Genomic DNA, 288358 nt, shown 5'->3' with positions numbered 1-288358 from the left:
GGCTTTCCTCTATTATCCATTACCTTCTCCAGGATATTAAGATTGTTTCTGGTTGCTACCTTTCTGCATTCTGAGTAACACCACACTGCCCCATCTTTTCAGATAGTACTGACTCACACATAGCCATTAAAAGTTGGAGGTCTGAGATGTTTGTTTTTAAGCTACAGGACTTATGAGATATGAAAAGAACTCAGGTGTATTAAGCTTCCAGTTTTCTTTAGGCTGAAAGGATGAAGGGGAATGCTACATTCCTTCCTATTGCAGCTCTGGGGAATGCATGTTTTATATTCAAATTCTTTAAAAAAAAAAAAAAAGTTATTGAAGAGAGGAAGAACTCAAAAACACACCAGCTCTGAGTGATGACTTCAGAATAGCCCTGGGGTATGGGATAGTGTTGAGCAGTTCAAGTTTACTTTCTGCTAAAAGATCCCTCTGGCTTCACTGGCTCCCACAATTAAGGAGGAAAACTAGTTTGCTCTTGCCCTTCTTGGCTTGTTCCAGGCAGAAATGGCATTTTATTTTTGCTCTCACCTTTCTCTGTCCATCTGTGCTCTTTGGGAAGTGGCTGCACTTTTCCTACAGTTGAATCACAGTCTGACCACAGTGAGATCAGTTTGCACCTAGAGCAGAGCAATAAAGTCACAGTTCTTTGTTGTCACTGGTCAGGCCACCAATGTCATATTTCTGTGAGGGCTGCTATGGGTTTGTCCATGCCAGCTGCAGAATTTCAGTAACTCACACGCAGGTAGAAGCAAAAATGGACGGAGGAAAGAAGGGGCAGCAAGACATCATTGCTCTTCTCTGTTCTTACCTCTTCCATCATTGCAAGGGTCTGTTTGATCTGGGCTGTCTGGAAGTAGAGAAGACACAGCCAGGAGGGCTTGGAGATGAGATTGAACCACTTGTTCAAATCCTGGAGACAAGGACAGAAACACACCTTTTCCTGTTCTGGATGGGACATTATTTGACATCTGTGTGTGGTTTGTTTTACAGAATGACCAGGAAGCCTGGGGGATATGGGTCATGTTTGCCAGCAAGAGGGATTTTGGGGATTCCAGGTCTGATATGCAATGTTTGTTCCAAAGAGCTGGGAGCTGGTTATTTTTCAAGTGGTACTTTTAAACACCGTTTTTAGGAAGAAGAAATGAGAAGCGCATTAGATATTCACAAAACACCAACAGAAATATTGTACTTGCAAAGAGGCTGGAGGTGATCCAGTCTCAGAGGATTCTCTGGTAGTGCCACATTTTCAGCTGGCAACCTGGGTCTGATGCTCACCTCTAACACAGCCACGAGAGGCTTGAGGGCCCGGGTGTCTTAAGAAAGGATCACTGTAAAACTGATTGTTAGAGACTTGACAAGCTGGAACAGGGCTGTGTTCTCGCAGATGGCTTTGGGTTATACCTGCTGAAAAATGAGGTTTTCAGGGGCACCAAACTCACTCAGTCTCTTCTTCCTGTTCTCTGTGTTGCACAGAGCAGTGAGATCCATCTGAGTTCTGAGTTTCTGTGTCGGTGCAGGTACCCCTGCCCTCTCTTTGAGGCTCCTGGTAATCACACACTGCTCCTGCCAAACTTTATTTTGACAGTGGAAGAATGGCTATTTTGTTCTGCAGCGACTGCTCCGGGATACATCACTGTCACGTCACCTAAATGGCGCCAATCACCCCGGCCTGCAGTAGCTGCTGGGACTTGCTGACCACAGCAGAGCCTGTCATTCTGAGATTAAGGAGGGATTAGCTCCGCCATTTCAGTCAGCCTTAAGAGAAAGGTTAAAGACTTTGAGAGGAGGAAGTACGTGTGTGTGTGTGTGTGTGTGCGCACATGTGTCTTCCAAAACAACAGATGGTTTCAATAAAGTTGCTCCTGCTGCTCGGAAGTGGCACTTCTTGACATTAGCAGAGCCACATCTCCTCAGGGTTCTTGTTTCTACCAGCCTGGCTCAGCACGGCCGAAGCCACAGTCCAGCATGGGGTAATCAGGGAAGCACTCCCATATCTGCCCCATTAATTGCCCCCTGCAGTCTGCCCCCTCTCCTGATGTCACGCCCACTGTGCTCAGTGTGGAGGGATCGATGGGCTTTGAAGGGCAACTTTCCCTCATGATCCGTAATTCCCCCTACTTAAACTGCAGCCAGAACTGGCTTTTCACGGATTCTGCAAGAAATGTGCGATTTCTTGGAACCGCTAAACAAAAACCTCTCTGCTCCAATCAATGGATCGATGAATTAAATTATTGTGCAACTAAATTAATGTGCCCCTTGGTGACAGAATTGCAGAAAATGAGCAGTGTTTTATGCATTAAAGACAACCTAGTAAAAGATTGTTTTTCAAGGTTAGATTGTTCCACAGTGAATATCAAGATTTTTTCCAATTAAAATATGAGGGGTTTTCAGAGCTGCATCAGCTCTACTGCTTCTCACAGTGTCACAGTGCAAATTAACAGGTACAAATAACTGGAGAACTGTAAATAGTAATTGAGACATATTTGGGAGTTAGCAAGTAATACTCGGTTTTTTTACTAGTTTGTATTTTAAATTTTATAGGTAAACAATTTTGCTGGAAATCACTGTGGGGTTATTTTGGTGAGATTTTTGCTTGCTTGTTTAAACTCAAGAGTCATGAAAATTCCACCATTCATAATGTTGTCACGAGAAATTAAAGAGCTTCTGCAGCCCTTGGTTTTCTCTTTCAGGCTATATGGCACATGTAGGGATAGGCTCTGCCTTCCTTTCATGATGCTCTCTTTTCAGTGAAAAGAACAGAGAAAAGGGCAAAGATAAAAAGGAAAACAGGATGCAGTGACCTCTTCCTACAGCTTTAAAGTAAACATGATATCCAAGATGAAAATGAGAATATTCATGTGGATTAAAATTCATTCTCTTTTAAAGCTGCAACCCTGGTTCATATTTTCTTTGAATTTTGGTCCAGTTGCATTTCTTATCTTCATTTTGCTGACAGGAGAAAACATGGGAAGTTTCCTACACACTAATAATATGTGGCAAGAGTTGCACGCTCCAAAAGTCTCTGTGCACCCTCTCTTGTGCAGCAGGAGCACTGGGGCAGGTTCCTTCCCACCATTTCATGAATATGATGTTCCCTCTGTCCCTATGTTGAAGGCAACCAGATGAACCAGTTTTCTAATTAACTTGTTCTGCAGGTGCAGTGACAAAGGAAAACCTTTTCAATAACTTCATTGTTTGCTCAAACTCTTTTTATGGATATCTTTTAAGTTCTCAAATATCTGAAAAAGTTTTGTCCAGTTTCTCCTGAAACCTTTTCCTTTTCCTCTTTTCTCTCTTGAGCTCACGACAAAGATATTTTTATTCTGAAGGCAAGAATCCCAGACTACACAGTGACAATTGTGAGTTTATAAGGAGTCCAATCTCTCTAATCACTTATAAAAGACAGACATAGACTGAGTGTTCCTTATCAGTTGACATAAATTCATTTTTATTTTGAACTTTTGGAATATCAAATCAGAAAATTTTGCCACTAAGTGTATGTTTTCAAGCCGTATCTCCAGGAATGATAAATTAGGTGTCAAATAAAAGCACAAGTGAAAGCATCCCTCAATAACAAGGATTTTGAATTCTTGCAAAATCCTAAAATAGGTTTCAGTGCATTGCTGCCAGAAGAATTAAAAAAAAGTACCAAAAATTATTAAAATACATATCAAAAACTATTGTAAGGTAAAAGGATTTACATGAATATATCTATCCACAGCTCCCCATTGTCTCCTGGGAAGCCAGAATTCATGAAATCAAATTATTTGATCAATAGCATGAAGAAATTTGTGGCAGCATCAATGCTAAGAACCCAATTTTTCAGTTCTACACTCAACTATGGGCCTACATCACTTCACAGACAAAACAATGACAGAAGAAAGAAAATGATGCAGCAGAAGGGAGATGGAATTCTTTAAGCATCTTGTAATTTCTGAAAGAACAGGCTCAAATATTTGCATGTAATGCAAATGCCATTTATGTGCAGCTTTAGCATGATGTGTGACTGTCATGGATTTCAGAGCGGCTTGCACAGGCAACACATCTCACTCTGCCCTTCAGAGTTCCAGGGAACAGGATGCAGAACTGGGTGAAAAATCCACACCCCCAGACTCCCATGGCAGTGCTACATGGTGCCACATCCTAGTGGAGGTTTCCAGGGTGGGGAGAGGGTGATTGTGTTATTCCACTTGAGAAAGCCTTCAGCCTCGGCAACAGTGCTGCTATTGATGCCTCTCAGAGCACATCTAAACCTGTTTGTATGGCAATTTACTTGCTTCACCAAAAGCCATACAAAGGTAAGCTATCTCCAGAAAGGCTCACGCTCCACAGTGCCGGCACAATGCGGGATCTGTATTAAAAAACATTCTACATTTGGCTTCTGCATTTTAACACTAATCCAGCCCGGCCAACGCGCCCACTGCGAAGGAAATGAACTGTATCAGGCAATGTCATTTGCTAAAGGCTAAGACTAGAGGAATTCTCCATCCATTCGTTTTAGATTTCTAGGGACAATTTCACAGGCTGAATGGGGAAATTGGAAAACTGCAGAATCGATTTGCAGACGTGAAGTTCTATTTTCTTTTACAACTCCTCCATCAGAGCCTCCATCGCTCCTGCGTTGTGCAGCATTATCATCCGAGCTGCCTGGACACCACTGATAATTGCTGAGTGAGGAGAAGGCTGTGCCTTGCAAGCAAAAGTAAAACCAGTGGGGTGGCACTGCTGTTAAATTCACTTGCTTTAGAGAAGTGGTCATGTACTCAGGCTACTAATTTCTGAGTTAATGGGAAATCAATTTAAAAATATTATTCAAATTGGTTTTACTTTTTTTTCTGAACAAAGCTTCCCAGATAAAAGTTGTGAAGCTGTATTAAATCTATTTTGCATAAAACCAGGCGGAATATACATGATTTTGCAACGCTTCCATTTTTTAAATTCTTTGTTAATTGCGTTTCACAAAGAAAAAACCTCAAAACCTCTTCCACAGCAAATGCTTTATAGTGACACAGTTCCCAAGAATGAGACCAGTGGCTAATTGCTGCAGAAAACTGCAAAACCCGGTGACTATCATCCACTTGACCTCTGGGATGGAGAGAGAAATGTGCTTTGTGATATTAAGGGTCAGAGGCAACAAAATGGTCACTTGTGTACTGCAGTCTTCAGCAGCTCTGTGGGACAGGTAGGGCTGATCTGGCTGCCCAAACCGTGATGGGGTTACCAAGCATGGGAAAATTCAGAATATTCTTGATGCAACAAGATTTCTGACCAAGTAGCCGGTTATTGGTTTCTATTAAAGGTCAAATCAACCTTGCACAGCTACGGGTCCCACATCCTGATACTTCCCTGCTCCTCGCCACACCCTTGCAGCGTTCGGACGCTGGCAGGGATTTCCGTGCCCTTTGTGCGGCTTTCAGCAGTGACGGGGGTGGCAGCTCTGCCGGGCAGCCATCTCCGGGTGACACCTCCGCTCCAGGAGCCACAGCTCAGCGTGGACAGGAGAACTGCCGGGATTGGGGGTGGAGGGGGTCATGTATTCCTCTGGCAAGGCCATTTCTGCCGGGAGTCCCTGGTGAAGAGGGAACAGGTTCAAAAACGCCGGCACAAGGCGCTAACGCTGCCCACGAGGCCCTGCCCAAGGGCCCAAAATGGCGGCTCGCCCGGAGGCGCCGCCGCCTCGTTGCTACGCGACCCGCAGGGCCCGCCTCCCCCCGAGAACTACAACTCCCATGCATCCCGCCCCGGGGGGACTACAGCTCCCGGCAGGCCTCGCGCGGCGGCGCCCGCCGGCCGGCACTACATATCCCGGCAGGCAGCGGGGGCGGTGGCCAATCGGTGCTGTTGATGCTGCGGGGTGCGCGGCCGGCGGTGAGCGGGGGAAGCGGTGCGGTGACATTTCCTGCCGGGCCGCCCCCGGAGCCGCTGCCCGAGCGGGGCCCAGGATGGCAGCGCTGGGAGGTCGGTGCGGGGCGGCTGGGGAGCGCCCGGTGCGAGAGGGGAGGTCCTGGTGAAGGGTATCGGGGTCTGTGTGTTGAGAGGTGTCTGGGGAGCAGTGGCGATGAAGGAGTTCGGGCCTGTGCTGGGGGGGAGCACCGCGTGAGGGGGCTCGGGGTGCCCAGGCTGGGAGGGGTCCCTGGGAGGGGCAGCGGTGCTCGGCTGTGGGAGGTGGTGGCGTGAGGGAAGAGGGCGCCGGAGCGGGGGCTGTGTAAGAGAGGGGTGTGCAAGGCGGTGTGCCGTGTTAGGGTGGAACGAGGCTGTCCCATGAGGGACCCCCCTGCTGTGTGAGGGGGGCGCAGCCGGGAGAGGGGAGTGGGGTCGATGAAAGACTTCTATGAAAATGGGTGTGCTCTCTCTCCTCTGCCCCTTTGTGTTGTCCAAATTTCGTTGGGAGCACTCTGTTGTAGTCAGCAGCTTTACCTGATTTGCAGCTCTTGCCGCCTAATGTTTTTCTTTTGAGCTCTCCTTTGTTGTTGTTATTGCGTAAAAATTTTCGTGCTATTACGAAACAGATTTTTGTGCTTGAGCTATTGCTCAATTTTCACTTCGGGATTTACTTCATTAGGCTTATCACATGTTATTTAGGAGCATATGCTCTACTAAATATGTTTCCACGATGATATACGAGCTCCTTCACACCTGAGAAATTCCAAATTATAATTCAGTTTTATTTGTCGAGAAAACATGTAGCTGTATCTATAAATTATGTGAGTTTAAGGTTGTTTCCCTGCAGACTTATTGTGGGGCTGTTTCTTCATGAGCCTGTGCTCCAACCATTACTTGTGTAAGGCAGGAGCCAGTTCCTGTTTCAATGTGAAATTAAATATTTACATACGGACTTGCGTAGTGGCAGGGTAGGTTAGGGACTTATTTTATTCTTCTGCGTCCCTTTTCATTTTAAAGATCAATAAGTGTTGTATTTCTCGACTTGATTTCCCCTTCCCCAGTTGTATGAAGTATTTGTATTGTTCTCCTTAATGGATATACACTTTATAGTTTATAGTGGTATAAACTTTATAGTTTAATGGTAACTGACATGTACATTGTGAAAAGAAAAAAAAAAGTATTGTGGTATCTTTATAAATTTACTCACCCTTGACAATGTTTGGCTTGCTGTTGATGGATGATGATGCCGAGGACGGATGGAATATCAATCTGTGCTAATTCTTGGTCATGCATGAGTATGAATTTTTTGGAGGCTTTTGTTGTTGTTGTTGTTGATGATTGTTTTCTGTTAAAGTTCCACTTTTGCTTTGTAGAACCAAGTCAGTTTTCACAAACGCTGAACGGAGTTCCTCCCTCAAACCCAGTCATCAGTGGAATGGACCCCTTCCATGCCTGCAGTATTCTCCAGCAGCTGAAGACCATGTATGATGAGGGACAGCTGACAGATATTGTGGTGGAAGTGGATCACGGGAAAACATTCTCCTGTCATAGGAATGTTCTTGCTGCAATCAGTCCTTATTTCAGGTACAACCCTCCATTGTTCTAGTGGTGATCAAAGCAGGTACAATATTAGTGTGGGTATGGTCTTTAAAATTTCTGTTTAATGAAAATAAATTCTGTGTATTTATAAATAATACAGTGCACCTAGCAAGTAAAGATTATTGTTCTCTTAAGGTTGATGAATTATCAGTGTCTGTTTCTCAGAGGAAAGTTTCATTGGAGAAAATGTCACACAATTTTAAGCCAAGCAAAACTGCATACGATACCAGGGGTATTAGGGATACAGTAAGAGCAAAGTGAAAGTATTTGTTTTCTTTTCAAGTTCCATATTTTAGCATGCTAGAAGTATGCATATGAAATAACTTGTTGAAAGTTGAATGCAAAGACTTGGGTATGTCAAGAGCTTTGCTTGTAAACTCAGTGAATTTTAATGTGGGGTTTGTGACATAATTAAGCAAGAAGTACCACTTTTGTTTCTGTAAGTGTAGAAATCTTAAATATAGGTACCCCAACAGGGAAGTTGAACGCCTGTGATGAATGTGTTTGTGCTGCTGGAGGGGCAAAGGCATTGCACAGCTGCACAGTGTATTTAATTTGGTGCCTGCAATTACAAGGTAATGACAGACAAACTGCTGGGTGTTTCTTTGTGCAGATCGATGTTCACGAGCGGCCTTACCGAGAGCACCCAGAAGGAAGTTCGCATCGTTGGTGTGGAAGCAGAGTCGATGCATTTAGTGTTGAACTATGCATATACCTCCAGAGTAGTGCTGACAGAGGCCAACGTGCAGGCTTTGTTCACTGCAGCCAGTATCTTCCAGATCCCTTCCATACAAGACCAGTGTGCTAAATACATGATCAGTCATTTGGACCCGCAGAACTCCATCGGGGTGTTCATCTTTGCTGATCACTACGGTCATCAGGAACTCAAGGACAGGTCACAAGACTACATTCGCAAGAAGTTTCTGAGTGTCACCAAAGAGCAAGAGTTTCTTCAGTTGAGAAAAGACCAACTGATAAGCATCCTCAACAGTGATGATTTAAATGTAGATAAAGAAGAACACGTTTATGAGAGCATTATAAGGTGGTTTGAGCACGAGCAAAATAAGAGAGAAGTGCACCTTCCAGAAATATTTGCCAAATGCATCCGTATGCCTCTGTTGGATGAGACATTTTTAGAGAAAATCCCTCCCGTGTTTGCACAGGCGATGGCCAAAAGCTGTGTACAAAAGGGACAACCCAGTGCCAATGGCTACACCCAACGGCTCGGAATGACCGCTTCCGAAATGATCATATGCTTTGATGCTGCCCACAAACACTCAGGAAAGAAGCAAACAGTGCCTTGTTTAGATTCGGTCACAGGGAGAGTGTTTAAACTATGCAAGCCACCCAATGACTTGAGGGAGGTCGGCATTCTGGTGTCTCCTGATAACGATATTTACATTGCGGGTGGTTACCGGCCGAGCAGCAGCGAGGTCTCCATCGACCACCGCGCCGAGAGCGACTTCTGGATGTACGATCACTCTGGCAACAGGTGGATCCCCAAGGCGCCCCTGCTGCGCGCCAGGATAGGCTGCAAGTTGGTTCACTGCTGTGGGAAGCTGTACGCCATCGGGGGCAGAGTTTACGAAGGAGACGGGCGCAACTCCCTCAAGTCTGTGGAGTGCTATGACAGCCGGGAGAACTGCTGGACAGCTGTGTGTCCCATGCCGGTAGCAATGGAGTTCCACAGTGCTGTGGAGTATAAGGATAACATCTATGTTTTACAGGGTAAGGTTTAAGGTGGTTTGGCTGCCTCTGTGGCGTTCTATTGGAAGTAGGAATTGTTCATGCTGAGTGTGTTTTCTTAAGCAATTTGGAAAAATCCCTTGGGGCATCTGGGGTAGAGGGGTGGGGGAACTAGGAAGAGGAAGGTTGCTGCTTGAGATCTTATGACCTGAGAATCTGTCACTAAGTTATACTGAATTATTGCACAAATGGCATTTTTGGTGGTATTCTGAGTCAACAATAGTGTTAAGCTTTACTCTGAAAATTCTTTATTAAATCTTTACCTGGGTGAAATGCACCAACGTTGAAGAAAAGCTACTGTCCTATGAAAAAGCACTTTGCATTTTGCTTGGCTAAAGCTGAGAAAATTCCTGGTGTCTTTATTCTTGGTGACTTGTAAAAGTCGATTAAGGACTTCTTAGTCTTCATTTCCTGCCCTACCCTGCTTTCTGAAGTCATCTTAGAAACTAGGAAGAGAGAAAGCATCTCTCTTAGTTAACTCTGTTTCTTTGTCAGTAATAGAGAGAGCATCTCTCTTAGTTAACTCTGTTTCTTTGTCAGTAATTGCAGTACTGCCTTTACATTCAGTGCACACTGAAAAGTGCTGAGGCTGCTCTGAGGCTGTGGTAAGAGGCCACAGAGTGGAAAGAAGGAAGGAGGGGGAGGTGTTCCAGTTTTGTTTTGCCGAGGGCCACCTCTGTAAACACCTGCACAAGTTGGGGTCTTGGATGTGCACCAGCTCCTTCTAGGGTCACTTCCATACGAAGCTGGACCACGGGGAAGAAACAGGATAGGGAATTCTGTAAGATCCTTATTATTTCCGAGAAGAAGTTAACCTTATTTCTTGACTTTGCATTCACGATCTTCCATGTGACATGCAGTTTGCTTCTTCCCTTCTTTCTCTATTGTGTTTGACTCTTGTTGGTTGTGGCTTCAAAGGTCTCTCTTGAGTCAGATGTCTGCTTTAGGTGGTTAGAAAGGAATGCTGAAGAATACTGAATTTAGTATTTGTTCTTTTAATGTTTCTTAGACCTGATAAAAGGTGGATGATATTATTATAACCTATAGAATAAGAGTCCACCTTGTCCACAAATTTTAGCTGCACTGATGCTGTGCTTCAGTGCTTTAAGTGACAACTGACTGCTCATATAAATAAGGTACTTCCTGTGCTAACCAGCCAATTCTAAAGAGCAGTGTCATGGGTGGCTAGAAAAACCCTTGATTGAGTTGTGCTGTAGTACAAAGAGGTTAGCTTTTAGTAGTTTTTCTATCAAAAACTCAAGAAGTAGTCAATAAGAATTGATGAGAATGTGAAAATGCCTATGGAATGTAAGTGTCAGGAGATTGCACTGTGGAACAAAACTGAAAAATCAAAATTAGTATTCTCTGTAAGACTTTATCTCTTAAACTCTGTTCCACCAATTTTACTGTCTCACTTCTGTATTCTTTGTTGTTCTTAAGGTGCTTGGTCACACAACAGCTTGGTTAAAATTCTTAAGATAGCCATGTGAAGACATACATGATTTGAATTGTGCTAGTAGTTGGCAGATGTTAGACCTTTCTCCCACTGGACTTTACAAAGGTCCAGGTGGTCTTTATCTGTGTTCTTTTCATGAACTGTACAGAGCATGAGTTTTTGGGCATCTCATCTTCCTTTATTTGTAGTCTGTAGCTGCTGCTGTGTGCACTGAGCACCAGAGGTGTTTTATAACCTAACCACAAACCTAACTGAATCAGGAGCTTCATGCAGGTTTTCACCCAGTCTCTTTTTAAGAAAATCAACTTAAATGCGTAACCCAGTCACCTGATACCAGTAGCTTTAAAATCTGTGTGTAGTGTAAGGCAGTATTCAGGGTTTGAAAGCTGCTAAACCTGAGCAAATAATTGTGAGTCTCCCCATCTGCAGATGACACATTGTGAAGATGGTAAAGAGTGAAACAAATGTATTTCAGACTTTTTCAGGACCAGAATCCTGAAAGGTTTTGTCCCAAATTCATAAGTAGGGTTTAGAAATGATAAAGGATACCTAGAAACTGTGTGAAATGTGTTTCTAATATGCTTCAAATTCCCTCTGCATCAGCTGAAACAGAAACTCAGAGTAGGTTTTAGTCATGCTATGAATATTTTTGTAAAGCAGTGGAAGGAAAGCAGTTGATGGTGCTGGGCTGTTTGTTCTGGGATCCAGGCTCCAGAAGCTCAGAGTGTTTCTGTCTGTGGAGGGACGCACCTGAGAGCGCAATTGCCGCAGAACTGCAAACAAAGCACGAGTTACGTTTTAATTTTTCCTCTCTGTTTTCAGGGGAGTTTTTCCTTTGCTACGATCCTCAGAAGGATTACTGGGGGTTCCTCACCCCAATGACTGTGCCTAGAATCCAAGGCTTGGCTACAGTGTACAACGACTCCATCTACTACATCGCCGGCACGTGTGGGAACCACCAGCGCATGTTCACCGTCGAGGCCTACGACATCGAACAGAACAAGTGGACTCGAAAGAAAGACTTCCCCTGCGACCAGTCCATCAATCCCTACATAAAACTTGTCCTCCTCAAAAACAAACTCCATCTCTTTGTCAGAGCTACTCAAGTCACTGTTGAGGAACACGTTTTCAGAACCAGCAGGAAGAATTCACTCTACCAGTACGATGAGGTCAGCGACCAATGGCAGAAAGTCTACGAGACTCCAGACAGGCTCTGGGATTTAGGCCGGCATTTTGAATGTGTTGTTGCTAAATTGTATCCGCAGTGTCTTCAGAAAGTTATTTAAATTCTTTTTTGTTTTGTTTTTTTTTTAATTTCTCAGTAACAGGCCTTAGTGATTTCAGTGGTAATTTGATGCTAGAGAAAACATGTCTTAAAAGAAAACAAAGAAATTCTGTCAGTATTTATTGTAAGATGAAACAGACAGGTTTTTTTTTGTATATGGGGATGGGTGCTCTTTAAAGGTTGCAGTCCGGGGAGGGAATTGTTTGTTCAGTTTCATATTTACTGATATTTTCCTGGGAAATGAGAAGGAGGTTACAAAGTGCAATTATCAGCATTTTTTTTCTGGTAAACACTTAATTATGTCATACTAAAGGTTTTTTTTGTGGTAAAAGCAAATTAAGTGGAAGAGCCAGGATAACTATGCACTACAGTGAAAGAAAATCTAGCATTAATAGTTAAGGATGTCCAAGATGTGTTGAAGTGACTTTTCTTCTTTTTCTCTTTTTTTTTTAATACGGGTAAAATTTGAGGCAATATCACTAAGTTTTGGTTGTTTTTTTGGTTTTTTTTTTTTTTGAATTTAGATTGAAAATACTTAGAGAGGAATGGTAGATCTTGATTCATAATGATCTCTTCTTTTGTACTGTTTTTGAAGTCTGCTAAGATGTTTGTGATGTTGTTTGTGCACTGCAATTTGGGAGAAAAACTCAAGTCAGAATTGGATTGTGGAGTACCTTTGCCCCGGATGGAGGCCTGTTCATATTGTTGTTCCAGTTCCTGTCTGTGGATTTTTGTTGAGATTGAGCTTAATGATAGTGGGGAAAAACCCCAACACCTGTTTTTTGCCACATAGGTGTAGTGCTGTAAAAACTATTTTTTTTTTTTTTAACACTGATTAAAACCTTTTTTTTCACCCCGTAAAGGGCTTTAACCCAAAAGTTGATGGTGCTAGTACATTTTTAATACTTGTTTGTCTGAACTGGGCCAGCCTCCTGCTACTGTTGTAGACAGCCTGTTATTTTCCATGGAGTGTGTGTCTGTCTTCAGGCCCTGTCCTGTCATCAGATTGTCTTTTCTAACATAACATTTTTACTGCAGTGGTGTTCTTGCACAGAATGGTGACAGGATATGGCCTTAATAATAGTGATTCTCTTATTTTTTTTCTCTTTGTGTGGAGTGTTCATTCTGTCTCCACTACAGTACAGTGCTATGTGCAGAGTTGGCATGTGCTCTGGTGATTTGGAAAGTGTGGTTTAACTTTGCAAGTTGTTTTTCTTTTCTCTTTGCAGTCAAGCCCCCAACTATTTTCTGTTTCCTTCTGATTTATAATGTGAAAAATTGCACTACTGAGCTGTCAGCATTATCCAGTGTGTTAAAGCAAAATTGACAGTAAGCATCCATAGCTTAAATGATCTTAGGGGAAATACAGAATAAGGAATATATTGCAACACTTTTCTTTATGTATTTAACATTTAACTTATTTTTAAAAAGTAAGTAAGTTCAAGGTTCAGCCTCTACTTCAGTAGTGAAAATTGGATTTGAAAGGGAAAAGAGGACTCCTAAAACTTGCATCAGCTGTGATTTACCAGGTTTCTTACAGCTCTGCTTTTTGCAGAGCTTTCAGTTATCTCACTCTTTCCTGTTTTTTCCTGTTGACCTAAGTAAACCAGTTAACTTGACATGGCACTGGCCATCACTGGCTGAAAGTGCTTACCATTATCTGGCTTAACAGCTGATATTTCAGCCAGCCAAATATTTAGCTCATTGTTTATCCCCCTGGCATGGCTGAGGATTTGGATAATGTTTGTTTACTATGTGGTCTTCCTGTTCCCAAATGGAATCTTCCTAATACATGAAAATACTCGCCTGGTTCTATTTATTAATTCTTGCACAAAATGTTTGAGAGGCAAAAACAAAAAAAACTGTGAAATGGAAAGCAAAATAAAAATGCCTCTTTGCATTACATACCTCATCTTCCAGAGATTCACCAAACTCTTCTTCCAATGCGAGCACCTGCATTTTGGTTTTTTTTTTTCCTGAATTTGGCAATTCTCGCTAAGACTGCATTTTCCAACAGTGTTGAGGTGTGTTGTTTCTTTGTTTAGTTTTCTTCTGGATAGTTTTATCTATGTGCATAGCCAAGAATAAGGGGTTTTCTGAAAAGTACAACTAATTTAATTTTTAACTAACGATCCTTAGTCCTTGGCTAGCTCTCTTTGCGCTGTTGTAGGCCTCTAGCTGCAAGCTTTCTGAAGCACCCTCCCTAACAGTGTTGCATTTGTGTGTAAGACTTTTTTTTTTTTTTGCAAAGTGTTATGTAACTTTTCCCTTGTTTCTTTGTTTGTTTTTCTTTTTTTTTTTTTTGAGCTTGGTTGAATATTTACAAGATTTCTTGCTGCTTTTTGACAATCTATATTTATTTAGTAGAACAAATTTCAATATATTACTTGAAACTATGAAATAGAATTGAGTTAGCAGTTGACTGGTCATGTGATGTATAGAAGTACAATATGCTGTGGTTAATTCTGCAGTAGGTTTGTTAATTTTGTTTATCTGCACTAAAGTACAAAGATCTCCATTCTGTTTAACCATTCAAACTGAGGGTGTGATCCAAGTCTGTCATGTGTTTGAAAGCTAAATCCTGGAACTTGCTGTGGGAGTAGAATATACTAAATCTTTTGCATGAGGAGTTTGTTGAGACAGTAATGTAGCTGTGACATTTTGCCAATTCTTAAATGCTTCTACGTTATGCTGAAAGTCAGATTCCTGGTGAAGTTTTGCATTAGAGTCAGACTTAAGTAAACTTGCACAGCACAAAAAAAAATAATTGCACCAAAGGTACTGATAATATTTGAACAGTAATCTGTACATTTTGCTCATTTGGAAGATTTTTTTTGCATTTGTTTATTTCCCTTCATGAAACGAATTTCTAGTGTTGTAAGAACTTAGGTGAGTGTAAGTCTCTTCCAAAACAATTAGTTACTTTAGAAGGAAACATTTAGTAATTTCCACTTCCTTCCATCAGTGGAATTTAGAATAACTCCAAGCAGTTTTTGGTGCACCAGACATGCAGTGTATGTTCTACAAGAGATCCAAGAGCTCCCTGTTTGCGAGGCTGTTGAGAAGTGGCAACCAACATTCAGTGCTCAGGTATGTTAGTAAGAAGTACTGTAGTCCTATGAGGGCAAATGTGTGGATTTTTAAACATTTTGCCATAATTGCACAATTTTGCATTTTTACTTAATGTCATGTTATGTTTCTTAAAATAAACCTATTGTTGAAATACAGTGGAGTTAACTGTTTTTGTGACAAATCTGTGTGCATTTTAGTAAATTTCTGAAAATTAATCTGATGTATTTTTGATGTTTGTTCAGTTCTTCTATTTCTGCACTTGTGTTTCACCTGTGTGTGATGTCACTTTTTTTGTTTTTCAAGGTGGAAGGTGCTTTGTTCTTTTGTCTCATTCCTTGTGGCTGTTGAGGTGTAACTTCTCATTTGTTTACACACAGGTGACATGGTCTTTCCCTTCCCTTTCTCCTTGCCTTTGTCTGCAGCTGGCATCCCAGCAGGAAGTGTCATGTGGTGCTTTCCAGCCTGAGAACACTGGATATTACAAAACCCCAATCCTTGTACACTGAATTTCCCAGCACCCTTGCTGCAGAGCTGAGAACTAGAGGCCCTGGCTTTTAAAGCAAAGTTCCAGCATTATTTGTGCTTTCTGCTGCACTGATGGTGCTCAGCAGAACTGCTTGTACATGATACTGGTTATTTGAGAACCCTTGTTCCCTTCCAGAGACTTGTGACCAGTGGAGATGCCAGGTCATGGCAGCCTAGGAAAACAGCATGGAATTCTCTGGGATGGGACAGTCAGGTCCTGCAGGCAGTGACTGAGCTCTGTGACTGCAGAGCTGTGGTGGGGAAGGCTGCAGTGTCTGGGACAGACAGAGCAGGAGGGCACCGTGGGTCTGGGGATGTATCAAAGTCTGTGCTGGGGTGGGTGATTGAAGGAGTATCAAAGTATCTCTATAAGCAAAGTAGCAGGGGTAGCACCTGGTTTATTGTGAGGGCCTTGCTTGTAGCTGCTGGGCACAGCTAAAGCAGGCCAGGAGAGCAGGAACAGAGGAACCCCGCGAGGTCCCGAATACCGTACATTAAATATTTTCCAAGTTGAATAGTCTGTGTTGGACCAACAATCTAATACAAGATAACAACATTGACATACAGCCAATAGAACTGTCCCATTACCTAAGGCAAGCAGAAGGGGATTGTTTAATCAAGGGAGCTGGCCCTCAGCTTAGCACATCGTTGTTCACAAGCTGATGGCTCTGTACTCTACACCCTAAATCTCAAAGCATGCTTTCATTTCTATCTTGCTTGCTGAACTCAGACTCCCAGAATCTAAACCAGCACATTTGCAAGGTCTTTCTACTTCATCCTTCCCAGCAGATGATGAGTGAGTGGGGACATACAGGCTGTGCTCATAGGGCAGCCTGGTGAGGGTGCCCTGTCTGGGTGTTTGCTGCAGCCTGCCTGAGCACGGGAGGGTGAGGTGCTCTCCAGGCAGCCTCTACTGAGGTCCTGGAACAATCCCATAGGAACAGGCCCTGCAGGGTCCAAGAGAGCTGGCTGATATTAAAGGATCACTTCCTTCAGAGTATAAATGATGATGAACAAGAAATTGGGTAAAAGGGGCAAGACACCTGTGTAAGTAAAAAAGGAATTCAGTTCCTGCATAAGCAGGAAATGCACAGGAGATGGAAGCAGGGTCAGAACAAGAGAGGGACAGGAGGGTTTCAACCATGCTCTGATTCCCTAATTTCTCTGCTGCTGTGCTGGCAAAGAACAGATACATGGATTGTCCCCCAGTGCCCCAGGTTCCTGTGGAGCTCTTGTGAAATCCTTTCAATGCTGGATTGTGTTACAGTGCAAGTGCTCTAGCAGAAGAGGATGAGATCACTTTGCAAGGTCAGGTTAACCTGCTCAGGTGCAAGCAGGGTGAGTAGCTAACTGAGGGAGCTGGGGAGCCACAGGTTTGCAAATGATTATACTCTGCAGTGCCAATAAGGATCTTCCTTCTTTAGATACTAAAGTAAATTACAATGTATTTTTTTGAAGAGAGAAGTAGCTGAGCCCTTGAGAGATTGTTTCTGTCTGCAGGTTGGGGGTGGAATTACTTGCTGGGCATGTTTTTCCTTTTGGAAATGAGTCACGTTATTTGGAAGCATTGGCTGAAGAACAGGAACACACAAACCCCTGCATGCCCCCTAAAATAAAGTAGCATTACTGAAATGAACTTTTGCACTGTGTTTGTGCCCCAGAGCTATGCAGGGAGTGTCTCACAGCTTGGCACTCGTGTGCAGCCAATAGGTGGGGAAATAACCATCCAGCTGTTGCTTTCTCCTTATCTCTTTGCACATGTTCTCCCTTCTGGGCCTCTCAAAGATGGAAGAGCAAGACCAAAGCTGGAACCTCCCCCATTTCTTAATATCTCACTGAAGTCCCCATGCCTCACTGCTGATTGTGTTTTACACAAATAGTGATGCAAATATCCACTGTAAGAGGCAGGTATTTATTAACTTTTACAAAGATTGTGTGATCAAGTTACTTAACAAGTAGGAGCAGCAAAACCAGCTGATTTCTAACATCTCTCCAAGAGGAATTTCTGAAGTACAACAAAGGCCTTTGTCAGCTTTCCCTTTCAGAAGGTGTTGGTGGAGTCTCTGTTTTTAACCAACCAGTAGGACACGAGTCCTGTACAGACTCTACATCTTTGAAAGCTTTGGCCCCCTACAAAATGCAATTTAAAGCAGCCTCCACTTGAGAAGTTGGAGGGTGGTGAGCAGAGAGTGAGAGTGATCGAGCACATGGACAAAACCCTGAATATTTTGTTTCCTCATGAAAAAAAGTGCTAAAATCCCACTTGGAGAACATTTGGTTGGGTTTGATTGTTATTGAAGGATTAGGTGAATTCCTGCATGTCGCAAGCTTCGAGTGAAGAAGGCCCAGATCTGCCTGAAGAGGAAGAAAAGGGAAATTGGTAAAGCATGATTTCCTACTCTTTGTAGTACCTGCGTGGTGGGGAGACCTTCCCAGCATGGAAGGACCTCTGTGTAATTCGTACAAGTGGGTCACAGCTTTTTCCTCTGCCTCCCCCTTTCTGTGGCTGTGAGCCAGGGCATAGCCTGCTCCCAGAACCACGCCAGGGTAACAGAGGCTGTGCCCAAATAACCTCAAGCTGCTGTTTTTTAACAGCTCAGCTCCATAATTTATGCATTTTGTGTGCGTATTTAGACCTTTAAGTGTCACTGAGTGCTAGCAATGGTAACATACCTGTAAAACATCAACCAAAATGGTATCAAATATATCTGTTTTAAGGAATGCCCTCTGTGTTCCCATGTCTCAGATCTGCATGTGACCTCTGCTTTGCAGCCCTCACTGTCACACAAAAGTAGCAATGTCCAATCCAAGTGTAAGAACTGTGAACTGTATGCTCACTTTATGACAGCTTTTGATCCTTTTATTTAATGATACATATCTAATTTTTGATTATCTATAAACTCAGTTCTAAATTTCATTAGATTATTTTGAAGTCAAGATGGTATGTGGCATATCAGTTGCAGAAAAAGATTTGCAGATAAATTCTGAATCACCTTAAACCCTTCCAGTTTGATTCAGTTCATACTCCTTCAGTAACAGATTTCTTTATAGATTCTGAAAAGTTCAGGGGCAGGAATATTTGGTGAATATCAAATTAACCTTCTCCAACAGCCACTAAATTAAGTGCTGAAATTGTCTTTACTCTGCAAATTTACATTTTATTTTTCTAAAGTAAAAGTTATACCACATTTTATATCAAAACTAGTATACGAAGAGGAAGTGTTAAGAAGAAAGAGCCATTGGATTACTCATTCAAATTTCAATTTTTTATAGCCCAGTGAAGTAGTGAAGGAGAGTTTCTGTGCTTTTGTCCATCTCAGCCACAAGGGAGGTGTGCAAGATTGTCCGAAGTGCTTTTAAAGGGCAGTCTCAATAGTATGAATTGTTATTGTGTCTGAAGAGCACTAGAAATGGTCACAGCCCAGTAACTATCAGCAAAAACCTTTATAAATTAGGCAATTGCTCAAAGCTGGAAGGAGGGACAATGTCTAACAAATCCATGCTTTGATTTGGTAAAGCACCAGTCTAAAATGGTTCAGTGCTAAGGGAACTGTTAAGTATCCACAAGCAAAATAGAAAGCACATCTTTGGAAGCGTACAAGTTATTTTATTCTGAAAGTCTAAAGGAATTCTACCTCTTGCAATGCCATTCTTTTTTATGTAGCATTCTTCCAGCACTACACCTTTAGGAATAAATGACTCCCATGAACTCTAGGTCTGGTTGCAATTTCCTCCACAAGCAGCTCCTGGTGCCCTCCTTGGGGTGGAGCACAGAGGGCCACAGGCAGCTCCAACAATCTGTAATGAATCCCCAGAGCACCTATAACTGCCTTGAAGGATTTATTCCTTTTAGAAGACAGAAAAAGCACCAGATATACTTGTTATGTTTCTGGCTGTAAAGCATTTTTAGAGAGAACAACTGGTAGGAGCCATAACTGGTGAGGCAGAAGGAGCTGGAGCACAAGATGGATCAGTCCAAGGAATGTGCAATGGGAATTCTCTCCCTGACTCTGAACTGGTGGTGGGTGCCTGGGGAGAGCTGCCTGTCAATACTCCCCAAGCTCCAGCAATTTGCCACCTGCAATGCCAGAGGTGACATCTCTGTGTTTAATAGCCATCAATGGATTTCTCCCCAGAATTTATCTTGCAGTTATATCTGACCACTGGAGACTTTTTTTTTTTTAATCAAGCTATTACAACTGCCTGGTAGAAAATCTTTTTAAATGGGAGGCGTGTATTGTGTGTCCTGTGTCGTGAGAAGAGCACCTGAGCTGGCTGGGAGAGCACCATTTGCAGCCTTTTGTGCTAATGCAAACTGGGGACCTGTGTGTGGGTTTGGGCATTTATTGTGTCCTTGCAAGGAGGATATTTCTGCTGAGGCCATATGGAAGAGTGTGGATGACTGTATGTGGCTACAAGGCAGGAAATATGGGCTACAGGAGATGCTGACTGGCAAAGTTAACTCAGATGTATCATTTTTCTGTCTTCATTTATCTTTATGATGAGTTTTCTACTCAGATTGGATGAAAATATTTCCCTGGCCCACCTAGAATCAGTAGTTTTTCTCTTATTTTTATTTTCTTTTCTCTAATTTTTCATGTGCTTCAGTTGTGCATTGCAGCGTCGGGATTATAAACACGGCAGGAGAATGTTTTAAATCTCCCAAATGGGGATTTGCAACCTAAGCCTGGAGGAAACATTCCTACTGAAATTGGGTTACATTAACCTTTACAAAGCTTGGACTTGCATTGTGGATGTTGCTTGTGTAATAGTCCAAGTCAACTGTCTGGTTACTGGTAAAAAATCAGGAATTTTCTGTATCTTTTCCCCTCCCTTCAGGGTGACATTTACCCCTTGATAAGTGTTGCTGTGGTTTGTCAACTCCTTCACCTCGTGGGTGATCAAAATCAGTCTGATGCAGGGTTTTGGGTGACCCAGAACTCAAGCAGGAGAACTTCAGGCAGAAGGGGAAAATGCCTGTAGAAGGATGGGCAAAGGCCTCTGTATGCAAATTTCCCTGGACAAGAGTGGGGAGCAGAGCCTGCAAAAATACATTGCAAAGAAACAATAAGTTAATATGTACAAGAAAAAGCAACACCTGACAAATAATTCATCAACATCCACAGGGAGCTGAGACATTCCAAGCACGGTGGATGAGGAGTTTGCCCTGGATCTGCTCCAGGACACGTGAAGGGCCATCCCCGTTCAACAGGAGTTAATGTGAGACACACCAGCCTTTGGGTCTAACAGGTGGCAGAGCGGGTGTTCCAAGTGAGAGTAGAGCCTCAGACCTCAACCTTTGATCTCAGCAGCATCTGGGTGGGGGCTGAGGTCAGCAGATGGCTTTAAAAGCGAGGGGGTGGCATTCCCAAGGGATGGGAGTGCCTGCAGGGCCGGACAGGGAGCAGCCCGTCGGATGGTGGTCAGTTGTTGTGCTTTATCTTCTTTTAAATGTTAGAATGGGGATTAAATGCTCCAGACAATAGTTCTTGTTTGTACTCAGGTGTTTATTAATCCTTATCTATGTTGCAGCCTCACAAGCTGTGAGTTCTGCAGCACTTCTAGCTAACAAATTAAAAATGGAGCTGTATCTCTCTCTCTCTCTCTCTCTACAAGGCCTTTTAAGCACAAACTCTCCGATTAAGAAATGACACCTAAATTATTTTTACTTTTAACCCAATAACCAACCACCCATGGCCTGAAATGCAGACTTTTCTACCCAATTACCAAATACCCAGACCCATGAAGAAGAAGGCAAAAAAGGACTGGGCTCCACCCTAAAACCTTCATCTTGCTTTATATATATATATATATATAATTTTATTCTAAAACCTTAAACACTAAGTTTACCACCCTGTGATATTACACACTTCTATTCAAACTACATCCCCATAATCCCAGTGTTATCATTCAATTTTGGAAGCCTTTTCCAAGGCCTCAGGTCAATGCAGTGTTTGCTTGGGGGTCAGTGCCTGTCAGCACAGAAAGTCCAAAATTCTCAGTGCCCAGGGTTCCAACAGTCAGTGAGTGCTTCAGCAGATGAAGCTTCATTAGACTCAGGTTTGATTTTTTTGTAATGTTCTCATTTAGCAAAAAAAAAAAACAAAACAAACAACAAAACAACAAACAACCAAAAAACCACCACCACCACAACAAAAAACCCAAACGACCCAGCCCCAACCAAATAAAGGAAGTGGTGTAGAAATATAATTATACAATCTGAGAATAGTCCCCAGTGGATCTGATACCGAGTGAAGATTGTGAGTGTATGTGTTGGTTCCAAAAGGCAGCAGTTCAATAAATCAAGGAAAGGAGGTGGTAAATGTCAACTGGATTGAGATGTAAGGGCCTTGATTGTGCAAGAGACCTGGAATTCCTTTGTTTGCAAGCTGTTGTTAGTAGCCTCAGAGAAGAATAGTGGAAAAAAGATCCAGAATACCTGTCTAAAGAATAAATCTAAATAAACTAACAAGAATTAAGCAGGAAGCCTACAGGGAATGGTAAGTGGAGAAATGGGACATCCAGACTTTCTAACTTCACTAAAAGGAAATAGAGGTAAAATGAGAGGGCTGACAAGTAAATTTGTGCCAAACAAAGACAACCCTTGCTTTAAAATTACAAAGTGGTGGTTAAGAGGGTGGTAACAGGAGGGATAATGCCCGTGAGAGAATGGTCCTGGGCCCTCCTTGCTGCTGGTGTCTCACAAACCACAGAGGATGCCACAGGAGACATGAGGGGAGACTGGGACTGTATCACATCACTGGCTGCTGATTGCTCAGGCTATTAAACCCTCTGAAAATAATCCCAAATTTTATAATCCCAAAGATGGCTTCCCCTAAATCTTCCTTTGGAAGCCTTGTTTTACAATTGGGGAAGTAAGAGTCAGCTGGTGTGATTTTTATTATTTTTATTTTTGACTGTACTCTACAATTTCATTTAACTTTGGTTCCTCTTTTTTGTTTTCTGTTTTAAGTTGCCTTGATATAGAAAAGCTGGGCCATGATCTGATACCATAATCTGATTTTATGTTAATGTCTTCTCAATATATCTCTCATTAAACAAAAAATTTAATTAAATGCACAAATATATTCATCATGTAAGACTTCTAAAGATATAATTAGTCTTAGTTTTAGAACTGGTGGTAATAAAAAATAGCCTTTCTTTTTAATCCCATATATAAAGTACAGGATCAATCTTTTCAAAAGATTACCAAAAAATTTTGAATTTGAGGGGCCTGAGAATTTTGCATATCCTAAATTTTGGTAGATTGTGAATACAAAACATTATGTTAAATAAGGAAATGTGTCCTCACTCTAACCACCCCTTAATCAGTTTTATTTTGCCTAATTTCAGAACCACTAGTATATGTCAATATTTTTGGGAGCGTGGTATTCTCCATAATATTTGAATGGCTTAAAGTGGGTAGAATAACCATAAATGAAAGAAGCAGTGCAATGAAATGCAATTTGATGAGTAATAAGATCTCTTAAACATCAACAGACAGGCATTCCAACATCACCACTATTACTTTTTAACTTGGGTTTTCCTTTTAAAATCTCACCCTAAAGTAATGAGGTTGAGTTAATGTAATTCTAAAAGAAAATGATTTCTGTTTCATGGAAAGGCTTAGATGATGGGGTATAACAGAGTCTGCATCAGAATTTCCATATACTGTGGATACCTGTAAGGGAAAAATGTTTCAGGAATATCTATCAGACCACTTTATTACCTAATATCAGAGCAAGAGAAACTTTGCAAGTACAATCTTGCTTGATCCTGAAATTAAAGCATAGCATCCCTCACAGTGTAATGGGGCATTTTCCTTATTATTTATCATTTCGTTGTAAAAGACTTTAGTTGGTCATTTCTTGACATAGCAAGGAAATCTCAGGAAACCAAACAACTTACCATCCTGAATATTATCCAGATAGAAATTAGAGTTCTTAAAGACTGGCTTTATTAAATATTAGCATTTTGGACTCATAATTTTTCCAGTTACATTCAAGTTCCTCTCATGTTCCTGTGAAATCCTTGTAAAGGGGTTGGAGCTGGCTGATCCTTAAGGCCCTTTTCAACCCAAACCATTCTGAGATTCTGTGTAAATGGCAGTGAATCCTCTGGTGGGTCTCAGTGGATCAAAGCTTGGGGTAAACTCTGCCCTGTCAGACTGGATCTGACCATGACTCCTCACCCACAGAGGCTGGGAGAGGATGCCCAGGGAGGAGGGTGAGGATGGAGCAGGTGTGGGGTGATCCTCTTCCAGTGCAACCTCTCACCCTTTGAGGGCCTCCAGAACCAGCAGTGATGCCTTTAGAGCACTGAACATGGGCTTACATAAATTTCCTTCAGTTAAAAACAAATGGAGATGAATGGTCTTGGTCTCTAGCAAAAAAAAAATGACAGTGAAGAAAGGCTATGACAAAAACAAAAATCAGCAATTATCTTTCAGGACAGGCCTGAAGGTTTTCAGTGGAGGTCTGACTATTCTAAAACTCATCCCTGATATTTCCAAAAGGTTCACAGAAAGGATGTGGATGTTTTATTTATTTTTCTTTTTATCTTCATTTTATTTTAATGACCAGGGAAAATGGGAAGAATGCAAATGAGTGAATGGCCTCTTTGATCTGTGTTGTTCCTGAGCATAATCTGGTAACCTGGCAGGCATCAGGCAGGAGTGGAATTGCTGCCCATAAGCAGGAAGGAGCCTCAGCCCCTTTGCAAGCAGTTTCTCAGTTTGGTTGTTGGTTTGAGGGAAGCAAAAGCTAAAAGAGCCCTGAGCCCATTGTGGGGCTGTTCACCTGCTGCTGACATCATGGGGATTATTCTTTTAAGCAGGAAGAACCTGAAATCATGAGGACTTCCACCCACATCTGAAAAGCACACAATGAAGGATTCACCCTAAAAAAGCTACAGAGCATTGGGTTCTCTCCAGAGGGACTGTGACAGGAGTGACCTCCAGAAGCCCAAGGTGGGACACACAGGCTGGATGTGGCAGAGAACAGAAAGGGGAGGCACTGACTTCATCTGGAACTGAGGAGGCCAGAGGAGTATTTTGAGGGTATGTATTCAAAATACAGGTGGAAGAGCTGGACAGGGTTATTGGAGAGGGAAGGGTGATCTTGGTTGTGTTAGAATTGAACAACAGAACTGTTAAAAGGCAGCAAAGGCTTCAAGAGTGAGTGATTCTCTGTACCTCAGAATTATTTTAATTTGCTTTAAAATGATGCCTGGCCACATGTTATGTACAACACCCCTCTCCTCTGCTCTGCAGGACACCGGGCAGCAGGGTTTGCCCTGGGATCTGCTCTGGCCATGTCTCCTCCAGTCCCTTCAGAGCTGGGCTATGTCCCCCCCGATGGCGGATGGGGCTGGGCAGTGGTGTTCGGAGCCTCCATCTCCATTGGCTTTGCATTTACCTTTCCCAAAGCTTTCACAATCTACTTCAAAGAGATCCAGGCTGTTTTCAGCGTCTCCTACAGCCAGCTTGCCTGGACAACATCCATCATGTGTGCTACCACCTACGGAGGAGGTAAGTGCAGCAAGGCTGTATCTTCCTTTGGGAAGAGAAGATCTGATCTCCACACCAAAAGGGGAGAATGGATTTCTCTGAGAAACTTCCTGTAAAGTGCTAACTCTGAGTCTGGCTTTCTGTTTTCTGATGACATACCCTGGCAAAACTGAGAAAAACAGTAGTGCTGAGGTTTTTATTGCCAACATATATGAAGTCATCAATTATTGTTTCATCAGAAATCTTGCTATGCGTGGGTGAGTGGAGGCCTGGAATTATTTGAGTCTGGGCAGTTATTTCAGTATACTTAGTCTTTTGTTCTGCTCCTATTCTTGTCTTCCCTTTTGAAACAAAAATGTGTGACTTGTACTCATGATTGCAGAGAAGCCACTGAAACTCAAACATCAAGTTTTACTGATGTACAGGCATGGAATATGTGCACGTATATCTTGAGACACCATTGAAATATGTTTTTCCCTAAATTTGTTGCTAAAATCTTGCTTCAAATAAGTAAGGGATTATGTTATAGACTTTTCTCTGCAGAATCTTTCTAACAGAGCAAATACATTCACCGTTTTTTTCAAATTAAAATGTTCACTGGGTACTTATACCTTGGCTGCAAGAGTTACTGGTGTGGGAAGGTATCTACTGTCCTCATAATGAAATCATCAAATGGATGCTCCCTGAGGGATGTTTCCTGGTTATCAGTCTGCAGCTTGGTCTGAGGAGCTGGTTAATCTTGCTGTTAATGGTTAGTAGAGCTCATCTGGTTCAGGCTGCTGATGCCTGTGAGGTGCAGCTGCTGACAATTCCTGGGCTCCTGGCAGATCCTGGCGGTTCTTGGCTGGTTTTGCAAGGGTGAAAGGTAAAAGGATTAACACTTGAGAACACAAGAATGGCCACCCAAGTGGGAGTAGACTCACACCTAGCCAAACCTGTGTTCTTCCTAAAACTGACACTCTTTGGGGAAGACTATTACAAAAAGTGTTGTAGATGGAGGGGTCTTCTTGGTACCCTTCTGCCTCCAGGACAGGGTGGTTTGGAGGCTTCCTCATGGAAGGGTCACTCATGGCAAAGATCAGGGGTACACCCTGTGCACAGAAGGCTCACACTCTCTTGCACTTTAGGAACTGGTTTTATGTGGCAATAAAAAAGGAGCTGGTGTGGGCTGGATTAAGGTGAAAGGAGATGTACGTGACCAGAGGTGTGAGGGATGAGCTGCTTGCAGAAAGAGCCTGTTCAGGTCTGGCTGGAGTGGATCAGACTGTCAGTGAGGCAGATCCCCTGGCTCTTTGGGCTCTGCTCTCTGCTGTGGATGGACAGAAGGGCTCACATCCAGGGGGAATAAATCAGCAGCTCTACTGAACACTGATTTCCCTTGAAACAATGGCTGTGTATCCTCTGGCTGCTGTTTGGCTCTGGTGCTTTTGTGTCAGGAGTGAGAAGGGCTGACAGAGTCAGAGCCAGAGACTGAGGAGAGATCCATTTAGAGGGTTCATTTCCTTGGGGTGGCTGTTCAGGGCCCTCTGGGGTCTGGGTGTGTGAAACTGAGCACCAGACATTGCACATGCAGATCTCTGGCTTTTTATTCTCCACATTCCCTGAGCGAGGGCCCTTGACATCTGGATGGAGACAGGGGAGAGGACAGCAAGGGAACTGCTGGCTGTGGCATTGATTGAAGAAGAAGCCACTGCAGTATCAGACTTGTGGCTTTCATCACTGATCTTCCCATCTTTAAATACAGACTTCCATGAAACCCTCTTGCTGCAGAGCTGTTATTATAAACTGCAGCAGTGTGTGCAAGTGCCACCTGTAACAGCAGGAGGGTGCAGCACAAACAGGAAAACACGAGGTGCTGTGAAGCAAGTTGACTTTTCCTTTTCAGCACTGCATTTCTATTCACTCAGACTTTGGGCCAAGAGCTCAGTGCTGGCAGGGAGATCCTGCCCCTTTCACAAATACCTGTGTTCATTGCTCCAGGAACACCTTTCCTCTCTGGGGGTCTGTCCTCCAGACAGTACCTGTTGCTCTTCACCTCACTCGCCTTTTCAATCACTGCAGCATCTGAAATAGGTTTTGGAAAAACATAAATCTGAGGGAAAATCCCTGTGTATTCTTCTAGAATTAAGGAAGATCAAGTGTCTCATCTGTTTTTGTGCATGATTCATAATTCTAAACATTTGCCTGTCATGTTCTCATCTTTCAGTTTTGCTGCCAGTAACTGGTGTTGACATCTCCATAGATCTGAAGCAGCAGCATGCTAATAGTAATAGAAGAGGGAATGGCAATAATAACAGATTCAGGAGTTTCATCTCGGAGAATAAATACCTTTGAGTGCATAAGTAATTGAATACTCAGTTTGATCTTCCTTTCAGCTATAGCAGCCTAAGTCTACAGCAATTCTGTAGCATCCAGTGAAGCTGCATGCTGTGTTTGAGGAAGGAGGAAAGCACCAACAAACCCTGCCCAGAGTGGCTGAAGGGATGCAGGGGATCCCTTCAAAGCCCAGCTTTTATTTTACAGTATTCAGAAAAGCTGCAGCTATCTGTATATAAAACAGTTGCTTAGGACAGCCTGTACTAGAGTAAATAGAAAAAAAAAAAGAAAAAAGAAAAAAAAGCTTTGACAAACATTAAATAGAATTTTTGGGTAAAGCCTGGGGTACATTGAAGTCATCAGGGATTACCTTTAGAGGAGCCATCATTTCATCTTTCAGCTGCTGAGTTTGACCTGCTGAACTGTAGCACTCGAAGCCTGGCAAATTCCAGCCTCAAGCATTTTGGGAAAGGGGGCTTCCTCAGAGGTCTTCAGGAATGGGGAGTAATGGAGTAAAAAAACCTTACCCAGGTAATATGTGCCTCTTTGAAGCATGTCTTACAAGGAGTCATGTCTGTGGAACTTAAGGGGCTCTTGGGAAGGTCAGTCTGTAAGCCTGGGATTACAGCAGGCTTGAGTAAACACCACACTTGGACCAAAAAGTCTCCTCTCTTTGTTCTTGTGGGGTAACAGGGGTGTACAATGTCAGAAGTTCAGCAAGTTCCTTAAGAACTCTCTGTGTAAGACCTTGAAAGTTAATGCTAAAGCATCATGCTTGATCTGCTGGGCAATGGTCAGCCAGGAGGGCAAAGCAACACAGAGGATTCAGGCCCAGGAGCCTGGCTGAGCTTTCCCCCAGCACTCCTGGGGGTTGCATCACTGTGTTAAGGGCACAGGGATCTTACACACAGCTCTCTGCACCCCCTGATGTGTGCACCCAGCTCCTCCCAGGTTTGTTTCTCTCTCTCATTCCCATATCCCAGCGTTTTACTGAATGTGAAGGGTATTGAGGGACTTCCTGGCTTTCCTCCACCCCACCAGGAGGAGCTGGTTGTGTTCCAAGGAGCTGCAGCCTTGATCCTGGTGTCCTGCTCCTCACCTGCTCTCTTGCAGAGCCCAGAGCCTCGCTGGGGACAAGCCCTGTGTGGTGCCAGCTGAGACTGGCTCCTGCTCAGACCATCCTTGTCCCTGAAGGAGATCAAAGGTGTCCCACATGTGCAGCAAACAGCAGCACCTGCTCCCAGAACCTAGAGAGAGGAGAAATTTCTTGGGGCAACTCATGTAGAGAGGAGATACCCTCGTGGAGTTACAACCACTTGTCACAATCTTATTTGATGGGAACCAAGACCCATACTAAAGCCCCTGCTGCCTCTTTATGATATTTTTCTGTACTTAAAATTGACTATTATCACCTTAAAACTTGGGTGAGGTGGGGTTAATTTTGTTTGAAAAACACCTGCATTATGTAATGACCATAGGAGTACTATGATCTGCAAACAATGGTGTTCCAGAGACTACTTGGAAACTGCTGTGACATCCCCCTGTCCCCAGGTCACTGACCCTCAATTCAGGCTCAGTCAACATTGTGTAGCTCCAGGTTTTTGCTGCTCTGGAGTGGGAATCACTCTTCATGGTGATCCTGCAACATCTCTCCTCTCTCAAACATCTTGGGGGTTTAACGAGATCTAAAGCTTGGTGATTTAAAATTTGGTGAAGCGTTATTCAGGCAGCCTTGAGGCAGCTGATACTTTTTCTGCCCTGTTGGCAGATAGTTGAGAGTTTACTTGGAAGTGGGCTGGAGACAGCAGTGGTTTTCTGGACCCAGATGTGCCACAGCTGCTGAGGGCCATGCCTTGGAGGTGGTGCTTGTGGGGGGGCCAGATGTGTCACAGTTCACCAGATTAGCTTTGGCAGTCCAAGCTGCACATCTTTGCTCACCTTTTTACTGAAGGGAATAAGGAAACCCTCACAAGAATATTTCCAGCAAAAATCACAGGCAGGCTAAGTGGGTAAGACAGGCTGGGATAAGGTGGGATACCACACTGATTTTACCTTGGCAGCAGTAAGGAATCTTTATTCATTATGAGTTCTCTCGAGCAAAAATGTATGGACATGTTATCCTGTGGTAAAACCTCACAGCAAGGACAACAAGCCTTGAGTCTGGAACTGGAGAGCCACAGGGTGGGGAAGGCAGAGGTTTCTCTCTGCACAGTGTCACCAATGGAGTCCCCTTTACTTTCAGTACAAATGAAAGAGTGACCTGCTCATGCTCTGGCTAATGTGTAATTACACCTTCAACACAACCTCCTGCCTCAGCTGTTTGTTTGCCTGCCTTTGTGTGCACAATCTAAAATGCCTTCAGGCTCTGCTTTCAGCAGTGTTTGGAAAAAACACAGCTTTTCTCCTCATTTTCACCCATTTAGGACTTGGCATAACCAGACTTCTGCCATAGAAGTTAGTAACTGAATTCTTGATGCATCTCTGAATAATTCAACCATGTTGTTTTTTCTCCCCTTTCTATGCAGTCATTTTCCAAATATAAGAGAGGAAGATCCTTCTGGGATTAAAATGTAAATGAGACAAAGATGCAATAGCAAAGGAATAATTTGTTTTAATTCCCCAGCGAGAACATTCCAGTTATTAGATCTAGATTAATTGTCACCATCTTTTTACCAACAAGAGTGTTTTGGTTTGAGCTGCTGATTAAACTCCTGCAACAAGGGAAAAACAAAGGAAGTGATGCTACTGCTTGGTTTATTCTGTTTTCTCCAGGAAACCAGCACATCCCACAGTGATGCTTCATGCATCTAGCTGGTTTGATGGCACAGACACAGGGCTGGGGCTGTCTGAGAGGTTTCCTGGCTCTGGAGAAACTTATTTCATGTCATTAATCCATCTCCCTGTCTGCCCTTCACTCTAGTAATACCAGGGTTTAGCAAAAAGCAAGTTTGACATTTCATAACTTTCTATTTTGACCTCTCCTTGACCCCCTTGTAAAACATATTACTCAGTGAAAAACAAAGCCAGGAGGCTCTGCCAGTGTCCCAGGTGGTTTTGGTGCCAGCACTGATGTCACTTGGCTCTGTGCAGGGGGGTGAGGGGCTGGTGGCTCTGCCTGCAACAGAGCATCTCCCACAGGAGCAAAGAGGCTGCCTGGAAATTAAAGGTTCCCCCACTTCCAAATAGCCACAGAGATGTCAGGGGACGTGGTTTGACCATGTTTGCCCCACACATGGTTGGGTGCTGCCTGCACCCCTCCTGCTGCTCAGTGCCCCAGCAGCCACCAGCCAGAGTCAGGTTCCCTTTAATTAAAAACCTGGGCATGAAAATATTAGTGGTAAATCCCTGAATGCTGGAGCCTTGTGGCTAAACACTGAGGAATGTGGTCATGCTCAGTGGTGGGGAGAACACGAGGTATAAAGGTAATTCTGTGCTCACTGGGAAGTGATGCTTTGTCCCCCAGCTGTCATTCTGTGGTGGCATCTCGTTGGAGTCCAGAGTCAAGAATTTTGGTGACCTGACGTTTACTCTCAAGTATTACTCTGTGCCTGTATGGACCGATCCCTTGGAAAAAATGAAGATTTTCATTAGGAACATAAATAAGTGAGCCTGTTCTTTAAGGACTGGGATGTCTCTCTCCTAAGACAGGTCACAGAAGGCAACTGCAGGGGATGTTCTTTAGAATGGCACCCAATTTAGTATTTCTGGAGAAGGGAATTCTCATCCTGCACTGATGGTATCCTTTGGTTTTGCATAAAATTGCTGCCTACATTCTCATTCATTAATTCAGGAGCTCCATTTTAACCATGGTCATGGATTGGATTTCACTGCTGCTGCATTTTATGGGCAAATGGAACATGACAAAAACAGTTTTAAGAAATGGGGTGTGCCATTAAAGGCCCTTTAAAGAAGTGCATAGGTGCTGAAAACCAGATGCTGTTTTCAAGCAGCGGAGCTAGGTATGGATTTTTTAATTTAATGTGGAAGCAATTTCTAAATACTAATTGACTTGCAAAGACTCAATGAAGGAAAAACTCTGTTGGAATTACAGAGCTGTAGCTCTTACCTTTGGCTGCTATAAACTGCTTTGCATAAAAGGCATTGAATGAAATTATTTCCAAATACTAAAGTGGTTCACTGAAAATAAATAGAAATGGTTTTCATTCTTGAGGGATCCCTGGGGTTTTCCCCTGGCCCTGTTTTTTACCTTTTTCCAAGACAAGAAAAAACACTCAAGTTGTCCACACTAGTCACTTTTTTGGGGGGAGCTTGTGTGCTCCCTATATGGGTGAAGTGAGTCCCTGGCACAGGTTGCCCAGGGAAACTGTCTCTGCCATCTCTGGGAATGTTCAAGGCCAGGTTGGATGGGGCTTGGATCAACCTGGTCTGGTGGAAGGTGTCCCTGTCCTCCCAAACCATTCTGCGGTTCTATGATTTTAAATATTGTTCATCAAACCTTGGGCTTCAATACGTAAAGGATGTTAGCTCATTTGATCAAAAAATCATGACCTGGGAACTATCACAGAAAGCTTTGTGAAGGCTGGAAAGGGCAGGGAGAGGAAGAGTTTCAGATTCTGCTTTGCTCCTGGCCCCTCTTCCTGGCGTGCCCCTCTCCTTTGAACAGCTCTGGAGCAGACACTGGGAATTACCATAGCAGTCACTTATTTACATGGAACACTGTGATAGGGAAATGAGTCATTTGAAAAGGTATTTTGCAATTTTAATCAATTTTGTTGCTGCTCGCCAGCAAATTAAAAAACCTGCCCTCCAGGAAGAGTCTGCTGTCAGTGGATGAGAAAGCAGAGCCTGTCCCAGGGGAGAGTCTGTGCTTCTGACATGGAGGGGGAGCACTGGCACAGGCAGCTGCTGTGAGATGAGCCCAAGACTCCCAAATTGCCTGGAAGTCCTTTTTGACCTAGTGAGCCCTGCATTTCCAGTGTCAGTCCCCCCCTCTGCCCTCGGGCTGTTCTGCTTTGCATGTCAGCTTCTCTTCAGAGCAGCAACAGCAGAGTCTTACTTACCACATTTAGACATCTTTAGAAATCATCTGTCTGCCCCCAGTACCACCTGCTGCAGCTGGTTTCCTGCTCCCGTTCTGAGTTTGCCACAAGTTTGTGTGAAAGTTTACCCAGGGGTGTCCTGCTGGGGTTGGCTGCAGGGGCCATTCTTTAGTGTGACACACAATTTAGCAGCTCTGGAGAAGGAAACTCTCAGCTTCCACGGCTGCTTCTTCATCCCTCTGCTCCCTGGGCTTTCCATCTGTCCTCCCACCTTCCATGGTGCTGCTAAGGATATGCCAAGTTCAATCTTAGGTGTGTTTATTCTGGTTTTGGTCTTGTTTTTGATTTTTAACAGAACACAGCCGCTGGAACAGCTTGATGCTGGTATCCTCACAGCCCATAAAGTGGGTCAGGGCTGTACAAAAATATAACTCTCCAAGACATCACACTGTGACCCCACAGCTGAGAGTTAAGGTTTCTGGTCATTTGGAGTTTACTCACTTTTATAGGAAGAAAGAAATGACAGTAATAAAACATCTTACAATTGTGTTGTGAGGAGATTTTAAAGCTCAGTGCCAGATACACTGCAGAGCAAGGCGCTGATTTTTCCCCCTCCCAGTTGCTTCATGGTGCAAGTAGGAAAAGGGGACACACACGGGGCTGTTAGCTAAGGGGGAGGCAAGGTTGAGTAAGAGACAAGGTCTGAGGTGGAATTGCACCTTCCCAGCCAGAGCAAACACTGCTTAATGTTTTCCCAACCAGAGCTCCATGTGAAAACCAGAATACACACATGAACAGGGGCCAGAGGTCTGCAATGATCACAGGATCACAGAAATCTGAATTGGGTTGGAAGAGACCTCAGAGCCCATCCCGTTCTAACCCCCCTGCTACCTTCCCTATCCCAGGTTGCTCCAAGCCCTGTCCAACCTGTCCTCAAACACTTCCAGGGATGGGCATCCACAGGTTCTCTGGGCAACCTGTGCCAGTGCCCCACCACACTCACAGTGAAGCATTTTCTCCCAGCATCTCATCTAAATCTCCCCTCCTGCAGTTTAAAATATTTCCCTCTTGTCCTATGAGAGCATTTACAACTTGGTATGGAGGAGAAAAGAGCTGAGATTCAGTACGGAAAAGAGGAGGGATGCAGGTGGAAGCACAGGGGAAGTAAAAAAGAACAATTTGCATTTAAGTAACAGCGGGTGGTTTAATTAGAGCCGGCGGGGTGACTGGCGCTGCTGCCTCGGCTGGGGGCGAGGGAACACGAGGGGACAGGGTGCTGGAATTAGGGATGAGGCTCTCGGGCAGCTCCCGCCCGGTCCCGCGGGCAGAGCCGCGCCAGCGCCGCGCTCCGCGGGTGGGTCCAGCCGCGGGCTGCGTGTCCCAGGTGTGTCCCAGGTGTGTCCCACTGTGTCCCAGGTGTGTCCCACTGTGTCCCGCGCCTGTCCCGGGGCTCGGCAGGCGCCGGGGGGGCGGAGCAGCGGGCTGGAGCCGCGGTCTGGTTTTTGCCCAGTTCCACGTGGCACTCCTGCCCCATCCCGCTCCCGGCACGGCGGCTCGGGGCGCCGCGGGACCCACCCGGACCCGCCCGGACCCGCCCGGACCCGCCCGGACCCACCCGGACCAGGTGCGCCGGGGCAGGGCTGCGCTGCTGGGGAGCAGCACCCCGGGACTGGGGCTCCGGGGAGACACACACCAAGACAGGTCTGGGGAGCAGCATCCTGAGACCAGAGGTCTAAGGGAGGAGGATTCCGGGACTGGGGGTCCGGGGGAGCAGAATCTCGGGACTGGGCAATGGAGGAGCAGCGTCTCGGGATTTGGGGTCCAGGGGAGCAGAATCTCAGGACTATGGATGTGGGGAGCAGTATCCTGGGACAAGGAATCCAGGGGAGCAGCATCCCGGGACTGGGGGTCTAGGGAGCCACACCCCAAGACTGAGGTCTGGGGGAGCAGCATCCTGAGACTGCATCCTGAGGTCCAAGGGGCAGGATCCTGGGACCGGGGGTCCAGGGGAGCAGCAACCCAGGGCTGTGGTCTAGAGGAGCAGCATGTCAGGATTTGGGGTCCAGGGGAGCAGAATCTTGGAACTATGGATGTGGGGAGCAGTATCCTGGGATGAGGGGTCCAAGGGAGCAGCATCTCAGGACTGGGGTCTGGAGGAGCAGCATGTCAGGACTGGGGGCCCAGGGGAGCAGAATTTCAGGATCAGGGGTTTGGGGAGCAGCACACCAGGACCGTGGTCTGGAGGAGCAGCATCCCAGGGCTAAAGGTCCAAAGGAGCAGCATCCCAGGACTGGGGATCCAGAATCCAAAGGAGCAGCATCCCAGGACTGGGGATGCAGGCTCCAAGGGTGCAGCATCCCAGGACTGACCCCACAACTGCCCCTCTGCATTGCAGGGCTCCCGGGGAGGCTCCCTGCCCGGCCATGCCGGCGCCGGCCGAGGCGGGGCTCGCCCCGGGCCCGCCGGATGGCGGCTGGGGCTGGATGGTGCTCCTGGGCGCCTTCGTTTCCATCGGCTTCGCCTACGCCTTCCCCAAAGGCTTGGCCATCTTCTTCAAGGAAATCCAGACTTTCTTTGGCACGTCCTATAGCGAGGTGGCGTGGATCTCCTCCATCATGCTGGCCACCACGTATGGTGCAGGTGAGTGACCCTGCACGCTGTGTTGGAAGGGCAGGAGAACCAGAAATCTCCATTGTGAACCAGAGTAAGAGGGAGAGCAACCACAGTGTCCATCTGTACGGGAACCATCCACAGATTCACTTTCTGATCATGTTTCCAAATGTTTGTTTAGGCAGACAAGTCAGATGTGGAACCTGGGGGATTCATGCCCAGAAATTGGAAGATTACCTACAAAAACTTTCTGTGGGCACGAGGGAAAAAGCCCTGAGAATAGGCTGGTGTGAAATAACTAGGTCTGGGTTTCAGCCAGAGCTGAGTGTGGAGTGGAATAATAAATGAAGTAGCTGCTTGTTTATTGTGGCAGATAATCACAGCAATGAAATCGCCAGTCATTCTTATCAGTTGTAAAGCAGTGCATGTAACTTTGCTCTTTTTTATGATTTCAATATCGCTTTCATGACTGAATGAAATACATGGGCTGGCCTTGATTAAATCTTCAGCTGGAGATGAACAGGAACCACATTCTGCAATTGCAGGAAGCCTCATCAATATTTATCCTGTCTATTAAAGAAATTTTGAAAATAATCTTTGTTTTTACAAAGGTTTTTTTTTTTCTTTTTAATAATGCACTGTAGTGCTTTTTGAAGAGCACAGTTGCTAATGAAAATAAAGTTGTTTTGTATAAATTTGTAAGATGGAAACGAGACTTGAGTCAGAACCTGTTGTAATCCACTCTGTTGTAACCCAGACTTGGTCGTACAGAGATGAGCTCTGCAAAGGCTGAGTTCGTACACAAGAACCTGCAAATAGAGCACTTGGAGAGCAGAACCCAAGCAGTGATTTAGAAAGAGAAATCCCCTCCTTGTGCCAGTGCTGCTGTCCCACTGGCTGTCCCATTACACTGCAGTAAACATGCCAAAATATTTACCTGTGGGCTGGGGGCTTCCTGGATGCCTCTGTGAGTTGTTGGCAGCTCTGCTTTGTCTTCCAATAAAAAAATGTTGTCCCCTCCCCTGGTATGGAGGAGATGCTTTGTGCCTGACCATGACCAAGTGAAGAACATGCTCTGAGGATTAACCCTGCACCTGGCAGCCCCTCAAGATGCTCACAGGGATTTAGGTGGGGAGCTTGAGCCCCTTGGGGTTCAGCTTGTGGCCAGTGAGCTGGTGCTGGAGCAGGTGAAATGCTGCTCTGATCTCCTCTGCCTCCTCCCAGCTGCTCGTTTTCCAACCTTCCTCCTTCTCTGTCTCTCCAAATATTCCAAGTTAGTGCTGTGTGCTCTGTACCTGGGATGTTCTAGTGGACTTTTATCCCAATTAACTGAGCATCCTCTGCCTTTTTGCAGGAACTTTAACTTTACCCTCCCTAATGCTGTTTTACTTTGGTGTGGGGGATGACACAACAGAATTGCAGGTGGCTGTACCTTTGTGCAATCCCTTGCCTTGCAGCTGCTCAGAGTTCTGTCCTGTTCCCAGCCCTCCCCTCCTCTGCTCCCCTCTGGAATCAGATTCCTCTGGAATCAGGAATCTCAGTGATGCTTGTTGGATCCTCCCTGTGACCCTGGCCAAGGTGCTGGGTGGCTCAGTGGCTGCAGGCAGGGCGTGGTGGGAGCTGGTGGGACAGAGGGGATGAAACACAGTGCCCAGGAGTGTATTTAACACAGTGCCCAGGAGTGTATTTAACACAGTGCCCAGGAGTGTATTTAACACGTGTGCTTTGGTGGACTGGGCATTTAACACCCGAGTGGGCTTGGCTCATGAATGACTTCAGTGATGTGGAAATTCCCATTGAAGGACAGCTCCTCTGAGCTCCTTTAGCTCTGTGGCAGTGCCTGTTAGAACTGTGAGGATGCAAGGCTTGATTTACTCTGCTGGAAAACAAGAAAACTGTTTAACATTGGATTTTTGCTAATCTTAAAAAAAAAAAAAAGAAAGAAATTCTGAAACGCCAAGGTTTCAATACACTCCTGAGTAACTAACAGAGCTACCAAACCAGATGATTGTTGCCATGGCATGTCCATCCCTTTCCTTCCTTTCCCAATGAGGCAGAGGGGTCACAGGCTGTGTGGAGGTGCAGGTGTTGCTGTTGCAGCCCTGTGGGAGCAGTGTGGGGCACTGAGCACCAGGAGCCACCAGGCACAGGTCCCTGGGGGGCTGCAGGGGCCACGGGGGCATCTGCTGGTGCCACGTGTGGGCCACGGAGGGAAATCCTGTGAGGACTGACCCAGCCCAGCTCCTCCATCCCCAGGAGCAGCACAGCTGCCCAGTGCCCTGGCAGGGCAGAGGATGATGTTTTCACTGGCCACAGCTTTTGTTGACACAGTGCCTGGTTTCCTTGGTGTTCTCCTTGGTCTAAGGACTTGTTTTTGGGCTGTGCTGCTTGCATGTAACAGAGCTTGTGTTTGCATTTCATAAATAATGCAAATGAAGCTTATTTTCTGAAAATACATGAACTAACCTGAACCTCCACTGGAGAAACTGTGTTGATTTTTACAGCATGGATGCAGATTTACAGTGGCCACCTGAGGTTTTGCTTGTAGCACCAAAGGAGTTCCAGTTTTTCAAACTAAAACTGAAAATCAGCAGCCAGGACTGTTTCTGCCCTTCACTTTCTGCTGAATTCCCCCAGGAAGCTGTTTTATACCAGCTGAGGCTCTGGCAATATATATTACAGAAGTTAATGTGTCCTATCCCCCAGTTTCTTAATCTGAACTAGGCTGCAGAAAACAATTCTGTCACTATAATACCAGTAGTAAAACAGATTACTGTGCAGTAAAGTGGATAGCCTGGACTTTATGATGGGGTACTTGTAGCTCTTGCCAGAGCTCCTGTTCAGCAATTCCACATTTCCAATTGCAGAGGGCAGACTGGGAGGTTTGAGAGTGAACAGCATGGGGGATGTTGCTTTTCTCTGACCAAATCTGATAAAGAAGGATTTCTTTGACAATGTTTCTACTTTTCTTTATTTTCTTGCCATGGGTAAAGAGCTCTTTTCTTACCCTAAATGCGCAAGGTATTACTGAGCAGAGTCTTTGATGTATGGAAAAAAAAAAAAAAGGGAAAAGGGTCTGATCAATGACCTTAGAGGTCTTTTCCAACCTCAATGATTCTCTGATTCTATAAGGGACCAAGGGCCGTGGCATCATCCTTCCCTGAAGGTGTTTTCAGCTGCATCTCAGCACCCAGGAACAGGCTCTGGGTGCGAGGAGGACACAGCAGATGTCCCCAAATGTGCAGCACCTCAGGGTCCCTACCCATTGTGCTGCCAGATGCCCTGGGCAGGGCTTCTTTTTGCAAACTGCCTCCTTGGGCACTGTTTGCTGTGCCAACACAACCCAAGACCCCCAAGGTTTTGCCTCACATACAGGGCTGAGTTTTGTTTAGGAAACAATTTCAATGCAAAGCCAAAAGCCTTTAGCCTTTGCCCCTCCTGATTTGGGCTGTGTGGTGCTGCCAGGTTCACAGAACTGAGCTGCCCTTGTCCCACTTTTCAGGGGGACACATTTCAGATGTGTCCCTGGGGACAGCCAGGGAAAGCAAGAGGCAGCAGGGCTCTCAGGAGAGAAAAGATAAGCAGTATTAATTTGCTAGTAAATTAGTTGCCCTACTCAGCATCAGGGGAAACAGCCAAACATTCTAAAAATATGAAATAGTGATGCCACTAATTTAATAGCAGTAATGTAGCTCTTAAGGTCTCCTGTAAGGCTGTAAGAGAGGCAAGGATTGTGGGAAGAAGTAATATCTTTTATTATGGCCAACTGTTAGAGCTTGAACAATGAGCCAGCCTCCTGGCCACTTGTGCCAGAATAGAGAGAATAATTTAATGCTAGGACAGGATCTGCATTTTCTTTTTTTAATTTTTTTTTTAAATGGTGACTGTGTGGCCAAATGCTTCCTTCATCTTGATAATGGAACAACAGGAATCATCCAAGGGGAGCTCAGAGAGCAGATCCTCCTGCAGAGTCATTTGGTTTGAATATCTGGGGCTACACCAGGGCACATTGGAGCTTCTTTTTGGTAATTTTGAAGAATTTCACTCTTTTGTGGTTGCTGTGCACATTTGCATACAGCTTGCAGGTGGAAATCTGTGCTGCTTCTGTTGTCCTTTAATGCATAAAAAGCTCAGGCTCATGGCATCAGCACCATGCATTGTTTTTATTCAGAATGCACTGCAGTGGAGCCTTGTCTCAGTGTTGCTATACCTGCTGTAAAACTCCCCCCAAAATTTCCAGGGTGTTGCTCTAAGACATCCAAATTTCCATTAAAATTAAGGAATTGCTGTCTGTCTACTTTACCAAGATATTATCAGAAAGCCACATTTTGTAAACACAAGAAAAAAGAAAGTGTTTCTGGTGAAAAAGCCTCCACCTGAAACCAACTGGTGTTTATTAGCCTGCTTATTTATTGGTTTGTAATTTGGTGAAGATCAAATTACCTGAAGATTTAATTCTGAAAATGCTCCACAACTAAATCTTTTCTCCAAAAAAACCTTCTCCCAGAGCTTGTAAGTGCTTAATAGAGCATCTGCTAAAGCAGCAAGGAAGAGATAGGGAAGCTGAAAGTCCACCATTGACCTTGAACATTTAATCCAAAATTTTATGGCTGTATTTTATTACACTGCTAGCATGATAAATTGCAGTGACAGGTTTAGAAAGCACCTTACAACATGCAGTGGCATAAAGCTATATTAATAATGAGTTGGATTCTGCAGTTTTTAACTTAATCAAAACTGCCAGTGTTCTCTCCTGCTCTGGTCCAGACTCTATCAAAACCTTCTCTGCCTCCAGAAGACCCCACCCAGGGCTCTCCACACAGCTAAGTTGCCTTCAAATAGCTGTGAAGCATCACAGCACCACAAGGGGAAACTGAGGCACGGGAGGGAGGTGGGTTTTCTCAAGGACAAGGTTATGTTCACCTGTGTCAGCTCTCTCTACTGCTGTGCTTACAGCACTGGTTCAACAAACATTCATTCTGGAGTGGGCTTTTACTAGGATTTCCCCAGGCATGTGCTCTTCCACCTGGGTATTCTGTGGAGGCTGAAACAAAAGGAGGAGGATTATTCTGTTTATTCACAGTGCTGTGGATATCCAGCCTCCTGCTATCCTGGCCCAAGCCCTGGCCCAAGCCCTGGAGCTGCCTGATGCTGGGCTTCAGCTTTCCCCTTCCTCTCTCACCTCCTGAGTCCCACTCAATCAGCCTGCCCATGCTGTGGGAACATCTTCCCCTGCAGGGCAATCCCCGGGGTAGCAGCACCATTACAATCCTGGATTTTGATAAGAAAGCTGGATGAGGAATGGTTTGATTTCTGTAATGAATGGTGCTGCAGATCCATCCACTTCTCCCAACTCTCAGAGAGCGCTCCAGCTCTGCAAGGTCACCACGTATGGGCTTCTATTTTTTATTTTTTTAAATAGCTCTGTTCTACTTAAGAGCAATAATAGCACTATAGGTTCAGGTGAAATATTTCTGTGTTCGTGGGCTTGGTCACAAAGCTTTATCATTTTGCCCTTCATTGGAGCTATCAAGGTCACCAGGCAGCAGTAAGAGAGATGTGATAGACTTAATAAAAACCAAGATTAATAAGAACTAGGAAGAAGGAAGTGAAGAGTTTTGGTTGGGGGGTTGTTAATGGTGTTAAGCCAAGGAGTAAGTCACAATCCATTCCCCCCAAGTGGAATTCAAACATGTGAAAGCTTCTTCCCCCAGATGCCAGCCTTCCCCTGGGGCTCTCCAGTGTAACTGGAGATGTCCTGCAGGGCTCTTCAGGGTGGGCAAAGCCCTTTGGAGATCTCCAGCAGCCGGGGCCCAAACTGCTTTTGGGGCAGCATGTTCAGAGTGGTAACCAAGGGGTGCTGGCCTCCAGGAATGGATGTTCCAGCACACAGGGAGCTCCTGCTCTGCAGCTGGGCTGGAGGGGTGGAAGGGGTAAAAGCCAGTGGTCCTGCCTAGGGGAAAGGACAGCTAAAGAAATCACAGGAGAGCAAGTCCAACACTGTGGTGTTGTGGCCTCAAGAAGGTGAGCGGCTGTGATCTGCTGCATGGTGAGATCCAGACCTGCAGCTGGGGAAACCACTGAGGGCTGGCCCTTGGCAGGAGAGGTTATTTGATTGCCTGAATACGAAGTGACACGAAGGACCTTAGCTGCAGCCCTGGTTTGGGAGCTGTTGGCCTGTGGCTCCTTTGTGCACCATAGGAGCAGCATCTAATCTGGGAAATCTGGAAATTGAAATGCCAGAACACTGATCAGATAAGACTGCAGGATAAGGAGAACACTGTCATTCTAGATCTTGGGCTTTGTCTGCTTTCTTCTTCTTCTTCTTCTTCTTTTTTATTTTTTTATTTATTTTTATTTTTTATTTTTTATTTTTATTTTTATTTTTATTTTTTTATTTTTTAAATTTTTATTTTTTGTTTTATTTTATTTTATTGTAACACCAGGTTGCTGCTGAGTATTTCTGGTGGGAGGTCAGGGCCCCTGTGTTCCCAAGGGCTTGCCTGGTGGGTGCAGGGGAGGGAGGATTGCTGCAGCCCTCACTACCTTCCCAGCTGAGCATGGTGCCAGTCCTGCCCTGGAGACCCAGCACCCCAGGGCTGACCAGTTTGAGGACTGAATAATTTGTGTCCAGACAATTGCATGCTTGGCTTATGCATCACCTCACAGGGATTGTGCTGAAGCTGCAGCCCTCACCCCCTTAAATGAACTGGCTGTTTTCCTCACCTATGAGGAAGCAAATGAAGCATCTCTGGGGCCAGGTTGGCTGTTGGAGCTGCTGTGGCACGTGCTGGATTTCAGCCTCCTTACTTAAAATAGATTATTTTACTGTAAAGTAACACTGATAGAAGGCATCAGGGTGGTCCAGGTGTGTTCAGGTCTGTGGAAGCTGCTCTGGCAGAGGAGTGTTTGAGCCTGTGGTTGTCACCTGGGGCGTGTGCTGGCTGCCACTGCTCCCTGGTGTGTGGGTGAAATAAATCCTCTGATAAAAGACTCAAAAGAGGCTCTGACCCTCAGCTGCAATAAAGATGTTTATTCTAGGTAGTGTCCAGAAGGAAAGAGGGCATGCACAGAGGAACAGGGTCTTTTCTCAGCTTCTGTCAGGGGAGGGGCAGTTTGGGACAAAGCCAATAGGGTCAGAAAGGGAAGGAAGGGTCAAACTATGTAGTTGCAGGCTCTAGGGGTCCCTGAGGGAGGAGAAACTATTCCCACAGGAGAATATAATGTGGCCATCCTGTGTCCAGCAGCACTACCTGAGGAGGGCTCTGTTGTCTGTGAGCTCCTCAACCCACTCAGGTGCAAACCAAACCACCTGAACCAGGCAGCTGAGACTAATAATTATTAGGTTCCATTATTAGCAGGAACCACCAGTTATCCTGCAGGGATCTGCAGCAAGCAGGAGCAGGGCTCAGCTACTGAGGGTGAGCAGCTCCTGCTGACACAAACAAAAGCATGAGGAACCTGAGTCTCTCCTGGCACAGCAGAGAGTGAAAGGCTGCAGGTTTGAACCCTCTCCTCCCTTTCCCCCCATGGTTGCAGCTGGGCTCTGTTTTCTCTGGCTGCCTCCCTGTCAGGCTGTGCCAGGGAAGGAAGGCTGTCACCAGGAGCTGCTGCCTGATCCCCCATCTCCAGGGGCTGCTGCTGGGTTCTGTAGCACATTAATAATGTGGGGCACTTGCTTTCATTTGGGGGTAATGAGGAGGTTGCTCTGTCACCATGGGCTGGTACCCTGGTGGATAAATTACCAAGCCAACGGCAGTGTTGTAATTCCATGGAGGGAGTGAGATTATTACTGAGGAAATTGCAGGCCTGCTCCTGTCATTGTTTTACCACTGGTGCAAAAATGGGCTTTGTTCCATTAGTATACTCGATTTTCTCCCTCTCCCTCTCTGCTGAGTGCGTTGCACTCCCTCTTATGCCCCCAGTGACTCCCCACAGTCAATGGCAATCGTGGCATGCTGAGTTCCTGTTTGTATTTTCACAATAGTTTGGAAAATATTAACTGGGCAGCTCTTTTGGTGCTGCTGACCAATGTTCCCATGCAGGAACACCTCTTTAGAGCCACTTGTCACAGTGGAAAAGCAGGAAAAGCTGAGCTGCCTGTTGCAGCCCCAGCCATGGGGGCACTGGTGGTCCCAAATCCTCCAGCCCTGTGGTCTGTGCAGTTCAGTATTTTAAAGTGTTGCTGTTTTTTCACCTGTGTGGTCATCAAATGGTCTGACCAGCAGACTTAGAACATTTGCACTGGCTCTGTGCCACTTTACACTGTCAGAAGGTCAGTGTTGTGAAACCTGGAAAAAACCCCAGGTTGCTGGAAGCCTCTGGGTTACAGATTTTCAGGGTCTCAGCTCTTAGCTGCTTATCTGAAAGCCCTGCACAGAAATACTGCAGCAGAAATTCATCCAGCACAAGTTCCACCAGAAAGGAGGAACACTGATACTATTAGTACCAAGTTAAGCTAAAAAAGAAAAAAAAAAAAAAGAAAAAAAAGAAAAAAAAAAAAAAAGAAAAAAAAAAGAAAAAAGAGAGAGGCAAACCAAACCTTACAAACAAGGGATATATATACACACAGGGTCAGAGAGTAGAATGTTTTAGTCCCTATTAGAAATACATCAGTGTTTCACACCGGCACTGGAAGTTTTGCAGCTCATAAAAATTTCATAAGGCTTGCTGAGGAAAACAGGAAGGCAATTCAGGTGTCTATTTTTTGAGCACTGTCATACTTGCAAGAGTTTCAGCCAGTCTGGATTGATATTTCTTGTTATATGCCAGCTCTGCATTATGATCCTCTCTGGATCATAGTTCAGTGACTCAAAAAGAATGAATGACAAGGTGGCCTGGCTTTGTGGAGGAGAAGAGAGGAGAGTCCAGGGTATTTTGCTTCTTCTTTATGGTTTTACAGTCTCCTCTTCAGGGTCCTTTTCACTTCTGCAAACACAAAACTCAAGGTGAAAAGTAATTGGACAAGCTAACAAATGAGTTCAGGCTTGCTGCATTCCCCACTGGCGAGTCTCTGTGCTTCTCTTGCCACTAAGAGCAGCCTCTTTGACACGGCCTTTCATGTACCAGCTAACAAAGAATGGAAATCTGCCACAGGTTTGAGAAAAGAGAGCCTTTAAGCAGGACAGGCACTAAACCAGAGTGATTTATATGGGCTGAGGATACTGCTTTACATCTCATCAGTCTTCCAGGGGCTCCATGATGCCAGCTGCTTCTTTGGGGGATATTTGGTGCAAACTGCTGCTCTGCAGCTGCAGAGTTTCACTGCAGGCAGAAGTGGAAGCCTCATGGTGTGCACCCTGCTCTGGAAGGGCTTGGGGTGTAAAGGGAGGCACTTCTGAGCAGGCATTCCTTGCTCTTACCATGGGCTGATGGAGAGCGTGTCCCTGTGAGCCAGGGGAGGTGCAGAGCCACAGGCACAGCTCTGGGTGAAGCCAGCAGCAGGATGAGGCTCAGTGTCCCCACTGTGTCCTCTTCTCTCCTGTGTTGTCCCCCTGTAAGGGATGATGAAAGGTGGGCATGGCTGGAAGTTCACTGGAAGGGAGGAAGTCACTGGGTCATGGAAGGAGCTGCCATCCCTTCCTGCACCAAAACACCACCCTAATGCCAGCATTCCTGTCCTTGGAATGTGATGGGGTGCAAGGGGTAATTAAACAATGCTTCTAGTTTTATCTTGAGGAGCTGCTGTGTTGGTGCTGGGACAGCCCTGGTGCCCTGCTCCCTGAGAAGCCTCAGAAGAGCACTGGGACACTCTCAGCAGCTGGGATGGCTTTGGCTCCTCGCTCTGACTTTTCAGGGATCTGCACAGCACTTGTGTGGCTGCTCCTGCAAGGCCAAGCTGGGTGAGTGGCAGCTTGCTGAGAGCTTTGCCAGCTGTTTCTCTTGCCCTGCTCTCACCTGATGCTGTAAATTAAGAAGCAAAAATCACCCTGACTCCTCCTAGCTCCTCGTGCTGCAGGCTTGCAGGAGGGAACAATGACTTCATCTGGATGGCAGGACAGTGGTTCCAAATGTGGTTCCTGCACATTTGCCCAGGCAGGTATTAGCAGCTAACGGGGCCTTGGGATCCAAGCTTCACACACTGTTACTGTAAATGGTTTCTCTGTGGTAATATACAATATTCTTTCCATGCCAGCTGAGTAACTGGTAAATGACAGGTCCTGCTTTTCAATTCCACCGTGCTGCCAGGGCCTGCCACGCTTTCAATTTGTGCAAGAGCTGCAAGCATAGCAGGAATTGTGTTTAGCATTTCCCACAACTCCAGTGCTGGCTTTGTGTTCCTTCTTCTTCAGTCCTGTGCCCCGACTTGAGATATTTAATGTTTTCTGAAGCTACCCCACAATGCTGCTGTTAAACTTACCTAATGTTTGATGTAAAATCAGCTTCCCCCTCAAGGAATGCTGTGCAGGTGGCATGGGGCAGGAGGGGCACTCAGATGTGCTGGATGTGATGCTGATTGCTGCAGGCAATGTCCCTGTGTGTGCTCTGTCACCTGCCCGGGCTGGCAGGGTTGGGAGCTGAAGTGTGCACAGCTCCCAGATGTGACAGACTGTGTGTGCCACTTTTCACCCACAGATGGGACTGGTTTTGAAAGGCTGCTCTGCTAAAGCCTGTGGATGTTCCTGTAGGTCCAAATGACTTAAGTGGAAAATATTTTGGGGATGTGATTTTGCATTTGCTTCAATACATTTGAAAGGTCTGCTCAGGACTGCTACAAACCCTTCAGCCTTTGAGCAACAACTCGAGGAAGTTTGATTTCCCAACTGTTTGAGGCTCTGGGTTGGATTTTTTGGTGTCTCCTGCTAGGTCTAGCTTTCCCCTGCAGGTTGAGTGCTCATCATGGCTTTTACTGTGGATTCTCTGTGGCTCAGAAGGCTTGGTCCAGATGTTCTGCTCCTGTTTTCTCCTCTCCCTGTATGCACTCAGAGACCTCTCTGAGAGCTCCCCAGCCCTGTGTGGGTGCTGCTGGCCAGGGGCTGTGATCACAGGCATGTCCTGTAGGCTCTGGCTCTTTACCAAAGCAGGCTCACAGGGCCTGGACACTTTCAGGCTCTGAAGGCTTCTGTGCTTCTGAATTTTGTCACAGTTCCCTGTGGGCTCAGCCCAGCCCAGGCAGGTGACACCCCTGAGAGCACAGCTCTCCCACCTGGACTGGCAAACTGATTTTCCTGTTGTAAAAATGATAATTCTGGCTGCAGCAGATGAAGGCTCTTTGCTGAAGGTCATGCAGACCTCCTGTAAAATATTGCTGAGGGATCATACATGACAAGAAAGGGGAAAAGTTTCAGACTCATGGCTTAATAAGGACTTGCTGGGATGTGGCACACATAGAGTGTCCCCAGGGACACAGAAGGGCTGCTCTCATTGGTAAAGCCAATTGTTGGGATGCAAACATTTACTTTCCTCTGCTCCAGCCTCTGCCCTGGGCTGTCCCCATAGCTGGGCAGAATGTCCCCTACCCTTTGTCCCTGCCAGTTCAGTGTCTGCTCTCATGGTCCAAACCCATCCTTGCTGATGGGTGAGGCCAATAAATTAATCCTTCTTTCCCTTCTCCTAAGCTGGATGCTCAAGAGTGGGACACAAGTGAGCAGTCCTGGTTCTCCTCTCCCAGCAGGGCTTCTCTCCATGGTAGCTGTCCCAGGTCAGGGCAGGAGAGGAGCCTTGGCAGGAATATTGGGGGTTTAAATGCTTTGCTCCATGGTACAACATCCTATAGGGTGAAATCCCTCTGCCAGTGGGCCAAGGTAATTGAAACCACATTTCCTTAGCTGAGTAATTAGATTGATTCTGCAGAAATGCGGACATGTGGAAAATTGAAAAATGGCAGAATTGCATGCCCTGAGGCTGCAGATGAATATGTTGGTGCCTTTCTGAGGAACACTGGCTCAATCTATTGAATTATAGGACGTGCTGAGACCAGCTCAAGCACAATGCAAGCTCAGGCCCTGACCAGGGGAAGCTCAGACAGAAGGGGGTCTCTTTCTCCCTGTGCTGATCTGAAATATGTATCCCTTTCCCCAGAACTTCTCATTGAATTCTCCAGTGCTCTGTGCAGCAAAAGGATGTACGGGTGTGAATCCAGTTACAGGACTAGCAGAAAAACTCTCCATGTAATTATACACACACAGAAATTTTAATTGAATGGTGCAGTTGATGGGACCAGATCACAGATCACACAGCTACAGGGATGTTGTTGAGACTCTGCTTGTGTGCATTTCATTTATGAGTGTTTTGACCTCAGACATGAAGTGGAAAGTGTTTCTAATGGCTTCATTCCCCAGATTAAACCAGCCATACCTACTGTTTTTTATTCTTGCACAAGATAACAGCTGAGAACTTGTTTGGGTGCTGTCAGCCATGCTGAGGGAGTGTTGGAGTTTCTGGGTTTTGTTCCTGTGATCAGGAGTGCTGAGGTTTGCAGGGTCTGGAGAGAGCTCTGGAGCTATTTCTGTCTGAGATGATTTAAGCAAAGGTAAATATTCTGCTATGGCTCTGTGGTGAGGTAGGTCCCACAGGCAAACTCTTCAGAGATGCCTGTGTGTTTAAAATACCTGTTTGCAGTATTGTATGTGTGGGTGGTGTGGGAAGTGGCAGGAATGAAGGCAAACAGGCACACTGGGCTCTGAAACACCAATACTGTATGATGAGTAGCACACAAATAGCCAGGGAAGTTCAGATACTAAATCTGCCTGTATTCCCCTTCTTCATTTCCAGTATCACTTCTGAATCATTTTGATTCAGGATTTTTAAATAATACAGAATCTTTATATCTCACGGCTTGGACTTCTGGGCTGCTCTTTCCTGTTCAGCTTGCCTTCCCTAGTTCTGACTTCTCAGTCTGTTCTAACTTCAGAGCTGGCTTTTCTTTGAGCAGGAGGTTGGTCCTGATGTACCATCAAAGTCCCACCAATACATATCATACTGTGATTCTGATTTTTGCTGGTCTCACTTCCCCAGATTTCAATGCTTTGTTTCAGTGTGCACAGTTTTTGTCAAGCCATTTTCCCCCTTCATAATTTTGCACTGCCCTGAACCTCCTCTTTGCATAAATGCAAGCCCAAACTGGTTCTTTTGAGCTCTGGCTAATCCATCATCCCAACCCTTTTCTACCTGCATGGACTGCTATTAAGATTTAATTAACAACTGTTCTGCTGAAGCTTCGGTCCTGGTCAGCAGTATTGGAATTGCATTAAATAGAGGCATTAAAAATGCAACAACATTTGTGATATCAGCCTCGCAGTATGAACCACTGCTTTGTGTGTATAGTTTAACATCATCATCAATCAAGGAGCTCCTGTGCTGGGACCCTGTTGCTGTTCACACGATTTGTTGTTGCTGTTTGCCTTCTCTGGTGACATTTCAATGTCCTGGGGGCAGGAGCTGTCACTGCCTACACCCCTGTGGCATTGGACCTTCTGCCATCTCCATGTGGAAGATCTCCTCTTCTCCATTTGCTTCCTGAGCTCACCCTGGGAGCTGTCAGCAGCACTCAGGGCCATTGACACTGCAGAGCTTTACCTGCTTTGTGACAAACATGCCTTCTGTCAAAAGATGTGGGTTCAGGGCTCCTTCTGTCCCCTTTCCCCAGGTCCCATCAGCAGCATCTTGGTGAACCGCTACGGCAGCCGCCCCGTGGTGATGTTTGGGGGGCTCCTGTGTGGAGTGGGGATGATCTCAGCTGCCTTCTGCACCAGCATCCTGCAGCTCTACATCTGCGTGGGCTTCATCACAGGTGAGAACAGAGCACCTCCCTCCCCTCCCCGTGTGAGGCTCCCTCCTCAGGGCCTGGGGCTTCCACCCCTGGGCAGTGTGTGCACCAGCACAAACACAGCGGGGAGCTGGTGAGGTAGAGAGCTTGGGAGATGAAAATCTCACAGTGTGAGATGAAAATCTGGGGGGACAAAGGCCCCAGATGAACTTTGGCAAAGAGCACATTCCCTGCTCAGTGCTGTGTTCCTGGCTTGACAGCCCATGTGGGATCTGGCTCTGGGCCAGGGTGCTGGGCACGGTGGCCATCAGTGCCCTCAGCTCCCCCTGAAGCAAACCTAGCTTGACTGTGCTCTGCCCTGGGCAAGGCAAGTCCTTCCTATAGAGGAAGCACCCTTGTTGCTATTTTACAGTGTGTTATCTTCCCTCTGTGAGATACATGAGATGAGATTTCAGAGGTTTGCTTCAGTTTACTTGCCCTTTGCCAGCTTGTGAGATGATGAGCTCCTTTATCTGAAAATAACAACTGCTGGAGTTGACTGAAAATAGGCAACAATCTCCCTAGTGTGAAAAAAACCCCTGTATTTCCTTCTTGAAGTTCCAGTTTGAATTGCCTGTATTGAAATATAAAATTCCATACTGGAAACTGAAGCAGAATAAGGCACAGGCTCAGTCCAGGATCTTTAAAGCCTGCAGGTGCTTTTAAAGGTAAATGGATTAGAGCTCTCCACCTGTGTGAGTATAGATGCTTAATTGTAAGTATTTTTGTTTTATTATTTTGGATAAGGTGCAGGCAAAGTTTATTCCAGTGCAGCTAGGACATCTGCTTGAAAACATGACACAATGAGTTCAAAATTGGCTTTTGAGGTTGCCAGGTGTATGGTTTAATGAATGTTCCCAATCTCTCTGCAAAAGCATTAAGTGTTGCTGCTTTCTGAATGTGAAAATGTGAGCTCAACGTTGAAAATCAATAAAACCAGCCACTAGCAAAGCAAATTAGGACAGCAAGTTTGTCACCCTGTTCTTCTATATCAATATGCCTTTATTAAATCTGTACAGTAGTGAATAAACCCCCGTGTAGGGTTCCCTCTCTCAAACCTTGCTCTTCCTAAAGACTGTCAATAATTAAGTGAAACTGTGTTATTAGTGGATGAATAAATTTTGCAGATTCCTTGAAAGAGACTCCAGAAACAAAGTGATTGGAAATAAAAATAACCAATGTCTCCCAATATTTCCTAATTCATGAGCTTGTATCATTTCCTCCTAAAACAAATGTCCTCTAGGAAGGCAAAGGGAGGAAGTTACAGGACAAGGGGGAATGACAGAGGGCAGTTTAGATTAGATGACAGAAGGGAATTCTTTATTGTAAGGGTGGGCAGGCCCTGGCACAGGGTGCCCAGAGCAGCTGTGGCTGCCCCTGGATCCCTGGAAGTGTCCAAGGCCAGGCTGGATGGGGCTTGGAGCATCCTGGGATGGTGGGGGGTGTCCCTGCCATGGCAGGGGAGGTGGAATGGGATGGGTTTAAGGTCCATTCCAACCCAAACCATTCTGTGATTCTAAGCTAAGCAATGCTGGATTAGCATATGGAGACCATAAATCCTTTGCTAAAATTATTCCATGCAATTTGGTGAGCAGAAGGACCCAGACAAGAAACAGGGCTGTAGGATGGCAGCAGCTTCTATGTTCTAAAGCTAACAGGGTGACAAGAGGGAATCCTGTCCATAACCCAAATGGAGCTAGGACTGATAAAGCCCTTGCTCTTGCCTGGTCCCTGAATGTGTTTGCAAGTCTGGTCCGTGCCCCTCCAAAGCTGACAGCGTGGGCAGTGCCCAGTGCACACAGGGGACCCTCGTGCCAGCCCCAGGGTACAGGGCTGAAACACCCACACCTCTGCCTGCAGTGCTGTGATGTTTTGTGTTTGTTTTGTGTTTTGTGTTGCACACCTTTTGTGTTTTGTGTTGCACACCTTTTGTGTGCACCTTTTCCTCCTGCTTGCTGGGCAAGGGCAGCAGTGTGGATGAGGGGTTGGCTGATAACCCATCATCTCCAGGCACAGGGTGTGTGCTGGGGAAGGAATATTAATTTGACTGAGAAGATCCTTGTAAGCCTGCTAACATGCTTGATGCCTCTAATTAAGCCTGAAGTGTCTTTGCTGGTCAGGCCTAGCCTGGAAGCATTCAAGGGCAATTATGGAGCTGCCTGCCCCTCACGGGGCTGCGACAGTGCTGCTGCTCGAGGAGAGAGAGGCTTTTGTCAAGGGGATTTGCAGTAAATGTAAAGCAACCTGTAAACATCACACTCTTCCCAGCCTCCTTCCTACTAGCCTGGAAAGAAAACAGACTGATGCAAAAGCCTGTGTAAGTGTAAGGATGTAAGTCACAGGGATGGAGGTAAAAACAAGGTCTTGGTGCAAGCAGGTCTCTGCTACAGTCCTGTGCCTTTGGCATATTAATAGAAATCTCTTCAGAGGGGCAGAGCAGGAAGTGTCTGTTTGCAGTGCAGGGATTAGACATGGCAATCTCAGTTGCTGACTTGATTAAGCCTGTTTCCATTTGCATGCAGAGCAGCAATCAGGCTCTGCTGGTGGAGGCAGCTCTGTCCTTGATGGCACTGGAAACCCCACAGCCTTCTCCCATTTGCTTCCCTACAGCTCTTAGAAAAAGAAATGGGGTTTGCAAGCTGTCTACCTGGACAGATGCCAGCCTGGGTGCATTAAATAGGTGTTTCAACATGCAACCTCTGCTGAAGTCTGAGGTGGAAGCAGCAAATTTCAAAGCTATTTTCAAGGTAGTAACAACTGGTCAGAGTTTAGTTTAATCTGCACCAATTAGACTGGCATGAAACAAAATGGGATTTTGGGTGAGCCATGTGGGCTAATGAGAGTAGTCTTTGCCATGGCTGTAAATGTTGAGCACTGAAATACCTGGTCAGATTGTTCCTTGCTAATAAAGTAAGAACAAGATCAATAACTACACAGCTGAGTCCTGTAGCACCACTTATTTCTATCTAATATGAGTGAGATGTATTTAATCCTCTGGCACAGGTTTGCTTCTGTTCTTGCAACACCACTGACAGACCTCTCTGTCATATCCCCGGGGAGAAAATGTGGTTATTGAGTAACAATTCCAGCTATGGAAAAGCTGCTGTAGTTTCTGAAGACTGCAATAAAATGAATGTAAATATTTCCTGCTAAAGTCAGCCAAAAGCTTAAAGTAAATTGAAATTCCAGTTATTCAATTTGAAACTCTCCAAATTTAATTAATGGGAAGAGCATGAGGTAATATTAAATTAGATTTGTCTGACTGGCAAATTAATGTTCACATAATAAAAAAAAATTGAGATGATTATTGTTTAAATGGGTAGCTGGCATCCAGTCTGATTTCCCTCCTTTGGAAGACATGTGGTGTGTCCCTACCAAAAATGACTCTGTGGAAATGATGGTTCAATTTCTGCCCTTCCTGCCCAGCCTGGGAAATGAGGAGTCAGTGCAAACTCTCACCTGCTGTGCTGCATCTTTTCAGGTGGAAAAAGATACATTTCTATATTTCAGCACTGTCCAAGAGTGTTCTCTAACCAGGGCTGTGTTTTTTCTCTGTGGTTCCCAGGTCACCCTGAATTTGGTCCTTTATGCATTACAAGCAGGCTGCACCTCCCAAAGATGTGCCCTGCCTAATACATGGACAATCTAAAAAAGTTCATGCTGAGAATGTTTTGTATCCAGATTTATTTTAATATGTAGCCATTTCAGTTTATTTTTAATGTTGTAAACTTCCAAGTAATTAAAAAAAAAAAAAAAAAAAGAACTTTAGATTTGGAAAACATCATAATTTTGTAAACCCATTTAAACTGAAGCTATCCAGCATTGGCTGGATTCTGCTGCATCAGTTGGATTCTACTCTATCAGTGACTAATGATAGTGCTCCTTAATTAATTTTGAGGACCTTGACCTTTGTAAATTCTCTTCTGTAAAGCAATATGCCTAATTATGTACTGCACAGTTAAACAAACTAATTATATCGACTAATGAACAAGAAAAAAAATCTGCATGACCCTATTTTCAGGATTCGTGTTCTCTGATATAATCACTTCAAGGATTACATTTCTGCATTGCTCTAATGTGGCTCATTCTTTCCTGGATGATAGAGTGGAAAATATGTGGCATGATTTTTAAATGCTACTTTGATGGAGTTCTGAAAAATGAACTTTTAATGGAAATACTGCATGTCAAAGAAATGCTTGAAAATATTATTGATGTTTAATTATTGATTATTGATGCTGGGCATCAGGAAGAATTCATGGACATCAGGAAGAGTTTTTTCACTGAAAAAGTGATTAAGCATTGGAATTGGCTGCCCAGGGAGTTGGTGGATTCACCATCCTTGGCAGTGTTCAAGAAAAAGCTGGATGTGGCACTCAGTGCTCTGGTCTAGTTCATGAGGTGATGATTGGTCAAAGGTTGGACTCCATGGTCTTGGGGGTCTTTCTTTTCGATTTTGTGATTGTATGGATCTATGTGGCAGTGCTCTCAAACAGAACCACAGAATTTGGTATCTCTGCCTGCAGATTCCACCTGTGCAGGAGAAGCTGGCCAATTGAATTAGCAATGCAGATTTAGAATGGCATTTATATATTTAAATGCAATAAAAATAAATTCTAATTAAAAGAAACACTCTAGGGCCCTGTGTAATTAGCATCCTCGGTAGCTGTTTTGCTGTGTGCTTGCAGACCTCTTAATCTTTTGCATCAGACCTGAATTGCTCACAGCACCAAATCAGTTGTGGCTGAGGAGTGATGTTATTTTCTGTGCAGGTCCAGCTGCCCAGCAGCAGAGTTGGGTGCCCATGGAAGGGGAGGCCAGCCCTTGATAAATGCACTTTGGTGATTGGCACTGTCCAAGCCAAAACAACCTTCCCCAAAGCGGGAGTTGCCATTTTTTAAAAATAGATCCATCGTCTCCCCCAGCAAGGCTGGGCAGAATCCACCACCATTTTGTGGGGGAATAGTTTTGTTTCACTCTGAAGCAAACTCTTGGTGCTAGTTTTGCCACTCAAGAGATTTGCAGTGCAGAGGGAAGGGTGTTCTCTGACTGAAAGAGTGTTTCTGGGGTCTGGTTACCCAAATGAGGCAGCCAGAACTCAGAGACAACCTGAGCAATGTTTGCATCCAGATTATTGTGTTGAAGAGCCACCAGTGAACCACTTGCCTGTGAATTTTCCTAGACAATGTGGTGAGGAGAAATTGGTCTCAAATCTTGCTTTGTTTATCTGAACTGTTTTCCAGGATTTGGCCTTGCTCTCAACCTTCAGCCATCAGTGATAATCGTAGGGAAATACTTCTTGAAGAGAAGACCCATTGCCAATGGCCTTGCCATGGCAGGGAGCCCCGTGATGCTTTGCACCCTGGCACCTCTCAACCAATTCCTTTTTGAGAATTTTGGCTGGAGGGGCAGCTTTTTAATTCTTGGGGCAATTTTATTAAACTGCTGCGTGGCAGGAGCTCTCTTCAGACCCATCGGGGCACACACAGCACCGTCCAAAACCCCGGCGACTGAGGAAGGGAAGGATGCTCTGAAAGGAAAGATCTCTGAAGATGGCCCCATGGAGGAGAACAAACCAGAAGAGGAAGGAGGAAAGGACTGCTTTGAAAAAATCAACCAGTACCTTGACTTCTCCCTCTTTAAACACAGAGGGTTCTTGATCTACCTGATCGGGAACGTGCTGATGTTCCTGGGGTTCTTTGCCCCCATTGTGTTCCTGGCGCCCTACGCGAAGCACACGGGCATTGACGAGTACTCAGCCGCCCTCCTGCTCTCCCTGCTGGCCATCGTGGACATGGTGGCTCGCCCCGCCACCGGCGTGGTGGCCAACAGCAAATGGGTGAGGCCCAGGATCCAGTACTTCTTCAGCTTCGCCATCACCTTCAACGGCGCCTGCCACCTGCTGTGCCCGCTGGCCTCGGGCTACACGGGGCTGGCGGTGTACGCCGGCTTCTTCGGGCTGGCCTTCGGCATGGTGTGCGCCATGCTCTTCGAGACCCTCATGGACCTGGTGGGGGCCGCGCGCTTCACCAGCGCCGTCGGCCTCGTCACCATCGCCGAGTGCTGCACCATCCTGCTGGGGCCGCCCATCGGAGGTGAGGGGGTTCTCTTCCCCACCCGGGTTGTTGCTTGGGATTTAGGGTTTTGCTGGCACAGTTTGTGGGAAGTTATCCTAAGTGTGTTTTGTCTGCCTCGTGGTCACCGTTTTCCCACTCGTAAGTGGGCAGGGAGGGGTGTCCTTGATGTCTCTTCCAGCGTTTCCTCTTTCCTCCTTTCTGTGTAGTCCTCCAGTTGAAGTGAGTTAGAGAGTAATCTTTTAATCCTGGATCCCTTCAAACACTTGAACTGAACTTGCAGAGTGGGACTTCCTACAACACTAGGAACATTACTTTTCAGACAGCTCCTCCTGGAGATTCCTCCTTTTGCAGAATTCCACCACAATTTAAGTAAAACACAGCAGTTTTATGAAAGTTTCTTGTTGACTCAAACCTTGTTGTTTGTGTCTAAGGCTCTGAGCGTGCCACTTAGGAATTTCAGTCATTGTAGTGCAGCTGAAAGATTTAAGTCTGTTCTAAAAATAATTTTTGAAAAGATTTATTTTGGATGGCGTGGTTTGAAATATCAAAAGGCAGAGCCCACAAAGGTGGAGGTGAGCATGTTCTCCTCCCCACCCGCATTGTCACTTGGGATTTAGGGTTTTGCTGGCACAGTTTGTGGGAAGTTATCCTAAGTGTGTTTTGTCTGCCTCGTGGTCACCGTTTTCCCACTCGTAACTGGGCAGGGAGGGGTGTCCTTGATGTCTCCTCCAGCGTTACCTCTTTCCTCCTTTCTGTGTAGTCCTCCAGTTGAAATGAGTTTGAGAGTAATCTTTTAATCCTGGATCCCTTCAAACACTTGAACTGAACTTGCAGAGGGCGTCTTCCTACAACACTAGGAACATTACATTTCAGACTCTCCTCCTGGAGATTCCTCCTTTTGCAGAATTCCACCACAATTTAAGTAAAACACAGCAGTTTTACAAAAGCCTCTTGTTGACTCAAACCTTGTTGTTTGTCTCTGAGGCTCTGAGCGTGCCACTTAGGAATTTCAGTCATTGTAGTGCAGCTGAAAGATTTAAGTCTGTTCTAAAAATAATTTTTGAAAAGGTTTATTTTGGATGGCGTGGTTTGAAATATCAAAAGGCAGAGCCCACAAATGTCCATGTGGACAATACTGAGTCTCCAGGAGGAGTTCCAGTCATCTAAAGACAAGTAAGGGCAGTGATCTCCTGTGATTTAAGAGCCTTAATATTCCCTCTATAGCACGTGCTCCTTTTGCAGTTTGAACTCTTTTCCTGGATTCAAAACTGAGATCTGGCTAATGCTTCACGTGACACATCCTGCAGAGCTGTTTAATTCTTCATTTTACTGGGTAGCTCATACAGTGTGACAGAAGCAGCTGTATCCTCTTGCTGTCCTAGAGATTCATTATTTAATTAATGACAAACAAAAGAAAATACAATTTTAAAATGACCGTTTTCTGAATTATATCATTTTCTGAGTGGGAGATTAAGTTAATGACTAGAGACTGCTAATGAGGCTAAAACAGTTCTGTGTAATAATCAGTAATATTAGTTTTGTAGGGTTTTCCCCACCATTTTAATAAGCAGCAAATTTATTGGTTCTTTGGCATTTTAATAACCTACTGCAGGGTTCTGCTTTAATGAACTAAGTAAATTGTTCCCAGTGTGTTTTATGACTTTATCTTATTCTCAAAGGAAAAGAGGCAAGACTATCCTACTGTTGAATTTTCCAATACTCTACTCATTAAAACTCTCATTGAAACCTATTTAGGAGACCTCTAGGTCATCCTGATGAGCAGAAAAGGAAAAATTGCTGCAATTAGCATTTGGTTGATGTTTCACCAGTAGCATGAAAAACACAGTGCATTGAAAATGGTGTACCAAGTCAGTTAGGGATGATTCAGGAAAAAACACTGACCAAAACCAGTTAAAATTATTATTTTTGTGATCAGAAAATCTGTTTGGTGACCATAAAAACCCTTGTTAGTGCAATGCAGTGGGATAATTAATCATCAGCTTTTCAACATTAAGGATCAATTGGGAAGTAATTAAAGGTCCCTCTTTTTGAGGAGGAGAACATATTCCAAAACATCAGAGAGCTAATGGATGATGGGCCAGTTTCAGGGAAGATTGTCTGTACTGTGAAGGCCAGGTTAGGAGTGGGTCTTACTTTAATTAAGATTTGGGATGTTAAGGATGGTCTGTGTTGCCCAGTAAATGGGAATTAATGCTCAGGATCATAATCCCAATAAGATTTGCATTACATTTTGACATAATAGAGAACGGTGACATTTCAATTAAGCCGTCTCCCTTCAATTACTCTGTAACTCCGCAGCAGAGGCATTAACCTTTGAGAGGGACCTGTCACATTTGTCTTGGCATTGAAATTATCTGACATTGACAGCATCATCTTTGCTTTCCCCTGGAACTAATGTTTTCCAGTTTCACGCTGTGCCCTTTCCTCTTTAGATCATGAGTGTCACTGCAGAAAGGGCAGCTGTGACCAAAAGCTGAGTCCCCTCTGATGCTGGTGGGTGACCCGTGGTGGAATAAATCACAAGATAAATCTTTGCCAGTGGGCAGGTGGCTTCTCATGGAAGTCTTCCCAATAGCTGCTGCTTTCTGACTGCCAAGCCAAAGGGACATCCTTGTAGTTGATGGTTGGAGTCAGTGGAAAGGCTGCCTGCAGGCTCTGTGATCAGAGGGGTGGTTTAGCATGGAAAGAATAAGTGTGCTGGGAAAGTCCAGACTTTGCAGTGTAGGTTCTGTCCCCTTCCACTGAACTGTGCAAATCATCAGAGCATTTCCTGTACCAATGTCAGCTACCCACAGGTTGTATAGTGCAACATATGTTCAGTATTTGCAGGCTCAGGGTGTTTGTGGAAGAGATCAGAAGTTCAGAGAATGTTCTAGCCTAAAGCCACAAGAGTGTTCATTGATCTGAAAACACAATACCCTTGTCTTCATCTCTAAATTTCTCTCTCTTTTTTTTTTTTTTTTAATATCTATTTTACAGGAATTCTTATTGATACCTTTGGGGACTATAAATATATGTTCATTAAATGTGGAGCTGTGATGGTCCTGGCAGGAACCTTTCTGTTCATCATGAATTATTATAATTATCGTATGCTTGCCAAGGAGGAGAAGGAAAGAAAGAGGAAGGAAAGAAAAGAAGAGGACACTAAATCTGTAAGGACAGAAAATGAAGGCAAAAGGAACTGGAACAAAGACTCCACACAGGATGGACCTGAGCTGGAACCTTTGAGAGAGAAGGGAGAAGGAGAAAAGAAGGAAATGAATGGTGCAGTTGAAGTTTAAACCTGTTCTCATGGGCTGAATGGGAAATGACTTCTGGGTTGCTCAAGTGAGCACCAGCTGTGAAATCACACTAGATTTTAAAATTTTAGTCTCTTCTCTGCCATGTGCATCCTATTCTTTGTAGTAGGAGAAGACTACAACAGAAACAAGTCCTGATTCTGATAAACTGCTGGGACACTGCGGTATGCACTTGCATACCAAAGGTCCTGCAAGATTTTCGTTTAGATATTTCCTATTTCCCAGAGAAAAGGGAAAGGTGATGTTCTGCAGGATGCCAGGATGAGGCTGACATGAGACAGGAGTCCTTCTTCAGGTGCTTTGTCTTTGTGAGGCAGAAATTCAGTCTTAGGCTTAACCCTTGACCTACATTCAAACAGTGCAAATTTAATTTTTCCCTAGGAGGTTACAAAGTCCTTATTATCCAATTTCTGTGTGCCTTACCATTTCTAGAGAGCTTTTTCTTTACAACACCCCGGTGAGACACTAAGTGTTGCCACTATTAATTAATTGTACTAATGAAGAACTGAAGCACAGAGGAGCTTTGGGCATCATTGCATCAGTGAATAAAGCTTAGGCGTGCCAGAGCTGAAATCCACTGCCCTGAGTTAGCTGCCTAAAAGCCCTGCTGACACAGGTATTCCCTTGCTAGAAAATTGGGAATACAATGGACAGTGGTGCATTAAACCACAGCCCATTCTGCAGAGCACTCTGCTCACCGTGTGCCTCACACTGCTCACAGTCAGTGATTTTGAACACTGTCTCAGAGCTGGGACCTTGTGCCATATTTTTTTTTTAACCTGCTTCAGTTGCATCCATCCTGGAGGGAATCCAAACCCAGCTGCCTCCCCCTTGTTTGATCTGGAGTGGGCACCCCCCTGGTGCTGGGCTGCAGCACCTGCTGGCCTCGTGCCCACCTGTTGTATTAAGGAAAATTTGCTCAGGTCAGGGTGCAGAGGTGGAGCTGAGACCCCTTAGGAGGCTCTCACTCATCCTGTGGTGATAGTTTTGATCTGGGAAGATGTGCACTCTGATGTATTTTATGCCAAGCAGCTGCTGCCTGAGAGCCGTGGATGCTGAGCGTGGCATCATGCAGTGAACCATCAGGCTTCTGTTGAATTTCATGGATTTGATCAGATAAAAAACAAAGAGTGTTCAGGAAGATCATCCAAATCCAAACCCAAAACTAGTCCAAAGGTTTGTTCTCCTTTTTTCTTTGCTTCATTGTACCCATATGAGATCAGATAATATTTTTTCATGGTTTTGTCTTCAAAGAACTGTATTTTCTTGTCACTTGTGTACACAATATGAAGAAAGACTTGTAAAAATACATAAATACACTGTACTCTTAAAATTAGATCATTCATATCTTCTTGCATAAAACCTTCTCTGTGAGTTCTTTTGTTTCTTTGAAGAATAGTGGTCTGACTTCAGTAGGTTTTAAATTTTAGCCTTATGTCATAACTTGTATTTTCTTTGGAATAAACAAAATCTATATGAAATAATTAGGCCTTCAGAGCTTGTTTGTAATACCCTTTATTTCTGTCCAATATATCTATGATATTTCATTTAAAAAGGCATTAATAGAAGGTCATTAATATTTTCCAATATGCCTTCTGTCCTATACTGTCATATACTTAATAAAACTATTTTAAAAAATTAAGTGAGTTTTAATTTTTTAAAACTGTGTGTGTAATGCACCCTTTTGATTCAGTGGGGAGTTTATCCTCGGAGGGTTTCCAGTCCTGGCTCCACGCATGTGGTCACACAACCCTTGGTCACAACCTCATGTTCTTGTTGATTTGGATTCCTTTGACATCCTTGGTGGTCTGGGCCAGCCTGACTCACACCTCCAGTTGTGTGGGCCCACGAGTCTGAAAGCAGAATGACCTGACAAGATGATTTTTATACCTTTCCACCAGGTTGTATCAATTAATCCTCAGTGCAGTGACCCAGATTGCCAGCTGTCCTTACAGCAGGAGCTGGTACTCCTCCTCATCTCTCAGAAACCCCAAGCAAGCTTTTAGGTCATAAAACTTTGTTAAAACAGATAAGATTTTAAATAAAATGGTGTTCTGTTCAGCTGCCTGTGAAAATCCTCTGGAAAAGATGCCTTTGTTAACTGCCCCTGAGGGCAAAAAATGTTTCATTGAATAAGTAGGTCTTTAAAGCTTCAGAATTCTTCTAACATGAAGCAGCTACTTCATTTAACCTACTCACCCTCCTGTCAAAAAAATCTTAAACTGCCTTTAAGATTTTGGCACTATTTCTGTCAGGTAGGAAGCCAGGCTATTTTAAGACAGTTTTGGTGATCATGGCTGGTTTTCAGTGGTGGGTGGCCTGACTCTTTCCTGTTGCCTGTTCCTGCTGCCACCCTACACTCCAACCTCTGATCATGACATCCCACTAGTCACTGCAGCAAAGCAAGGCCAAATAACTCTGTACTTACAGGCACTAGAAATTCTTCTTTGACTCAAATCCTACAAATTCAACACCTTGCAGACTCAAGCTGTAATCCTTTCTTGGAAAGCTCTCAAACTTTCCTAAGAATGTTTTCAGTTATTTTAATGACTAGTGCAATATGAAATAACCATTACAAAAAGCTCTTGTGACACAGGAGAAGCTGCCTGTGCATCTAATTTAGTGATTTGTGTGGCAAATTGAACACAATATTCATATTTACTTAGGTTTGGAAAGCACCTGTGTAAGCAAGTCAAGAGGTGTGAGTGTTGTGCCATAAATATGCGTGCTAGGCACATGGGGGATATTTGGGATATCAAAGTGCAGAGATGATTGCAAACATTTTCTTTGGAGTGCAGTTATGAGACCTTTTTTTCATATTTCATTAGCTTGTGACCTTATTAGAAGCAATGGCCCATTGTTTCCAGGGCTGCTCAGACTTCATCAAGAGCCTGATTTGGATGCTGAACCATCACTCCCAACAACCACAAAAGAAGCCACCAGAGTGGTGCTTGATTGGGAGGTGTGACAAGTACCATGGATTGGATTTAGATTTATCCCCATGCACTTGTTTTTTATTTACAGTTCCCCTCACATTTATCCTCCCTATATTTATCTTTCCAAATTCAAAGGCATGGAGGTAGAATTCAAATATCTCACTACTTTGGTGGGGCAAAATTTGTACAATTTCCTCCCTTCCTTTTTAAAAGAATGTTAGAGCAGTGACTCTGCCACATGATGGAGTGTCATGCTCCTAGAAAGGGACATTTTCTGCCATCCACCTTGGGCCAGGTGCAGCTTTGCCCCACACATAAATGTAATTTATATAGAAAGAATGAACCCTGTCTAGAAACTACACAAGGAGACTTGGGAAGTCTGGAATCACAAATGAACAGAAGCAACTGTTGGTAGTAACTGTGTTAAAAATTAGTAAGCCAGCAAACAAACAAATGAAGTGCCAACCTATACATTTGAAATATGCAATCATTTCAGACGACACAGGAGATTATTCAGAAGGACAGTTCCCATGGCAGCTGACACCAAATTTATTTGGTAGTGTTCAGAAAATGCCTTGTAGACAATACAGGTGCATTCAGATTACATCTGGAATGAATTTAAAAGATGACTTTCGTGCCCTCTGCAGTGACAGTGACATTGTCTATAAAATAGCATTATTTAGACTTATCAGAACTGTGTGAGGGCGTTATGATGAGTGACATTCATAACTGTCAGCAAAGCTTCCCACGATGGCAGTGTGGCTCAGAAACTCAGATTTGATTTGCTGTCTGCTCTGACACACACTGAAGTATTGCTATGCTTTAGTTTGGGTTTGGAAAGAGGCTCATTTACATCCTGACACCAAAAAAATGGACATCCACAGATGGGTAAATGGGGTGCTCTGTGTCACTGTGGTCGAGACCCTGCAATTACCAGTAAAAGCATCACTAAATTCCCTTTTATACCCTGTGCAACCCTTTGTCCTGCAGAGCCCTGTGCTGGCCAAGGTGTGACCCTGTGATGACATTTGTGCTGCTCCTTCTGCAGAGGGTGAAGCTCCCCATGTTTGACAGTGCAGGTGTCTAAAGGCTCAAACAAACACAGTCCCACATGGCTTGAGATATCCACGGCCTTAGCCCATCAACCAAACTGTTAGAGAGGATGTCTGTGTAAGGGGAAATGATATATACCCTCCCTCCAAAAAGACATACATTTGGACAATACTTTAAAATTATTTGTATTTTTTTTATTTGTTTGTTTATATGTTACTACTTTTTGAAATGTATTCTATATCTCTTCAACTTTAGTATTATTGATGATTTTGGACTACAAATTCTCCCTCTAATGACTTCCCATTCTTCACTCTTTTTAAACTCCCTTATTCAGCCACACTAACTTTACACAGCCCTTGGCTGCCATACTGTTCAGTTTTTATCCTTTTTAATAGTATGTTTTCCCCCTTCCAACATCTCTGAAGCACTAAAAAGCCATTTAACAGTTGCAGATCATATTTCAGTCAGCTATTCAGGATGCAGTTCACTGGACAGCCCAAGAAGGTTATTACAGCACAAGTCTGACAGGGACAGCTTCAGAGGAGCAGCACCATGCAGGAACCAAGCAATTCATGGAGAGACTGGCACAGACACCCAGGTTTGTACCCTCCAGATATGACAATCCCTCCCAGTGTACAAAAGATGCATTTACATTTAGATGTCTGATTTCACAGACAACTCAGGGACAGATAGTTGGTGCCCAAGGCTGTGTCAGCTATCACAGAATCAACACACAATCACAGGGTGGCTGAAGCTGGAAAGGGCCTCTGGAGATCACTGGTGCTGCAAAGCCTCTTCAGAGACTGCATGTCCAGCACTGCTCTCTGCACAGGTTCATTAATGTCACTCCAGAAGCCTGCAGGTGGCTCTTTGTGTTTCCCACCCACACTGGGACAAAGGCTGGAGGCAATCCCAACAGGCCAGTGTGGAATTCAAAGCCTTTTGGTGAACACAGTGTGTTTTATGTCTCACCTATCAAGGCATACAAGCCCAGAAGATTTAAGGAGGGCTAAGAAGGAAACAGATCTATTGCAAATGAATCTTATGCTGGAAAGGACAGGGATGTCCCTCAATGCACACACAGGACAGAGCCCTGCACTTTGCCCTTAGGAGCCAAAGTCTGCACCCCTCAGATGAAGTATCTGACAGTCTAATGGTGTAAACACCTCAGTTGGTACTGCCCACCCTTGCACCATCATCATTTTTGAATGGTCCAGCCCATGGTCCAACTCCCCAGCCCATGAATTTATAATTTTTTCATGTCAGACTAAATCCATGGAAAGAGAGACACAGGGAAACACAGGCTTCTCATATGTTCTCTAGAGTTTTTTGCTGGGTGCAACGGTATCCCAGCAAAACATGTCTCATGAAGAAACTCTCACCTCCTGAGGGAGCACTGCTGTTTGGGACAGGCATCAAACAAGAACGTGCTCCTACACTTGCCTGGTCAAATCCATTGGCTCCCAAGAACAGGAAGATATTAATTCACCAAAGATGTCAACTTTGAGGTCTAATTCTGACACAGCAGATTCTTCATGAATCCTGGATCCTGTTTGATGTGCAAAGCAGGGTCTTTCAGATGAATGGGTATGACTGAAATGAAATAGGGACAAGCAGGAGGCAAGTGCTGCTTGTCTTGAATTTCAGAACCTGGCATTCCCCTCCTGGACAGATGAGATTCTTAAGTAGTTTTAATCAGTATGTTATCAGCCCTGACCATTAGTTATGCCTGTGATCACAAAGCACAACTCCAGAGAGAGATACTCAGAATATCTAGGAGTTTCCATGCATTATTAAGTGAAAAAACCACAGACTCTACCTATCATCCACTAATACTATGTATGAGAAGTGCTTGTTAAGCAAACTTGCCAACTCTAATTATTCTCCCAGCGGACTGTGGAGGGTTTTTTTGGCACTTCTACAAGTCTAATGGAAACCTCCCCAGCCCTGCTCCTGCAGAGGTGGCGTGGGCAGGGAAATCTCTGTGATGTGCTCCAGACTCCTGTGATAGCCCTAACTTGTGTGCACGAGCACTCACCAACATCCAGCATTGCTCCCACAGATGGAAGGGAAAACCCACCTGCTGCAGGCTGGGCTGCAGGGGCTGCAATCCTCTGTGGTGTCTGGATTGATGTGCTAAAAGATTGAGTCACTCGAACCTGGTGTCAGAAGGGATCCTCAAGGCATCTCTTATGTTCAGCTTTGATCCCAGAGGTGCCAGTCACAGTGGGGAGTGAGAAGGGAGCTCGTCTCTGCACCATCCCCAGACCACAGCCAGGGGCTGGGGAGGGAACACAGGTTGTTCTCCATGTCTGGGCTCCACTTTCCACTCTTCCAGGCAGGACAAACCACGTAATAGAGTTTGTTCACAGCTCATGACCTGGGACATGATGTATGTTGATTCATATTTTAATTTCTTTAGATTTTTTTGTTTCTTTTAATCCAAAAAGACTGGGAGTGCAGTGGCTAGAAATAAATTGAATTAACTTACTGAGTAGGTATTTGTCCTCTGACTTTCCTGTCACAGAAATTCTTCAAAATACAGTATTCTGTAGCACATTTCAGTATGAAACATGAGGAACAATGATATCATGATTTCAGCTTTCAGCCAGAGAAGATAGCAATTATACACCATATAATAGAAACACAGTGAAGCTGTTTTGTAATTACAGTGTAACTAAGCTGTACCTCATTTACTTGTATTCTGAAGTGCATCTGGAGTTAGCAATTAGGGCCAGGACATGATTAAACACTTACCTTCACCAATCCCAGTATATGTAACACTATACTTACCTTCACATGTGTATTGTTTTTCACTCATATCTGCTATGAACCTAGATATTTTCCAGGGATTAATGATACTCTGTGAAAAGTTGATAGCCTGAAGTTCAGCAGAGAGCTATTAAACTGGCCTGGCCATTAATCCCTAGAAAGTACCCTGCACCAAGGTTGTTATAAGGTGAATATGGAAAATAACTTTCCTCTCATACTGAGCTTTGTCACGGCTGCTATGCCTTTGTCAGTGTGTAGGAACAACACCCCAAATGCAAGAGACTCCCTTGGGTTTGGGTGTGTCTGATGCAAACAGGATGAATCCTCCCTCAGTTCACCCCTGTGCATCACCAAGGCCCTGAGCAGACAGCTTGTGTTCCAGCCAGTCTGTCTTAGCCACAGTTTTCTGGCAATATTTGCAGATCAATTTTAGAGTGAACCTCCATTTTCTGAAATGTGTAATTCCAGCTTCTCTGAGCTGAGAAACAACACTGGCAGCCAAGTTAAAATATCCATTACCGGGGGAATATGTAAAAGCACTGTTTCATCAGTCATCCTGCTCACACAGCTCCCTCCCAGAACTCAGAGTGGTAATGAAAGTAATTTAACACACATCCATAATTAATTTACTACATTCTTCCTGCCGATGGCAATCATCTTACCTGGGAAAGTTCATGAAATTGATCTTAATGCATAAAAATAAAGATGGAAAAGCGTTAAAGGCAGCTAAACGTGGTTTACTTCTAAGCATGTAAGCAGTTAAGCACTGTTTGGAGAACTGATTTGGGGCTGATTTAGCAGCAGCCATTACCTGTGAGAAATGACAGTGAGCACATGAGCAGGGCAGGGCTTTGCCCTCAACACACTCGGTTTGTGAGCACTGCTGAGAGCAGCAGCCTTTGCTCCTGCTTTGCATGATGTGAACAGAAATGTGAGTGTGGGTTCCAAGAGGCAGGGCAGGAGGGGACAAAGCTGCTGGACATGGCAGGGACACGGGCTGCACCAGCTCTTGCTCCAATGCCATGTAAAGCCATGTCTTGGGTTGAAAAAATGAAACCAAAAACGTGTATTCTATTTTCATCTGTTGAAACCTGTTGGGAGATATTGTTCTTTAGCTCTTCTAACTCCAGGGGGGGAAGAGGGTGGATGAGCTCTGTTAATGGGACAACAGATAACACCAGATAAGGCAGAGCCTCCTTATCTCTTATCTCTCTCCACCCATCCTCCTGCGAGGGACATCCCCTGTGAATGGGCCATTGAAGGCCTCTCACAGGACTGATAACATCACCTCATCCCATTGGGAGATGCTTCACCCAGTGGGAGGAGCCAAAGCCTTTCCACAGGGATAAAACAGCAATCCCAAACACTAATTTAGCCAGTTTTCCACTGAATTCTCAGAGGAAGACAGGACCGATCTCACCAGCACTGGACCCATTTTTCTAGAGGATCATCTCTCCTTCACAGAACATCTGTTACTCCAGGAGAACTTATTTGGACTGCTTCCAACACCCTGACAACAGGGTGTCAGGTCATATCTCTGACTCTGTCAGGGTTTTCTAGGACTTTTGTTTATTTGCTTGTGGGTGTTTTTTTGGGTTTTTTTTTTTGTTTGTTTTTTTTTTTTTTTTTTGTTTTTTTGTTTTTTTGTTTTTTTGGTTTTTTTGGTACTACTGCATTTGTATTTTTAATATTCCTAGTAAAGGACTGTAATTCCTATTCCCATATTTTTGCCTGACAGCTCCTAACTGCAAAATCATAACAATTTGGAGGGAGGGGGTTTGTTCTCCATTCTCCATTCCAAGGGAAACTCCAGTTTTCCCTGATAGATACCTGTCTTTCCAAGACAAGCCATGAGCCCAGGCTCCAGATATCCAGCTAGGACAACTCTGGCCAGCCTGCAGAACATCCAGATGTGCCTGAACACTGCACACACACCTGTGCATGTGCTGCATGCAGACAAGAGATACCATATATATATATATATATGTCACATATATATATATATATATATATATATATATATATATATATATATGACAGACAGTCCTACCTGTGCAGGCTGTTTCTAGAGCTCTCTAGTTGCTCTAACAACATCCTGGTGTTGCTGAGACATCACTGGGTCCTTGTTTATGATCCATTGTTGCATTAGCTGCAGCTTTTCTGCACATCCATGAGCCCCACACTCTGATCGTGGATTTGGTGACAATATTATTTGGTGACAGTATTATTAGACAATATCATTATTCATATTAATTAATATTAATATAAAATATTATTTGATGACAGTGTTGTTGTGAGATGCCCAGCTAGAAAATGGATCATGGGAAAATAGCTGTTGTAGAGGCAAAATGAAAACTATTTGGGATGAAAAGTATGCAATAGGCTGTGCTAGATCTGTTCAAAATATTCTTAATCACATCTTCTTTAATTAAAGCAAGGTTATGCTTTATCTGGAAAAACAATGGCCTGTTTCAAAGGACAGTGATAGTTGAAATAATTTTTGGAAGTTTGTAGGTTCTGTCTAGACTTAGGCAATGTTCATCAGCACATTATTAATTAACAATTGCTAATGGAATATGCAGAATATACAGCATGGCTGTGGGTTTTCTGCAGCTAATAAAAGAAAGCTCCTATATCAAGGGGGTGTGAGCACACAGAACCATGTAAGTGGTGCTCTGAGTCTGTGGTTTCTGTTTCCATGACTTGTCAGAATTATGTAGAACACAAACACGTACAGGGACTGACAAAGCAAGAGCATCCTCACTAAGAAAAAATAGTGGGTTTAGGTTGTACAGAACAGCCCAGAGTGATACGACTTACCTGAAAAATCTTACATTATATAGCCCTTCAAAGTACATAATGCTTATAATTTTGGTCTATTTTGAAATGTGCTTTAGATTCCTTCTTTCCTCCTAGTTCCTATAAGTGGTGGATAAAAGGCACCTGTATTTCCCAATTGCCTTTTCAGAGACTGATTTAGAAACAAGAAAGCTCCAACCAGGCACACACTGGTGCCCATTTGAGCAAGAACCCCTTTGTTGATGGCACAAGTGTGCACTTTGCTTAATGTAGAACTGTATTTTCCTACTGGAGAGGATTTGCCCCTTTTATTCCAAAGAAATATCTCTTTTTTTTTCTTCTTGTTAATAGCCCTGCAAATATTATGCATGAAGAGCCATCACCTATTTTTGTTGGAACTAGGAAGAAAACCATTTAAAACAAAAGAAAAATACATCAAGTTTGGCATTTACTTCTCCTTTCTACAACTTTTCTCCTTCCATCAGTCATAGCAGGAACTAGATTGCACATGACAGGGAAGTAAATAAAAAACAAGCATTCAGCAGAGAATAAAGAGAAACAATCACTTTGAACAATGATTTGAAAAATTCTAGAAAGATTGAAAAACAATGTTTCTCTTTTTTATCCAAACAAACTTTGTCAAGAAGCCCAGTGCCCTAGAGAAGCACTGCTCCAAGAGATGTGTAGAAACGGCTTTGGAGAGAGAAAACACATTCTGACGTGAGACTTAGAAGTGAAAAGGAGGCTGGTGAGGGGCTTGTGAGGGGCTTGGAGGACAAACCCTGTGAGGAACAGCTGAGGGAGCTGGGGGTGTTCAGCCTGGAGAAAAGGAGACTCAGAGGTGACTTTATCACTCTCTACAACTCCCTGAAAGGTGTCTGTGCTCAGGTGGGGTTGGTCTCTTTCAGAAGACATCAGTGACAGAAGGAGAGGACACAGCCTTAAGTTTGGCTTTCATATTTTCAGATTCTGTGCTGCCTAGGGATGTAGTTCTGCGCCTCATATTAAGTGTCAGTCATCTCTCTTCACAGAGCAGGGAGACAAAATAAATCCTTTTCCTGCTGAAGACCAAGGACAACTTTCAGCCCCAAAGCACAAACAAGGGTGGCTGAAGGGAAGAACAAGAAGGATGGGACCTCACAGCCTGGAGCTGGAATTTGACAATTAAACCCCTATATGCAAATGGACCAAAAGTTATAAAAATGTAAGATCTTGTGACCAGGGGGCCATTTTGTGACCACTGACTTTTTGTGACCCTGGGTGCAGCCATGGTCAGGCTCCTGTCCTGCCTGGAGGCCTTTTAATAAATACCTGCTTTATTCCCTACCTCTGTCCTGTCTCTGTTCCAGGTCAGCCTTCCAAGGCATCAGCACCAAGGGAAATGATATAAGGATATAAGGATGTAAGGATATAAGGATATAAGGATATAAGGATATAAGGATATAAGGATATAAGGATATAAGGATATAAGGATATAAGGATATAAGGATATAAGGATATAAGGATATAAGGATATAAGGATATAAGGATATAAGGATATAAGGAAAAAGCTTTTTACAGAAAGGGTAATAAAGTACTGGAATGGTCTGCCTGGGGAGGTGGTGGAGTCACCATCTCTGGAAGCGTTTAAGAAAAGTCTCGATGTGGCACTCGGTGCCAGGGTTTAGTTGAGGTTGGGATTGGGTTGTATTTGATCCCGGAGGTCTCTTCCAGCCCGGTGATTCTGCGGTTCTGTGGGAAGCGATCCTGCGGGAGGCGGGAGCGGCTCCGGCGCGCACCGCTAGGGATCAGCCTTGCCCCGCGCTTGCGGCCGCAGCCCTGCGGGGCCAGCACCGCCCATCGTCCTCGGAAAAAGCCCGCTCTCCTTCCCCTGCCTTTCCGCATTTCCCCGGCTTTCCCCGCCCAGAGCTGCCGGCTGGGCTGTGGTTAATGAGCCGAAGCACGGGAGGCGCGTTTTCCTGCCGAGGGAGGTGTGCGTGTCTCTGCAGCGGGGATGCCGAGCTCCCTCTGTCCCCCGCCTGCTTGCTTTGGTTCAGCTGCTTTGTTGTATTGTCCTCTGATATAAACTTTTAGAGTTTTGTTCCTCCCCCCGACTCCCATCTGCTGAGAGAGTCTTAATGCTATGCTTGATATTTTCCATCCTAAGATACACACGGATCTGGGAGGGGATTAAAAACAGACAAAGAAAGATATTTTGCTTTTCTACAAGAGTTCTCCCATCCCAACCTGCTGCATAGTCTCTGAGATGGGAGGCAGGGGGCAGCAGGCAAGCCCAGCACTGCTCAGTGGGCTCAGGGCAGGATCCATCCTCCATCCCACCCCAGTCCATTTTTACACTGGGGATGCTGGGGACAGTGACATCGCTCTGCTCAATAACCAAAATGTCAAAGGGCTGCACAGTGGTCCTCCACAAGGAGCAACTCTGCAGGTGCTTCCCTGGAGCAGAGCCCTTCCAGCTCCCACTCTGTGCCACACTCAGCCTTAATGCTGCAATTAATCTCCCACTTTCCCCGTGTCAGGTATTTCTGAACTTCTCTGATCATCTTTCATTTTGCACCTGGGAAATGTATTGAATATGATGTGTGGATGTAACCAGCTGTGACAAATTGTGATACGGGTGTGAGGAGCATGTGGCATGCCAAAGGATGTGAAATGCCAAGGCCTGGGCTTCAGCTTCACCTGTGTTACAGCACCTCAGTTACCTCATGTTTGTGTCAGGCAGAGCTGTGTTCACCCCCAGGATTTGTCCCAAATCACTGTTTATGTTCATATGTGCATCTCACATGATGTGCACGTGTTTTGGACCCATGCCCCAATATTAGAGTGAAATGGTTAAACTGCAATAGATATTTTTAACTACTTACAGCCCTTTCTGGGAAAATGTACATCAGTTTTCCATGTGCCATGCTGCAAAAACCTACCCATGGGTAGGCTTAACATGATGAGACTGCTCTTTTGATTCTCCACTAAAATGAAAAACTGAAAATGAAAGCTTAAAACCCAATGTGACTGAGTGGTACACTGAGAACAGATATGGGCTCACTCCACATCCAGCTGTGATCTGGCCAGATGTGTCAGCCCCAGGGGATGTGCCTGCCTGAGGTGTAGCCTCTCTGGGAATAATGCTGTGCAGCTGTCTGAGTGGGTGAATTTGAAACCACTGTCCTTAGGGGCTGAGAATATTCCTGCTCCTGCCCATCTCTGGGAAACAAATTCAGAAAGCACTGGTAGGTGGCCAAGATTAGTTTATGAATTCTGCAGAGATTGCAGTGCTCAGTTTTCCAGAGGTGGCAGTCAGTGTATACAGCATTGAAAATCTCTTTTTCTACTGGAGGGAGAGTTATTGGCTAGTCAAAATTTCAGATTCTGAGACCTGTTTCTACCTCAGTCTTGAAAGCCTGAAGTGTCATTAGGCTTGTGATGTGCAGGAAGGCTCTTTGAAAAGCCAAAAGTGACAGCACCTGTCCTGGGTGATGGAAACCAGACCAAAAGGAGCCAGCAGTTCTGCAGAACCATGAACCACTAACCCAGAGTGATCCCTGCAAACTGGGGTGAGAGCTTGAGAGTCAGAGGGGAAGGAGAGAAGGCTGAGGGAAGAGGGAACACTGCAAGAAGGGTCAGCCCCAAATAACCTTCATGTCTGCCCAGAGTGAGAGCTCTTTTCTGCTTTCACACATGGTGTGTGGGCACGTGCTACTCTTCCACATTCATTTAGTGTCACCAACTCCCTTAAGCCTGCAGAGGACAAGGATGAGCCCAGCATTATAATATCCATTCTACACAGTACAGAGAATTTCACAAGAAATGTGACAGTATCTGAGAACCCAATCTCTTTCAAAGTGAGAAAATAACCAGGAAACACTGCACTGAGTCCCAAAAGAGATGTCACTGCATTTAATGTGTATTTATGCAGCTATTTAGAAGCAAACGAGAAGCAGTGATTATGCATAGAGTAAAATGGAACAACAAATTTAGATTGTTTTAGTTTCCTCTCTATCTGATTAGCCAGGAAGAACAACAGACTGATATGCTCTGAGCAAACAGGAACACACTGAGCCTAAATGCTCTGGTCCTTGGAGGATTTATTTTTATTTACTGCATGAAACAAGGAGGGAGAACAAAGGAGATTTGTTTTGAGTCAGCTGTGGCTTTTGGCAGCCCAGGCTGAGCAGGTCCCCCTGCACACCTACGTGCTGCTGGACTGAGCAGGGATTCTTGGTGCCTCTTCCCTGCTCCTGGCTGAGGTCCTCAATCAGCTGCAGCACCAGGAGTGGCAGCTTTGCAAGGCAGCCCTGGGTGGGAAAGGGCTGCAGCACAAGGATAAAGTGAGGTTTTCCCACAAAAGATGTGCTATAAATACCATTATAAATAGCATTTTGCCCTTCAGTGGGCATGTGTTGGTCTTTAGACAGGTATGAGACCCTGACTCTGTATGGAGGAAGGGTGCTCTGACTTGTGGCTTTGGACAGCTGTGTTGAATCCTCCCTTAACCATGTCACTTAGTGCTCAAGCCTCTTGGCAGTTAAACATTTGCACCTCACTTTTATCTGCACTGACACTGTGGAAGCTGCTCTGCTGTTCCATCTCAGCCCTGTGATCACTCAGCTTTCCACCACTTGATGCAATTCAAAACACAGGGCAAGTCCAAAGCAGAGCTGGAGATGCACAACTCCTTCCCAGCAGGGTGTGACACTGAGGATTTGAAGAGGAGAGGTCCTGGCCTCTCCCCCTCCCTCTTCATTTCACATTTCACAAGTGCACCAGGTGCCCTTCTCAGCTGAGAGCTGAGGGTTGGATCCTACTTTTCCCTGTGCCTACAGGCTTTGGGGTGGGTGAGAGTTGGATGCTAACAGCCAACTAAAGCAAAGCACATCCATAAAGAGCTTCTCTCTCCATTCCCCAGGTCCCAATCTGGGCACACCACAAAACTGAGACAAAATAACAAACCAGAAACCTTAATCAACTACAGTCCCACAACAATATAAATCCCTGAAAAATATATGGGAAAGCAATCCTAACCTGTCAGGAGAGCCCCTACTTCCAGACTGGAGCTGTTCCTGCCACAGGGTGCTGAATTGCTCCAAATAAAATTCCCACTCAAGTCATGCTAGGTTAGGTTTCAAGGATAGCTCTGGATTCATTTCATTATGTGAAGTATGGTTATCCCTGAAGTTTTGTTCCAGCCTCAGTGATTTCTCATAGTGCTCCCCCAGATTTTGGGATGTTGAAGGCAACATCCTGTTAAAGCATCACAGGATTTCTGTTCCACAGGTAAGAGGAGGCTGCTGGGAATGTTATTTGCATGAGTAAGGAGAAGACTGAATTGGGAAGCAGCATTTGTAATCCTGATTTGAGGAAATGCCTGGGTTTATCAGGGCATTACATCCTTTGTTTATCTCTACCCTTCAGCTGACCAGTGAGATTTTACTCTGGCCAGATTTGGCAGGCTTTGTTTTGTGTATTTACCTTTTCCTTGTCATCCCTGCAAACAAACACACGCACCACACACTGCCTGGTGCACCCACAGAGCACACACAGGCCATCATGTCTTATGAATGCACCAAAAAGGTCAGAGGATTCAGCTGGCATTGCAAATCAGCACCAGTTATGTACTCTGACAGCACCAGATGTCAGCTCCAAAATGAGCGGCATCTGCTCAGCAGTACACAAGGAGCAATGCACGAGAGGATGAGACAGACTCTGGAATGGCCCCTCAGAGCCAGGGCTGTGGGCTTGCATGGCAAATGCAGCAGTGAGTCCATCTGCAAAGGCAGCTTTGGGCTCCTGTCCTGGGCTTGCTGTGCTTAGACTGAGATGAGAATTGGAACTGCAGATAAAATGCAGCAGTCACACTGACCTTGGGGCTGGCCTGGACATGGCAATTCCCTTTCCCAGCTCTGAACAACTCAGGTCTGGTGGTTTTTTTCCATCAGCTCTTTCCCACTTCAAATCCTGTTCCCACCAGCTAAGGGCTGTTAACTGGGGCTCCCTTCATCTGCTCAAGCCCTGAAGGAGCATCCTCCTTCCAGAGTGGAAGTTTTCACTGACACCAAGGGAAGAGCTAGACACAGCCAGCACAGGGTGACCTGCCCTGCCCTGGAGTATCCAGCCTGGAAAAGCTCCTCAAAGTCACACCTTTGAGCTAATCATGCCCCTTTTGAGGCTTGACAAAATATATGCTCCCTGGACATGATGAGGATGGTTTCGCTTGTTTTGTCTGTTGGGCTTTTTTTAAGATAAGGGCAAGGAAGGTTTTCCTTTCCTCCCTTGCACGTTGCACCTGACATGATAAATCTTAGAACAGTAATGAGAACAAGTTAGTACGAGACTATATTTTCTCTTCTCATAATGAGCTTTGTCATGGAAATGGATTGATTTTATGTCGCTTTCTTTCCTCTTTATAATTTTTATGGGTAGAATGAGTTAGCAAAATTTTCTCTCTCATAAATTCTATATAAATTTGTCTTAGCCTATGTAAGTCTGTGTTTATTTTGGCCACTTATTTCACAGCTCCCCTGTTTACAGCATGGGAAAGAGGGGAAATGGCCAAGCCATCCAAATCTGGAATACTGAAAAGGTCACAGCCATTCACACGATCCCACCACGCAGCATCGGGCATTTCCCAGCTGCTGCAGCACTCCAGATGTGCCTTGTTCTGCCTTCCCTGCAGTCTCCCTGGAGAAATTGGGGGAAATTCAGATCCTGCCTAGAGGAAAGCAGTGCAGGAAGAATGGCAGGGAGAGGTTTCTGCCTCTTGTCCAGCCAGAGCAGAGGCCCTGTCTGGCACACGGCGAGTGCCCCGAGCTGCCGCGAGCCACTGCTGTCACCCTGCCACTGGGACTGCCAGCCCCACAGGGGGAAAACGGATTAAAAATCCACCATCCTCATCCAGCTGCTCTTCCCTGTAACCCCAAAAGCTGCAGACTGGATTAATGAATCGCTTCCCCTTGAATGCTGCATAGTTTTCTCCATCCTCTCGAAATTTCTTGCCTACCACCTTTGATAAATCCCTTTTCCCTCCAATCCAACAGCTGCCACTGTGGCAGAAAAGCAGTTTTTTTCCCAGGTACAAACAAACAAATGAAGGGCTGAACTTCAGGTGTTCCTCCTTTTAGGGCTAAAGTAGACACCTGCATATTCATTGGTGCTCATTTCTCATTGCACAGGCTAATTGAAACCTGAAAATCCTCTGAAATGAAAGCATGGAAATAAAAAGGGATTTCATCTTTCTGCAGCTGTGTGCAAAATCACACAGAATGTGATGACTACAAGTAGGACTGCAAGTTGTCTTCTGCTGCCCCAAACAGCAGGGCAGAAGGTGTGTATGGGTGCACTGAAAGGTGGCCTGGTCCCTGCTAGGTAAGAATCTGACCTCTAGAAGTCATGGATCAAAAATTTAAACCCACAATGAACCTCATCTCAGCCCTCAGAAAGTTCTTATCCTTTTCAGTAAGACTTCATGTAAGAGATAAAACCATTACTTAATGGGTTTTTGGACGATAACTCTTTTAAATAGGAAGACTGTATAGTAGAAAAAATTAAGCAGAGGAATTAGGATTTTGTATTTTATGTAATAAAATACAAAATCCTAATTTTGTATTTTATTACAAAGGGTGAAGGGAAAATGTGGCTGCTATTTTACCAATTGAGTTGTGGAAGCCAAGCTCCATCTTTGCTCTCATTAAGGGTTGACATCTGGATATAAGAGTTTAAAATCCAATATTGCTTTGAAAACGATGCACAGACACAGCTTCACTTTGTTGACTTAGCTGCATTTTATACTTACTGGGGGCACTACACAACTGCTTTGCAAAACATCAGACACTGCAGAAAGGGAGGGAAAGCTGAGGTAGACCCAGGGACGTGCAGAGGGAATTTCCCTTTCCCATGAGGATTAACTGCCCTCTATCAGCACCTCAAAACCATCACACTAGTAAGAGACCCACTCACTGTTGAGAAGGATTCATTTTTATCTTTGTCTTAAAAGACAGGTTTTAGGAAATGTGGAAAAAAAACCAATGCAGCAAATACTGGTTTAAACTACTGGAAAATTTTAAAGCCCATTATATAAGGGGAACAAGTCCTAGAGAAGGAGAAAAACTATTTTAGCTATTGAACAATGCCAGCGTGCAGACAAATGGGTGTCATCTGGCTTTTTGAAGGCATGAAGCTTGAAAATTAGAAGACAGCTTCCATTGATGGGGAGCAAGAAAGGAATATATTTAGGTCTGTGCTGCTAATATTAGCAGGTTTGTTTCCCTTTTCCTTCCACAGGTAGATGAATAAACAGCCACTGATATAAGGAATAAAAAAATCTGTAATTTATAACCAATGCATAAGAAGATCTGACGGTGTATTCACAGGAGAAGATAAATACAGAACTCAAGAAACTCTATTTTAAAAAACCAAATTCTTGGGGTTTTTTACAGCAGACTGTGTTATTTTACCTCACCACTGTTGGGAACAAATGTAACTGTAACTAAGCAATATAGAGGTCATAGAACAAAATCCTCTAATCCAGCAAGGAGTGATGGGTCCTTGCTGAAATCCTCCTCATTCTTGCTACCATGGGTTCTGAAGTTTGGCAAAGTAAAATTTAGAGAGGCAAAAATCCTTCTAAATCTACCCAAGGCTGAGGCAGCCAAAACCCAGGGGAGAGCCCTCTTCACTAAAATTTGTTTCTACTCCTGGCTGAATCCTGACATCCCCTCAGAAGGAAGCAGGGCAGGAAGGTACATGCTAAAGTGAGCTCCTGGTTCCAGGCCTGTGACAGCCTGTCCAGCTGCACACTGATCAGTGCTGGGCACATCAACCAGCTAATTGACACTTAATTGGCTTGTCAGACACTCCTAAATGTTCCTTTCTGCCATAAATAGTAGGGATGGGGCAAAAAAAGACACCTGGGAGGGAGCATCAGTTTTCTGTGTTGCAGAGTTCTTGGATAAATCACATTTTCTTGACAGCTAATACAGATTTGTCCACAGAGCTGTTCACCTCAGCTTGTTAATACCCTCAGATATTGTTCACATATGAATGGAGTTATGGAGTGTGCTGTGATTTATAGGCACCTTTCAGTTTACATCTTTGATTTACTCAGACTGGGATTTGCTTCTTTAGGGAGTTTTGCAGTGGCACTTGCAAAGCACCAGACCACAGAAAGTCGTGGAGGACTTGGCAGCTCAGGAGCAATAGTTGCTGTACATCCTCACAGAGCCTGAGTGCTCTGAACTGAGGGCAATAAGAAATGTTTACCCTGCAAAAGCTCTTTCAAATCCTCCTTCAAAAGATCTGGTTCTTCTGCAGCATTTCTTTGCCATCTGAGTCTTACAGCCTGTAAGGAGCCATTCAGGACAGAACTTGGAGCAAATATTTCCTTCATTTCCTAAATCAGGAGAAGTATCTCTTGCCCTGATTAATCTAGAAGAGGTCAAGTAATCTGAGCATTTCTCCTTTCCATCACCACCTTGGCTTTGTTTGCCACCTCTTCTCACTCTTTCAGCAGGACAGAGCAGCCCAAAAGAAGAGACATCCAAAAGAAGGATGCTCAGTCTGCAGATGCTGAGCAACCTCAACACATTGACTCTCCTCCTCCTCCTCCTCCTCCTCCTCCTCCTCCTCCTCCTCCTCCTCCTCCTCCTCCTCCTCCTCCTCCCTCATCTCACCCATTTGGACCTGGAGGATAATCCTGAACTCCTTGCAAAGCTGCTAAGACTGACTGTCACTAATTTCAAAGCAGTGAAATATGGTTTACAAGCTCTATTCAGCAATATTTAGGGTCCAAAAGTTATAAGACAGTGGGAATGCTGTCACATCCCTGTGCCTCCAGAGCCACACTCACTTCTTTGTTCTCTGTCACTGATTTTTACTGTTCACCCTGGTCTCACCTCTCTGCCCTGCCAATAAATGCTGGAGCCATTCAGGGGAGTGGGTGCACACACAGAGGGCTGGTACCATAACAAATGCATTATTACCACAAAAAGAAAAGGGAAAGGAGTTTGACAGGGACCATGGAGTATTAGCCTGACAGAAACAGCCAACAATATGATTGTATTATTTTAGTTCTCTTTGCTGTCTATCTGACATGAAGATTCCTCTTGAGTTCATGCCACCAGAGCTGAAGATTTAAACAAAACTTACATAATTTAACACTGCTTGAACATGGGTGACAGTGATTTGCCTTCCTTTTTGTTTTCATTAATCCCAGTTTTGCTGTTAGGTTGGTTTGTTTGTTTTTAATCCTACAAATGAAATTAAACCAAAGCTGTTATACATGAAGAGCTTGCATGGATCAGATCTTTTAGTGTCATATTGTGTTATTTTATACCAAATGATTAGCTAGTAATTGGTTTAATGGAAGAAAAAACAAACAAAAGCCTCACTGAAATGTTTCACATGCTGTGCATGGCTGAAGTTATGATAACTGTGCAGAGAATCAGTGCTCTGTGCTGGACACAGCCTTGTTCCCAGTGAAATCAGCAGGGATATTCCAGGGTGAGGGCAGGCTCAGCTGCAGGATGTCATGGAGCAGATAAGGAGCAGCAGATGTAATTCACTGTGGGGTTACTGATGCTGGCACTTGGGAGCTGATGGCAGAATATTCCAGGAACTGGCACATCTCCTCCCTCTATAAAGTGTTCAAAGTGGTGCAGGAATATCCCAACTTTTGTTTTTCTCTGTGTGTGTGTGTACATCACATCTCCCCAGACTTTCCTTTGCCACAAGAGCAGCTGTGATAAATGGCTCTGTCAGTCATGGGGATGTGCAACTTTGGTTCACCACCCTGTAACATCCCTGATTATCTCCTCACAGCCCGGTGGTCTGCAGTGGCTCAGCTCCCCCCAGCTCTGCTGCTCATCCATCTGGACCTTTGGGTCTATCCCACACCCACTGAGCACCAGTTTTGATTCTGCAGTGCCAGAACAACAGCACAGAGGCAGTTAAGACTTCTTTAAGAACCTATAAAATCTTTTACATACTGCATCAATATTTTAAGCAGCATTTTGCTTTGGTGTCTGTTTAGAAATTCTACTCCATTCTGTTAATACCAGGGGAACTGTGTTAATTTGCCCCAGAAGAGGATTTGTCTCTTGTTTTGATCAGTGGCATGACCTGGGTATTTGTGTATTTTCTGTTCTAATGTCAGAGTGACTCGATGACATGCACAGGCTATTATTCAATAATGATGCCTAAATGGAGCTATCAGAAGGGTTATTATCAAGGTTATTAAAAAGCAATTCTTTCTGCCTTCAGTTTAACCATGAATTGCAGAGCTAGCCATCATCTAGGTGAGGATGTGCATCTTAATCAAGAGGCTTCCTATGGTCTACCTAGATATCCCAAGCCTGGATAATGATTGATTTACTCTGCTCTTAGATTAGCACACATTCATCCAGGGGTGTTGAACATCTGACCAGCAGAGTTAATTCATGATGCTTGGCATCCATTTTGCAATTTTCTCACATCTGTTCTTTCTGGCTGAGACACTACATTTCTTTTAAGAGCCCAGAAAATGGCACATAGAGAAATATTTGTGGTGCAGGCAATGGTCCTACTAAAACCACTTCCACTTCAACATTTTCCAGGAGGAATTAGCTTTCTGTAGAACAATATGCCAGGTGCTAAGGCATGGAAAATGCCAATAATTTTTTTTTAGCAATCATTTGAAGGGAGCTCTCCAGAATTGCATTCCTGGGCAAACCAAATTTAAGCAGGTTGGTTCCTAATGAGCCTGTGAGTACCATTTGGGATGAGCACCAAGTTCAGGGATTTAATTTCACTTCTTGCCTTGCTAAGGTAAAGGGCACTGCTGTCACATGCTTGTAGAGAACCCTGAATGCAACAGGAGTTGCATCTGTTGAGCCATTTCTTTGAACAGAATCATCAGCTTTGAACAGAATCATCAGCTTTGGACAGAATCATCAGCTTAGGACAGAATCATCAGCTGCCCCAGGACTTTCCTGCTGACTCTGCACTGTCAGGGCACACATTTCAGGCCTGGCAAGACTCTCACAGTGCTGTCAACCTGACCAACACATCTCGAATTAAATGCTTTCCCATTTGCTGTTATCATCATTTTCACAGGCTGCACTTCAGCTTTGCTGTGCACTTCTAACACTTCCAATATTGCATTTTGCAAGTGAGGAGACCAGAGATGCCCATGTGTCCAGCCCAGCTCCTCTCCCTGGCAGCCTGAGGATGACAGCCAAGATTACAAATGGTCACTAAAAGCAGGCAGACTGCTCTGGTCTATCCCTCAGTTATGCTATCAAAAGTGCTCATCCTGTCCTGGGAAGTTGTCAAAGATGAAGTGTGCAGAGCAAATGTGAGGGTGGATTTAATAAAGATCCTTCTGAGAAATATTGTTTGCACAATGAATAAAAAGCTTTGGAGGGGCTCTCAGGGGTTTTGGGCAGTGATTTGAATATAAGAAGCTTCAAGAAAATGGGAGATACAGACATTTCAGAGGGGGCACTGAGATTCATCTCCTTAGGTTTAAGTGTTGTGTGGCAGGTGATGATGTGCTGATGCACAGTCCTGTGCTATTTTTTGAAACACTGCTGGGGAGAGGGGCAATGATTACATTGATTTGGAATAGCTGCCAAAAGTGAGAGGAAGAGAAGAGTTATCATTTGTATGCAGAAAGACATAACTATCAAAAAGTGAAGTGTATTCTGAATTTCATACCATTCATGGAATCAGTAGCCTGGAAGCTGGATTCACAGTAAATAGAGCAGGGTAAACCAAAACCACTTCAGTGGAAGCAGATGAAAAGCCTTGTGGAGGTTCATCTCAAAAACCTACACACTCTTGTTGAATAATTCAGTGCTTGGAAACTCATGTTTAGCTGTTTCTTCTGCTTATAAAGCACAAAACACTAGGACTCTGTATTTCTGGTGTTATGGCATAAACTGAAGTGAGCAGCAGTTTGCTCTGAGGAAGTTTAGGTATTTTCTGATAAAAATTCCTGTGTACAAGGACTCTCCCTGTTAGGAGAACAGACCTTACTACACACAGTACCATTAGAGCCCTACTTCCCATGCTGCTTCCTCATCCACCAAGCCCAACAGAGAGATAATCACTTCTGGAAAAGCATCCTTATTATAAGCTAGGATGTACTTCAAGCTTCTCCCATGGAATAGCAAATTCACCCCCTGGGAACAAATAAAACAACAGAATTTTGCATCCCCCCCCTTCAGACCTGACCAAACACAGATATCCCATCCTTCTTTTGAGTGAAGCTGTTGGATTAAATTCTTCCTGGAGCCCTCTTTTATGAGAACACCTATTTTTAGAGAGGATTTAGCAAACAGAAGAAGAGCACCCAGCCCACAAATATCTCCAGGGCACAGCCTCGTGGGAGCTGCAAAGAGGGAACGCTGGGCTGGCAAAGCACTTCAGGTATGTCCAAAAAAGAAAAGTTCCAGGGAGCAGAGCTGCTGAGGGCTTGGCTCTGTGTGGGGCTGAGGTGCCCCAGGGTGGGCAGCACTGGGGTGGGACATGGGCTGTGGATTCTTGGTTCTTCTCACCATCAGGGGCTGCTTGAGCCCAGCCCAGCTCAGCAAAGTGGTTTCCTGTGGCCTGGTAATTTATGCCTGGTTACACCTTAGCTCTGTAATTCACCAAAATAAAGAATAACATTCCCGTAACAGAGATTAATGGCTGTCAGGCTGCAAAGTAATTTTTCAATATGAAATGGAGCAAAACTTACATTTTTAGCACAATTTCCCAGCTCAGTGATGCACCTGGTAATAATTATGATTTACATTAACCATAACATCATCCTTCTTATATCAACTTGCCTTAGTGAAGAATGAAATAGGCTCTCGTTAAATGTTTCATGAAATAATTCAAATTACATATGCTAAAATTTCCCAGCTTCCACTAGCCAGGCTAAAAATCAACAAGAATAAAAATTATTTGCTGCTGTAAACCCCTGATTCTATGTTAACAATTAGGCAAGTGGAGGCCTAAGAACTCTTGTGGTTAAATTAACTATAAGAATAGTTGAGAAAAACTTGAAGTCTAAAATAATGATGCAACTGCTAAACTCATTTTATGCAGATTTTCCATGTGCTGAGACTGAGTTTGGGCTCACTTTCTCCTGTAAGAATTTGCCTGTAACAAAACAAGAGAGGAACAAAACCTCTGCTATCTCCAAAGTCAGCAAAGTTCAGCCCTTCAAGACCACCTCATTAATTAACTACCAGGCAGCAGGGCTGCAGAAAACCAAAGGAGTTGGTAATTTGTTGCTTTGCTAATCTAGGGCCTGAGTGGGTCCCTCATTCTCCAAGGCAGGATGAAACACTTTCCTAGTGGAGTTTCTTGCCAGTATATAATAAACTCCTACAACAAAACCAAAAGACAATGTCTTTTCCTTGGTATTTGTGAGGAATGCAAAAAAATTACATGCTAAAACATTGCATTAAATCAAAAAAGGCGCTGGAACGGCGTGAATTCTTTGTCTTAGGAACACAGATAAATGAAATACAGAACAAATGGAACCCTAAAGAGCAGGTAAATTCATTTGAATAACAGGATTATGATTTATGATTTTTCCCATTGCAAGAGCGAGCTTCAATTCCACAACCTTTAATTATGCACTGTTTGCACAAAGGCTGCTCTGCTCCATGGAGCACCAGGAGCCCAGACAGGATTCAGGGGAGACTTCAGGCACCAGGAATAGCCATGGATTCTTTCCTGAGGTCCTGCATCTCCGCCAAGAGGAGAACCTTAGCCAGCAGCCTCCCAGGAATCCAGGGCTAGAAACCCTCATTCTCCACAAATATGCCCCCTTCCACTTAAACAGTTCCTGCAGCACCTGCTGGAGACAGATATTCACAGAATTCACAGAATCACTGGGTTGGGAGAGACCTCCAAGATCATTGAGTCCAACCCAGCCCTAACACCTCAGCTAAACCATGGCACTGAGTGCCACATCCAGTCTTTGTTTAAACACATCCAGGGATGGGGACTCCACCACCTCCCCAGGCAGACCATTCCAGTACTTTATCACTCATTTGTGAAAAACTTTTTCCTAATATCCAACCTGTATTTCCCTTGGCACAGCTTGAGGCTGTGTCCTCTCATTCTCTCAGTTGCTGCCTGGAGAAAGAGACCAACCCCACCTGAGCACAGCCACCTTTCAGGGAGCTGTAGAGATTGATAAGGTCACCCCTGAGTCTCCTTTTCTCCAGGCTGAACACCCCCAGCTCCCTCAGCCCTTCCTCACAGGGTTTGTGCTCCAAGCCCCTCTCCAGCCTCGCTGCCTCCTCTGGACGTGCTCAAGAGTCTCAATGTCCATCTTAAACTGAGGGGACACAGCTGGACACAGCACTCAGTGTCCTTCCTAAACTGAGGGGACACAGCACTCAGTGTCCTTCCTAAACTCAGGGGCCAGAGTTGGACACAGCACTCGAGGTTTGCCCTCACCAGTGCCAAGTACAGGGCCAGAATGATCTCCCTGCTCCTGCTGGCCACACCATTCCTGATCCAGGCCAGGTGCCCTTGGCCTTCCTGGCCACCAGGGCTCACTGCTGGCTCATGTCCAGCTGCTGTCACCAACACTCCCAGGTCCCTTTTCTTGTCTGGGCACTGTCCAGCCACACCATCCCCAATCTAAATTACAGGGGGTTATTGTAGCCAAAATGCAGGACTCTGCACTTGGACTTATTAAACCTCATCCTATTGGACTCTGCCCATCCATCCAACCATTCCAGAGAGCCTCTGTCCTCTCTCTGCAGATCCCTTCTCCCTCCCAACAGATCCACACACGCTCCCAGCTTGGTGTTTGCAGATTTACTGATGAAAGACTCAGTGCCCTCATCCATGTCATATGCACATCTTAGACTGCAGGACCCTCCCTAGTACCTCTCAGGGAGCCTGCTGCTGTTTGGGGAACAGGGCTGGATGCAGCTCACCCCAGAGGAGCAGGGTAAAGAGCCCAGCCCCAAATCCCAAACCTGAACCAGCCAACTGCTGCCAACGTGGCTTTGGTGACAAGAACAGCTGATTTTGGCACCACCAGTGGCCAGCCCTGCCTGGCACAGGGGTGCAGAGCTGCCCAGGTAGCAGCTCAGCCTCTCCAGTCCAAAGGGCTGCTCCGTTTCCTCTGGCTCACTCAGTCCCCATCAGCTGAGCTGGGTAACAGCCTGGTGCTGCTGCCACTGCCAGAGTAAAGTTCAGCACTGAATCATTAATTAGGATGACTGGATACTCTGGGATTTAAACTAGTGATTAATGAGCCTCTCCAGCTCTAGCTCCGTGTGAACAACTATCTAGTTCATGTTATATTTAATTTATTTAAAAACACCCTTGCCAAGGCAGTAAATCTTGCTCAGGAGAATTAGTGGAGAAAGAAATAACACACCACATTTATTACATTGCTCGCAAGATTATATTCACACTCTCTTGCACTAATCCAAATGTCTTCTTCAGAGAGATAATAAAATTTATGGTTTAAGGGTTTCTTTGAGAATCTGTTTTGATTGGAAATGGTGAAGGGGGGGATAAAGATAGGGTAAAGAAAATGGATTTGGCAAATAATGCAAAATAATTCAGATGAAGCAAAAATACAGTGCCTTGTTCTTACTTCTTTTGGTAATAAAGCTCCCAAGCCCTTTGTGGTAAGACAGTACATTCTGCCAAACCAAGTAATACACTGTTAATTACCTTGCAAAGGAAATTTGAATTGTACTGGCTGCATCACACAAGTGCCCAGACATCCTGGGTTTCCTGGTGGTTTTTGCTTTTCTTAGCAAAGGTTACAGTGCGGGGGTGGGTGGCAAATGCATTGGAAACACAATTTTGAACTAATCTGTCCAGAGCATTAATCCACTCCTAAGCTCCCTTTACTCCTGTAGGATACATAATCAAAAGTGGGATCCTGGCTGCTGGGGCAATGCTTCCCCTCAGATCTGCAGGCAGACACCAGGAACTCAAAGGGCACCAGTCTTAACTAATTCCTCTAACTGTGCTCAGTGATCTCCTCACCAGGAGTCAGCCCAGGGTATCTGCAGATTTCCATACGTTTGAAGTTCTCCTCTCCTCTTTTATCTTTGTCTGAAAGCTGCCAGAACACAGCTACAATTTCATATGGTAATGAGAAAGAGATTAAGGAACGCACACATCTGTCACCCAAACACGTGCAGCGAGGAGAACACAAAATAAATAAAATCAGGGTCCTGTGAAAGCCAACAGCAGCAGCTGAGTTGCCAGCTCAATGCATCAGGTTAACTCCTGCTCCCCCAGCAGCAGCACCTCTGCAAGGCACAGGCCCATCCACAGCAGCTCCTGGGATGTTTCCATCATGCTCAGCCTTGTGTCCAGGGGTGGAGGTAAGCAGGACAAGCATGTTCTTCATGCAGCCCATCCCCTTTGCAAATGGGGCTTAACCCAAACCCCTTGTGGCAGCTGTGCCTCAACTTTCATGGAGCTGAGTGAAAACACCTGAATTTCAAACCAGCTGCAGAACCCAAAGCAAACTCTTCCTGCAGCACATTAAAAATACACTGTTATTAAGCCTAAAATACTGATGTATCATTCTTTGGGGTTACTCCAAAGAATAATGGAATGGTGTGGAAAATTATCAACCCTCAGCTTTCCTTATCTGTACAAGACTGAAGAGCTCAACCCAAACCTGCACACAGGCAGAATTCCAGGTTTCTGGGGCTCCTTTCCAGACCTCTGGGATGTCCACACAGCTCTCTCCATTGCAGGTAATGGAGGTTGTGGAAATGGGCTCATTCTATTTTTAAGCAATAATATCCTGGCAAATTTTCAGCCTTTACTCAGAAATGTTCAAGCTCCTAAATTGGATCCATTATCACCCAAATGAAGACACATACCAGCAAGCTAATTATGTTTCTCACCAAACTCGTGAATAATTAAATATTTTATTGTGATGTTACAATTTGTATTTATTATCCTTTGCTAAGGAGTGAAATTAAACATAACGAGGTCTGTTAGTGCCTCTCTTCAGAGACAAGCCCACGTTACAAGCACCTATATCATTTGCACCAATGGTGATTAATGGGTTTAATTTACTTAACTTGCATATGTTGGAATTTGTGAGGGGGAGAGAGAAGGAAACTCGGATTGCTAAAATCCTTTTAATTAGACTAATAATGCCAAGTTTGCATGTGTTAACTAGGGTGCACCATTAATTAGTTTTAGTAGGCTGTTTTCTGAAAGGTGACACTGTAGCATCCAGGCCTGTCTCGTGATCCCAGGAGAGCTCATAAGATGACAAACAGAGCATGACATTACACATAACTGCAAACAAACAGCCTTTAATCTTTCTGGATGAAGAATTGGGGGTAATTGATGGGCAAAACTCTTGCTGCACTCTATCTGCCTTTACTGGTGTTACTCATTCAGCCACAGCACAGCTTCCACTGAGCAGCCCATCCTCAGGAGAGGTAAAGCTGCAGGGTTCTTATGGATCTCAAGCCCTCTAAAACTGACAGCTGAGGGCTTGTTCACACACAGAGTGCTCAGTTCTGGGGTTTCACAGCTAAAATAGCTCTTCCAGTGCAGGAGGCAGCAGGCTGGGCACTCTGGTCCCACTGGCAGGTGCCTGAGTGCCCTGAGCATCACCACAGCAGCTCCTGTGCAGGAAAGCACCCCCACACCCCAGCAGGTGCTTCTGTGCAAGGAAAGAAGTTTCTAGACACATTAGGGAGTTCAGTGAGAACCTTCCACGCCTTTCTCTTGGCAATTGGCTGATACCAGGACAGGAGCACCTGCTGGACCTTCTGACTGCTCTTCAAACCCTGGAGCTGTTTGCCAATGGACCCCTCCTCCATTATTATGTAGATAAGAGACAGAACAAAGGTGCTCAGGGCATTCTTGAGGTGTTGTAGTAGGGGTGTGGGACCTGTCCCTGTACTGTGCTCAGCTTGGTTCTTTGTTTTTGTATTATTTTCTTCTTTCACTAAAATCTTTTTCATTTTTTAAGACATACTTAACCATGCTGTCTTGCTAAACTCTTTAAGCCATTTTCTGTAAGGTGCTGGACACCCTCAGAGTTATTAGACCCTCACAGAGCTAATTCCACCTGGCTTTTTGAGAACTTCAATACTCCTGTGCTGGTGCTGGGAGCCTGGGGCAGCCTGGGAGCCTCAGGGCACCACCAGAGCCACATTGTGCTCTGTTGTGGGCTCTGTGCTTACTCATGAGTCTTCATCTATTTGTTTAGTCATTGTGGGGTTTTTGAACTGTGGGGTTTTGTGGGTCTTTTATTGGAAAAGTGCTGCAACACAGATGTGCTCATGGCCTCACCCTGCTGGGTTCATGTTCAGAGGACAGGGAGAGCAAGGTGTGCTCCATGATCAACAGGCTGCAGTTCCAGGTCCTAAATGCACACCCTGGACACCATTTTCATGAATGTGACAAAGGTCACAAGAAAGGTTTGAGGCAGAGGAGTGCTCTCCTGGAGAGGCTGTTAGATCTATTTGCTAATCCCCCTGTGCTAGGCAGCCCTCTGCAGCCTTCCTGCATCCTCCCTAACCCATAACATCATTTTCACTCAGATGAAAGCTGGAACTGTCACCCTTCTGAGGGATTATTCTGCATTGCCAGGTCAGGTGTTTCTAGGGAATATGCACACATTCTCCAAACATTTCCATTCACATTTTTTCCTCTACTGTATCAAGTTTTACTGATTCAAAATGCACTACAACAAAGGGAAAGGTCCCCGTGACTGTGGCTTTGGTGTCAGGTTCCAGGTGGAGGCAATGCTTTGAGGATGAGGCACCTAAACCCTGAGCTCATTTACTCTGTCATCATCTGTCACACCTTAGAGATGAGAAAGCCACCAGCACTCTAGTCCACAAATAATCAGATGTTAAATTAAAGCTATAGCCACTCAGAACCATAAAAAATACTGGGAAAGAGTGATAGGTGCTCAAAAAGAAGGCAGAGGAGAGGAGAGATGGTACCAGAATGTTTGCAAGTCTCTGTTTCTGTGTCTCAGCTGACACCAGAGCAGTTCAGGGCTGGGCAGGGAGTGCCCAGCACAGGTGAGGGTCACAGCTGAGCCAGAGCTGCACATGTCATATCAAATATCACAAAACCTGCAGCAACACCTTATTACATCTATTCTGAAGAGCATCAAGTGACCATTAAGACATTACCTGACAAGGGATGTGCCTGGCAATGCACTGTCTGTGTACTTCGACTTCCTCCAGTGATGAGTGGGGGAGTTAGTGGCAAATAAACCTATTTTTTTACCATTTACCAACTGCTAGGCTGTGAGCTGGCTTTTCAGTCAGCTCTTGTCAGCCTAAATAGCAACACAGTCTGAAGTGCTGTTCTGGGATTTGAAAGGAGACACTCCAGATCCTTCAAGGAAAATGGGTTATGGCCATTCATTGCTGTTACAAGCACATCACTGCAGTTTACACCTGGTGCTTTGCTGACAGCCACAGTTTAAAATCTGCCTTGCAATAAGGAATGAACCTGCACAGTTCATATATAAATATGGATGGAAATAAATAAATATGGATGAAAACATGTTTTGTTTGGCCCAGGTTTTTCTCCTGGCAGCAGTGAGACTTTGGCCATGATCAAATCATTGCAGGGAGAGATTGCAAAATTGTGATGAAGATTTCTGGCACAAAAATCACCTTCAGGTGGGGAATCCAAAAGGTTTTCTCTGTGAATATTATGAACACACTGAGGCATTTTATCCCTAGATGGGATAAGGTAAACTCTCAATCATGCTTAGATAGTCAGAAATGCTTCAGTCTGTGGCTTTAACCTTTCTGATAGAGTTATGGACTCCAAACCAAGTACATTATGGACTAGCAAGTATTTCAAACCACAATGCTATTTCACATTACAGAGATTACTTTAACCTTAAAAAAAAAAAAAAAAAAGGGTGTACTTTCAAAGAATCTTCCAGTTCTAGTAAAAAAGACCCATAGGAGCCACAGTTCAAAAACCAAAAAATGAACCACACCAATTCCAGGCTAGATTCTGATCACCAGGATTTAGTTTCCCAACATAAATGAGAGAAATACCAGGTCCTTCCATACTGATGAGGAAATATGTTTATTTTTAATTCCTGCTGGCAACCAAAGAATACCTATCACAGCTGGAACAAAGACACCCAGAAGAAAATACCAGAAGGAGGTTATGATAATAAGCTTATTTTCATTACAGAAGGATTATATTTTAAACCTTTCATTAGGCTCTTAAAATTTCAGAACATGCTTCCCAGAGCCTACATTTTTGAAAGGCAAAAGAAAAACAAGAAGAAAAAGTAAAGTCTGACTCCTGTGGATGAACCCAGTTTTGTTGCATAGAGAAGATTTTTTTTGTAAAGTTACTTAATTATATTCAGGGGACATCTAACTCTGATTATGACTAGAATCATGCATGTCTTCATTTACAAAGCCCTATTGGAGTCTGTGTGTCCTAAGCACAGGCCCTTTGAAGCATTGCTAAGTGGGGTAATTTGATTGCACGAGTTTTCTTGTAAAAATTATTGTCTTTCTGGATGTCTAATTAAAATAAAGATGTAATAAAGAATTTATGGTTTTAATTAGAGCATAGATCTTAAAGCAATTATAACGTGATTAATAATTCCTTAACAGGCTTTCTTAGACAAGATGAAGAAAAAGAAGATTTGGGGCCCATGAAAAATCAATGTGCATTACTCAATTACATTAACAAAGCTACACAAAGCAGTCTAGGCCCCAATTAAATTGCTCCTCATGTTAAACTGGCAATGGACTCTGTGCTTACTAATGAGTCTTCATCTATTTGTTTAGTCATTGTGGGGTCTTTGAACCCTGGGGTTTTGTGGGTTTTTATTGGAAAGATGCTCATGGCCTCACCCAGTCTGGGTTCATGTTCAGAGGACAGGGAGAGCAAGGTGAGCTCCATGATCAACAGGCTGCAGCTCCAGGTCCTAAAAACTCACCCTGGAGACCACCAGCATCTCCAGGAGCTGTGGGAAGGAGGTCTGCACAAGGGTTCCCTTGCTCACATACTAAAATTCAAAATAAATTAACTGAGGGAGGACACAGTACAAATCTACAATGAATGGTGAATCAAAGCTAGGCAGGAAAGATTATTCCCTATTTCTCATAAAAGCAAGAGCTCTAGAGAACCTGTGCAATGTGCCAGCAGGCAGGTATGAAAGTAACCAAAAGAAATATAATCCCTACAAACATGCCCACAAAAGTTCCTGACAAAAATATATTTAAAAGATCAAGAACATGAATTGATTCAAAAGGGGAAGAAGGAACTCACTGATAGGCAGCTTTTCTCCTAAAGGTCCTGGTGCCAGTTTGGTGAAGCCCTAACACAGGGATGCCCAAAGCCATCAGAGAACACCTAGACCTGCCCATCCTTGGGTTCTGAACCATTTACACTCAGTTGCTGTCAGGGACAGGACACTTGTCACACAGTAAAGATGTTCTCTTCTTCCTTAGTTCTTTTTTTACATGATGGTTTGATAAACATTGATGAGAGGGCCCTGGGGATGAGGATTTAATGTACAGCTTGTGTGTCATCACTGAAATTTCTACCAGAAATATTTTACCTTTCATTAATAACCTGGCTGAACTGGTAGAGCAGAGAATTGGATAAGTTCATGTTTTACAGATCAAATGAACTTTAAAAAAACCAACATAGTTATACATTCACTCATGCAAAGACAGCTTATCTGACCAAGCTGCCCAGCAAATGAAGCCACACTAATTTAAATGAACTGCAGAAGGAAAATGATCTCACACCAAACTTCTAATTTGTCATTCTCTAATATGGATGGTGGCTTGGAAACTCACTAATTGGCCATTAAGAACACATTGTTACAGAGGTGGACTTCTTGGTGTGTGAAGAACAAAACTCCTAAACTTCTGAAAGAAAGAACCCACCTTTCCCTCCAGGTGAATGTAGAGGACACTGAGGTTTCATTATATTCACTCTCAGCTACCACAGAACACAGATTTATTTTGGTCCTGTCAGCTTGGGTGCATCCCTGAGCCTTCACTGCTGTCTGTGAGTGATGCTGCCCTGCTGCAGCCACACACAAAGGTAAAGATGCTGTTAGAGCCTCCTCCAGATCTCATCTCCTGGGTACATCCTGTGCTCCTTCAAAGTTCTTAAAGCTCCCTTTAAAAATGCAGCATCCTTCAGCCAAGTGACTGCATGGGTTCATGGTGATTGCAAGGAGTTGGTCATATTAAGAATGAAAAAGTCAAGAATTACAATGGGGAAAAGAAAACAACCCCTATTTTATTCCAAGTTAATGCTGTCATTTCAGTTACTTGAAAATCTGATTCTAAAAACCCTTTAAAACCCTTCAAGAGCAGTGCAAGGTATTCCCAAGATTTTCCTTTCATGTTTTTTTGTCTCTCCTGTCCAGGATCTTTGGGGTTTATGCTCTGTGTGACTGAGGGATCCACCAGACACAGGACAGGGAGGCACAGCCCATTTCAGCTCCAAGGTGCACATCCCATCCCTGAGGACAACTCCTGGCAAGGTCCTGTGCTCACCCCCTGGCCCCAAGTACTTTCTATGCTTAACACACCCTTTCCTCCTGTTATTTCTTTTCATATCTCTATTTCCATCAGGAAACCATTTGCCTTGGCATGCTTTTTCATCTTCTCATTTACATGTCTCCTGCAAGACAAACTCCAGCATTGATTTTACCACAAGATAATGTTAATAGGATCAATAAACCACAATGACTACATCAAAGTGTCTGTTCTTCACCCTCCAGGACTGCAGAAGGTGCTTTAGTCTTAAAGTACATCCAATACAGCATCTCTCACTCTTCTTGTCTACTCTTATGCATGAGATACTGTCTGTCTGCCAGGTAGGAAATAAATTACTAGCTTGTTGAAATAATTTAAATTTTAATACTGCTTCAGCACATATAAAATATTACTGATGCAATTAAAAAATAGACAATCAGCTCAATGAATCTTAAAATGGGTGCGGTGTGCCCTGAGAGGAATAAATGAGGTCTGGTGGGAAGACTGTTGTAAATACAGATTTCTCCTTCATCTAAAGAATTCTCAACTGGTAAAAATCAAGTGTCCTATTTTATTCAGGTCAGCCACCATTTAATGATTTTTTTGAGATTGGAAAAGACTGGTTCCCTACAAGCCAGAGCCTCAAGATGCACAGAAGGATAATTTTCAACAGAGTAAAGGGAATTATGTCCTCTTTGGTTTCTTGGTTGCTCCATTTGTTAAGATGGCTTCTTCCCAAAAGTCACAAAATAGGAATGGTCCTGGTTAAAGGATTGGACTACAGACTTCAACAGAAAGTTTGCTCTGGCTCCTTCAAGCCCAGGAAGAGCTCACATGGTCCCCAAAGTGGCTATTTTTCATTATTCTTTTTGTTTGCAACCAATACCTGATTCTTGAACCCAAGGCATTTTGCAGACTGCAACTAAAGGCCTGAAAGTCAAGCTAATTATTTTTTCTCCAGATGATATGAAGTGTTCCAGTGAAATGCTAATGATTTTGTTCAACTTTCACATTTAACTGGCAGGTCCTGTGGCACTGCTGGGTTTGGAGGCATTGTAGGCTCATGCCCAGGGGAAAGTTGGTCTGGGCTGGCACCCAAGGATATTTCTGTGTTGGGGTGAATGGGATCCAGGTTTCTACCTCAAATAATCGATTATTTCAGTGCCTGACAAGGGTAAGCAATTAACTCTGAAGAGGTTTAAAGGTTTAGACAGGATATGAAGGCAGCCCAGCTGGGAAGCAGCAGCTAAAAGCCATCACCTTCCAGGAGACCCTGTGAACAGGGCAGGGCTCAGCACCTTTCCTAGGAAAGATCTGTGAAAAATCCATGTGAAATCCAGGCAGTCTGGGTAAATCAAACCCAGCAGCCTGCATTTGTGACACTTTACAGGAGATAACAGCTGAGATTTATACAGCGTAATTCAGCAACACAGTGCTACCAAAAATTCTTCCCTAAGGGTTCTTGTAAATCCAAAACCTCTAAAAACCAGATTTTCTGACTCTTTTCCTATTGATTTAAATGGACTATGTTATCCCCAGAGCACTTTAAAGGTATTATGAATTTTTTTTCAGTTTTTCATTTGTACATGCCAAATAAAGCCAAAGCTTTAACATGATACACAGTGAAGCATATTTATTCTGACAGATTAAGTTTGCTTAAATTTAAAACAAAGTTCAGGACTTTAAAAACCTAGATGAGCTATCATCATTATATAACAGAATGCCAGTGTAGCCCCATAAATATGTGGTTCATAAATATATGGTTTCTATCTCTCGATTAAAAAAATAATTCTGGAAACACAAAAAAGTCTCTGTACTTGTATTTAAATATTAAGAGCCTCATTATAATAATTGTGCTCTAAAAATAAGCTGACAGCAAGGAAAAACAGCCCAATGTGCTTAGTTACACCAGTGCACATCAATATTTTGGAGAGGGACTGGTTTTTTTTCAGGCATTTGGAGCAAACTCCTGCCCCACACAAGAGCCAACGTGCATAGCTCAGGTCAGCTGTGTTTGTCTTCCTGAATCTTGAAATCATGAAATAACTTCTGATTTATTCCAAATTTACCTTGGTGTAGAGCTTGGCTACATAGCAAAACTGGGGAAATGTATCCACATTAAAAGTAGACACCAGTGTAAAATGAATTTGTTGAATCATATTTACTTTTTTGTAGGGATCATTATTCATGACTAAAAGAGCAATAATTTGATTTTTGTTTCCAAAGTGAATTAAGGTAAGCTCAATTAAATCCAGCCTAATTTTGTATAAGACTGTCGATTCAGAGACTTAATGTAATTCAGTGAGTTGGTTTTATGAGATACTTTGGAATGGTTTTACTGAGGGCTTCCAAGTTAGACCAGGGACACTTACATACTTAAAAATTTACTTAAACCCTTTGGCGAGAATTAGGAATAATTTTTTAGTCTTAGGGATACCGTTGTTTTTCTTTTTTTTTCTTACTATATGAATGAAGAATAGCTGGTTTTAAATTAGAATTTTAAAACCAACAAAACACTCAGAAGAATACTGCAGGCTTACTCTCAAGCAATGTCCAAATGAGATGGAACAGCCCCACGCTGTTCCATGGGATTAGCCAGGTAACTGGGGGCTGGGACCTAATTCCATGATATAATTACACTTTCCCTTTATTTGCTGTGATGATTTAGCTGTAGGCTGGCTTTCTAATGTCTGTCATAATGACTTAGCTAGCTCTGGGAGCACGAGCAGGGTGAAATAAGAATGGACATGATGTGTTCAGCCAAAAGGTCAAATTGTGGTCCCGGCAGAGCCAGTGGCTCCTGAGGCTCCCACCTGGGTGCAAACATCCCACTGGCCACAGTCTGGCTCCTGGAGCCTCCAAACAGAATTTGGTTCAAAGTACAGCTGGAGAAATGACTTTAACCTTTTCCTAAGTGTCCAGTGCTAAGCAGAAATGAACAGCATCCAAGGCAAAATGTCAGAGCAGGACAACTGTGAGCAAGGGGGGGAACAGTGAGGGACATCAAGGCCAAGCCACACTCACAATGACACACACTGCCTTTCTTTGTCTCCCCCTTCTACAGGTAAACAGATTTTTCAACAATATGGGTAGCAGATTCCTCTCAAAAAAGTCAAGGCTTGCCAACTGACTGCCACTCTTAAATAATTGCAGTAACTGCTTTCCAAAAACCTTATTTGTATTTTTACTACCACCACTGCTGAGAAAATCAGACTTTTCAAATCCACTTCAAAAAGTCCTCTGGATTCTACTTGCAGGCTCATTATCCAAATGGCTTGGTTCACACAGATTTTACAGCTGTAATCCTTGTGTGAGGGTGTGAACTCTCAGAAATGGCAATGAGGGTGAGCCAAGGGCAGAGCTGGTGCAGTGGGAGCCCCAGAGCTGCTCCCTGGGTGTCTGTGCTGTGCCCCAGGGCAGAGGGAGCCTGCTTGCATGCCAGGGAGGATGTGCTCCAGCTCTGTGGGGAAAAGGCTGATCAAAGCTCTGATTAAAGGGGAGCTCACAGGGTCAAACTGAGCTCCTTTGTTCTTCTGGCTGCTTTAAAAAAACATTCGCACTCAATAAATTCACTCTTCTCTTAAGGACATGTTGGCAATTGAAGCCTTGCTTGGCCAGCTGGACCAGCTCAGATTTACTTTAGAAATGTGGAGGGAAGTGGTGCATCCTGAGTGTCATAACCTGAATTCTCCCCATGTCATTCACTTTTGTTCAAGCTGCTGAAGTTTCATTTTAAGTCAGGTTTCCATAAAGGCTGGATATGCAGTTTCCTGCATATGCATTTCCTCAGCACACTCATTACAAACATTTAGACAATTTCTTTATGCCCTTCAGTCAAAACTGCAATAACAAAGGCTAATTACACCAGAAATGCAGCAGTCCCCATCACACTTGAGGGTGCAGCACCCGCAAAAAAACTCAACTTCAAGAAAGTTTGGCTAGAAAGGAAAATCATTTTTGTGACTATATAAACTCTACAAAAAAAATGTTAAATGTGCAGACAGGCAGGGAATAAGTTGTTATTTTCATAAGTAATGCAGTTTTTAAGTGCAGTCCTCATCATTTAACTACTGCATCTCCCTGAGGATAAAGGAGAAAGCACAAGTCCAGTCCAGCAAATTTACAGCATAAGAAGTGAATCCTGTTTTCCAAACCCTTTGTTTCTCAAACCAAAACCTTAAAATTGCTGAGCTATAGCACCATCTTTTGAAAGTAAAAAAAAAAAAAAAAAAAAAAGAGAAAAAGGGAAAAAGGGAAAAAAGAGGGGAAAAAGAGGGGAAAAAGAGGGGAAAATAGCAAAAGTACTGTCTGGAAAGAAAACTTTTTTAAACTAGTGTTAATTTCAAAACACCCCATGAAGATTTTATTCACGAAATGCTTGACAAAATGGAAATGATGCTCCTTCAAAAAGTCCACATAGCAATTTAACCTACTAATACCTGTTGCTCAAAAATATGACAAAAGAATAGAATTATTCTGAACATATCCCTATTCCCACACATATGCAAAGAAGTTTCACATCTCCAGCTTGTGTTCTCAAGCTGCTCCTCCAAGGAAGCCACTGCCCAAGGGTTATTATTGACTGCTCACCACTGAAAGCCACATGGATCCCAAAGAACTTCACCCCCAGCTGAACCAAATTAATTACTGAACCAAATTAAAACCCGACCTTTACACCAGGGCTTGCCTCTTGCTCTGTTGTGCAGGAAGAAGCAGGGCCAGAAGACACAACCAAGGACAGAGCCCAGGTCAGGGAAGGAACCTGAAAGCAAAAGGAAAGTACCCACAGCCTTTTTAGCCTTTTATAGGTTAAAGGGGGATCAGGAGCAGGGGGATTTGGCCACACAGGGTTGGTCAGATCCCAGATCACCCCCTAACACCAGCACCAGAGGAGAAGGCATTGCCCAGCCCAGGCTTCCTCTGCAGGCAGAGCTGTGGTGTTGCCACTGTGGGTTCAGTGCCCATGGACTTGCTCCTATCCCATAAAAACCACATTCCCACTGCCTGTGACTGCCCAGGATGGGGACAGCTGGGACAAACAGAGTCCTTGGCCATCAGGGGCTGCTGCTCTCTGCACAGAGGGATGAAGAAACACGTGAGAACCAAAGGAACAGCCAGATGTAGGATTAACAGCACCAGCACAGCCCGAGTCCAGTGACTGCAGCTCCTGGAGCCAGGCTGAAATCAGCTGTACTCTACAGTCCTGCTCTCTGTGCAGCACCTGACTCGGGCTGGGGAACTCTGGGTGGAATAAATCCTCTTCCCATGCAAGCTGGGTGGTGAATCCACAATGAAACCATAACTTAGTGTCTACAAAAAGCAGCCCTCTTCCAGCCTGGCTTCACTGAGTGACAAAGTCAAATTGAATTATGTAAATAAAAGTCAAATTTTCTCTCTGCTTGAGGAACATCAGGTGCTGAAAATCTGTGATTTATGGAGTATAAGCAGGCTGTTCACCCATTTTCCCATCAGATTAACATCATCAGAGGATCAGAAATGAAATGCCATATCTTGCACCCAAGTAATCCATTCTGAAGAGGAAACAATTAATTAGTGCCAGGTAATATTGTCACAGGCTGATTAGGTGACACAGTACATTTCCCCAACCAGCTCAGAGCTGCAGTGAAGACACACCAAGATTCCCTTTCACTGAAAGCAAATATTAAAACAACATTCATTATCTTTTCATGAAAGGGAAAGAAAACAGCGACCTTGGCAGAATTTGTCTCTCCTTCTCAGTCTTTCAAAATAAAACTCAGCCAGGCAGCACTTCTTCCCCAAGCCCATCAGAAGACAAAGCCCCAGCAGAAAGCCACACAGCCTTTTTAACTGTTTTAAAGATATTTTAAGATGGACTTTTCCTACAGGGATTCCAGGAGCCCCACTGCAGCTGCAGAAGCCAGTGGAGTGAAGCATGGGCCACTGAGTCCAAGAGGGAAGGAGAGCAGAGCACTACAGAGAGCTGCTTGAAACCATTACTGGGGATCTGTAGCTAAGCTCTCCTGTGGCCTGCTTCCAGCTAAAAGGCTTCCACTTGAGTGCTTCAGATCATGTAAGTTTGTTTAAGATGCATAATTCATGAAGGGTACATAACACCATCCTTGAATAACTTTTCACTCAGCACCTGCTTGACAGGGAGAGAGCTGAGAGAGCAGTGTGACTCCAGAAATCCAACATTAGCACGCTATGTGTCCCAGCAAGGGACAGGGATCACCACGCTCTCTTAACCCTTCTGTGGGATGAATGCCTGAGGAAGACAATATCTCACTCCATGATTAGGACTGCATCTGTTTGTTGCCTTTATCAGTGAAATAAAATGGTGTGAAGAGTTATAATTGCTTGCATTATAGTCCTTGAAGAGAATATGTAAAGAAAAAATATCTGGTTTTATAGGCTTTAAAAACAAATCTATTGCACACAAAGGCCCTGAGTGCAACCATCCCCACTCAGGCTGAGCAGTACCTTGTAACTCAAATAGCCCCACTGAAATCAATTTGGGATTATAGAATGCAAGGAAGGGAAGAAGCACCTGGTCCTTTGGTAGCAAAATAAGATGTGCAAGGAACAAATCTTCAGCAAAAATTAATGTGATTTGCCTGGCTGTGCCTAATGGAGCTGTGCCCATTCACATCAGCCTGGAGTCCACTGTGGCAGTGTGCTGGTTGTAGAGCACTTGGGTTTTAATTACCAATGGTAAATACTATGTCCTTAAATTTTATAGACCTTATATATTCACCCTACTTTATTTTGTAGACAAAAGCCCAACTGTGGCCTGATAGGCAATTTAGGAATGATTTATGGACTCTGTCTGCTGTTAGTAACAGTTTGGAAGTTGCTGTGTGACAGAAGGAAGGCATTTTTTTCTAATTTATTTTGGGAGATAATGGTTGGAATAGAACTGTTATATATTGCTTTCCCTTATAAAGCTGAGATTTTTTTTTTAGCGAGGCTTTACAAAAAAAGAAAAAATATATGGGGCAAGACAAGATATGTGGAGAACAATGGACATAACAAAAAGAATGTGGGATCTAGTGCATGGTAGAAAAGAGCACAGCCTTCATAATTTATGCTGTGGGCCAGCAGTCCCACTCTCACCCCAATCCCAGGGTATTCTCTCTAGAACTCCATTTATTTTGGCTTCTTTATTGTTGGTAAAGGATTTATGCCTCCTGCTCTCGGGCTTGATGTGAGATTTGGATTAAGTACAGACATCTCTTCATTCCACATAAAAGAAACAGCAAACACATGCACACACAAACCAGGAGGGGTTAATTTTCAAACCCAGAGTATTTGGGGATGGGTGCACAAAGCCTCCAAAAGAGACATTTCACACAAAGCAATATTTTGCCTCCTGTGTACTGCAGTGCAGTGAAGTGAAACAAGACTTCCACCCAGGGCATTCTGAGCATGCACATTTTAAAAGGAGTAGGTTTTTCCATCCAGAAGTTCAGAGAGGTTTTGTAATGGGTGGCTTCTATGACCTCACTGTGATTTCTGCCCTATACCAGAGTGCTGAGCCTACCTGAAAAGTGATTTGTAAGCCAGAGAGAAATATTGAAATCCACGGACCTGGCGTATCAACATGCACTTTATCCACTCTGCTGTTACTCTGAAAGCCAGCATGGTTCCCTGCTTTTACAAGGGTCATTTGAGACTTTTACCTGAGTCAAATCCTGCTCTTGCTTCCTGCAGGAAGAAATGAGAGAAATGACACCCAACATTATTCTCTTACCAAGGGAGAGAGATTATCCCTGTGACATGGGGGCTTCCTGGGGACAGCAAAAAATAAAAAAAGACAGTAGGAAAGAGTGTTCCATTCCTCATGCTGAGGTTCCCTGAATAGTGAGCTGCTGGGTGAAAAGGAGAAGTTCAGTGGGCCTTTCAGTGTCATTATTTTGCATCTCTGCCTGTGTAAAACTGGGCAGAAATCTGGGCTGGTGAGGCAGTAGGTGCCCACAGGATGCTCTGGCTCTGGGTTCTTTCCTCAGTGTCCCCTGGCCTGCCCTGGAAGGGGCACAGCTGTTGTGGGGTTCCACCAGTCCTAGGGAATGGAAAGATCCCCGTGAGGAATGAGGGCTTGTTCTGGATAGCTGGGAAAAGCAGCTTAAGTAAACTTGGGGATTAGAGGCTGCTTTTGGGCATCACTGAGTCCCCAAGGGGGGAGATTGGCAGCAGAGCTGAAAGCCAGGCTGCCATCAACAGGAGGGCAAGCTGGAGAGGAGGGTGGGAGCCCAGCACTGCCTTTGGCTTTCAGCTCATCCCTGTTACTGCTGGGCCACGGCAGGATAAGGCAAAATGACTGCTGAGGTATTTAAGTAGCTTATGGACTTCTCCCATTCAAAAAGCTTTTGTTCTGAACTCTTCCTACATGACTCTTCTGACCTGGACCAGGGGGAGGTATTGAAGGGTTTTTTAAACACTTAAAGCTCTGCCAGATTTCTGGGGTCTGCAGATCCCCGTTTAATCCAGCAGCAGTTCTGCAAAGGGCCCACATTGAATTAGTTTGATTTGATCCATTATTACCTGTTTCAGCCTCTGTCCTTTTCCTGCCTCTCACTAGTCATCTGATTTAATTGCCTGATGATGAGACTCTGCTCATATCAAAAGGCTGTCTCTATGCAGGACCAAACCTTCTCCCAAGGCACTGTTGAAATATAAATTGAAATAGTCTTCAAAAGTTTACAGAGTATTATGAGATCAGTACAGATCTGACCATTACTTATTAATTGTTCAATTCAAGAAATAACTATTTGATAGAGAATGGGGTGGAGACCTGAGAAAGAATGACTTAAATGAGATCTCAGTGGCTGATATTTGGAAATATATTATTAAGTTTCTGCAGTGCAGCACTGAGATTTCCTGGTGCCTTCAGGAATAGTAATAGCACCCTTTGCTTTTGTGTGTCTTGCAGGGTAGAGACATTAGAGGTCAGCTGAAAGCAAAGGAGACTTCAGAATTGGCTTACCATGCCTTGCCAATGGGTGGAAGAGCCTGGTTTGCCCCTGGAAGTTCTTTTCCTCTGGCACTTTTTTCTTCTTTCCTTCTCTTCCAGCTTTTTTAGCTAATTTAGTTCTGTCAGCTCAACACTGATATACAAACAGTCTTTCTATGACTCACCCCCTTCTTAACACTGAAATTAAGAATAAGTTGTCTTCCTAGAAATGAACAATGAATACAGGAGGCAGGAGAGCTGCACCTCACCCCTTTCTGTCCTTGATTTAACACACTCCCAGCAAATGAAACAGGGCTGCAGTGCCATCCCACAGCTGTATTCAGCAGGAGGATGTGTGGGAAAATGTGGACAGAACAAAGCAACTTCAGGTACCAAATCTTATCCTGCCCCACATACCTGCAAATGATGCCAAAGAATTACAGGCTCAACCATCCAGCCAAAATCTGCAGAAAAAGAAATAGAAAATAATAACAACTGTGCTGATGTGCCCTTGTCCCTGGCACGTGGATGTGAAAGGAATTACATCTATCCTCTCCAACAGAATATTGCTGATTCCTGATGGATAACATCAGAAAGCATTCAGCCAAAGCCCTGAAAACTCTGCAGCCACAGGTGGCTGATGGAGGGAAGGTTTTGAGCACATCCTTTTGAGTCATCACTCAGTCCTGCAGCAAAAGGAGGGGTTAAAGGGCACTGTGCTGCCCTTGGAAGGCAGTGCACAGCTCTCCCCAAGCACAGATGTCCTTTGTGCCCACAAGAAAGGCTTGGACAGAGCTCAGAGGAAATTTCCAAAGAACTCTTGTGTCATACCAGAAACCTAAGAGGAGATTAGAAACCTCTGTTTCCTGGGTTACATTATCCAGTGAGCAGGCAAAAGCCCATGAGCAACCTTTATTTACCCAGGGGTGTTGCACAGGAGAGAGAACTTGTCTTTACCCAGGAGGAGCACAGGGCTCCTGACCCAAGTGCTGACATTACTCAATTGACATTGTGGCAGCCAAATCACCACCCTGCTGAGGCACATCCTGTGCAAATGCAGTCACATCTGCACTGGTGAATGCAGAAGAAGGAATAAATACAAGTAAATGAGAAAAAGCTGCACAAAAGGTTGTTCTGAGCCTGCTTTTTGGCTCTGTTCCTTACCCAGGCTGTGCCCGCAGAGGTGCCCAGCCCACGGCCTCCTCTGTGAGGAGTTGCTTTGTCACTCAGCTACCTGGGAAGGGGATGAAGCCCACGTCCAGCAGCCCTGTGAGGGGTGAGGGGACACAGGGCAAGGCTCCCCCTCCTCAGCAGGGCTCCATTTGCAAAGGGAGGTCAATTAGCAGGCAGGGCTCTTACCCTGCACGGAGCAGTAAACCCTGATGTGCAGCATCCATCCACACAGCCAGAAACAGGTTAAGCCTCTCCTGGTAGGAGCCAGCAGGCAAGGGGCTCAGCAAGGATGATTTTTCTTTTCTGACTGCCCTGTAAGAGGATACAGGGAACAATTCCTCCTGCCTCAGTTAATGGCATCTCCCCCAAGAGTTTCTTTGCCTGATTGAGGATGACATTGTTTGTACAGGGATTCTGTAAGAACTACAGAAGTTCTATCAGGAAGGAGGAGATGACACCCATATCCCCACACCAGCATCATGGGTGAGAATGAAGCAATTAAACCACTAACTAGATCCAAATTGAATGTAATATTCATATTTTTATGCTATATTTTAGGCTTTCTTTCTTTATTTGGTTCTTTGCAGAGGTTGCTGAAGATTTATGATTTATAAAACTGTCAGGCTGCACTCTGTTTCCATGGGTCCATGGAAATCCAACAACACATGAGTTTTGTGTTGTGAACCTGTACATATTTCTTTCCCTGTAATGTTAGGCCTGCCAAAATGAAACAGATAGTTTGGAAATAAGAATGCTGAAGAGGCAAAAAAGAGAATGGTTTTACTAGAACTAGTGAAACCAGCAGGGAAGAACCAGAGAGCAGGACTTAGTGCATGTCTGTGTTATTTGAAGAAGAAGAAGAGAAGCAGTGGGGTCTAACTGTCCAAAGAGTTTAAGATACCTGGGGTTTAGGTCTGCTTCTGATGACAATCTGTTGAATGACCTTGGACAAGCAAACTTTTTATTCCACGCTTGCCTTTCTCACAGTTTGTTTTTCCTCATCCATTTAAATTGGAAGCTCTTAGGATGGGTTTGGCTCCTAATGTGTTCAAACAGAAGCTGAGATGGAGAGACTTTTGTCTCTGTTGTGGGGCTCAAGGTGCTACAGTAATACAAACAATAATAAAAAAGAATGAGCGATGCAGTATAATTGCATGAATAATAGCTTACATTTTAAGACTGTTCCTCCTGCCAGATCATCTTTGTGCTACTAAGTTCTGTTTACCCAGGGAATATTCAATAAATAATAAATAAAACCTCAAGCTGAGACTCTCCCAAGCACAGCAGGTAATTTAGGTGTATTGTCCATTAAAATTAATGCAAAGTGTGTGTCTAAATCCCTTAGAGCCCGCAGAAAATTCTTAGCTTGAATATTTAATTTCCAAGCCAGGCAATTGGTGGGGTGGTCTCTGCATCCAGCAGACAGGGGGACAGAAATCAAGAGGAGTGTTGGGTGTACTTGGGTGGAGAGCTCTTATTCACCTGAGCAGCTTTACTGGTCCTTGGCTGCCTTTGCTCCCCACAGTCCTGTGGGAAGTCACTGGGAATCCATCACTGTGTCCCTACAGGGCTGGGAGACTTTTGCTTCCTCTGGATTCTGAAGATTAACAGAGGAGGCAAAGAAAAAGAAGATGAAAAAGGAGAAAGAGCATCCTGCTTGCTGCAATATGCCATCTATCTCCTCCACCCCCACTGCTCCAGCCTGAACTTGTGCTCCTGAGGTTTGCAGTGATACACTTGTATTTGGTCAGGGTCAGTGAGGACTCACAGTGGAAAGGGCAAACAGGAAGTTTAAAGCAACTCCAACTCTTCATTCCTCACCTCCAAATTTCCTGAACCCCCTTCAAGGCAGCAGGAGCAGCCCCAGACTTCCCCTGAGTGCCACATCACTGTGCAGGACAGGAGTGATGTGCTCGGAGAGGCGCTCAGTGCAGCTTTGGGAGATCACTCTGTCTGTGTCAGCATGACAGATAACAGCCCCCAGACAGCTCTGAGCACATGAAAAATGCACTTTCCCTGCCAGCAACCCCACCCCGCCGAGGCACCGAGGGGAGCAGGAACGCCACACCTCTGGGACAGCCCTACAAACAGCTGCCTTGCTTCAGCTCTATTTTTCACTATTGTTCCTTCCTGACAGTTTTGCCAGCCTTGATAAAAACCTGAGTGAGAGGTAAAAGTGAAATGAGCTCTCTGTGACGAGTGCATCCATATTTTAGCATTTCTGTCACTGTGGGTTAGAGTGACAGGCGTTTCAGCAATGCTGCTTAGCTCCTTGCTCCTTGCACAGCATCAGGCAGTGATATTAGGCTGTAAGGTTTCAGGAGCTAAACAAATCTCCCCTTTCTCACCATTAAACTTACATCATCATCAGAATCACAGCAAAACAGAGCAGGTTGTATAATTCTGTAAGGGAACGAGGCTGACAGCGTCAGGGCAAAATATACATCATTAACAGAGCTCTGCTCACAACACAGCTCTCAAACACATCTCAGTGAATATTCATGATCCATTTTTGAGGGGCACTAAGCTTAAATTTGGATATTGCAACTGCATCAACAGTCCTTGGGCTCCCTGGGATCAGAAAAGCAAGGAAAAATAGCATTTCTCAGTGTTGTTCAGGGTACCTTGCTCTCAGTAAACAAGACAGAGGCAATTTCTTCTACAGAGGAGAAATGCAGGTAGAGCTGTATTTGAAGAAGTGGATTTTGAATATTATGATGCTGGGTTCATCATTAGAGGACAGACCAGATGGTGAAGGCTCAAAATACAGTCTCATCCCTATGCAAAGGGATTTCTACAAATGCATATTAATTTTTATTGGAAGTTTCCATACACATGTAAATCCCTCTGTACTGGACTGAGCACATCCTTTAATGCAAAGCTCTTATGTGCATTACAACAAGCAGCAAGAATAGCTGATAGTCATTGCAGTTAGAAACTATTTGGTCTACTTTGAACATAAAGCAGGAATTTTATATGTTCTATCTTTTATTTAAACCACACCTTTCATGCCAGCAACACTTTCCCAGTGTTGAACATAAAGCAGGAATTTTATATGTTCTATCTTTTATTTAAACCACACCTTTCATGCCAGCAACACTTTCGCAGTTCCAAACAGGAAAGTCCAGTGATATGTATGTCAGTGAACCCCAAATAAAATGTTAATGTTCAGGATGTACTTGGAAGGCATTGGTCTGCTTAAGTGTAGTTCATAACTGTTAACATCTTATGGATGTGCATGTTTATATTTCCTGTAGCAAGATTTTTTAAAAGTCTGTAAAACTTAAAAACATCACTGCAGTTCCATGTGAAAAAGGTCTCAGACACCTTTCAAAACCAGTTGTGTGACCCCTCAAACAATGATTCTGTGTCTCAAGAGAAGTCTGTCCTTCAGGGAAAACTAACAAATCTAAGCTCCAGAGGTAAAATATTTACATATCTGTTCTGAGCACAGTGTTTCATGGTCTTCTAGAAACTAGGAGGTGTTTTTATTGGAGTGTGCCCAGTACTACTCCAATAAAATTACATATTTTCCTCATTTATTCATTCCATTTCTTTTGTTGTTGTTCCAAACAGCATTTAGTTACCATTCACTGTACTGCAGAATTTTGCTACGTTGGAATGAATTAAAGTATCCTGGAGAATTCACCCCAAATTTGGTATTCAATCTATGCCCAAACTGCACTCAGAAAATCCAAATCATAGAAATTATCTAGAAGGATTTTAATTTGAGTTTTCTTGGAAACAGAACTGGTAAATGTGCTTTACACATGAACTTTGTATTAGTTTATTGGTGCTACTTATCCTCAAGCTCCCATTACCAGCCTCCCTGGGCAGAGCTCAGCAAATTCACCTGCCAAGTGTATCAAGCCCACTGAGGCTGTTTATCATAATTGTTTTACTTGGAGTTCCCTTTCCATCCTGCCTGACTACTGAACCCAAAACAAGTAGAAAATATAGGAACAATGATTCTCTCTCCATTATTCTCTTCAGAAGACAAAGACCTGGCCTTATCTTGCGGGAAAGAATTTGCCTCAAAGTGAATTCATAACACTGAAACAAAAAAACCCCAAACCAAAGCAAAACAAAACAAAACAAAACAAATGCCTCAAAGTGAACTCATAACACTGAAACAGAAAAGTTTTTTTTTTTTCTTTTTCAATGGGAAAAGCCTGCAAGCAATTCAGCTCCTTCCAGTAGCACTAAAATTACATCATTGCAGGGAGGGAGAAGGAAGTGCAGCCCTACCACTCCCAATACAAAGAAAAAGCTCAATCCCTCCAGAAAGCTATTAATTACAAACCAAATAAGTGTAGTAAAATGCCATTGTATTTGCCCTGAAGAAAACGGTGAGGCACAAATTCAGTATACTGTCAACCCACAGTTTTCCTGTCAATAAATGGAAACCAAACCTGTTGATTTCCACGTAGTTTCATGAATTTAATAAAATCTTTGAGTCTTCTGATGAATCAAGATTCTTACAGTTTTTCCTTTGCCTTTTTTCTCCTCTGCTGTTGGAGAGAGGACTGATGGACCCCTGGCTAAATGGACACACCTTCAAAGAAAGCAGACATTTCACTCTGGCAAAAAGTTATTTTTGTCCTTTGCTACAGAATGACTGAGCTAAATTCTTCATTAATTTTTTTTTTTTTTATTTAATATAGCTACAAATTCAGTAGCAGTGGCTGCTGGCTCATGAGTGTGTGTATGTGTATAAAATGAAGTGCAAACCTCTGTCTCAGTCTAAAAGAGGAAAGGGCTGCAAAGGGAGGGTCATTGCAAAGCAGTGCAGAACATGGGGAAGTCAGCCAAAGTGCCCTTTCAGAAATGGCAGCCTTCCCAGCCTTAAAGTCTTTTGTGAAAAATAAAATATTCTATTACATTATTTTCCAATTTCAGCTGTCTCCATTGCTGGGCTCCAGGGTGGTATATTTCCAAAAGTTCAGGAATATTTTGCTGCTCACCATCTGCCTCAATAGCTGGACATATTGGACATCAACACCAGGACCAAACATCTGTGGCCCAAGGGCACCAAGCAGCCACCAGAGTTGTACCAGAGGGAATATCCATGCTCCAAATATCTGCAACCTCATGGATCACAGCATTATGGGCACACAAAAATAAACTTCCCTTCCTCACTCAGTCCCCTTCCTTCTCACTTAACATCAAAACTGACTTGTCAAATTAGGATGTGCTTGGGTTTAAGGGAAAATGCTTCACTGTGCCCTGAGTTTGGGGAAATGTGCAGAGGGGATTTCTTGGCAGTCTCTTTTGGGTCCTGTACCACTCTGCAGTTGGTCCCCACACACAGGGCCTTTGAACAGCCCTTTCTGGCAGTTCAGGCTCCTTCTCATGGAATCCCTTCTGTTATTAAAGAGGAGAAATCTTTCAGCATAAAGCTGCTAGAAGCAGCCAACCAACTCTGCATTTGGCTAAAACAGGCTCATGCTGAAGCCTAAAGTACTACAAACCTCCTGCACTGGGCAGGCAATGCCTTGAACACCACAGGAAAAGCTTTTGGGAAGGTTAAATCATGAAACTTCAGAGATTCTCCCCAAAAATACACACTCATGTTCAAAAAGACACTGATAAGTGTTCAGAAATATCTACTTTGCAAGTCTCAGGCTGGCATTTTATGTCCTGACAATCCAGAGGTTAATTTAGGAACAGGCTTGAGCAGACCAATATATCCTATGGAAAATGCTAAGCAATAAGAAAACCCAACCCATAAATTAAAGCCATGATTCTAAGAATAGCAGAGCTGAACTGAAAGCTGTGAAATTTAGAAAATATTTTGAAATTTCTGTTTTCTCAGTTTGTGTATTTTATTCTGAGACCTCATGGGAAAAACCTTAAAACTACACAGGCAAGGCCTTTATCCAGACAACATGGTTTTAGACCCATTATCCTGAAAATATTTTGACCTAAAATCCCACTTTGCTTCATGGCAACTTCCTGCTATTCTCAAAGTAAATAAACAAGTTCTCTGCATCTAGAGTAAAGCAGGTGAAACATCTGAACTCTAGGTGTTGGTGTCACAGAGTTTTTTTGCTGTGAACTCCCTGAATTGCTCAAAGGTATTTGCTCAAAGCTCTCTTTGTTTGGCTTTCTGCATGGTCAGCTGGACCTCTGCACATTGATTCTGCTCCTGCCCACGCCAGAAATGGGCCATTCACACACATTTACAGAGGCAAAGAGAAAAACCATGACCCTCTTTGACCAGAACAGAAAGAGGTGCCTCTACCTCAGCTTGAACTGGAATAACATCCCTGATTTTGGTGCAGCTGGGAAGGAGGGGAAAACAAAAGTTGAAGCAGTGTCATCCAGTATTTAAACTAAAAGTCTTATTATTTGTTTTCAGTCTCTCTCTAGAGTGTAGAACCCCAAAAAACTCAGCCCTGGGATAGCTGTACATGTTTTAATTTGCTATAGCAATATGGGAAGGCTCTCCTCTTCCCTGAAATCCATGTTGGGGAAGGAGCTCCAAGTAGCAGATAAACATCTCCGTCCATTTCAGTGGCTTTGCACCATTTAACCATTTACATTTGTTGGCACCGTGGGAGGACCTGGCCTCTGTAGAGTTGCCTGCACACAGCTCAGAGCAGGAGGAACGTGGTGGATTCAGGCCTGTGCACAACAGCAACACAGAAATCTGTATCAATTTGCAGCTGTTGTTAGAGGAGACTAACAATAACCACGAGATTTGAGAAACCCACACAGGGGGAGCGTGGGGAAAGGGCTGGTATTTTCAGGTCAACCAGAAGCTATTGTGTTTGGAAGTGACAGGAAAAAATTGTTGGCGTTGCTTTTATGAAACATGTAATTTTCCATCTCCCCTGCCATGCCTTAAGAGCTTAATTGGACACAGTTGATGTAGATGCAAGCCCAGCTCCCGTCTCCAGCTCCTGTTTCCAAAGGTCACAGATTTCATGCTGATCCTCTGCATTATGCTATCATTTCCACGAGAACCTGAGGAGGGGAACATTAATTGCCTGTGACTGTAATTGGCTTCATGATGGTTGTCAGGCCAGTGGCTGGGAGCACACACCCCAGAACAGCTGTCAAACACAGAACCTGGCAGAAAGTCACCGAGTGTCAGCAGTGTGCTCTGAACAGGACTGACATTTCCTGTGCCCTCCGAGGCTCTGCAATGCAAGACAGATCTCTTGACATGATGATCCTCAAAAGGGACTAATTTGAATTCGTTTCAGCTGGTGCAAGGCGAAGATGCAAGCGTGAACAGCCTGTTGGCAGCAAGTTCATCTCAAATCCCCAAAGAGAAACGTGCTCTCCTAGACCTGTGTGTATTCAGGCCGTGAGGAGATCACTGTGGTATCACTGACACAGCACAGGCACTCCTGGTCCTTCAGGAATGCTTCAAAAAAGCCAAAGTCAAAGCAGAAAACCAAGGGACAGTGAGCAGGTCCACATGGTCTAATTGGCATTGATATCAGACCTGGTTTCTCTTCTGCTAAGTCAAACCCAGTCCCTCCTTTGAAGCCAAGTACAGCAACTCAGATCAATCAAAACATCATCAGACAGAAGTTGTGGTCTCTGTCTGATGAAATACCAGAACTGATCTCTAAGGCCATTGAAAACCAGCTCTCCTTGATGTAATATGCACCAGAGCAGAGAGGTTTGAGTGGGATTTTTAGATCTATATCCACCAGTTATACAGCAGCTCTGAGCTCCAAAAGAAATTGCCTTTTCTCCCTGCTGGACGAGTCTCCAGTTTGCCTTTAGCCTGATGGGATCCCTGCCCTTGAGTACCATATTAATGAAGTGAATTCAAAATGCATCACTTAGGGAAAACCCTTATTTCCTGAAGCCCAGCATATAGGAAACTGGTAAAAACCCTATCAGCAAAATTATTAAGTAAGACCTAATGACCTAAAAGGCTTGGAAGGTGACATATCTGTCTGTGGTCATGGATTCAAACAATTTGCTGCCTATTTCTACTGCAAAATGTAAGATGATAATCAGATGAAACTCCTCTCAAACCCACAATTATCCATCTCAAGTGTCAAGCATGCAGGTACTCACAGGTACAGTTTCAGATTAGAATTATGTAGTTTTACCCAATTATAGAACACAGCAAAATACATATATCCAAATGTTGGATACAGCTATATTTATTTATGGGTAAAAATGAACTTATCCCTTCAGACACCTCCATATTTACATGATTGTAGGAGAGGCAGCAAACACACTAAACACACCCCATGAGCACACAGGCACTGCTGAACAGAGATGCTTCAACAGTGCAACACTGGAACATGAGAAATACAGCAGGACTGGAACATGCTTTTCTCCTGAGTCCCACAAATTGGGCTGCACAAGAAAAATCCAGCCCAAGAGCCCCATATGTTTCTTAAAGTGGCACAAAGACCTGTGTGTGCAGAGCATGGAGCAGCCTATGCTGATCAGTGCCACAGCTGCTCAGGAAGGCAACAGAGAGGACCGAGCTTGCTTTTTACCTCAGTAAAATTAATCTTAATTATAGCAACTCATTCACAGCATTAATGTGAAATACACTATAAGGCTGAATGTAAATCACAAATTCAACTCAATTTACACCTGCAGCAGCTCTTTTCTGCATGGTTAGGGAAGGTGCTGTAAAAGCACCATGAAAATACCTCTGAAGGCCTTTTCCCTCAGCTGTAGGAGCAGGAGGATCCAGAGTTACCCAGCAGATCCACTCTTGGGTAGAGCTGAGGAACTTGGTGACACACCAAGGGAAGCCAACAAAAGACTCCCCACGTTGCAAACTAGGCCATGAATGTGTTTCTTTGCCATTTGGATCTGGCTTCAAACTGTGTAGCTGGAAAACAGAGAAAAAGAATAGCAGAGCCATGACAGTGACCTCTCTGTGAACCTGAATTGGTAGCTTTGCTCCCTCCCACACTTTAATTCATATTTCTGTGCTAACTTTAATGCTGTGTACTGGCCCCAACAAGAATGAAATTAAATATTTATGTTTTTATGATGAGATACTTTGTTACCCCATAAAACTTGCACATATGGAACTCTATTAATTTATGCTAATTCCTTATTTCTCTAGAAGAGCCTTTCTCCTCATTAGCATTTGATCGTTTAATACAACTTTACAGCACACACTAAATTGAAGCCCATAATCTCTTGCAATTGAGTCTTTGTGTGAATTCAGTGTCATTTTTCAAAACAAAGGAAAGGAGGGGGCAGGGAGGTGTGTGGCAGCACCAGCCCTGCAGGGATGTGCTGGCAGTGCCAGCTGCAGGGAGCACGGCTCATTCAGGAGCCAGGACCTGCCCTTGTTTGTGTGGAGGAAGCATTTTTTTTGTGCTGACCTCAGGGAGGGGAGAGCCAGTCCTCTGGCATGCTGCCAGTGCCTGCCAGCTGGGCCTGAGGATGGGGATAGGAAAAGAAAGCAGAGATGGGAATTACAGCCCACAGGGCAGCCCTGCAGCAGGGGGAGTCACAGGTTGGTTTTCCTGAGATATGTTGTTTTAGACTCTTTTTTCCTTGAAAGCCCATGCCAGAAGCAGAAGAAAGAGTCAGAGTTTGCCAGCTCAGGTTTCTCGAAGTTGTTTATTGTCTCTTATCTCTCAGTTCTTTCTGTGCCCTGCCAAGGTCCTTGCTGCAGCAAGAGCACGAGGTGACTCCCCCTGGTCAGGAGGGCTCGGACCTTTTGTACCTTTTCTCTGACCCAACCATCATCCACAATGTATTTTTTATTTATAATTAATTACCAAAACCTACTACCTCTGTTAGACATGTCACTTCTATCCTAAACCAATCCCCTGTGACCCACCACAGCAGGAGATGGAGGACAAGGACAAGAAGGAAGAAGAACAGGGCCACACCCTGATTCTTCCACCTTGCCTTCCCCATTTGCACCCTGTGATAAACTAACTACTATTCACATTAAACTCTTGGTGTCTGTAGATCTTCGTGCAATGTTAGCAATTTTTCCCATGGCTGAGGTCAAAGGCAGGGTCACTTTGGGCTCTGTGCCAGGGTCCCAGACCCCCCTGCAGGGTCCCAGACCCTCCAGGGCAGCCAGAGGGATGCCCTGGACTCTGACAGGGGAGTGTCCAGTTCACCCCATCAAGGGACCCTCTGTCTCACCTTTGTCTCCTGTTGAATATTTCCATCATCTTCCTGACACCACGCTTAGAAGTGGTGTAACTGGGGAGGAAATCAGACCTGCTGTTCCTGGGGAGGAAATTAGTGCTTCTTCCCTTGCCATAACATTCCTTTTGCTTTCGTCCAGTAGTGCAAATTCACATTCACTTAGCCACAAGTTTAATTAAATTAAGCAAATAACATTGGCTAGTGCAGACTTGTCCCCCTTGATGGGACTGATCTCTGCCCTGGTGCAACTTCCCAGGCTCATCTCTGGGACTCCTCTAATCAGAAGGTTTGCTCCAGGCTCATCTGTGCCTCTAAGCTGTAAATCAGAAGTAAACCAAAAGATTTCCCATTTCAGGAAAGGAAGACAGCAATGTTTTTGTCCTTTAATATGTGGCCTCTAACAGACACCAGCAGGGAACAGTGGGATGCAATGCTGAATTTCACATTTATCTTCCCTTTGTCCCACCTTTCCAGTATCAGCTGGGATTCTTCAGAACACTGAAGAGACGACTGGCCAGCTGCTGGATTTTTCTAGCAGCACTACAAGAAAAAAAAAAAGTCTTGAAACCTCAGACATCACAATAAAAAGGCATGATGTATGCATTTATATTTTATATATTTTATATCTATAAAGTATGTGTCACTGGACACAGAGGAAAAGCTTAGTGCCTCTGGAAATACTGGTTTTCTTTTTGCAGCACTGTTGTTTTTCAGGAGACTAGAGGAAATGCATCATTGCAACAATTCAATCAGTGTTTTTAGGTTTTTCAGTGCTGCTGTGTGTCCTGCACACAGTGAAATGAGGGTCAGTTTTACCTTGAGGAATTCTCTATATTGTTTTTAATGACGAGAGGAACTCACACGTGCTCGTGTCCAGCTATCATTAAACTTGAACTGATAGGATTGGAAGTGCCAGTGTTTAAACAGGAACAGGTTTCAAAATGCAGACTGCCTTACTTTACTAATAAGGATTTATTTACTAATAATTCAGGCTAGGAGCTTCTGATACACTTACATCAAAATTATTCTGAGTTTTAATCATAGGAGTTGCCAAGTAACTGCAGATTGCAGCCTGGGTTTATTCATTCTTGACATTTACAGCTGCAAGGTTTAGGGAAAGGCACTCAGCCTCCACCAGCACAGCTGAGTGATAGTTCAAAGCTAGAGCAGGAACCATCCAGCTGTGGAAGATTAATAATTGCAATGTGCAGAGGCCCCATTTCATCTTTGGGGAGGAGTCCATGAGCACTCCCTTAAATGTGTCCTTAGGATTGCATGGAGGGAAGAGCTCTGAATGCTCTCATCTGTTCTCAGGGACACATTGGCAAAGACAGAAACAATGAAAAAGCTAAAAATATCCACTGCCCCAGTTACAGGAAACACCTGCAGCCAGCAGAGCACTTAAAACTCATTTAAGTCTCACTGAGTTTGGGGAAGAGTTAAAAACCTGGCCACTGGCTTCTCGAGTCCAGGTGTCAAAGACAGCATCACTTCGTTTTGTGGACATAAAGCAGTGACTTCAGCACCAACTGCTGAAGCCTGAGCAAACACATGGTATCAGCAATTTACAATCAAAAAGACTCCACATTTCTAAATATAAAAAAACACTTCCTATTTGAATGCATCTGCTTGCACTGCTGTTTATTTAAATTGTCAGTTAATCAATGAAATGTAGTTGAGCTCCGAGCACATCACAGCAAATCAGTGTAATCACCTTCATCTTCATTTCACTTTAACTGGACTCATCTCTCTATTCAGCTCCTGACCAGAGGCAAGTCAGAAGTGAAAAAACAAGAATCTTTTACCAAACTGAGTGATAGATCTATGTTGATCCAGCTCCTCCTTTTGTGGGAGCAAATCTTTATGTTCTAAAACACTTCCAGTATCTATTTTCCTAGGGCAACGAGAGGAAGAGATTGGATTACTCACCTAGAAATTAACAGCACTACCTAAATCTTGTCTAAATCCTTCATCAAATGGCTTTTCACATTTTCTTACACCTGGCTCAAGGCAGGAACCAACTGCACCAACGAGCAGCAAAATGCACTGGGGTCTCTGTGGAGGTGACAGCCACCTAATGAAGGCAGCTTGCCTCAAATCAGTCACAGCATCATTCCACTGACCATAACATGACAGAGTAAGTGCCTCTTAAAGACAGTTACCACATGGTTATTGCTGCTTTGCAAATTGGATTGTCATCAGGAGTGTTCAGGAGTGAAAGATACAGAGGCAGGGAACTCCTTAATTCCTTAGCTCTGGCAGGTTGCAGCTCCCAATGCTTATTCATTTTGCATGAGCAAGAAATATCAGAACATCTCAGCTCCCCACACCACCAGGTAAATTATTCCTGGAGCACTGTCCTTGGTAGCCTCAAATTTAATTACCTTGTAATCTGCAGGTGATGTTTTTGCTCTGTGGTTACAAGATTTTTTTTTCATACCTATTTATATAACCTATAAAAAACATGACATTAGAGTGAATTTCTATAAATTGGTCCCAAACACATAGTTCTCCCTCCCAATGTTTGAAAAAATGAGATTCTGCTCTCAGTGAGCATCTGCTGGCTAATCCTGTATGCTGTTTCAAGAATGAAACTTTTGTTTTAGCAAGGCACAATGCTTTCTAGATAAAGCCAAAATACTGATGCCAACATGAATTTCAGTTTTAAGCACAGATAGCTGCTCCCAGCTCAGCTTGGGTAGTATTCCCAGTTGGAGATAATCCAGAAGAAGTTTATCTCAAAAGATACATGCAGGTTATGAATTTGATCAGTATTAGAATTTATCAGTATCTTTTGTGATGTTTCCTCACATTTAGCATATTCAGCCTTAAATAACAACAGCCACAGGCAGTTTGGTGGATCAGAGCTGAAGTCCAAGCAGAGAAAGGTGATCAAGTGCTGCACCCTTCTTTGTTCAAAAATAGCCCTCTCATCAAAAGTTTTCCAGAAAAGAAGAGTCCTGTGCATGGATTTTGTGCCAAACAGTGTACAGGTACATTCACAGGGAAAAAGTGTGTCCCTCATCATTGTCCAGAGGCACATTCCATCACTGAGGACAGCAGCTGAGCTGCAGCCAAAGGTCTGTCCCTATGATTGAAGTGGAACATTTGACATATAAAGACCATTTTTTTTCTCATTTCCCTGCCCCCCCCCAAACTATAGGAAATTACTGTATCTGTCTTTGCTGGCCACTTCTGTATTGTATTTAACCTTACGAATATTTTACAGATTTTCTTAATTTGAAACCCACCGAGATATTAACCTTTGCAACAAAGAATGCACTGAATTCTTTGCTGCATGGTACTTGATAAATGTTAATGCAGCCCATTGTTTTTTAGTTCTGGAGTACCTCAGCATGTTATTAAACAGTGTATAATTTCTTACTACATAAGGGAAGAAGAACAGATATATTTTTGTTGCAGGCATCATCTTTTAATTTTTCTTTATCTTAAAAGTACTATTAGGCTTTCCAACTAAATGTTACAAATCTGTGCTAGTACTTCTTTTTTATATTTTGACCATTTATCTGGTTAGGGGAAGAAGAAATATTTTCCCTGCCCTAAAATTTTAATGATGAATTTTTGATCCAGAAGAGAAAATAATTACAAGCAGTTAGTAGTGAAGTTAAGTATCTAACTCTTAGCACATCTGACTTATAGAAATATTTAATTCCTGTGCTGGAGGAATTGCACTTTTTGGTACAAATATTTTTTTGTCTGACAGATCCAAGTTCCCAACAGATTTTACCCCCCAGTTTGTTTTGTGGCCCTTTGGATTACAAATACCACAAATATCAATATGATTTGCTCAGTAATAATTTGAGCAACAAGTAACTCACAGGGCTTGTTTCAGATGAAGGATGTATTCATATGATGTAATCTGCCTCAAAACTATCAGCAGGTTTTTCCTCCTTCCCTCCTTACCCTACTTCCCCACCCCTTTGTGAATCAGCAATAATCACCAGATGCCCTCTGAAATATGAAAAAGGGATGTGCTCCTCTAAATGGAATTTCTGAAAACCAGGTAAATTGGATGCTTCCAGCAGTTCTGCTTAGGGAAATGGGTGGCTGTTCCTTTTCTTACCAGAGAAGCTTCAATTAAAAGTGAATTTGCACACTGGAGGGAATAAATATGAAGAAACTACAGCAGAATATGCCCAGGTGGAATCCACACTGGAACTCTCTGGGTAGAAAGACAAACATTTTTCCTTTCTTCAGCTGAGGGGGGTCTCAATTCTTTTGATAAAACCAAGGGAGGCTTTCCCACTGTGTTCAAAAAACTCCAGGGTTTCATCTTTTGCAAGAAGAAATAATAGATTAATATGAAAATCTTTTTTCCAGACTGATGCAGGCTTGTTTCAGATGCTTGCTAATTGACAAAGCAAGCCTCAAGAGCCATCTAGAGGTTGTTTGGCAAGGCTCATTTTTAGTATTTTAAGACCGTGGCTTTTCCACGTCAGAAACAACCCCTGAGTTCTTTCAGGTTCTGCCTTTGTGTGCAGCGTGGTAAATCAGGAAAATCTCTACTTACACCACTTGAACTTCAGCATTGCAGACGTGGTATCACAGCAATCTTCCTCTTCACCCACAGTGCAGCTGTTTTATTAATGAGCAGCTGCATTCCTGTGGTACAGGAAGAAAAAAGTGTTACAGGAGGAGCTGGGTGAGGCAGAGAGCATCTGGCATGAGGACTCTGATCTTGTGAGCTCCAGACACACTCCAGGGGAAAACAAGGACCCAGTAAGGGGATCAATAGGTCTTGCCAAACTGAGATTTGCTTAATGATGATTTGCTTAATGCTGTTGCATTCCTGATGGTATTGTCTGAGCTGCTCTGGCTCCACTTTCAGTCTGTGTCAAATCAAACCAAGCCAATACCCTGAACTGGGGTTTGCAGAAGGATGGGAAGAGAAGGAGCTTTGAGTGGGGGCTGAGTTCACCCCCACAATTCACAGACAGCCAAAGCGTACCAGCCTTCAAACAGACAGATTTATTTTGAGGGCAATCATGGGAGACTTGTTTTTGAGGCATGGCTTAAAAATCAAGGAGAGAACAGGGTTTTGCAAACAGGGTGATGGGAATAGTTCTTCAGTTCTAGCAGAGGTTTGTTTCAGTTTGCAGCTCCAGTCTTTGGTGGGCTGTGTTTTCATTCAGATGTCAAGACATCTTCAGACACAAGGAGGTTTTAGTGTGAGCAATGGAGATAATTTTCTGTTTTGAGTTTAAATCTCTGTTTGTCAGAAAAGAACAAGTATAACCTTTCACTAAATCAGACTCAAACCACTTCCTGGCACCCTTTATTCTCCAGAGAGGAATCCAGTGAAGTTCTTGTTTAAGTTTCTTTGATGTTATTACATCTTGTGTTTATCTCAACAAAATACTTGGACTTGAAGGTCCAAATATGCTTTGCCAAATCAAAACTTTTCACTGACATGATAAATACAACTATACCTATCAAAAGCATTTAGCACATTTGTATACAGAAAGAAACAAAACAGGAATGTTATGTATCCACTTTAGGTTAAAGCTTGTACTTTGGATTTAGAGGAACCTCTTTGATACTTCCTGTGTAATTAATCTGCTGGAGGAAGTACTTGAATGCCAGAACAGAACAACAGAAACACAAAGGAGATGAAGTGCTGGTGTGGCACTAAAACGGAGCCTACAAAGCTCCCCAGAGCTACACAGACACAGAGACTGCCTGCTCCAGGGAAAGGAGATTCCTGCAACTCACCTTTATTTGGATTTTCCACCAAGGCTGAGTTTCCTGGAGAGCAAGAGTGCAGCCAGCAGCAAGAGAGGTTTAATTTCAGGATATTAAACCCTCCTCAAATGTCTCTAAAGGGATAATCCAGGCAGCTGCCTGCTGGATTCCCAGGGCTGCCCTGGCACCTTCGAGGTCTCTGTGCAGAGCCAGCCCAGGCACAGTTCCACTCCTGCATCAGCATCACCCCAGAGTGCCCCAGATGTGCTGGGGAGGGGAACTCGTGCAGAGGCTGCCTGGTAGTGCAGGGGCTCTGTGAACCCTGGGAGAGGCACTGAGAGCTTTTATCAATACCTGTTATGGATGAGCTGAGGGGAAATGTTTCCATAAGGGATTTCTGCCCTCAGGATGCATCAACTGCCTCGACTGAAATGCTGGAGGAGGAAAGAGACAACCAAGAGAAAGACTTCAGGGGGCTGCTGTTCTGTTTGTGCCAGGTATTCCAGCCATGACTCTGAGTGTCCATGAGAACAGACAAATAATGGAAAGGTGAAAACCGAAAATCATGGCTGAAGTGTTTCTCCAGCAGAGATGCATTTCCCTGATCTGAATTCAGAACACTGGACGTGAAAAATAAGATTTAGGAGTTTTAATCTTTAGAGAAACAACTGCACAGGAAAATGTGTTCTTGTAAATGATGCCAAAACACAAATTCACTATAATACCACAGCCATACAATTAACAAAAAGGAATGAGCAAAATCTGAGAAACACAGCATGTATAAATAGAACATAGAATAAAAATACATATGTACATGGACACACATATATTAATATGAATATGAGGACAGCATGTGCTGGTAGCTCAGCTCTGCTGCACAGTCACACTGCAATGTGTAATCTATCAAATTGGTGAGATCAAAATAAAATTATAAATACCATAAATACCATAAATTATTTAACAATCTTTCTCTTATAAATTATAGCAAGACCTGGCCTGTGGAGAATGGCAGGGCTCTCACTAGGAATGTAGGCTGGGTGGTGTAATATAAACATGGTTAAATAAATATTTATAAATCTTTGATTTTTGCATACTGATCCAGAGCCTAGAACTATATAAACTTCAAGTCAGTACTAACAAGAGCTCAGAAGAGCAGACCATCCATTTAATCAGTGATCCTGCCTAAAATTGTTCAATGGTCTTTTGTAAAATGCAATTTTAAACTGTCTTTCCTTAACATGATAAAATAAACAGTGGTGATCCCCTGACAGAAAGCACACAGGTAAGAAAGCACACTTCAGACACTTCATACATTTAGCATCTTTAAATGAAGTTGCAAATTCAAACTCAGCACAAAACTCTAATAAACATCACCAGTCAAGAATATTTGTCTAAGAAAAAAAAAATTGGTTTTTCCTCATTTGCCTACTTAGATGGATTTAATAGAGTTATTCTTCACTGAATAGAATAATGTTACAAACCCCCAAACCTGAAACCCTGGGCCTTACTGGCTAAACCATTGCCTCCAGATAACATCCAACTCCCTCCAGTGAGAATAAGCAAGATAAAAGAACAACAACAAAAAAAGACATTAGTCGGTAATAAATTACTGAGAACAAACTAAACCAGCAAGTAAACACCAAGTCCTTTAAAAAGCAGGTTTTTGATGCCTTTTGGAGGCTTGAGAAATGAGCTGAGTTGCCCACAGTCTATTACATGTCTGATTGCTTCTGACAGGGGGCAACGCTTCACACAAAGAGCATAAAACACTCTTAAACATCAGAGAAAAACAAGGAAGAAATGCAGATGGAAGATTAAAAGGACCATCTTGGGCTGGGTGTTTGTTTCCTTTTAGTAACACACATCTGTCTGCAGCACGATCTAGGGGTGATGAGGTCAATGTTTGTATTTCAGAGTAAAATCAGGCTCTTTTTCCCACCCAGGGATCAGTGCTATCATTCTTTAATAGTCCCAGAGAAATGAGTGAGAATCCTGCAGAGTAAGGGAGCACTCAATGTGCAGATTGCAGGTGCATTTATGCCCAGTTTCAGAGGTAACATATTCTCAAAATTATCAACAAATGAGCTGGAGTTTTCCTTTGTGTGACACAATTGTAAGACATTACTTTTTAATGTTCTGGTAACACATTTGCAGTCCCACTCGGCCCCCAGAGAATACTGCAGAGTATACAACAACAGCAAAATTTGAGATATATAATCAAAATCTGCCAATGAAAAGTATCCTTTAAAATTTGCCATGCTGCCATCTGCCACACACTTTACATGGAGACTAGTATATATATTTCAGAACAGCTACAGGTAAATATAGAACCACATTCTACCTGTAGACATTTGCTATTTGATTTTTCCTCATTTGCAGGCCCCTATGTTCGCAAATTACAGGCTAAGATGTGGTCCAAAGCCAGGAGAGTACTTCAGAGCTGTGTTACTTTCTTTACTTTCCATCTCTTGAAGAACAGCAGTCTAGCTGTGAGCTCAACAAGATGTTTAAATTTGAGTTCTGTGAACTGACAGAACAAGAAAGAGGAGGAAAAAAACCACACAAGAATGAAAATTTCAGATGTGCTGATGTATAAATGAAAGGTGTCTTGATCCTTTCTCTAGACCATGATCTCTGTAACCCTCTGACTTTGCCAGCGTGAACTGAGGCTCAAACATTCCTTCCTTCCCACCAGCATCTTTGCATGACACCCAGTTATCCTGCTGAAGGATTTTCATTAAATTCAGATGTTTTCATCTGCTGCTTTTCATCTGTGGCACCAGGTTGCACTGCATCAGATTGGCTTTTGTCTTGTTTGTCACGGGAGGAGACGCAGCTCGGATGTACTGAGGGAAAAAAATCTGTCCAAAAGTGTTTGTCAGGAAATGTCTGTGCTTGGAACAAAAGTATCTGAACCAAGATGGAGGGCCTAGTGTTCTTTCTGATGATGGATTTTGTGATGAGTTAAACTTACATGATATGGATTTCCAAAGCTGTAGTTGTTGTTTAGGCTCCTGCTACATCCACACGTATTTTATTTTTCATTTCAAGGAAGCTTTTGCAGAATTTAACCTGTAATTTCCACCCTAGCATCTAGTGATAGTGTTATATGTTCAATCTAGATTTCAACATTTCAACACCCAGATATGAGATGGGGTCCTGCAAATTAGGATATTTATGATGCCAAGTGGTTGGAGTGCTGCTCCTCAGACTGAACTTACCAGAGTAGTAACATCCTTCCCAGCAAAGCTTGCCATTATCCTATACAATCAATTCACTTCAATCAAATTATTTAAGCTAATAAAGTCATTATGTTAATTAAAATACATTAATGTTTATACACTGAACCTAGAAGCTGATAAAGAAGAATTGCATATATTAAATTCACTTAGAAAATGAAAATTTCTTTCAAAGTGAGTTTGAAAGCAGAGCACAAAGCTACTTACCAGTTTGGTTTGACACAGAGAAGTACTTTCAATTTAACAAAGAAAAAAGATGTTTCTGAAAATTTTGGAATCTTTAATTCTAGTGTTTTTCTTAAAAATGGAATGCATTTCACTTTGCTCTTCTCATGTTTCATTTTGTCATTTCTGGCTGATGCTCCTTCATTTTCTATTTCAAGATTACATTTTTTTTTCCTGTAAAATTTAATGATTTGTTTTGATTAAACAGCCTGAAGATAAAAATACACTACTTTGGGCAAATTGGTTATTTCAGATGAAGCCACAATTACTTTCTTTTATTTTCTTTTTCCTGCAGGAAACAAAACAGCAATAAAAACCCCAACAGTGTCTTTTATCTCAGTCACCCCGTTCTTCAGCTTGTCTGGCACTTCCCAAGGGCACAGGTGAGATGAGAACAAGCAGGGAACTGAGACTTGGAACCCTTGAATTTGGATCTTGCAGGAGGACATTTATGAGATATGATGCAACAGTTCTACCTGTGACAACTTTCAGTCCAGATTGTTGATATAAAAATTGCAATAGGTCCAGTTCAGACCAATATTTCTGTTTATTACATCTCCAGCTGCCTCTTTACTGCAGCTTTAAAGGTCTCAGAACAAGAATGTCTGACCTGCAAGTGAGACTACTTTAGAAATGTCTCCCCAATACTCTTCCTCTGGTATTCCCTGGTATCTTTCCCTGATATTCCCTGAATTTCCTTATTTTCAGCCTATTTCCCCTTAGGCACAGCCAGCTGTTTTCTGCCAATGCCAGAGCATGTATGACAGGAGTAACATAATATTAAGCACATTTTATCTATGGACTCTTCTGGGCTACGTCTTCTGTGTCTGGGCTCCTTGCCAAACCTCTTGGCACATCCCTGCCTTTGGCAGCATCCAGAATGAACTGATGACTGAGACAACTTATATGATGGAGTAAAGTACCCTTACTGGAAGTGACAACTGTGTTCAGGTCTAAAAACTGGTGAGTTAGTTAAAAATCAATTTTCCCTATTAGCCAATCAATAAAGTAAAGGCAGCTTAGAGGTCATCGGAGCAAAAATGTCTCCCCTGAGTCGTGAGCTGGGATCACAAACAGCCCAGAAACCAAAGCTCTCCACCCCTTTTGTCTATAAAAATGCAGCAAACATGGCAACAGTGCCCTGGGATTCCAAGTGAGCAGTCCTGGAAAGAATTGCACAGAAAAGATTTTTATCTCTTTTTTTTTTTTTTTTTTTTCTTGCTCTCCTGCACTGCTTTTCCACTTGCTTAAAATACTTTTTACCTAGTGCCTTCTTTTTGTGATAATCCTGATTTGAGCCATGTCAGGTATGACTGATAATGACTGAAAAAACCAAAAAAAAACAGAGGAGGGATAAACCCAGAGACATTCTGAGCAGAGCACTTTCAGTGGGTAGGGTCCATGTAAAACACAGAAATCTCGGCACAAAGTTGAGCTGGAGGATTTTTAAACCAAGTCTAGATTTTTAAACCATGGCAGACATGAGAAAGGTGCTGAATATCTGTACTGAAAAGCCACAAAGACACAATTTCCACTGACATGTTTATTGCTGTATGTAGAAAATTCTGAACATACGCTACAGTGTTATTTATTTGCTTATTTCATATGTTTTTACAACATGGAGACTAAAAATACCAAAGTATTTCATGAATGGGGAGCAGGCCCAAGCTTCTGACCCACATGGGGGCTTCTAGAGATTTTCTTGGCTGGATTTACTTTGTTCCTTGTGTATCTCAGAATCTCAAAATCCCAGAAATTACAGCTTCAGAACAGCTGTAAACTCATGAAAGATCCAGTTAACATCATTTAGATTAGGGCATAGGCAGGCAAATTACTTCTATGATCATCCTTTATACTTTATACATCTTTTTCTTCATATCCTGTTACTGCAGCTAGGGGAGGTGCAATGCACACCTGTCCCAGGTACATGTAAAGGAAAAAATCTTTGTAAGGCACAGGAATAAAAAGTGAAATCCCTGTGCTCACACAATAACCCCTGAAGAAAGGAACTCCTGTCACAGCTTCCTTCTCTGGTTATAGAGTATTTTTTCCTCTTTTGTTTTGGACACCCGCAGAATAATTGAGGGGAAAATGGTCCCAGGGGAATTGGTCTTCAACACTACTAAAAAATTATCCCAACTGCACAGCAAGCACTCGAGCTGCATGAAGATGAATGGAGGGGAAAAAATGTCCAATGTTCCCTGAAAGTTTTCTGAGGTTTTTATGGAGAAATTCAAGCCCATGTATCTGCTAAAATATCTATTGTTGTGAGTAGTTTACCTCACAGAGAAGTTCAAATGCTCTTTTTATTTTGTGACAGGGCAGAAGTATTCACACCCATCAGTTTTACACACAGACACAATCAATTGCTGCTTTTCTGACAAAACTCCATCACTGTAAAAATGCTCCATTAAATGCCTGGTAATAACATTCTATAGATGTTTTATTGAAAAATCAAGTTTCTCGAAGCCAAACTGCACACAGCATACTGGTAAAAATGGGAAATAAAATGTTCATGCAATGGAAATATGTTCAAACCAGAAAACACTGCTGTAGAAAACACAGAGAAAAGCTCAGTAAATAAGTTTGATCCAGGCTATAAAATCCTAGTGGTAATCAAGAAAAGCCTGGTTCAGGTGGAATGATGTCAGGGAGACTGGCACCAGGAAAATGACCTTTGGTGCTCTTTCTCCTTGAAAGCTGTGTTCCCTTCTCACTATTAACTCTGTCAGTAGCTCAGCTCCCAGAGGATGTGTGTTGATATTTTTTTGAAAACATTTTTGTATGACTTCTCCTAACAAAAATTTATCTCAAACCCACCAAAATTCTTCCGCTGAAAGCACACTGGAAATATTTTGTCTCTTTGAATTGTAAAAAAAAATGTTTTGGTTTTAGAGAAAAAGCTCCATGTTTTCCACAGGGAAAAACAAACCTATTTTCTAGACAGCTATTCCCCATCAGCTGTCTCCTCAGCAGGCCTCCCACCCTCCTGGGAACTGAGCTATGGGGAAGTCATCAAAGCAGACAGACCCTTCTCTCTAGTTGCAGGAATTGGTTTTGGTATCTTATCTTACTCTGTTGACAATTTTCAAGCTTCTTTTTTAGTTTCTTTCTTCATCAGTCTTCAGTTTTTAGTACAAATTGTCCCTGGTCTCCTTGTTTGTATTTCATTCACTTTTCCCCGTGGTGGTGGTGGTTATATTGTTTTCTGCTGTGTTGGTCACTGAACTTTGGCTCTTCCATTATTTCTTACCTGTGCCTGCTGCAGTCAATTCTCACATAACCTTTGAATCCTTGAGACAGGAAAACATGCTGTCTTTGAGGAGATTGTCCAGGCTGTCACCTTTTGGATTTAGGAATGTGTGCAATCCAGTGATTAAACCCCTGGTCTTGTCTAAGATCTTCAGATTTGCCACACTGACCTCTGTGACCCAATTTTAAGGGATTTCTTAACATTAAGTTACAAAACTCTGAATTGTCTCACCATGTAGGGGTTTTCATTATCCCCCTCCCCATCATGTATCTATTTTTTCTTGTTTCCTATTCCATTTCTGCCAGGAAAACAGGGCAGTTCTTGAGAAAATCAGACTGGATGCACTGGGTAGCTAAAGATTAAGTTCCAGGGGACCAAGAAAGGCCCAGGGGACTGAAATGGTACTTGTGGCTCTTGAAATCCTGGACTTGGACCAACAACTTAGACTCATTCCAAAGTTTTAGAGATTATTCCTCTGGATATTGCCCAGTGCAGCAGACTGGGCTCTGGAGTGCTCCAAGATCCTGTTTATTCAGTGTATAAGGTTTACCTCTGGGGGCCCCAGCTGAAGAACGACAAAACAATTTTCACCATAAAGTTTTACAGCTGCTCCAAGGGTCCTCTACTAAAAGCCTCCACACGTGTGAAAAGGAGAGGAAAAGGAAAATGCCGATCAGTTCCCTGTTCTGAAGCGGGAGTAATCACATTTATTTTCTTACCTTTTATTCAAGACTAATGGTCTTTAGAATAGAGACCATGGTGCCAGGGAGGTCCCTCAGGATGTGCACAAGGGATTGCTAAGAAAAGCTGGCTTAGAGCCAGATGTAGAATGGGAGAACAAACCCTTCAGGACAGCCAGCACTATCCACACCTTGGAATTTGCTCTGGCTGGGGAGGGGATTGGCTCTGTCATGCTCAGGACAAGGGGGTGGCCCAAGAATGTGACTGTGGAGCTGCCTCAGGTTCTTCATCAGCCAGAGGGAGGATGATAACAACCCCTGGTTCTCCCTGGATGATATCAACCCCTGGGGACCACACTGGCACGTCCACTCCTCTGCTGTGCCCAATGCTCAAAATGCACATTTAACTCCTAAACCCACATTCAGGTCAGGGGTGTTTGCAGGGCCTTTGTTCAAGTGGCTGCTCTGGGAAATAAAAGCAGATCTGTGAAATCACAGTGTATAATATATTAGAAACGGAATGCAATTCTCAGGAGGATCTTCACTGAGGCCAGTGGGATGATTCAGGGGAATTTGATGAATGGCTCCTGCCCTTTTCTTCATCCAAACAAACATTTCTCCTCTCCACTGGAGCTGGGCAGCAGATGCAAAATTACGGCACAGAAAAAGAGCATAATTTGGCCATAAAAATGTTGCAATAAGTTGTTATATAACTGAAATGCCACCGCCTTTAGTGCATCCACCCACTCATTTTACAACCAGTTAATATTTTTCTGAACTTACATGTTGTATTCTATCCCGCCGCCTCTGCAATCTTTTTGCCTGTTTTTCTGCTAAAGCCACAAAAATAAAGCTGTCAACATTGCAACTAAGCCATCTTTCTTGTCTGGCAAATTGTCTAGTGGAGACTATAACCTCCTGGCTGCTCCACTGCATAATGTAAGTATCCTGTCTTAACAAAACAGAATTTAAATATTCTTTAGATACAAGATATCTGTAGGCTTCTGGGCCGAAACAAGTTAAATATATTTCCCTGACATTTTTCACTTTTCTCCAGTGGGAACGGCACAGACATTCATATTAAGCTGAACACGTATTGACATGCTTAGAGAGATGTTATATGGCTTTTCAACTGAAATATCTCCAGGTATTTGAACTGCAATAATAAATATGGCCGCTCCTGAGGGAAGGAAGAAGCAGCAAGGAAATTCCCCAGAAGAGTGTGATTAAGAACTGAAGTGAGCCTCTGGCATACAGTAGTTATGTTTTGAATGTGATTGGGATTTATGATTTCAATTAATGCTGGAGCACAGTTTTAGAAAGTTATTAGCAAGCTCCTGGCTGAACAGAACACAGTTCATTTGTGCATTCCTCCAGATCATCGTGCTGTTTGCAAACACAAGGCTGCATCCTCTGAGATGTGTTTTGGGGAGGCACAGATGACAGCTGCACAGGAGCCACATGCACCAAAAACGTGGCCTCATCTGGGGGGCAGTTTTCAGTGTAGTGGAGGAGCTGTAATTTTACATTTGAGAGATCAAAAGAGAGAAACTTGTAAGGGAAGAAAGACCCATCTCCCTTTCTCTGCTTTTCCAGGTTGTGTCCCAAGAAAGGCTCTGGGCTGTGTGTTCATCTGATGTAAATGTGCTGGATGACATCACCGAGGAGCTGGGCCCTCCTGAGGTTCACTTACAATTTACAAACTAACCCAGGCCTGACGTGACTGTCTGTGTGGGCTCGAGCTGCACATATCTATACACATTTATATCTTGGTATTTATATATTGATAAATAGAAACATGTCCCAGCTGGCTTTTTTTTTTTTTTTTTTCTATAGACACATCTCTCCCCATCTGCCTCCTAATTTCAGAATTTCACTGTCATCTGTATTTGTTAAGGCCCTGTCACCTCAGGCAGGGTCTGCTCGTGGGGATCCCTGTGCACCCAGAGAGAGCCCGAGAGCTGTGGTCCGGGTCCTAAACTCGTCCTGGCTCACTGAGCTGAATAAAGCTATTCATAAAGGCCAATAAAATCAGGTGTAAGCAGCTGAAGGCTTGGAGATTAATGAAGCATTCGGGAGGGAAAGCAGCAGAGTTTTCCCAAGGCGGTCCTGCCCCTGGGGAGGGGCACAAATGCCCTCAGGCTGCTGTTGCCCCTGCAGCAATGACAGCAAGCAGCAGAACCTTGTCCTCCTTTCCTTGGTCACTCACTGCCCCCTGCTTCAGCTAGATCTCTTCTGCAGAAAGCAGTAAAGAGCCCTTATTCACTTCTGTCAGGTACTAACAAATATTTATTCATGCCTCATTATGTAGCTAGGTCAGTGTAAATGCTTTGGTTTCCACGGATGGAGACAATCATTCTTTCTCAGAAGAAATACCAAAATCTCCATTTAGACTAGGTCTTACATAAATCCTCTCTCTCTGGGTTTGTGTGGCTGAAGAACGAATGCAAGGGACAGCAGAATTACACCTCCTTGTTCTCCCATTGCCAACACTGCAGTATTTCAGACAGAGCAGTTTTCTGTGAGAAGCATTTTCCCTTTCATTTCCAAGAGCAGCATTTCAAACGCTGTGCCAGGCTTGAACCACCACGGTGGCTGCCAGCGTGACTCACAGCCACTCTGGCAGAACAATATCTGCCACTGAAGAGAAAATCTCACTGATGCTTCAGGCACAACTCTGTGACAACAATGGAGTAATTAACTTTTGAAACCAACCATTTCAATCCATGCATAACAAGAGTAGGAAAAGCCTTGCACCTGCATTTTCTGGTGGGTCCCTGAACCAAGACATGCAAGTGTTTGAAACTTTGTGAATTAAGATTAAACTACACAGCTGATCCAATGCAAAAGGGATTCTGCTTTACAGTAATATGTTACTTGTGATTCCTGTCAAGGCTGTGGGAGGTAAAATCTTAGAAACGTTGACATTGTGAGAAGCACTGTAGCAGGGAACCTGCCTTTTGAAATTTTGCTTTCAGTGGGCCTCACATGTGTCCAGACTACAGTTCAGCAAGGCTCCTGGACACAGGCTTCACAATTTTGGGAGCTCCACTGAGGCTGTGAGCATGGAGCAAGCAGGGAAGAGCCCAAAGGCAGCTGTTTCCTTCAGATCACAGGAGCCCCTGTGCCAGCTGCCTTCCACCCACCCAGAGCAATGAGAGGGCCAAGAGAAAGGTTTTGGAGTAAGCTGAGAAATTTTCTGAAGCATTTCAGGAATGTCTTTGGTTTTACTTTGGTTTGATAGAGCCACTGGAAATGGAAAGGAAAATGAAAACCACAGCTTGTGGGTGCTCTTAAAGCTGATGTTAGTCCTTCACAGCCTCCAGCACGTTCTTGCTATTACTCTATATTACGTTTTACAGTTTCAGAAAATTGTGAGTAAAATGTTCTTTGGCTTGTTTATTTTTCCATATGTCAAAGGCAAAGCTTTCCCCTTTGCTTCCATTGAATCTAAAACTGACAAAGCTGCTCTTCTTTAACAAATCATAAAGCACCTTATTCTGCCAAGACATCTTTGTTTGTGCACCAGCCACATCAAATACAGTTAGTGCAGGGCTGGGAATACTGTTTATTAGTTAACCACAGCTGCAGAACTAGCAGATGGAGCAGAGCACATTTTTGTTGAAGATCACAAAAGTAATGACTACTGTTCTTTTCTTTTTCATTTTTAATCTGTCATTGCTTCATGATGGAGTTGCAGATTTCGTTAGAGACTTCACACACTGGTACAGAAACCACAGTATCCATTACATTTAATTATTCCCCCATTTGTTTAAACAGTGAGTGATTTTATTAAATTGAATTACTTTCCTCTGCAGCTTACATGAGAAAGGGGGCATTATAATTACAATCAGGTTGGCATTTTAAAGTTATAACATTTGTAAGCTACAGCAAAATTTTCCAAAACCCTGTAGAAATTACATGCATATTTAAATGCCAACAAACTTTGCTCACATACCACCTTTAAAAATGTCTTTCTCAGTTCTGTGAGCTGAAGCTGAGATCCCAGCTGAGGGGTAACAAGTCAAAATGACAGAGTGTCCAGCAAAACCTGTGTCCTCTGAGAGCCCCCAGGGCAAAGACAATGATGCAGTGCCAAGGAGACAGCAGTAAGGCTGGGGCTGCTCACTGTTACTTAGAACAATTGCCCCTGGCTTAACTAAAAGCAACAAGAAAACAATAAACAAGAAGTGAGGATTTTCAGTCCTTTCACTTCCAGCATCCTGTCCAATGGAGCAAGTGTGCCAGCATTGGTGTTAACCACCAGGATTTCAGGTCATTCCCTTACCCTGATGAAGTTCCCTTCTCTTTGCAGCCTTTGCACTGGACCTTCCACAGCTCCAGCTTTCATACCCACACCTAGAGCTTCACAGAACCCAAACATCTGTCCCAAGGACCTGGTCAGTCTTCAGCTCCCTCAGAGGGGCAGTGGAGGGCCAGGGGCTCAGGGACTGACCTGGTGACCAGGACAGCGTGAAGGGAACAGCATGAACAGGGCTGGTTTAGGCTGGGTATTAGGAAATGTTTTCTCACCCAGAGGGTGGTGGAGCACTGAACAAGCTCCACAGAGAAGTGGACATGGCAAACCAAACCTATTGCCACATCCTACAATGCACATAAAGCACTAAGCTTATACTCAAGGTCTACATGAGGAAATGAGTTTTGTCAGGGCTCTTGCCACAAAACACATCAGCAAAAATATTAATTCCATTAAGGATGGAAGATTACCTCTTCTGCAAATGAAAGTGGGGATGAACAAAAGGAGTAACTGTGAGGTGATTTTTCACTAAGGCTAACAGAAGCGTGGGGTGATAAGAAGCAGCTTTTTTTCTGATTGACATATCAAAAGAGCTTGGGGTGCAGGGACAGAGAAATGAAGGCTGGGTCTGGAAGGACAGTGGGCTGGAAGAGGGATTTTACTGCAGCTCTGCTGTTGCCCAGATGTTTGCATTTGATTAAGGCCCCCGTGGCTCCTTGTGCCCCTGCCCTGCTCTCCTGTTTGCTCAGTTTTGGACAGGAGCCTCAGGCTGTGAGCCTCTCCACGTGTCACTCCACCCCACTGGCTTTGACAGAGGGTCCTAAAAACTGCCCAAACCCCCCAAAACTCACACCAGTTACAAACTAGTTCTGCTGATGGCATGAACAGATTCCCAAGACACACCTTTAGGAAATACAATCTGCAGAACTGCTCTGACAAGGGCACGCAGAGGGGATTTATGGCGTGTGCCATCACTTCATGACCAAGTCTGTCAGTGCTTCAAAGAGCAAATCATTTTAGTGTTTTAAGTCCTCAACCAGACGAAGATGTTGAGAAATAAGTGTCAAATGACATCAGCCATTGTAGCTGCAGCCAGGTTGAGTGTCTGTCCAGAGCTGAGGCTTTATAAAACTTGAAGGAAATGAGCCAGTTTAAGCAGAGCCGTGACAATGTCCGTAAAATTCTCCACTGCCAGTTTGTCATTCAGCCACTGGACAAGAACCACCGGGATCAGTGGTGGGAGCCATCCTCGTGGGCAGCTTTTATTGCACTGAGATCTATTCACTGGCCAGGGAAGGCAAAGATGCTGTAAGCCTCTCTCCCCCAGAATTACCCTAAAGTGTCCCTTTCAGCTCACAGCCAGCCTGCAAATGTGTTTCTGCACCAAATAAATGTCCCTCTACGACAAGAGAAACCTTTCTGTCCATTTAAAGAAGCTCTAGCCAGCACCAAATATAGGCTTTTCTCCTGAATAAGATAATGTATAGTGCAGATTCCTTCCGTGAACAGCATTTTTCAGTCTGAGTGTATTTCTCTGCTTGGTATCTTGAAGAAAAATGGGAGAGGTTTCCCAGACTCAGAATTACTGAGCTGCTAGGATGGAGACTGTGAAACCAAAGGTCTGAATGCACAGAATCAGACTCTGCCAGCAAACTGCTGCTCTGTACTGTCCTTGGGATGCTCAAACCCAGCCCAGCCACTTAACCAGAGTCAAGATTGCTTTGCTGTGAAAAAGAACCTGCCTGCACCTCTGGCCTACAGTGCATGCCTTATATCCAATATTAATGTGTTATTGATGTGAAGATTCACTCCAATGATAGTCATAAAAAATGTTGTTCTTTTATCTTTTACCAGGTGATGGAATTGAAGGAGGAATGAAGCCTCCAATCTCTCCCTGCCAGGCTTTCCCCCTCACCATGCCTCTGACATGCACACTGCAGCTGAGCCAAGTGAGGCATGAAGCACCACAGCTGCCAAAAAATTAATTTTAACTAATTCCACAAACCAACTAAGGCAGCCCTACTTTAAGGGTGGGGGAAATGCTGAGGATGAAACCCTGCAGCAGTGTTCCAAGTACAGGTTTAGAGGTTTAGCCAGGTAGTTTTTACATCAAGGAAACTTTCCTGAGTAGCAGCTGGATGATCTCTTTCCTCTGTAGAACTTGGTGATGAACAACTCAGTAGAAGGTTGAATCCATTCATCTCTCTAAGATTATTTCTTGGAGAAACATGAAGTACTCTTGAGCATAAAAAAGGAGAAGGAAACAGCATTGGGGGTCAAAACATTCTTTGAAGACTCATGGAATTCAGACACAGTGAATTCCTTCTGTTTCTCCTCCTCATGACAACATTTGTCACAGGCACACTCAGCCTACATCTCTCTGGATTCTAATCTCTGTAGTGTGAATTTGGTTTGCATTCTAGCAACATGTCCTCAGCAGATATGTCCAACCCTCACTAAACCAAAGGAACCCAACAAATCAGTGGATCTACATCCAGCTGATAAAAAATTCTACATTTTTCTTCCCACAGACTGCTTGCAATTGCCTCCCACTTTCTAACCTTTCCTGCTTTGAATCAAAAAAAGAGAACACAGCAACCAGAGAATCGAATTACAAAATAGTGAAATAAGTCAGAAAACTGCAAGGCATCAGGCAGAACAGACCATTGTCTGTGGCACAGGAGATTTTTGATGCCTCATTTTCATGACAAAAAATGTGCAATCCTAGTGCAATCCAATGTTTTGGTGAGCTGTGTGACCACAATAATTGGTGCTGGGCACTTCACCCACCCTCAGGCTGGACTTCACACCAGCAACACAAAAAGGGCTACAGCAATTCTGCCTGAAGTAAACTGTTCTCTCTGAAACAAGCACACAGGCAGCAGAGGACAAATCCCTTCCATGCAGAAATCTGTAAACAATAAAACCAAATCAGTCAGTTTAAAACTGTTTGTGTTTTACATCTGTGTCTAATAGGATCTCAAGTGTTTGTACAAACTGGGCTTATCAATTTAAAGCATCTTTAACTCAGGAATTCTAGAAATCAATCAAAAACTAACTCAGTCTCTAGGGCAGACAAATCTTAGAGGACATTTACAGAACTCTGTGCTCTTGAAATAAAATTATCTTATATATCCACATGCCAAAATGGGCCACCATGAATCCAGAGTTAATGAGGTCTTGGTAGACAAGCTGGCATAGGAATATTTTCCAATTAAGATATTTATGTGTGTCTTTATCTGATATAGATAAGCAGACATCAGCTATTTATATCAGGTATAGTTACAGAGAAACACGCTAGAATTTATTAAATGATCCCACTGAAAGTTTTACAACTGCACAGTGTTATGTACATGCCATGCACAGCCTGAACATAAGACATCATCAACACATTCTCTAAAAGTGCCATCTTCAATTTGAAAATAATTACTGGTGCTTCACTTTATATGATTTTAAATAAATTAGGACATCACCTAAAACTTCAGTGCTCTCCTAAAAGTTATAGCTCCAGTAATTTCCAATTCATAAAAAAACAGCTGAAGGCTTTATTATGCTTTGGGCTCCCAAACACCAGGAATTCCTCCTTGCAGAAGGACTTGCAGGGGCTGGGATGAATCAGGGATATGTCTGATTTATTGACTTACAGAGGTTTTTGTAAAGTGGAGTTGGCTGCACTGACTGCAGATGTGTCAGGCAGATTATTATTGTCAGAGGCATCCCCAGGCCTCCAGGGTAAGAAGGGCAAATGTATTTCTAAATTTCCCAATGTATTTCTTAGCACTTAGGCATGCTTTTGGCTACTTGGAATTGCTGTCAGAGAAGGGAATCCTTGAAGGAGCAGTGTGGTCTTCCAGGGAGCCCAGATCAGTGGCTCTGGGAAGGGAACCTCCGATCCTCTCACAGAACCAGTGGCAGATGCTTGGCTAATTTGCTCCTGAAAACCTCCCACAACAGAGTTTCTCATTTCCTCTGAGCTGCTTTTGCTTTGTTTTGCTTCCTCCATATTCCTGATTTGCAGGATCCACCTGGGATCCACCACTGGATGTGCAGCAATGAGCAGAACAACCCTCACAGCCCTGCTGCAGGGACACTGCCTGCCCAGGTCACAGAGCACAGGCAGCCTGGGAGATGGGAATAGAGAGCAGCACCCAAGACCTTCCCCAAAGTCTTAATTTTAAAGAAATTCAGTGAGTCTTTCACCATAGAAGGTCAGAACTCTTGCCAGTGACTCAACCTGGGAACCCCAAAACGCAGCTCCTCAGAATGACACATACCCTGCAGAGTGTCAGCCAGGGAGTGCAGAATACGTGCTCAAGGAAGCCAATGCTCATTGAGGCAATTAAATATCATGCTTTATATTGCTGTCACTTGTAATTTAGTTATACTGGAAATGAAGAATGGGTTGTCTCTGCAATTGCCATCATAAACATCACTGAGTCTGTGTGGAAGGATTCACAATAAAACACTAAGTTGCCATTATCTCAGTGGCAGGTCTGTCCTCTCACAGAGCTGTAAGTAATAACTCTTTCACATTTGCAAAAGAAAGCAATATTTGCTCTGCAAGGATGTGTCCTGTTAGTTTGAAAATGATGTCAATAAGGTGCTCTCCTCAGAAACATCTCCACCATCCAATTGTTTCCCAATCACAATTCATTTACTCAAGGACTGCACTCTGCTAGAGAGCAGGAATGATCCTGCTCTCATAATTACTGCTCCTATGTGCAAACATTCACAGCACTGAGGCAATTCTGGCTGATTTAGCCAAGTGAAAGGTTAATGCTTGGGAGCTGCAGCCAGAATATTTCTTCCAGCACGAAGACATTCAGTGTGCAATAAAACCTTCTCCCCAGCTCCTGTTAAACCCTTGTGCCAAGGCTTTGCTAAACAAGGCTTCAGAGAGACAGCAAGTGCTGACACACAGGGCCAGGAGCCTCTCTGGATCATCCATACCTGATATTGCACAGCCGAAAACCCCCATGGACCTGCACAGTGAAAATCTACAACAGTTCTGATTTCCCTTTTCTGTGCTGGCACTGCACCAAGAGGGATTTCAGATAAAAATAATTGTTTTATCCACTCCAAGAGGAATTTCAGCCAGAGACAAGATATTTTATCAATTATTGGTTTGGATTTTTTTATCTGTGGCCTCAAATACAGCACTCTCACAGTAACAAGGCAGTTACTGAACACTGGTTTACACTTTCCAAGATGTTCCATCGAAGGAAAAAGCACTCAAGGGAGTCAAGTTACAAATTTCTTGGTGGACAGTTATTGATCTTTCTCAACATTTAAGGTCATCATTGGAACACACAGGGTATTTATCATGTCTGAACATACTAGAGAAAAAGACTAAATTGAATGATTAAAAATAAAGTAACCAGGTTGTTGTGCTGTCCAAGTCTAGAAATAAATTGAATGAACAGCTATGTAGACAGGTTATATATCACACACACACTGGCAGCCCTCCCACGTCACCTGGTGCAGGTACAGAGTTATTCACATGCACTCTGGAGCTACATTCACACAAAACCCACACTGAATTTCAGATCCTGCCTTCTCAGGATGCTACACACAATCCTGTCCTCGGGGAGGTGAAGGATCCATTGGGATTTCATTGTAATCAACATTTTTTTCAGGCAACAGGAGATCTATGGTGTCCCACATGTGATGGTTTGGAGGGGATTGATTTTTAGAGGACATGATCCAGTCCTCTAAAAACCCCTTGTGTCGTGTCTCACACTGAGAAGACAAAAATGGGTAAAGCTTAACCCTCCTTATTCTCAGGCTGCACCTTGAAAGACAGAGCCTACATCACATCTTGCCTGGGGAAGTTAATTCAGGCTGTTGTAAACCAAAATAAACGAGGGAAGAGGTCTAATATTTTGCTATGTTTATTGAAATTCTCTGCATCTTTCCAAGGAGGTGATGCTCTCCTTTGATAAAAGGCAGCTTTAATTGCAATAGGTGTTAGGTGGCTGGCTGGTGTATCAATTGCTCCATCATTCTCCAGTGAGATAAAGTGGAGGGAATTGAAGCTGCTAATGATCATGCACATGAACACATTAGGAAACAACTAAGTTAGTCTTCATGTGCATGTGCTGCAGCACAGCTGTGAGCAAAATGAGCGTTATTTTATTTTATTTTAACAGTAGCCCTATTTACTCTGCCATCGGGCCAGTATTTTTTTATCATTCTTCCATAGCCACTGATAATTACCTAATATATTTTGTAAACTGCAAGTCTGTTTTCAGAGCAGAAAAGGCACTTAGGCACAGATTGGCTCCAATTGGCTTCGCTGGCTGCTCCACAGAGGAACAGCCATCATATGACTTTTAATCTCCTATGAAACAAAATGATTAAACTGTCAATATCAGGATGAGCCACCATGACGGCCACCCTGATGGAATGGTGCCTCTGAACTGCTCCTAATAATATGTATGCAAGGAATAGATTTTTCTTTATAATGCATGTAATTAGAGTACAGGACAAAATGTTCTGTTCAAATTCATGACATGCACAACTAATAGAGAAGGAGAGAATGAGGCCCTTGGCTATTTATTTGCATGAAAAGGCTCTAATATAGGGTATACTTTAGAGAAATTAGTTTTTAATCTAGGTGACTAGATGAGATTTTAACCCTGAACTGGTTTTGAGCTGACCTGGGAGAATTTATGCAGACATAAATGTGATGCCCTGGATGCCAGACGGGTGTCACTTTTTCATTAATTTTTGAATATCTTGTGCAGTCAAGGGGAGCAGAAAATCAGTCCTTTTAGAGGCTCACCTTATGTGAATTTGCTCTGGTGAGACTGACTCAAAAAAAGCAGACAGAAATTTTAGAAGGAATGTATTCTTTGTAAATTTGGGCGTTGAAGGAGTTAGGTACATTGATTCAGCAGTGATTCCCCCTGCTTGACCTGTATAAAAGCAAAACCTACAGCTGTAGCTTTCTATGAATACATTAAGTAGGGCAAGTTCCTCTCCCAGCACAAGTCTATTACAGACACTATTGCTCTGCAATTTTAACATAACTGATCCAACAAGTCCTTGAAGGAGCATTTCAGAACACAACTGCTGCCCAAACAGCACTGCTCATTTAATGGCTGATGCAGGAAATTTCTGCTTTTGCTGTAGATTTTGTATCAGGTCAGGGCACACACCTCTCCTCCCCTGGGAAAAAGGACTTTGAACACATCTGAAAAGGACCTGCAGCTCCACCACCTCAATCCTTGAGGAATCAGTGCTAACAGCATGAAGTAGGGACAACAATAATTTCTACTGTGCCAGATCATTAAACTATTGCTCATTCAGCATCTTATTAGCAACTCTCAGCTTGAGTCAGATCTTGCAAGCTATTTGTACACCAAAGCAATCTTCTAAATAATCAGCAGGGACTTGGGAGCACCCCAGTGATTGCTGGTGCTGTTTGAGGTGCTGGGTGACCCTGGCCATGCATCAGGGCTGGTATTTTTGTTTACCTGTTCCTTTTCTCCCAGCAGTGCATACAAACTCCAGCAGGAACCCTGGACTCCCCCAGTTCTACAAATTCAGCATCTCAGCCTTGGGAGTCCACAGCACAGTGCTGGCCACCACTGGAACCAGCAGCCAAACATTTCAGACAGGGAAGGAGAAACCTAACGAGCACAGAAGCTTCACAGCAGTGAAGGACAGGGAGACATAAATTATTTCTGTAAAAATCAGCACATTAATTAGGGAGAATGCATAATTTCTTTCTGGTTTTAGGCTTTGAGGAGGGCAGAGAAGAAAGAACCTTTGATGACTGGGAAAAGGCAAGGGCAAAGTGTCTTTTAGTGGCTTGATGAATGAACAGGTCACAGCAGCAGGGGAAAGTCAGGGTTTGTGTGTTAGCTGATGAAAAGGGTGTTTCTGTGAGCAACTGCAAGGTGGGAGCAGGCCAGAGCCATTCTGGACTTTGCCTAAGGCTTGGGCAGTTTCAAAGACAATCTATCCACTAATTCCTGTGCTAATTGCTAAATCTACTTTTTCTGAGGGAAGCCCAGCTTCTAGGGTGCCATTACTAAAAAGTAATAAACTTTTTTCCAATATTTGTCTCCTGCTGAAAACTCTTCCAAGTCAAGTTCTTCTGGAGGCTCATATAAATTAATATTTTCACAAATGACTGTGGAAATATGTCCAGAAAACTCCGTCAATTCTCATTCACTTTCCCAACTTTATCTTACAGCATTTTTAGGACCTTTTGTGAACATACATATTTTTTTATCTTGGAAAATAAAAGCTAATAAAGATGATAATTAGAGAACATAATGTAATGAATGATTCCTCATTACACTAGATGAGAAAGGTGAGTCTTGGAAGTATTTTTTTCCTTCTTGGGGAATTGAGTCATGGCTTAAATAAAATAAACCCACATAAAGAACCTCAAAAATGACCATGAAAGAAAAAACTCTTCCTCTGATACTTTACCTGAGCATGTGTGAAGAGAAGGAATGAAACGAAAGTGTGGACTATTGAGACTGTGTGAATTCAGAGGGGAAAAAAAGGGAAAATAAAAGGGAAAAAGGAAAATAACTGTAATATATGTAGTTCAGGTGTTGTGAGACCTATGATTATCCAGAGCAAGGCTGACTTCTTTCAGTTAGCCCAGAAAATCCCTTACAGCAGCACCCAACCCTTCAAGCCACCTCTCTGGAGTTCAGATTTTCTAACAGGCCACCCTTCAAACCTCAGAACAGCTGAGCAGTTCCTTCACCTGGGGAACCCAGAGCTGACATCAGCAAAGGGGCCTCGTCACCAGGTCCTTTGCACCTTTGACAAAATCTTTGTATTCGGTGGCTGCACTTTCCCAGGTCAGTGCTCACCCTCTACTGCTCTGGAGAAGAAATGTAAAAAAAACCCAACAAAGTTACTTGTGAGCAAATCCCTGTTGTGCAGAAACTGGTGGGCATTTCCCTCTAACCACATGTGCTGCCCCAGCCTGGGAAAGGTCCTGGATGGAGATAAAACACCTCCTGACTGTTGTGAAGCCCAGGAGCAACAGATCTGTGAGCAGCTCAAGGGCCTTCCTGAGTGCTGAGCACATCTGCACAGCACCTGGCACATCTGGGTGATTTCCATGCTCATGCCACTTGACACAGTTTTGTTTTGTGTTTCTGCTCTAGAATTCTATGATCTTGGCTGTTGAAAATGGGAAATGCAGACAGAAGTGCTTTTGGAGAATTGGCAATGAGGGGCCACAAATGCTTTGCTAACAGGGTTCATACATTCCTTGCATCCCCAGCCTTCTCCACGGGCTAATTACTATTCAGGCTCATGTTTTGGTTTCTGAGCAGTTGGGAAACTTGTTGGAAGGTGTATGCTGAAGCTACACTGTCTCATTATGCTACTTGCTTCCTCAGTTGGAAAAATCATCTCTGACAAGCCACTTTCCTGGGTGCAGAGCTCAAAAGACGCCAGGAGGCTCGGGGCTCGATGAAAGGTATTTGATGTCAATTGCATTTGACATATGCGGGTTTGATATGTTCCTGGCTTCTAAGTGATGCCAAAAATGCAGTTTATGAGAATAATATAAAGGCAGAGGACAGAGATCTAACCTCCTTCAGATAATTGCTCTGAGTTGTTGCAAGGTGACCTTCATCCCCACACAGGCAGCTTGTTGGTGAGAGTGCAAAAACATTTCTCTCTCCCAATTTTCCATGGGCACACAAAAAGCAGCTGGTGCTGTTAAAAAAACCATCTCTGTTTAAAAAACCATCTCTGATCCTGTGTCTGCAGGTGGGTGAGCTGGTGGCCTTTATCCAAGCACAAAGGGAGCTGTCCTCTGGCTTCCCAGTTACTGTCTGGGCTGCCTCCTTGTGCCCTTGGTAAGAACAAAAATTTGGGTTGTAAGGAGAGAGACCTGCAGCATGAAACCTTCCTGAGGTGTAAATCCACCTCTCCTGCCAGGCAGGTGTCTGTGATCTGGGCACTGACAAACAGGGGCTGATGGCCAGCACAGATCCTTCTGCTGCTGCTTTGGGAAGGCTGACCTAGAACAGAGACTGGACAGAGCTAGAGAATAAAGTTTATTGAAAATTTAAAATAAATTTTAAAATTTAAAGTTTATTTAAAATTTATTGAAAGGCCTCTGGGATACCCCTTGGGCAGGACAAGAGCCAGACCAGGGCTACACCCAAGGTGGACTAAGAATGGTCACAAAATGGCTGGCTGGTCATGAGGTCTCACATTTTCATAAGTTTTGGTCCTTTTGCATATTGGGGTTTAATTGTCCAATTATAGGTTCAGGTTCTGAGGTCTCATCCTTCTTGTTTTTCTCTTCAGTCTACTGTTTGTGTTTTTAGGCTTGAAAGTTGTCCTTGGTCTTTAGCAGGAAAAGGATTTGTTTTGTTTATTTACTCTGTGAAGAGAGCTTACTAGCACTTAACATGAGGCTCAGGACTACAGCCCTAGGTAGCACAGAATGTGCAAAACATGAAAGTTAAAACCTAAGGCATCACTTCCTCAAACAAACAAGGAAGGAGGCTGTGAGGGGTGGATCCTGCAGAGCCCTGCTCCCCTCTCAAAGGTATGATTTCCCCCAGCTGAGTCCTGAATTACACCATGAACTGATTATTACTAAATTTGAGGTATCAAGTCTGAGGGTTGACCTGCAAGCCTCCAGAGTGGCTTAATAATATTGTGAGATGGTTCCTTGGGTGTGTTTTGTAAAGCAAAGATTTTAATAAATGGTAAAATAACAAACTATGCTGAAATAAAAGAACAAAGCCGTGTGCAGGTGCCAGAGAAGCATCTGACACATGACTAAGATGCTCCCCAAAAACCCTGAGCACCTTTATGCTCCTTCTTACATACTTAATATTTTAGGAGGGACAGTTTGGCTAGGTGCCAATAGACTCTAGCTACATTTCTGAGGAATAGTTAAAAAGACCTATCAGTGTTTTTATCTAGGCATTGAGCCAATTACTGTCAGGACAGCAAAGTTTCTGGGTCCTTTACCTTATAAGAACAATTATAATAATAATATAACATATAATAATAAGCAAGGGGTGAGTCTTAAGCCTTTCCCTGTATGGAAACACCTGCTGGGGTGTGGGGTGCATTCCTATCTGTCACAGACAAGGAGAACACAGAATCTTCCTGTCTGAACATTTGGACATTTCCACAGTATTTTGCTCCAAGGTAAAAAAAAAAAAAAAGAGCTTTTCACACCATGCTCCCTAATGTAGAAATCAACAGGAAAAACAAGCTCCTCTTTTCCTGATTCATTTTCCTTGGTGTCAAAGCAGCACAGAGCCACAAGTCAGGAATATTAATGATGTTCTGTCTGGGCTGGGCAGCATCGAGCACCTCAAAGCTCCTTATCAGCACCAGGAGGGGAGAGGGAGTGAGTCTGTGCCTGCCTCTGCTCCCTGAGCATCTCCACAGGTGTTTTCCTTCTTTCAACACTCCAAGACTGACCCCACCTCTTCTCCAGTTTCATCAGCTGCAGTTTGCCCTCAGCAAATTGCTTTGCTGTTTAATGAGGGCAATTTCAATGCTTGCTTAGATTTTGCATCTCTTGCTGTTGGGCCCAAAATGAATCTGCCCTTCCTTTGGGAAGAATACCTTCTGTGCTTCCTCTGGGAAGAACATTTTCTGTCCTCCAGCTGTCCCTGTTCACGTAGAGCCGCCTGCTGAAAGCCCATCTTACCCCTGTGAGATGCAATTGTTCCCAGAAAAGACACAGAGAATTTAAAGATGTCTTTGAAGCCTTGTTCACTTCAAAACTTTGGAAAACTGCTGTCCTGAATCTCACAGCTGGAAGTCTGGATGTGGCTGGGATGGACCCACAGCTGCTTTTTAAAGCAAAGTGTAAATACCACAGCAGATCAGAATCAAGCCTTGTGCATGCCAGAAGTGGTACTGCATTCCAGGGATATTTTGCTAAAATCTCCAGAGCAAGAAATCACCGTTTTCTACATAAAATTCAAAATTCTAGCCTGTTTTTGCAAGCTGCAGTTCCCAGCTACTCAAATTCATGCCTACTACCCATCACTGCAGTATTTTACTGAGAATGTGCATACTTGTAAATGCTGTGCCTCTCATCCAACTGTGCAGATTTGGTTTGGGCTAGCAATTAGATGTGCACATAATAAGATATAATCCTGGTTCAAAAGATGCAGACAGATAAATGGTGAGGTACAAAACTCCACAGTGGAACTGCTGCACACAGTTTATATATTTCACACAGGTCCTCCAGGAGCTGGAAATGCAAACATCAAACCTGGAGATGACTTTTAAAAACACAGGCCAAAAAAAATGAAGCATTTTCCAGAGACATTTGCAAGAGCACCAAGAATGGGAGCAAGACATCTCAAGTGAAATTTAAAATGCTTATCCTAAAACTCTCCCTGGTACAACAATGCCCAGCTCTGCTTTCTTTCTTAGGTATCTCACTCCAGCTGCTTAAATCTCTTATAATAACACTAAAAAGAAATAACAGATATGCAGGTGCTTCTATTTATGAGTAAGAAACTTTCTTAGAAGTTCACAAGAACAAAAAAAGCAATGTGTGTTCCCAGACACAGTAAGATTTCTGAGCAAGCCTTTTTTATTATTCAATTTAAGCACAAGTAAAATATATAGCTGTTTCAGGTTTGGTTCCTCTCTGAAACACGCCTTGTAGAACAATGTTTCTCTCCCCCTGTAATTCTGACTCCACAACACCAGTTTTATTTGCCAGGCCTGGCAAACAATGATCTATCCATCCACGTCATGCATATTATGTCAAATTTATTACGACGGCTTTCCAGCCTATTTCCAGTCAAGGTTTCATTCTTCTTACAGAATCTGCAAATGAGCAACAGTTTTAGTTACAAATGCCTCCCCACAAGGCAACACTCCTGACAATAGAGGGGAACTTACTGTATTTCTTGCAGAATTGTGACACCCATACAACCAATCATTGTGACACAGTGCTGAGGAGGGCTGTTTTGCTCTGTGGTTGATATATTCCCAACTCAAAATGAACAGGAGGGATACTGGGAGTCATTCAAACCCTGATTAGTACTTGGCTGGATCACACATACATCTTCATGTCCTGGTAGGAGAGGACAACCCAAAGAATCAGCTGCCCACAGCCAGGGGAATTTTGGGACAGGTTTGACCACAGGACAAGGGATGTTTGTGAAAATACAAATATCAAATATGCATGGAGCAAACCAAGGAGCAGAGAGAGCTGCAAGATGTTCTAGACAAATGGTGGCAGTGCTAATGAGTGTCTGGACTAAATCTGTTTTCTTTTTGTTGGGAAGCACTTAGAGCTTTACATTAGCTCTGAGCCAGCAAAGCTTTAACACCTGCTGAGACTGAGGCTCATGACTCACATGCAGGTAGATAAATGAATTAAGGTTTGGGCAGGAGAATGCCCTGTCTGGTTCTTCCCATCTGGGGAAGCACCCAGTGCCAGTGGAATATGATTTTCAATCAGGAAATTAAATTCAGTCCCTGCTTTGCAAAATTCTGAGCTATGAAACACTGCAGAGACCAGCTCTGAGCTGCACCAGGAATGAAAGGACTGTCATAGCAGCCCCCCACAGCACTTACAGTCTTCTCCTCCCTGCTCACAGCATTTCTTCCCTTTCTGTGCCCAGGAAACCTGGCCATGGTCTCACCTCTCCTTTGGTTTTGCCTGCAGAGGAGCCTGGAGCCAGCCCTGGCCACTGCTGTCTGCTGAAGGCTGCTGTGTCCAGCCACCAGGCAAGGGAAGAAATGTTAGGGAAAAGCTCTTTTTGCTTTTGCTGAAGGATTTCCCAATCCTTTCAACATTGCAAACCTCACCAAATTGTAACAACCGTGGAATTTCTGTTGGCAGAAGTACAACATGAATGCTTGGGAGCATTATTATCCATCCCATTCTCTGCTGCTCTGACAATCTGTGTCTCACAAAGAGCACAGAAATGCTGCATTATCAGCATCAGACCCAGAGAAGAGGATTAATGTGATTAGTCATAAATGGACCGAGGAAAACTCATTTTGGAGTTTAGAGGAGTTCTGTTGGAGAACTTGCAAGTGCAAAGCATTTCAAGCATCCAATAACTATTTAGCCTAGTGTGCCAACATTATTCTGCTTTGGAAGTTTATAACAGAAACTGAAAAAAGCTGGATTTAAATAGCTGTCAGAGAGACTGAAAAGGCTTAAGAGCTCTAAAGATTTGAAGGAAATAAATGCAACCACTAAGGGTATTTTTTAAATCATGGAAAAAATGACATTGAATGAGCTAACAATAGTGAATTTGATACAGCAGTAAATAGAAGTATCACTCTTCAGCCTTGGGTTTTACAAAAGAAACCAATGTCACTTGGCAGATAGCAAACTGAGGTACAAAGGAATAAAGAGGGGTTTTGTGGTACCCCAGGGGACCAGCTGGGAGCCAGGAGCAAAAGGCAGATCTCCTGCACAGCACCCCAGTGCCTTTCTTCTGAGCAACACTGCCCTTCCACAGAGCTTTGGCTCTGCTGCTGGTGCTCAGGAGCACAGCAGAGCTCAGGTCTGAAGGGGGCAGCTCCTGGCCTGCCCTGGAGCAGGGTGAGGCTGTGAGCTCTGGTCCCACTGCTGGGACCCCTCCCTGGTCAGAGCCAGCAGGAGCAGCCTCCCAAGGGCTGGCAGTGGCTAACTCAGGGCAGGACTGAATTTATCTTCCAAATCTGGAGCAGATTTTCTGCTCACTGAGGTGTTGAAGTTCTTGTCTCTTTCCAGTTCCAAGGTCAGGATAAAGATACACGGAAAACACAGATGTAGAGTTCAGTCTTTGAATGTTTATTATTTCTTATCTAAGTTAGTTTCACAAGGTGTGAGCCCTGTCTAAGAAGGGAAGAAAATGGCTACTTCTAACTTGTTTCTAGGACTTTTAAACCATAAGCAAAACCAAGTCACTGAGTGACTGAGCCCTGTGGATGTGCTTTAAGGGGTGCCAGAGCACATGGAGTGTGCAAAGATTAAACTGGGAAGGGGACTCCCACCAGGTCAGACCACCCAGCACCAAGCCAGGGGTGCAGCATGCCAGAATCAGTTCTCCAGCAGAAATAGCACCAGGGTCTAATCCTGAAGCAGCAGTGCTGGGTGCCAGCTCTGAGAAGCAGATCCAGGGGGACAAGGTGCTCGTCCAGGCTGGTGTGAGCAATAAACTCCTCTGCAGGACCTGGTTATGATAGAGCTGGAAGTAGCTGGAAGTCTAATAAACCCCTCAGAGATAAAAATGAACTAAAAAACCCTATCAGCACCTCTCCATAGCTGTTCAGGGAACACAACTTCTCCCTTCCATCTCTGCTTACAGCCAGGCAATGCTTAAGTGGTTTCCTGCTGGGGGATGTCTTTGCTGAGCCGGGGCCCGCAGGAGCCATTGATCACTCACACGGGTAAACAACCTTGTTTTTCACCAAGCACAGAATGCATGGATACAGAGATGCAGAGGGGTTTGCAGCCAGAAAATGCAGGGAATAATGTTAGTAGAAAATTCTAAAGGAAATTTTAAAAAAGAAAAAAGAAAAAAAGAAAAAAGAAAAAAGAAAAAAGAAAAGGGAAAGGGAAAGGGAAAGGGAAAGGGAAAGGGAAAGGGAAAGGGAAAGGGAAAGGGAAAGGGAAAGGGAAAGGGAAAGGGAAAGGGAAAGGGAAAGGGAAAGGGAAAGGGAAAGGGAAAGGGAAAGGGAAAGGGAAAGGGAAAGGGAAAGGGAAAGGGAAAGGGAAAGGGAAAGGGAAAGGGAAAGGGAAAGGGAAAGGGAAAGGGAAAGGGAAAGGGAAAGGGAAAGGGAAAGGGAAAGGGAAAGGGAAAGGGAAAGGGAAAGGGAAAGGGAAAGGGGAAGGGAAGGGAAGGGAAGGGAAGGGAAGGGAAGGGAAGGGAAGGGAAGGGAAGGGAAGGGAAGGGAAGGGAAAGGAAAGGAAAGGAAAGGAAAGGAAAGGAAAGGAAAGGAAAGGAAAGGAAAGGAAAGGAAAGGAAAGGAAAGGAAAGGAAAGGAAAGGAAAGGAAAGGAAAGGAAAGGAAAGGAAAGGAAAGGAAAGGAAAGGAAAGGAAAGGAAAGGAAAGGAAAGGAAAGGAAAGGAAAGGAAAGGAAAGGAAAGGAAAGGAAAGGAAAGGAAAGGAAAGGAAAGGAAAGGAAAGGAAAGGAAAGGAAAGGAAAGGAAAGGAAAGGAAAGGAAAGGAAAGGAAAGGAAAGGAAAGGAAAGGAAAGGAAAGGAAAGGAAAGGAAAGGAAAGGAAAGGAAAGGAAAGGAAAGGAAAGGAAAGAAAGGAAAGGAAAGAAAGGATGGGATGTTGACTCCTCTGACAGAAATCCCTTGGAACCCAACAGCTTCTTTTCCCATAAAGGATGCAGAGCAGCTTCCAAAATGTAACACCATCTGTTGAGTACAATTCATGCACCCAAAGTATTTTTGTCAAAACAAAACAACAGTAAAAGCAAAAAAATTGCAGGAAAAAAATAGGCATTGGCTCTTCCACAGGAAAACTCAGATTTTGTCATATGAATCAATCAAAACTAGGACGATATTCCTTTGGTTTCAGCATAAACTGTTATTTCCCAACTTTCAGTGAATAACATCCATTCCAAATGGTCATTTATCTTCAAGAGCAAAAATAAATCTCCGACCACAGTACTTCAAGTGCAGATTATTGTCCTCAGAGGGGGAAAAAAACAAGTCCCTTTTCCAGTCACCTGTGAGTGAAACAATTTGCTTCCTAATTCTAGAAAGGACTCCACTGAGCAGAAGGCTACCTGTGGCTGCCAGATCATGGATTTCATGGATTAAAAAAAAAAAAAAAAAAAGTTTTTTTGTTGTTGTGTTGGGTTTTTTGTTGTTGTTGTTTGGTTTTTTGGTGTTATATTTAATTTTGTGGTCTCTAAATGTGGTATGTAAAAGATCAACATTTTTAATTAAAACCCCATTAATGGAAAATTAAATCATTTCAGGTTCAGGAATGACTATTAATTTGCTGAATGTAACCAGGATCCTTCAAAATATTCTCAGTTTCTGAAACAATGGAGAATTCTTGGAATTCTTTACTCTTCACATGCTTTCGCTCTAGTGGGACTTTTCTTTTCTTTTCTTTTTTATTTCTCCAGATTTCCATATTTTTGGATATTTCCAAGACTGACCAGCCCAAAGTATGAGAGCTACAGGAAATGAAGGCCAAGGAAAATCGATTAAATCCATGTTTTCATGTAGATTTTTTTCCTTCAGCTTCAGTGAAAGCAGCAGATTGACCTCTCACTTTAGGAGCCACTGAGTATTTAAGAGACCATCAGGAATTTAACAAGCCAAGTGCTTGTTAAATAAATTTATTCCATAATTAAAAACTGCCCTTCCCAGAGGGCACTCCCTTCCCACTCCCTTGAACACATAATTTTTTCAAAATACATATCAAGGTGTTATTTTCTCTTAAATCTCCTTTAAACTCTCACTGGGTGCAAGTCTCTCACACCCTAGGGGAAGGATGTAGCTGAGTTTTGGTTATCCCTTGTTACACCAAAATTGCAATGTGTTTAAGCAGCAAAATGCTGTGATTTCCTGTTTCACATGGAAATTGGAACCTGTGCCATTGGAAACTGGAACCACAGCATTATGGACAGGAACTTGGCTGACTTGGTGGTGCCACCTCCCCTTTTCTCTTGTGGAGGTGGGAAAAATATGGAGATCAGAAAAAAACAAACAAACAAACAAACAAAAAAAAAGCCAAAAAAGTAAAAAGATGGAGGGAAAAAAATAAATCTTGGGTTTCTTGAAATAGATTCTGCCTTGCTTTGGGCTGGTTTTGATTGGCTTCTGTATAATTAGCTCTTGCTCACAGTTTCTGTGATAATTGCACTCTCTATTAATTGAGCATACGTTGTACTCCATGCAGTCAGCAAGTGATGAAGCTGTCAGTATTTTGTTAGCTATTACCCCGCCTGATTCTTATGGGCTGTTTGATATTGGTAACAAATTAGCCAATTTATACGTCATAAATAAGACTCAAAAGCCCTGCTTTCAAAAGCCCCTCAGCTGGAGAGAAAAATACTGTTATCTTGGTTGACAAAATGCTTGTACTAAGATTCCAAGTGCCTTTTGGCAGGAATTCATCAGAGCAGATGTATTCCTTCTATCAGGCACCATTTGGTTCAATTATTCTTAATGTTTAATGGCAGAATAATTGAACCAAATGGTAATATATACCCCCATAAAATACTTTCATCAAATGCTTTAATTGCTGGATCTCTGTAACTGCAGTGCCTGAGCGCTTTATTCTGCTTATTGACACTTGACAGACCATGATGTTAATACATTACTTTCATAAATCTCTTGATGAGCTTTATCAGAGGTGGGCACTAAAGCCATGCAAACAGGTTCTGCACTGGTAAATGGGCTGGGGAACTGGAACAAACAGGGGGAAAAGCAGAGTGACAAAAAGCTGCTTCCTCACAGTCCCAGGCACTCCTGTGCAGCCACCCTGCAGGAGGGGGAAGGATGAGGGTGGCCATGCCTGTTCTGTGCTTTCCAAACCTGTCCCAGACATCTTCCCCCTTGCTAGGGAGCATCTTGGTCTACATGGCAAAGCTGTTTCTTGTTTTCTACTTAGCAGGCATTTAAGTGCTTGTGCTTATCAATTCTTCTGTGGGCTAAATCTCCCCAAACCCACAAGAGTTTTGTCAGCAATGACACAGGTTCTGACCCGCCCTCCATGGACCTGGCAGAGGCTGAGGATGAAAACCATGGCTCAGCAAACTCCTGACCCTCCCTTGGCAACCTGGAATGCCCAGACAAAAGGATGCCAGGAGATGGGGTGGGTAGGAAGGAGGTGAAGGGCCAGGGGAGAAGGTGCAGGGAGGGGGTGGATGAGTGCTGGATGCAGAGAATAAACATCTTAACTACGTAATAATCATGATAGGAAGGAAGGGGGAAGACCTATAAAGCAGAAAGGGATTTTTGGCCCCTCAAGGCACTGCCTGGTTCTAGTGTTGCATGTTTGGCTACTGCTGGGTACAGTGGTGGTCACTGAGCAGGGCTCCTGGCTGCCAGGCAAAGGATGCAATAACCCAGAAATAGCCAGAAAACAGTGAGGAGATGAAGCCTCCTTCTCCCTGCTGCTGGGAAGTTCCCAGTCTATCAATAGCAACAGATTTCAGTATCAAACTGAGGTAAGGAAAAGCACAGAAATACCTGCTAAAGTTACAGATCCATGTCCTGAGACCTCCACACCACCAAGATCAATGCAGGCACTGGACATGGACACATTTGTGCAGGCAGGTGCCATCCCAGCTTGTGCCAAAACAGAATGTGCCCAGGGGGACAGGGCAGCAGAGAAAACAGCAAGAAAAGTGAGTTCCTCCCAGGTCCCCAAAGAGCCCCACTCTGCTGAGACACCTGCTTTAGCTGCAGACACTGAGCAAACACAAACGCTGCAAAATCCCTTGTGAAGAATTCTGCTGGGATTCTGAGAGGATTAAACAGAGCAGAAGGAATGGGGAAGAGATGCATTTTTAAAGCTTCTCGATTAGTTTCTAATTGCTGGCATCCAGCCAGTCTGGAGATGCAGGGAAGGGAGTCAAGGGGCCACAGCAGCAGCTCCCAGCCCAGAGGTTCCCCTGTGCCAGCAGACCAGAGGCACCAGGGCTGCAAGGGCAGCCCTCACCCTGCACTCCTCTTGTGCTTTAGGCCTGAGAAATGAAACATTACAGTATTTGGATGCATTCACTATTTTGTTTCTCCCAGTCTGGTTTTTTTTATTCTTTTTGGTCAAAGACAGAATTGAATGAAGGTTGAAGGGGTGAAGTCTGTGGAAAAATCCTACCCACTGAAGTGTTCATCATGCTATGGCATTTATGTATACTACACGAAAAAAGCTCCTTCCAGTGCCTAAAGGAGTGTACAGGAAAGATAAATGGGACTATTCATGAGGAAGTGTAGGTTTTAAAGAGAAAGATGGTAAATTTAGATCAGATATTGGGAAGAAATTCTTCCCTGTGAGGGTGGTGAGCCCCTGGCACTGGTTGCCCAGAGAAGCTGTGGCTGTCCCATCCCTGAAAGTGTCCAAGGCCAAGCTGGATGATGCTTTGAGCAACCTGGGATGGTGGAAGGTCGTTGGCAGGGAAGGTTTGACTGGATGATCTTTGAAGGTCCTTTCCAAGCCAAATCATTTTGTGCTTCTGTGAATGGGAATTATTGCAAACCATTAAAGCAGGACCTGCTCTTGAATTGCCAAATGAATGTTTCATTGTGATTCCAATATCCTGAGATGGGGATCCTGTGGCATCATAGACACACTGCACAGCTCTGTCCTGAGGGCTGGGAGTGATGCAGGCACTTTCTGAACCACCTGCTTTTAATACCCATCTTAGAAGAGCCTCGAACACAGAGTGTGTCTGGTTCTGTTACTCCAGAAACAGCAGAACAAAAGGAACCCTCCACACAAGTCCTGCAAACCTGGCCTTTCCTGCTGTTGCTGCATTTTCAGATCTTTGAAAGATCTGGAAACAACTGGGGAAGAACTTAAGCTGTGATGTGAAAAAGCTCAAGTTCAGTCCTGAAACCTGAAGTCAGCTGTTAGAAGGAGGCACAGCTCTAGCAGACCCCTGTGTGTCCTTCCAGAGGGAGCCCTTTCCACAGGGCAGCCTCATGACATGAGGTGGGCATTTCCCAACATGAAAATCCAATGCAGCTGTCATGCAGAACAGCAGATGCAGCATGACAGTGAGAATCCTTCAGGTCTGAGAGCAGAAATTTCTGCAGTGAATGTAATCCAGGTGATAGGGGGGAAAAAAATCAAGATGGCTTTTGTTAAGGAAACCAACAGGATTGAAGCTCCAGGGCTGAGCTGGGCACATGGAGAACTGACAGTGACACTGCTTCACTGGCTGCCCTCAACACTTTTGTCTTGATGAGGAAGAATTCAGCATTCTGAACACTGGAATGAGAACAGCTGTGTCCTGCTCCCACCATGGTAAACACAGAAAAAAAATCCATTCTTTTGCAAGTGGCATTCTGCACGTCTGAGAAAATTTACTCTCAGCTCTGAATATTCTCTGAAGCGAATGCAAGGACTGACTGACAGGTGTTCAGTGGACAGGCTGTGGAGGTGTGTTATGTCAAGCATTCCACCAGGGCTACAAAACAATAGGTGTGGAAAATTAAATGCAAAATAATGTATTGCTTCATTTTCCCTGTGGTTTGCACATACTTGTTCAGAGCACAGCTCATAAGGGATTAACATCTTCCTGTGACATTCCTCCTGGTGTACAATATGGAAAAAATCACTTGGGGAAACAGCAGAAAAAGCCTCTGGCACTGAGGGCTTTCCAGCACTTCAGGAATACAAGATTTAGGCTGAGCAGTGCCAATCAATGCAGCTGAACTTCAGCGAATGGACAGGATTAAGAAAGTCTAAGAGAAATATTGGGAGTTGGTCTGACTTTGTATTAATACTGGATTCTTTGGGCAAGCCCTAATAACTTGTGTTGACATCAGAAAGGAATTCTGCAACCAGGATTTCTAAAAAAGCCCTTTTCCCCATGTTTGCCTCAAAAATGGAGAAAACAAAAGGAGCAGAGAGAAATTCACCCCACCAACTTCCCTGTAAGGAGAAAAGGGAGGGAAGAGCCCACAGCTCACATTGCCCAAACATCTCCAGGAGCTCCTTGCACAGAGCTGCCAACACCAAGCACTTCCCTGGCACCCATTCCAGGGGCAAGTCAGGACATCCCAAGGACCTGTGCAGGGTCAGAGGATTTTAGGCCTGACATCTGTTGATGACAGAAATATTTAAACCTTCCTACTAAACTTTGAGTTTGTCTGGGCACGGCACAGGGGCCACAAGGGCAGGACAGGGCTGGTCTGCATTGGCTGCAAAGCCCATCTCCCCCGGGGGTGGTGGCAGAGGGAGGATGGGGAGGGAGGATGAGGAGGGAGGATGGGGAGGGAGGATGGGGAGGGAGGATGGGGAGGGAGGATGGGGAGGGAGGGTGAGGAGGGAGGATGAGGAGGGAGGATGAGGAGGGAGGATGAGGAGGGAGGATGAGGAGGGAGGATGAGGAGGGAGGGTGAGGAGGGAGGGTGAGGAGGGAGGATGAGGAGGGAGGATGAGGAGGGAGGATGAGGAGGAGCCCTTTGGTGTTCAGTGGCAGCTCTGCTGGGCTCCTGTTGAAGGGCAGCAGTCCCTCCATGGCTGCAGGGTTCTCTGCTCAGGCCTGGCTCCCCCCCAGCCCAGGATATTGCAGCAGTGGGGGATCAGCTCCACGCTGCTGCCCAGCCCCTTTGATGAGCCCCTGGTCCCACACTGCCAGGACACAAGGTTATTTTCTGAGCAGGCAGCCAGGTGAGTCAGGTAGCAAATGCCATTTGCCTCCTGAGCTGTGCTGCCCTCCAGGGCAAGGATTTAGGATGCAAGCTCAGGGAAGGAGAGGGGTTACAGGGATTGAGCTGTGTTGGCCCATGTTTCTGTCACGAAGCCAAACAGAGCAGTGCCCCTGAACAAAATGGCATTTCCTTACCCCCTTTACTGACCTGGCTGTGAAACAAAGCAGCAACATCCCTCCCAAGGACTTGCTGCAATGCCCTTTCTCACCTGTTGTTTTTTGTTTCTGTTTTGGAGCAGCAGTCGGCACCCAGCTCTAAAGAGGCTGCCACATGCAATTACAGAGGGAAGGTCTTGAAGGACACAGTGCTGAAGCAGAGAGACATTTGAAATAAACTTAAAGGGAACAGCTTTGTTTAGCTGTGTGGCCTTTGGCTGCCCTGTAATTCTTTATGTCGATTATAATAGAAAGATCAAATTTCTCATTTTCTCACCTCTGTATCGAGAGAAATGCAAAATTTCTTACACTTGATCTCTCTGAGCCCTCTTTTCCCAGATTTGCTTACCAATACTTTGTCACTGTCACTTCCTTGATGATGACCTGCTTGTATTCATCCGTGCATTCAGAAGAGTTGCTCTGGTAAATACAAAGGTCTCATTTTCCAAATCCCATCCCAACAGCACTTAATTCATGGAGCAACCTATTTCTGTCAGTTGCTTCCTTCTCTCCAGGCCTGCCTGTCTCTGTTTGATTTCATTAAAAATTAGCATGGATTGAAGTGTGAATTGAAGGCCAGGATATTCCCCCATCTTTGAAAACACAGAGAGGTCCAGAATGAGGCATCTTCTGTACCAGGGAATATTATCCTCATGGCACTGCTCTTACTTTCTCCTTCTTGATGATGTGTGAGGACCCTGGGAAGGTTGACCTGAAACAGAGACTGGACAGAGCTGGAGAATAAAGTAGGGATTTATTGAAGGGCCTTTAGGGTATTCCTTGAGCAGGACAGGAGCCTGGCCAGGGCTACACACAAGGTGGACTTAGAATGGTCACAAAAAAGGACAAATGGTCACGAGGTCTCACACTTTGATAAGTTTTGGTCCATTTTCATATTGGGGTTTAATTGTCCAATTCCAGCTGCAGGCTGTGAGGTCCCATCCTTCTTGTTCCTCCCTTCAGCCACCCTTGTTTGTGCTTTTGGACCTGAAGGTTGTCCTTGGTCTCCAGCAGGAAAAGGATTTGTTTTGTCTCCCTGTTCTGTGAAGAGAGCTTACCAGCAGTTAACATGAGGCTCAGAACCACACCCCTAGGCAGCACAGAATCTGAAAAACATGAAAGCTAAAACCTAAGGCATCACAAGGACACAAGGAGGGCAGATGTGGGAAACCATCACAGTTCCAGTGTGGAGGATTTTCTTTGCAGGCCGAGTGAGGTACAGCAGGCATGGGGAAGCAGAGGATCCTCCTGCCATCCCACCCAGCCCTGGGAGCTCCCTGCCCTCCTGCCCCCTGCCCTCCTGCCCCCTGCCTGCCCATCAGGGCACTTTGAGCTTGTGAAAGAGAACGGGGCAGGGGGAACCCCTGGAAGCAGCCTGTGTCTGTCCACACACCAGAACACACACAGGTCCTGTCTGCAGCCTGACACTCAGCCAAGGTGCACAGAAACCCTCTCCTCTCTTCAGTGCTCTCAGTGCTAGAGAAGGGCCTCAGGACATGGGGAGCACCACGTGCTGTGCAATGGTCACTGTCCCTGCACCACCCACCAACACGGACAGGACAGAAATGCAAAAGGCCAAATTCCCCCAGGCACTAGAGATTCTTCTGCAGTCTGCTACCAGGTCTTGGATAAGTCAAATCTCACCTCACAGCAGTTATCTCTGAGGAGTAACATGCAAAATCCGTGTATACTTTTATTTTTAATCTTCAGCTGGTACTTTGGGAGGCTGAACAAAGACACAGACGTGTTGAGGATTCTACCAAGGGTGCATCTGTCTCCAGATGAAAGGATCCTGACATCAAACTGACTGCAGCTGGGCTGGAAAAAGTTTTAAATCACTGCGATCAACACAAGTTTTGCACCAAAGTACAAATACACATGCCATGATTTCCTCTGGGTGACAGGCAAATCCTGTTATTCTACTTATGAATGGGCCTCATTAAGTAGGAAAAAAATTGTTAGTGCAACCTGTTCCTTTTTAAATTAAATGTATTAAAGTTGATAGATACCCCTAATTCTCTGCTCAGCCTTTTATGCATTGCAATAACGCTGCTCCCATTGTTAGGGAAAGTCTTGAGTTTGCATAATCTGCTTTTCATTTCCCTGGCAGCTGCAGATCTTTCTTGGGGGCTAAATTAAAAACAGTTTCTTTCAAGAATCCACCAGATCTTGCCCTCCTTTTTTCTCCCTGTACCTACAAGTTAGGGAGAAAAAAGAAAACAAAACCATCCCAACGAGCATTAAATGCTATCAGATGAGGCTGGAAGGTCACCTCATCCATCACTCTGCCCTCAGGCAAAAATCAACTCTGCTTAAGCCATCCCTGACAGATGCTCACCTAACTCTAAAAAACATCCATTGATGATTTCACAGCCCATCCCTTGGCTTACCTCCTGCCTCCAAGTCTGACCCCAGTGTCCCTTACCACAGCCAAAGCTCCTCACTGCTTGTCCTGTCCACACTGAACTTGGGAAGATTATTTCTGCTTGCAGAAGAGCACTTCTCCCTTTGAAACAGACCTTAACACAGGTTAAGCTTTCCCAGGCCTTTCACTCCTCTCATTTATTCCAAATACGTCTGTCTGCAGCCTGGACAGCTCAGCCCTGTTTCAGAGCCTCAAGTCAAACACTCCCCAGCCCATTCCTGCTCCTGCTTTAATTCCTGTCCCTCAGAAGTGAGTGGAGAACAGAGCAGCTCGAGGTTTTTGCTCCTGGGACAGGCACTGAGAGGATTCCAGGATGGGTGGATGGAGGATTTCAGGCTGTGAGCACCACCTGCACCCTGGCACTGGTGCCAGACAGGCTGAGCCCATGCCCAGCTCCCAGGTGGGCAGCTGGGTGCTCACACAGCTCCTGCAGCCCCAGGCCAGCCAGCCCAGCCACAAAACCCACAGCAGTTTGAGGACAGCACCACAGCAGTGAGAGAAATACAGGAAATGAGCTCTGTGTGGGGAGAACTGGGGAAAAACCCCAGGAAGTTTAGAAGAGGAAGGGGAAAGAAGCTGGGTGATAAATTGAAATGTGCAATCACCTTCTTTGCCCCACTTCAGCCGTGTAGAGCTGACCCTGACTGCAAAAGACACTCCTATTTCCTGAGAGGCAGCAAAAAGCAAAACAAGGAATGAAATCTCCCAGTCAGCAGAGGCTTACAGTAGCACTGAGAACTGGCATTCTACATGCCATGTCCCAAAGCCCTAAGCCTTGGGGGCTTGGGGATTTCTGTAAGCTGACAGTTTTTGCTCTGGGACATGGCTTGGCCACTGCCTGGCTCCGTGCACAGATTTCCTGGCTCTTCCAGCCCTGCAAGGCTGCTCACTCCTGTGTTTTGGGCCACCCTCAAGCAGTGCTGGGCTCAGCTCCCAGCTCAGGGGAAGCCTCCTGACCCAGCAGAAGCAGAGGATGTGATTGTGGGTGCCTGAAAGGCACAGGCCACCAGCACAGCTCAGCTGGCAGGGCAGGGCAGGACAGGGCAGGGAAGGGAAGGGAAGGGCAGGGAAGGGTAGGGAAGGGTAGGGAAGGGAAGGGCAGGGCAGGGCAGGGAAGGGAAGGGCAGGGCAGGACAGGACAGGCAGAGCAGGACAGGGCAGGGCAGGGGAGGGCAGGACAGGGAAGGGCAGGGCAGGACAGGGCAGGGCAGGACAGGACAGGGCAGGGCAGAGAAGGGCAGGGAAAGGCAGGACAGGGCAGGGCAGGACAGGGCAGGACAGGGCAGGACAGGGCAGGACAGGGCAGGACAGGGAAGGGCAGTACAGGGCAGGGAAGGGCAAGGCAGGGCAGGGCAGGGCAGGACAGGGAAGGGCAGTGAAGGGCAGGGCAGGACAGGGCAGGACAGGGAAGGGCAGGGCAGGGCAAGGCAGGGCAGGGCAGGGCAGGGCAGGGAAGGGCAGGACAGGGAAGGGCAGGACAGGGAAGGGCAGGACAGGGAAGGGCAGGACAGGGAAGGGCAGGACAGGGAAGGACAGGGCAGGACAGGGAAGGGCAGGACAGGGAAGGACAGGGCAGGGCAGGACAGGGAAGGGCAGGGCAGGACAGGGCAGGGCAGGACAGGACAGGGCAGGGCAGGGCAGGCAGCCCTGCTGGCATCTCCCCTGGTGCCTGCTTTGCCCTGCCCTGCTGTTCCAATCACAGCAATTGTGCCCCGTGCCAGCTGCAGGGAGGCACAGCCCTGACAAATGGGATCTAAGTGCTCCTTAAGGACATTGCTGCAGCACTCCCAGCTGTTACACTCATCTGGGAGGATTTAAAGGTATCTTGTTAAAGACCTAACACAATGTCAGCATTAAGGGTTTCCTCCTGTTTCGCCTCCCAAAGTGTCCCATCCTACGGAGTTTTATTAATACAGGTTGAAATTTCCAGATTTAAAGGCTAATTAAATCCCACTTAAAGCTTTCACAGAGGGGATTAGCTGGAATTTACCCACTGCTAATGCTGCTGTTTTGGAGATTCTTGTTTTGGAGTCCTTTGTGTGGAGAAAATGCAACTAAAAACGCCTTTCCTGGGGAGACCAAACCCAACTTTGCACATTTGGACACGGAGAGAAGTGATCCACACAAATAAAACAAAGCAGTCCACACCACCACAGCGAGCCTCTGGTTACAGTGCCTGTGAAATACCAAACCTTCAAAGATACCAAGCCAGAGCTTAGGGAATTTACCATATTCCATCTGAAAAATTAAAATTATACTGTTCCATTCTGTCTATGGTTTAAGAGGAATAAAACTTATTCCTATAACTTACTGTCATTGGCTTACATATAAGAAAAGATATTTAGAGATAGATAAAATGATCTACATTTTTAGATAAAAAGGCAAATATGTTGGAGTATCACTCAATTGAAACTAAATTCCAATGCATTTGATTTCACCCACCTGTCACAAAATGCTGAATGGAAGAGCACAGGCAAATTAAACATTTTTCTATTTTACAGAAAGGAAAAAGTCAATAAGCATGTTCATTTTTACATTTATTTGACAAAAAGGTGTACACAGTATTAATCTTTGCAAAATAATAATTGTGTATGCACAGTGGATGGTTTTGAGACCACAGTTAGGGACACAGTGTGTGACAACATTGCACAAGCAGTTCTTCCACAGAATCTTATCTTTCCAGTATTAAAATATATCAAATAGGCTGTGACTCTTTTATTTATTGTGATGAGGTAAACATTTCTTCCTTTAGAGTAGTGTGGCTTTTATGTACCTTCAAGAAAGCTGCTAACCATATCCTCCTCCTTCATTCTGTCAATAACTACAGACCTAGTGGCATATTTATTGCTGTTCTAATGGTCACACATTTTCTCCTTGAGCAATATGCAGAGAAAGGAATGGAGAAGGAAAAACCTGCAGGAATTGATGATAGCAACCTCTCTGCACTATTTGTGTCAAGAGCCAAAGATTAGTGCAGATAATTTGTTTTGAATGTAACAGTTTTAATGGAAATGTCAAGAAAAATTTATTTACATTTTTCTAAGCAGAACACAGTATTGATTAGAGCTGCTCAAAAAAATCACAATTAGGAATTTATTTTGTAAATTTTTGTATCTCTGCCCATTTACAAGACCAGATCATAATATCCCTCATTTGTTCACTGTTCAAATTTATTGATGATTTTCAGCACATAATTCCCGGGCAGAATGAGATTTGTACAAAGTTATTTAGTTACACAAGATCTTTAATATTGCCTTCTGTTCCCTGAATGAATGATTTGAGTAACTAACAGCTTGAATTTTGACTGCTGCAAAGGAGTATATAATCAAAATGAATCTTGGTCAATATCTGAATATTGAAACTTAGGGGTTTTTTTCCTTATGCATACTTTTACTGATGGCCTGAGAAGTCAAATACTTTAAAAATGGAAAAGTTCATTTGTGTTTTATGCCAAATAAATTAGAAATGGTTGTTGGAAGTTAAATCAGCTGAAGAATTCTCCATGCTCCTGAGAGAAAACTGCTTCAGTTTCACATCTTACTTTAATACCTCACAGCAGTGACATTTTAAAAAGTTAGCAGCCATTTCCTTAGTGGCAGAAACATCCTCCTGGAGCCCCCTGGATGGCATTGCCACACCTGGAAATACAGCAGGGCATTTCCAAAAACTAGAAAGGAAAGAAATCACATTTCAGTGGTTTATAGGCACGGTAAGGGTGGGAGTTCCTTTCACTACTCCACCCCCTTTTGCTATTGTGAGGTATCCATTGGCATCAACAAAAGAGAATCATCTTAAGGCAAAACCAGTGATTTCCAGAAAAAGAAAATAAACATCATTCGTTTGAATAAAAATAGGATTGTAAGCACAGCTTTTTACATTATTGTAAAAGTCCATAAAAATATAAACCCACTGTTAGTCTGTTGACTCTTTACAATATAAAAACATGAATGAAAATATTGTGAAATAGCTGACCTAAAAGTGTTTGATTAAAGAACAATTCTGTTGACAGAAGTCAATTATTACTTATTTTGTCTTATCATGATTTTATCAGTGACAGTTTTGGAAGGAGACACAAAGAAGAGCTTTAGGGAGTGAAGTTGTGACTAACAAAAAGTTGTGACTAACAAAATTACCAAAATCAGATAAAGACATACAAACTCCTGAAGATTATAGCTGCAAAATTTCTGAAGCCCAACTTGCAAGCCTTTGGCCAGATATGTCCAGTGAAGGTCACCAAGCCTGGTGACTGCTTGGGAGAATTCCAATAATCCTGTGGAACAGCAGCAGGAATTCTGCCTGGTGAAACACAAGCACTTTCCATGAGAATAATCTTATTTTCTGGCCACACTTGCCACTGCCTTCTTGGCTGCATCCTCAAGGTCATTGGCAGAGGTGATGGGGAGCCCACTTTCACTCAGAATACGCTGGGCTTCGAGGACATTTGTTCCTAAAAGACAACACCAAATATAATTAGTAATGAACATTAATGAATAAATGAAGATCTCCTAGCATTACTGTGAAAAATCAGGTGATGCCTCAAACATTTCAGTTTAGCAGCAGATTAAACGAGTGCCTCAGCCTGAGCTGGGAAGAAGGAGCTCTTCATTCCAGTGACAATTGTGACAGACAAAGCAATCTGATAATGGCACTTGTGTGCACCACAGGGGCTTTGGGGAGATTAGAGGGTCAGTGCAGCCTCCCCCAGAGCCAGCAGGGACATCCAGCAAGAGCACTGGGTAATGGACCACGTACCAGGCTCTTCTGAAGGCATTTATTAGCCACAGTCAGCTACAGCTAATCAGTGAGTCAACAATAACTAAAATTTACCTGTGATAACTCACAGCTGCAAAATGGGCTGTTGAAAAGCAAAAGTTTGGGTAAGCCTGAAAATTTTACTGGGTTTAAGCTGCTCCTGAACATGCTTTTGCCTTTTTACTAAAAACAGGGAATACAGAGGACTCTGAGGTATTCAGCATGACACCAATCCCTCCTCTGTTTATAACTGTAAATTATTATAATCACAGAAACATTTAGGTAGGAAAAGACCCTTAAGATTTTTGAGTATGACTGGAAACCCAGCAGTGCCAAGGCCATCAATAAACCATGGCCCTGAGTGCTATGTCTAACCCACCTGAAGGAGAATTTATGATTACACAGCACAAGGGCTCCAGTTTGTATGGAAAAAGCTCAACTTCAGTCAACAGACTAAAGCACAGGAAAGGAAAAAAATCCAAAGCTGAAAAAGATATTTCAGGAAAATATGTTTTCCCCACTTTTCACACTTATCTAAAAGACAAGAGCATCATCTTCCCATTTAGTCTATCTCATTCTTTTTGGAGAATGAAGAGTAACAGAAAATCTGAATTCTCCAGAGCTTTCTCCAGCAAAGCCAAGTGACATTTTTGATCACTGCTATGCTCTGCACCACAGAAGAATCTGGAGCCAGAATCCTACTGAGGAAGCAGAATCCACACTAGTCACAAGCACCCTGAGCTGATCCTCTTCAGAATCATTTCTATCCTCCTCCTCCATGTCATGTTCCTTGTTCATTTGCCATGTCAAAATGCTTAATTACTTTGTAATTCCTAGACCTAGCAAAATGAATTTTAATTATATTTGGAGCTATACACTAATTATACCTTTAATTATTAACCAAGCAAGAAGCATACTCTTTACTGTGCAACTGCCAGAATGCTCATTTTAAAGGCTGATTTTTTAATATATATATATATATATTTTTTTTTTTTTTTCTGGCAGATTTCATAAAACATCTGAAAAAGGTACCACAGAAGCAGAGCATTTCAAAAGCCTGTTTCATCAGCATGCTCAAGTCAGGATTCCCACTCCTGGCACTGAAAAGGACCAAAGACATCCCTGCCACAGCACTTTGTGATGGGAGAGGCAGGATCAGGGGAGGAATGTGGGACCCCATCTGCTCCCTCTGCAAAGGCACTGGCAGGACAGGTCATGCCTCCCATTCTTGTGCAGAGCACACGCTGTAGGGTTTGTGTGGGAAGGTCAAAGACATCTGAAATCTTTGACAGAAGGGGGATTTGGTTGCTTAGTAACACCCAGAAATGTACAGAACTTTTTCTACAGGAAAAAAAAATATTATGAGCATAATATTTGGTATTTGTTCAAGTATCCTATATAACATAAAGTGGAGGCTGCTACTTGTCAGCCCAGCACTGCACAGGGAGGCAGGAGCCATTCCCAAGGTTCTCTTCCCTTTGGAGACCCTCACATTTGTACAGTAATTCCCAACATGCCTTAAAGGTTTTGTCTTTTATTGAGATACAAGTGTGATAATCACTTAAAATAGTCAAGAGTGTACTGATCTCTCAAATAGGATTCTACAAAACAAAGTGTTACGAGGAGAAAAAAATGGGAAGAGGGAGATTTTCCTGGAAATTTTCCCACTCAGGAAAAAATTATTGTGCTGTTTGTGATAGCCATGTATTTAAAACTAACTTTTGCTCTTCACTAAGTGGCCAATATTAATTTACTAACGGGTCAGAGAGGGAACAATGCATTGGATCTGCTCTGCACTGCATTGATTGCTCTCCACACCACTTGTCTAACATGCATTACAAAATCAATACAAAACACAGGCCCCTGAGAAGGGAGGGGGAGTTTATGCAGGGAAATGAAATGATGAAAGCTGAAAAAACAAAAAAAAAAAAATCTCACAGCAGTCAAAAGTGTATGAATACATTTTGTATTTCTTAAATAAAACACTTTTATAGGCAGGCCATACAACTAAACACACTTTTCAGCAAGCATTTCCTTTGCTGCAATTCTCTTTTTTTTTAGGGATAGCCTTTTATCCCATTGTGATTAAGTATTTTAGCTACGTGGAGAATATGGAAATTATAATGAGCCTGCTAAAAGCAGAGGCAAAAGATTTAAAATTAAACATTCTGAAAACACTGGGAACATTTAGGAATCTACAAAGAATACCATCTTGTTGCAACAGATGTTAAAATAAACAAATAAGGAATCCCACTTTTCCAGCATTAACCTCCTGCCACTGGATGGTGTCAGAGAACTGTAAACAGAGTTCCATATCCAGGCTATCAGAACAATCTGCCCTTCACCTACCCTGCAGCCAACAGAGAAAAGGTGAAAATCCACAGGGCTGGAGGCTGTGGGGCTTTGTTGTTGCTGGGTTTTATTGTTTGGGGGTTTTCTGTGTGTGTGTGTTTTAGTTTTTTGTGGTTTTTTAAACTGGATTCTATGAAGACAGTGGCTTTCTAATTAGAAGTTTTTGTCTTCTGACACATATTACTGTCAACAACACCACAGAAAACCTGGAAAGATGTAATTTTATTGGCATGTACCTCCAGGCTTCGTAATCTAAACATCCTCCTGCTGAAAACCTGGGTTCTGCAACAACCTCTCAGTCTGTGTAAATGCACCCTCACATTTACACTTCTGTGGACCTGAAATCTCTGCTACCAGTAGCAAAGCAAATGTATTCAACTCATTACCAAAAAAATCCCACTAATGAATATTCCAAGCATGTCTCTACCAGTGGTGAGATTACACCAGCACACACTGGGAGAGGTTGGATGAAAATCAAACAAATAAAACATGCCCAGTCACTCCATATGCAGGATTTGGATTGCATTCCCTGACTCACTTGGGCTGCCATAAACTCATCAGGAACAGGCTAAATGGTCACTGCTTAATGCTGGTGGTTAGAGAGGATGCAGGGTTCTGCAATGCCATTTCTGGCTGTTCACGTAAATAAGGGGCTAAGACACAGTTACAGGCATTTGCTGTGTGCCAACAAATATATGAATAAAATAAAAAAATACTCTGATTGACCCAAAACATTCTGCCATGACAAAAAAATGTCCCAACATGCAGAATGTCAGTTATTATTAGTGACATGAGCAGGTTGTGCCCATGCTGCAGAAAGGGTCCAGCTCTGACATGCTGAGTGCACTGAGCCAAATCTCCCCTGGCAGGGATCCAGGCAGAGCACTCCTGTCTTCCCACACCCTGCAAACTCGTGGCCTCTCAGCTCCCAAACACAGACACCTACTGGAGAATCAGGGTTGAAGTTCAGCACTAGTTAACCTCCTTCAACAACATTTGATTTGAGGTTTGGCTGCTGCCAGGCTTTAATTGGTGAGCTTTAGGAAGGGAACATCCAAAGTTTTGGTGGCTCACACACCTCACACCTGTTGGCTCTGCAGTCAAGAATGAACCAACTTCCCTGTAAGAGACAATTAAACTTTATTCTGTCCACTCCATTTGCTCTTTCCTACCTTAAACTTTCCCCAAAGAATATTTTAATCTCTGCCTCATGTCTACATCCTAACAGGGAAGGGCACATTTAAATTTGTGATGAATGTCTAAACCCAAGATGTCTGAATAGGCTGGTCTGAATGAAGTTGTAAGTGGGATTTTGCAACATGTCATTCTTCTCCCTTGACAGGCAGTTTGGGATACTAAAAATCAAAAAATCAGGCACACATACTAAACTATACCTGCAGACAAGATACACAAGCTGGAGCAAAATTTTACTGGTGTGTAAAAGATTTCTGAAGATACTAGAGTATTTTAGATTCTGAAGAACACACAAGGTCACTAATCACATGAATGAAAAATATAAAAAATTTTGCATTAGACATTTCTATGTGAATTTCAATACATCAAGTAGTTTTGATTTCTCCCAGTCCTTCTTGCCCTGTGACCACAGAAGGAGAGAATTCATTTTTTGAAATGGAGAGGATGTAAAATTTCCAGCATAGGAAGCAGGTATCTAATTCACAATTCTTTTTTATTCTTCCCTCTTTCCATCTAACTCTGAGCTACATAAATAAGAAGCAAGGTTTGGCTTCCCTTCAGCACTCCTAGTCAGTTTTCACCAAACTTATCTGAAGTGTATTAACTTTTAAAGGGAAAAAAATCCTGCATAAACCCAGCAGCAGTTACTTTTCTATCTGTAGAAGATGAAATCTCAAATATGTGGTTTCTCCATTTGTCCATGAGCTTTTTAAACAATAATCCTGTGTCTCAGCTGGTGAGTTCTTTACTGATAAGGCAAGCAAACATATGTAATTATAAAGTTACCATTTTCAAAGAGGAGAGTAATCCTTTCTTTATCCACTGGTAAAACGGCTTGTAATTATTATACAACTGAGAACAAAGATTTGTCCTCAGAATCCCACTAAATCAAGACAGATTTGACTGATTAAAACTCGAGTCATCAAGACACTTGTAGTACAGTGCATGTGGGCAAAGAGCCTTTAAACTGCAGGTCACAAATCTGTTAGATTTATGGGAATAATCACAAACCTTCTGCTGGGAAAATGTTCAAAATGGAAACCCAAAAGAGTGCTGGTTCCTTTTTCTCCTTTTGAACCGTAAAATGTTATCAGTGATGTTTTAAAAAGTCTTGGGTAGTCTTACTACTTCCACAGCATTCATTTTTAATTCAAAATCCTTGTAAGTTTAAATAACCTGGTGTGAGTTCAAAGAACAATGAAGGTGATTAAGGATCCAGAGGGATTGATTTCTGAGGAAAGATTAAAAGGACCAAACATACATGAATTGCTTGGTTAGGTGATTACGGAGGCAGAGAAAACAGCAGTGTCTTGCTCACAGTTCCAAAGCACAACATCTGAATATTGTAAGCATCATAACTCTTTGTTTAGGATGAACATGAGGAATAAGAGGAGGAATTAAAAATCTTCTGAGATAAAGATTATGCAAAATTAGGAGTTTGCTGTATTATTCTGGGAGAGAGCTTCCTAAAGAAAATGTGGTACTGCCATTTCCAAAGTCAGCAACCAGTCTAGGAGAAACATCATTACAGCTCTAGCAAAGAGTGAGCAATCCTGGGAAGATGGCAACCCAAAGATGTTTGCATTTCTGTCTGTATTTGACCTCTGTGGATGGAGCAGAAAATGCCTCAAAGGCTGCAGGCACAAGCGGAAGAGGCACCTCTGCAGGGCTTTCATTCTTACTTCTGTGCAATCATGGAATTATCAAAATTACAGGAGAAAGGCCAAGCAAACACAGTGGCAGACCCAGCAAATTGCAGTTTAAAATGACCAACTTCTTGCTCTTCTTGTTTCTTTTATAACAGTCTCAAATATCACAACAGAAACATCTTGTTCACAGGAAAAACTAATGGCTTTTTCAATATTTCTCTTAAAAAGCAGCAGTTACAGCAGCTGAGAACTCTCACAGATCTGACAGATAAACTTTCTCCCAGCTGTGAAAGACAGGAAAAGTTTTTTTGCTATGACAAAAAGTGAAACAACTTTGCCTAGAGCTGATAAACAATGAGATTTTATATAATGAGACTTTTCTGCTTCTAAGCAACATCCATCAGTCTCTCCTTCATCCATATTAAACTTTTTAATCAGTCTCTTAAGGTGTTGACTGGTGCTACACCATCCAAAGGAAATTTTCACAATTTATTTCTAAAATCCATTTTAGGGTATTTAAACTTCCCTGCACTCACCACAGAAGAAATGCCAGCACGTGCAGTGCAGCATGAGAAGGAGGGAGGGGAAAGCTCTCCTGAAAACTGTATTTCAGTTTCTCCTGGAACACAAAAGGAGCATCCCCCTGACCAAGGGGCTCTGCGGGCATCCTCAGGAACCCTGGTGAGGGTAATTTGTGAAAAGTAAAAAGCCTGATGCATTCAGAACGTGTTTTCCTCCCCCTTCTATCACAGTGTGAAAAACCACCTCAGTATTGCAGCTCAGGTCCATCAGGGGATGCATTTCCTCCCTTCATCACCAGAGCAGAGTGACAGGATGTTTTATGCTCTTTACACACACACAAACATGAATATGGATGGTTTGGAGTAAGAGGCCTTAACACCCACACACAAATCCCTGTGTTTTCCAAACCTGCCTGGCCAAAAAGAAATATTTTCAGCTTACCAGGGCTGTGTGCTGATTGCAATCAAGGCACTTTTCACTCAGTGGCAGGAGGCTCTCCCTCCTTCAGGGCACTTCTCAGAAATGAGAGGCAGAACTCCCCTCCCACTGCCATTAAAGTCTGTGACTGCCAAGAGTGCTTGTCCTCCTCTCTCTTTGGCTTTTTTTTGTTCTTGAGAAACAATGCTGGATGCACTAAAGAAAAAATATTCCTTGCCATTACCAAATCTTCTGGTTTTTATCAGATTTTAGCTGGATTGGGCTAAAATCTGATAAAATTTGGGGGTTTGGGCAGAGGAACACGTTACAGTCATTTCTCTCTCAAAACCACTTTTTCTACCATCTTTCTTTTAATTATGGCACTGGTGTAAATTTAAGAAAACTATATTTTGCTGCAGGTTTAGCAATAATAGAACTGCATTCAGTAAAAAAAAAAAAAAAATTGAAAAAGAAATACCTTCCAGTAAACATAAACTTGCATCAAAACAATTCCTATTTGCATTGCAAATCTTACAGGCAAACTCATAACACTTCCATTGCAAAATTTCATTGCTTCCAGTACCATCAGGGAGCATAAATGCAGAAATATGAGTTTATTGATTTAAGGCTGTGCTATGGATGAAGAATTGGACATTGTGTGGGAACAATGTGCTTAGGAGAAGAAGAAATTCTGAGTGAATTACTGAGAACCTGAGGGCTGATTTTGGTCTGAATCCAGCAGCACTCACCTTCCAGTCTGACCACCAGAGGTACTTTCAGCTCCAGCTCTTGGCAGGCCTTGGTGATACCATTGGCTATGATGGCACAGTTCACAATCCCACCAAAAATGTTTACAAGGATTGCTTCAACCTGTAGGGAAGAAACCAAGGAGGAATTGAATGGGGGCATGTTTATGTTTTGACTTTGTTTTTTAAATAAACACAGGTAAAAAGATGCAAACCAGGATACCAATTCCCCTCTGGCAGGCATATTCTCATTTATGGAAGGTACAAGCTTCACCTCTGCACTCAGAGAATTTGAGTCTGAGTCTATTGTTGCTCCAGTGTGAAGCAGTAATTAATTGTCTTGGTCTAAACTGGCATGGTAATTAATGTCATAATTAAAGTATTTACAAAAAAAAGGGGGGAATTTCTATCTATAAATATAAATCAAAAGACCTTAATCTATAGTTTGATTATTTTTAAAATGTGTTGAATAATCATCTGAGGTTGGAGTTCAGAAAACACAGGGTATGAATGTGTGATGCACATGCAATGAAATATTCATGTGGACACTTCACAAAACAATCTGGATCTTCACTTCATCACAAGCACGACAGAGGAAAAGGTAATATACTTGCCCTGACTTGATAAAGAGAGTAAAAATCCCTTCTAATTAACAAGGAGAGGCATGTAATGAAGAGCATTCATTACAACAGGTTAACTGATAACCTCAAAAAACTGCTATTCATCAGTTCCTAGAAACTGCAATTTCTCCACCCACTTCACAATTAAATTGCCCTTCACAACACACAAGACATTAATACATAAAAGATATTAATATGATTTCTCCCCAGTTGATAAGGCAGCATAATATTAACCCAAGCCCACATCCCAGGCTCCCAACCAAGCCTTAGCACATTGAGGACACCCCAGGGATGCAGCCCTGCTGTTCCTCATTCCTGAGGATGAGAAACCCAACCTTGGGGTGCTCTACAAGAATCTTCACTGGGGGTCACAAATGAGCTTTGCCACAACTGTGTTGACTCAAAACCAGGATAAAGAAGGGATTAGGTGTGAAGGGATGCAGTATCACTGCACTGGTGCACGGTATCAGCTGCAATCATGCTGAACTCACTGCACCAGAGGAAGGGATTCACTCTGCCCAGCTGCAGGCAGCCAGGCTCATACCAGCACCAGGAAAATTCCCTGTGGCCATGCACGTTCATAGCTCTGCACATCAGGTTTTACATCTCTCCACAGACAAAACGTGACAATTAACTCCTGTGATGTGCACACACACACAAGGAGCTCAGCACTGGTGGTAACACTGCCATCCACAGTGCAAGAGGAAAATAAAACATCTCATCAGATGCTTTACTTCCCATAAGACAGGGACACCTTTCACTGGGCCAGGTTGCTCAAAAGATGCATTTTCAGTTCAAGGAGCCTGTGTATGGCTCATGGTGTGGCTTCCTCATCACAGGCAGAGCATGGGCACCAGAAGGAAATTTATACCCCAGGCACACAAGAACATACAATTTAATTGGTTTTATAACTCTTCCTTACAGTCATATTGAATGCACGCATTTACCAGTTAAGGGTTCTCTGGATTTTCAGCTGGTGATGCCATTGCAGTTATTTATTTCACCTTTGTGTTCCAAAATCCTTCACTCTACAGAAGCTACCAAGGGTAAAACCAAAGAAGGCCCCTTCTCTGCCTTGTTCCCATTGCTTGTGCACACACAAACATTCCTGGTGTTAGGAAGTTAAACCTAAGAGGAAAAACAGAGCCCTTCCAACTCTTATCCCATTAACCCTGATGGCAGAGACGTCTCTATGCAAAAGGCTTTGGTGTTGAAACATCCTGGTGATGGATTCTAACACTGGGACACGCCACAGACAGCTCTCCACCCTTTCTAATACATCCTCCTAATTCAGGGACATTGCACCAGACATGTGACAGATCAACTTAACCAAGTGTGTTTACATTATTCGAGATAAGGAGGAGGATTTTATGCCCACTACAGATATTTTAATTCCTAGCGCAGACTTTTTCATTTAGGGATCTGCTTTTCAGCTTTCAAGCTGAATTCTAATCATGTCTTCTAATCCATTGGCAGCAAAAGGAAAAAAAAAAAAAAAAGAAAAGAAGGAAATTAGATGCAGCTTGGATAATTGATGTTTGTGTGCTTGGCTTTAATAAAAATACACTGTTAAATTAGAGAGGAGTCTAAAAGGATTCAATCAATAAGGAACTGAATCAGGTAGGGAATTCGATCTTGGGTTTTATGGTAATCTTCCCAATAAGCCAGAAGATCAGTTCAAATTATGCTGAGATTCACTTTAGCTCTGCTGAAATCTGTGGACATTGTTTATATATGCTTCTGTAGCCTGACTAGATCCTGCATTTCCAGCTGAAAGAACTTTAGCATTCAGACACAGTGGATGGATGAAGAGGTTTTCAGTGTTTCATGTGCACACAGAATGCACTATCTCTGTATTACTTAAGTCTGTGAGAAAAAATAAACCTTCTGTAGCATATCAGAACTATTATATATCCACAAGCTCAGCATCTAATGCCTATGGACTATTAGACATATCAAGGAGAGAGCAAACTGCCTGCATACAAGACAGGTTACTAAAGAGCATCATTATTCTAATTATTCTAATAACCACTTTCATCTACCTTACAATTTTTTTTGTATTTCAGCCACATTACCAAGGAAACAAAAGGTAGTAGCATATCCATGGGTCAAGCTTTTTTAATGCAGCAAAACAACTGCTAGATGTGAAATCCCCACAAAATGTACTTGCAACTGATTATGGATTCCTCTGGAGAAATAAAGGAACCCACAATGTCATGGAAACATCACCAGCAGTGTTGGCAAAACCCCACAGTCTCCCAGGCCTCAGCACCAATGCTGGGAAGCCAAAAGAATAGAAACTGAATGCTGTTAAATCTTTGCAAATACTGGAATAGCCATTAATCCCACAGCTCCTAAGTGCTGTATGAAGAGCTGTGCAGACACAGAGAGTATTTTCTCTAAAAATGAAAGTAGATATATTTATGGGTAGTTGTATCTATCTAAAATCTAAGTCACTTTATTTCTAGAACTAATAGTTTTAATTTCCAGTCACTTTTTGGTAAAGCCAGCCTTGACAAAGCCAGCAATCCTGCTTTGCATGTTTGGCACCAAAAGAAGCCCCACACTGCAAATAAATGTGACTGTGTACTGACCAGAGGAATGGTGTTAGGAGATAACTGCTAGAACTGTATTGGATCACCAACATGATCCAAAGGCTGCCAGGTTCCACTAAACTAAGAGCATTTCAGGTAGAGCAGAAGCAGCTTTAGCATAGCTGGCTGCTTTTAAAAATCAGATAGAGTGTGTGTGCATATTCTCTTATTATTTTCTCCAAAAATGCTCCCAGCCTTACCAAAACGCACACTGAGGTGTGACCATCACACACTCAGGGATGGATGGGGCAGCCCCATAAAGCATTCCACCTTTGCACAGCCCATCCATAAATCCACAGCCCACCCATAAATCCATGCAGGATGTCTGCAGCTGCTGCTTCTCACCCTGCTGACCTCGAGCCTGCACCACCCACAGCAGCTCTGCACCAAAAAGAGAGGGGACAAACCCCTGACACTGGCAAGTTGTAGCTCCTCTTTGATTTCCCACTTTTGCTGCTGTAGTGGTGTCTTCCTTTCCTCATCACGTCAATAAAATGCAAACCCAGCACAGCTGTCACCACAGAACAGCCACAACAGGTGCAGGATTGCAGCGTGCTGCAGCACCAGCAGATCCTTCCTACAGGGCAAACCCTGATTCTCACATAAAGCAGACACCCAGACATGGATGCAGTTGAACTTAGATGAGGTTTCATCAACACTGGGAGAAGACCAAACATGGGAAGCCCCATAAAGAACTTGTTCTGCTTTCCCTCTCCCTCCCCAGCCCATGAACAACCCCTGTCCTGTGCCTGAGTTCTAATTTTGGGAACCTTTTTCACAACTCTCCCCACATTATCTCATCTGATGACAAAGACCTGCAACAGTTTCCAATTATTCACAGTGTTCCATGCATACCTTGAGACTTTGTACACATCTTTTCACACAGATGCATGAACATTCACAGAGTGAACTATAAATATCATACAATCACCAATATAATCTCTGGCCTTGCTGGAAATTGTGACTTTGAAGTTCAATCCATGTATTTTAGATGAAAACAAGCTTTTCAGCAACTGTCAGTAAAACTACATCTGCAGCACATTAAAAGCTGCACCAGCAAAGAACGTGCTCATGGTTTGCTTGACTGAAATCTGAAAAAAACCCACCTTTTATTTCAAGCAAACTGCATTAATTTATTGACCCCTCCAAATTCTTTAATCAGCTGGAAGTGTACCCAGTATGAAGCAGATTATATTAGTCAGGTTTCCTTCTCCAGGGTGCCACAGGGCACATCTGTGTGGAGGAGAGTGGGTTTGCATGGTACAGCTGGCAATCCTGCTCCTGCTGCAGGCTCCCAGCTTTTTTTGAGTTTAAAACACACTTTGTGTCTCCCAGTCTTTCTGGTCAGCAGTCATATTTTGTGTCTACAAAAGCACATTCTTTTACCAAATTTTAAAGTAATTAAATTGCCAGGAAATAAGCAAGAAAAGCAAGTTGGCAGCTCACTGCCAGGCATTTGTTTCCTCCCTCCTCCTCCTCCTCCCTTCAAGGGAATAATCACCAGGGGAAGGATGAAATCTCAGATCCCTCAGACATGTCACAGACTGGGGGATGCTCACACTGGATGCTGGGACACAAGCAGTGAGGATCCAGATGTATTCCCAGCCCAGGGAGGGAAAGGAGAGGTGCTGTCAGCTGGATCCAGACATCCAGAACTGCAAACATCCACAAGCCTGACAATCACTGTCCCGTACAACTTTTATATTCCCATTCTGATTTTCAGAGATGTTTTACACCTCAGACCTGAGAGAATCCCAGTTAAAAGAAGGGCATTGCCTTTTAAGAGGTAGACAGCAATATTAAGAAAAAACAAAGCACTGGGTAAAATGGGATACACAGTTCTTCACTTCGAGTCTGATGTAGTGCATTTAATTCTTCCTACTAGTCCACTGGTGTTTAATATTCATTCATTCACAGTTTACCAAATTTTCTTCAATGTGAAAGAAGTAGATCATATCCAATTCTCAATACAAAATAATAAAATGTAATAAAAGACAGATGCCCACACTTGTGTCTTCACTCTTTATCCTTCTGTTCCAACAGATAAGTCAGATGCAAACATTTTTTCTATCTCTGTGTTATTACAGCTTGGACCACAGGTCAAATGTAACCTTTTCTTATTCAGTTTTGAAATATTACTCTAATCCTCTATCTTTTTATATCAGAGAACATTTATGGTTCATTTGAAAATAAAGATTAAGCTTTCTGTATCTGAGCAGTATGAAAGATTTACAAACACAAAAACATTTGCTTAAAACACCCACTAGAGGACAGTGCAATTCAATGTGGAAAAGAAATATAAAAATCTCTTTGGAGAGGAGAGCAGGGTTATTTTTTCCTACTTAAAGCCAAACTCTATCATTTAACTTTATAAAAATTATGCAAAATATCATTCTGCCTCTTTGGGACAGAACTTTAAAAGTCTGAAAGAAAGAAGTTTAAAGAGGATGGATGAACAAAGTATGAAAGCTTGCAGTCAGGTGAAGAAATACTGATACAATGCAATTTTGAATGCCTTGCACAATTCTAAAACAGGTCAAGGTTTAAATTTCACTGGCAATGCTCCTTGTTGCCCTGGCAGGAAAAGAACTCTGATGAAACTCCAAAACACAATTCAGATTTTTTTGTCTGGGGCACCCCAACTGCTAGATAGGAAAAGCAGATTAAGGATTTTGTCCAAACCTAATTTTTGGTGTGTATCCAAGAGGTTCCTGAGCAATGCAAATTTCAATGAGAGCAAATTCCTGGTTCTGCCACATCCCACTGTTGTGGGAGGTGAGAGGGCAGTACCTGGCTGGCACTGGAGAGAAGCCTTTTTGAAATGCAGCTCCTTTAGTGCCATGCTAAGAGTCCCAAATATCACATTTTTACAAGTCAAAACTTTTGCAGGTTCAGTTTCTGGTGTGCTGAAACACCCACCCACAATTTTCGGTCTTTCCTGCTTACAGCAAAACCAAGATCTAGAATAGGACAGGAATTTATTGGCTTCTGCTGGTTTGAAAACAATTCAGCAATAATCCTCTGCTAACTGACCAGATTCCAGGTTGTGACCCTTCCTTGGGGTATGAAAAACAGGCAGGCCAGGAGGGGGCTGGAGCAGGGAGAGCTCTGGTACTCTCCAATACCAGATACCCCCAGAATGGACCACCAGGAACATCCCTGCTGTGGGATTTCCTCTTAATTCCCTGTAGCACTGACACAAAAATAAAACTTAAGGGATCAGAGCTCATTAATGGAATGAGATGAAATGATGACTGGCAAATTACACATCAGAGCACCACCGTGGGAACAGTCCCCAGAGATATTCCCTCATTCCTTTGCCCAGCTCCAAGTAGTGCATGTTTTGGGAACAGAAATATTCCAATTCCGTACACACGGCCTCCTTCAAATTCCAAAATATCATGGCAGGCGTCAGTGTGATCTCCATTTCAATGAATTTCAGTGGGAAGTCTCACACCAAGCCTGTTTTGGGAACGTTTCCCTGTGCAGGACACACACCCTGCCCACTCTGAGCCCTGGCACAAACACACCCATCACAACAATCCATCACTCCTGTGCATTCCTTGGTCTGGGATCAACTTGAGATGTTTTTAGGAAGCTGCAAACCATCCTCTGCTTCCTCTGTTGGTGTCTTGATGCCTTAAGTTTTATCTTTCATGTATTTCAGATTTTGTGCTGCCTAGGGGAGCAGTTCTGAGATCACATTCAGTGTCAGTCAGCTCTCTTTACAGAGTAGGGAGAAAAAACAAATCCTTTTCCTGCTGAACACCAAGGACAACTTTCAGCCCCAAAGCACAAACAAGGGGGGCTGAAGGGAGGAACAAGAAGGATGGGACCTCACAGCCTGGAGCTGTAATTGGACAATTAAACCCCAATATGCAAATGGACCAAAACTGATCAAAGTGTGAGACCTCGTGACTGTTTGTCCATTTTGTGACCATTTTGGGTGCACCTTGGGTGTAGCTCTGGCCAGGCTCCTGTCCTGCCCAAGTACCCTAAAGCCTTTCAATAAATCCCTACTTTATTCTCCAGCTCTGTCCAGTCTCTGTTTCAGGTCAGCCTTCCCAAGGCACCACATTCCACCTGGCCAGGCCTCAGTCAGCTCCTGTCAGAAGCCACATCCCCCCACATTAACACAGAGCAGAGTTAATTAATCCCACTTCATGATCCAGGCAGAGCAGGCGAGTGCCTGCAACCATGCAGGCGTGTTCTTTCACTGATAGGAAGCACAACCAGCTCCAAATATAATCCTTATTTATGATAATAAGGGAAAAGAATAAGGAGAAGGAAAATAAAATGTTAAGACCACAAAGCATCATTCTAGAGTATACTTGAGAATAAGGACAATGGCCTTTGGTACTGTTTTGGGGATGTAATGCAGCAGGCACTTGATAGAAAAATCGTATTTTTGGTGCATTTTTTGGCAGGATGACTTTTCTCCCAGATCATGGGTATTGGGAATAAATTTGTTCTGACTCTCATTTAAATATCTGAGCTTCAATGAGATGAACCCCTGGATGAGCAGAGCAGGCTTCAGAACAATCTAGGGAAGACAACTCCCTACACAACCACATATTGAAAGACTATAAACCACACATCTTCAGTTCTTGTGTGTCAGATGAGAGTGAAGTATTTCAGATTGCCTTTAAACTCCTCTTTGAGCACCCAGAACTAAGGGCAGTTGCATGTTTGGGCCTGATTTGGGGGATATTAATCCAGCAAAACCAAGATGCACCCACATCATCCCCTCTTTAGTGCACACTGGTCATTAAATACTCAGGGAACTCCTATTGACTGCTCCATATTAGCATGGTAAGTTATAAACACCCTCCAAACCCACTCATCCAAGACAGTTTATACAGCAGCATGACTGCAAGTAGTTCTTCCACAACAGCAAAGTCTATAAAAATTGATCCAATATTTGCTGAATTTTTTGCCTCTGCACTTCAGATTAATTTCTCAGAGGCACATCATACAATTTCTCTAATGTTTTTACTGCCTGAAGTTTCAATTAGATTTTTTTGCTAAGCAATAATCAGCTTTCTGAAAAATAATGCAGCAGTGTCATCATTATTGAAGCATGTGACACAGGAGGCAGCAGCGTGTCCCTGTTATTTCAGCAACATGTTCTGCCCTGGGGTGCCTCTGTGTACAGTTTCATCATCCTTTATGGTGTGTTAAAAGGCAGAAAGGTCAGACAAGTTTAAATCATTTGAACTAAAAACGTGCAATATTCCTCAAAAGAGGGAGCACCTGGGGAGCATGGAGATGTGATGGAATGGAGGTGGACAGGACACCATCCACAGCGTGGGCTGCTGCAGGATGAGCTGTTCAAAGGGTTGTAACTTACACTGGGTGCTGTGTGTGGTGTGTGGCAGACTCCTGGCAAATTGTCAGAGCCAGTGCTGTTAAATGGCACAATCACAAATATCCACAGCAAGGCCTGAGGGAACAGAACTGCTGATTTGATGACTTTCTGTACAAGACTTTCTGTTTGGTTCAACAGCCAATTAAATATGCATGTGTTATCAGTTTGGAGACATCTCAGGGTTTGCCTTCTCTCTTCCTTCTGGTTTGACTTTCCCCTAAGTCCAGCTGGGATGTGCCTTGCTCCAAACAGAGAGTTACTTCATAATTCAGGCAAGGAAAAAAACAAAACCAAACCACCAAAAACCAAAGCCCCACTAAGATCTGAAATCTTGATGTGAATAATATTTGAGATCTACTAGTGAAATTTATTTCCCTAAATGGAAACTCACCAGAACCTATCTTTATTTCCTCTTCAGGAATAGCCTTAGAAATACAAATACTATGTTTATTTGGAGTATCAAAGTACCGAGTAAAAGTACCTGTCACATGGGAGAAGAGAGATGAAGAACAGTTCTTCTTGTGCTCTAGAAAGGTTTGGGATCTTCCTTTTTTTTCAGCTGAGAAACATCCCTGGCTTCTACTCCCCATGCAGAAGTGAATAAAATGCTGTAGAAGCTACTATCTAGGTCAGGCTGCTTTTCTTACTGAGATAATGGAAACTTTTAAAAAGGAATTCTATACTTCAAGAAGCTTAATTAAAGTACAAAAATGCATTGTCATGGGTACTGAACTGCATATACACATCTGAAATCTCCAAATAATTAAAACACGTTCTTTTACAGTAACATCGTAGTCATCAGAAATGTGAATTGCTGTCCTCATTAGGTTCCAGATTACTACCACATAAAAATCAGCTCACTTTGAACATGTAGTAAACCAAAGCAGAACTAGTAAAACTCAGAAAGATACTTAGAAGAGTGATAAAGACACTGGACAAGCTTTGTATACAGAATATTCTAAATAAACCACAAGTTTCCATCTTAGCAAAGGAAACAGAAGGAGGATTCAGAGCCAAGCCTGCAACTAGGAAGGGAAACAGGGAACCAGGGGCAATCACTTTGTACCTGCCTCCAGGTAGTTTTATTTCTTAGTCCTTAATTCTTGTAATGAGACAGTGAAAATACAAAAGGGGTCCTTTTACTGTAATTTTCAAATAGAGCATACAGCTATACTTAGAAATGCTGCCACATTGGTTATGTCAAAAACTTATATGAGTTGAGAATATACAGCAACAAATTCCTGGGAAGAAAACAACCAAAGACTTGTAAATACCAGAGTATCAAAGATCACCAGGAAGCATCCTCAGACCCTCTTCTTGTGTTCCTCTTTACCTGCCTCTGGCTGCTGCGGGGGAGAACATCAGATCAAGGCAGATCCAAATCTTACTCAATGCAGGTACATTCTTCCAGTAAAGCACAGCTTTTCTTTAATATTTATATGCAATCCTTTTCCAAATCAAATCACAAATAGTTGGTGTTTCAGTCATGTGTTCCTTTTCATTTCACTGACTACAAAACTCTCTAATCTCAGCACCTACCATGTAGCATCAATCAGGAACATGGCACCGGACAAGTGATTTGTGATTTTAATTACTTCTTTTATTTTAATACAATTAATTCCCTGCTCTTTCCTATCCTTTTGAGGATCGGATTCCAATCAGAAGAAAATTTCTGGTACAATCTGGAAGATTCCTGGGCACAGAAATGAATGTCTGTGACTCTGTCCACATGTGGAACAAGCTTGAAAAGAACTTGTGTGTCCTCCTCCTCTCGCTTCATCCAGCCTCTGGTGCTCAGCCAGAGTTGGAGGAGTTTGCTCCTGGCACATACCAAGCTCCTGATGGAATTCAGCCTAAGCAGAATCAGGAAATTCTCCTCCCACCTTGCTAAACTCAGCCTGCAACATTCCCTGACCACCCAGCAGCTCACGCTGTGCCCAGTGACCAGCAGGACCTGCTGCCACCTCAACATCAGTGAGAATTTTTGTTCCACAAATGTCTCTTCCAAAGGCTGTCCACTCTGGCATTGAATATTAAAGACATTCAGCTCTGGACAGGACTGCAGAAAGACAGAGAATGATCTTTATCTTCTGCAAGGTTTATATAAAGGAATTTAGCTAAAAAAAAAAGCGACAGTTTAAAAATTAATGACCAGTAATAACATCCCCACAATTAGGATGCTAAGCTCAAAACTGGATTATTGCAAAATGGGATGACTCAGGAGTGGACAAGGTGGTTCTACATACTTTTTTTGACTGTCTTGCTACTTGCAAAATCAGAAAATGCAACTTAACATTTTTTCCTTACAGGAAGGGGGAAAAGATCAGCCTGAATCTTTGACAAGTAAAAATTAGTGATGTCGCTTCAGCCTTCCTAATAATCTAACCTCTTGTCTTCATTTTCACTAAACTTTTTTCCCCTATTTCCTGCATTAAGAAGGGAATCACCTTCAGAGAAATAATTATTCGATAATAATCTCCCATCCACTTTTCACAAGTTTATCAAAGTATCTTGTAATAAAAACCAGAACGGAATGTTTTAGCCACAAACCCAAAGTGATATAATCAGCAAATCTGAACTGTGAAAGAAGTTATAGAGCTACATTAAGAAACAGATGGAGTGAGCCTAAAACAATCACAGATAAGCCAGCATAAAGGAACTTTACATTAATCAAGGTTGAGATGCTCAAGGCAACCATGGGGAGTCAAGCACATTAAAATTAACAGGAGATGCATGGAAATCACAGGTTCTTATATCTTATATCTCACTCCAGTTCTGTACAGAACAACACATGCATTTGTAGGTGTCCCTGTTAACCACATTCCCTTGCTTTACAAGTGATTTTGCAGTATGGTCAAGGAAAATATCTGTCTCAAAAAATGGCTCTCCCAGACATGCTAACTTCAGTGAGAACTGGAAAAAACTTATGAGGATTTAAAACTCCCACATTAAATAGCAAAAAAATGTCAGAACAAGCCTCAAATGTACAAGCTCTCATAACACTTGAAACTAAGCATGATGAAAACAAACAAATAGCCAGCAAATACTCAGTTATACAACCAACCACATTTCACACAGCCAAAAGCTGTCACTTGGCTTCAGAAGCACTTTTTCTAAATTCAGATTTTCTTCTGGATATTGGCAACTTAAACATAGTTCCTTGGTGTAGGATTCCAAAGATACAAAGATGCAATTCACAAACAAAAATTAATTCAGAACTTTAATATAGTGCAAGATTCAATAACAATATTTAATGCTAAGCACAAGTCCAGTGGTGTCTCATACCTTTTAATCTCAAAATCAGATAAGCAAGTACATCCAAAGTACATCAACAATTTGGGTGCATAAAAGTAAATTTGCACATTTATATCTACTCATGGTGACTTTTTTTTTTTTAATTTCCTGCTGGATGATCCACAAAAAGGAAAAATTTGCATTGTCAGAATCTATTTCCTCACCTGAGAAACACACCTTTTTTTTTCCAATACACACAGTACCAAGACAAACTTTGACCTGAGCTAAAATGTAGAAGTGAATTGAAAGTCTGTATTTCAAAAGAAAACAATGCAAATGGTTACAACCAAGGAAATTATTGCAGGCAGAAACAGTTTAATGCATGCATTGCATGTAGTTTTCGTTAATTACTTTTTAAGTACTTATGCACAGTAGTGGCTAAAGAGGAATTACATAAAAGGGAGATTACATAAAAACATTTCCAAGTGGGTGTTTCAAGCTGAGCCACAGTCTGTAATAGCAGTGCTGATTAACCTGGACAGCCCTGGCTTCACTTCCAAGGCCTTTAATACCCACCACAATCTCATTCACAGAATGGTTTGGGTTGGAAGGGAATTTACATCCCACCTCATTCCAGCCCCTCTGCCATGGCAGGGACACCTTCCACTGTCCCAGGTTGCTCCAAGCCCCGTCCAACCTGGCCTTGAACAATTCCAGGGATCCAGGGGCAGCCACAGCTCCTCTGGGCTCCCCGTGCCAGGGCCTGCCCACCCTCCCAGGGAACAAGTTATTTCTTATATTTGATCTAAAAGTACCATCTCTCAGTTTAAAGCCATTCCCCTTTGTCCTGTCACCCCCTGCCCTTGCAGAAAGCCCCTCTGCAGCTCTCCTGGAGCCCCTTTGGGCACTGGAAGGTGCTCTAAGATCTCCCTGAGCCTCCTCCTCTCCAGGGAGAACCACCCCAGCTCTGTCTCCATGGCAGGGGTGCTCCAGCACTCAGATCTCTTTGTGGCCCTCCTCTGGGCTTTCCCACATTTTCTTTTTCCAAGCATCAACAGCACAGATTCCTGCCTAGATTCCTCCTGGCCAGGTGATGACTGAGCTGCTTTGCTACAAGTCCCTGATCCAGATTCCCTTCTTTTTTGCATGGAAAACATCACAAATGCATTTGTGTGAGCCATCAGCACAAAGAGCCCTGCCACACGTTGGGGAACAGGCACACAGTCAAGGAGCTCGAACTGAAAAAGGGTTTCCTGAATTTGTTTTTTGCTTTGATAAAGCCATCTCCCAGTGAAGTGTGGACTGCCTCACTACCAGCCTCAAGCTGAGCACTCTTCAAAGCCGAGATACCCTGCAGCACTCTCACAGCTCTCACCTCAGTGACACCTTCGAGTGTTTACAAAGAGCAAACAAAAGGACTCTGGTTTGCTTCTGCCTAATTAAAATGTTTTAAAAGAATTTAATTATAAAATGCCAAACTACACAAATGCAAAGATCTTTCCTACAGAGAATTAGTGATGAATTGAATGATTTTTTTTTTAATCAAACTGTTGGCAAGCGGTGTGGGTTTCCTGTTTGTAAACAACCATATGAATGCTAAACATATTTATTCTCAACTTGACACGAAATACAGCTCTGTAATTAATCATTTCCCTATCTAAGTCAGAAAAAATAAACCCCCAAACTTGTACCCCCTCTTATTATGAAATAGTCAGCTACACAGAAATGAATAATTATCTGAATTATCAACTATCTACAGATGTGCAGCTCTTTTCAGCCCAGACAATGGCATTCCCCTGATGCAAACTGCTAATCCCACACACATTCTCTTATTCTTTGTTTAAAGTGAGAAAATCTCCTTACTTATTAAATACGCTCAATCATGGGCTATTAAACTATTGTTTCAGGTTATCTATTAATTGCAGGCTTCCCTGTCTGTATTCACTGCCACCCCTCTTATAAATTGAAAAATGCCTGCCTGAGTGGGTAAAATGTTAAAGGCCACGGGTTAAGACTAATTCTGAAAAATAAGGAAACTCTTTAAGCTGTGAAAAGTTGTCACGGGAATTAACTGCTTGAAATCCTGCCTTATTTTGAAAGGCTGAGTTTCAGATATAAAAAAATACTCAGTAGAACTCATTTAATTTCAGGCTTAAATAATTTGCAAGAATGTTTTGCTTTCTATATCAACAAGATGTTTAGATCTGAGAGGCTGGATGATTGCACTCCCTCTAAGACCTTACTTTAATCTTCTGAAATGCCAACAATTAGCAGTCAATATGAAGACAGAGGAAACCATATTGCTCATGGGAAAAGACTAAATTCTTTGTGGGAATATTATATTAATCCACAACAGACCAGAAATGTAATCTGCTGCTTGAATATGGTTCTGAATGTAATGGCAGCATTTGTGTGCTTTTTTTTCTCCACTTGAATAGGAAAATAAATCTTCAAGATCTTTACATGCTCAGTACATTCAAATGGAATAAAAGCAATATGCAGTCATAGTGACCAAGTGACATCTTTGACAGACAAAAACAAATGCTGGTAAAACAAACAAAAAGCTACAACACACACAATGCAGGACATGGAAGGTGTGCCAAGACCTAGACTAGAACAGCATGATGCCACCTCCTTCTAAAAGATCTTTTTCATTATAGTGAACCTTGAACTAACAAAACACCAAATTTCTTACAGACTTAATGTGAGATTTTTGCTCCAGAAATTTAATACAGCAACTTAAGAACCAATGCTTTTGTTTGGATACCTGTAACTCATGTACAGTACTGCCTTGGTGTCATGGGAAGAGAAGTGGGAAAGGTGGAGAAACAATTTAGCTTTATAATCCATGAAGTCAACAAGAATGATTCTTGAATAACAACAGATAATAAAACATTCATTATCAAAGTTTCACTTTGTCGTTTGTCTTGAGTGTCTGCAGCTGACAGATATACTCATTTATAATCCTCTGCCAGTTGCAAACTGGCAAATGTTTTGAATTAGTCCCTTGACTCAAGCCTAGGAATTTAATTGTTTCCACAAACAACTGGGAAATGTTTCAAGGCTTTGCTTCAAGACACCCAAATATTCCTATATTGTACCTAAAAGAAAAACCATTGGTCTGTTCCCTGGCATTTCTGGGAATGCTGGTTCTGTTCAGAATTAAACACAACCTGGATGAAAAATTTAAGAAGTATCAAAAGTAATGTATCAAGAAAATCTCTTTGTCCTCCAAACTTGACTAGTTCCAATTTTAATCCAAATTAGAAGCATATCTAAACCTCCAAGGACTTTCATTAAGTAGTCCAAAAAATTTTGTGTGTGCTTAAACCTGCTCTACTGTATATAATTCACCAGAAACACTTTAAACAGAGTGAAAACTGCTGTTCATATCAATGAAGAAAAATGATCTCCTCAGTTTTGTTACAAAACTAGGGGCGAAACACTATTTAAACTGCATAAAGAATTTATACTTAAACAGAAAAAAAAATTGACAAATTAAAGCCAAGATAAATGGTACAGTGATTACTGCACTGCTCCTTTCATTTGAGACTATTCTGATCATATGGAATTAAACACATTGTTCACAAAATCCTCTAGGAGCACATGATCAAAGCCATCTCAGAAACACAATGATCACCAGTCACAACTCCAGGAAACACATTGCTGCAGACAAAATTGGTGTAAATGAGAAATGAAAAGTGCTGGAAAAATGTGATAGGTCCTTGTTGAAATACTCAGTACACCTCTCATAAATACTCCAATACTTTATAGTCATTATTTCCTGATTTTTCAACCAGATAACAACCCCCAAACACTTGATTAACAATATATTAATAGGCTTTGGGATTCAGAAGTAAAGAATGAACTGTGTCATCAAATTATGCATTATGATCAAAATGCACAAGTATTTGTAAAGGTCCCTTTGCAAGAGGTTGCCAAAAGAGTTACTCAGTGTGGAAGAAATTGCTTGGCCACAGATTATAAATAAGACAGGCGGGATTTGGATAGCAAAGTGCAAAATGAAAAGGGTCAGTTTTCACCTTGACAGATATCTACCAGTGAATGACTCAAAGTTTAATTTAAGAAATGTAAAAGTTCTCGAGAAAGGTGAGGGGTGATACAACCAGTGCTCTGAAGAAAGCAAATTAACTGATTATGGTTGATGGAAAACAGAAGGAACAAAAATACAGTGATATTGAAATGATGCAATTTACCAGTTCCTGCACTCTTTTACCTGAGAATTAATTCCTCTGCTCAAATAGAGCAGTGAGATTAATGTACATGGGAATGGTTTACTCATCCTGTCAAAAATCAAAACCTGCTCAAAGCTCAGATAATCAAGTTTGGATAACAATGCACCAAAATACACATGCAAAATTCTTCATTTTCTATAGGTTTACAAATATTCAGTTCAGCAGAGGTAAGAAAAAAATCTCATGCAGAACTTCATTGCAATGGCTTCAAACGTGAACAGGGGTGGTACTTGATGGAACCAACAACATAAATACTCTTGTATTTCATTAATCCTTATCCAATTAATATATTCACTCATTCCCATAAAGAGAAAATTCTTTTATAGTCACCAGTATCAAGAATACAGAGATATATGAAACAATTTAAAATAAACCATTGCTACTAAATTATAATCTTCCATCCATTTTTATAAATATATTTAACCACTCCAAGCATATGGATTTTATAACTGAAAAGTCAACACAGCATTTTAGTAAATTTAAAAAAAAATATTTCAGGAAATCTGAATAGGATATTTATTTTGGGTTCGTAATTAGCTCTTCAGGGGTTTCTTTAACCCTTCTCTTTTAATTAGCCATCTGTTAAAGGTTATCATCAGAGATATAATAAATAGTAGAGATGACAATTCTGATCCAAACTGGCAATATTTCTGCTCATGTCCTGTGTTTATTGGTTCTGTATTTTCTTCCTTCAAGGACAGGCACTTGGAGTACAGCAAGCTCACAGTACTGGTGTTTCAAAGGAGGCTTAGCCAACATCACCATTTAATGGAAATTGCCAAGGCAAGCCCAAGGACTTGACAATTGGCTCAACCAGGATGTTTGGATTCTTGGTCTCAATACTTACACCTCAAACTGGCCACTGCTTTTTGCACTGACTTGCAAAGAGCCCTCATTCAATGCCATCACCTCAGTTATTTTCTGGCCTGGACTTCAAGTTTCCATAAAATCTCCCTTCCTGCAAAACAACCATGGTTCAGTTAATCAGCATCATAGCCAGCCTCTGCTATTACCTGCTAGGCTTTGATTACCAGGACTTCAGCAAATCCAATATCCCTGATTTTCTCTTATGGCTGCAGCTGTGAAAATGACTTCTGGAGAACACTGGAATTGGCCAAAAATGCCAAAGTGATTCTACACTGAGAGCTTGCTGCTCTCCCTCTGCTGTAAAATTCACACACAAGTTACAAAGCTACTTCTGAAATAATTGTCCACTCTTCAGCCTTTGAAATCAAAACCCAGCAAGTCCTTCTTGTGTCTGCCCAAAGCCTTCCACCCCACCCAACACTGAGGAATTACAACCCTACTTTATGTCTCACATTTTGTATTTGACAAATCAACTCCACAAACCCATGTAATGGCAGAGCTGTGAATGCTCCCAGTGAATATTGCTTCATGTGAGGAATGAACAGGAATTCTTTCAAACATTTTACAGCCAAACAAACAAGAATTTACTTATTGCTAAATCACAAACTGTACAACTCCTTGGTCAGGATCTACATTTAGCTACAGCCATTGGTTGCAGGGTAGGCAGGACAATGTTTTAAAGCACAGAATAATGCAATAGTTCAGACTGTGTATTGCTGAATGTGGATGTCACCAGGATTTTTTGGTTTTTACTTCACTCACTGGTTATTTTCAGGCCTTCGCATGTATGGCAAGCATTTGTAAGCATTCTTCTAAAAGCACGTTGGTCCATTAAAAAAAGAGTTTAAAAAAATATATGAACACTGTTCAACACTGCATACAGCTCCCAGAAGTAAAGACTTAAATGTGTACAAACCCTCAAAGAAACAAAACCCATTGTATTGATTTCTGGATAGCTATTTTGGTTTCCCAATTATGAAAAAGCTACAGGTAGCAGTTTTCAGTATAACGTGATGCAGCAGTTGTCGCCTGTTTCTCATTAATTTTTCATTCCTACAAGAAAAAGTCTTTCCTGGGAGCACTAAGTGTCAGTGCAAGTCTGTTTCATTCACTTTTCAACACCAGACACGTATTTATTCCTAAGTTTTCAATTCCATTGCATAGCTTGCTATGCAACTTGCACACATCAACCCCAGCAGCAGACAGCTTTTCACCAAAAACTCGTAACTTGACATATACCTTGTCTTGCCTTAGGCTTAAATTGATTAATTCATCTTTCACTTGAGGTAAAGTCTCCCATTTAAAATGTTTTAGTAGGAAAAGGCAGATTTTACAAACTGAACCAGAAAAAGGACTTCCAGCATCTTTGTCACACTTTCAAATTTGATATTATGCACAGCTGTTAAGGAAGTCTTTACATTAATTTTGCTGTTGCTATCTATATGAAGTTTCTTCTTTCTGGATACTCCTGTGCAAAATATAAGGACTACAAAGCAGTGGTTGTCTCAGTCTTTTCTCCTCTTAGAATTCAATTTAAGTCTCACATTCTCAGATTTTTTGGCAAGAAAATGGAGTCAGAGGAGTTACTCAGAATGTCAAAAACTCACTTAAGAAACTCATTCTATTACACCAGTGAATGGAACACCACAGAGTAACTTTTGACAGGAGATAGCTAATACTTCAGAAGGTAACAACATACTAGAGTAGGTTAACTATGGAAAAGCTTCCAGGAATACATGTGGTATCTGCCTAAAGTAATGATGAAGATTGAGAGTTTCTTCTTAAAAAGACATATGCTAATTCAACCACAGAACTCTGACCTCAAGGCAGGGATTTTTGGTCAAATGTTCTTGGAAAGTCAGACTAGATTATTTTAAAGGTCTTTCTTAATCTTCCAATCTGTCTCAAGGAGCACATACAGATTTGGGGTTGTATAACCTCGAGGTACCTCAATGTTTTTGGCCTATTACTGACATGAATTTGTTTTAACTCTAGAGTAACACAACATCCATCAGCTGTTCCCTTGACAGCTCATTTTGATGGCAGGACACAAGATAAGAGCAAGGGAATTCAACCTGGAAAAGAAATTAAGGCTATATGGAAAGCTGTGCTGAATGGAGCAAAGAGAGGAAGAACCCCCTGCCCCAAATTTGCTCAGTTTTGTAACCCTAACAAAGATAAAAATGAGCTGATTTTCATCTGATATTTCCCCTTTAATAGCACAAACACTCCTCATGTGCTGAATTTGGGACAAAGAGCACATAAAAACTCTTGGGAAGCTGCTGGAAAGAACCATTTCCATGTCAGACTGGAAATGTGCATCCACTCTTCCAGGTGTCACTGTTCTGTGTCCTGCAGCTGAAGGCAAGGAACTGTGAACAGCAGCAGGACTGCCAGCTTGATTTTCACTTGTATTTGAGGCACTTTGAGCCCTTTTCATCCACACAGCAAAGCTGACTTGCAGCAAATGAAATGCTACATCACGTTATTCTGTGAAGAACTGCTGAGAATAACACTGCTGAGCACTTAAATCAAGGAAAGGTGTGTCCTTTGGCAGGGAAATGAGACACAGGCATGCCCCTACCATGTGCCTGAACAGGAAAAAGGGCTGCAGAACAAAGGGTTTTAATGGAAGCCACAACATCTCCTTTAAACATGAAAACAATGTTAGAAACACCATTACATGGCCAGTTCTCTGACCACAGCTGTACACAACCTAGAGTCACATTTCTGCAGCTGTATTTATCCTGATGTCACGAATTTTACAGTTGAATTAGTGAATTGAAAAAACCCAAAACTTTAGCAGTGAAAATTCAAAACTACTATTAATCCTGTAGACTAATAACATTAGTGACTGTCCACCTACAATGACATATGATAAAAGAAGAGCTACTAAACCATTCAAATCATATATTTTAGAAGTCTGTATAATCCTTCCTCTCTCCCCCTCCTCAAATATTTATTTCCATAGCAATAATGACCTCAGTATTCAAGGCAGCCTTTGAAGATTAATGACCAGTGGAGGTTAATGGTCCTCAGCTATTCTTCAAACCATCAACTCCTCCCAGCCAGTCATTAATCCACAAGAAATGCCTTAATGCTTCACTTATTGCTGCTTAAACATCAAGCCTGTAAATTTTCAGGGCATTAAATCTCAAAAAGTAACCTTTTTCTCTTCACAGGCCTCTGTTTCAGCAAAGCAGACAGATGAGATGAAAGTGACTTCATTTTACAGGGATTCTCCTCAACTTCACCAAAGAATTTCACATTTTAAAATGTCATGACAAATGATTTACTTTATTTTTCCTGGATGTCAACAAAATAAGCCATCAAAAATGGCAAAAAAAAAATCAAGTGTCTTTAAATAGTGACATCATCAATCACACAATCTATATCCATTCAGAAGGTCAATTATACAAAAGTATCTAATTTAGACACATTTGGTCTAGACAGCCCATCAATCATCTAAAGGCTAGCCTTTCTTCACCCTTTTCTTTCCCTTTCTCTTATTCTTTTAAATGGACATCAAGTTTTACATTCTTTCCTTATAGTAATGCTCTAGCTAATAAGATGTGTTTTACAAAGTGTTCACAACTCTGATGTTCACAAGAAAATGAGAAATTCTTTGTAGGATTCAGTGTCATATGACAAACACAGCAAGATTTCATTATTCCTCAATCATTTTCATTGAGGAAAACACCACACCACAACAGAGTCAGAAAAATGTTGACAATAAATTTAGAAAAGACTAGACATAATATCAGACTATTATCATGCTCATTTATATTGGCACTCAACGAGCATTACTTGTGAAGGCAGCAGGGCTGGCTGTCAAATGTGAGCAAATTGACAAGCTATTAGAGTGCCAACTGCAGGGATTCAATTAGAATATTTACTCCAGCACCAGCAAAGCCTTGCTTCTAAGATAAGGCAGAAATGTGGTGTGTGTTGACCGGGAAATAAAGTTAGAAAATTAATAGGCATAGACAGAAATGTGTCACTTCCTTGCTGCTATAAAAGCAACAAACAAAGAGATTAACTTGAAAATATTAACTCTAAAAAAGGTAATATCCTACTCAAATCAAAGGAAAACAGGGTGGGCAAGTCTGTGTCATGGTTCTGTCCCAGAGACTGAGAAGCTCTGATCTCCTCAAAGCTACTTTGGGATCCCAGTCTTGGACACTGATGGCTTTTCCCCAAAGTACTGAATTAATTTCAAGAAGAGCTGGGGAGTTTTTAACAATCTTTGAAGACAAAACAACATAAAAAGCACAATCCAAACCTGACCAAACTTTCCCCAGACACATCTTCTCAGAATATTCTGAGCAGTGAGGGAGCCACAGGGATCATTGAGTCCGACTCACACGGATGGACTGAACCCCTGATATTGGCACTAAATGACAAATTCCCATTTCCTCACTAATCCTTTCAGAGCCTCTGCCTCCTCCAGCAGCAAGGGCTTGAACAGAGAGGTCCTGGCTGCCACTCCCTGCCAGGGAGGTGGATTTGGCTCCGAGTTCAGAAGGGCCACTGCAAACCAGGGCACAGGGGCTGAGAGGACAATCCATACATGAGGAATGGAAAGATGTCAGGGATATAAATTCCCACTTGGGAAAGGAGGAAAACCCAGAAGAAGAGGAAAGAACCGTACAAGTGACTCCTGCAAAAGTTTGGGCACACTGAGAGAACACATTTGAAGCCAGATCCTGTTTCCAGATGCACATCTGGAATTATAGCACAGCCCATGGAAACAGCATTTACCACCTGCCATCCCTAATTCAACCCCCCAAAATACCTGCAAGGAGTTATGAATGAAATACCTTTCCTTTTTCAGCCTACTCACTTTTAAAGTTTTCCAGATAGATGGCCTGTACTTTATTTCAGATATGAAATGATTTTTGGCAGGACTCTGCAAACAGAAATGCAGACTGAGGAAGGGAAGAACCTACTCCTGGCCTCATCAGCAAGGGCACAAACCAAGCTAATTTCAGGATCAAAGTCTCACACTGCAGCTCCTGCTGATAGGATTTCTTTTTTGATGATGATATTCACTTCTCTTTGTTTTTAAAAATGATTAGTTCCAGTTTTACTAAGATTAAATAATTATACTCCCTCCTTCATGTTTACACCTTTTATACACTTCAAACTGCTCAGTGTGTCCCAGGGGGTATAATTTTTTACAGCTTCCCTATAACCCTTTCACCCCCTGCCTCCATTATTTTTGATGATTTCTTTGATTTATTCAGACACAGAAGTCTGACAGAGGAACAAAATAAAGGCATTTATGCCATGTCCAATTTATAAAAATCTACACAAGAATGATTTCAAAAGACAGGAAATGAAAGCCTTCCCTTTTCACATATTTACAAAATGCAATCAAAATTCACGAAATCCTTTAAAATATTAAAAAGGAAAAAAGAGAGAACACTTATTGTAGCTCAGGATAGGAAAGGTACACTAGAGCTTTAAAAACTCTGGACTGGAGAATAACAGCAAGTTAAGGGAAGTTTGCTTGAAACTGTTTTGATAAAAATGTGTATGAAGCATGCATGGAAAACTGGTATGTGTGATAGGGAAAAAAGGGAATAAAAATTAATAGGAGATGGTGTGGGAGCCTCTAAAGGTTTCACTGCTGTGAGCTTGAAGTGACAACATCTCTAATGGGTGCCAGAGATAGGAATGTCCTACATGGATTTTCCCCCATGAGTGACAATAATCATAAAGATAGAGCATCTGCACCATCACATTCTATTTCATGCCATTTATTTGATTTTGGCTTTTTGATGTTGGTCTTTGGAGGAAATCAGTTTCTGTGGAAACAATTTTGTCACTGATGCAGCAGGTGAAAAGTTGTGTCAGTGAAAAGATAGTTTATGCACCATTTTGAAATCTGAAGGGTGGTTGGGTAAAAAACCAACATAAACTGTACTGAAATGTGTGTTCTGCACCAACTGCCCTGACCCAGTGGACAACCAGTGCTTCCTGCATTGCATCCAACACCTGGAGAAACCTGCTCCCTTCACCCTGCAGGCAGCCAGGAGCTGAGGAAGAACAGTAACTCAAAAATAATCCAACTCCAGTAGAATTTAGACCTTTCAGACACAGTCCCAAGGGAAGGATTCTGTCTTAGCATCCCACTTTATGCAAGAGAGGAATCCTGCCTTCAACAAGTTTTTGCCTTCATCCTAAGTCTCAAAAAAACCCCCAAATCATCCCCATCTCACTGTTCCTGATGCTTTTTCTAAGCTGAATGTGATACCTTGGGAAGGCTGACCTGAAACAGAGACTGGATAGAGCTGGAGAATAAAGCAGGGATTTACTGAAAAGCTTTAGGATGCACCTTGGGCAGGACAGGGCCTGACCAAGACTACACCCAAGGTGGACTCAAAATGGTCACAAAATGGACAAATGGCCTTGGGAACTCACACTTTTGTAAGTTTTGGTCCATTTTCATATAGGGGTTTAATTGTCCAATTCCAGCTGCAGGCTAGGAGGTCCCATCCTTCTTGTTCCTCCCTCCAGCCACCCTTGTCTGTGCTTTGGGGCTGAAAGTTGTCCTTGTCCTGTGCAGAGCTGAGTGACCCTGACTGTGAGCTCAGAGCTGCATCCCAGGGCAGCACAGTCTGAAATACAGGGAAGATAAAACTTAAGGCATCAAATGAAATTACTCCTGTTTTTCTTGAAAGCTGAGACAGCTCCTCCTGTCCTCCTAGAATGATTTTCCAAGAAGTGCTGCTACAGAGCTGTTGTGACCACAGGAATTGTGTTAGAATGAATCTCAGAACGGGCTGGAAGGAACCTTGAAACTCATCTCATTGCACCTCCTGACATGGGCAGAGGCAGCTTCCACTCCCCCAGGCTGCTCCCAGACCCATCCAACCCAGCCTTGGACCCTTGGCTGCACACAGGGAACACTGCTTCAGGCTCTGTGCATCTGCATAAGCACAGGTGCATTACCTAGGGAAAAAATATCAGTTCAACTCACACTGCACAGAAAAGAACTAAACAGGTAGGAAGGATCCAGTCTGATTTTAGTAGATTTATGCAAACCAGCACTAACTCTCCAGTACCAGGAGATTTATAAATAATAGAAATATCTCACTGAGGAGAGAATCAGACCTTGACTGCTCGTGAAAATAAAACTTTTTCTCTCCCCATGGCAGTTTTGAAATATTATCTCCAACTCTGAAAATAGAAATTCCAAAATTGTTCTCAGTAAAACCCATAGAAGCACTGACCTTCAGCATCTGTAACGTTCACAGAAAAGGACACTTGCACTTCTGATTGACAGATCCATTGCAAACACAGTCTCAGCAGCTCCAGTGTGAGTGTTGAGAAATGCAACCTGAGCATCCACAGCTCACTCATTCTAACTTACTGAAGCAGTTTTTCCTTGTCAGGAGAATTGCACAATTCAAGATTCAGTCCTACAGACAGCAGCAGTCAGGAAACCACTCTCATGTATGAAGTGATCTTAAACATTGGAGTGACAAAATAAAGCAATACTTCCTACAAAATACCATATCAATAGAAAAGTGCGTGCTTTCAATTAAAATCTTGAATTATGCTTTGTATTTACTACTTGGAGAATCCATAAGCAATTTAGGTAAAATAGTTATACTGAAAAAACCCCTTACACGTTAAAATAAACTTCAAGCTGCAAATGAGGCAAACCTCAACTCAACGGCTAAGCAAGTGTGGTTGCAAAAGATAAATTTACTGTGTTCATTCTGGAGAACAGCTTTCTACCACAGAAACTCTTCCTGGGAGAGATTCTCCTTGGATCTTTCCAGCTTGAGATTCCACAACTGATTCCTGGGAGCCTTGAGATCCCAGCCCCCACACAGACCATGCAGTGAAAACCAAAGCACACAAATGTCACAGCCCCTGTCCTGTGCTCCTCAGAGCAGCCTCCAAACTAACCCAAATCAGAAAAAAAATCAACATCCCTTAAGAGCTAGGGATTAAAAAACTTGATATTACCTGCCTCCATTTATTTTAAGTGAAAAGTACTCAAAAATACTTAGAGAATTGCCTCAAAACCTTTCCAGAACTGGAAAAAATTGTTACAGCTTTAAGTGCTTTTGCCTCCAACCCTTCCAGACCGTCTGCTCTCTAAAATGTTAGATAATGCCTCAGTGGTTTACCAAGTTAAACCCCCTCGTTCAGGGCTGAAAAGCTCTTGAATACATGAGCAAGATCAAAGCAGGTGAGCTCAATAAACTGTGCAGTCCCTGTTTAGGGACATGAGGAGCATCACTTCCCCAGCATGTTGGAAGTAATTTTCTCTGGTGACATGCTATGTTTTGTCTTACTGAACATTTAACCTCTAGATCTGGACAGCACACATTTGGCACCAGCACATTTCTTTAGGGAACACCAGAGTGGTTACTTCAAGTGACAGTTTTCTAATTATTCTGTCAAGCATCAATCTGTGAAGTTCCCAGTTCCTCAGCACCCTGATTGACAGGGCAATCAGCACTTTACTTAAAGCCTCTAGAGCTGTTCTGGCCTAACAAATGCTTAAAAAAAAACCAAAACCAACCAGCCCAACCAACCCCTCCTCCCCAGTGTGAAAATGGAGTGAAATATTTGACTTCCAAAACAAATCCCCACTTTCTGCAAATATGATTCCCCAAAGTAACTAAAAAAATTGCATTAGCATATAAAATGCACCTCTAGAGAAGGAAGAGCTGACCAAAACAGTATTTTCTTTTACATTACAATAATTCATTTGTGACATTTTATTGTGGAGCAAATCAGCTGATGAAAGTACATCAAAAGCAGAGAAAGAACTGAGACAGCTCAATCATTTCCACTGAAGTTTTCCTTCTCTTCTCTCCAGAGAGGGAAAAGAGCCCCACCTTTGAAGCACTTTGAGCTTAATTCCAAGTTCCCCTGATTTCTGATAAACATCATCTTCCTCTGCTGAGGGTGATGTTGTGACTCTGGGGCCTTACAGCCCTTCTGACTGTAAGAAGTGAGAAAATGAGGGACTTGGTGAGTGATAAACAATTATCCCTATCCCAAGTTCAGGGAATAGTAAAAACCATTTAGTAGTCATGACCACATTATTCTAAATAACATGAAAGTACTTCATGCTCTTTATCCACCATGGAATTAAATTCAACACCAGGGCTGAGATTTTGAGAAGCTGGCACTAGAATTACACAGGGTTTGATTTATAAGCCAGGATGCTGCACCTGAGAATTCAAGAGTGGATTTGATGTTTTTGGCTTGCTGGGACAATCTTGTGTTGGTATTGTTCAAATTCATACAAAGGGAAGATCTCCCACCACACAGAACTGCAGCACCAATACAGCAAAATACTAATAATAGTTTCTATTAAATCAAACTTGTGCCAGATTTTCTCCTTTGGTTTGAAATGGTAAATTATGAATAATGGAAGTTTGGTGGGCAGCTTTTTATGGTGAGTGCTCTGGAGTGCTGTGTGATAAAACACACTGAACTCAGCAAGACTAAAAAATAAATGAAATAACAAATCAGTGTCAAACAAAAGGTGGAAGAGCGCAGCACATTTTATCCCTAATAAGAGCGAGCTGCAGGAAAAAAATCTCTCTCTAGATTTAACCTTTTTATTTTTTTTTTGAGGACATTAAATATGAAAACATATTCAAACCAAAACAACCCTTTTTCATTTCCTTGAATTTGGAAAAAAACCCCAATCCCAGTAGTTCTTGACAGAAGGGAATGACAGAGCTGACCAAGAAGGAAATTCTTTCATGAGAAGCCTCCCCCACTGCAGGGTGGGAGCTCTTCCACTGCTCTGGGCAAGGCTGAACCCATCTGCTTTTCTTGTGGAACTTCAAGAGATGTTCAGCATTATTAAGAGATGAAAAGGAAAGTTGCTGATATGAAGACACCATCCTTGCTCTAATTGTTTTTATCTTTTCAGTTCAACTACTTCCACAGTTGTTATGACTAAGTGAAAACAAAAATGTATTTGAGATTCTCTCAAAGTAATGCACACAAAAATCCCAGAACAACTGTGCAGAGCCCCACGGAACTTTTGATTAAAGGCAAATCCTTCACAATTCAGAGAGCACATACTCAATCAATGGTTGAAGAGGAAAACCTCCAGGGAGCAGCAGGAACTAAACAATTCTGATAAGGTTTCTGTGACTTTTCAGCAAATAGTAATTTGCTCCTTCATATTTCTTAAATGAGAAGTCAAGCATTGCAGCCCCAAACCTTTAAATCAAATGATTTGCTGGGCATCAGGCATTCAACTTTCACCAACTACTATAAAATATTGACTCTGCACATTCATTCATTTCTACCCAATAATTGATTCTTCTTTTTTTGCCTGTTACAGGCCCATAACAGTATTCTGGGAGGTTGACTTAATCAAGATTTAGTTAAGAAAAAAGAAATCCTCAGCATTTTCAAGTTTTAATCTTGTCTAGATTAAAGCTTGCACCACACAAGCATGTATATAATCTATTTCCTTAATGAGATGTTTTTACTCTTTTCCCGTGTTATCAGTATTAATTCCAAATGTACCATTCACAAGGGCCATCCATAGTTTATACAAAGGTTCCTGCTTTAATCACAGGCTTGGCATCACCCTGTCACAGGACAGAGTTTTACGCACTTCTGCTGAACAACCTCCTCAGCAGGGCCCTGTCTGAGGGTGCAGATTTCATTATTCCCTTTTCTGCTAAAGTGAATACTGCCTTCCATGGTCAGCTCACCTGTCAGCCACCCAGAAATCCAATTTTATGGCACTGATAGCAGGATTGCTGTGTTTCCTGCACGGAGCTATTTGGGGGAGGATGGCAGAGGATGGTGGGAGCCACTACAGCTCCTCTGCCCTGGGCAGGATTTTTGCAGCTCCTTCTCCCCCACGTTCCCAGGGAATGAACATCTGGAGCTCTGCAGCTCTTTGGTTACTCAGGCTTACCCTTAAATAATTAGAAATGCTTTCTAAAGTACAGCAACAGCCAGCACTGCATACAAAACAGGCTCTGGAAACGTGCACAAAGTTCTGCTGGAGCAGCACTCAGGACTGGATCTGCAGATTTACTCACCTTCACCATGGCAAACTGCATGTAAAAATTAAAAAGAAAGTTCTCTTTTCCCTCTGCTTATTTGATGAGTAAAATGTGAATGCAAATGAAAAAGAATATGACAGCCATACCAGAAGATTCAAGGTGAAAATGGTTTTGTAAAAGCAGTCAAATGTTTTAAATTCATTTGGAATAGCTGCAGTGGTACACTACCTGCTCCATCCTGGCCAAAAAAGAAGAAATTATATGACTATTTGCAACAAGTAAGGCTACCTTATTCCTAATCAACTCCTCTAATTGCTTGAAAAAAATCTTTAAAGTGTTTGGTATTTTTCTGCTGAAAACATCTGAATAAATTTTGTAATTTCAGGAAAGTCTATTTGGCCAGACATTACCCACCTGTCTTTCCACATACAGGCACTAACTGTCTTTTAGCAGGAATTTTTCCAGTAACTTGGCTCAAAATTTAACCTTTTTCCATGACAAATATTAGGAAAAGCTAAGTTTTCAGCTCTTTTCCTTGAGACACTTCCCCTGAAATGTGTGGCTGTCTACCAACCCCAAGGAAAATCAGCAGTTTCCATTAAAAGGATCTCAGATTTCCAAACAAAACCCTTCAGTTAAAGTGACAGTTTCTGTAAACATTTGGGTACTACCACTGGAAAAAAAAAAAAAAAAGGTAAAAAAAGAAAAAAGCTTTGTATTTCTATTCTGCTTTACAATAAAGACACTGGAAAATTCTTGAATTTTCAGGGAATTGAGACCCTGTTTTCCTTGAGAAGCAGAGCCTGTGGAGGATCCCAGCCATGCAACCTGTGCCAAAAGGCAGCAGCAGCCCAGTTTGTGAAGCCCCCATGGGCACCTGCTGCCTCTCCCAGATGCAATCCCTCCCTTGGGCATCCACAGGCAACTCCCCTGCAATTCAGTGGGGTTTCTGTCCACTTTTCAGAAAGGAATCCACACTGACATTTTATTAATGGAGAGGGAATGCATTCCTTAAATACAGATATTTATGATTATTTCCCCCTCCGGTGCTTTTAAAGGTACCCACATGGCAAGCAAGAGTTTAATTCTGTTGAACAAAAGGGACAGAGAAGAAACATCTTTTTGAGTTGTGACAAAAAGAGTGGAAAAATAAGGCAGCAAAAATGTCCTGCTTTCTGCTCACCAGAGTTAATCTAGAATCTTCTAGGGTGTTTGGGACAGAAAATCAAACATATAGGGATGTTTAATATAGAGAGAAAAACTTACAAAACAAATGAACAAAACACCCACAGGAAGAGGATTTCCCTCCCCAAAGGTATTAGGCAAAGAAAATTTGAAAAGTTGATTAAGCTCAGGGCTATAAATATATATACATTACATATACATTTAAGCCAAAGTCACTGAAGGATCAGGAGGCTGAAAGGTGCTCAGTGTACCTGACACAACCAGCACATAATGTGCTTTTTCTCCAGGATAGAAAAAGATAGATTGGTGCATGATCATAACTGTGTGACACCCACAAAATCCAATATATTCACAGGGGCAGTGCCCAGGCCCTGCCCAGCTCTGACTGAAGTGGTTTTTTCTGCAGATCTCACCCCTCCCACTGCTTTACACAGACTCTGCACTCCACTATCCCTTACTCAAAGTTTACACAGCTGTTGGAGCCACCCAATCTGCTGGACCCCTGAGCAGCTGAAGGGAAAGTGGGAAGATGCCCAAGAATATTTTGGAATACTCCTACAGACACCCCAGTGAACGAGTTGGCCACTGGGAGATGGAAATGGAATAACTCCATGGAATAACAGGCTGCTATCAGAAATAGGAGCACCAAAAGAAATTAACTGTTCACTTTTCACACCACTCTAAAGAAAACACCTGACTTTGGAGGCTGCTGAGTGTGGCAGGTACAAAAAATGCAATATCTTTTGAGAAACAGGACTAAGTTTCTCTTCCTATGAGAGGGCAGTTTTTTATTAGAAGATGAAGCTAAACCTGGAGCAAAAAGACTGAGAGCTACTCATTTGTGGTAGATGTGGACTTGATTTGCCAACTACTTAAGCTTATAATAAGCTTTAAAAGTGAATAGACTCATTTATTTCAGCTTTATGAATCCACTTAGAATACTAGATAATAAAATATTAAAACTTGAAACAGGCTTGAATTCTTGTTGAATTTGAGCATGAATATGAAGCTGTGAAATATTTTAATCCCACTTGAAGCAAAACAGAGATTCAAGAGAAATAGCTTCTGTCCTCTTTCATTAAGGTGTATTTCAAACAATTTTGTCTTTTCCAAAACTTTTCCATCACCCCATGATACCTTAAAAAAAAACAACAAAAAAACAACCACAAAGTATCTTTACTCTAAAAATCTTTGCAATATCAGGCCCATCTGTCATTAAAAGATAATTTTATGATGGGAAAATGCTTGTTAATTTTGTCATGGTTTACCATTTTTTCCCCAAATTGAGTCTTATCAATAAGAAAAATATGAAGTCCTATCTACCTGTGCTCCATCCATCCAGGCTGCTTCTGAAATGATAAGTAAAACCAGTTGTTATTTATTTCACTGTCACAAGAGTGTGCCTAACCCAGCACAAATGGCTGAAAGCACCTACCCAAGATACACATTTCATCATCTGGGCCAGTTTAGCAGGAACAGATGGAGGCAAGGTGATTAAATTTCTTCATTTTGATTGAAAGAACAAACACTTTCCTAGACTGCCATAACACCCACTTAAAAATAATGAGAATTAAAATGTGATTTTTCTCTACAGAAAAGTTTAAGTAAGGACACCTACAACTTTTCTTTTAATATACTATTTCTTACCTGTATTATCAGATTATTTGTCTTTCATTCTCCTGTATGTGTGCTAGATAGATGATTTAAAAGTAGATTCATAATAAATTACTCATCTCACCTACATGAATTTCCAAATTGACTTTCCCAAAATATCTTCTCTTTTTATCTTTGCTAATTGTGAAATGAGTCATATAAATTTTCAAAATTTAATCAATTTGGAAATCCCAGTGAAGGATTAACCACTTTTCTGAGGTATTTGACGTGGCATTTCCTTTTACTGGGCAATCCCAAGACATGCAGATACACCTGCACATTGTATGGCACACTCTGGACATGACACCAGGCCTTTGGCAGAGATGCTGGGAAGGTGTTCAGGATGGAGATTTACTGCCTGGGAAGCGTGGAATAAGGACTTTACCATTAGAAAATTGTAAAGCAGGTATGTTTTATCTCCAGCTGGGACACACGGGGTGATATCTCCTCCAAACTGTGTGTACCTGGTCAGAACAAGGTCCAGGTTTAAATACACACTGATCCCACAAACCCACAGCTCCCAGTTTAAATACACACTGATCCCACAAACCCACAGCTCTCAGGATTAAATACACACTGATCCCACAAACCAACACCTGCCAGGTTTAAATACATATTGATCCCACAAACCCACAGCTCCCAGTTTAAATACACACTGATCCCACAAACCCACAGCTCCCAGTTTAAATACACACTGACCCCACAAACACACAGTTCTCAGGTTTAAATACACACTGATCCCACAAACCCACAGCTCCCAGTTTAAATACACACTGATCCCACAAACACACACCTTCCAGGTTTAAATACATATTGATCCCACAAACCCACAGCTCCCAGTTTAAATACACACTGACCCCACAAACACACAGTTCTCAGGTTTAAATACACACTGATCCCACAAACACACAGCTCCCAGTTTAAATACACACTGATCCCACAAACCAACACCTGCCAGGTTTAAATACACACTGATCCCACAAACCCACAGCTCCCAGTTTAAATACACACTGATCCCACAAACCCACACCTCCCAGTTTAAATACACACTGATCCCACAAACCCACAGCTCTCAGGTTTAAATACACACTGATCCCACAAACACACAGCTCCCAGTTTAAATACACACTGATCCCACAAACCCACAGCTCTCAGGTTTAAATACACACTGATCCCACAAACACACAGCTCCCAGTTTAAATACACACTGATCCCACAAACCAACACCTGCCAGGTTTAAATACACACTGATCCCACAAACCCACAGCTCCCCACCTGCCCATTCCCTGCCTTCTCTCTTTTAATATTCTAATTATCTGTCACACCTCCTGGTGGTGTGAGCTGGGGTCTTGGGAGGAAGGCTGGCATCTTCCTCAGGTTGAGCTTCCCTTCTGGGCAGACACAGTGGAGGTTTGGTTATTTTTCAGGTCACTTTGCTCTTGCCAAAGATTAGGAGCTCGATTTTGCTGGATTTAAGCCACAGCTTTCTGCTTTATGGATTTCTCACAATACTTAGGTCTTGCTTTGCTGAATTTTTACAATATACACCTTACCTATATGACTTTTACCTAGTAACTACCTAACAACCAAGCTTAATAGCTAATCTTCTATGTGTTCTTAGCACAAGCTGTTTGTCTACTTTACAAAATTATTAGAACACGCATCTAAAATCCTGTTTTTTCATATCTATCAGCATCCCCCATATCACCTGGATCCATCATCTTCCATCTGAGGCCCTGGCTTGGAGGGAGATGGTGACACCAGGCTGTGACATTACAAGAAACAGGTCCCATAACCATTCCCATGTCCTTCCCAACACTTCCCACCACAGCTCAGCCATCCCAGCTCACCAGTGGAAACCTCAGCAAAGCCCACATTCTCCAGCACTAACCAAAGCCAGAAACAAAATCCTCCCTCCCTTTGATCACTAACCAAGCACAGCTCCAAACAAGCAGGAAAATGCACCAAGCCTTGCCCACAGAGCAGCTCTCAGCAGGGTGATGCCATTTGTGCCCCAAGGAAATGGAAATTTCCCTGTTCTAGAAAGGACAACACTACAGAGAGGATAATTAGCACACAAACACTTCAAGTTCCATCCAAACCTAACAGCTCAGTTTCTGTTGTGGTTCTTCCACAAATTTGCCAGCATTTATCATCTACGAAAACATCTGTGAATTTTCCCTACTCTGTCACAAAGGAAGCAATTACAAAATCACTGCAAGTTTTCCTCTTGCTTAGGAATTTTATTTCCATATCCAGTTTTTAGGATTCATTATAGCCTGCTATAAAATGCCAAAAGCCATTCAACTTGTCAGTGCCCATAAATAATGGCAGATTCATGTTAAAGTGTATTTACATATCAATTACTTAGGACTCAATACTACACATGCTCTTGAAAAATATTTTTCTTTTGGTTATAAATCAAGACAATTCAATTATGCATTTTAAATGCATAATTGTCCTCCCATTTTCATAAATATTGTCAATATGCTATCAGTCTGTAAAAGTGCCTCAGTGAAATGAAAGAATGACTTTTCAATATTTTAAGTGTTTTAAAAGATGAAAAGTCATTTCATATTAATGCTGAAAAACTACAAAGGCACATTAGAAAAGAATCCTTGCTGTAGTTCTATTAGTCTGTGTTTTCTCACCAATGCAGAACTAATTAAAAATGTGGGGAAATCCCTAAATTACTCCTATAAACTCAAAACCTACATTGTCTTTAAAAGAACCATATGCTGCTCCATTGTCTAAAGGCAAAACACTTGTACAAATTTCTGATACAAAAAAGATAATATGCATTTGTGAACTTTACCCAGCTTTTCAAGGTATTTCTGTGCCCTAATAGGTATTTTTCTACCTCCACAAATTGTCATTTTATCAGAATAATCTTAAACTTCCAGAGTCAAGACATCATTGCTCTTACAAAATTACCAATCACAGCTTTATTTTCAGAGCTGTTCTCTGAAAAACAGAAAGGGAGCTCCAGAACATTCACTGGCTCCAAGGCAGGATCAACTCTCCCTGAAACTTCCTGGATAATTGCTTGTTTAGCTAGTCCTTAAAAACTTGTGGTGCTGGATAGAGTGCAAACTCCTAAAATAAACTGCTGTAGGACTGAAATACCTTTTTTTTGGCTGCAATGTTTTCAGAATAGCCCCATTTCTTTGCTGCTCTTAGCCCTTATTTCCTGCCTGAGGCAGACACTGACCTGCAGCACCAGGCAGATTGCTCAGGTTAACTGGAGGCTCCTTCACCTTTCTGTGTCTGATTCCTCTTTAAACCCTTGGATCATTTTTGTGTTTGAAATCAGAGAAAAGGTTGGTCTCTACCTGTTTACTCCCCCTCAAGACAAAAAGGCCCCTCTGTTGCGCTAATAGGAGACAATACTAAGATGATGTAGCAAGATCCAGATTCCAAACACTACCTGGAATTTTTCAATGATTGATCAGACAGCGTCCTACAGAAATGTCCAAATTTCCAGCAAAAAATACAGCCAGTTTATTGATTGTGATTTTCTTTTTAAAAATTTAATATTACACTTCTACAAAACCAGTGCAGAGCACTAAACTGCCAGGAGGAGAGGGCTCTGTAATGAGCACTGAAGGAACAGTGATAATTTTTCTAATTTTCATAGCACTTAACCTCTTTAACAAGCTATTTAAATTTTGATCCACGTTTGTAGGTGGTAGGTGAGCATTACAACCCACAGCTCACACAGAGGGGTAAAAACAGCAGTCAGAGGCTCAGCTTCCAAAAGTGTTCACTAAATTCAAGTGTCAGCATTTTGGGACACCCAGCTTTACACAAGGTGTAAAGAATTTTCATGCTGTGGAAGGAAGGGCTGGGTAATGAGGTGTGTAAAGGGTGCATGATATGTGAATGAGAAAGCAAAAAGATTCCTAATGGGTCTGCAAGAACAGGGCTCCTCTACATTACCTGAAACGACACAAAATCTGACAATTCAAACAAATTCAGTGCTAACACTCCATTTTATGCCCACAGCTGAATCTTATTTACATTTCCCTTTTTTCTCCAGAATGATATGCACACTGACATAGGCTGCCTGTGCGATAGGGAAGGTTATCTGTTCCTACTGATTTATGGGTTTGCTTTATTGTAACACTGAGAAATCCACTGCTGACAGTCAGTTAAATGCAGCAAACTGTCCACAGCCAGCCTGTGCTCTAACCACGAGGAAATTCCTTATCACAGAAATGTGGCATTTGGAATTCTTGTATTTCTAAAACATTCCCCCTTGAGGAAATTGTTTGCCCCTTCTCATTGTTTAAAGTTGCAGAGCGAGAGCAAACAGTCCAGAAATACACAAATATAGTTACCATACCCCAATCTGCCTGAATGTTTGGAGATGTTTTGAATCATCTGAACTGACCTAGCTCGCTCAATTTTAAATTAATTACCTGAAATAAAGACCAAGTACATTATACACGGCAACTTTATTTTTATTTCTGAAATCTAAGAAAAAAAATCCCAATTTTTTCCTCTTAGTATAACATTATCCTTCCTGTTGCCACATAGCAGACTGCAAATGTTAAGAAAGCTAATACTAAAAACCCCTGAAGCCAAAAGGATAAACTGGTGATAAAAATGCCTTGTATAATAAGGATGTATAAACTGTATTACTTTCACACCAAACACAGCTGGAAAAGAAGTGAATTGCAAAGTTATGGTTTAATGATATCCTGTTTCAGGATTCTGGTCACTCTCTCAGATGCCTGGGAAATAAAAGCCCCAAAATCTCTGCTTGACACACATCAGTGAGACACAATTAAGGTGGTGGGCACAGAGATACATCTGAACATAAACAGGCCAAGCAAGGTGACAGGAATGACTGTTTATTCCATGTAATTAAGACAATAATCTGAATTTGGACTAGATAAAAAAATGAAGCCCTGTGTGTGTTTGATATTAATTATTCCCTGGTATGAGCTAACAGATGCCAATATGGAGTATTTTTTCCCAAGAAACGTTTGTCTTTCTGTCAATAGCATTTTGCCTAAATAACAAGCCAACAGCTGTTAACATCAATTGATTTGGTGAGTCTTTAGTCACATCATCAGTGACAGGCTTCAAAAAAGGGTTTCAAAGGAACTTTAGTGGGAAAGGGAGAAAAAGAACAACAAACCACGTTGGCCTTTAACTGCCTGTGTTTCAGTGACACTTTCTAATAGGAGTCCACTGCTAAGGTCAGGCATAGAGTGTGCTGATGGTAAAACAAATCTGTTTACAGCTAAGTTGGCTTTTGTATGAGTTTGTGGTAGCAGGGGTAAGAGGTGGCTTCTGTGAGGAGCTGCCAGGAGCATCCCCCGTGTCTGATGGAGCCATCAGCTCTGAATTGGAGCCTGAGCCCAGCAGGGACAGTGGCATCACCTCGGGATAGCAGAGCTCAGAAGGGCACAGAAAACTGCACAACAGCACTGGAGAGAGGAGTGAGGAGAGGAACAGCCCTGCAGACACCGGGGGCAGTGGAGGAGGAGCAGCAGGAACTGTCCCAGGTGCCAGGGCTGAGATTCCCCTGCAGCCCATGGAGATCCACGAGGGAGTAGACAGGATTTCAGCCAAAAAACCCTTGCTGAATCCCACAGACAGTCATCCTGTGGCAGCCAGGTCTTCAGAATGAACAGAAACAAGCATTTATGGAGCTTGGCGAGGATGTGAGAGTACCCATGGATGAAGACCTGGTGGGGATGCCTGAAGCAGGAATTCCCATGTGCAGGGGAGAGCCAGGCACCACCAGAACCTCAGAAATACCCAAGGAAACAACCACTTCTGCTTCACTGTGGGACAAAGGGGCATCAATGAAGCTCCTGCAGTGTCTCCCAGCAGCCTGAACTGCCAGAACTGAGCCATCCTTCCCTTTCCTGCCAGGATCTGGAAACAGGGAAGACTGAACATTTCCTGCCAGAGTAGATGCACAGCACAAACTTACAGGCACAAGACAGGCAGGAAGAAGGAAAAAAAGAGAAGAAAGAAAGAAAGAAAAAAATTGGAATTTAGACAGTGAATAGAAAGGAATTCAGAGCCATTGCAATGACCTGCCTAACCTAGGAAGTATTGGATATGGCAGACAGCAAACAAGACCAGCAGAGTGTGAAAGGGTCACTGGCTCCAGGGACAGCATTTCCATCCAAAAGCCAGTGGATCACCTTTTGCAACAAAAACCCTCACACTTTCTTTTTTTTCCCCAAGAATTATAGACACTGACAGCTGACAGATTAAACCAGCAGCAAACCAGCCCAAATCTTCACTTTTCCCAAAAACAACATCCCCAGCTTCACTTAATCAAATCATGGCATACTTGTTTTTTGTCTGGGAGGGGAGGAGGGGTAGTGTTCTGTGGTGGTTGTGGTTTTTTCTTTCATACAAAGAGACATTTTAAAGACAACTAAAGAGAGAGAAAGATCTTTTTCAAAATTCAGTTGAACCTTTCCTTTTGGAAGATTTCATCTCCTGCAATGTCCTTAACTCTGCCAGCACAACTGAAAACCAGCAATTCTCCATATTACAGCCGTGAAAACATTTTTTGTTTGTTTGTTTATTTCTTGAGTCTCCAGACATTTGGATATTTACAAAAATTAACTGAATCCAAAGCTCCCAAGAACCAATTTTTATCTTATCAAACCAGATGGGAATCAAGCTAAAGGCCACAGGGAAATGACTGACCAGACCCAACCTGTGAATGCTGCATTAGCCACAAAAACTCTTGGGACTGAAACCCTATCATTAGTTAAGAAAAGAGAGGATTCATTCAATTTTCTGATTATATATTAAGCTGATGGACATGGTGTATCAGGAGAGGAAACAACAGACATTTGCTGTATTTTCTGAACAGAAGGGGATAAAACATGAAATGTTTTTCCTTCTGCACCTTCAGCCAGTCGATGCCAGGATGGCACAGCCCCAGCAGAAATGCCCAATCCAGGCCCTTTCCCTGCTCCCTTTTTGCTCTCTCTCAGTGGCAGAGCTTCCCTAGCCCTGGTGAATGCAGTCAGAAATAGTTAAGCAGTAACATATAAGCAGAATGTATAATAGAAGGATATAACTACAAGTCTAATGTTGGGCACGCAGATGTTCTGTAGCTAAGAGCTACTAGAACGCCTTTTTGTTTTAAAATTGTTTAAACTCACTAAGCTTCACCACCAAAATGAATACCTGCAGTTTGTGCTGCAGCAGACAGTGGAGACTACTTAGCACAGTGATAATCACCAGCTAAGTTGTGTATCTGAGACTTTACTGCACCTGCTTCTCTGCCACTGACACGAATTTCAGAACTAAATTACATCTCAGGCAAACCCAGATCGTCACACGAGGCACCAACTCAAACAAACAACTCAAACAACAAACACTTGAGGCATCAAGGTACCAGGTGCTTAAAAAATACGCAGGGAGAGTTCCAGCTGCAAAGAGATCACAATATGAAGTTGACCTGTGGTTATTTTGTGCTGTAAATTTTCTTCCTCGTTTTGCCTGGAAATTTTGCTGCAAACATTATCCGCCTCCATTTGAAAAGCCACCACATTTTGTCACTTACTGCTGCACAGAGCACACAATTACAGCACTGTAATTGTCACAGGGAGGTGGCATTTAGAAGCTAGCATCACATCACAATGAACATGAGGAAAATGACTGGAATCACAGGAAACATGAGAAAAAGGAGATGAAGCCAGATCCACAAAAAGAAGCAATATGTTGAAATAGGGACTTCAGCTGTGATGCTTAGATGCAGGAGATGGGAAAGGTGATCAAAGCCCTCTGACAGATTTCTATTAGTAAAAATATCAACAGCAACAAAGTTCTGGCTGCACACAAAAGCATAACTCCCTGTGGGCAGGATGGGAGCTGGCATTGCTCCAAAGCCCTGATCAATATTCTGTCAGCAGATACTCCAGCTCTGTCTGCAGAGGGACCAATGACCTCAAACACATCTCTAGAAATAACTTCTGCTCAGTACACACAGACTGATGTCTTCTCCTCTTGTTCAAAAAAGAAAAGAGCAACTGCAGCTCCATCTGCAAAGGGAAGTGTCAGAACGTTCCAGGCTATGATTCCAGCCTGGGAATGTTAATTAAATACAGATTATCCTGCAGTGCAGAGTCAGACATTTTAGAAACCTTGAGTTAAAGAGTACAAATCAGCCCTTAGAATTGGCTGTTTGCTTAATTTTCCCATTTTTCTCCTTAGTCTACTATTAGGAATGATATTTTAAGCATCTAAGTCTCACAAATTCCATCTTAGGAGTGAGATGTTCTGAGTTCAGCACTGCAATGCTCAGCATTATCACATCTGCACTTCTGTGAAGTGCCTTGGAAAATTCCCACTCACAACTCACCAGCAAACCTAAGTGTGGACCAGGAACTGAAAAGTCTCTCCAGTGGTTCATATTGAAATCATTTTCCTCCCAGATCAGCCCTTTAGGAACTCACCCTCAGTGATCTCACCACGATCTGGGTTTTTCTGTGCGCTATTCGTGGTCCTGCTCAGCCCTATTGCTGCACAGGGAAGCTCCCAGTCCAAACCCAACATTTTTACCAACATTTTTACCTTTGGGTCAGCAGTCAGCAGCTTGAATGCTTGATAGACTTGTGCTTCTTTCACACCTCCACCCAGGTCCAAGAAGTTGGCTGGCTTTCCACCATTCAGGGATATTATATCACACGTTGCCATTGCAAGGCCAGCTCCATTGACTGTAATTGCAAACACCAAGTGCTTTTAATTCACGTGGATAAGATTCCTGGAAAGGCTTCAAATGTATTAGCACAACCCTAGAACATGGCTCAAAATGTTACATAGATATTTCTAAATAAAACGAGCTATTCAAGGATATCCAGAGCAACAAATAATTCAAATTTGATGTAAACACACCAACATTTGGGTTTTTTTAGGATATAAATGTGCACCTTCCTTTGAGCATTCTCTGGAATAGTAATTGTGGCAATGCAGAACCTTCTGATTTTATTAAAAATACAGAGACATAAGAACTTCTGGGAATAGTGATGTGAAGGACAAATTGACTCTTGAAGCTCCTCTCCCATCACTCTGATAGCAGTGGATGCTTTGTGTTAGTGCATCACAGATAACTCAGCTTTGGGGACAGACCTCAGATGCTCCTGAAACTGCCTTTTGTTTTAGATTTGTACCAGTCAAGAAGCATTTCCATGGGTAGGAAGATCTAAACTGGGAAAAGTGATGAGAATTATGTGTCCCCTTTAAGCTGCTCCTGTTGGACAAAGGCTCCTGTGTCACCCAGAATACAGACCACTAAAAAAATACCATAATATTACCAATTATTATTTGGGTTGTGGAATCTTTTGGTTGTTTTTTAAATTGAGATTGAAGTCTCACTGTCATTTACTGAATCAACTGCAACACATTATCAGAATCTTCCAGATTTATGTTTGGAATACACATCTGAGCCAATATAAGTGCTGGGCATTTTCTCAAGTCGAAAAAAAAAAAACCTAATCCAATTAGATTAATAATAAAATGTTGTATTGACTAAAATAATTTGTACAAAATGAAAATTATTTAGAGCACAGCTGACTTTTCTACTTATCTCTTCTAAACAGCAGAGTAATTTCTGTTCCACAGAAACTTCAGGAAAATAAAAAAACCTGACATTTCCAAGCAGATTCTTTAGCAGCTTTCATAAAGGGAAATGGAGTTTAATAGTCAATTGTAACTGGGAACGTCACATTTATAGAAACATACTCTTCAAGTGTCTTTTAAGTAACACACCCTATTTTTTTAAATTAATGATGAGGTTTTGATGACTTTTCTTGTTTTAATTACTGGAAGGACCAATTACATTAGGTTAAAAGCTCAGAAACTGAAACTGCTTAGCCTGCCTTCTCTCTGCCACCACTCCTGCCCTGCTTGTGAGCTGTGGCCACCAGCACAGCTTCCACACAATTTTATTTCATTCCTGCTAGACCTTGTGGAAGGATAGACAACACTGCAGAAATAATCATAAAATAGACTGAAATTCTGTCAAGGGTGGCCTGAATGTCAGATGTAAACAAGGTCTGTACACTGAACAAGTGTAAATTTGTTTTCAAATGTCTTTTGGATGTATTTGTTCTTACCAAAGCAAGCAATGTTTCCATCCAATCCTATATATTTTAAGTCATATTTGGCAGCTTCATTCTCTATGGGCTCATTTTCAGACTTGTCATCCATGGCAAATATTTCCTTTTGCCTAAATTCTGCGTTGTCATCAAAGTTTATCTTGGCATCGAAGCAAACAACTGGAGGAGAAAACAAAACAACACCCAGGCATGCAGAGTTTACAGTGAGCCAGAGCTTCTGGAATATCTACAGAGCTTCTGGAATATCTACAGAGCTTCTGAAAAATCTGCTAATAGCTACTCCAGCAGCAAGGGGGAGGTTGCTTTGGGAGTGATGCTGCCTCCAACATGGGAGCAGCTGAAGTTCTAGCACTGAGTCCAGCAGAAAGAGCAGGTTTTCCATAAATTTTCTAGGAAATAGCAGGTTTTCCATAAATTTTCGAGGAAAGAACAGTTTTTCCATAAATCCTCTACTGAGAAAAGGCACAGCAAGATCTCCACACCAAGAAGATCTCCTGTGTTTGCTACAAACAAAGTTCCTGTAAGTTAGGAGGGCAGATTTTGTGATTTGGACAGGTGGGCTGCAGCCATGACAGAGGAGAGCTTACCTTCCATATTTTGAAAGAATAACAGATAAAACAACACCAACCCAAAGCCATGTGTGGTAACATGCAGTCATTCCGAGCTGAGCAACACAAAATGCTTTCCTTAGCCACATTTTGAATTTCTGATGTTATAACTATACACACATTATTTCATTAAAGAGCTCAAAAAACCTGAAACCAATTATGTTAAAAATGACCAAATGATTACTTTTAAATAAAGGAAATCAAGGGAGTAAATGCAAACCTTCTCATTAATATCAACATCCACTACAGTTGTAAAAGCAAATTAAGAAGTTGCTAAATCTGACATTAAATAAAAGGTACAAAGGACTGGCTAGCAGCCACAATATTCACATAAACACACCAGTAACAGAAATGCCTGTAGACTGTTATTTGCCTATTTTCTGACTCATTATTTCTATGGGTTTGCATAGGCAAATGCCTCATTAGATTAAAATGTTCTAAGTAAATGTAAGACTATATACTTATCATATTACTATGCAAGTAATTTCCCTTGTACTATGTTCAGATTATAATTACTGACTTAAGCATAATTGATTTCTCAAGGCAAACCAATCAAATTTAAGTGCCTTTAAATGCTGTGTCCATAAAAATGTAATAGTTTTTCTGTCTGCTGGTGTTTTTTTTCACATTGCCATTGGGACACGTCCATGGTACATGGGCTCGTGTTCATGAGCATTGCACACATCTGGAGGTCAATGACAATTAAGAGAACAATTTTAGTCTTTGCTGTAGATACACATCAATTAAAACAGCAAAACACACAATTTTGTTTGGTGGCAATGTTTAATATACAGTTTAATAAAGTGTTTAGTATACAGTTTCTAAACATAGGAAAAATAGCTAGGGAAACAGCAAACATTTACACAAGTAGGAGAGTCTCAACTGTATATCTTGATTTGCATCTTGTTTTTGTTTTGGTTTTTTGATGTTGATTTTTTATTTTTTTTTAATATTTGACTTGCAACTGATAACAGATTAAATTAAAAGAATCAAATTTCACTTCACTGACTGCAGTTTCAGAGAATTGCTCATGAGTGTGTATAACAAATCCCTTGGAAGAGCTCAGATCTTACCTGGTCAATCATCATGTGGGAATGTGCCAAAAGCAGAAATATCTGCAGTTCCTAACATGCTTCTAATGCACTAGAGCTGCTTTAATTATTTTTTAGCAATGAAATAAGACAATTTTTCCTCTTCAAGCTTTCAGGTTTAAATTGCTAAACCCGCTCAAAGCTAGAGTACAACTGCAGTTTCAGAGCTCTGTTTACCTTACAAACATCCTCCATGTCACATTAATAGAAACTCATTTCTACAGAATATTCATCTTTAACAAAGGCCATGCTGTACAAAGTAGCAGCAAAGACATGTATTAATATTTATCAAACCATTTTCACTATCAAAAGCACATTGTTACATGCATGATAGATTATACAAATGGATTTTTTTTCCAAACAAATATCAAAGAATGCTCCAACACTTATATTCATGAAGTACTTCTGTTGTTTTTGTTAGCAGTGTAGGATTTTTGTCATCTGCCAATTCAACAGTTTACACTGAGAGCAAACTAAACAAAAACAAACAAACAACAAAAAAAGGGAAGTTTCAGGCCTCTGACCAACTAGTGTTAACAAAATTTGCTAGGATATTAAACAAGGAAATACAGACAACCTGATGGAAATCCACACAAGTGCTAAACACAAAACACAGCAAGAAATAAATCCATCTTATCCATTATTTTGACAAAAATAATGAGCTTCATACAGGGACTTATATTTTATCATTAGGAAGAGCTGCATTAAGCTATGCAAATGTTCTTCCATTTGTTTTAGCTTTATTCTCCTTTAAGACATTTCAGATGGAGGAACTGCTAGCAAAAAAGGAATAAGCACGGGAAAACTCTTGTGCATTTCTGAGAGCAAGATGGGTTTCACAGCTTGAAACCCACTCTGTTCCTGCTCCTCAGCTTCCTGGGGAAAAACCTCAGAGAAAACAGCACAAAATCTCCTACCATCCCTCAGATGAAGCCCTTCTGACTAAATATGCACAGCCATTCAGAAGAGCTGACTTGATAACTTATCCAAATCTTTATTTCCACGGTGCCACCTCACAGAACTCCAGCAAGGATGCAAAGTCAGTACCACCACGGTTCCTTCCAATCTTTAAGGACCACATTTTATTTTCTCTCATTACTCCCTGTCCTCTCCCTCACTTGCCTCTACTTGCACACCAATTTCCCCTCTTGGCACTCACCAAATAAACCTTCAGCACCTCAGTGATATGGAACAATGAGGGGGTGACTGTGATTCCCCTGGATCACCCCTACCAAATTTCAATTTCCCACTGGCACATTTAGTTTCTCCCCTCTTCACCTTTGTCCAAGTTACCTGGACAAAACTGACGAATGGAAGGAAAAGTTTCAGCTGGGATATCAACCATTACAATGAGGTGAAAGCTAATTAAGCTCAGTTTTACCCTGCACCTCCCCAGCCATGGTGCAGGAAGATTCAATGTCCCTTTCTCCTCCCAAAGGATGTAGCCAAGTCTCTGTTTCAGCTGAATTTGGCCTGTGCTCTAGCAGACTGCAGAGCCATGCAGTTTAAAATTTAAATTACCCATATGAATGCAAACTTCAAAGAACAAGTTTCTTTCCACACAGTCTCAGTAATTCTAGCAGCATTAACACACACAAAAACCCCTCAAAACCCCCCACAAAACAAAATCAAGAAAACCCCAACTTTGTACACGAGCAGAAGAGCAGAAAATGTTTCTGTCTCTCACCAAGCAGAACATGTAGAAGCCAAAACTTCCAGTATTTTGATGAAACAACAAAAGGTATTGAAATATAAAATCTGCCATGGGAATATTTATGAATGTTGTTTAAATTACATTACAAAATGAAATTAATGCAAAGCTGCTGCTACATCCTTCTATGCAATTTAATTTATAGTTTGCATAAATAAAGATTTATAATGCATTCATTTGTTTCCTTCAGCTTCTTACCTTGCCCTTCTGGAGTTTCACCAAAGGGATTGACTTCAACCTGAGTGGCATCAATTTTCAAGAAAAGATTATACAGCTTCTTAATTTGATCTGCTGCCTAAACGTGATCAAATGATTTACAATTACCACACAGAAAAATAAAAGTTCATATTTTCAAGGCAGAGGTAAACCATTATCGATTATTTTTAATGTATTACATTGCAGAGTAATTCCAGATAATTACTGCTTTTATTTCTGTTTACTTCACCACATTTTTATAGTCTCTTACACTGTTGTAAAGTAGCATTATGATACCATGTAATATTCAGTAAATGTGCATTTAAAGACTACATGAACTGGAGATTTTCTACAAAATGCTGCAATTACTATGACAAGTTTAATTTGGGAAGTGACTCTTAGGCACCAGCAGCACAATGAAATGTTCTCTGGTACTCCAGGATCTGAGTTGCATTCACAAAGTTCATCAGCCTGAAGTCAGAAACCACAAAGTAGTTTGTGCACTCTGGTGACTTCAGAAAAAACATCTATTTCTCCTTCCTACAACAGTCTGAAGTATTTTCTTGAAGAACTCAGGTCTGAAGCATGCTTGTTTATTCATTACAAGGTACTCTTGCTTGTTCCCTGTTACTCATCACCATCTATCTCCATGCCTCATTCCGTGGCTGAAAATACCACCCCTGACAACTAATTTCCAAGTCTTTTGTTCTTATACCATTTTTCCACTAATAGAACTACTTAAAAAACAGCAACATGAACGTGTATTAAAAAATCCTTTTTGAGTCATTACACACTGTGAACCTATTAGCTGCAATAAGTTTGCAGATGAAGTGCACTAATAAAGAACCACTCAATTTTTTCCCTCTCATTACTGATCAGCTAACTGAAGTGCACCACCCAAAAATACTTGAGACCTCTCCTGATAAGTAAAAGGAATTAGAATAAAGAAAGCATAAGTCAGCTTTCCCCTATGAGGTCAGTCATGCAAAATAAATAAAACATTACAACTGGAAAAACTCAACCTCAATCCCAGTTTTACCAGAGAGGTTGTGGAGCCCCATTCCTGGAGGGGCTCATCCATCCAGGCTGGATGGAGCTTTCAGTGACCTGATCTAGTGGAAGGTGCCCCTGCCCAGGGCAGGGAGGTTGAAATTGGATGGTTTAAGGTCCCTTCCAACCTAAACCACTCTGTGATTCTGTGACAAGATTCTTTAAAGAGTCTCAGCTGGGAAGAAGCACAAATTGCTTAGGGAGAGTTATCAGTTGGAGCATTCTCAGTGGGTTTGGCTTAAAAAAAATACCAGTTGTAAATGTGCAGCAGCTTCCTTGGCACAAACCCTCAGGCTGGCACCCCCAGAGCACAGGGTGAGGCTGTGAGCAGCGATCCTGGGGAGGCAGGAGCCCCACACTGGCTCTGGGCCACCCCAAAAGCTGCTGCTGCCAAAGCCCTGTGCTGCAATTGCACCAGAACACATCAGAATTACATTTTATTAAGGGCTGCTCCATCTTTCAGCACCTCTGAATGAGGCAGCTTAATGTCAATACTTCTCTTTCTCAGGGTCTGTAAGAACTGAGCCTCTTCAAGCAGAAAATCCCAGCCTAGAACTAGAGAATGTATAAGTAAATACCAGGCTTTGTCTGGATAAAAACCATGTCCCTATGCTTCAGTAAATTCCTTTTAGCTGAAAGCGTGAGGGAAGAAATGCATTCCTGCAGCATTATTTAAATGTGTTGTTTAAAAGTCCATACATATTTGCTGTTAATTATTAAGTACCAGAACTCTTCAAGGGTTGAAAGGTTCTACATAATCATTCCTCCTCATTAGATATACAGCTAAATCTTCAAATGTGTGTTAATCAACTTAATCATTATGCATTTGTTAATTGCATGTTAAGATAGAAAATAATTAAAACTGCTGAATTAAAAATAAAGAAGTTCTACAAAAATGACAGTTTGATACTACAGAAAAAAAACCCAGACCAGCTAAAATGAGCTCTCTTCTCTCCAGAATTATGCTTAAAGGCAAATAGATATATTCAAAATATATATACATATAGAAAAGAGATACTGAAAGTACAACATGCTGGCAGCCTTTTGTTTTTGTGTTGAAGAATTAAAAAAATTTTAAAAGGTTTCAATCACAAAGCCAGAAACACTTTTGTTTCTCCCTATATTAAGAGCTAATTTTCAAGAACAGCTCTACCCATGCCATTCATGGAGCTCCAGTGGAATTCCAGTGAAAGCAAAGGAATCCCACATGATGGAATGACATGTTGCCATCAACTGCTTCAGAGACGGGACTCTCACTTTAAAATCATAAATTTTGAATCATTTATAAAAATGATTCAAGATTTATAGTTTTAAAGTGAGAGTCCCTAGCAAAACTATAAACTATTTTGAATTTATTCAAAATGCTAAAGCCTAATGACAATTACACAGGTGCAATTTAGTATTTAGAAAGTAAAAATTATCCTGATTTAATGGACACTTGGCTTTTCCTACCTATTGGAAAACATTTAAAACAGAGCTGGGCTAAAAGTCTTCAGCCTAAGCCCAGGGAGTGAAGTTACCTGCTGCTGCAAAGGTCCTTGGAATCCCAAATTCTTTGCCATCTGCAAGGCCTGACGATCCTTTACACCTTCAAAAATATCTATTTCCTCCTGCAACAGTAACATGTGTAAATATAACTAAATATTCCGTCTGAATGGAGGTTTATCACTTCAAAAGGAAAACACTTAGTATACATGTGCAAATTAGTAATTAAAGCCTGGCTGTTTGCCAAGGCTCCCCGAGACTGAGGCTCTAGCAGGTGCCTATGGGGGATGTTATAATTACCACACTGACTATGAAATAGTCCTTCCAAAAAATATGTAATTCTTCAGGGTGGCACGCTGACAAGACAATGTGACACCAGTTTTCACTTTTAATTACTGTACAGATGGCATTGACGAATATTTAGTCTGTTAATTTTTATGACATATTCTGGAATATTTTCAAGGCAGTGAGTGTCACTGCCCAGTGACACTGTGAAGTTTATATAATTTTTAAATGCGCATTAAATATTATTACAATTTTTTGAATAATTATACTTGATTGTATCAATTATTTTCTTAGCTGAATAGCTTGTCTACTCATTATCTTGCCATAGTAACTTAAAAACTTCTTTGGTCTAGTCATCCTTAAGAAAGTAAAGTTAATAACAACAGTTTTATTTCAGATGCAAAAGTCTTGCAGGTACAAAAAATAATTAAGAACCTGTCAATTAGAGAAAAAACAGCCATAAAAACAATAAGTACGTTGGCATCAACCCACTTGTGAAAATCTGTGTACCTTCCTGAAAGTGAAACTCAATCACAAAACGTTTCAGATGTGAAGTTTAACATATCACATAACAGCCAGATTTAAGATCTTTTTGTAATTGAAAAATTCCAGTAAAATCAGATGTTAAATATGCTTCATTTCCTGGATGACAGGTATGATCCTGTATTTGATGAAACACAATTTTTACGGTTCTTTCTGTCTCCTTTTTACACAGAAGAAGGAAAAATGGGAGGAGAAAAGGGGAAAAATATTCTTTTGGATAACTGACATGGAAAATCACTATTGTAAAACACTATTTCAATACCTTAAAGATAAGTTCTGGGCTAGTTACTGCAACTTCTTCAATGTCCACACCACCCTGTGGACTGCCAACCATGACAGGTCCATTGCAGGCTCTGTCCATCAGAATTGCAAAGTATGTTTCCCTGGAAATATCCAGTGCTTCTGCAACCATCACCTAAAAATGGATAGAGGGAAGAAAAGAAAATATCAGTGGTTCTGACTGGTATTTCTGCTTTGCCTTAAAATGCTGCAGCTTGATACTTGCTATCCTGAAAAGAAACATTGGTTTCACAATTTTTACTACAGTACTACAACCCTGGGACCTTTTTCCCAAGAAATGCTCTCTGCTAAAGTAAGAAACTCCTCTAATGCTGCTGCTCTCACTGGGGCATGCAGCCAGCACTGCCAACCAGGAGCATCTCAGTGCTGGGGCTTTTCCAAGAGCTGCTGCTGTGTCCATACTGCAGACATTAGCTTTTTATCCCAATAATTTGGGATAATTATCAAGAATTCTTGTCCCCAGAAGGATTTAAATCACAAAGGACTCAGTGTGCAGATCACACAGATGCAAGGACTGGCACGTTGGCTTTTGGATGCCTCTCTCCAGCAGTGCTGCTCCTCACCAGCAAATCCTCAGGCTAAAGTTCTCTCCCTTATTCTGACCAAAGGCCACCCAACCCTTGTAATCTCTGCAGTGAACTCCTGCCCTGCCAAAGGATTTCCTAAGAAAAATTTCTTAAGAAAAAAACCCGAAGAAAATGGGTTTACAGGTTTACAGGTAATTCTGCCATCCAGCTTTTTCCTTTCAGTTTAGAGAGTCAAGTAAGTGTGTGTCCTTCAGACCCTGACACAACCTAGAAACACAGATATTTATTTTTCCAAAGAGCTACTATTTCCAATTTATTCCTATAAGCTACAGAGCCATTTTGTACCAGTATCTGACAGACACCACAGCACAAAACAGAAAGATGATTCAAATCCTTGGAATCTACAAGCACCACATTAAAAGTGATGGAAATTGGCCCATATAAAATCTTTGCAACAATTTTTTTTCCCTCCTCTCAAAAACAAGACTGGGTCCTTTCCATTTTAGTATGACAACTATACCTCCCTCCTCACCTGAACTGTCTGTTTTTGCAATAGTTTAACAATAGCTATCCTAGCAATTTCAGAGACTGAGTAGTTTTACACTTGGAAAAGACTCACAAAACCATTTTGCTACAAGAATACTAAATTTCCCAAAGTATTCTTCATTTTAGGAAAAAATCTGCATGGGATCATTAATAATTGTTGCCTGTGATCAAAACAGATGCCATAATCAAAGCTGCAGAGAGTGTAGTTCTGCTCTGCACTTCAGTCTTGCTTTTCAGTCTGAAAGTGAAGCAGCCACCTCTGCAATTTAATGAGCATTACAGTCTTCCTTAAGAGAGATACTATTTCCCATCTTTCAGTGGAAGTGGTAGAAATCAGGAAAATCAATTCCCAAATATTAATATAATTAAGAAGGATTAAGTGGCAACGTCTTTCTAACACATCTTTCTGTTCATGAAGTGGCAGTTTTGAACCATTACTGTAGACAATGATCATCACTGAATATACCACCAGGAGAAATTCATTCTCTCAGTCAGCAGATCCAAGAGGCATTTTTATACCTGCAGCCTTAAAACTCTGCCTACCTGGCACAAAGTGCTCCATCAAATGAGTATTCCTTGGGTTTTCATAGTTCAAGGACTATAAACAAGAAAGATGCACTATACTGTCACCCAAGTCGCATTTTTGACAGTCTGTTCCACAGCACATAAGAAAGAATGTGAGGACTTCCTGCCAGGCAATAGGCATTAGAGAAGAGGAAAACAAAAATGTAAGAAACAAGGAATGAAATAAAGCCATCAGTGCTCAGAATTGAAGGAAAGATGAAATTCCTTCATGGTATTTTTGACTTGGAAGAAATCTGCTTCATAGTAATTTTGTTTCCTTCTACTTTTGCCTCACTTTATTCACACAACATAGGGGGATGTAAAGGAATAGTTCAAATAAGAGCCTGTTCAAAAGGAAAGTAAAGAAAGCCAGGGTGAAGGAGAGAACTAAGAATGCAGAAAACTACTGTACTACTTAAAAGCATCTGCCTATTTCACTCTACTACAGAGGGATGCTAAAAGACAACTTCAGAGACATAGCTTGGCCACCTGCCAAGATTTGTCAAATTAACAAGCAAGGGTAGGGAAAGCATCTTTGATTTGCTACTATTTTTACCTGCATCCATGTTTTCACCTTCTTACATATCCTGCATCAATGTATCTGAAAAATGCGAGTCGTTGCTTTAGACATAAGTCAGATAAAACCAACTGGTCCTACTGGATCATGTCAGAGCTGTTCAGTTCCCACAGAGCCCAGGTCAGGGCCAGGCTTAGGATGGGAATACACTCCACAAGCTTTGAGGAATACATTTGCAGGCACAGCAGGTGGAACTAACATTATTAAATCAGGTATTTTCAACTGTGACTTCCAACCAGAGTGATTGTCCTCACTGTTGCTAATTAACAATGTCAGCATCATCAGATACTTCTCTGTCTTAATTCACAAAACTACTGAGATTCTGAGTAGGCAACCTTAGAGCAAAAACTGTCAGATTGTGAAATATCTCTAATTTCTCCCAGCAAAATAACTTTCCTTCACCATCTTCCCTGCTTGATGCAGAGCAAAGCCAGGGAAATTTGTGTTCCAGGTCTTTAAATATCATTTGAGTCTACTTATCACTCACACGACAGAATTAAAGCAAACACACTGATGAACAGTTAAGAATAATGAAATTGAATCTACAGACTGTTGACTCTTCTCACATTTCGTCTGTTTTGCTTTTGATAAAGAATATGACACCTCATTATCTGTTTACCATATCATATTTATATTTAAAATGTCCTGGGGAACAATCAGTTTTCATTAAAACTTTCTGACAACTTCAAGCTTCCCTTCTCTGTAACAAATTGTTACCTAAAAGTTTAAGTCACGCATTGAATGTCATGAGGGTAACTGTAACAGCTTTTTTTAAACAGAATCAAATATGCAAAATGTTCTTTCTGTTGTTGCTTGGAGAGAAAACTCAGGTAGTGCATTCTCAGGTTGTCATGATAAGAGAAGAGTGTCACCACAGACAGCCAGGCTTTCCAAATCCCAAACTGCCATAAGAGGATTTTATGTAAACTCACAAAACAGGTTCCAAGTTAGGAGGGAAGTGCAGAGATTGCTATTAATTTGAGAAACATCAATCTGAAGAGGCACAAACACACTTTAAATTCTGTAGCAGGTGCACAAGCTGAGAAAGAAAGCTGAAACCACCATTTTCTGTTTCATAATTATTCTAATTGTAGAAAATTTCTACCTTTTCTACCTTCCTTACAAATACATGTAAAAGGTACGTGACATTCACTCCCTGACTTAACACTAGCTCATTGATTGCCCCAGAAAAAGTAACAGAACAATTCTTTTCCATCTGAGAAATGCTTGTTACTTTATTTTTTTAAAACATAGGAGAATTTTAAACCACTCAGACTTTCCAGAACACTGAAAAGTTTAAAAAGCACAAATCCTAAAAACATGCTTTTTCTTTTCTTCTTGAAATGCAATTTTTCTTAAGTACATGTAGAACACAAATTCTTCCATACATGCAGAGAGAAAGCACGTGCCTTGAAATAGAAAATAAAAATGCCAGTGATTTGTTCTCATCTTCCCCACTGCCCCAGAGAGTCTGCCTGGCATTTTCAGTGCATTCAGCTCCCACTGCATTAAATGATATCTCAGACATAGCTAAATTTATATGTTTAATAATATTACTGTAGTTTGCCCCTTGATTAAAATGTCACTATTTGATTTTGTAGTCCTGACACTACAAACCTGAGCTCCTCAGCTCCTCTAACTCAAAGATTCCAATATAAACTAACTTAGTAAATGAGAAATTCTTCTAAAAAAGACTTAATTTTGCTGGGAAATAGTTTTTTGATGAACTAGTGCATAATTTTAAACATTTCTTCACTTTCTAATAAGCATAACGTTGGGGAAACTGCTACAAAATGAATTAATTTAAAGCAGGGTGTATGCTCTTACCATTAATTACTAAGAATCAAGAACTCAATACCAAAAAATATAAAATACTAGCTAACAAGCCAACTCTATCATCAGAATGAAACTCTATGACAGCTGATGATCAGCTTCTCCAGTGAAAAACATCACACTGGTTTATCATGCATCAACATTAAATACCAGTTTCCCTGGAACTCTATAGCAAAGGAAAAACAAACTGACTCTCAATCTACACAATCCTGTACCACCAAAATCAATATCTGAAGTTCAGTAGTGCAAACTTCACCTTAAACTTCACCTCTGCCCCAGCTGCTTAGTCCTGCCCACTGTTCATGTGGAGGGGGAGAAAGGAACCACAAGTTAAATATTCTACAGCTGCATGGAACAAAAGTCATCCTAATATAAATCCTTCAAATTATCTATGTCAAAACCCCCCCAGTATCCATATCCTTCTTCCATTTCCATTAATTGCAAAGAAAATTAGTAGGTTTTTTTTCAGAACTGACTCTGTCAATGATGAACAGGATTGCACTCTGACAAAAGAGTAGAATTTCTGTATGGATGTATCCAAAGCAGACCAACTAGGGCAAAAGAATAAAAACAAAGAACTTATAAAAGAAATACTAATTTTCCCAAGCACAGTGTCTTAGTATGGAAAAGGCATAGCCTTTCTTATATCCTTAGCATTAACAGGATCTCCATCAGACATGCCTTAATGGTGATACTGAATCTCTTATTTTAATATATAGTTTTTCTTTTTAAGAACAACCCTGCTCTCCCTGCTCCCCAAGAGAAGCCCTGCCTGCACACCTTCCCCAGCCTTCATTAGACAGGATCTTTCCAGACAGGTGTTCCTTCCCCTTCTATGCTAATGCACCAAGCTGTTCACAGGATATTAAATGTGAACTGCAGCTCCTCCAGCTCATGCCAAATTATTTCCTGGCACAGATGCAGTGTGGCTCTTGACTACTCACCTGGATGAGGATTCTTGCTCAGTCAAACAAAGCAAGAGATAAAAACAGATACAGCAGATAGGCAATTGCCAGGATTTCCTTACTCACAGAATTTTATTAATTTGAAGGAGAACCTTGCTGAATCTTTGCTTCTCTTATTTAGGCCAGCACAGAGCAAATAATTTCTGCTGAAGTGAATCTTGGTGCCTTGCAGAAAGCACCATCATTGGAAAATGGTTCATTTGGTACCTCAACCACTACCATGAACACATTTTAGTCTCTATCTGCAAAAAGTAGAAAGAACCTGCTGTTCAGACACTTCTTTTCAAATGGGAAAAAAATCTCATGCAAACCTTTCAATACTTAAAGGAGGCCTACAATAAAGATGAGGATAAACATTCTGAACTAAAGAAGACAGATTTTAACTACATATAAGAAAGGATTTTTTTACAGTGAGGGTGGTGAGGCACTGGCAGAGTGGCAGTGGTGGATGCCCCATCCCTGGAAACCTTCCAGGCCAGGTTGGATGGGGCTCTGAACAGCCTGATCTGGTTGAAGATGCCCCTGATCATTGCAGGGCATTGGACTGAAGGAATTTTAAAAACCCTTTTCAACTCAAACCATTCTGTGATTCATCTGTCACTCTCTCAAGACTTGCCCAGACCTCAGGGTGACTGAAATACAGATAATATTATTACCAAAGGGAACCATGTATCTACTGTTTCTGTAAACAGAATGTCAATAAGCGTGTACAGCTAATGCTATAATGCAGTTTTATCACCATTTAGTATGTGTTTGATCAAAGATGGGCCTCTGACAAAGGATTCCTTTCAGTATATATTGCAGAAATCAATTTATTTTCCATCAGTGGGTATGCCAAAATTGATGAACAAAATATATACACAAACTGAAGAAGTAACATTTTCTCTTTTTTTTTTTAATCGATTAGATGTAATCAATCAGGAATTGGAGGAAGATTGAAAAAAATCTATGTTGTACATCCCAGCTTATTAATGCAAAATTGCAGCTGAACATAGTTTTCAACTTTTAAGAGGCTAGAATCTTACCTTTTTAACTGTCACACCATCCTTTGGAGTTTGCTTGGTTGACAGATTGTACCCAATCATCTGTTTAGCAAGCTGTTCAACAGTCTTAGGGCTACAAACAAAGGAAAAATGTTAGTTTACTGAAAAATATTAAAAGAAACAGGCCATAGCTGTGGTAAACAGCCTAAATATTATACAAGGAGCAATTTATTTATGTTGTTTTCAATTGAAAGTACTTACTCCTTAGTTAGATGAACTCCTCCTTTCAACCCACTGTTGAAAATCCCTTTCCCTCTCCCTCCAGCCAGAATCTGTGCCTTCAGAACAATTTCCTTTGCCTCTGTAAAAGAAAAACACATTGCAATTCTGTGGTTTGTCAATTGTTGAGTTTGTTAGTATGAGATCAAAAAGCATTTCCAGACTGGATTCTTAAAACAACAAGAAATTGTTCATAACTAGTGAGCAATAAAACAAGAGTAAATTCATCATTTCTATAAAGCAACCTTGCCAAAAAAGAATTGTTAAAGGGTTACACAGCTTATTAAAATGACAAATAAGTCATTGCAGAGATCAGAACCATGCTGTTAATGCACAACAGACCACACAACCAGCCCAGATCTGTGGCTGACACACTGACACAGGTTTTAGACATAAATCAGATCATATTTTGTCTTGAATGCACAACAAAACAATGCTCATCAAGGGAAATGAATTCTGTTCCTTGCTCTGAGCACATGGAAGGAAATGCATGGATGTGGTTCCTGAAGAAATCCCTGTCTCCAGAGGGCAGGAGCTGTGAAAACATTTCATCTGTCTGGGAGGCATCACTTGGGTCTTCGGAATTTGAGTGTAACAATCTCTTAGTGACACCAAAGGGCAGCAAGACAGTGACAACAGCAATTGCACCATGTCCTACATTCCAAACAAAAGCAATCCTGACATCCTTACAGAGTCAAACAGAGGGAAAAAAGGGAAAGAAAAACCAAACCATCACTCATCATTTCTGCAGCTCTGGATCACAGCAACTTCCTGAGCCATGGACACCTCTCAGGTGCCTTTAAGGTGTTTATTAACACCAACTACTGTCACTTTGCACATTTATCATAATAGTGCTGGGTGCTCTGCAAAGTCTGAGATCCTAATGTGAACAGATCATCAAGTGCGCCCAGAAAAGGCTCTTGTTACCCTCTCCTGCAGTCTGTGGAAATCTCTGATGTCAGTGTTTGGATTAGGTCACACCTCGGACAATATTTTATCTAAGTGTCAATAAAACATGAGAATTTGTTGTTAAATTGACAATTTTACTGTTTACTTGGTAGAGAGGACACAGATACTTTCATTCAAACACACACAGGCTTTCTAGGCTGTAAAAACATTTTAAAGATAATTAAATATCAGTTTAGAGGTGCAGCAATTTTTGGTGCAGGCAAGCTCTGACACAACATAATTTCAAAGTGCCTGTAAAATAAATTTCAGCAGCCACAAAGAAAAGTTGAACCCTAGAATAGAATAAATATTACAAAACAAATATTCTATTTAACACAGGTATTGCACTTTAACACAACAGTAGTAATAGTAGTTACTATTACTATTTCTATTATTATTATTTTTTAACACAGATATTGTACTAAGAAATGCTTAATTTCCAAGCTTCTCGAGGCTAAAAACTCTCCATATGTTTATCCATTCAGTAACATTTGACATATATCACTCTGAACCTTAGAAGCATTCTCCTTGAAAATATTTCATGCATCCCAATACATTCATGTTCTGGGCTCCCTATTACTCATACCACTGCAGGGCAGATAACAGGGAAATTTAAATGCAACAAAAAGTTTCATATCAAATGTTTCCTAAGCACACAAATTAGGATGAATTAAAACTATAAATCACTTTTCAACCTGCAGAAGCAAACTCTAAAGATCACAGTAGCTGCTGTGACAAAGAATCTAATACGGCATTGTTAATAGGTGCTGTAAGCATTTAATTAAATCAATTTTAGCTTCCAGCCATCCCGACAATGTGAGCTTTGGTTGTCAGTGATGGGTGGTATCAGTTCTGGGAGTGATCATCACCCTCATTCCCAACCACCACGTTCCATGAGCACCAATTATCTACACTGGGCTCCACCAGATGAAGTCAGAGAAAGGAATTAATGTGTACATTTTTATAATCCACCAGGGGACTATCAAGGCAATGGAGTAACTTCAGAAGAACAACTATCAAACCCATAAACAAACAGACATGAAAGTGAGCACAGCCACATAAAGATAAGACCTGAAGAACTAATCAATGCAGCAGCTCAGCAGAGCACAGTACAGCAGGTTCTTCATGCCCTGCAGGAAACAAACAGGAAGCAATTTAATTCCTTAATTATTTGCCCAAAGTCTGTAAAATGGAATAAACCATCCAGATCTCATTTTACAGTAACTAGGTTTGATCATTCAGTACCTACCAAGTGGATTCACTACTTAATGTCACCATCTTATTTAAAGAGTTGATTTCTAGAAATGCTCACACAAAGTTTTTGTTTGTTTCTGCCTGAATTCCCAAGTTGTGTTATGGAAGAGTGTGCCAAAACAAAAAAGTGGGATTAGCTAGAATATTTGAAGTAATTCACCTTCACCTGTGGGTTTAAAGAAAAAGAACATAAAAAAAGTACCTGAAGTAAGTCATTAAAACCAGAATGGTGTAACTAATTTTTATTAATACTGTTCCAAACTGTTCTAGCAACACTGGAAAAATGTCTAAGCAGGATTGTGTAGTTACACATAAAAGAATTGAAGAAAACCTTTCACAAACAACATGCCTTTACACCACCACAAAGTACAGTACAACATTTTCAACACCATTAAGGCTTCAACCACCTTCTGTGCATGGCCACTGACTAACCAGTCTTGTGTAAATTAAAGCACAAAAAACCCCACAAAAAACTCCAAAGAAAACCAAATAACAAACCAGCCTGCTTCTTAAGTGCACATATGTGGATTTTTAGTCACAGATTTATAATTTTCTTTATCATTAGAAACAATACAAAAACCCGACAGCTTTTAAGTGTCACTAATTTAGCAACAAATAGCTGCAAACTGCTCCATGCAGAATAATGACGCATGGCTGGTAACAGCATGTGTTCTTAACTAATTATAACCTGAATACATTAATATCTCAGACTGAGCAGCTCGTGTATTTGCCTTTTTTTACATTAATCTATGGAAAAAGAGAGAGGTGCAGGTGTGGTGTTGGAGCGGTTTAAGTGCTGGACCTGGCAGTATGAGGTTAAAAGGCTGGACTTGGTGATCTTAGTGATCATTTCCAAGCAGAGTGATTCCATGATTTCTAAAGAATCGTTTTTAAAAAATGGAACCAAAACACAGCTGGTCCCTAAGTCAGATGCCAATAAATAAGCAAGACCTTTACCCCTTATAATTCAAAATTTCAGAACTGTGTCTGGCTCTGTGTTTCCAATAAACTTTACTCTAACCACAGGAAAAAAGCCTTAAGTACTTATTTTTCTGTAATAAATTCAGATGTTTCAGCAGGGCAGAATAGAACACTGAGGGTCAAACAGCCTCTACATTGCATCCAACAAAACCTCTCCTTTCCTCAGTCAGCACTGTGCATACAAACAGCAGTGATACTCCTTGCAATTGGAATAAGCTCAGTGCTATAATGAAAGCCTATTTAAAATCAATAAAATCAGTCCTGCTTTTGGGAGCTATGATTACTCTGGTCCACTGGTACTGCTTGCAGCAAAAATGAACAGCTTGTTCTCAGCCCACTGCTGTGTATATTTAACTACTGAATTCTTGATCGTGGAACAATATACAGAGTTCTGCTGGTTATATGCTATGCTAATTTATTACCTGTGAACAACTTCCCACTATTATTGATACGACTGTGTGGCTGCAAATTAGGCATGTTAACAATTACATATAAAATGTGCTGTAGCTTGTCAAAAATAAACTGCTGTAAAGAACACACGATGTACGCCTGCACGGGAACAGGTCTCACACGCTCCCCTGTTTATGAACAAAAGGTTTTCTACCAGAAAGAACTCAGGACTGCTTTGACAAGTCCTCCCACACTACAGAAATTAGAGCTTGGGACAAAGGGAGGAGGTCTCACATGAATTCCTAATCAAATCTCTCTCTCACCATGCGACTTTCAGTGGTCTGGCTTCTCTATCTGCAGGGGCTCCGTGTAAATGAATTACTGTCTGCACCTCCTTTACAAACACCATTCCACTATTACATCAGGGGGTTTTTACCCCTGGAAGGCAGCTCAGCACAGAAGGGTTCAGTGCAAACCTCTGACTCCAATGTAAGAACCGCAGCAGCAGCAAAGCGTCCCTGGAACGTGCCCTGACCTCTCTGGGAATGAGCTGAGCTCACGTTGCAAAGCAGATGAGAGCAACCCACTGCCACAGGAGCTGCACAATGAAAACAAAGTCAGGACATGCCAAACCCAGGTTTTACAGAAGGCCTGTCTCCTCTCTGACCACACACTGAGTATACAAACACCCAGGAGCCGTGTCCATGAAGGCAGCTGGGATGCCAGGATGTGCAGGAGGACCCCAGTCTGATGACTTAAATTTCATCTTTCATGTATTTCAGACTCTGTGCTGCCCAGGGGGGCAGCTCTGAGCTCACACTCAGGGTCACTCAGCTCTGCACACAGCAGGGACACAAAACAAATCCTTCTCCTGCTGCACACCAAGGACAACTTTCAGCCCCAAGGCACAAACAGGGGTGGCTGCAGGGAGGAACAAGAAGGATGGGACCTCCCAGCCTGGAGCTGGAATTGGACAATTAAACCCAATATGCAAATGGACCAAACCTTATCAGAGAGGCCTCGTGACCGTTTGTCCATTTTGGGACCATTTTGGGTCCACCTTGGGTGGAGCCCTGGCCAGGCTCTTGTCCTGCCCAAGGAGAACCCTAAAAGCCTTCCAATAAATATCTGCTTTATTCTCTAGCTCTGTCCAGTCTCTGTTTCAGGTCAGCCTGCCCAAGGCATCAAGCCCACTGCAGCCAGGCAGAGTCACTGGTTTCAGGAACTTTGCTGGTCACCTTTCTCTAGGTAAAATAATTAAGTTGTGCTTGATGAGCAGAACTCGTGGAGCACTTCCTCCTCCCTGAATCCCAAAAAAGCCAGATGAGGTACAAGAATCTGCAACCAGCTCCAAACTCTCCACCCCTACAGAGAGGCAGAGGGCAACCTAAAGATGTATGTACCTGGTAAAAGTGCTCTAAGGGACACAAATCACATCTTTGTTTGTTTGGATATGTGCAACTTCAAGCTTTGCTTTCACCATCCAGGCTTTCATCCACATCTTCTCCATGAAGGACTGGCTGGGAATCTCACTGGATGACCAATTCTATCTCCCAAATAAATTCAGTGATTCCTTTCCCAAAGCAAGGGGTTTTCCCCCAACTCTGCTTAATAGTTTTGCTTTCATAACATGAGATTTGAGGAGAATAAGGCAACACTACAGACATTTCCTGACAGCAACTATTCCTTATTTTGGATAACACAAGAACTGTAAAGAAACCAATAAACCCCAGACAACCTACCTCCCATTCCTACTTGTTTGCTCTCATATGTTGATGCAAACCCACAAATGCTCAAGTGTCCTGTAAGGACACTTAATCTATCAAATAATCTCTCCCAAACTGCATCTCTGCAGCTCAGAGCCTTTCCTCCAAAACCAAGGGTTCCCCTTTAAAAGGGTCTGGTTTGGATTGGTTTGGGGTTTTACTACTCATATCTAGCTGATCCAGAAATAGGCAAACATACTTTTGGAGGTCTCATCTGTCCTGTTTTGTTACTGTTGCTTCTTCTTTTAATGCCACCCCTACCGGTTGAATTCCCAACTTCCCTTTGGGCAGGAGGGGCTATAATTAATTTCCAAATTTCAGCCAATTTTACACTGCTCAGGCAAGATCCTGTCAAGTTCTTACTACCTTTCAGCAACAGTCCAGTCCTGAGATTCTGTAGATTACTCCAGCAAGGAAAGCAGGGAGAAGAATAAAAGCAATAAGGAAGACCATAACAACCATAACACAATAATAGAAAAACTGTAGTAAAGCTTAGTTTCCACATTGAACACTGAATCTTGAAGTTGTTATAGTAACTTTTCACATTTGAGTCTCTTTACACCAGCTTGGTCTGAAATCTGAGACAGCTTTTCCCAAGTATTTCTGCCACTTCCACTGCTGCCCATCCTCTGAGAACTGCAGGGATGCAGCATCCAAGGCAGTTCCCACTCTCTGCCAAGTGAGCAGATTGAGATGAAAAAGAAGCTGTCCACAAGGCACCTCCCACATCTACAAAACCATTGTTGTGCTTAGAGGCCTTCTGAATGAAGATAAACAATGATTTTCCCCCCTTCCTTTGATTTTAATTTAAACTCTCTTCCTTTGTTATTTTCATCCTTCTGCTCCATAACACCAAAAAGAATTAAGTTTTCACAAGCCTACTTTCTAGAACCTTTGGTTTGCAGACTAGTTTAGAATTAAAGTTAAATAAATCATCCTTTTTATAATTCCATACTTTTGAATATATTGTATATTTATTGCTGGATTATAAGCCTCATTAAAATCTATAATGATAAATTAGTCAGCCTCTTGATTCTGTCACTACTATTATTAATTGCTTTCATAGCCATTACTACACATTTCACCGGTGATAAAAATTTTAAGGCTAGATAAAATCAGCTAAGCTAAAGCTCATTCTCAATATTGCAGTCTTAAACCTTGTCAGAGTAAAAGTAATCAAGTATTCACATATCCTACATTTAAGTTAAACCTGATAAATCACTTATACAGCAAACGAAGCCTCACTAGATCCAGCAGCACCACTATAATGTATGGAAAAATATGCACATCAAGGCAAGGATCCAAAAGAAACAGTTCTCATATTAAAACTGTTCATTGTATGTGCTTGTTTAAAACTCCATGGGATATCTTATTTCTGATATTTTCAGCCTTTAACAGGTTCTTTTTTCAACATAACTTCTCATTATTTTTTACATAAATTTCATCTGTAACAGACAAAGGGCTTAGAAAAATTACTATTTTCACATTTGCTTACAAACTGGACAGCAGACGTGGTTTGAAACTCAATCAGGAAAGGAACAAGTTTGTCCTTTTGTGGAAGAGCACTGAAGTTCCCTGACAAGAGAGAAAAAGCTCTTTCTGCCAGCTCTAGAGCAACATCCATTCTGTGGCCAAAACAGAGAAAGGCAATTTCTGGAACCTGCAGAGCCACCCTGGCATCCTGCAGCACATAAATAGTAAATACTGAACAAAAATAGAAAAATCCATGCAAAGGGATCCAGGATTCTTCCATCATTATACCCAACAGCTCTATTCTTGCTACTTTTAGACTTCAAAATATTCTTTATATTATGTCCAAGCCAATATTACTTTTCTCCTCTTCAGATGATTTCACTTTAAGAGGCTGCAAAGGCAAGCAAAGAAGACTTTTCCTTCTGCAGTAGTCACAATCCCCATGACCTGACAACAACACCATGGAAGGTTCTCAGGATACTCTGTTAAGCACTGAGAAACCTGGGCATTTAAAATCATGTGCTTCAGTAAACCTGCTTCCCTTGTAAGTATAAAACGCATGAATAAATCTCCAGACTTCATTTCTAAAACCGTCATTCAAAAATTTGTCAGTTTTAACAGATTCTTATCAAGACATTTCTCTCTATCCTTCCCATTTCCCTAAACTACAAAAAAAAAGAGAGAGAAATGAATATGCTGACAGTTTTCTTTGCATCTCTACCTTTTAAAGCTTACAAGGATTTCAAATTTTCCTTGCCAAAATAACATGCAAACCTCCCCCCATCCTCCCAGTAAAATATATGTTTAAGTTAGCAAACTCAGGCAGATCAACTGTGCCCTAAATTCTTGACTGCATACCATAACACAATTTGTTTTAATACAGTTCAGGGAACAGGCTTTGTGCAATCTGCAGTGTTGAAGTCAAGCAGCCATTAGGAACAAACACTGTTCTCGCCCCTTGCTGCAACAATACACACACCTGCTTTCCTGGAATGTGTTCAAAATTTCATTCTTTCTGATTATATGTAAGGCACAAAAGACACAAAGCCTTCTCTGACTGATTCTAATTCTTTTATCCATTATTGAACTGCAGAGATGATTTTGAAAAAAAATTGTATGTAGTGCAGAATACATAAAAACTGAGACGCATGTATCAGTTTTTTTCACACTTCACTTTTAATCATAAAGGAGTTGTAGGTGAAGATAGTCCCAAAAATGGAGCATGAAATAAAAAGCCTAAGCAAGAAACCAAGGAATTCACATGGTAAAAAAGTAAGTTAATATGAATTCTAGAATCACAAAAGGTTTGGCTTGGAAGGGACCTTAAAGCCCATCTCGTTCCAAGCCCTCCCATGGCAGGGACACCTTCCACTGTCCCAGGTTGCTCCAAGCCCTGTCCAACCTGGCCTTGGACATTTCCAGGGATCCAGGGGCAGCCACAGCTTCCCCAGGCAACTTGTTCCATTCTTCCCTGATAAGGAATTTTTTTCCTGGTACAGAATCTAAAATTTCTCTCTTTCATATATGCAAATACGCAGAGTAAAGACAACTGCAGTGCTATCACCACTGCCTAGGAATTGTTAACAAATCCATAACGTGACAGGTGAGCCCTGTTCAAGTAGAAACTTGATAATCAGCCCTTTGCCAAGCACAGTCTTTCCATACAGGCCTGCAATGCCCAGCAGGATCCTTAAAAATAAGCATTAAAATGCTTAAAGAAATGTGGAGGACATCACACAGTGGAGAATGGGAACCAAGAGCTTTGGAAAGAGTGAGGAACAGGCCACAGGCTCAAAGGGAGAAATCTCAGCATGCATCAGCTTTAGACCCAGTTTCTACAAGGCTGCCAATCCTAGGCCAGGACCAAATTCCTTCAGAGGCTTTCATCATCTCTTGCTGCCTAAAATCTGGGACAAAGTGACCTGACAGGTACCCATGTGCATGCACTGCCCCACTTCGAGGCTCCTCACTTCTTTACTCACCACCACAGTGGTCATTTCTCCTCTTTACAATTTACAGTGACACACTATAGATGCTTTCATCAAACACATAGTTATCTGCTCAATTCCAAGCACACTCTGATGCCAGCTTGGCATTTGGGTGCCTGCATAAATATTTCCCTCAGTGGGGCTTTGACACATTTCATGAAGAACTTCTTAATAAAGCTCCAAACCTAAATCTCATCTACAGTTTGCATTTTTACCCAAAGCAATGAAAATACTGAACAGCTCTCAGCTGAAAATTTACATTTTTAGCAAAATTAACATTTCTCTCCCAGAGACAGTTCTGGTTATACAATTCTACTCTAGGTCTTAGCCTTGTATCCCTTAGCTTTTGTTTCATTGTGTAGGGCTGCATTAGATCCCACACATTCTGCTGCTTAGACCATAAATAAATCAATCCACACCCCAAACTAGAAACATACAAAAGAATAGCAAATCTGGCAGTATTTTGATCTGAGCCAAGCCTAGTAGGATTGAAATGTCCTCCAGTACCATGATTCATTATCCAACTTATTCAGTGGAATTAAGTACAAAGTTTTCAATGTATTGCTGAGATAATTTATTGAGCCTCTGAAGAGAATCATGCTAGACTGGTCATTATCTGAGAAACATCTGGATGAGACAATGATCACATTGAAGAATTTATGTCTGCCTCACTAGTGCTAAAGACAGAAAGTTGAATTACTTTGGAGTTGCTAGTCTACATATGCCCTTGATTCCTTGCCCTGATTTTGAAGCAAGGCACTGATTTGCCATAAAACTAACTTTGCCCTGCCAGAACTAACCAAAAATACCTGATTTTCCCCTCCCCACAACCAATGACACCACCAACACCTTCCCAACCTTCTTCACTACTTACAGACAGAAATTACACAGTTAAAAGAGGACATTTTTGAGATCCCACTATTGACCACTGAGATGTAGCCTCATTTACTGAAGTGTTTTCTATTTGAAGAAGAAATTCAGACTCCACAATGAAAATAAACACTATCTCAGGTTAAAGAAAGATTATTTTTCCAGCACAGCTTCTAACAGACACCTCACATCAGGTGTAAAAGCTACCTGGAGAAGGAAAATCCAGTAACTGAGATGCTGGGCTGAGGGATTGCACAAATGTGACATTCAACTTCTTTTGCAGATAAAAATGGGACTGAAATGATGAACAGGTATGGCTCTGGCCATCTGGAGTAGCAATCAATTTTACCCAGAGTGAAAAGAAAATCCAGGAAGAAGGAACAGAGTTGGTTCTAAGGTTTCCATCTTGTCAAGTGGAGGTTAACTAAGTGGAGACTCTGGGCAAAAGCTCATTCATTTCTTGAGCTCCAGATCTCGAAAACAGAGTTATCCAAGTATGAAACAGACAGAAAAAACTCGCCACATAAAGGTTTAAAGAATGCAGGAGACAATGGAATACAAAAATGATACCTATTTAAAACACAGAAACACTTCAACCAAAGCAGCCACCATATTTACTGCTGGAGATATTTTCCTGCACAGTTTGCTTAAAAACCTTTTAAGGATTCCTGTTGTTAGATTTCATGGTGTTAATCTAGCTGTTAATTGCATTAAAAAATCCTACTGCATTAGGCAGTATTAAAAGAAATATTTTAGTCCTCTGGCAATTGGTAACTATTAACTGCTGTACACAGATGAAATTTCAGTTGTGGTAAGCACCTGTATTTTATAACTTATTGTCAGATAACACCAGCAATCACTGAGCCCACGTAATAAGGGATGCACTACCATCCTCCTCTTGTTTGTGTTTGCTCATCACATATGTGAAATAGAAGCAATAGCCAAAATAATCTAATACTGGAAAAAGGTTAAGAGCAGACCTATTATATGAATCTTTAATATCTAATTCAATATTTCAGATTTAATTACTCCATTAAAAGGCCATCTCACTGATCAATGATACACTGGTAATTTAGATTCAATGCCAAAAAATTTTTGTTTAGAACACAGTTCCAAATCTGTATTACCTGAACAATGTTCTTTTTACAGCTTTATAAAATTATCCAACTTATACAATTCCCTCTCACACATACAGCCAAGACCTTCAACATAAACCCATCCAGAACACATCCCTAACAGTGCATCCCTGCCAATATTAATTAGCCTTCTACGAAAAAAGACATTTCTTTTGGTTATTTTTCTAGATTTCATTTTTGTTCTGTGATATTTTTCTTAGTATCACATCATCTGCAGACACTTTTCAGAAATGGTGAAGAAAGGCAGTTTAGGGAATGTTCCAGATAAGGGGAGAAAAAAAGTCCCGCTGTGCTTTTCATAGCTTGGTAATTTTTATAGACGTTCATCTTGTGATGTATTCTTTTTTCACACCATTGTATTAAAAGTCTTCAATTTTGAATGTTTGGTGGAAGGAAGATAATGCAAACTTTACCATTTCAACTCTGAAAACTCACTGCCTATTAGGACAGGTTAAGAGAGAAAAAAAATAGGTTTAAAGTGTTCCCATTACTTATTGAATGTCAAGCCACAAAAAAAAAAAAGCACAGAACTTTGAACAACTTAAGTTGCGTGGACCAAACAAGTTTCTACTTGAAAGATGAAAATAAAAAATGGGACAACAGATTTTTATCTTGAGATGAGCTTTTAATTCATAAACCACCTAGAAGAAAATATTAATTATTTTGTAAACATGGTAAAGTAACTGTCAAAATACATGTTGTATCCTTGATTTTCACCAGTAGCTTGTTAGCTGAGCCACTCATGACCATGCCCAGTACCAACACAAGCAGCTTCTTGGCTCAGCCTCTCTCTGCCACTTCATTTTTTCAGTGGTTTTATAGGGATTTGCTCTGTGTTATATGCAGCTACAACATGATCTGTATGAGGACACTGGACAAGCTGTTAGCTCCATTAACTTAATAATAGATTTCTGAGTGTGATTTCCTATTAATTTCATTTTCCTCATTCCACGAGAAGCCAAAATTACAGACAGCCATATGGTGCTTCATAAACAACAATTAAAAGTTATTTTCTGATTTTTAGGCACTAAAAAAAAAAAAAAAAGCCCATAAAAATACATGTGGTTGGAATGATATAAAGGAAATTATGCTTTGGAATGTCTGCCTGTCTAAGATGCTCCAAACACTTCCTCAGTCTTTCTCTCATTCACACAGTTCTGGTCCATGCCAGCCACTGGAGGTTTCAATTAACCACAGTGTATGCCTCCAAGATCACAATTAAGATTGTTCTTCTAGAAGTGGAATTTCACAACAGCTTGTATGAACTGTGTAGCACAACTTGTGTTGTGACTCTGACTCTTCACCTTTACCCACTCCATGGGTTTGCTAACAGGATGGAGCCAGAGCTCTGCCAGTCAGAGAAATTAAATCCATGGCTTGGAGACTGGACTGGGAGCCTGTCAGCTCATTACAGGCTCCCAGTAATGTAAATTACCTTGTCATTTTGCAGGGACTAAGAATTCCCAGTCCCCAGCACAGCAGCTGAAAAACCAGCCTACTCCAAATCATTGCAAGCTGCTCCTCTAAATGACTCAGAACAGCCCCTTCCCCTTCCCAAAATTACACCTTGTGTTTGTGCTGATTGGAGAGCAGTTTGCTCTGAGAGTCCCTCTGAGTACCTGAAATCACATAAACCCTTTAAGCCTCTTACTGTAAAATGGAAATAAAAAACTTACCTGCATCATCAGAATGGTTTTTTACTAAAACATCTGTAACGGGAGAAATTTCCTTAGAAGCACCTGGGATAACTTTTACTGCTGTCCACTGCTGGAAGTCAAGCTGATGGGCAGAGTTTTTGACATATATACATACATATAAATACATAAATACATATATATATATATATGCTTACAGGGCAAAGCCAGATCTGTAACACTTAGTGGTTGCTAGCACAGTCCCAAGTCAAAAAAAAGAGCAAGAAAATCCCAGTGGTTGAGTTTTAACAATTCCACAGTAAAAATAAGAAGTGGTTCTTCCTTAGAAAACCCAAGTGTTAATTGATAGGAGGTTAAAGGGACATTATAAAACCTGTTTTAACTCTTAACAAACACAGAAAACCAGCATTTAACCTTTACAGAACAGTGCTAGTGAAGTTGTCCATCTTGGTGTAGTCATTTATCCCAGAGTGACAATGATATTGCAGTAATTATCAACCACATTCATAATTTTCCTGTTTTTCCCCTAAAACTGATTATCTCTAGCACGTCCTAAACAAACCTACATGCAACTAAACCATTACTTATTTTCTTCTTGTGCACTTTTTTAACACAATCTATTTTTTTCTTCTTTGTATGTACAAATTCCTTTGCAAAAAGGAAAGACTTTTTCAAATTCATCACAAAAGCAGCTGTTGTGGTATTAATAGATTTTTCTTCAAAGTAAATCAGAGATGCAAAGCTTCTGCACTAGAGTTTTAAAGCCAAGTATTCTGGATATATGAGAAATCAAATCTGATAATGCACATAATAATTTTCTTCTACTTTATTACCACTGATCTGCAACTGAACATCTACAATCATGTCTTTTCTTTCAACTGACTAACACCAAAGTGATTTTCTGACATTACCTGGGCTGATTTCTGCAGAGCCAAGTCTGCATTTGTTAAAGGAATTTTGAAGCAGCAGCAACAAAACTGAGGGCAGTTCCTACTCACTGCAGCCTGTAGAAAGGTTGAAATAGCAGCAATTTCCTGAGTTTTCAGCATAGGAAACATTAGGAGTGCTATAAATACATATTATATGATTGGCTTTTTGCAAATATTAAAAGGAATGCTGTATGTGTTATGCTGTATTAATGTAGTCTATTTTAGTAGTGTGATAAATATAGGTTTTAGGCTATACCATAATATTAAAATAGAAACTATGTAATGTAAAATGCTTTTTGTAACTGGCTCAAGGAATGAAGAAGACAAAAGAAATTCCTCACATCATCCTATCTGGATAGAGATAACAGCAGCAGACACCAAAATCCCAAAAGGAAGAATTTATTGCCTCCATTTTCAGGGAATTTGAGACTTTTGGAGCCATGGGAAAGTGATTTACAGGATGGAATGATGAGGAAGAAAAGCTGAAATGAAGTAGAAACACCCAGAGTCAAAAGGAATGTTCAAATCATGTACAGGATTTATGAATATGCAATAGCTGATTGTTTTTAAGGGATGACCCTTTGTTAGCAAGGGGTGCCTCATGATAGAATACCAGGCACCCAGATGTCTGTAACTTTTCTTTTTTTATGTCTCTTATTGCCTTATTTTTATTATTAAACTTTTAAAATTTGACAAAGGTGAACTGTGTTTTTCACAGGAGGCAGAAAGACTTAAACAAAACCCCAGCATGTTACAGAACAATGGCCTGAGTAAAATGAAATGTTCCACTCCCCAGGGCAGAGCCAGCAGACAGAACAAGGCACAGAGGATCCCCCATCCTCAGGCCAAAGCACTGTCACTGTGCTTGGAACCCAGGAAAGCTGCAGGGGGACAAGGGACCTGGCAGCACGAGAGGAGAATCAGGGATGAACAGGAAGGTTGGTGTGAAATCAAGTGATTTCCCCCAGGAGTGGGTTGTTTCTTAGCTCTGAGCAGGGCAGCTCTGGAGAAGCTCCGGGCAGCAGTGCAGGAGAGGTGTTGATGGAGAGAACAAGACATCCCAGATCTGACCTTGCCACCCCGGCCAGCCACGTGTGCTCCATGCAATAAGCTTTTCATAAAGCTCTCAAGCTGCCCCAGACTAATGAAAGAAGAAGCAGGACAACCAATAAAAGTGAAAATGAAGGGTGCATTCCTTTCGGCAGAGAGCTACAGCCAACCTCTGCTCCCCTGTCTGCGTGAGGTGATAAAGCACCACAGTGACACCTCCATGGCACTGCAGGCTGAGCAGGTGGAGCTGCCAGTCCTCTGTCAACATCTCCCAGGAACTCTCCTGTTACACAATTAATTAATGAATAGACAAAGAAAGAAAAATCCTGCAAATGAGCACAGTTACAAAATCAGGCACATTTCATTACTATTGTAATGATTTTCCTACATGGCTTCTTATCACTCACCGAATTCAGTGCACTTTGTCATCACAAATTAAGATTTAACTGCACAATAAACAAGCTGCAAGCAGTTTGAAGTGCCTCAAAATCTACACAGATCAAACACACAGACCTATTTTTATTGACTATGTAATACTGACATCAGCCTTAAAATGCCATTATACAGGCACACAAATTTAAGGCCTTAAATCAATGGATTTGCTTTCAAAACTTTCCTTGGACACACCTGATGGGAGGAGGGAGCTCTTGGAGCTAACCAGTGCTTGAGGAAAAAATCACAGGCCTAAACTTTATAAATCACTGGTCATTTGTGCTAATCATCTGGAGGTGCTGTCTAAAGGTTCTGTTTTTCAAATGCCACGGTGCAGAGTGCCCTTCCCTGCAAACCTCCCCAGAAATCCCAGCTCTGCCAGTTACAGTTGCTGCTTTTGAAACTTGGGACCATCTGTATTTGAAATGAGCATTCTGTACATGGTTATTTGCATCCCTGCCATGCCAAGACACGCCAAACACGGAGTCCCAAATGTAAATGCATTCTGCCTGTATGGGTAAAGACTCAACACACTGATACACAACATACAGACAAAAATATTTTCCTGCTAAGATGTGCCTTGAGTCAGGTGCAGCCTGTTTATTTTGTACTAATAATAGCCATGGAATTAACAATTAATATGGTTACAAAATTGATGTCTACACAATAATTCTCTCAAAGAAGTGAAAATACATTAAAATCATATACTTTTGTTATTATTTTCCACTTTTTACATTTATGCAAAAGATAATTAATACATGTCATAAAAGCTCTTGAAGCTGTTTTTAAGTTTGGGGTTGTTTTTGTATTTGTGTGTTTTAAAGAGTTTTCACACTTCTTTCTGTTTTTCCTGCTGACACTTCAATCTCCTCCTCTTGTAAATATGAGCTTGTAACAATAAATAATGTTTTATTTATTAAAGATATAAACAGGAATCAATATAAAGCAGAAAAGCCAATCTCCATGAAGTTTCTCTCCATACTGACTGAAATTAGTTTTCATATGAAGATTTAAATATGCACCTGGTTGGCATTTGAGCAAGAATAAAAATAACATGCTTTAAAAAATGTACTGGTTTCAGCCAGTTCTAGTTAACTAAAATAGGTAAAATCAATGACAATCCTTAAAAATATAAGTATTCTGCAATGAAGAACCTGACACATCTGAGAACTGTTGTCTAAATTAGCACCAAAGAACTCCAGAAATTGTAATATAAAGTAGGGAGTTTTTTACTTTTACAGTCAGGTCACTTTTAGTCACAACATTGTTGATTTGGAGATAACAAAAAAAAAAAAATACCCTTGATTCTTCTGTAAATATATTCTGCTTGGAGAAGTGCCTGTATGAATCACACCAGGGAACGGCAGTGCAAGCAGCCCACATCACCCTGCCCTTTGTTTGGATTGTCAGTTTTTCCTTTTGATCTTTCTTTGCAGTTGAGGAACCAAAAATTGATTTTCCCAGTTGAACTAAGGTAGAAAAAGGACAATGTTTTATTTAAGATCCTTCACTCCTGCACATAAGCCTATTTTTCTTTATATACAAAAGAAACTGTCTTTTTGTTCTTGTAAAAAAATATTTCCAAGTGGGCAACGGTCTCAGTGTGCTGACTTTGGATTCATAACAGGGGGAAGGTGTTTAAAAATCCAAATACTGGCCTCCTGCAGAGAATCATACCTCAGGGATCTTCAAGAGCTACAGAAGCTGAGCTGCAGGGAAGCAGGTCACACTTGTTAGGTGTCTGCATAAACCTAAGCCACGAGCAATGTTACACTCAAAACCTTGTTTATGGGCAAAGAGAAAGCACAATTTACATATTTAGACACGTATAAAGCCAAGACTATATTGCAAATATACCCATGAGATCAACAATGTAGGTGCTTTTTTTTAAATTCCAGATTTACCTATTATAAGAACAAGAATAAATGCTTATATGGGAGGAAAAAAAACCCTATAATAATGCAGTTAAAAATGTGACACAACTATTTCCTAATTGCTATATCTTTTCCTGGTGTTATGCTCATCCTTCCACTGCACTTCTGCAGTTTCATTCTGATCCAGGGCTGTTCTTTGTTGGAGTTCTCTGTTGGGAGGAATTTGGTGTTTGTTTTGATGGCTCCTTCTTCCTCACTCTTTTAAAATGAGCTTTCTTCCTACTGGTCCATGCTCCCCTGACTTTACTGTATACAGTGAGTAGTAGGGACATCAGATACCAGAGACATGTTTTAATCCACTGTGAGACCAAAATTTTTGAATTCACTACCTAATTTCCTTGATTTTTTTTGTTGTCATAACTTGTATTACAGAATAATGTGTTGGTACTGGCAGAAACCAACATTTCCTAACACGTGCAGGTATTATTGGTACTCTTGGACCACAAATTTCCTGAGTTATTTGCACAAGTTCTTATTAAGTCCTTGAAGAAATCCGAGCTCACAAACTGCTGACCTGCCCTTGAACCTCCCAGGAAAGCTGAGGACACACAAATGCCCTCTGAGAAGCACAAGAACCTCCTGCCAATTGCAGGTTTCCCAGTGTTTCCTTGACTACTCCAGTCTTTTTAATCTCTTTTTTCCTGTGAGCTTGGGAGGGTTCACACAGCTTTGCCCAAGCATTTCCCTTGAATCAATTCAGCACCTGACCTGTCACACTGGACCCTGCTCACAGAAAATTCTGTGTAATTATGACCCAACAGGATGCAGTGAGGCTGCTGGAACCCTGGGCACTGAGAATTTCAGACTTTCTGTGCTGACAGGCAGTGACCCCAAAAAAAACATTGCATTTGACCTGTGTCCTTGGAAAAGGCTTCCAAAATTGAATGATAGAACTGGGGTTATGGGGGTGCAGTTTGAACAGAAGTGTGTAATATCATAGGGTGGAAAACTTAAAAGAGTTTAAGGTCTTAGTATACAGCAATATATTTAAGGTAAGATGGAGGTTTTAGGGTGGAGGCTAGTCCTTCTTTTTTACATTTTTTTTCACAAGTCTGGGTGTTATTTTGTAATTGGGTAGAAAAATCTGCATTGCAGGCCATGGGTGGTTGGTTATTGGGTTAAAAGTAAAAATAATTTAGGCATCATTTCATAATTGGGCAGTTTATCCTTAAAAGGCCTTGTAAAGAAGAGATAGAGGTCATTTTCCCCTTTGTTAGGTAGAACTCACAGCTTGTGAGACTGTAACACAGATAAGAATTAATAAACATCTGAGACTGAACATGAAACAGCATCTCTTGAGGATTTAATCCTGATTCCAGCAGGAAAAAGAAGATAAAAAAGCAACAGCCAACCACTGCTAAGCTGGAACCCATGGAATGAAATCTGTGATTCTCCTTAAGATATATGATCAGTTTGAGAACTTGGAAGGAGCAGGGAGGATACATAAGAAAAGCAACTTCTAGTTAAAAGTTAAAGACAGAGAGCAGTAAATACATTTACATAGCACAAGGCTCAATTATTGACAGCACTGCCCTGTTTAATTAGAAGCCCACATGCCTTTCTCACACACCAGCCCCTTCCCAGTCCTCTGAGGGAATACAAACATGCTACCCCCCCAGTTTTGACTTTTCTGAAGTTTCTGACAGCTTGGCATTTGTCCCTCAAGCTCCAATCACCACCTCAGCAGCAAAGATATAACTATATACATTAAAGTTCATGTTTTACAGGTTTCATAACATTAAATTAGCCTAGAAAATGAATATAAAAGCAAGAGAGAGCTTTTGGGTTGGTAATCAGCATTTGCAGGAAAGGATGTATCTCAACGTGATGTGGAAACCAGCAAAGCTGTTTCATTTAGGCCTCCTGCAAGTTGAGCTCTGTGGGGATTTTGGAGGCAGATATTATGCTTGGAAATTTGAACTCTACATATTTTAATGAAATTGCACAGTCTAAACACCACAATGAGTGAGCAGTCATATCAAACAGTGGAATTTGGAGCTTTCTCAATTCCTCACATCTAAATGGAGCTTTTCTGGGTAAAGATGTAAAATAGTAATAAACACCAACTTTGCAAAGACATAAACACCTTTTGCAAAGAAGGAGAACGTGCAGCTGATTTAAGTGCCTTGAACCTGTGTTGAACCTACGAAGGGACTGACACAACAGGTGAGTACATCTCAAATTGTCACACTCTTCATTCCCAGGGCTGTTCAGCACCTTCTTAGCTTCAGACAAGCAGGACCATGGATCAAAAGTGTCAGCAGCAGCAGCAGATCACATCTGTACATCAGCTTTATAACCCTGAGTGTGTAGGTTCAGCCAATCTGCCATGGAAATGACAATTATGTGACCTAAGCACCATCCCAATGGCCCCTCCTGTGAACCCACAAAAACAGATGCTCCGTGTCATCCTGCCAACTGTTAAGGCCTGGTTAATATTTCATTAGCTGAAATGAGAAAGCCCACTTCTCAGCTTCTGCAGAGTCATCTCATCGTGTCTGCCTGGTTTACAAATCTGATGAGGTAACAGCTGAAAATAAACCCAGAGTAGTAGAACCTCCTCCCTGTGCTGCTGAAAACAGCTCCAGATTTACTGAAGTGACAGATGTATAATAGGGCAATCTTTCCTTAAAGGCAACATTTTGCATGATGTTTTGTTCATGCTTCTGCCATTTCTTACATTCCAAACTTCCCACTTCAAGGTCAAGTTCAGAACTGGTGTCTAAGGCAGTATAAATCATATTTGTTTAAACTGTAGTCACAGTTTACTCTCAGAAAGTCTCTTGCAGTATAATTTACTTAATAGTACGTAAAGAAGAAGGTTCTAAATAGCTAAAACAATTCATAGAGACAAAACAACATATAATTAACGTTGCCCTACCTGCTGTTAACAGCACTAATTGCATCTTTTCTGCACAACAGAGAATTCTGACATGGAGACATTTTCAGTGATATGCAACTCATGTTCAATTACCCCTGAACCTTGGCCCTTGGAAGTCTCTCTAGTATTTAATTTGACTGGTTTGCTTTGTTTCTTCATCAGCAGAGAGATTTCTGAAGGAATGCTTACTCCAGTCTGTGGAAGTCCAGACATCTCACTATTCACAGGACATGAGAAATTCAATGTAAAACCCAGTCATAAATTGGAACCTATAAATCAAAACTGAAAATAGTCGCAAAGCTGCATAAGCTCAGCGACACAGGAGTCTTATCTTGTAAACCAACAACATAAAATATGAAAATACATGAATTCTTTTCATCTTAAATTTGTAAAATACCTTTTCCATACAAACATCTTTAGGCACCTAACTTGGCCTCTTATGGATCAAAGAAACAACTAAATAAATACTATCTGCATGTGCACTTCAAATAGGAATGTCACTCAGAAGATGAAATAAGCAGGTTATTTATAGTATACATTAATCATCATATTTAAATGGCATATTACTTTATGGCATGAAATAGAAGCCTGTATTTAATTGGGGGAGGGGGGAAGATTGCATAGGAATAGTTTTTCCTGAGATAGTCAAATTTGCAATAATCAGCCTCAAGTCTCTCTTGTTCCACTTTTATTCCAAAATAACCAAGCAAAAGCTGTATTATACTGAAGGCAAGATGTGGAAAGGCCAGGAAGAAAATCAGTCACACTGAATATCTAATGAGCTAAACCAAAAACCTGGATACAAGATTTATCTGTGGAAAGAAGAACAAGAGGGGATGTTTATACAAGAGGGACTTTATATTGTTAACTGTTTATACAGCAAACTCTTCTTGGTTGCCTTTCTCTTCTCTTTCTCCAAAACCCCCAGGGCTGTTCTTAAGTATTTAGAACAATAAATATATTTAAGATTTATAGCCTGAAGTTTAGCCATATTCATCTTACTCAGGTGAGCAGTGCAACTAAGCCCAGGGGAGGTGCAAGAAAAATGTTCCCCTTCATAAAGATGCACGGAAGAAAAGCTGACTTTAACTGCAGGACCAGGGAGAGTATGCCACACAGAGGTAAAATTGTCAACTTCAGATTTTTCTTAATAAAACAAAAATCACTTAAAATAAGTGCATAGCTAACTTCTGGAAGTAGCCTGAACATGATTCTCACTAAATGTTTTTTTTTGTGGTGACATTCTTGAGGGTTAGAGCATCATTTAAAATATACTGTGATGCAGAGAGTCAGATAATATCTCCCAGTTGAATCCAGCAGGGTTACAAAGACACATTTTATATTCATAAATGTGTTGAAATATTTTACTTTTCTTGAACTGCAAATATTTGAAGAAATGTAGACAAACATATTTAAAATTCACAGCACTTTCTCAAATATGAAGTAGCAGATTAACAAAATGTCAGAACATCCTTAGCTTCAAAACTGCTCAACCATTTTAGGTAGAGATTACCAAAAAAAAAAAAAATCACAGCCTCTTATGATCATACTTCTCAATATATAGCTGATACATTCAACTTGTAAATTACTCCCATCTTTAAAGATAAAACAAGCTCTTGCAAGTCATCCTAACCTTTGCAAAATACCAGTTAACATTACCTCACTGGCTGGAAGAGGCTGAGGAGGAAACAGAGGATGGGAATCATGGTATGGAGGCTGGATGCTGGGTGTTCTCTGAGCTTCACATGAGTTGAAATGTCAGTTGTGAGAGATTCCTGGCTTGGTCCAAAACCACGTGCTTTTATAGCAAATGTACAAGTTAATATCCTTACTCATCAATCCAGCCCATCCTAAACTGCCAGCTGGTCCATGAAGACAAAAGGTGTTTAATTTTAACAGGAACAATTCACAAATTAAAAAAAAAGCAACTTTTCCCAATAAATTATATGTAGCAAGTGGATAACCAACAACAGTATCTTTCTGCTGTACTCTCTATCCCTTGGGGCACACTACAGATCAGGGAAATTATCATCATTAAAATCAATTACAAACAATCCCACCTTAGAACTGCTACCATTCATTCTTAGATTTTATTCATCATGATTGTGCTACTAGTCCTTCCACTGGAAAGTTTACATGAAAAGCAGGCATAAGCATCAATTTTGTATTTGAGACCCCTATACATGGGATTATCCACTGGGACTGATCACACAGAAGATGCAGCATTACACAACACAGAGCAACAAACTAGGAAAAGAAGAAAGAAAACCAGAGAAGAATGAAACTTGCTTGCAGTGATCAGCCCCTGAATATTTAGAAGCTGATGGGCATCTAGAGAGTGCAGAAGGAGTGATTTCTTCCCTTTACACAGCTGCTAGTGCTACAGAGAAAACATTGTTGTTTAGTATTTCATACCTCATACATAAAGTGTGTCTAATGGTTCTGATTTTATGCATAAAAAAATGAAAATTTCATGCAGCTGCTTCTCAATTACGCATCTGGTTATTGTTCTGCAGCTGCAAAACTACCTTGAAGAACCATAAAATATGGTGTGACAAGAGTGGAATAAATACCAGCAGTCATCTTGTACCCTCCTTGTAAAACTTTGCATTTTTTACCACATGATAAAATTCCTGAATCATAACTATAACTTCTGTTGTCTTCTTCTTTTATGAACAAAAATCCAGTAGTGTACTTAACACAACTGAAATTTCCAAATGCTCACACTCTGTGGCACACATCATGTTTTGAATTCAGTCCCCCATTTCTACAGTATTTTTGACTTTGCGTTTTACTTTCAAGCAGCTATTTTGGAAATTTGATCAGAAATCCAACACAGAGAACAATAAGTCAGCTCAACATTAGTGTCAAACATCTGAAATGAGATTTTGATTTGTTAGCCCCCAAGCCATTACTCATATTACTATAAATCTATTGAATATGAAGACATTTGGTGACAAAGAATGGTTATAAAATATCCAACTAATGTAAGCAGTCTCAAGCTTGCATTTACTGACTCACACTCAGCATGTAATTCTCTAACGAAGGGAACAGATAAGAAAAACAAAACAATTTGTTTTTCATAACAATGCATTTCAAATTAACTATTTCTGTAATTCCTCGGGAGACAGAGGGTCCATAGAATTTCCATATCTAAAGTATTAAAAAGCACCACAATTTGTAAGTTAACTTGAAACAGAAAGGTTCAGCTTGAAAGAAAACAATACCCAGCGGTGAGCTTTGACAAAATCCATTACTAACTTTCTTTGAAAAAGAATAAAACTCTAACTCCCAGTCAGAGGAACTGGAACTTTCTCTACCTGTTTTTTTTTCTGGCACGCAGGATGCAACACACATGGCATTACCAACAAATGCATGTGTGGTTTCCACAGAAAACACTCAGGTGCCAAGGCTTTGTGTGGAAAACCCTCTCTGAGCTGCAGAGGTGGGATGAGACAAGCAGGAAAGCAAAGGCACAGAGCCCTTGCAGGGTGAACCAAGGATGCTGCACTCCTTAAACATGCAGCACGTAAAAGTTTGGCACTTCTCTGCCAGCTCTGGGAGGCAATTTCTCAGCATGAGACACAGAGGGAGGAAGGCAGCAACAGGGGAGGCAGCACAAGCAGGATTGCAAGGTTCAAACCCAACCAACCCACGCACACAGAGGAGAAAGCAGCACAACTTCAGGGCTCCTGTCCAGGGGAAAGGTCCTGTAGCAGCAGCAGCCACTGAGTGTGAAACCTCAAATAAAATCCTAATTCCACCTTGACTGTGCCTTGTGCAGCTCAGCTTCCAAGGCAGATTAAGCTAAAGCCCAAAAGCAATGTGTGAGGAAATGAAGAATGTCCAGAGAAAGAACTCCTGTGCATAGGTGCTTTACTCCTGGTTTGTTCTGTAGCTGCATCACAGCAAATTCCCCAGGACTTTCTAACAAACTCCCTGGTACAGCACATTTGGTGAACAAAAACCTGGAACACCTTTTCAGCTCCTCTGATTTTCTATGACTGATCTTTTTCACCCAGTAGATGAGGTAAATAAATTGGGTCACTGACATATTGATTACCAAGCCTCCTATGAAGGATTACTTCGACTGCAGCAAACAACATGTTGCCTTCATAATTTTTACTCTACTTTACTATTTTCAGCATTTTTAGACACAAGTGAGAATCTTAAAGTTGTTTGCACTACCACGATATTTGGGAATTTTTTCCAAAAATCAAATCATTGCAACATGGACAAATATAGGAAAAAACCCAATATTTGTAATACTATTTGATAATATTTAAATATCATTTAAACCATGGTTAGCAATCAGTATTTGACTTCTGATTATACACAGAAACATTACTTTCTATGATTGCCAAGTCAAGCAAATGTGGGTCTGAGCAAAGCATTCAGCAAGCAAAAAGCCAGTATGCACACAAATGGCTTTTAGCAGTGCACAACTGCTAAATATGTGCTCTAACTATGCTAAATAGGGTAACAGAGAATGTTTAGCACAAAAAAAAAAAAAAATTAAAAAACGAAGAGCGTTTTCTCAATCAGAACTCATAAGGTGGGAGAAGGGCTGAGAAGCAACGAGCAAATGGGAGGGAGGAGAGGGCTCTAAGAAAAAAAACACAGAACTGAACAAGGGACAGAAAGAGAGTAAAACCACAGACATTAACAAACTCTGTGGAGCTTTGAATTGTTGCATTCAAGGGATGCCTATGAAGACTGCAAATAATGGAGCATTAACAGGTATTTTCTATCACTGAGAAGTGGCTGGAAAATGTAGATTCACTCTAATCTTAGATTTCATCCATCTGACAAGGCAAAATCCATTAAGTGGAAGACAGAAATACTCATGCTAGGTAACACTGAACGTGGTCCAAAGGCAGCTCATCCACCACCAGTTTTCTATTAAATTTAAAAGATTGTTTTCTAAATACTTACCCATCTGAGAATAGGATCACATTAGTCAATAACTTACAGCATTATTTTGCCTGAAAGAACAGTTTCAGAAAGCTATAATTTAAGTCTAAGGAAGTTTAATAAAAGCTGTCAGAGAAAATAAGAGGACTTGTGGGAGAGCTGTTCCTCACCAGCGAGCAAGTTCTCTGTGTACAGCTCCCTGGAATGCTATTGCAGCAACACAGGATTTTTTTCAACATATGCAGAAAAGGATAACCTGAGTGGCTTTAAAAAATAACTAGTTATAACCACTGAGTACATGAGGGTTTTTGAGAAATAACTCATTATGCACAGGTGAAAAATTATTGCTTCACAGTGAAGCACAGAATGGAAAGAAATACAGAAAGCACAAAAATGCTGAAAGAAGCAATTCTGCTACCTATCCTGATGGACAGAAACAGAGAGGAAATTAAATCACATAAGCAAGTCTATGATAACAGTATAAAAAGGTCAGCTAAATAGCCAAGTTTCTCAAATAAAACTTTATATAGAGGGTCACTCTGTACAGGATACTCATAGAACAGCTCTTCCTGGTGTAACAAAAAAGGACCTGAATTCACATTTCAAATATCCTCAGAAACATCAGCTTCAAGGATGTTTTTAATTTTCCCCAGCATAAAAGCTTAGCTTAAATGCAGACAGCATTATCACCAACAAATTCTTCACAATCTACACAAAAAGGACACTACCAACCTAAAGGTCAATTTTTGATCCCTTCTAAAAGTAAATTGCTTTCAAGTGGTTTTCACAAGTACTAGAGAGGGGAATTTTCAGATAAGGGATCTCAAACAGCATTTAAAAATGCAGTCTTCTCTTTAAAATAAAAAGCCATGTGAAGAAAAAAACTTCAGGAGCTGAGATAGGGAGACTGGTGCTCACATGACCAAGAACTCTTTCAATATTCTAAAAAATGGTGAATAATAGGTGACAGGTAAATGACCTCATGAAAAGATGCTTCAATAAACCTTTTCTGTTCTTTATAAAATACATGTTTACCTCTCCAGCCTGATATAAAAAGCAAGCCTTCAGTCCAAAGCCGAATTTTATGAGTTCCCTCATGCATAAGCAATAGAAATAGGACATGCAAAGGCTATATTTTGTTGTTGTTGTTTTTTGTTTTGTTTTGAAGAGTGAATAAAAACCTTGCTCTCAATTGAACTGCATTTCTCTGTGATAGAGTGTGAACACTGCACCTGACTGATTCCTAAATGTAATGAAACACTCTAAGTGGCCATTGCTTTTGTTAAAATTCAGAAAGAGAAACACATGCCAAGTTCCTGGCCTCAATTTATGACTGCCAGCAGTGCCAGCCACCTCTAAGTCCTCTGCTGATTCCAAGAGCCAAATGACAGTGCACAGCAACCCCCTCCAGCATAATTACCACCCTCTCAGCCCTGCCCACCTCCCAGTTTGAAATGAGGGGTCCTTAACAACTTCTCCATCAGGCAGAGCACAAAGAGCAGAGCACGAGACTCAAGGGCTTCTGCAGGAGGAGCCCAGAGCAAACAACAGCCCTGGAATGATGCACAGAGCAGGCAGTGCCAGTGCACACACAGGATAGAAGGATAGAAGGATAGAAGGATAGAAGATAGAAGATAGAAGGATAGAAGGATAGAAGGATAGAAGAATAGAAGGATAGAAGGATAGAAGGATAGAAGGATAGAAGGATAGAAGGATAGAAGATAGAAGGATAGAAGGATAGAAGATAGAAGGACAGAAGGACAGAAGGATAGAAGGATAGAAGGATAGAAGGATAGAAGGATAGAAGGATAGAAGGATAGAAGATAGAAGGATAGAAGATAGAAGATAGAAGGACAGAAGGACAGAAGATAGAAGGATAGAAGGATAGAAGACAGAAGGACAGAAGGATAGAAGGATAGAAGATAGAAGAGGGAAGATAGAAGATAGAAGATAGAAGGATAGAAGGACAGAAGGACAGAAGGATAAAAGGATAGAAGATAAAAGGATAGAAGGATAGAAAGATAGAAGATAGAAGGATAGAAGATAGAAGGATAGAAGATAGAAGGATAGAAGATAGAAGGATAGAAGGATAGAAGATAGAAGGATAGAAGGATAGAAGATAGAAGGATAGAAGATAGAAGGATAGAAGGATAGAAGATAGAAGGATAGAAGATAGAAGGATAGAAGATAGAAGGATAGAAGATAGAAGATAGAAGGATAGAAGGATAGAAGATAGAAGATAGAAGATAGATAGAAGATAGAAGATAGAAGATAGAAGATAGAAGATAGAAGATAGAAGATAGAAGATAGAAGATGGAAGATAGAAGATAGAAGATAGAAGGACAGAAGGATAGAAGGATAGAAGGATAGAAGGATAGAAGGATAGAAGATAGAAGGATAGAAGATAGAAGATAGAAGGATAGAAGGATAGAAGATAGAAGGACAGAAGGATAGAAGATAGAAGATAGAAGGACAGAAGGATAGAAGGACAGAAGGATAGAAGGATAGAAGATAGAAGATAGAAGGATAGAAGGACAGAAAGATAGAAGATAGAAGGATAGAAGATAGAAGATAGAAGGACAGAAGGATAGAAAGATAGAAGATAGAAGATAGAAGGATAGAAGGACAGAAGGACAGAAGGATAAAAGGATAGAAGATAAAAGAAGGATAGAAAGATAGAAGATAGAGGATAGAAAGATAGAAGGATAGAAGGATAGAAGATAGAAGGATAGAAGGATAGAAGATAGAAGGGTAGAAGGACAGAAGGATAGAAGGATAGAAGGATAGAAGGATAGAAGGATAGAAGATAGAAGGATAGAAGATAGAAGATAGAAGGACAGAAGGACAGAAGATAGAAGGATAGAAGGATAGAAGACAGAAGGACAGAAGGATAGAAGGATAGAAGATAGAAGAGGGAAGATAGAAGATAGAAGATAGAAGGATAGAAGGACAGAAGGACAGAAGGATAAAAGGATAGAAGATAAAAGGATAGAAGGATAGAAAGATAGAAGATAGAAGGATAGAAGATAGAAGGATAGAAGATAGAAGGATAGAAGATAGAAGGATAGAAGGATAGAAGATAGAAGGATAGAAGGATAGAAGATAGAAGGATAGAAGATAGAAGGATAGAAGGATAGAAGATAGAAGGATAGAAGATAGAAGGATAGAAGATAGAAGGATAGAAGATAGAAGATAGAAGGATAGAAGGATAGAAGATAGAAGATAGAAGATAGATAGAAGATAGAAGATAGAAGATAGAAGATAGAAGATAGAAGATAGAAGATAGAAGATGGAAGATAGAAGATAGAAGATAGAAGGACAGAAGGATAGAAGGATAGAAGGATAGAAGGATAGAAGGATAGAAGATAGAAGGATAGAAGATAGAAGATAGAAGGATAGAAGGATAGAAGATAGAAGGACAGAAGGATAGAAGATAGAAGATAGAAGGACAGAAGGATAGAAGGACAGAAGGATAGAAGGATAGAAGATAGAAGATAGAAGGATAGAAGGACAGAAAGATAGAAGATAGAAGGATAGAAGATAGAAGATAGAAGGACAGAAGGATAGAAAGATAGAAGATAGAAGATAGAAGGATAGAAGGACAGAAGGACAGAAGGATAAAAGGATAGAAGATAAAAGAAGGATAGAAAGATAGAAGATAGAGGATAGAAAGATAGAAGGATAGAAGGATAGAAGATAGAAGGATAGAAGGATAGAAGATAGAAGGGTAGAAGGACAGAAGGATAGAAGGATAGAAGGATAGAAGGATAGAAGGATAGAAGATAGAAGGATAGAAGATAGAAGATAGAAGATAGAAGATAGAAGGATTGTTTCCTTAGGTATTGGTGCTACAGTGCAAGGAAAAGAAACAGCAGGTAAGGAAAAGCCTTCTCTGGCGAAACAAGCTCTAAATTAAGTGAGAATTAGATCACAAGACTTGTGAGTTAATACAAAACCAGCCACATGAGCTTCTATTCCAGGCAAAAACTTGGCTCCCAAGCATTTATTTGTTTATTTTTTTCTGTTAAATAGTTGCATTGGAATTGTAAGGACTTGTTTACAAATTAAGTTTCTTCAGAGAGCAGATCAAGCAACACCATACTGTGCAGCAAAACAGGACAATGTCTTTCTTTCCTTTCTTGAAAACCAAGGAATTTTAACACAAATCAGAAAACTATTGTGACTGAATTCTTGGCACTCTGTAAATACTGCCTTCTCTACAAAAGTTACACCTGAAAATTGCTTAGCACATAGAAGGCATTGAATTCCTTGGGGCTTAATTCTGTATTCTTTATTGTGTACAATAAATTCTTTTGAAGTCAATATTAGTGATGTCATGTTAATTTTTCTTACATCTGCCATTCTTATCTTAGAAGGAAAAAAACCCAATCAGTCCTTTAGTTCCATTAAAAATTCCTTGCAGACGGGCTTTTGTGCAGTTGGTAAGCTTTGAAAGTATCTGAGATAATTAACATTCAGCATACATATTAATAAAAATAGAGAGAAGCAGAGGAAATAAGCAAAGTGTAACAAAACTGCTGATACTGGATAAAGGCAAACCCTTTCAAGATGCATTAACACCTTCCCGACAAGTGAAGACAGCAGCAAAAATCATCTCATCTCTTTCCATTGCATCAACAGGAAATCCAACAATAGCAAAACTGGTGAGCACAGGCCCTGCAGCAGTGAAGACAGCTCTGTCAAGCACAGAATAGTTGGAGAAATTATGAAATTAAATTGTGAATTCCAGACTTTATGCAGACTTCCATGGCAGAAATTCCTATCCCCTTATCTGTACCCCTTTATCACACACATAGACCCATGAGTGATGTAATGATGTAAGACTATAAAGGAAAATTCTTGTTTCTCCTGTATTCCTCAGGGCTATAGAAAGAAGTTCACAAGCAAAATACTGAACCTTTGAGTTTCAAGTTTTGAGAACTTTATCTTATTTTTATCTTTAAAAAACGTTGACGAGCACCTTTTGTTTGAAGAAGCCAAAGTGAAGGACAGCTGCAAGGTGGCACACAGCACCCAAAACATCAGATTTTTGAGCAGGACTTGGCAGGGGAGGTTGGCCTCTCCCCACATTTTACTGCAGAATGCCTGTCTATCAACAACATCCCCAAACTGCCTTCACTGCTTATTTCATTTCATAAAATTTCGTGCCTCCTGTAGGCTGAAGTTTCCTGTTTTCCCATATCTTTTTACTTTGTGTGGTTGCATATTCAGTTGCAAATTGTGCAGATAAACCTGAGTGACAGAGACAATATTAATCTGAGGGATCATAAAGAGCATAAACCCAGCAAAATCTTGGAACAACAATGACCACAGTAGCGAAACTGATGTTCTTGATTCTTACTTTTCAAAGTGCATGTTAGATGTACAAGGACAGCACAGCACCAGAATGATAACGAGGATGTTGTTAATTATTAAGTGGATCAATGGAGTGTCAGTCATTCCAACATGAAATAGATTCCACACCATAAACCACAATTCTTTCATGCTCAGTAGTGCACCGTGCCTGAATGCAACTACATCAAATGAAGAAAGGTACCACTAATTTCCACTTTCTGAAGTGCTAACAAACCCACACAATTAAAATAAAATTTACCTGATAAAGCTGCATGAGCAAACATTTTTTGGTTCTGGATTTTACTTTTGGTTATTTAAACACTGTTTGTTTGTTTTCAATAGATGGATATTTCTGTGATTTGCAAAGCAAGCAAGCTACAGGAGTTATTTAAAATAAACTTACCATCATAAAACAGAGGAGGTTGACTGCCTTTAATGGAGTAATTTTTATCTCCAAATAGTGATAGAGATCAAGAATAGCAATAGTTTTGGACAGGCCAATCCATTTATGAGTTCAATCATGAAGAGGAGAGTTTAAGTGCTATAAGACTGGTGATAAACCTGCCACAGCTTCAGCTAGCATTCCTTGATTTTCTCAGACATCCAGACATGAGGAAACATTCCAATTTTATGTGCTTTGCTTTATGTCCAACTTTTCCAGCTTGTACTGCTAAATGACCGTAACACTTGCATTTAATTTTTTGTTTCAGATATATTTTCAGATATACTGATTGCCATAAGAAGGTTTTGATCACTGAAAAATGTATCACCTTAATGAAGTTCTGGAGATTGAACAAGCCATTATGCTAATGCTACTCAGCTACTCGAGCTCTGATGAGATCTTGGATATGAGTAAGTTGTGTTAATTCACCTTCCAGAGTGCAAAATTGAAATGCATTTAACTAAGTGGCCTGTGCATTATGTAAAGCATAAACCAAAAATCCTGCCTTTTACTACACAATTAGACTACAATAATGTCTGGCCTCTGGCATTTTGATGTTTGATACATTAACAAATGCTAAATGAAAAGAGGAAAACTGTACAACTTTCAAAAGCAGAAAAATTATTTCAGTTAGAACAGATTGACAAAGTACTTCGACACTTTTTTTGAGAGAAAAGCTATTACATAAATTCATTTCTGACCCACATTATGATCTTTTGTTCACCACACCAGAATGAAGATGTTGTCAGAGAAACAAAATAAAGCTCCAGAAGCAGGGTCTTCTCTTTGAGCCACTGTCACGTCCTTTTGTGACGGTAACTCAACTCACCTTTGCTATTTCTTCATTTGGACACACACATTAACAAATAGTTAAGTATCTGTCAAAATGGAGAAGCCACAACCTTTTCCTTCCTTTGCTTTTTAATAGAGCGAATTTTTGTTTGAAAACAGCTTTTTACACAAATTCATTTTTTTCAGATCCTTAAATTATATCAAGGATACATAAAAACATTTCCTCAGCAACTATTCATGACATTCTGAGTTATTATAATGTTAATTAAAGAATTCACATTACAAGCTGCATGCAAAACATTTGAGAAAAAAAAGTTCTAAGTACTGCCACTTGTTCATATATAAAATGAAACACATATTTATGATTTGGATGAAATATCAAAGTTTTTCAGTAAGCATGAATTTAAAGACTGTTTCAACTTATTAGAAAACAATTTATTTTCCTGATTGCTACCCGGTGAACCAGAGTCCTCCCATTATCAGCCAACTTACTCAGTCTCTGAGCAGCCTCCAGGGCATCATTTGCAGAATCAGCTACAAAGAATCTCTGAACTGTAACCCCATGGTCTGCCATTATTTTTTTGCTTTGGTACTCCTGCAAGTTGAGCCATCGTCTGGGGGTTAATTGAACAGTCTAGAAAAAAAAACAAGAGGGGAAAATAACATAATGCTCATTAAGAACAGTTCATGAGACAGCCCACTGAGCTCTCCCACCTTATGGCTATCTCAAACCACCAGTTAAACAACACCCAGAGAAAAGGTAAAATACATATTGATTTACCTAAGTGCCTTTTCTTAACATTTGTGCATCCCAAGTACTCTCAAAGCTACAGATATTTTTTAAAAGCTACACAAGGCTCACTTGGCCAGACAAAATGTCTTGCATTTAATATCAAGGCAAATTTGGCTTGAACCCTGAAGTCTATTTATGTTTTCATGTTATCTTCTGCTATAAAAACAGTAGCAGAATCTTACATTAAAACAATTTCAATTTCATGTTAAATATCCTTATTATACAACATTTCATCTAATTCCTCCCTATCGAATTATTTCCATTGATTCTGTGCATTTGTTGAAGGATATCTGAGAAGAAAAACAACTGACATGGAATTAGCATTATTCTGTAAGAAACAGCACACTAATACACCTATTTTCAGTGGTCTGCTATCTCTGCTTTGTTCACTGTGCTTCTAAGCAGGTTTTGTGGAGGACACCAGCACAGCCACATCAGCCATGCCAGGCCAACAACAGGTGGAGAATAATTCCCTCCTCATTCCCAACACACCGGTTTAGATGCCCCTGTGGAAATATAAACACATCAACACCCCATGGGTATAAAAAATCAGCAACCTTACACACACAGAGACACCACATCTGCTTGTCCCGTCCAAGGCAGGAAACCTTGAGATTCTCCAGAAGGATCTTTACTGGCTGGTTTGAAGAAAGGACACGTTCTCCACACAGGATAAATTGCTCCTCACAAAAGCAATGATTAAGGAGCTGGAGCTGACTCCTGGCAATGGTATAATCCCATTTTGTGCCAGGCAAAGATGCTTTTCCCACATGGAGAGGCAAACTGCTGTCCTCCTGGCAGCCAGCCACAAGCAGTTCTTGGTTTCTCCTGAAGTAAGAAACACAGCATGCAGGCCAGTGCTATGTCTTTAGAAATGTTGGACAAAGAGGATTATTTACTGTACTAACACTTTTATCTCTAACAGCAAGATAAAAAAATTATTAACCTAATGCAACTCAATGCTGAAAACAAAACCCCTCCATACTGAAGTCTTTCAATAATAACACACCCTTCTCACAATACTCAAGGTTTGCAGGCTGAGTTGTCTCAAAAGCAAATTCCCATCTGTTCTATTCTCTTTGAAACACAGCACAAAAGATTGTTGCATAAAGAAAACAAACCCATCTTTTGCAGTACATAACTGCATGTTTTCTGTAAAAGTGACTCCCACTGAACTTAAACAGTTACAAATAGCTCAGGATGACATTTTAAATCCTTTTATGCATAACCTGATTAACATATTTTAGAGGAACAAAATGGCATTGTCAGTTTGCTCTATGGCTATCTCTAATTCTACACATCATACAGACACCTCACATGATTTATATTCCTCCATTCTATTCACAGGTGATATGTTTTTACAGTTATGCAATACTTCAAATGTAGGGCCAATATTTAAAGTCCCTTTCGTAATTGTTGACATTTAATTTGTTTTCCTATTATAAATTCTCTGCTAGGCTCTAACAATTATCACTTCAGGATCATTTCCACAATGGAATTAACATTAGGGGCCAGGAGGAACCCTTTTGGTTTATCTAAAAATTTTGACAGGTCAGTAATAAAGCTAATAAAATTTTGGTTACTGGTTTTATAATTTAAGACCAAGTCTTGAATACAGCTTTTATTCATAATTTAGAACAATAAATCAGTTTCACATGTAGGTATTAGTAAGCTGATCTAAATCAAATAAATAAGAAGGAAAATGTTAAAAAAAATTTCTTTCTGTGGAAGACTTTTGTGGCTGTTGCTTGATGGGAACTGCAGTGACCTCTGCTCCCAAACACCCTCTCAGCACCTCACAGGTTCTTTTGGGACACAACACCTTTCCAACCCAAAAATACAACTCGAAATGTCCCACAGAGATACTCCATTGATGAGATGCTAAAAATCTTATTACATATGCATAAAGTGCAGACATACATAAGCATAGGGATACATATATTTTCTCTTATAAAATTTGGACAATTAACATTAAGATACGACAATATTTCTTTCCTAAGTTATGAACCAGACCAATCTGAGGAACAGAGAAAGGAAATAAGATGATATCTCCTTTGAAAAGTGTCAAGGCAATCCTAAGAGTGATGAAACAAAGATCTGCTCAACAACTGCTGGCACAGAAGAGCAAAGCCTGCAAACTCCAGGTTAGTGAGCACTTTTTTCCTCCTGCTGTATTACATAATTCTGAGACCATCTTACTGAGTGCCAGCTGAAGGACTTTCAATCAAGTCTTTGCACAAAAGACAAACTCCTGGTTGTGAATGAACTGCTTGATAAAATTAATAAGTATCTGAAGTCTGTACCAGAAGCTCTGAAGAGCGAGGAACATGAAAAACTTGCTTTAAAGTACTTGCAGGCTACACACCATATGTCATGAGGACAGCAGGAAAACTAAAGCAGCTACAAGAGATGAAATAAAGCACAAGCTTTAAATCTGTGAAGGTGATGGTTCTTTCAAGACCATCTAGAAAAAGCAAAACAGCTTTGGACACGCATTTTAGGGTGAAGACAAAAAAAAAGTGACCATGAGATCTCAGAAACATGAATAAACAGATGATTCTTTGAACCAATTTCCAGTCCAAGATGCTTTGGGTGCAATAAATCTGTATCAATTTATACAAGTATCTTGAATCCCTACCCTCCAAATAAATTTATACCAAGCATTCTCAAAAATTTCAGATGGGCTTCAAATGGACTAAATTCTTGGGCATCATAAACTTTTATGCATTCTACAGATAAATCCACAGGACAGACTGACAGTAAGAGCACTAATGCACAAAGGCACAGCCTCAAAACTCCAGGGAAGAGCCTACAAAGGTTTGAGAGAAAGCTATTTCCCACAGACAGTCTTCTACAGGCAGCCCTAATCCAGCCCTTCCCCTGGAAGTTGTCAGAAGGAGACTTTAATCTGGCACAGAACACAACTCTGCCATCACACATCTTTGTTTTCCTAATTTTCCCTTTTTACAGCAGTTTCATTGCTTGCAGCAGCATCAAACAGCACCGTTAGATTTGCCAATCCAGTTCCAGCTGTCAACAGAATAAAGAATTAGATGGTAAATCAGCATCAGAAAAATAATCTCAGTCTGAAAAGGGAATGGAAAGAGCAACTAAAAGAGAACCTAAAGCACAGGAAAGCAGTCTAGCTTATAGTAATTTCTGTTCATTATTGATTCTCATCACCTTCTATTCCCAGCTTATCCCTGCTTGAATATTTTTACCTCCCCTCCATCACTTTATTCAGAAATCAGAAAACACCAGAGATCTCTCAGATCTTTCCTTGAAGCCCAGCTGATGCCCAGAATAATTCAGAATGTTCCAGAAGCTGAAGATGTACCTGTGTTTCATCTGTCCCTTCATTGCAAAGTTGGGCTGGAGTACAAGGAGTAGATCCTGTCCCACCAGCCTGTGAAGAAGAGACTGGAAATTGTGTGTGGATTTTGGCAAACCCTCACTCCCTGTGTGACATCTCATCCTTCATCTCCATAAAATGACAAAGAACAAGAATATTTTCCACTGGTGGCATTTATCTGTTATCCTTTCATATGGGAACTTGGTGTTGTTTATTGATGTACACAGTGAAGATGCAGAGCAGTTCTTATTTGAGATTCAGATCTGCCTGGTAAATCAAAAGATGTTGTTTATTTTTAAACCACAAAAAAGGTTTAAGAATAAATCAGTCTGTAAAACTATGAAAACATTACTAGCAGCACACAGAAAATAAAATGTTGTTATTTAAAATAACAAAGGTTTAAAAAGGAATTAAATTCATCCTAGTAAGATATTTTTTAAGATTAAATTCCTAATATAAGTGCTTATCAAAGAGATTAATATACTTAAATAGGGCTCTTTTACAGCTGATAACATTTCCTGAGAGGCTGACAACAACATCAAAAATCACAAAACTCAAGTAAGTGGAACAAAAGGCCTCAACTGAGCAGTAACATGAAGTGAGATGAAGGCAGAATTATTTAATCAAGTACAAATTTCAAACCAGATTTTCTCCTGCTGGCTAGAATTATTTGGCATTTTCCAAAAGCACAAAGAATTGGTTGGGTTTCACCTCTGATCTCCCTTCCCTTCTCCAATCTCCAAGATTTTTGTTACCAGTCAGAATCACACTAATGGAGACCAAAAGTATATAGAGTGAGGAGGATTTAGAAAACCACTGTTACTGGGAATTGTGTATTTTGTACTGAACAAGCTTTCTGTTCAAAGTTCCTTCTTTATATAAGCAGAGACCATATTTGGTCCCACAGCATGATTAAATGAGTAGTACACACATGAAGAAATCAAATATTTCTTTTTGATCATCTTAACAAAGTCAGGCTTTGCAGAATTGTATCTGTGGTTTATTGACTACTGCTAGAGAAAAAAATTGATTCTTTGTATAACCTGTTTTTTATCATATAAAAGAGGTTTATAATAACCTTTTACTTACCACCTTTGTGTTTGGTGGGTTTTTTTTAATAAAATGCTAAAGGCTCTGCACAAACTATGTATTTGTGGAGCAGTTGCATTATTCTTCTACTATTCCATTTGCCAATTCTTTAGCTGTCACACGACAAGAAAAAAAAATCGCATTATTTAAATAACAAGGGCAAAAACCTAGCAACTTAGTTAAACTAGAGTGGAACTACAAGCACATTTTCTAGCAGAAATTTTCTTCAATAAAAACAAACAAACAAAACAAACTCCAAAACCACAAAAAACCCAAAAAACCCCCAAAAAACCCCACCCCATAACAAAATGCACACAAAACCCCCAAAAAAACCAATTTAAAAAAACAAACAAAAAAGCCTCCCCCCCTTCAAAAAAGCCCAGACAGATTTAGAAAACACTGCAACAGAGACATTGTTGTGATATATGCAGCATTAACTACTCTGATGTAAAACATCTTTCAGATGACCCAGGAGGTATCTTTTGAGTGCCTGCTTTTGGAAAAAGAAAACACACACACATAAAACCAGAAGAAACTGTCAAACACATTCATCAAGAAGTTTGCAAGTTGCATGTTAACTACTTCAGCAAAACTCTGCTGGAAAAGAAATGTTTCATATGAGCACGAAGCAGGAGCAGCATCAGTAAACCCAAACTCCATCAGATTATGTCATTGATGATTTCTTACCTCAGCCTATATGCTCAGTATAAGGTTTTCTCATTTTTTGGCCTCCCTGGTAACACATCCAAGGCTCACTTTTTAAAATAGAATAAATAGAATAGAATGAATCACTTAAGTCTGTTCTGTTATAGTATATGCAGAAGCTGTGAAAAAGAATCACTGAAAGGTCAACTCTGGCAAACAACTGGAGATTTAAGTTATATCCTCTATTACAACTGAGGCTTCTTGGTCTTAAAAACAGCTAATTTTAAAAAATTTAGTGCCATTTTATGCCTAATTCCTCATAGGAACTACCTTGGCTAACCATCCACAACTAAGTATTTCACCTTATCAAGTCCAGTGTACATGCATAGATCATTTCCCTAAAAAAAGCCCTAAACATAAATACTTATTTTCTCTTGGTAAGACTCTACTTTTGTAAAATGCCAAATGATTCTAGCTAAGGGAAAAGAATCCAGTGTTAATCAACACTATATTAAAGAAAACAAAACCACCACTAAGCAAATTTCTAGGATAATTGAACATCCCTTGACACACCTATACAATTTGAGCAGCTCTACTGTTTTCATTAGCACAGCTTAATGTATTTTACTGCATGACTGTTCAAAGGAAGACACACTTTAACACCCAAAATTCCCTTTTCATTCACAGTATTAATGGAAGCCAATATTAATATCACAAAACAAAGATGGACTTCTTAAAAGCACCTGGCAGTAAAGCTGGTCCAAAAAATGCCCACTTCTTTCTTCCCCTTCTGTTGCTCCACTGCAGCCAAGGAGCTGTAACTGTGCTCATAAATCCTGTGCCAGTATGAAACAGCTCTAGCAACAGAAATTAGCTCTGCAGGAATGCAAATTATATGTCAAATATATCAAGTATCAGGTTTGAAAAACTTGGACTTTATTGTAATGGTTGTATTGGAAATAAGTCAATTGGGAAGAGAAATTGTGGTGGTTTTGAGGAGGTGAGAAGTATTCTGTATCTGAAATTAAAAAGAGATGTATTTAGTGCATGTGATCAAAAAGAAATGTCTGTCACCAAAAATATATCTATTTGCTTAGCCAACACATTCTACAGCATTCCAGTTTATTCAATTTGTGCTCTCTGACCTGCAATACAATTCCAAGCACATATGGAGGAAAGCAGATACACGAAGATGACAGCAATGAAAGAGCAGACCATTCATCAATATGAGGCATAAACCTTTATTATATTTATTGACATATAGTCTCTGTAATTGACAAAGATGTAGAAGTTTCTCTCAAAAAGAAACCGTCAGAAATAAACTAAAATGAATACCCTCATATAAACCACTTAAGGTATAGACACATTTTATTAGGTCATGTACTTAAAATATACCACATAGGCCACTGAAAACAAACTAAAGCACTTATTTCAGTTTGCTGGCAGTGCCCTCGAAATGAGTAAGTTAACCTAACAAGAAACAAAAATTTAGCAAAACAGCACCACACTAAACAGAAGTTTATCACAAATATAAGTCATAAAAAGCAAAAATATGCTCTGTAGCAAAGCAAGTCTTTCAAACACAAAAGAAAATGGGAAGAGTCATGGGAAGGCTGATGGGCAAGAAGCTGTCCCATCGAGCCACAGCAGACATCCCCTTCTCTCCAGAGAGGGCCAATGCTGCAAACCTGCTGGCAAATTATGGAAAAAGGACAGAAAATGTCCTTCCCACTAATGTCCTGTTGGCTGCCACAAACCAGCAATTTTAATCTTCCAAAGCAGGAGCAGGCATCCAGGTCATCTTATTCAAAAGCCATAGAGGGAACTGCCTTCCATCAGCATCCCAAATTGCCACTTTAGCTGGGATGCCATATGGCAGCGAGGCCCCTGTGGTACCAGCAGGGTCCAGCAGCCTCATCCAACACCGAGCATTACCATCAAAGTCTCAATCCAGACCTCTGTGATGTATTTATGAGGGATAAAACTGATTCTGTGAGCTAGTTCAGGAAGAAGTCTTGAATATTTCCCTGACTATTGCCGTGCAGGCCTAGCCAGAAAACAGAATGGGGACACAGATCTGGGTGGAACAGAGCAGCAGGGCAGAAGCCCTGGTTTATTTACAAAAACCTACTTTTATACTTTTCCTATGAGGCCTGTGGATTGGAGGAAGGAATTCGCACCTCCCTACCACATTGGTCAAGGGGACTGTCACACAGTCTTGTTTGTCCCAGCAGGGAATGTAAAAACAATGCCTATGTTTATAGAACATAGCTGGTGTTTACATTAAAAGAGCATGAGAAGGTACAGACTTCTCCTTTAATATGAACGCTCAGCCAAACCAGGAAAAACTCATGGAAACACCTGACAAAACCAGTTTCCATACTTTTGTTTACAGCAGTCAGGAATTGCTGATTTTTCAGTCTGTATCAAAGCACCATAAACAGACCAGGCCTTAAACAAGAGCATTTGGTTTTAAAATCTACAGGTACAGCTGAAGACCTTTAAACATTCCAATACTTATTCCTACAAATGGGCATTTGTTTTAACTAACTTAAAACCAACACACAAACTCTAGTTAACTGCTGTGGGCCTTTTATTTCCATAATTATTCCTGAAAATACAGCACAAAAGTATCTTGAGTAGTAAAATACACAGGAGGGAAAAAAAAACCAACAACAAACCACCAAACAAACAAACAAACAACAACAAAAAACAACAAAACCCCCCAAAAACCACCACCACCACCAAAAAAACCACAACACAACAAAACCCCCCCAAACATATCACATTTCTCAGTTTTCTACAGGCTAAGGCATTTTGATCAATAAACTGCAGGGGCAATTTACTGTTTTATACCAATGAATCCTATACTCACTTTTCAGAACGAGTGAGATCTGTCTGTGCAACGAAGGTTTATGAAACCTAACTTCAAATAAAATAAAAAACACATGTGAAGTATGGCCTTTCATTTTAGTTTAGTAAATCTGGGCTGCCTCTTCTGGTGGATCATTACTACTATTCCTAACATCTACGACTCTTTGAAACAAGATGCCTGTGTTAAATAACTAAATGGTTCTCTTCATATACTCAAAAATACAGAAAAAGAAATGGGGGGCTTATTTATAAAAGGAGCTCACAGTTACTATAATTACTAGGATTGCTATTGTTAAACTTTAAAAAAAAATGGACTCAAATAGTTGAGAGGGTGGCCAAGAGGCTGGAAAGCGTAAATTTTAAGTAATCCAAGTTTAAAAACTTCAGAGGAGTGAAACAGGCCACCACCTCTCCTCAGAAGCTCTCATTACTGAAAATGAGACTGCACTGCCTGCTGCAAACCAAGCCTGGGAAAGACAGTATGAAACCACCTGATCAAGAGCATTTCTCCTTCCAAAGCAATTATTCACATTCACTGCAATTCACTGCCCAGAACAGTAACACTCAGAAGAACTTCGGAAATCTAGTTTGAAACAATCACAGGATTCTTTTTTTTTTTTTTTTAATTACTATATTAGGTGTTTGTGGCACCATTTAGTTCTAGCCAATACAATCAAAACAAGTGCTTAGTTAAATCTTCCCCTGAATTCCTTTTCACAGTTCAAGGAAAAGCCAATTTCTCTTGCCACACATTGCAAGATTCTTTTTAAGAGGAGACACTGCAAACCAGAGAGAGGAATCAGTGCATCACAGCAGGAAAAAAAGATGGTGACAATCATGAAAGAAACAAAGGCAAGAGCTTTGTTAAACTAGTAACACAGAAATTTTAGGCAAGGAAGATATTTTAACTGAAAAGCTAAAGGTATGTTTAGGGATCTCATCCTTTTTAGTTAAGAGAAACTGCTTTTCTCCCATCACCAGGCAGCAGTGATTATTCTAATACAACCTAATAAAGCACAGATATCAACCACAGATTACCTACCTGTAGCTAACAAAGCACACTAAACTAATTTATGCCAGTTGACATCACTCATCTGTTGAGAAACAGGCAGTCACCAATTACTAACAGAACAATAATTTCTTTAATGAATATGCTAATTTACTGAACTCTCATTAGACAGATACACAGGCAATATCGATGAGTTCCATAAGGCATTATAAAGTATGGCTGAATTATTTCAAAACAAATTAAAGCAGAAAATATTGTACACTATTTAATGGAATAATAAAAGCCTGGTAGCGAGCGAATCCTCTGGGTGAGTTCTCTGAAAAAGGCACAAATTCTCAGAAGTGCACAGACCTAAACACCTACTGCTACTGATGCCTTGTTGGGACTACCTAAAAACAGAGGTCAGACAAAAGTAGGAGAATGAAAAGCTATTATATATTATATATTATTATATTTATAGTATATATATTATTATATATATATATAAAATATTTTTTGAAGGGCCTTCAGGTACAACATTTAGGGCAGATGAAGCCTGCCCAGGAGCTACACCCAAAATGGACAATGGGTCACGGGTTTTCATGCTTTTATAAGTTTGATCCATTTGAATATTGGGTGTTAATTTTCCAATTATAGCGTCAGATAATGAAGTCATTTAGCCCCAAGTTTGCTTTCCCCCCAAATCACTTTTGTTTACTATCATTATTGTATTTTGGACGGCTGAAATAATGATATCACTCCAATCTTCTTGGAGGGCATATAGCAAGGTTTATTAAAAAGCACATCCTTTTTATACACTGTTCTGATACAATTGGACATGATTGGTCATTCAGACCAACACCTTTTCCTAAACATTTTTGCAAGTAAACAAGTTGGAGAAACAGCAGGTGCAAAGATTAGAAATTGTTTGGAATGTCTTCTCCCAGCTCCTCCAGAGTCTATCTGATTTGCTTTCCCACAAGCTCTGCTGCTGCCTGATACCTAAAAATCTCTCTTTGTCCAGGCTGTCAGCATCCATAGTTTACATTTCTCAGCTTCCAAAACAGCGAGGTGTCCTCAATTCCCAGGCCTGGAGAGGAATTGTTTTGTCTGACCAAAACGGGACAACAGTAGCCAACGCTCTGTATGAATTTAGAGTTACACACTAAAGAATTGCAGGATTACAAACACACGAAAAACAGAAAAGATAAAACCCTAAGGCATCACTGCACCTGGGAATTCACCTCCAGGGATTTGGATGCTTCTGGACACAGGTGAGAGACTGTGCCCACCTGGTGTGCAACGCCAGAGCTCCACAAACCCCTGCACAGGCACGTGCTGAACCGGGACACAAACTGTCCTGGGGATGCACTGAGCCCCCAGGGAAACTGGAGATATTGGCATTTTCCACACAACCACCTGCAGTACCTCTGTTACTAATAAATCCTATGCAAAAGCTGATTCATCTCCAGATTTAGTGCAATGCAACTGGAAACAAAAGCAGTGATTGAATTTTCAATTCATAGTTCGTTTCGCTTGTGTTGGGGCTGCATCTAGTTTCTCTTTTTGTCTCTTAATAATTTTAAGTTCCTAAATTAAGAAAGAAATAGAAATTGGTTTTTCACTCAAAAAAGGAATCACTACAAGCAATATCTGCCAATTTGTAATCATTTATTCATACACAATTTAAATGAGAAACAATATTAAGTTCTCCTTCGAATTTCAGTTTTACCGAAGGAGTTTTATTTCAATAATACCACAGAGATGAACAGAAATTTCTAGCACATAAACACTTCTAAAATATCCTCTACATGATACAGCCAAATAAGCCACGTTTCTGCTTTTTAAGAAGAAAATACAAAGTCAGACACAAGGGACTGCAGCAGGGAGCACTTTTAGGCAGAGTAGGAAGGTCTGACATTTTTGTATAATACAGGACAGTTCAAAGTAGCAAGATCCTGCAGAAACCAATTATAAAAAGAACACTTTCAGTCTCAACCTGAACAGCCTACCCAGAATGTTAAAATTAACCTGGGAAAGTGAATGATTTAACTAAAGAAATAAGCCTACTGGATTTGACCCCAAAGTCAAGTCATGAATCAAACTCCCTCACTCTCCCCCAATCTGCTCACTGAAGTGGGAGAAATTTCCCAAAACTCGCTCACTAGCTGAACTGCCAACTTTCCAAGGTAATTCAATCTAGGAATATGTGGCTCTATTAAAGCTTTTTCACATTAAAATTAAAATTCCACCATTATTGGGGGGGGGGGGGGTTAAACATTTCATTCATTACCCACTAGCTCAAAATTAATTCATTTAATAAATATATGAAATATTCATGAGGATTTACCTCTTCCACCTTTAAAACAATGTTCCCTTTCACTAAAAGATATATTGAACTGCAATGACATAGCAATCAATATTTATTAGGAAACATATAATGATACTTCAACATCCTTCTTTATTTTTGACTCAGTGCTTTCTTTCCTCTCTCAGTGGTGGAATCCCTCAGTGGGAAAAAGGAACATCAGGAAGATGTCCATCATTTCTGAAGTGGCTGGATGCTGGCAAGGCTTTCTTTCCTTTGTTTTATTAAAGCCCACCTTCTAAATCTTTCCACAGTGGCTCCAACAGTACAATTTTGCTGTGCTTTAACAAATGTCACAGAAACAGAAGAGGATTTCAGAAGACAGCATCCATCTTTTACACAATTCTGGATTTTAGATTACAAAACCATATAGATTGGATTAAAAAACCAGAAGAGTATCTATTCATGGACCTTTCCCTTTAAACAAAACCATAGCAATATGCACATAAAACCCATATAGTTTTAGAAACATCTCAGTTATGTCTTGGGTATTTCACTGTATTGCAGAAGAAATGGTAAGGATAGTAAATGTACTCAGAGTAGAAGTGGCACTGAAAATCCTGACTGCATTCTTAACAAAATGTACTGACTCCCTTACCAATTCTCCTGAATGTTCCTGCTCGCTGTCTACTGCAAGACAAAAAGGGTTCTTTTAGTTCAAGGGTTTCTGAATGCCTGCCCTACCATGTTCTTTTGACTCGATCTTGTTCTCCTGCTTGTCCTCCTGTAATCAGTGATAGCAAACTGATTGATCCCAGGCTTTGCCTCTGCCCTCTCCTGGACACGACAGAGCGTGGTGTGATCTTCTTCCACTGCAGGGCTCAGAAGGGTCATTAGCTCCAGAAAACACAAATGAAACCACACAATTCTCTCCCAATATGCCTTTATATCTTCCAGTGTGCCTATGTACGTACAAACTCAGCTTTCTGATTTATCCTTCTGTTTACTTCTCATGCAAGGAAGCAGACGCAAGAATGAACTTGAAGCAAGTCCTTCACTCATTGCAGATTTAGAGTCTCCAGTAACAATTACACTTTATAGACTTATTTACAGCTTGCTTACAATCAGGGATTTTGACAGCTATTCTGTAAATACATTCTCCTACCCACTAAGCATTGTAAACTACCAGGAACATGCACGGGGTCAGACTTGAGTTTCTTCTGTCATTCTTATTCTCCTTATCTCTCCAAACCAGAATCTGAGCTCACATCCTTGTGCTCTACAAGGCACATCCCAGCAGCCAGCACCTGGATGATCCTTCTGGGTGTCTCTATGTATGGGTTTGTGAGGACTACAGTCCTCAAAACTGAAAGAGGAGAGGGTGGGAAGAGTGTCCTCCTGAACATTAAGACCCTGACCTCTCCTTCATTTCCCACACCTTTTTCAGCAGCTGTTTCAGTCAAGCTGCTACAGACTGACCTCCAAATAAAGCAGGACTTCACCAATTCCCTGACAACTGCATCCTGCTGCCCACCCAGGGGAGTATTCAGGACTCTTTTTATATGCAATCAGCAAAATAAAATGTCTACAAATTAAATGACTGCACCTTCATGACCCTGGGAAGTTCTGGGCTGCATTTTGGTTAGTGTGGACAGGCTGCCTGAGCACACCCCAGCCCATGAACCCTCACCTGAGCAGTGAACAATCAGCAGCTTCCAAAACCCCTGAAACAGGGCAGGATCCTTATTCTGTGGGATCACATGAAAACTGTCTGGCTCAAACAACCTGCAGAAGGTCACATCACACACAAGATGTCACAAAAAGCATATTTTTCAGTCAAAAAACACCAAGCTGCCAGTCCACTCAAGGGCCAAACGATGCCCTCTGTCCTTACTGCAGAAGTTGATGGCAAAATATTTTTTCCTTTCATTTTTAAACCAAATTGCAGCGTAACAAAACAGTATTAAAATTCCTTATTGTACATCTACATGTGCCCAAAGAGCAAGCATGTCTACAGAGGCTTTACACCTCTGGAATCGATTTTCAGAGCCTTAGCTTGGGTAAAGGAAGAACAAGAATTCCGAGATTCAATTTCTGCTTTTGTCAATGTTCTCGCCATTAGAAGTTCTGCTTTGCATTAGTAATTAATTTTAGTCAAATTATGTTCATTTTGCTTATTTTGAACTTCAAAGCTTTAAGAGAAGCATATTTTCCTGACCTAAAAAGTAAGGCTTTGAAGTATCTGATGAAAATAATCTCACTACCATACACAACTGCATAATCAGTTGCAGAAAATACTGTAACACAGCCCCTGCCTTGGCAAATAAAAGAAGATTTTTGGTGATATGCACAACACATTCAAAAAGTAAAGTAAGCCATCTTCTCCACATAAATCAGAAATATTTTTTTATTTTAAGTATCTTGAGGGAACATTTTATATTTTGTTCTGATCTTTAAAAAGTGTTTAATTTCCTAATTTTTTACAAAATTAAAATTATATCTTTATGCAACTATGAAGAAATGCTCTAAATAGTAAACATAGACAGGAAAAAATAATTCTAAAACCATTGTACCACCAAACATGAGACAAAGTAGCCACTATCAATTTTTTTCTTTCCTGCATGCAAATTCTGCTTCCTAAATTATTACAAAATTCAAAGCATATTCAATAAGATGAACAGAAATGTTTCTGCATTCATATCTCAAGTAATCATATCTATCAAAGAAGTGTTTCACGCCTACCATACCCTGGAAGAATGCTTTTTCAAGTGTTAGAAGTCGCTGATATTTTAAGAAAAACACCGATAAAATGCCAATTTAGACAGTTTGAGCTCCATTTTTCATCACAGAGAAGAAAATATGAAACATAATCGCAGGGTTTTTGTTCCAGTTCTTTAATATCGAAGTCAAATCATGATAATGTCCACGCTACCCGACTAAGTCATCACAGAATGTGACCTTGAGCACTAAGCAACATAACACTTCCAAGCAACAAAAATGCAAATGCTCATGGTAGTAAAAAAAAAAAAAAAATATAGAAAAGTATCTACAGAAACAGTTTCACTGCATGCCTAAGTCATATCTGGTTTATTAAACCAGTCCAAAATGGTCTGTAGCAATTCCTTTCCTGGAAGCAGCAAGAATGGATTGGTACCCATGTTTTGTTTCAATCTGAATGCTTCATACCCTTTATTGTTAACAAGTCTTGGTTTTAATTAAATCATTTGACATGAAGCAAACTCTAAGAGACAAAGACACAAGTGGCAGAGAGCCTTCAGCTACTTGGGGAGAGATGGGGAAAAACCAGAAACTGCCCAGAATAATCAGTGAAAGTCAGCCTTTAATAGGAAGCCAAACATTCAGAATATTTTTCTTTCTTTTGCAGGTAATTTCTTTATTAATATTTCTCCACTATTTATACCTAATTATATAAATTCACTCTGCTGCCATTCTCAAATCTCAATGTATCATGTCTGAAGCAAAGCTTAGGACACTACATGAAGCATCATCTCATTATCCTCAGAGATTTTGATCTTCAAGCAGATTTCTACATTTCTGACTGTGTGGAGGAAGAGTAAGGTAAATTTTAATGCAATGAAACAGCATTTCCAAGCCCAATGGTGGCATTGTATTCATTCAATTCTTACATTTATTCCAATGATGGCATTACTCTACTGGTTAAGAAAATTACAACTATGCCCAGCCTTGTTTCTTGTGTCTTATTGCAGCCCATGCTGTACCCAGAAATAAACAACATTAGAAATAAACAACAGCCACTGTTCCTCCCTCAGCTTCTCCCCAGAGGGGGCTGCCCAGTTCTTGTTCCCTCATGTGAGGCTCAGCAGTGTCTCCTGTTGTCACTCCTCAGACATCTGCACTTGGGAGCTGCTATCAGAGCTCTCCAGAAAGCTCCTGGAACTCTTGATTATGTGTTCCCTGCCGTGCTGTCGCTCCAGCAGAACCTGGAGGGAATAAATCCTCCGTGAGGACCAGGGCCTGCTGACTGAGGCCTCCTCAGCTTCACCTGGCTCTCGCTGCCCAAGGTGCCTGCAGCAGAAATGTAAATAACCCTGTCAGGGATGTTGGTGTGCCCACAAATCCTGACCCTGGGTTCTCAGCCCTCCCTAGATGGAGCTCCAGCACTCCAGCGGCTCTGGACTCACGTTTAATCATCTCGCATCATGTTTGAAGCAAGCTCTAAATATCTGCTCCTCTACTTCCAAAATTTATGGCGTTACTTCAGACTATTTTAATCTGAGCCATTTAACTGAAAAACAAATCTAGACTGAAACTCTGCATGAAAGAATTCAATTAAATAGATTCACTGTTTCCAATGTGTTTGGAGTGACAGAACTGAAGACGATAGAAGATTTAAGGGAAAATACATTTTTATGCCATCTTCAGACCTTAGTAAGTACTATCTTGACAATAAAAAGGTTCCTTTTAATAGGCCTTTCATCTTTAATTATCATGAATAGCTCTATGTTTTGCATATACCCATCAGTGTTATGTACAATTGGCACATACAACTCCTCCAATAATTGGAATTTTCCTGACATTTTTATACTAATTCTCTGTATGAAGTATTTTTTCTTTTTCACAAGGCAGTAACTGCTTTCTTGGCTGTCATGAAATTAGCAGATGTCAAATGAAACTGTCCTTTTGTCCACAGATCCTTCAGAGGAAGATATCAAAAGATGATGAAGTGTTCCATTAGTAATCTGTGTCCGGTTTTTAATTTGCAGTTTCATATTTTTCAGTCAAAAGTCTCGGACAGGCAGGCAAACCTACCAAACATGATCAAAAATCTTGCTTAATTTTTCATTCCTCCTGACAATTCTTACAAAACGTTTGCATCTCATGAAGAATTGAGGTGGACAAGAGTTAAGACATCAAAGGTAAACTACATTTGGAGTGATTCTCTCTCCTCCTGACACAAACTGAGGCTGTTTCTCACAGCTTACTTTTACTCAGACTCCAACCCAACCCAGTTCTGATTCTATGACAATTAAAGACAAACAGGGTAGACAGAAATTGATCTGTCACCAGGTGCTACCCATGTGCAAGGTAAGTAAATATAAATTAATAATAATGTATCGCAAAATATGTTAGAAGGTCTTTTCTTAAATGAAGCAGTCTTTGAGTTAAATACCCCCACCCACATTCAAGCCCAATGGGGTTGTGAGTGCCTAGAGCTTTATGATTTTGGAGTCAAAGCTTATAAACTCTCACATCATCACAGAAACAAAATAAAATTTAATTCAACTTTGGAATACAGACTCTTATAGTTTAGGGAAACCCACAAGCAATTAGAAAGAGACCAGAGAGAGGACAGGAAGAAAAAAAGCTCATGGGTAAATCTGCTCAAAGCAGCAAATTTTAAACAAAATAAAACTTGCAGTTATTTTGAGCTATCTGTATAAATTGTAGACTGAAGAATTAAAAAAGATGATCCAACAAGTAAGTGGAAAAATAGCAATTCTTTGAATTCCTTCACAGTTAACATTTAGCCACTAATTATACAAAAACATCACCATCAGCATAATGTCACAAACAAACTAAAACACCAATCTAGGGTTTTCATTTTCATTACCACATTAAAGGATAGCTTCAGCTTGCAGTTTAGAATCTGTTTTAAATCTCACTTGTGCAACAAAGAATTCAGCAGCACAGCATAATGCCACTATAAAGGAATTTTTCACAATAGTCAAGCCTAACTTCTATTTGTTTCATACCCACTCCTGCTGTTATCTAGTTTAAATAAAATCAATACCAGCTACTAATCATGGATCAGTGTTTAATTACCAGTTCCAAAGTTACTGTCATATGCAGTTGGACAGGTAATATGACTTTTCTGTCCTATGTTTTATTGAAGTGCTGTGGAAGAAATAAGCTGAGTCACAGATGGTTAGAAACTGCTTTTAGAGTATTAGAGAAGGAAATTTTCTGGAGAAAATCCTCAGAGTATATGCTCAAAGCTGTAGATTATAGTCACAAATATGCACAAAAAAATTGGACTGGCCAAGGCAATAATGAGCTGAGCTACTCACTGCAGGTGTGGCCAACAATAAAAATTATCAGTTGAGGTTAAATCATCTTGGAATGAGCCACCAAAACAGGGAGGGAGAAAATCTCATCTCTATATACTAAATGAGGACATTGCCCATTTTTGTGAAAAGGAACCTTCTAAATAAGAGAAAGGATAAAATAGCAGAGAAACGAACTACTTCTAAGAAACAACTATACCCCAACTGTTTCTAAACCTCCATCTCACTTCTCTGTATTCCCAAAAGAATCTCAGTAGCTTCACACATTCAGATAAAATCCCTGCTGGCAGTCATCAGCCAGATAGACCAAATGAAAGATGACTTAAAAAAAAAAGGAAAATTACCACACACACTGACATTTCCAGAGAAAAACAGGAGGAAACAATCATTTAAGGTAACTGTAAAGAAAACACAGTTTGTCTATTGACACTTTATCTAGTGCCTTAGGAGGAAGATCAATGAAAAAAAAAACCACTTGCATTTATATAAAAGAACTTTGACCAATCCTAAACATACTCAAGGAATGCAAGGAGTCTCTGGGTAAACTGGTTGGGAGTTCAGACTGAGGGTCAGGAAAAAGGATTTATTCATTTAGACCCAGGTTTAAGACCACAAGTGTGGTTAATTCTCCATCTAATGTCATATTCATGAAGGCTGTCTCTACCTAATTAGCCCTATCCCCTGATTACACCTTCATGAGGTACAAAGGAAAGTAAATCAATGCAGCAAAGTGCAGCTTTTCTACTTCAAGACAGAGCTGTGAATATCTGTGTCAGAGCCAGACTGCTCCCAGGGTAGAAGTTCCACTAGTATAAAACTAACTGGGGAAAAAAAACCCCACAGTCTGAGGTTATATTTATGTTTTCATTTCCTTCTTTCATCTCAAAATAGGATTCAATAACCATGTGTTTAATGGAACTGCCGGGGAGGAGTGGGCCAAACATCTGCTCCACTTTGGCATTTCAGTTTTGTCTAGAGTTTGAAGAGGGCTTTCCTGTCATTTGAATGAGGTGCCTGTAGAAAAAGCTGTTGGTGAAAGTCTGTAGGCTCATGTGTTTCCTGCCTCTAAATGTAAAACCTTGAAAATATAGCAAAACTGCCAACCAGGAAAAGCCAAATAGGGAAGCAGTCCACAGAAATTTTCAAGAACACCAAAGAAAACTAAGAAAAAAAGAAGAATTCAACATTAAAGTAGCTTCTGAAGCCATGAATTGAAGTCTTTCACAGTAAAGTTTTGTGTCACAAGGAAGATCAGCTATCCCAGCTGATAGTTTCTTAGGAAAGGCAAAGTTTCTCTGTTCAGCACTAATGAGGTTTTATCGATATACAAGTCTACGAACTGAAGGCATGTCCAGTGAGCAACCCTGCAGTTCCCTATTTTGTAGCATCTATAGATTCCAGCAGATTTTAGAACAGCAATATTGTTTAATTTCATCTTCCCCTCCTTCCTTTTTTTTTTTTGTTTTAATATTTTCAACGCATGTGGAATCTGGATGTGTTCTGGCAGGACTGAGGCTCATTCTGAAGGCTGGGATAGGGCTCATAATGCACCAACCAACCTGCTCACTCCATTAGAATACTGGAGAGTTACCTTAAGCTTTTTTTTTTTAATGACTCTGATTTAATTGTTCCTCATTTATATTCATCGCTGAATTTCCCTGCATCTGAAGCTATTTTGAAAACACAGCATTCTCCCAAAGGGCCCAATCCAACTCCCATTCAAATAAACAGCCTTCAATGGAGCCTATTTGTTGCCAGCCAACAAGATTGAATTCTGCTGCCGAGTGGTCCCCGGAGCGTTTGTCACAGCTCTTCACAAATATTGCTCCAGCAAGAGCAGGCCTGAATGCTCCTGTCCACATGCACTGCAGACAACCCAAATCTTTTATCTTGAAACACTCAGCCAGATTTAAAACTCCAGCAGCACAAAGAATTGAATCTACCAAGGATATAAACAGCAAAAGGAGTAAAAAATGCTTAACAGTTATAAAAGGGTAAAGGGCAAGCAAAAGGATGATAAAATAATTTCACGTGATAGGATCAACTAGCATTTACTCCACCCCTAAAATGAAGCTACACAGGAAAATGTGTGCAGATTACAATGACAGCATACAACCAAATTTCACAGCTACAGTTATGAAACAATAAGAAATTTTGCTACAGAGTATAGAAACACCACTCCAAGAGTAAGTCATAAGGGTTATGAGGAAAGAGTCTAAATCTCACACAGGGTTACCAAAACAACAAAGTTTAGGTTGGTGTTTCTTCATCACACTCGCACCATATGGAAGACCCTCATCTGTGAAAGAAACACTGAGATGGGCTTTGAGGACAGGTTTTGGTGGTTTAGACTAAATAAAGTAACAGCGCAACTTCTCATCTGAGCAACAGAATGAATCATACAAATCAGAAAAACCTTCAATGGAAGGGCTCTTACTCTCAGATCTTTTATCCTATTTTGTAGCACAAAAATCCAGACTCTGGCTGATCAACTTATTTGTAGCTTAAAGTCTGAGACAGTGGAAGATTAGGAGATGGTTTAGATGGTAATTCTCTTACGCAACATTGCAAAATTGAAGACCTTTATAAAGGAAAGTGGTTTGCTTTGAAATTAAGAACTTGATTTGTTGTTATACAGTATTGACGTGGTTCTTGAAAATAGCCTACTTGGAAAGCACAGATCTCAGGAGATGCTCTGAGTATCTGCCAGATTTCAGAAACAGAATAACAAAGTGTGATTTATAATACAAGTTCAACATCTCTAGTTCAAAAACAATGTACAAAAAAAGGTGTGTTTTTTTTTTTTTAAAGTTTGCCACCTTGATATCCTAAGAATACTCTTGAGAATCTGAGTTGATGCCCAGTTGTTTCAGTGGGGTAATTTACAGAGTGCCTCCATGCTTTGAGAGATGACAGAACAGAGCATGAGCTCCTAATTTCCACCTGTATCTCAAATCCCCACTGCAGCACCAGATGAAGACAGGGCTTGAAACCAACCAAAGCAGCTCAACCAGAACACGTTTTAAGTTCATGCCAAGATGATTCTTTTCAGAGAATGCTCCATACTCCAGCCTCTCCATATCAGACCCTAGAAGAACAGGGATGTTACCTCTGAATTCCTTATTGTGGGATCAGACTCACATAAGCCTTGATGGCAGGAACTCATCTTCAACCATACAATGCATATTCCCCAAACATTCTTGTGACTCACAGCATTGCCCATCCACACTAATGAGATTAAATTTGTATATATATACAGATAAATGTATGTATATAGATATGATTGTGTGTTTATATCCACAAATAAGCAGTCTCCCTGTTTATGCGTGTATACATGAAATGGACGAATGCTAAATCAACAAATCGATTGCACTGAGTTCTCAAATACTGTACCCAGCATTCAAACAGGAAAGTTGGGCACAAAGACCTCCGATTTACAACCGAGGTGGGTAATTTCCTTCAGGTTAAAAGACAAACCACACAGCAGCAGTTGTGCAATACAAGCTCAGCACCAGCACACCCTTTACCCCAGAGCCCTGCACCTGCAGCCAGGAGCATTCCCAGCATGGCAGAGAACCGCACACAAACACGCTTTGTTTGCTCCAGGGGCTTCTGCTTCGGGGAAAACACTTCTGCTCACAAGTGTGGACCAAAGTAAGATTCTCATGCAGCTGCTCATGAGGAAAAGGTAAAATAGCAGAGTTGGTTGCCAAAGGCACAAGGGCTGTATAGAATGTGCGTATCTCATTGTACCTCAGCATGGCTGCTTGGTGAGGTGAATAATCAACTCCCGGTACACCTCAAGAGAGCCCCTGAGCCCTTCCACGAGGGTGATCTACACCTCCCCATCGTTCTGCTGAGGTTCAGGACCACCGGGAAGCCTGAGCTAGGATCGATTTCCCCAGGAGAGCACAGCCCATCTTCACCCCAGCCTGACCTCAGCCAGCCGCACTGAGCCAAACCAACGCGGAACGCGTTCAGACAGCGGGCATCGCTCCGTGCACAGCGTCCCGCAGCTCTGCCGCTGAAATAATTCACATCTCTTTGCTGTGAGGGGAGCAAAGCGCTCAGAGAACGTGCTCCCGGTCAGCTTTGCCCTGCCCAGCCCTGGGCCGGCAGAGCTTCGCCGGGGCTGAAGGTTGGACGCATCCTCCAGCCCGAGCACCGCAGCCAGCGGGAGGAGGAAGGTCCCTTCCTTCAGAGGAGAGGCTGCGAGCGGAGCCGCGCCGGCCGCGGGGCTCCGGCGGGCACAGCGAGCGGGGCGGAGGCTGCCGGCAGCAGGGGCGGCGGGGCGCGGGGCCGGGCTCGCTCACTCACCGGGAATTCGCCCCGCAGGCGGGCGGATCGCAGCGCCAGCTCCCGCAGCACGGCCCCCGCCTGCCCGGCCAAGGGCGCCGCCATCTTCTCCGCTGTCCCCGCCCTGCCCCGCGCCCCGGGCGGAAGCCCCGGCGGAGGCGGAGGGGCCGTGCCCGGAGGGGCTGCGGAGGCCGGGTCATGGGGTCGGCACCGCGGGGAAGCCCCGGTAGAGGGGCCGTGCCCTGAGGGGCTGCGGAGGCCGGGGCGTGGGGTCGGCACCGCGGGGAAGCCCCGGCGGAGGCGGAGGGGACAGGGTGGGTCCCGGGAGCGGGGTGCACCCTCAGGGGCTGCAGGGGGCCGGGGCGGTGCGGTCGGCACCGCGGGGAAGCCCCGGTAGAGGGGCCGTGCCCTGAGGGGCTGCGGAGGCCGGGGCGGTGGGGTCGGCACCGCGGGGAAGGCTATAGGCCCGTGTGAGGCAAGGTGCGGGATCTCTGTGACGAGGAAAGGCCGAAGGAGTTGTGTCTGTTCAGCCTCTCCACTGAGAGGGGACTTTGTTAATGTGCATAACTGTGTGAAGGTTTCAGGAAGATGGACCGGGCTCTGCTCGGTGGTGTGCAGCGATAGGACTGAGAGGCAATGGACACAAACTGATGCCCAGGGAGTTCTGCCTGGACATGAAGAGCTTCCTCGCTGTGCACTGACCCATCAAGGGAACAGATTGCCCAGAGAGGGTGCGGAGTCTCCCTCGCTGGAGATGCTCCAGGGCTGTCTGGACACGGTCCTGTGCTCTGGGGTGACTCAGCTTGAGCAGGGAGGATGGACCAGAGGAGCTGCTGCGGTCCCTTCCAGCCCGACCCGCTCGGTGAAACCCTTGAAGGGTGTCTGGGGCTGGAGCAGGACAGGGCTTTGGAGAAGGCAGCGCCTGGAACATGCAGGCAGCGATAGGTGGAGGGGCTGGGAGGTCTGAGGTGCCAGCTTTGGACTGCTGGAGGCTGTTCTGACTTCTTTTTTCGTGACTAAAAGGTCTCTTGTTTTTTGTTAGGAAATATGAAATTAACCCAAGCTAATAAATCTTAATAAGGCTTGCTGGGATCTGGCTGACTCTTCATAGGCACATTATTCTGAACTCTACAAAACACCTCTGTTCTTCGTCCACAAGTATCTCAGGTTGAAGATCAGGAGGAATTTTTTCACAGAGAAGGTTGTCAGGCGTTAGAATCAGCTACCCAGGGTAGTGGTGGAGTCACCATCCCTGGAGGTTTTTAACAAAAGACTGGATGTGGCATTTGGTGCTGTGATCTATTTGATCAGGTGGTAATTGGTCACAGGTTGGACTTGGGGATTTCAGTGGTCTCTTCCAACCTAAATAATTGTGGGAATCTGCCAAACCTGAGACACCAAACTCAGGCCCACTTGGGGGATGGAGCAGAAGAGCAGAGCCCCGGTAGCTTTATGTCCATCACGTGGACTTAAAATCTGACATGAGTGTACAGTCTGAGCAGAGGTTTCATGAAAGTGAGTCCCAGAAGCCAGATTTGTGCAAATTGTTCCATCTATCAGGAATGACTTAGGGGCTGTGTGGACATGGGTATATCATGTCTACAGCCTGAAGCAAACTCAGCAGTCAGGTGGCCTGGTCCTTGCACATACAGTCACTATGTGCCCTGGTTGAGCATTTCCTTATCTGTTTCTTTCTCGTGCACACTTTGGATAATCCACCCCTGAGTACAGAGAATTAACCAAATAGCTCACACAAATCGCCCATTTACAATCACGGTTTGAAAAAAAAAAATGCTGAAATTGAGTGGTGGCTGAGATACCCTTGCAATTTTACAACAGTTCATATTAAATTCACCTCTATTGAAGCATGCAGAGTTAGTATTGTGTGGAGGCATTATTTATGCTGAACATTATTTATTCAGTGGTTTATGATGAAATAGTTGGATAAACACTTAAATCCCCATCTTCCAGTCCAGGATGTGAGTGGGAACAAAGGAAAATGCTCCTTTCAGGGCTTAGAACTTACACTCCCAAATGTGTTTTTTAAAAAATCAGGACTGAACAACTCCTTTATTGGAATTTAATCAGCAAATAAATTATATGTCTAACAGAGGTAAAAATCTGCAATTTCATAAAAAATGAGGTGCTAGAAAAATCTGAAATTGAACACTTTTGTCTTTGTCATGACAATTTAAGTAAAGTAATATGTTTCAATAAAGAATCTGGAGGTGCTATTTTTTGATAGCATTGAACAATAATGTATGGTACCAGTATTAACCCAGGTATTACTGTGTGCTTGTTCTTTCAGAATATTATATACTAAGTTAGGTATTATGATGGAAGAACTATAATTTCATTTTTAGTTTCATGACTGTGGTTCAGTAAGCACAGCGTTCCCTATTCATACAGACTATTATGGCTGTCTGCATTAGGTTTATATATATAGCAGGTATATAAGCTTTCAGATAATGTCTGTGAATTGCATGCAAGGCTGTCATTTAATGCTATGAGGAGCATTCTCACTGCTTAATATAAATAATGCAGAACCTGCTTTACTATATTTTTATTGTTGAGATTTAGTGGAAAACCACTGTGCAAATGCACAGCATGGAGAAGTCACCAAGACATGATTTTTTTTTTGTATCTCTTTTACAGAACATGCCTGACCTTTAAAGTATGAGGAGAAAAGATAGAGAGATTCATTGTCTTCACATCCAGTTTTCTTCTGTGTATGTGTGAACCAAAGAAAATTCAGATGAAACAGGTCTCTGAAGCAATTAGAGCAAGCAAGAGCCAGAATTTTCAGATCCTGGAGTACAAGATGTGTTGGTGTGTGAGAGGAGGGACAAGTTGTGAATAGTTGTTGGGGAACACACTTGAAATGCAGGAATTTGGGAACAGCTGAGGAATGTCTCAACACACCATCCTCACAAATAAGGAAGGGAAGGAAGTGCAAAATAAAAAAGGATATAGGGAGAGCCTGGTTTCAAAGGTCATTGCTTCTAGACTTCCAGACATTCCTCCCCATATCTCTCATGGATATGCAGCATTTGAGTGTGCTGCTGTTCTATCTTCCCCAAGATACAGAAAAGGTTAGAGTGTAGCTAAGCTCTTAGCAGTGTTCTATTTGATGCAAAACAACCAATAATGGTTTTGCAATTAAGTTTAAAAAAGAACATTGTGTAAGGTTTATATCTCTTTAGAAGTTATCATTAAGGCTAAATGTTTGATAGTGTTCAAGTGAAAACGTTTAAAAACAAAAAAAAAAATCACATCACAGGTAAAGCACAGTTTTAAGTGTTTTTGCAATGACATTCTATATTCATTTTCTTAGCTGTGCAGATACCTCCCAAACCATTGTTTTTTGGTTTTTTTTTATTTTGTAATGTGTTGCTCTAGCTGGGTTTTGATGGGCTGTAGTTTCATTTCAGGGTACTGGAACCAGGGGGCTGAAAGGCATTTCCTCATTTGCACGTTGCCTTGTAATTGTTTTTATGTTAACTACAGATCCTGAGCTTCATATTCACGTGGATTTCATAGGGAATAAGTTTATAATAAATAAGTTTATTTGAAAGATACCCCACACACAGCATCCCCAAGAATAACAAGTGAGGGTAACAAAGCTGCAGCAAAGTCACTAAAATAGTCCCACTGTAGGTGGCTGAGAAACTGGAAACAGGATCATAGGGTGAGTCTGACAGTGCATGAGTCTGGCAGAGCATGAGTCCTGATGCACACGCACCTCTCAGTTAATGATGCTCATTCCCTTCCTCTGTTCAAATATTTAAACAAAAAGAAGAATGTGTGGTAAGTGGTAAATACACCAATGGGTGGAGGAAGGGCAACAAAGGATTAAGATAACAATGTTTGGGACTAAAAAGAAGGATGAAAATAAGGAATGGAAAAATAGTGTATTAGAATTGTAAATTGCCTCCTAGGTCACTGAGTTCAGTCATTGCATACAGCCACAAAATTTCCACTCCTTAGAACATTGTATATTATATATAGTATACATTAGTATATTGAAATATACTGGAAGGTATCCTGGAAGGAAGCAGGATGGGGTGGTTTTGGCTAGGTAGGATCAACTGTCCTGGTTTCCCTCTCTGCAGTAACACAGGAGCTCTGTGTGCTGCTGCATCACCAGGCTGTGTCTGTAAATATCAGTTTGCCCTTCTCATTTTCAGATTGTCTGCACCTCTGCTGCACACAGTGGAACTTGCATGTGGCTCAGAATGAAGGAACCAAGTGAAGCCTTGAAACAGTCTTTGCATCTTCTGCTCAATGCTGTGGGAAGCCAGGGTGCTGCATTTTAACACCGTGTGATGACTGTGACATGAAAAGTGAGAAGAAGTGTCTAAAACAGGGAAAACTTTAAATAATAACATGGAATAAAGAGAAAAAAGTAGTGGAATAACCAACTTTAAAACGATTTATAGCAAGAGAGGCAACACCAGGCGTACCAATAGTAACAATAATGCTCCACCTTTTTTGATATCTAACCACGTGACTCTGTAAAAACAAAACTTTAAAGAATTATGACATAAATTAATAGGCTGAAAACAATAGAAGTGATGCATTTGTTTACAGGAGAGCTGCTGCTACCTCTTGCCAGTGGCCTGCTGTATGAGGCAGACAGGTGAGTTTGGGTTTCTCAGCAGAGATAGACTGTAGGTCTATAACACTCAGTTCCAACAACACTGAGAACCCTGATATTGAGGGTGGAAAGACGATTTTATTGAACTTCTGTCAGAGACGATACAGGACTGTGAATACAAAAGGTGTAAAGATCTGAGCTGTGGAATACAGTGAAAACAACCTCTCGGAGTCTGGACCTCTTTGATAAGATGTCACTGCATCCTTACAAAGACTTTGAGTTCTCTATAGTGAATGTAAATTCAGGAGAGAAATGTCCAACAGTCTTTAAAAAAAAGAAAGCTAAATTTACTTGGGGGAAGGAATGGAGGTTAGAGCAGCAGCAAGACAGTGACATAAAGAAAAGACAGCCTCTGTTGTGTCTGCTGAGAAACTCAGTTTATTCGGTAGAAAAACATTCTAAAAAGAAATTAGATTTATTAAATATGAAGCAAAATCTTGACTAGATCAATAATCTTCTGTACATTCTGTATTTTAAAACGTATTTAGCAGCAAGCCATTATATTTAGAAACCTTCCTATCAGCAAGCTCTCTGGAGTGTACAGGAAAGTTCCCAGATGAAGAGTTTGCCAAGGCAGTCAAACCTCCACATCCACCATGCTGACTGATAGGAATCTGTGAAATCCACGTGAGCCATACAGGAAAGCTCTTTCCCAGCAGGGCTGCAATTCCCATATGGAAGAATAAAGGCAAGATGTCACTGTCGTAAGAGAAATTACTTGGATGCTGATAGAAAAAGCTTTTGTTTATGGTGTTCTGTGTGTCCTGCACAGTTATCTGCAAACAGGTGAACATTTTCCAGGAATGAAACCTGGTTACTGCTTGAGACTCTTGAAGGCTGTAGCTAAAAAAAGCAGTTTTTGTCCCTACTAAAGGGAGGCTGGCCAAATCAGGAAAGCTATAGGTGTTCTCCTCACAGCTAATCCATGTTTTAATTCACAGGTTGCAAAATACCTTGTTGCCTCAACCTGTTACAGGGCTTGAAATTGTCTATTGTAATTAATTTCCAGACCAGTAAGGTGAAAGGGCTGCTAATATGTGAGGGGTAATTTTTTCCTGATGAATTTTATGGGTTGCAGAGGCAGGGAAATTGATTTTTCTGCCAAATTAAGTATTGATCTAAAAGAAGCTTACTATGCTACCTAGTTTGGGGTCATAGGGTACTATTTCTGTGGGTTTTGTAGATTGCTTGCTGTATTTTCCTATTCCAATAAAATCTTTTGTCACAGAGGCAGGTTTCATTTTCATTACAATTGGTTGGACATCAGCAAGTGCTTCAGTGATCATGGAAGTTTATAAAACCCATAACCCTTCTGAGGAGCCCAACAAAGCAGTGCAGCACTGTGTGAAAGAGCTTGTAACAAAACCTGAATGCACCACCACAGGAAACTGAACTGCCTAAACATAAAGCAGGGTGACAACAGTTACTATGGCATTTGGTGCATATGCTCACTGCTTTGTTGTCTAGACAGCATATTTGGACATTTCCAAGTGTGTAAAATAAAAGAGGATTTTTTACCTTAGCTTGTGGCAAGAGCAGCTACAGCTGATGGAGCCAGGCTGTCCCCAGTCACGTCTGCAGGCAGATTTCATCACCGCTGCTTTGAGAAAATCTCATTGCCTCTATATGAAAATGCCAAATTTTGTAAATTTTTTTCTTATGTTGTGTGGTGTGATCTCTCAGATCAGCTGTGAGAAGAAGGGGAATACCTACAAATACAATCATACATTAAGCTGTGCTGATTTTTTTTTTGTAATCTGTTCCCTTTAGAATAAAAACACCAGCAAATAGCAATCTTCCTGCACATGGGACTGGCAAGGGGTGCTTCCAGGCATTTTTTGCTAGTTAAGTATCAGCTAATGTATCAATTCTTCAAAAATGAAATTTTAGTCAAAATGGAAGATCCTGGAGTAGAAAAAACAGACAATTACTCTTTCTGAGATCCCTTCAAATTACATGCAGAAAGCCTTTAGGAACCTGATGAAAACATTAAATATCATTAACTAAGAACTGATCATACCCATAGTGGACTGTAAATAGTTTCCTAACCATATAGCCTAAAAACTTTAACAGAATTCCAACTACATTTGGAAGCATCACCTCCCCCTCACAGAGGTTTGTAAATCAGCTGCATTAGTATTTGCTCTTTGAATGGTGTTTGCAAATTTTATGGAAATTCAAAGAGAAAATGGGCAAAGAGCAAAGTCTGTATCCTCAGGGGACAGTATCTATATGAACAGATGAGTAGGGAGGGTAAAGCCTCATGCTTGCCTTCTATGCATTTTATTCAGTAAAAGAAGCCATATCGTTTATTGACTTCATTTCTGTAAAACTCTTTTTAGCCTGTAAGCAGAATAACTCCAAAATGTTTTGCTTAGAAAGATTGTTACAACATACAGCTAACTATCTTCATAAACTCTTGGCAATGGACTAAGATTACCTCACCTTTAAGTCTTATGTGTGTGTACACATATACACTACATTTTTTCATGCTTTTGGAAATCATAATATAAAGTTTTTTTCTATTAATAGAGCTAGGAGAAATCAAAAAGGACTTCCTTATGGCCTATTCCTTTAATAGTGTCTACACAAGTACTTAGGAATTACCATATTTTTAATTAATATGCATTTGTTATAAAGATCAAAATAGGAATGCTTTAGCCATCAGCTTGGCTATAGCAGAGCCTGAAAAAATTCATTTGTATTCTGCCTCACAAAAGAAATTGGGGTAAAGTTTCTCTAAGCCACATGTTCTAGTATCCATCTGATTTAGTAAAGTAGCATTTTCAAGCTTAGCTGGGACATAGAGGACTGTCAGGTGTAGCTTCTGCTATGTATAGTGTTTGTCCTTAATAAATGTGTTTTGATGATTTTGTTTCTCTAGGAACACTGGGAATGTTTTAGTGCATACAAGCAAGTCTACAATCAAAATTCCACCCCAAGGGATATTTTTATGCCATCAATCTGGGCTTCAGAAAATGCTGAATTTTCTCTTTAGAAAACCAGTGAAGACCAATTCACTAATAACAAGTGCCACAGGGGGTATGTGATTTGTTTTGAGAGTCATTTAGGATCAAAATCCTGTGTGCTGTAATAAAAATTCTGGGAAACAACAGAAAATCTACATGGACAGCTCATTTAAAGGCTGTGATGGTTTTATGTTTGAGTAACATACATATCCTGAGCAAGTCACTATTTATTCACTTTGGATTTAGCTTCCTTAGACTTTTAACATATATTATGAGTGTTGAACTCTATACTGAAATGAATCCCTTTGTTACTCAAGGCTACCTGTGGCTTACTTGATGAAATTCAGAGTAGGATTCATAACAAATAACAGAGTTTGAAGGGATAAATGCTGAGAGTAAACTTCCTTATCTCTGCTGGTTTATGGGAACACAGTTATTACATTGTCTATGGCCCATGGTTCAGTTCTCTACAAAGGAGAGAACTCCACTACTAATCATCCTGCAGACATTAATGTGAATGCATAATGTAGGAATGCTCAAGTCTTATTTATAACTGAAAGAATTTAAAAGAATTTTAATATTGCCAATGAATAGACCCCCAAATTCCAATTAAATTTATATCTATATAAGACTTTGTGCATGTTTCATTCAATAATTGCATCTAATATTGCCAACAGGCAAAGAAAAACAGTAATGTATGCCTGGTATGGCACATGCCATGTTTCAACTGAGAGTGTGACTATTGCCACCCTATAAAACAGAAAATTATTGCAATTAATTCATTACTACAGAACAACAAATAACTGAGGAGTTTGCAAAATACATCAGTCTTCTGTGAAGAAGAGAAGACTTTATTAGGCAGTAATTGTTATGAATTAATCACTTAGCTTTAATGCTAAGTATGATCTTGTGATACAGCATAAAAATATGAGTGCCAGTCAATAAGCAGACAATGAATAGTCTTGGGAAGGGATTCATCTCTTGTCTAGAGTTCCTGGAGAATAGCAATGACTTTTTATTTTAACCTCTCGTTGGAAGCAGCAGTTCAGTTCAGGAATGGCACTGTGCCCAATCCAAACTTGTCACCACTATATCCTGCAGAAGTGTCTCATTCTTTTGAGGCCAGTGGAACTGATAAGTCAAATATTTCTTGCACATTTAAAGCAGACAAGACACAGGTAAAACCTTTTTAAAAGATAAAACATGGTACATGTGTATATATATGTGTGCATACATATATATATATTTAGTGGAGAGCTTTACTGATTTATATTAAAATATATGCTAAATATTATTTAAGATCTTTCTTCTGCTGGTTTCTGTGACAATAGGATTTTTCCAATAATTCCCTTTCTTCTTCCTCAGGTTTCCTCCAGTTTATTCAAAATGGTGAGGAAGTTTCAGTATACCTAATATTCCAGGGATTTCTAACCAGCATGAATAAATTAATTGCATATAGCACAGACAAATTGCATAGAATTGTTAATGTAGCCCAGTCATGCCCTGTTGCTTCTGTGCTGTCAGACTGAACAGGTCTGTCTTAATAACCTGAGAGAGGTTGAGAGAGTGAAAATCAACTCCATAAAATTCCACCCAAATGAGAAAATCAGTCCTGAATGGACAGTGAGTACAGACCATCAGAAATCATTTTTCTTGATGAGCAGATGGAGAAATGTGTTTTTGAAGGTGGGTTGTTAAGTGTTTCAAAGGTAACTATCAGAGGTCATTTCAGCCTCAGCTGATTCTCTCTTAGGCTTTAGCTAATACTAAATGGCAAGTTCACAAGTCTTACATGTACAGCTGTGGTCTGCTGAGTGAGAGGTGTTTATTGAAAGTTGAAGAAAAGTGACAAAGTCAAGGACCACAAAAAGAACCTTTTAGGACATCATTTCCTTATCTGGGAACTGAAAGCCAGGGATTGGTTCATGTTGTGTTGCATTTTGCTCTCTTGTCTATGTGGAACCAAACCATAGGTCCTGTTTGTCATGCAATTTCTGCTTGTTTTGTGAGGGATGCTGTATTTGTATATCTAAAAAACTCCATCATTCTCCATGAAGATAAGATGGTGTGCAATTTAAAGAAAAAAACACAAAGAACGCAGCAGGAGAACACAGAAATTGTTCTCCTAGTCAAAAGGCATGAACATGTCCTTATCTTCATGATATACTTCATAGCCATGGAACAATGATGAAGCAAAAACTCTCAGAGAGATTTAATATTCAATTATTTAGTCTCATGTCTTTCCTTATGTGCCAAAGTGTACAGCAGGCACATATGACAACTGTCCTTTACAGGCAGGGCTGTCACCCTGACTTCCTCCAGCCCATCTATCATGTCATTGTCACTGTGTTTTGAAGCACTGGGGCTGCAGTGCTGCCGACACTTCTGCCACTGCAGTGACACCTGAGCAACCAGCCAGTCTTAGGGCACTTCCTCTCATTTGTTAAGGAAGCTGAAATTTTCAGCAGGGAGCTATTGCTTCTCATTTATAAAGAAAAACATCGGCCATTATGGTAATAATACAGAAAGCCTCATTAATTACAGCACACAATAAAGAATAAAGGGAGTGTAAAGAAGCCAAGCAGATGGTGCATCATAATAAGACTTTTTAAACAGTAACCTTCACAGTAGGGAATGCTGAAGGTAAGAGTGCAACTTAACTTTCATTAAAACATTTTTATTTCTGTGTTTAGGACATAAGTGTATTTCCAGATTTTTTTTAGTGAAAGTTGAATTATTCTGGAAAGCCTGAATAAAACAAAAAGCAATACAATTTCTTTCTAATTACAGAGATTATAGAGTGTGAAGTGGGGGAGAAGGGGATATGCTATAAAGTTTTTGCTGTTTTCTGTCATTCCTTCTGCAGTTTTGAAACATACTGTAAAGAAAAAATGTTAAAAAAACTTTTTAAGAAGAGACAAAAATAGGGGCAGCTGTAGCTCTCTATTTTGGGAGTGTGGAGTTGGGGAAGAGGAGGCTTAGAGAGCATTGCATAAAACTAAGAGCCTTTGAGGTACAGTTTTGCCCAAAGGGAGGGAAGAGGAGGGTGAGAAAATACTGCTATAGGTTAGTGGCAGTTTTAAGAGACAAAACCCAGCAAAGATTCCTCCTCCCATATCCAGCATTCCTGTGTGCCCAGGAAATGAAAATGTAACCTGTCAGTTACCCTTGCAAGTATTCAGAAAATAGCTGTATTAGAAACCTATAAAATATTTTGTCAGAAAAATGATACCCAGACAATTACACACATCATAAAACAAGCAAAACTAAACCTGTGAGGTGTAAGGCTTCAATTCCCATAGAATAATTCATCAGGAGGATTCAATTTAATGAATGAAATGAGCGCTAAGAAAAAGCTTCTCTGTGCTTCAGCACAGCAGTAAAGAGCATTGTTCATCTCTGCTGGGTAACTGAGGTGTCCAGCCCTAGGAGCAGCAGCTGCTCAGAAAACACTTTGTGTGCTCACCTGCAGCCCCTGCGGGCTGGCCAAACTCAGCCTGCGTGCAAACCCCATCTGCCTTTGCTGATGCTGCAGTGGGAGCAGCCTCAAGCCTTTTTTATTTTTTTTTCCCCAGTATCCATTGACTTCAGCAGGATAACAGAGGGGATAACAGAAGATCTAGCTCTGTGCTGAGAGCTGAGGAGGATCTGTAAGAGATGGAAATCTTGGCTATTGGAACGGTTTGATGAAGTAGCCTGAAAGCTCCAGTCACATTTGAGAGCTTTTGCTCTAAGGTTTATTGCAAACATGGGCTTTATGCTTGGAGACAGTGAGTTTAAAGTAGTTGGTGCTCAATCTCCTAATATTATTCAACCAATTAGCTTTATTAGCTTCTGCTTGAAACAATGTATATAATGTGTAGCTGTTCCCAGTAAATTTTCCTGGACCTTTCAGCTATGAGCTTTCCATGGCCTTAGTGGCACAAGTTACACTTTATTGTCAATGAAAATCTAAGATTTATGGCAATATACTGACATTCCATTCCTTTTTTTTTTTTTTTTCTTCTTGATGTCTTTAGCAATTAAGTCCAGTATATTTTTAGTCAGGACATTGAATGGCAAGAAAGCAACAATCAAATAGTTTATATTAAAAACAACCAACCAACCAACCACAACAACAACTGAACATTAAGAAAATATACATTACTTCAATTCTTAACTGTACAATCAGCTAGAATTGGTGAAATTACTTCTGTTCAACTCTCTGGGTTGGAATGTTTTCAAAGTGGGCAGTAGGAGTTTGGATTCCTTATGCTTTCTCCTATATATATAGGAGATGGGAGCATGTATGTGAGCATGTACAGAAAATATTCAGAGCATTGTTGGGTTTTTGGTGATTCTTCCTAGGTCTGGAATGATTCACTGGCCAACCCATCCACACATTATATCTTGTTTTACAGGTCAGAATGTGAAAGGCAGCTCCTGTGATGCTGCACATTTCTCCTTTGGGTACCCTACCCCTGACCTTGGCCTGCCCTCATGGCAGTCATGGGCAGCTCATGGGGTTTTTTTGATACATCTCTGGTTGTGTTTATCTACTCCTTGAATGTGGCAATAGAACGAGACAAATCCTCTCCCTTGAAGAAAATCTGCTCTTGTTAATGAAGCTTTCAGTCATCCACCTGAAAGGATATTTAGCTCGTGTGTTCACAAAATACTTGTTTGCAACAGTGGCAGCTCTGAAACTGAGGAAAGGAGCACTTTGCTGCCACCTCTCAGTGAACTGAGAAGAGAGGGAGTTTTATCTAAAAACTTTTGGGCCTATTTATTTGTCTGCTTTCTTTCTGAGGTGCATTTCTATCGATTTCCTAAGGAATCAAGTAAAACTTGGAGAATCAGAGAAATGAAATAACATTATACTTGTTTTATCCTGGAGAAAATAAGAATGGTATTTAAATATTTGTTTTGCAGTTGCCACAACTGAACCTCAATCTTGCATGGGGTAATAAATGGAACTGAATGAATAGGAATATGCAAATACATCTATTCCTAACTAATCTGGTGTGTTGAGTGTGCTAAAAAATGAAGTGCAGGCATCAGCATGACAGAAGAGGATGGTAACAATAACAGGGGATTGGCACTGACAAAGGCTGTAAAGGGGGGAGACAGTAAACTACTTCACACTAAAGGTGTTTGTGAATTTATCTATTCCCTCTCTTTAAACGATGAAATGGGGGTGCAGCTGATGGGTAAACAACAAAATAATTTGTTCATCAAATGTTCAAACTGAGCTACAGGATGTAGTATCTGTAGGTCTTCTTTTTTAGCACCAATAACAGGAACATTTCAATGTTTGTGTGATTACAGGGAGTTTTCTTAACACAGTACTCATGAGCAACCTCATTAAAATCAAAGACTGGGACTCTGTGGCTGTGCAAACACCCAGAAGAGGAGAAGGGCTGGAGTTTCTGCGGCACCTCCAGGGATTGCACCACTGCTATTGATTTTACATGAAGGCTCTGGGATGGTACCGTGATGGACAGCAGAGTAAAACCCTGGGAGAGATGGAGAGACATGATTAAGTGTTTATTGGCCAGCAGTCAGTGCCTTTTCCTTTCCTCTTAGCTCCCAATCCACAGATGATATGCTGTTACCACTTTTAGCTCCAGGGTTGGTCGTTAAACCCAAGCAGAAGGAGCTGATATATTTAGGACCAGAGGTCTCCAGTTCATTGCTTGTTTATCTCCATGCTGCAGTCTGACATCATTACAATATTGAGGCCTAAATAAACAGCAGAGTTCTGAATATTTAATTTGCAAAACCATTTTATTCAAATATCTTAAATCTCCAAAGTTTTCAGCTGTTTTGTTTGTTCCCTGGGGAATTTACAATTTCCCTTGAGATTGTGGTCTGTTGTTATTCTTTCCAAAGGAAATATAGAAATCATATTTTAACCTGAAAGGGTTTTATCCTCCCTTCATGTTCTGCTTAATGTTTTTTTAGTTGAATAGTGTGAACTTTTCTAGACACATTTCTGGGATTTATGCATTAATATCAGGCTTCAGGTGGAGAGGCTTTTTATCAGATAAGCAAACCTGGGAGAAAGTCCTGAATGTTAACGCTGAGGATGGAGATGGTATGGCACTTTTTCTTTGAGCAAATCTGATTGCATTTCAATGACACAGAAGATAGAATACTTTTATTTTATTCACTCATTCTATTACTCCCACAATAAGCTATATAAGCTCAGTAAAAAGTTTCTGAGATGTGGAAAAATTTGATAGCGAGATGTACTAAGGAGCAATGGACATATTTTGTAGTTGGCTCCTGCTTGATATTAAGGTGGCCAAGGTTCTTAAGAGTGCTTTCAGATCCTGCAGATCAATATTCTGCTAGGTTCTGATTTTAGTTGAGTTGATGGTACTGCTATCAATGCCTTGCAATATAGCAAGAAATCTCTCTGGAATGAAGCATGTGGGCCTCATTCAGAGAACATTCAGCTTCTTTTTCAGCTCCTGACATCAGCTGATAAGGCATTGCTGGTTCTTGTTTCATTATGTCTGATTTTATGATACAGCATCAAGATTTTAATTTCACCTAGGTCTTTTTATTCCCTGGGAGAGAGAATAGTATAGAGTTTCATTTTAAAAGCAACAGGCCAGATCTACCCAGTCTAGAGTAAATAGCCACAGATGATATTTGTGTAATCCACAAAAATATAAAGAAAACTGTACCCCATTCACCTTTGTTAACCTTTCTGTAAAACATAGCTTACAACTAGTATAGAGAATATATCTGATTTGACTGGAGCTAAGTAGATAACTCTTGGTGAACACTAAATTAATGCAGTGTTTAATTGGTATTTTCTGCCCTGGAGAGGGCTGTGAACTGCTGTCATTTCATTCCTCAGTTGTTATTCAAGGCCAGTTTTCTGGCACCTCTGGAATCAATGAATTTGGGAGGAAAGCTGCATCTTAGAGATGTTACCCCAGTGCTGCTCTTCAAGGGAAGTCATATGAGGCTCTCTCAGACCAACAGTCCTTGTGCACTCGTAATATTATTCTTTGTAAAACCTGCTTCCCACAGTTCTGTGCCCAAAATGCATTTTGGGCACTAAAACAGGATAGAAATGTTCAATTGCCAACACCTCAGAAACGTTAGATAAACCATTGACTGAATATTCATAGCAACCTTCTTTTCCTTCTTTTGCACTATGTATCTTTTTGCAATAAAAAATGTGTTATTTCTTTATTTGTTGACATCCCCTAGTGACATGTCAGTGGTTGTGGGAACAAAAGCCTTTAAAAATCTTGGTGTGCTTTTCTGTCACCTGAAAATCCAGAACTACAAAGTCTTTGCCCAGACAGCCTGGCTTGTTGTCTATTGTCACTCGCTTCCATTTATCTAACAAATGCTGCCAGTTCCTTAAGGTTTGTCACAGACTCTGCTTC

At 41.8% G+C, this 288358-nt stretch overlaps 3 protein-coding genes and 2 long non-coding RNA genes across 13 annotated transcripts; 3 read left to right on the top strand and 2 right to left on the bottom strand.

Moving 5' to 3' along the window:
- Positions 1-5835: 5835 nt before the first annotated feature.
- KBTBD8 (kelch repeat and BTB domain containing 8) lies at positions 5836-15204 on the top strand. The gene is made up of 4 exons (XM_063411637.1): positions 5836-5961; positions 7260-7470; positions 8099-9213; positions 11510-15204. Exons 1-4 carry the CDS (start codon positions 5946-5948, stop codon positions 11971-11973), a joined length of 1806 nt encoding a protein of 601 aa, XP_063267707.1. The 5' UTR covers positions 5836-5945; the 3' UTR covers positions 11974-15204.
- A 5739-nt stretch (positions 15205-20943) lies between these two features.
- On the top strand, positions 20944-59786 carry LOC134558140 (monocarboxylate transporter 2-like). 6 transcript variants are annotated; one of them, XM_063411712.1, is made up of 8 exons: positions 20944-20991; positions 24405-24627; positions 24841-25098; positions 33810-34017; positions 34789-35033; positions 48592-48735; positions 53991-54842; positions 57825-59786. In XM_063411712.1, the coding sequence occupies exons 3-8, from the start codon at positions 24882-24884 to the stop codon at positions 58124-58126; spliced, it is 1968 nt and encodes a 655-aa protein (XP_063267782.1). In that variant the 5' UTR covers positions 20944-20991; positions 24405-24627; positions 24841-24881; the 3' UTR covers positions 58127-59786. The 6 variants fall into 6 exon arrangements, with proteins under 6 accessions (XP_063267782.1, XP_063267781.1, XP_063267780.1 ...); XM_063411711.1 differs by lacking the exon at positions 20944-20991 and adding an exon at positions 21412-22069; XM_063411710.1 differs by lacking the exon at positions 20944-20991 and adding an exon at positions 21412-22069 and having other exon boundaries at positions 24402-24627.
- Positions 59787-156207: 96421 nt separating this feature from the next.
- SUCLG2 (succinate-CoA ligase GDP-forming subunit beta) lies at positions 156208-273512 on the bottom strand. 2 transcript variants are annotated; one of them, XM_063411459.1, is made up of 13 exons: positions 256871-256938; positions 256184-256296; positions 255080-255361; positions 251442-251583; positions 219742-219841; positions 219523-219613; positions 213448-213600; positions 212393-212482; positions 209826-209922; positions 206215-206376; positions 204674-204816; positions 165323-165443; positions 156208-158134 (listed from the first exon to the last, which is right to left on the bottom strand). In XM_063411459.1, the coding sequence occupies exons 4-13, from the start codon at positions 251521-251523 to the stop codon at positions 158019-158021; spliced, it is 1155 nt and encodes a 384-aa protein (XP_063267529.1). In that variant the 5' UTR covers positions 251524-251583; positions 255080-255361; positions 256184-256296; positions 256871-256938; the 3' UTR covers positions 156208-158018. The 2 variants fall into 2 exon arrangements, with proteins under 2 accessions (XP_063267529.1, XP_063267528.1); XM_063411458.1 differs by lacking the exons at positions 255080-255361; positions 256184-256296; positions 256871-256938 and adding an exon at positions 273363-273512.
- Positions 190994-197559, bottom strand: LOC134558023 (uncharacterized). Its single transcript, XR_010082246.1, has 3 exons — positions 197437-197559; positions 196385-196575; positions 190994-191229 (listed from the first exon to the last, which is right to left on the bottom strand). It is a non-coding gene; the product is annotated as an uncharacterized LOC134558023 (long non-coding RNA).
- A 3-nt stretch (positions 273513-273515) lies between the features above and the next one.
- On the top strand, positions 273516-279242 carry LOC134558022 (uncharacterized). Of its 3 annotated transcripts, none has more exons than XR_010082245.1 (3): positions 273516-273655; positions 275997-276070; positions 277529-279242. It is a non-coding gene; the product is annotated as an uncharacterized LOC134558022 (long non-coding RNA). The 3 variants fall into 3 exon arrangements; XR_010082243.1 differs by having other exon boundaries at positions 275997-276105; XR_010082244.1 differs by having other exon boundaries at positions 275997-276170.
- The last annotated feature ends 9116 nt before the right edge of the window (positions 279243-288358 follow it).

Source organism: Prinia subflava, chromosome 14 (genome assembly GCF_021018805.1).
Source record: "Prinia subflava isolate CZ2003 ecotype Zambia chromosome 14, Cam_Psub_1.2, whole genome shotgun sequence".
NCBI lineage: Eukaryota > Metazoa > Chordata > Aves > Passeriformes > Cisticolidae > Prinia > Prinia subflava.
The sequence above is the reverse complement of the archived record's forward strand: the minus strand, read 5'-3'. Positions and strand labels throughout refer to the sequence as shown.

Excerpts from the sequence above, each read along its gene's own strand:
- SUCLG2 (XM_063411458.1), bottom strand. The coding sequence starts at position 273,446 with ATGGCGGCGCCCTTGGCCGGGCAGGCGGGGGCCGTGCTGCGGGAGCTG. Across the intron at positions 219,614-219,741 it reads GGAGTTCATCTAACTAAGGA|CCCTAAGACTGTTGAACAGC; the intron begins GTAAGTACTTTC and ends CTTTGTTTGTAG. Across the intron at positions 206,377-209,825 it reads TGAAACTCCAGAAGGGCAAG|TTGTTTGCTTCGATGCCAAG; the intron begins GTAAGAAGCTGA and ends TTTCTCCTCCAG.
- KBTBD8 (XM_063411637.1), top strand. Across the intron at positions 7,471-8,098 it reads GCAATCAGTCCTTATTTCAG|ATCGATGTTCACGAGCGGCC; the intron begins GTACAACCCTCC and ends TTCTTTGTGCAG. Across the intron at positions 9,214-11,509 it reads TAACATCTATGTTTTACAGG|GGGAGTTTTTCCTTTGCTAC; the intron begins GTAAGGTTTAAG and ends CTCTGTTTTCAG.
- LOC134558140 (XM_063411712.1), top strand. The coding sequence starts at position 24,882 with ATGTCTCCTCCAGTCCCTTCAGAGCTGGGCTATGTCCCCCCCGATGGC. Across the intron at positions 35,034-48,591 it reads GGCCACCACGTATGGTGCAG|GTCCCATCAGCAGCATCTTG; the intron begins GTGAGTGACCCT and ends CCCTTTCCCCAG. Across the intron at positions 54,843-57,824 it reads GCTGGGGCCGCCCATCGGAG|GAATTCTTATTGATACCTTT; the intron begins GTGAGGGGGTTC and ends TCTATTTTACAG.